General features: G+C 46.6%; 1 protein-coding gene across 1 annotated transcript; it reads right to left on the bottom strand.

The window, feature by feature from the left end:
* Positions 1-28,714: 28,714 nt before the first annotated feature.
* Positions 28,715-177,146, bottom strand: LOC138766581 (H-2 class II histocompatibility antigen, E-S beta chain-like). Its single transcript, XM_069944171.1, has 5 exons — positions 177,113-177,146; positions 175,746-176,024; positions 34,815-35,099; positions 29,090-29,210; positions 28,715-28,853 (listed from the first exon to the last, which is right to left on the bottom strand). Exons 1-5 carry the CDS (start codon positions 177,144-177,146, stop codon positions 28,715-28,717), a joined length of 858 nt encoding a protein of 285 aa, XP_069800272.1.
* Positions 177,147-242,225: the final 65,079 nt, after the last annotated feature.

The following is a 242,225-nucleotide window of genomic DNA, read 5'->3' as shown; positions in this document are numbered from 1 at the left end:
CCGGCCCCTGACTGTGCATGTCTATAAGTACTACTAAAGCAAGATCTAAGGATCGGGTACACAGCTCATACCTGACCCCATATCCGCTCTTTAGTTACCCCACCACAGTGGGAACCCTGTAGTCCCGCAAGGACAATTTTGAGATCTGAAGACCTTTGTGGACAGGGTGGAGACATCTAACACAAGGGACTGTTTACCATTTGTATACAATGGGGCTGCCATGGATTTTGCGTGGAGCAATGCGTTGGTTGATTCACTTCCCATTAACAGCGGTGGGGAAAGCGTTTTGTTGTAGATTTGAGTCTTAACAACTGTCATCCTAACACAGTTCCACCCATTATAAGAACTACCTCCTTGTGCTGGACTGTGGTGGATTCCCCTTTTATGACCTAGCTGGTCATTATTAGAAAACATAAACCAGAGTATCTGCACATAGTAGGTTTTTCACCTTCCTATGGTACTGCCTTTTGTAGGCTAGCGTGTTTAGCTGGTTGGTGGTGTGCTCAATAGTGATGATCGAACAGTAAAATGCTCGAGTTCGAGTTGAACATCGAACAGTAGTGAAGCTTGGTTCAAAGTTCGACTCGAACTCGAACCCCATTAAAGTCAATGGGAGATGTCCGGGTTAATTTTGGCACCTATATGTAGTAGGAGAAACTGTAATTATCATGCAGAAGAGTTAACTGGAAATATGGAACAATTTATAGCCTGAAAATTGGCTTTAAAAATGAAAGGAAAAAAAAAGGGGGGGGGGGGGGGGGGCTGATATTACAGACTACAGGTCTCGTATTCCAGACTATCGGACTGATATTACAGACTACAGGATTTATATTACAGACTACAGGACTGATATTCTAGACTACAGGACTCATATTCCAGACTATTGGACTCATATTCCAGACTACAGGACTGATATTCCAGACTATTGGACTGATATGACAGACTACAGGATTTATATTCCAGACTATCGGACTGATATTACAGACTACAGGAATCATATTCCAGACTATCGGACTGATATGACAGACTACAGGACTCATATTCCAGACTATCGGACTGAGAACGTATGGTATAGACACATGTTCTCACTTCCTATCTGACTAATCGAAAAGGAGGCATGCAACGAGGCAAGGAGACACTGAGATAGCAGTCTGTACAGCACAGTGAGTGAGCAGAATATGGCATCTGGAACGCAGCACAGTGATATATATATGAGATGGTCATGTGATTTTAGCAGCCAATGAGACCCCTACATTTCAGCAATGACGTTTCTGACACTTCTATGTGCTCTGTACTGATTCTAACTAACTCTTCTCGAACAGTTCGATCAACACTAGTGTGACTACTTGAGACTTGGGGCACGTATAAATTGTGACCTAACTCTGCATAATTATTTTGGGCAAAATGTCCACATTCCACCCAAATTTTGTTTTGTTGTTTTGAGGGTGTGTAACAGGTACTAAGTTCAGTGGTTGCGGTTTCTGTATTAGTTGGGGAGTCTGACCTACCACGGACTGAGGAAGGGGTTTGTTTTGATCGTCCATTTTTTCACCTTCTCTCTTTTCTGATTTTCTTTTCTTGTTTTATTCTTATCTTTCCACTGTGTGACGGCAATCGGTTAATATGCCAGCCAAGGTAAATAACGGTAAGTCTGGAGGTGCATCTGCCAAAGAGCAGGGCCCCCCTCATAGAACTGAAAAAATCCTTAAATCCCAGTAGTTTCTTGGGCTAAAGGAGGAAAACAGGTTTCACCGGGGGAGTTGGCAAAGGGCTCTCGTTATGCCTCGCTGGGTGAGGATGAACGCCCGGATGTTTTGGGGGAGGGTGGGGCAGAGTTACCGCAGTGACCAGGATTAGGGTCCTATTCCACGGGCCGAGGAGGGCCCGATCAACGATGTAAACGAGCGGTGATCTGCTAGATCGCCGCTCGTTTACTGGGCCTATTCCACGGCCCAATGATCGTTGAACGAGGGCTGCAAGGACATCGTTACCGATGTCCTTGCAGCCCTTGCAGCATCATACATTACCTGGCTGCAGGGCTTTTCCTCTGCTCCGTCTTCGTCCCCGGGTCTCCCACGCTCTATCTTCTGAATGGCCGGTCAGCTGACAGGCCACGCTTAGCCAATCACAGGCCGCGGCGGTCCCGGCCTGTGATTGGCTGAGCGCGCCGTCAGCTGACCGGCCATTCAGAAGATAAAGCGCGCGGGACCCAAGGATGAAGACGGAGCAGAGGAAAAGCCCTGCAGCCAGGTAATGTATGCTGCTGCTGCTGCTTCTCAAATCGTCCGTCGCCCACTGCGCACCGCTATTCAACCGTAGCGATGCGCAGTGGGGGAACGATGATTTTAGGTCTGGCTCTAAATGAACGATCAGCCGATGACACGATCATCGGCTGATCGTTCTCTCTATTTCACCGAACGATAATCGGCCGAATCGGGCCAAATGGGCCCCATCCGGACGATTATCGTTAGTGTGGAATAGGGCCCTTAGAGTAGATTTTGGTGAAGTGTAACGAATCAATAAAGAATTTATCCCCTCTGGTGGGGTCAGTCTGCTCAAAGATCATGTTTATCAGGCAGGATATGCAAAATATTAGAGAAAGAATAGTGGCGGTTGAAAAGTCCCTGATCTTGAGGGCAAAGTAGAGTTGGTGAATAAAGAAAGAGCGGTATTGAAAAACAACAATGAAACAGTTAAGGCCAAGTTAGTAGATATGGAGGATCGGGACAGACGTTGTAATATACATATTATTGGTCTTCCAGAGGGAGCTGAGGGTGACAATGCAGTAGCTGTCGGTCATTCTTGGATTATGGAGACTTTAGGTGAATCCACTTTCTCAAACCTGTTTGATTTGGAGAGAGCACATTGTATTCCTTTTTTTAAAAAAATCCTTGGTTGGGGCTCCACCTAGAACTATGATACTCAAGGTAATGTGCTCCAGGGACAGAGATGCTGCCCTCAAGAAGGCTAGCGAACTTGGGGACATAAATTTCAATGATGTTAAAGGGGTTATCCAGTGCTCCAAAAACATGGCCACTTTCTTGCAGAGACAACACGACTCTTGTCTCCAGTTCAGGTGCAGTTTGCAATTAAGCTCCATTCACTTATATGGAACTGAGCAGCAAAACCTCGCCCAAGCTGGAGACAAGAGCGGGGCTGTCTCTGGAAGAAAGTGGCCATGTTTTTGTAGCGCTGGATAAAACCTTTAAGGACTCTCTGTATCCAGACTACTCCAGGGAGACGTACCCTCTGGCCACCGCAGGTTCCCCTTCTTGCTGTTGTTCCCCTCAAAAGTTGCGTGTTATACTGTATATAAGAACTTTGTTCACTTATTCCCCAATGCTAAAGAGCTGGTTGGAATGGGTAGGTTTATGGTGTTTTTTTCTGTCGTCCGTGGTGGTTTATAACTTGTGAGTCCTAAGTGAGAGTCCTGCATGGGTTAACATAGAGGACATTTGGGGGGGGGGGGATGATTGTGGGTAAAGGGGGCTGGGGATGGGAAGGGACAGAGAGAAAGAGTTGTTGTTTTTTTTTAGGTTTCTTTAAAGGGAACCTGTCAGTCGGGATGCAGTGGTGGAACCCGCCCGACCCCCCTGCTGGATCTGGTCCCCGGGGTGGAGAAATCACGTCCCGAAGCTGAGCGCAAGCGTTATGCAAAGCAGTAAACATGAGTCCGACGTCCATAGAAAATGACTGCTCCAGTAAAAAATAAATTAAACTACTCATTTCTACTGCTTTGCATAACGTGCGCGCTCAGCTTAAGTACGCGCCAAAATGTATCTTTAATCACTGCCCCCTCTTTGTGAAGCTGGCAGGCTGGACATGTCTGGGTGGAAATGTCATCTTCAGAATTAATCCCTAATAGTTTACAATTATTGATCAGGACAAACATTGATTGAGAGAAATTAGTGAGTTCTGGTCAGTAAATAAAGATTCCACATCTCTTCTGTAAGTTTGGGATACCTTTAAGGCTTATGTTAGGGGGTTTAAGGAGGATGTACCACCAGGTACATATTCTTGAATTTAACACACCGATAGAACAGCGCTGTCATGGGGAAGCCAATGCCGTGGTCCGTTTTTTGATCTGCGGCCCGGTTCCCGTGGACGGCGCCGTTCTATCCAGCGGTATCGGGCCGTGCTGAAGGACTGGAGGTCAGCCGGCCCGCCCCCAGTGGGAGGGAATTCCCTCCCCTGTATGACACAGCTCCATTGATTCTAACAGAGCCGCATCATAGAGGGGTGGGCCGGCCGACCTCCAGTGATTCAGCACGGCCCGGTACCGCTGGATAGAACGGCGCCGTACACAGGAATTGGGCCACGTTCTATCGGTGTGTTAAATTCAAGAGGATGTACCTGGTGGTACATCCTCTTTAAATAGATTAAGATTTGTTCATGGAGGCCAGCCCAGGAGGAGGCTTGTGCCCAGGTGAAGGCAGATATAACTCTGTTACAACCAGAGGAAGCACTGAGTTGAATAGCAGGGAATGCATCGCCTGATCCAGATTAGGCAGCTTTACCAGAAATATTCTACCGTTGTCCTGCCGACTCTGTGCAAGGTATTGAATGAATGGGGGGGAGGGGGCGTAATGGGGTCCCACCTCAGCCGCTGATCTGCCTTGAGACGTTACGTCTCATGCGGCAGCTCTGACCAGGAAGCGGCCGCGGGACGGGAGTACTGGGCGGCGTGATGCACGCACTGGCACTGGAACGGGGGAGGTAAGTGACCTCCGGCTTCCGGCTTCAATTTCCACCCCCTCCCCAGCGATCCTCAAAAATACCCCCCAGCCCGGAGTACCCCTTTAAACCAAGTGTAAGGTGTGGGTGCAGGTGCACCACCTCAAAAATAGGAGAGTCTAATGCTTAACCAGGTGAACAGTTTACTGTAAATCGACAATACAATAGAATACAATACTGGCAATAACTTGCAGAGCAGGTGCAGGTGAAAGAGGAAGAAGAGGGTAGCGTTTGAGGTAGCTTGAAAAGTGAGCAGGGGGACCGTCTTGGCGGCCTTACCCAAGTAGTAGTGTACTTTGCCGAGATGAGCTTGTAGTAGAAGTAGAGTGAAGAGAAGAATACCCGTATTAATGTATAGATAGTGTGCTATCTGACCGCATTCTGCCCAACTAGTTCAGCAGTTGCCAAGCTGGGTAGTAAGAGCCCCAGGCCTTTACTTTTCGAGGCTTCCTAGATGAGTCGTGCGTTAGTCAGTAGGATACATCAGCTTCAGCTATTTGTCCTACTGGGGGTCAGTAAATAGCCTTGACTACTGCCCTGAGAATATAGGAGAAGGATCCCAGGCGTGGATAAGGTTTCCTCAGAGGATGACTACCCTTTATAAGGGTTTAGCACTGCATACTGGAGCAGGTCAGTTGCTTAAGGAAAACTCTCTCTTGCTGTCTCTCTTTCTCATTCACTAATAACTTAAGACCTGAGGACCCTCCCACCAGGAACTGACCTCGCTCTTATAGGGGCAACAAAGCTGTGTTGTGATTGGTGAGGCTGTAGAAGAGGGGAGAGAAGTGTGAGTGGTAGGACAATACCTGCACCTGTGATTGATTAAGCAATAACACGTAACACATAACAGTTAACCCATGGTTTCCTTCAGCTGTGCTTCTATAGAGAAATTTTCACAAACAACAGACAGTGACACCTAGTGGGGAAATAAAAATTAGCACCTTCAACCCCTCTAGTGCTATACCTGACAGAGGCACTTTACCCAGGTGGTATAAAGACTTAGGGGGAGATTTATCAAAGGGTGTAAATATACACCTGGTGTAAACTGACCAAAGCAACCAATCACAGCTCACCTTCCAGCTCTGGTGAAAGAAAAGTGGAGCTGTGATTGGTTGCTGTGGGCAGTTTACACCAGGTGTATATTTACACCCTTTGATAAATCTCCCCCTTAGTGAACCACCCTTACTGGGACACTACATTATTATTTTAAATACGTTCCCTGCCCTATTATTGTTAGGGCAATAACCTTGTTCTTATCCCCATTTTGGTTCCTTCACCCATTTTACAGCCATTTTGGGTCTCCATTGATTTCAATGGCGTTCAGGTACCTGTCAAACTCGAATTTTCATAGGCCCACTTATAACTACTAAAGAGTTAAACATTCTGAATGTTACAGTGACAAGCAGTTTCCAGACCCATTAACACCCACCAAAGCCCATTATATTGTCTCTTCATCTGTTTCCAAGGCCCAAACGAGCTGTGTCATTAAGGGGTTAAAGAGGTATTCTCATCTTAACTAACATCGCTATACTCGTAGGACTCATCAAGTTAAATATTTTTGCAAATATATTCATTTAGCAAAGTTCATGTACTATCATTATATATACACCACCCAGACCACTGCTTTTAGAGCAGAGTGGTGGTTATTAACCAAGACATCCAACTGTCAACAATAGAAGGGAAAGAACGGCATATCAGGAGAATGCTATGGTGCATGCGCAAAAAGATGATGGAGGAGAGAACCACTTGCCGGGGGCTTGACAGATGACGAGGGGGGCGGAGAAGGAGGCAGACAAGGTGTGGCTGACCTAGGGCATGGACGCTCTAGGCCACACCTCATTGACTTGGCTATTGTCTCGGCTGAGGATTAAATATATATTTTTTTAACCAAATCAGACCCCAGACGCATTATAGAACATACGAGGGGGAAGGACTTCAGCCCAATAGATGGACTGTACCTGCAGTTTGGGAGGGTGGCTAGCAGAATACAGTATTGCTTTAAGGCCTTATTCACACGTCCCGTAATTTACGGATCCACATTGATGTCTATTGGGCTATTCACACAATCAGTAGATGAAACGGATAAAAATCAATGGAGAAAAAAAAAGGACATGTCCTAGTGCGGACCTAGATTTTTTTACGGATCCTCTCATTGAAATTAATTGTTTACGGATTGTTTACGGATTGCAACATGTTTGGCATGCGTATTTCCGTATTCCTGTAAAAAGCTGTATAAAGCAGTCAGTAGTAAAAACGGATTTACCGAAATACGGATGCAATACGGATGTACTACGGAATGTCCAATCCGTAAATTTTGCTATTTCTTTGAGAAAGCCGGCGTGGCCGGTGAAACATGTTAGTATAGGCAACAGTGTGTACTTTTAACTTAGTCTGGGGATACAGCTATTGTGTGAGCATGTGGTGCGTACGCGAAAATCGTATCGATCCTAACTCAGAGTGTCTGCGCCATTCAGCACAGTCCCTATCAGGGACGTGTCTGCATCTCTCAGTGAGTGCACGAGAAAATGTGGATGACGGTGCGTGTCTGAAGGTATTCAGCGAAGTCTAAGTTTGACATGACCGTATCTCACAGCGCTGCGCATGAGAAATTAACAAGGAAACAAACGGAGGTCAAGGTACTGGGTGTGTTTTGTGCTTATCACCCACTACCTTGTACTGTACAGTCGATAGAACAATTAAGTTCATCAGCCTAGCACCCGCGGCCAGGGGTGCTCCTTTAGACCACCATTATCACAACCTACGTATAAGAGGTAACATCGTGTATTCCCCACTATTTTAACCCACTAGCACCTCTGTACATTTGAGCACATTTGTGTGGATATTTTATTATGAACATAGATTAAAAGTTAAGTGTTAAAGGGGTAGTGCGGCGGTAAACAATTATTCACAGAATAACACACATTACAAAGTTATACAACTTTGTAATGTATGTTATGTATGTGAATGGCCCCCTTCCCGTGTTCCCCCACCCCCGCCCGTGTACCCGGAAGTGTAGTGTATTATACATACCTGACGCGTGTCGACCCCCGTCCGCCATCTTCTGCCAACGACGTAATCTTCGGGAGGCCGGCCGAATCTCTGCAGCAGTCCCTCATGCCGGCCCCCTCTGCCGCGTCATAACTGTGCTCAGCCGCGATTGGCTGAGCACAGTTATGCTCAGCAAATCACGGCTGAGCAGCTGATGACGCGGCAGAGGGGGGCCAGCATCAGGGACGGCTGCAGAGATTCCGCCGGCCTCCCGAAGATTACGTCGTTGGCAGAAGATGGCGGACGGGGGTCGACACGCGTCAGGTATGTATAATACACTACACTTCCGGGTACACGTGCGGGGGGGGGGGGAGATACAGGAAGGGGGCCATTCACATACATAACATACATTACAAAGTTGTATAACTTTGTAATGTGTGTTATTCTGTGAATAATTGTTTACCGCCGCACTACCCCTTTAAGCCTGCAGACGACATATAGGCATTAGGGGTGCCTGCCCCAACCCCAGATACAATCCGTAATTTTTAGCGGGTTTTTTCAGGACTAGAAAATATTACTGAACGTGTGAATAAGGCCTAACTCTGTTTTGTATGTGGTCATGTCCCTGCAGGTTACACCTGCAATGCCCTGGCCCCTGGGGGCCACTTACGCAGTGCTGGTGTTATGAGCGGGCAATGACCGGGACAGCTGCAGGGGTTATACTTGTCACGGTATAGGCCTGAGGGCAGCACAGCTGTAGGGCCGGTCTGTGGAATCTGCGGGTGATGATGGGCATGCGATTCCTCGCTGCACTTAGCCAGGGCACCAGTTAGTGGACACCAATGCCAGGGTTCAGTAACAGCGGTTTTATTATAGATGAGGTAACTAGTAGCAACAGTTCTGTCCGGATGCAACCGGGTATATAGCAGGCTTTGACAAATAAAGCAGGAGTGGTGCTGCATAGGCTGTGAGAATACGTGCCGGATGATGGGAGTAGGAGTATGAGAGAAATAGCGTTGCTGGGTAGTTTACTGGAGAAGAATACTTGCTGTGAATCCTTGCAGCGATGAGGAGAGATAACGGAATGACACCCAGATGAGAGAGAAGACTCCGGACACTTGAGCAGGCAGATACAGCCGAAGACTGGAATACAGCAGAGCACTCGATCCACACTTCTAGTGGTGAAGTGGGACCTGCAAAAGTCCAACTCCTCTGAGGTAGGAGAGGGACGACACACACCCTCCTTGCTTGGAAGCAGGGGGAAGACTAACTTGTTAGGAGGAAGTGGGAGGTCACATGGTTGCTCCTGGCCAGAGCTAGTCGGCCATTGGAGGAACCATGGTTACAGGGCACTGGCACGGTCACGTAATCCACAGCCTTGCATACCACTGTACAATGTAATAGTACACAGGAATACACAAGAACATACATGAGAATGTACATTACCAGAGAATACTAGGGGAAAACCAGCAGCAGTTGCAGTGCAAACACTTACCAGAACAGGCATGGACACAGCAATAGAAATGGCCATAATAGGAGTAGTAGTCCTTGCGTTCTGGGACACTGCATACCTCCCTAGCAAGTTTGAGCCGACCTCGGCGAATCTAGAAGGTAGCATCTCGATTATCGAACATAAAACTAGTGGACGTTGAGACATCAGGAATGAATTTATGAGAGTAAGGGCCCTATTCCACCGGACGATTATCGTTTGCATAATCGTTAACGATTAACGATCTCAAACGACCGCTATTGCGAAAGACCCGAAAACGTTCGGTCATTTCCATGGAACGATAATCGTTACTTATGATCGTAATTGCGATAGTTTCTCTTCGCTATTTATTTGCTATTGCGTTCGTATCTATTGCGAACGACCGAACGATGTCTTATTCAATGCGAACGATTTGCGAATGAGCAACGATAAAAATAGGTCCAGGTCTTATAAAGCGATCAACGATTTCTCGTTCGGTCGTTAATCGTTAACTGCATTTCAACCGAACGATTATCGTTCAGATTCAAACGATTTAACGATAATCTGAACGATAATCGTCCGGTGGAATAGGGCCCTAAGTGTGGTGAGGTGTGTGTCTCCCACGCCCAAGGAGACACAAAAAGGAGAAAGAATGAGAAACCCTAGTGGCAGGACTTCACCTAGGGGTGCCTAGCGTACTCTGGCGACCAGGTAGCTAGTGCATGAACCATCTGACGTGTAAGCCAGGACAACTTAACTGCTGGCGGGTGACCCTCCATGTTCCAGCCAGTTAGACAGTAGGTTTTCTGTATAAAGTGTTACCCTACTGGAGAAGAACTGTGAAGACCTGTGTATTCCCTTGGCGTGTTTGTGAAATGTCTTGGATACCTGGAAGAGAAAGAGGAAAATAATAAAAGCAACCATACACTTTTGGGATCCCTCATACACACAAGCAATCATGCGACACAAGCACTCTATAGGCCAAACACACGAAAAGGCATCCAAGGTGCAATGGGTATGGACAAGTGTAAATGTTGGAGTATTACTATGTGTGGTTACTAACATGTGGAGACAAAACAGGGCGACCAACACTAGAGACACACGGAAGGGAAGTACAAAGGACGACATATACAACGAGGTCTTTGATGAGAACTGGCTCAAGTAAATCTGAAGGAAACCTGAGAGAAATCTGAATACAAACTGGCTCAACTAAATCTTTCCAGCTATAGAGATAATATAGACAATACTGAGAATATGAGACTGGATGAGAAAATACACTCCTATATAATCTAGACTTTCTCTGAGGTATATATGAACTGACTTCTCTTACTCAGAGGAGGAGCTATCTGACTTTGACACTAGAAAAATACACTGTTTCTAACAAAAAGAGGCACTCTACTCTGAGGCTACTTAAACATCCTTTTGCCTGCTCAGAGGAGGAAATATAAGAGACTTTGATAATACTGAAATACAATAGCAGAAATAGGTGCAATACTTGAAAAAGTGCAATAATAACCTTGTGTATCACACAATCACAGAAAAGTGCTTTAGGAAGGAATGGGTTAATGTCTCTGTTAGGGAGAGTCTCTTTGAGGCAATAAAGACTATCGTCCATGGCTACAGGCTCTGGGACAGGCACCAGAGAACTTTTTTTTTTTGGGGGGGATATAAATGAGTGTCCATCAGCTCATGGCTGGCTAAGGCAGGAAATCTTGGTCAGAAGGACCAGGCACAAACCTTGAATGTTGCAAGAACTTTTCCCCAACCTGAAACAAAACAGTCATTTGAACAGTTAGGAACTTTGCTTTCTGTAGTGAAGCTTAATGAAAGGATGCAGGAGGGCCCTGAGTAGGCTTCTTCTTCTTCTTCTTCGGGTAGTAGAAGAGTGGAGGGCCTGGAGCAGAAGCATCGCTGGAGGCAGTGGTGACCACGATGCTAGGCGCCACTGTAGTAATGGGAGAGATAATGGGAGCCACATGGTAGGTGACCGACGTGGTAGAAGAGGCAGCTTTAGCCACGGCAGTGGGAGCAGTAGAGGGGGCTGCTGTAGTAGAAGCTGCAGGAGAAGCGCTAGGCATAGCGGTCGCAGCTTTAGTGGCAGGCGGCAGGGCAGAGAGGGCCTGCTGAATCTCCTCTATCAGCGGCAGGATCTTTGGCTCACGTCCGAACACCCGTTGTGGAAGGGGCGGCGACTCAAGCCCGGGAGGCCGCCACAAGCCCAGATATATGGAGGCTTTGGCCGAGTTCTCTCCCTTAGGGCCGGGGACAGAAAACAATGGTGTCGGTCCACTTACAATCGCGGTGGCCTCCGGTGATGTGGACCCTCCTGCGGAGGAGGCGGAATCAGAGGAGTGGGAACGTCCAGGTCCAGGTGAGATACTGGTGTCAGATGCGGGAGGTTCCGGTGGCACTGGTAAAGCAGAGGCAGGTACGCACCCCCTGCAGGACGTCATCTTGCTGAGCCCTGGCGGGCTTTTCAGGAAGAGAAGGGAGGAGCGCAGAGACTGGAAGCCGGACTCGACAATCTGCCCAGCAACAGTGACATCACGGCGGGAGGCGGCCAATCAGGAACAGTCAATGCAAAGTCTATGGCGCCGGGCGATTCCCGCACTTTAACAGCATGGCAGTTAACCCCTTCTGGCCCAGAGTATGGCGTAGCAAGGAATAAGAGGAGACAGTGGCCATCTTGGATACAGTTTAGGGTCTGGGGCACTTCAATTACTCCCATGATAATTCGGGCACAGTCTCTGCAGATAATAAAATGCAAATATTGCACACCGCGTGATGTAAGTATCCTGTTCGTGACGCCAAAAATGCGATGCCCTGGCCCCTGGGGGCCACTTCCGCAGTGCTGGTGTTATGAGCGGGCAATGACCGGGACAGCTGCAGGGGTTATACTTGTCACGGTATAGGCCTGAGGGCAGCACAGCTGTAGGGCCGGTCTGTGGAATCTGCGGGTGATGATGGGCATGCGATTCCTCGCTGCACTTAGCCAGGGCACCAGTTAGTGGACACCAATGCCAGGGTTCAGTAACAGCGGTTTTATTATAGATGAGGTAACTAGTAGCAACAGTTCTGTCCGGATGCAACCGGGTATATAGCAGGCTTTGACAAATAAAGCAGGAGTGGTGCTGCATAGGCTGTGAGAATACGTGCCGGATGATGGGAGTAGGAGTATGAGAGAAATAGCGTTGCTGGGTAGTTTACTGGAGAAGAATACTTGCTGTGAATCCTTGCAGCGATGAGGAGAGATAACGGAATGACACCCAGATGAGAGAGAAGACTCCGGACACTTGAGCAGGCAGATACAGCCGAAGACTGGAATACAGCAGAGCACTCGATCCACACTTCTAGTGGTGAAGTGGGACCTGCAAAAGTCCAACTCCTCTGAGGTAGGAGAGGGACGACACACACCCTCCTTGCTTGGAAGCAGGGGGAAGACTAACTTGTTAGGAGGAAGTGGGAGGTCACATGGTTGCTCCTGGCCAGAGCTAGTCGGCCATTGGAGGAACCATGGTTACAGGGCACTGGCACGGTCACGTGATCCACAGCCTTGCATACCACTGTACAATGTAATAGTACACAGGAATACACAAGAACATACATGAGAATGTACATTACCAGAGAATACTAGGGGAAAACCAGCAGCAGTTGCAGTGCAAACACTTACCAGAACAGGCATGGACACAGCAATAGAAATGGCCATAATAGGAGTAGTAGTCCTTGCGTTCTGGGACACTGCATACCTCCCTAGCAAGTTTGAGCCGACCTCGGCGAATCTAGAAGGTAGCATCTCGATTATCGAACATAAAACTAGTGGACGTTGAGACATCAGGAATGAATTTATGAGAGTAAGGGCCCTATTCCACCGGACGATTATCGTTTGCATAATCGTTAACGATTAACGATCTCAAACGACCGCTATTGCGAAAGACCTGAAAACGTTCGGTCATTTCCATGGAACGATAATCGTTACTTATGATCGTAATTGCGATCGTTTCTCTTCGCTATTTATTTGCTATTGCGTTCGTATCTATTGCGAACGACCGAACGATGTCTTATTCAATGCGAACGATTTGCGAATGAGCAACGATAAAAATAGGTCCAGGTCTTATAAAGCGATCAACGATTTCTCGTTCGGTCGTTAATCGTTAACTGCATTTCAACCGAACGATTATCGTTCAGATTCAAACGATTTAACGATAATCTGAACGATAATCGTCCGGTGGAATAGGGCCCTAAGTGTGGTGAGGTGTGTGTCTCCCACGCCCAAGGAGACACAAAAAGGAGAAAGAATGAGAAACCCTAGTGGCAGGACTTCACCTAGGGGTGCCTAGCGTACTCTGGCGACCAGGTAGCTAGTGCATGAACCATCTGACGTGTAAGCCAGGACAACTTTACTGCTGGCGGGTGACCCTCCATGTTCCAGCCAGTTAGACAGTAGGTTTTCTGTATAAAGTGTTACCCTACTGGAGGAGAACTGTGAAGACCTGTGTATTCCCTTGGCGTGTTTGTGAAATGTCTTGGATACCTGGAAGAGAAAGAGGAAAATAATAAAAGCAACCATACACTTTTGGGATCCCTCATACACACAAGCAATCATGCGACACAAGCACTCTATAGGCCAAACACACGAAAAGGCATCCAAGGTGCAATGTGTATGGACAAGTGTAAATGTTGGAGTATTACTATGTGTGGTTACTAACGTGTGGAGACAAAACAGGGCGACCAACACTAGAGACACAAGGAAGGGAAGTACAAAGGACGACATATACAACGAGGTCTTTGATGAGAACTGGCTCAAGTAAATCTGAAGGAAACCTGAGAGAAATCTGAATACAAACTGGCTCAACTAAATCTTTCCAGCTATAGAGATAATATAGACAATACTGAGAATATGAGACTGGATGAGAAAATACACTCCTATATAATCTAGACTTTCTCTGAGGTATATATGAACTGACTTCTCTTACTCAGAGGAGGAGCTATCTGACTTTGACACTAGAAAAATACACTGTTTCTAACAAAAAGAGGCACTCTACTCTGAGGCTACTTAAACATCCTTTTGCCTGCTCAGAGGAGGAAATATAAGAGACTTTGATAATACTGAAATACAATAGCAGAAATAGGTGCAATACTTGAAAAAGTGCAATAATAACCTTGTGTATCACACAATCACAGAAAAGTGCTTTAGGAAGGAATGGGTTAATGTCTCTGTTAGGGAGAGTCTCTTTGAGGCAATAAAGACTATCGTCCATGGCTACAGGCTCTGGGACAGGCACCAGAGAACTTTTTTTTTGGGGGGGGGATATAAATGAGTGTCCATCAGCTCATGGCTGGCTAAGGCAGGAAATCTTGGTCAGAAGGACCAGGCACAAACCTTGAATGTTGCAAGAACTTTTCCCCAACCTGAAACAAAACAGTCATTTGAACAGTTAGGAACTTTGCTTTCTGTAGTGAAGCTTAATGAAAGGATGCAGGAGGGCCCTGAGTAGGCTTCTTCTTCTTCTTCTTCGGGTAGTAGAAGAGTGGAGGGCCTGGAGCAGAGGCATCGCTGGAGGCAGTGGTGACCACGATGCTAGGCGCCACTGTAGTAATGGGAGAGATAATGGGAGCCACATGGTAGGTGACCGACGTGGTAGAAGAGGCAGCTTTAGCCACGGCAGTGGGAGCAGTAGAGGGGGCTGCTGTAGTAGAAGCTGCAGGAGAAGCGCTAGGCATAGCGGTCGCAGCTTTAGTGGCAGGCGGCAGGGCAGAGAGGGCCTGCTGAATCTCCTCTATCAGCGGCAGGATCTTTGGCTCACGCCCGAACACCCGTTGTGGAAGGGGCGGTGACTCAAGCCCAGGAGGCCGCCACAAGCCCAGAGATATGGAGGCTTTGGCCGAGTTCTCCCCCTTAGGGCCGGGGACAGAAAACAATGGTGTCTGTCCACTTACAATCGCGGTGGCCTCCGGTGATGTGGACCCTCCTGCGGAGGAGGCGGAATCAGAGGAGCGGGAACGGCCAGGTCCAGGTGAGATACTGGTGTCAGATGCGGGAGGTTCCGGTGGCACTGGTAAAGCAGAGGCAGGTACGCACCCCCTGCAGGACGTCATCTTGCTGAGCCCTGGCGGGCTTTTCAGGAAGAGAAGGGAGGAGCGCAGAGACTGGAAGCCGGACTCGACAATCTGCCCAGCAACAGTGACATCAGCGGCGAGAGGCGGCCAATCAGGAACAGTCAATGCAAAGTCTATGGCGCCGGGTGATTCCCGCGCTTTAACAGCATGGCAGTTAACCCCTTCTGGCCCAGAGTATGGCGTAGCAAGGAATAAGAGGAGACAGCGGCCATCTTGGATACAGTTTAGGGTCTGGGGCACTTCAATTATGCCCATGATGATTCGGGCACAGTCTCTGCAGATAATAAAATGTAAATCTTGCACACCGCGTGATGTAAGTATCCTGTTCGTGACGCCAAAAATGCGATGCCCCGGCCCCTGGGGGCCACTTCCGCAGTGCTGGTGTTATGAGCGGGCAATGACCGGGACAGTTGCAGGGGTTATACTTGTCACGGTATAGGCCTAAGGGGCGGCACAGCTGTAGGGCCGGTCTGTGGAATCTGCGGGTGATGATGGCCTTGGGATTCCTCGCTGCACTTAGCCAGTGCACCAGTTAGTGGACACCAATGCCAGGGTTCAGTAACAGCGGTTTTATTATAGATGAGGTAACTAGTAGCAACAGTTCTGTCCGGATGCAACCGGGTATATAGCAGGCTTTGACAAATAAAGCAGGAGTGGTGCTGCATAGGCTGTGAGAATACGTGCCGGATGATGGGAGTAGGAGTATGAGAGAAATAGCGTTGCTGGGTAGTTTACTGGAGAAGAATACTTGCTGTGAATCCTTGCAGCGATGAGGAGAGATAACGGAATGACACCCAGATGAGAGAGAAGACTCCGGACACTTGAGCAGGCAGATACAGCCGAAGACTTGAATACAGCAGAGCACTCGATCCACACTTCTAGTGGTGAAGTGGGAGCTGCAAAGAGTCAAACTCCTCTGAGGTAGGAGAGGGACGACACACACCCTCCTTGCTTGGAAGCAGGGGGAAGACTAACTTGTTAGGAGGAAGTGGGAGGTCACATGGTTGCTCCTGGCCAGAGCTAGTCGGCCATTGGAGGAACCATGGTTACAGGGCACTGGCACGGTCACGTGATCCACAGCCTTGCATACCACTGTACAATGTAATAGTACACAGGAACACATAAGAACATGCATGAGAATGCACATTACCAGAGAATACTAGGGGGAAACCAGCAGCAGTTGCAGTGCAAACACTTACCAGAACAGGCACTGACACAGCAATAGAAATGGCCATAATAGGAGTAGTAGTCCTTGCGTTCTGGGACACTGCACACCCACTGTACTTTGTATAACGTGGGTAGATGGGATAGGATTGCCAGTACACTGACTTTTTGGACCATGTCATGTGGGTTAACTAAGGCTGCTTTGATATAGCTATATGCGGGTATACTTGGGAATCCATATAGTTGACAGAATTTTGTTTACAAGACATAATTGGTATAATGGTGGATACTGTGAGTGTGCTAATAAATATATAGATATTTACCAGTTACCGGGCTATACCAAATTTTTTCCCCACCTGCAATTATAAATACATGGATGTATGCAATCTATACAGGGATTATATGTGAAGAAAAAAGATACAGCTGCTTATGGAAGGTGAAGATATGACTAAAGACATGAAGCAGCAGTCTATGAGACATGGGGGCAGTGTGTGAGACAGTGGTAAACATGGAGGCAGTGTGTGAGACAGATAAAAACCTGAGGGCAGCCTGTGAGACAGTGGTAAACATGAGGGTAGTCTGTGAGACAGATAAAAACCTGAGGGCAGCCTGTGAGACATAGGTAAACATGGGGGCAGTCTGTGAGACATTGGTAAATATGGGGGCTGTCTGTGAGACAGTGGTAAACATGGGGGCAGTCTGTGAGACAGTGGTAAATATGGGGGCAGTCTGTGAGACAGTGGTAAACATGGGGGCAGTCTGTGAGACAGTGGTAAACATGGGGGTAGTCTGTGAGACAGTGGTAAATATGGGGGCAGTCTGTGAGACAGTGGTAAACATGGGGGCAGTCTGTGAGACAGTGGTAAACATGGGGGCCGTCTGTGAGACAGTGGTAACATGGAGGCAGTCTGTGAGACAGTGGTAAACATGGGGGCAGTCTGTGAGACAGTGGTAAACATGGGGGCTGTCCGTGAGACAGTGGTAAACATGAGGGTAGTCTGTGAGACAGTTAAAAACCTGAGGGCAGCCTGTGAGACATAGGTAAACATGGGGGCAGTCTGTGAGACAGTGGTAAATATGGGGGCTGTCTGTGAGACAGTGGTGAACATGGGGGCAGTCTGTGAGACAGTGGTAAACATGGGGGTAGTCTGTGAGACAGTGGTAACATGGGGGCTGTCCGTGAGACAGTGGTAAACATGGAGGCAGTCTGTGAGACAGATAAAAACCTGAGGGCAGCCTGTGAGACATAGGTAAACATGGGGGCAGTCTGTGAGACAGTGGTAAATATGGGGGCTGTCTGTGAGACAGTGGTAAACATGGGGGCAGTCTGTGAGACAGTGGTAAATATGGGGGCAGTCTGTGAGACAGTGGTAAACATGGGGGCAGTCTGTGAGACAGTGGTAAACATGGGGGCCGTCTGTGAGACAGTGGTAACATGGGGGCAGTCTGTGAGACAGTGGTAAACATGGGGGCAGTCTGTGAGACAGTGGTAAACATGGGGGCAGTCTGTGAGACAGTGGTAAACATGGGGGCCGTCTGTGAGACAGATAAAAACCTGAGGGCAGCCTGTGAGACAGTGGTAAACATGGGGGCAGTCTGTGAGACAGTGGTAAACATGGGGGTAGTGTGTGAGACAGTGGTAAACATGGGGGTAGTCTGTGAGACAGTGGTAACATGGAGGCAGTCTGTGAGACAGTGGTAAACATGGGGGCAGTCTGTGAGACAGTGGTAAACATGGAGGCAGTCTGTGAGACAGTGGTAAACATGGGGGTAGTGTGTGAGACAGTGGTAAACATGGGGGTAGTCTGTGAGACAGTGGTAACATGGAGGCAGTCTGTGAGACAGTGGTAAACATGGGGGCAGTCTGTGAGACAGTGGTAAACATGGGGGCAGTCTGTGAGACAGTGGTAAACATGGGGGTAGTGTGTGAGACAGTGGTAAACATGGGGGTAGTCTGTGAGACAGTGGTAACATGGAGGCAGTCTGTGAGACAGTGGTAAACATGGGGGCAGTCTGTGAGACAGTGGTAAACATGGAGGCAGTCTGTGAGACAGTGGTGAACATGGGGGCAGTCTGTGAGACAGTGGTGAACATGGGGGCAGTCTGTGAGACAGTGGTGAACATGGGGGCAGTCTGTGAGACAGTTCTGGGTTCTGGGTGTCATGGGCGGCTCTGTCTCAAGTAGCAAATAGTGTTAACATCAGAGTTTGCAAAGTAGAATAAAACTAGGACACATGTCCGATCTTCTTTCTGTTAAGCAACCAGTAAGAAACCTGAAAGAAAATAAAATAGGAGATGAGTGAATATCCTGGAGAAGGGGGCCGGAGAGCACAGTCAGGTGGGAGCCTCTGCCTTAACACCAGGGATGGGAACACTCCGGCCCTCCAGCTGTTGCAAAACAACAATTCCCATCATGCAAAAGGCTTCCCATGCCTGCTGTAGGCTGTGTACCACAACATCTTTTTTTGACTGTTTCACGGCCGTTTTTTGAATGGCTGTAATTTGCATAAAACGGCTGTGTTTTGGAGCCAAAATGACATCCGTTGGATGGAAAATACCGGCCATTATTTTAAATCGCCGGTGGAGTGGCTGCATGGTGTGCAGGGAACTGCAGAACAGCCCCAGTTACTTTAAAGTGTCAGTGTTGTTCTAAAAAAAACTTTTGACAAGTCATAGAGACGTCATAGAGACATGTCAAAAGTTTTGATTGGTCCTGGTCCGGGTCTGAGTGTTCACACCTGTACTGATCAGGAGAATGAGCGGGGAGAGGACCGCAGCTGCAGCACATCCTCTTCCCGCTCTGAGTTAAAAAAAAGAGTCAAGCTTCATAGGAGGCCGTTATAAGTCCAACTATCTTTCATTTTAGAGAGGAAAGTGGACGTGCTGCAGCTGTGGTCCTCTTCCCACTCTCTCAATTGGTACGGGTCTGAACACTCAGACAAATGAAAACTTTGACATGTCTCTAAGACATATGAAAAGCAGAAAGTGCAACAGCAACCTACAGGTGCAAGTACTTACCGTACATGCTCCCCTGGCATACATAACGATAAAAACCTGCTCTAAAGAAATTTAAAAAATGAGGATCTTTTTAATATCTACAGAGCATGTTTTTATCATGTGTACACCGAGGGAAGTATATACGGTAAGCACTTGCACCTGTAGGTTGCTGTTGCCCTTTCCCCTACAGTGTGAACAGAGGCATAAAAGTGCTCCCAATTTTTTCTTGTCAAAAGTTTTTTTATAACAGGTACACTTTAAATGTTTTATTTAGACACAGTTATACACCGTTTTTACAACTTTTAGAAACAACACGTCAATTTCATAATTACATTTTACGCTTACTTTGGGTTTGTTCCCCTTGAAATGGAGTTTGTCCTGGAAAAAAAAGACAAAAATAAAAAAAGTTTGTAAGCTCTTGTGAACAGGTCCTCACTCCTCTTGTGTCCTCCCTATTTCGTCATAGATTGTTTTTTTTTTTTTTTTAAATTTAAATTTTTATTGCATTTTAACAATTTTTTTAACAACAATGGGCCTAAACGGAGCCCATGTAATAAACAAATTCAATAAACATCAATAATATTATCTTTGCATACTTTACAGCCAATAATCAACATTTGGTGGACTTAATAACACTGTAAAAAAAAAAAAAAAAAAAAAAAGAAATATATAGCAGGAGCATTCACTTAACTTGCAAAGGTTGAAAGAGTCCAACGTTTCCAACGCTTTATCTTTTTTGCGTTGTGTATGGACACTGAGGATAAATAGGTTTCGTGTGAACATTGAGAGTTTACTCTATTAATTACCTCCGAGATTGTGGGAGGATCAGGGGACTTCCATCCATGTGCCAATGATAGTCTGGCTGCAATTAATATATGGTGAATGATTGTTCTGGTATGAGTAGGAAATGTAGATAAATTAATATCTAATACGGCAAGTGCTGGATCATTTTTATGTGTGTGGGGGGAGATTTTTGATATCAAGTCAAAGACTTTATTCCAGTATTGTTTTATTTTAGGACATGACCACCACATATGAAAATGATTGGCGATTTGATTGCAGCCTCTCCAGCATAATTTAGAGTGATTAGGGATAATATGAGATAGTCTTGCTGGAGTGAGATACCACCTTAGGTGGATTTTACGCATAAGTTCTATGTGATTTATGCAATTGGTGTTTTGAGAGATTTGTCTAATGGCTGACATCCATTGTTCACATGTAAAGGAAGTGCCCATTTCCTCTTCCCATTTCTGCATATAAGTAATCTTTTTGTTAGATTCTATTTCTGTGTTATCTGTTAGTAAATCATAGAGATGCGTGTAGCCTTTACAAAAACCATTCCAATTAAAGAAAAATTTGTGAGCATTTGTCAGTTTTTTGGGTTTTGGGGACCATTTATGTTTTTTAATAAACTGTATTATCTTTTTATAGTGTGTTAGTAAAATTGGATTATGGGAAATGGAAGGTGGTAGGTCAGATACAGATACGGTTTGATTAGGGTTGTTGAAATCTGCTAATGAGTGGTATCCTGCTGCAAGCCAGGTGTCTAGTTGTAAATCTGGTATGACTATTTTTAATAGTTTTAGTGGAATGTCTTCTTTTGTTATATAAATCCACTGTTTTTTTATTATAAATTTATTCTATAGTGCTAGTGAATCAGACATAGATTTTAAAGGGATTTCAGGAGAAGGGATTCTAAATAAATGTAGCAACATAAGAATTTTCATATTGTGTTCTGATACTATATTATCTTCCATGTCTGACCATCTATGTACATTTGGAGAGCTCCAACATATAGCAAGTTGGTCCAATATTGCTGCTGTATTGCAGGCTGAGAGGTTTGGAACTCCCATTCCTCCATTTCTTAGTTTTTTGTATAATAATTGTTTTGCTACCCTAGCTCTTTTTCCTCCCCATATGAATTTTAGTATCGTGGCTTGAATTTTATTTACTAATGCTTGTGGTATTAGATAGGGAATCGTTCTGCATAAGTACAGGAATTTAGGGAGTAGAAGCATTTTCACTATGTTTATTTTTGCAATCCAAGATAATGGAAAATTGGAAAATCTGGCACATTCTTTTTGTAGATAAGTGATAAGCTCATTGTAATTTAGGTTTAATGTAGTTATTGGGGAAGGGGTTAATTGGATACCTAGGTATTTGATTCCGGTTGGCGCCCAGGTAAAGTTATATATAAGGATTTTAGAACGCATTGATGTGGGTATGTTAAGTGGTAGGATAGATGATTTGCTTACGTTTAATTCATAGTACGAGATATTAGAAAAATCCTATATTATTTCCATAATTGAGTTTAATGAAATGATAGGAGATTGACAAATGAGTATAACATCATCTGCATAAAGACCAATTTTATGTTCGTGCTTATTAATCTTTATTCCTTTTATTTTGGGTGAGATTCTAATTAGTTCTGCTAGTGGTTCCATACATAGGGTGAAGATAAGGGGAGAAAGGGGGCATCCCTGACGGGTTCCGTTTGAAATATTGAGTGATTGAGATAAGAAACCTGACGCAAGGACTTTGGCGGAGGGAAAAGTGTATAAGGATAAAATTGCATCTTTTATTAAAGCACAAAAACTTCTTCTAGAGTTCTTTCTAAGTATGTCCAATTTACTCTATCGAATGCTTTTTCAGCATCGAGAGACAATAGAACTGTTGGTGTTTTGGATTTAAAAGCTATTTCTATAAGGTCTAAAAAGCGTCTAGTGCCATCTCTGGATTGTCGTCCCTGGACAAAGCCAACCTGGTCTTGTGCTATAAGAGATGGAAGTACTAAGTTTATTCTAGAGGCTAATATTTTTGCATAAAATTTAATATCTGAGTTTAGTAATGAAATTGGGCGAAAATTGGTTGTTTGGTCTAATGGTTTCCCTGGTTTTGGTAAAGTGGTTATTATAGCTTGTAACATTTCTGGGGGAGGGGATTTATTATAAATAATGTGGTTGAAGGTTTGCGTGAGTATAGACGAGAGTTGTGATATGAAGAACTTATAATATTCATTAGATAGACCATCAGGTCCAGGGGATTTATTTATTTTTGATGAATGAATTGCATTTCTGACCTCAGTTTCTGTTAATGGGGAATTTAGTGATATAATTTGGGATTGGGTGAGAGAAGGTAGTTTTATTTTTTGAAAAAAGGCATCTATTTCTGTTTTATTAGGAACATGGGTAGAAGGATTTTTATTTAGGTTATATAAATTTTCATAATATTTGGCGAATTCGTTGGATATTTGTTGGGGGTCGAAATTTTTTTTATTATCCAGTGTTTTAATATAGGGAATCTTTTGTTTTGCTTGTTTAATTTTTACTCTTCTTGCCAAAGTTTTACTAGCTTTATCTCCACTTATGTAAAAATTCCAGTTTAAACGTTTTAGTGTTCGTTCATATTGGTAAAGCAATGCTGTCTGTAGTGAGTTTTTACACTCTGAGACTTGTTTTGTTAGAGTTGGTGAGGGAGAAGTTTTCAATTGTTCTTCTAATTTACGGAGTGAGGATAGAATGGAATTTATTTCTTTATCTTTTTCTTTTTTAGCTCTAGCATTAAGTTGTATAAAGATTCCCCTAACAAACGCTTTATGAGCGCACCATAGAGTTTCAGGTGAGGTTACTGAGTGGGTATTAAATTGGAAATATTCTGATAACTGCTCAGATATGTATTTTACATTGTGCGGTGATTTGAGTAGGAAAGTATTTAACCTCCAGGGAGATGTATGTTTGAGGGTAAAGTGATCTGTAATTTCTAAACTAATTGGGGCATGGTCAGACCATGTGATTAATCCTATTTTGGCCTCTGGTATATTATGTAAAAGGGGAGTATCTACTAGAAAAAAATCTATTCTAGAATGAACCATGTGGGGATGGGAAAAGAATGAGTAGTCTCTCTCATTAGGGTGTAGATATCTCCAGATGTCATGTAAATTTTCTTCTAGAAGCAAGGATTGAAGATCAGGGTGGTAGTGTGGTGGGGGAAGGGAACGATCTGTTAATTTATTAATTACTATATTAAAATCACCACTTATTATTAAACTTCCTTTTTGCATGGATTTTGCTTTTTGTATGATTTTTTTGATAAATGGGATTTGTCTCTTATTGGGAGCATAAATTGTAACAAGGGTGTATGGTATTGAGTTAATTTCACAGATAAGTATAATAAACCTTCCTTGTGTGTCAGAGATATGATCTATTTCTTTGAAAGCTACAGTGTCTCTGATTGCTATAGCAACCCCTGCTTTTTTTTAATGTTATTTGAGTAGATAATTTGAGGAAATTTAATATGTTTTAATCGAAAATTGTCGTCACTGCATAAATGCGTCTCCTGTAAGAAGAGAATGTCACAGTTAGATGAGATAGCCTCTTTCCATGTTAATGATCTTTTGTAAGGAGAGTTAAGTCCACGAACATTTAAACTTACGAATCTAACTCCCATAATAGGTCTGAAATAGAAGGGTTGTGAGCAGTGTTGTTAATGACAAACTTATCATAGTATCGAGAAAACACATTGGCTGTATATGCAATAAAACAGAATATAACAGAAAGAACATTTCTTGAAACAAAGAAATAACAAAACTTAAGAACTTCCCTCTTTCAGGGAAACTAGGGGGGTAATGTCCTAGCCAGAAATTAAAGGAGGAACGGATCCATTAAGGATACATATTGAGGAGATTAAAGTAGGTTTAAGGCTGTCATAATAATTGAAGGGTTAGTCATCTTCAGGCCTGTTTCTGGTGGATTTGTTAGACCATAGAGGTGTAATAAGAGCCGGGCGTGGATTTTCTTTCCGTGGGGGGGGTCTGTAGTGGAAGAGGAAGTAGGTTCCATGCATGTAGCAGGTCTTTCAGGGCTTCAGGGGTAAGACAGATGTGTTGAGTTTCATTTTTAGTGATGATCACTTTGACTGGGAAACCCCAGCGGTATAAAAGATTATTGTCTCTCAAAATTTTTATGTATTGCGCAAATTCTTTTCTGCGGAGCATTGTTGTTGCCGATAGGTCTGGGTAGATTGCTAAATCTTTAAATCTTTCCGGGAGAATTGGTGCTGATTTTAGAACTTTGAGGAATTCATCTTTAATATGGTAGAAATGTATGCGAGCAATTGTATCTCTTGGGAGATGTTGAGCTAGATGCCTTGGTTTGGGAAGCCTGTGAATTCTGTCAATGGTGAGATCTAGAGTAGTATGATTTGGAAGTAGTATAGCCAGTAAATCTGTAAGATAGGGTGCTAGTTGTTCCGGAGTAATATTTTCAGGTATCCCACGTATTCTTACGTTGTTTCTTCTGGACCTGTCTTCCAGGTCTAACACTTTATTGGAGAGTTTTTGTACTTCTTCTTCTAAGGCTGAATTAGCATCAATTAGAAGGTTATGTGACTTCACAAAGTCTGCCATTTTATTTTCAACATGTTCTGTTCTGGATGTTATGGAAAGTATATCTTCACGGAGATCACCTACTGCTTGTCTGAGGTCAGATTGGATAGTGTCTCTAAACGAGTTGAAGAGTTTTTTTTAAAGTATCTTCCGTAATTGGGTTGAGTTCATTCGTTTCTCTAGATTCCACATCTAATGAGTCAGCTCTGGAGGATGGAGAGTGGGAGATTGATCTACGGTGAGAGTGCCCACGGTTCTCATATGACTGGGAAGCTGGGGAGTTGAAGATCTCTGTTAGTTTAGCTGGTTTTGATTTAGTATTCTTTTTTGTGGTGCCTCCCATGGTGACAAATTGAGTCAGACGTTTGGAAGAAAGGAAGAGGAAAGATTGAAACAGGTCTTGAGTGATTAAAGTTGGTTTACTTTTTAGTTGGATTAGTTTAGCCGTTTGTCTCCTCAATATGATGTTGTGACAATTACATTGTTAGAAATGTCTTTATATAGCTTGAGGTTGTAATACCAAGAATCGTCAGTAGATGGTGCTGTTGTATTAGAAATTACATTTCTCAGTTTGTAAGAGAAAATGAAATAGTTCAGATGTAACAGGGATTTCTAGTGCTTATAATGATTCTAGATTAGACTTTAGAAGGTTGGTAGTAGATTTTTATGGTATTTTTCCTTATTTTTTTTTTTTTATATATATATGTTTTTTTTTTTTGTTTGTTTTTTTCCCCTCAGAATTGTTCAATTACTTTGATGGTGTATATATATATATATATATATATACTTGTATTCGGGTAGGGGACCTGTCACTCACCACCTTCTTCAGATGGGGTGCTGGGGTTTGTTCAGGTGGGGACTGCCTCCACCCGGAATCTTAAAGAGTCACTGTCGTATTTTTTTTTTTGCAGAAATCAATAGTCCAGGCGATTTTAAGAAACTTTGTAATTGGGTTTATTAGCCAAATCTGCCATTATCTGCATGTAAAAAGCCTTTTCCCAGGTCCCCCCCCTCCTTCCTCTTTTTCATCCACTCTGAAAAATCTGAAAATTGTGACTTGTTGCAGGAGACGTACCCTGTCTGTTCTAGGGAGAGGGGAGGGGGGAGGAGGAAGGAGGGAGTTAGCCGGCAGCAGAAAGCAGATAACAGAGGATTACAGGCACGGAGCTGGGTGACAGCTGTAATCCGAGCTCAGACAGGTCACTGGTGACTGTCACAGGAGATATCCCGTGAGGGATTTGTAGATTAACTCTTTGTTGTCCTGTTTTGGTCTTTTCTTTAGCTCTCTCCATAGGAGAACAATGAAGACAGGGGGGAGAGCTTCAAACTGCTTTTTCATGATAAAAATGCATTTTTCGGATAATAAACCCAATTACAAAGTTTCTTAAAATCGCCTGGACTATTGATTTCTGCAAAAAAAAAATTCACGACAGTGACACTTTAAAGGCCGCACTTCCGGTTATCGGCCGTCAGGAAAGACCGCGGATCCAGCAGGCACATAGGCCGCAATGTGTACCGGTAGCTCCGATCCGGCACCACAACAGCCACCGGTCAGGGGAGGCGTTCCGGATGTCTATGGGCGGTAACGGTTAGTGCAGGTGCAGGGAACCGGTTGTTTTGTATGTGCCCTGCAGGGCCGGGGCCGGCAGGAAAGTCCGCGGCTTTGGCCTACAGAGGCCGCGGTCCCGGACAAAGGCACCTGTTACCTGGTCCTCCGCCAAATCACGGAGCCGCAGACTGGACGGCCGCGGCGGTGTTGGGTGTGCACCTTTGTTTCGTCCGGAGCCTTGGTCCGCGCGGACAAGCCCGATAGGAAAGGGCGCGGCTTCGGCAGTCGTCTAGGCCCCGCCGGAGGATTCAGACGGACAGCCTCCCCAAACGGGCCCTGCAAGGCTTGGGTGTCAGCAGGTGGGATCCCGGTTTATTCGTGGTGGTGTGACTGAAATAGGGCCACCAAAACCTGTTTAAAACTTGCCTGAGGAGCGGAGCTACTGAGAAACGTGTCCGTCTCCTTCTCCTGCCTGGCCACGCCCCCCATTTCGTCATAGATTGTAAGCTCTTGTGATCGGGGTCCTCACTCCTCTTGTGTGTCCTCTATGCTCATAGATTGTAAGCTCTTGTGATCGGGGTCCTCACTCCTCTTGTGTCCTCCCTATTTCCTCATAGATTGTAAGCTCTTGTGATCAGGGTCCTCACTCCTCTTGTGTCTCCTTTATCCTCATAGATTGTAAGCTCTTGTGATCGGGGTCCTCACTCCTCTTGTGTCTCCTATTCCCTCCATAGACTGTAAGCTCTTGTGAACAGGTTCCTCACTCCTCTTGTGTCTCCTATTTCCTTCCAGGTTCTTTAGGCTATGTTCAGACACTGTATGACACCGGCCTTTCCGTTACCCGGCCAGGTCACGGAATGGCCGGTGTCAGATAAGATCATCATGGCCGGTACTACGGTACCGGGCGAATGATCCTTACCGCAGCTGTATTGGATACGGGCGCATCCCTGTGCGCCCGCATCAGAATTCCCCACTGCACACAATGAAGCGTGCGGCTGGAGCTGTACGCTCCATTGTGTCAACTGACAGAGTTTTCTGCAGCTGCTATTCATTGCGCCGCTAGGGATACCAGCCGGATTGTTTACTACGTGTATACACTCCGGCCAGGATTCACTCAGCCTTTAGCACAACATAAGTTCTGTACTAATCATGGCAGTTGCAACAACGGCCGTGATTACTGCGGAATTTATGTTGTGTGAGAATAGCCTAATGGTGCGTTTACACAGAGAGAGAATTATCTGACAGATTTTTGAAGCCAAAGCCAGGAATGGATTTGAAAAGAGGAGAAATCTCAGTCTTTCCTTAATGACTTGGTTTTGGCTTCCAAGATCTGTGTAAACACACCATTAGGCTATGTTCACACTACGTATCTTTTTGGGCACATTTCGTACGCCGCCGTACATGTGCGGCTGAAACTACGGGCGTGTGAAAAATCGACATGTGGCCGGATGCGTACGAACCGCGAACATACGCCCGTAGTACAGTTATGCTTCTCTAGCTTGTTTCGAAGCGATCTGAAACAGGTCATTTACTTGGAAATCTTCGCCCAGCCCAATAAACCACACAGAACCTTTTGGATCGAAAAATAAAGTTCAATTTGGCTGAAATAAGAACTTCGTACAGGACCGCATGGAAATCCACGGCCGTGAGTTCGAACATTTCCGTCCTCAAACAATAGTCGTATTCATTTTTCCCGACGCCGTATACGATCCGGTTGTAAGCTCATACGTAGTGTGCACTGTACGGCCGTATATCGTATACTTTCTAGCGAACGCATCAACCTCAAAACTACGTGCGTATATTCGCGTGTCGCACTACGGCCGAAAATATACATAGTGTGAACATAGCCTTAGAATGTAAGCTCTTGTGAACTGGTTCCTCACTTATGTTGTGCCCTATTCCCTCATATGTTGTAAGCTCTTGTCTATAAGTGTCTATAAGTTTCTAATGATTTTACAACAATCAAATTCAATCAGCGTTCCTGCCAGTAAATAAGTAAGCATGGAGGGGGAGTCACAGCAACATGTAGTCACATTGCCTATGTCCTTTTCCTGCCATCTCTGACCTGACATCCTGAATACCATGAACTTAATTCCTACTAACTTCCCAGCTTTGCTGGAAACTGGTGGCACAGCAGCTACTGGTACTGGGGAGCACTTATGGCCCATCAGGGAGGAGCTCACAGATTCTCCTTATTAGCTGCTACTATGTAATGTCTGAATTTGTACATTTATTCACTGATATGCAGTGGAATATGTTGGTGCTCATGTGTTCTCAATGGAGCAAGGAAGACTCCGCCGGTTGCAGTTTATTTTCATGAGAACAGTAGGGTAGGGCAGCTGAAATCAAACATGCCTGACCCATCTCTCTCCAGCATTATCATCTGTATGGGAAGAGTCTGGAGGATGTCAAAGACATCAGTCAGGAGTCCCAACTGGGGTTCTTCAAAGGCACTATAGACATGACAAACATACTTAGACCTCAACTAATCATTAAAACATTCATTTTCTGCCACCCGAGGCAAAACCTGAAATGCCGCCCACACACACACCACCTCATCACCCCCCCCATGCCTATACCCCTACAAATCTGCCTGGTCAATAAACTCATTTGGCCTCATGGCAGAAACGGCCCTGGTGCCCAGTATTTAAAACTCCAGTGTTCCTTTACTGAGATCTTATTCCTTTACCTCTTACCTTTTTTGCCTCTCAAGTACATCACACCACCAGCGATGAGGAACACTGCTCCCAAGACAAATCCAACTATTCCAGTTGCCATCTTACTTTTGTCTGCATCTGATTGCTGAGGTTCTGTTGATAAAAATAGTATCTGGATTACTTAAAAGGGTACTCCAGCGCTGATAAAAAAAAAATCAATCAACCAAACATAGTTTTTACATATACCATCCCTCCTGAGTCTCCGTTTGGATTTCCCGCTGTTTGCAGGTCCCTGAACCTCCAGTTTGTTTCTTCATTTTTTCTTTACTTCCTGGTTTGGGCTTTCCCATGATGCACTTTGTCTCCTGTGATGTCTAACTGACTCTGTAAAACTGTTAGATGGCTTACAGCTTTCTCAGCCAATCAGGGCTGAGCAACCTGAGACATCTGACAAAGAGAGGCTGGCCTAACAGGGCTTAGACCCGCCTCCCTCTTGATGATTTCATTGTCACAAAATGGCTGCCACCGAACAGCCTGGGGTCAACAGTCATTAGATAAGAATGAGTTTACTTCACTTCCTGGTGGGAGGTTGAGGGGGGGGGGGGAAGAGAGGGAAGGGAGGCAGATAGGTGATTGGAGCATATTGCAAAGTTATATAATTTGTAATGTGCTTTAATTACTGGGAAAAAGCTTTTCGCTGGAGTACCCCTTTAAAATGCAAGCAAGTATCTGATTTCTGTGGAAACGTTTTGGTCCATAGAGTAATAGGGAACACAGAACTAACATTCTATCAGTGGTCTCCGATCCGTGGTCCTCCAGTTGTTGTGAGTTTCAGAACAGTTGGAGAGTTACAGCTTAGCGGCTATTGAATAATTTTACATTGAACGAATGCGAATTATTAAACAGGTTGTTACCAAATGTAAAATACCCTTTTGTATTTAGTGACTTTTGTGACACAATCCCCTCACTTCCCTATCCCTGCTTGGACTGTCAATCAAGCAGAGATAGGGAGGGGAGCGAGGAAGCATTACAGCCCTAAGTTCTACTTAATACATTAATACCCATTTGTGACTGGACTGGTTTTAGGGTCCACATGTAACACCCCCTAATGGAGCTTCCAGTGTAAAGAGGGGGGAATTATGTTTACTTTCACCTTCTCACTCAGCACAGTGCCTCCACCATGACCGGAGCTTGCGTGGTATGCAGGAGGTTTTTTACTAGGGATGGTCCGAACCTGCTGAGGTTCGGGTTCGTACGAACCCGAACTCTCGGCAATGATTCCCGCTGTCTGCCCGCTCCGTGGAGAGGGTGGATACAGCAGGAGGACCGCCTGGAAAACTGGGATACAGCCATAGACATAGGCTGTATCCCAGTTTTCCAGGTGGTCCTCCCGCTGTATCCACCTGCTGCACGGAGCGGCCAGACAGCGGGAATCTGATGCCGAGCGTTCGGGTTCATACGAACCCGAACCTTGGCAGATTCGGACCATCCTTAGTTTTAACTCTTCTGCCAGGGGCTGACTTAGGAAACCCCCACCTAGCTCGGTACACACTCAATACACTATAAGTGATATACTCACAGAGAGAAGTAACATGGAACCATGGTTGGCTGTGTCTTGTCTTGCTTCCTACCTATGCGGGAACCTGACTAAGACTACAACTTCTTGAACCTGGGGACCTGGCAGAGGGACAGGGCCCAAAGAGGACCACTGTAGGGAGCTATCTAACTTGCGTCCTTCCCCTACAATGTCCAACACGGAAAGACCACCACACTTCCTCTACCCATGTGTTTCCTTCCCACAGCCACTGTTAGGTGCGCTGTGAATGGATGAAGAGTGCATGAGAAGATGTAAAGAGTGAGATGATAGGCTAAGAAAAAAGGAGCTCTCTTTGGTTCACAGATCCATGTGGTACATAAACATACAGTAACCCCTTAATAACTACAGCCTGCAGTAACTAGACATAAGATAGTTACAATAGCGACATCTAGTGGCAAAACTTAAATACTCCAATATCACCACTTTACCTGACAAAAAGTGCAGACTTTTGCGAAGGGTGTAACCAATAGCAACACCCATGGTGGGACACCAAACTCTCAGGACGTAACGGTAAGCCCTGGAGAGGGAATGGGTTAGGCAGCATACAGCAGGCTCAGCTTAATGTTAACACTGAGATAGGTACCAGTGTATACATTAAACTAAGTGGCATCTGTCAAACAATTACTGCGGGTGTACACGCCTGGGACATTTGAAGTGTACGTCTACACAATGTAAAAGAAGCCTAATTGTCATTTCTTTCCTCCGTCCTTATTCACTTCAGTGGGTTTTTCTTGAAAGTGTCACAAACTGTTTTGCTGCCAGATCTCTTTTTCTCTATTGCATTTCACTAATTTGTCAATAAAATAAAGAAGAAAAATGAGAAATATATTGTGTTTAAATAACCACAAGACTATTTGGGGTGTCTTCTGCGAGCCTCCATGTACATCGGTTTAGTTTTTGGTGTTATTGTAGCATTTTTAGGTCAGTGCAGTATTTAGCCGAGCATCGCATGCGCTCAGTATTGCATTTTTAAGTGTTTTTCTCCACAGACTTTTCTATAGTACTTCCAAAACATCACAAACACACCTGTGCAAAATGTCACAAAGTTTTAAAAAAATGAATACCACCACCAAAAAGTTCAGCAAAAAATAAAATAAACATAAAAAAGTCCTTTCAAATGAACTAGTGTCAGAAATGCCAGAGATTTGTAATTTACTCCTATTATAAAATCTGCAGTCTTCAGTACTTATCAGATGCTGTATGTCCTGCAGGAAGTGGTGGATTCTTTCCAGTCTGGAAAGCAGGAGAGGTTTTGTTTGGGAATTTGCTCCTACTCTGGACAGTTCCTGACATGGACAAAGGTGGCAGCAGAAAGTACTGTGTTTGGGTATGTGCACACGGAGCAATTCTCGCGGAATTCCGCCCGAATTCCGCCATAAAAAGCGGGCGGAATCCGCGTGGAATTCCGCCCGTGTAAATGCAACATTGCTCTTTCCATAGAGAACAATGGGATTTCCGACTGCCCGTGCACACAGAGTAAATTTCCGTCCGGAATTCCGCGCGGATTCCGCGCAGAATCCGCATTCCGCCCAAAGAATGTACATGTCAATTCTTTGGGCGGATTCCGCTAGAGGAATCCTATAGAAGTCAATGGGGTTTGAATTCTGCTGGTAATTCCGCTTGCATTCCGCTTGATTTCCGCGCGGATTCCGCTCAAATTCCGCCCGAATTCCGCTCGAATTCTGCTAGAGCAGAATAGGCGAGGAATTTCAAGCAGAAGTCTTTCAGCTACAATTCCTCGAGAATTGCTCAGTGTGCAAGGGCCCTAAGGGTATGTGCACACTGAGGAATTCTCGAGGAATTGTAGCTGAAAGTTTTCAGGCAGAATTTAAGTGCCCCATTGACTTCTATAGGATTCCTCTAGCAGATCTACAGCAGAAAATTCTGCTCTGAAATTCTGCAGTGTGAACAACAGAGCAGGAAACCCATTAAACACAATGGGACTTTGCTCTGTACATATTTTAAGGGATTAATTTCAAGCTGAAATTCCTCTTCAATTCCTCACCTAATTCCACGCCTTTTCCTCAGTGTGCACATACCCTAAGGGCCCTTGCACACTGAGCAATTCTCGAGGAATTGTAGCTGAAAGTTTTCAGGCAGAATTCAAGCAGAATTTAAGCCCCCCATTGACTTCTATAGGATTCCTCTAGCAGATCTATAGCAGAAAATTCTGCTTGGAAATTCTGCAGTGTGAACAACAGAGCAGAAAACCCATTGAACACAATGGGACTTTGCTCTGTACATATTTTACGGGAGGAATTTCAAGCTGAATTTGGAGCTGAATTTCAAGCTGAATTCCTCGCCTTTTCCTCAGTGTGCACATACCCTCAGACTGGAAATAATACAACACTTCCCTCAGGACATATAGCAGCTGATAAGTACTGGAAGACTGGGATTTTTTTAACAGAAGTAAATGACTAATCTCTGGCACCAGTTGATTTGAAAGAAATTTTTTATGCTAAACTACACCTTTAGGCTACGTTCACACTACGTAAGTTTCCGGCCGTAGCGCGTTCCGTGAATAAGCGGCCGGAAACTTACGTAGTTTGCGTACAATGGAAAGTATACGATTTACGGGCGCACAGTTCGCACTACGTACGAACTTACACCCGGATCATATGCGGCGCCGTAAAAAATGAACCAGACCATTGTTTCCGGACGGAAATGCCGTAACTTCCCCCCGTAGCGTAACATGCGGTCCCGTACGTAGTGGTGATTTCTTCATTTTGCCAGCTTTTTGTTCCGATCCAAAAGGTTCTGTGGGGTGTCTGGGGCTAGGCGAAGATTTCCAAGTAAAAGACCGCTGTTAGATCGCTACGAAGAGCGCTCGGGAAGTGTAAGTACGCTACGGGCGTAAGTTCGCGGTCCGTACGTAACCGGCCGCAACTTGTATAAAGTCCCGGCCGGAGTTTCATACGTATATGTCCGGCCGCGGAAAATATGCGGCCGGACATATACGTAGTGTGAACATAGCCTTTAAGCGACTCTGTACCCACAACCTGCCCCCCCCCCCTCCCCAAACCACTTGTACCTTCGGAGAGCTGCTTTTAATCCAAGATCTGTCCTGTGGTGTGTTTGGCAGGTGATGCTGTTATTGTCCTAAAAAAACTACTTTTAAACTTGCAGCCCCGTGCCCAACGGTAGTACGGTAGTATCTGTGCCCCAACTTTGCACCACCCCTCTGTCCCTCCTCCCCACCCTCTTCATCATTAGGAATGCCACTGGAACATTTTCTCCTGTCTGAACATTGCACAGGTGCCTTAAAGAGGTAGTGCGGTGCCCAGAAATTATTCACAGAATAACACACATTACAAAGTTATACAACTTTGTAATGTATGTTATGTCTGTGAATGGCCCCCTTCCCCGTGTCCCACCACCCCCACCCGTGTACCCGGAAGTGTGGTGCGCTATACTCACCGTCACGTGCCGTCTCCGATCTTCAGCGACTGACGTCTTCTTCGGGCGGCCGGCGAACAGCTCCGACTGTCCCGAATGCCGGCCGCCCTATGCAGCGTCATCCAAAGCTCAGCCGCGATTGGCTGAGCATAACTGTGCTCAGCCAATCGCGGCTGAGCACAGTTGTGACGCGGCGGAGGGGGGATGGGCTGCAGCGACTCGGCCGTCCGTCCGAAGATGACGTTTGGCACAAGATGGCGGACGGCCCTCGACACGGATCAGGTAATGTATAATGCACCAACACTTCTGGGTACACGGGTGGGGGTGGTGGGACACTGGGAACGGGGCGATTCACAGACATAACATTCATTACAAAGTTGTATAACTTTGTAATGTGTGTTATTCTGTGAATAATTTACTGAGCGCCGCACTACCCCTTTAACGATCCAGCCCATGTGTCGGGCTGACACACATGGGAGACAGTCTGCCTGGAGCATTCCTAATGATGAGGAGGGTGGGGAGGAGGGAAACAGAGGGTGTGCCAGCCTAATGCATACACACTCTAGGCCACGGCTGTTGGGCACGGGGCTGCAAGTTTAAAAGTTGTTTTTTAGGACAATAACTGCATCACCTGCGGAAAGGACCCCAGGACAGATCTTGGATTAAAAGTAGCTATTCAAAGGTACAAGTGGTTTGGGGGGGGGGGGGTGAGATTGTGGGTACAGAGTCACTTTAAAACCTCAGCGATGGCACAAAAGACTTACTCCAGTGTACGCGGTGCGGGGCCCCCAGGCTGCTGTGATGAACCTCACAGGTGAAAGTGTCGCCTTTGTGTATCTCTGTCTCCAACATCACCAGGATTTGGAAAGTCCAATCTCCATCCTGAAAAAGAGCAGAAGACTTAACCTGCTCGGTTTCCTCCTGACCGTTCCGGTACCATTTCACCATAACCTTGGATGGGTAGAAACCAAAGACAAAACATTGGAGGATATGGTGCACGGTGCTTGTATTCTCATGAGGCATCACAGACACAACTACCTCCGGCTGAACTGAAATAGAAAAAAAGATAGAAATAGAATAAGCTGCTGGGAATTGCACAAAGAAAAAGCCAGACATGGAGTGTAAAATGTGTAACGCAATAATTATACATCACACAGCATCCAATAAGAAGACTGCACCAAGGAGGAAACAACATTTTTCACTTTACACCTACAGACCCACGTGATCCATTATTTTTGGAGACATTAATTGTACTTTGCAATGACCTAATTTTTTCATAAAATGTGCTGCGAAACCGGGAAAAAAATATTTGTGCAGTGAAATTAAAAAAGAACGCTATTTTTTTCTATTTCGGGTTGTTCTGTGTTTAAGCCGTTTGTCCTATGGTAAAACTGTTCTCTATGTTCCTCAAGTCAGTACGATTACAACGATAGGCAACTTACTGTATATAACTTTTATTTTACTTTTAAAAAATTTAAAACCTTTTAATAAAAAACTAAATGTGTTTAAAATTGCTCCATTACCATCCATATAACTACAGATGAGCGAAGCCATAAATTGTAGCAGCAAACTTATTAACAGCATATGGAAAGGGTTTTTTATTCATTAAAAAAATATATATATTTTTTTTTAACTGTAATTTGTAGTCCTTTAAGGGACTTCTATGAGCAATGTATTGATTGCTCATAGAGATCAATGCAGTACATATGTACTGCATTGATCTCTGCAATCAGTGCTTCATTACTAAGGGCTGCTGGTAAACAATTGCCGAGCCCGATTCAGTGTCATTATCTCTAAGCCCGAAAGGGCAAGTAGGCAGGATCACCCCCCACAACTGCATCGCGCAGGGGGATGTTGGGTGTGGTGTTTGGGCGGCGTGCGATCCCCCACTATACCTCAACATATGCTGTTTTAATAGGATTTAAGTGGTTAATTAGGTGATGTGAGGGATATCTTCTTCTGTTTACATTGGGGCTCTGCAAAGCCACTGTAGTGTATTATATAAGTGATCAGAGTGAAGTCCCATAGTGGGACAGAAACAAACAAAAAAAAGTTTAAAAATAAAATTAAAATAAAAGTTATAATTTGCCTATTGTTGTAATCGTACTGAACTGAGGATCATATATAAACATGTCAGTATTACCATAGGGGGAAAAGAAATTTAGTTTTTTTTCTATTTTGTTTTCCGGTTTCGGTTCACTGCATATTTATGGAAAAATGAAAAACATTATGATGAGCGCCGATCTCAACCAGGTAAGTGTGGGGGGGGGGGGGAAGCTGTGGGAGGAGCAGTCCATAGGAGAGGTTCATACAGAGCTGGAGATTACTAAGGTGAGAATTGATAAGAAGCTCGGCAGTTTCTAGTTTTTGCCCTTAATCTGCTATGGATCTCACCTTTCCTTCCTGTAACTTCTAACCAGCCATACTTTGGTATACAGAATTTCTCCACCCTGCTGCTCACATGCTCCATGAGATCCTTATTGCTGTTCCAGTAATCTGCAGCAGGTTTCCCCATCTCGCTCTTCGCTATGTATTTCCCGACATCGCTGTCAAAGTAAAGAATCTCCTCCTGGTTGTAGAAGTATCTCTGCAGATACCGCACCCGCTGTGTCCCGTTCACATAGTGACATTCATGCTTATATTCAGTCATGTAATCCACAGCAGCTGTAATAAAGTGGAGGATGGCGTTATAGCAGCGCAGTGTACAGTATAAAAGCTGAGGAGAAGGCGTGCTAGAGGGGTGTGGGATGTGGTGCTGGAGGGGTGGGGGCTGCTGGGTGACTTCTCTATACATAACGTGAAGCTGCTGGGGATGTCATCTCTATGGCGGCCTACTGGATATGGTCTCCCCCACACTGTAGTTGTTCCTGCAAGTTTTGGTGACCAATAGGTCACATGACATAATCAAGATACATGACCTTCCCATGTTTATAGACTCTGTATAGAACACCTCCACACCCCTTGTTGACCATTTTATAAAAAAAAAAATCCCAACAACCGCTGGTCATTGACGTAGTCCACCGAATCCGCTGTAATCCACAGGATACCGTTATCTGAAAAACAAAAAGGGAGAAACACAAAAAAAACACACAAACAGGTGCACAACACCCATCATTGTGAGCGGTGTTGTGCACCTTACAGTATGCAGCATCTTTACAGATCGCTGCTTACAGTGTGGCACCCCAGGGGTTAAAGTGGGTGCCAAACTGAGCAATCTCGCCCCCAGGGGGTTAAGTAAGGGTCCCTACTTAACCCTTTGGGGGCCAGACTGATGTCAGACTGCACCCATACCAGCAAGGAAGGGGTTAAGTGACCCCCCTTCTTTGCTGGGATGGGTGCAGTGCAGGGGAGGGGGGAGAGAGAGCTTTATACTCACCCTCCCAGGTCTTCTCTCTTCTGTCTTGTCTCTTCGCCGGAGCCCGGCACACTGAGCTCAGTGTGTCTGCTCCGGCTCCTTATATGTCCGCTCAGCCAATCACCTGAGCGGACATATAAAACAAAATGTTCCTTCTAATGTTGCTATTTTGATCAAAAAAATCACATAATTAGAAGAAACATTTGCTGTTTTAATTAAATCTAAATTATTACATTGAGCTGTATTACCGGCAATAGAGATTCCCGGCATTAATACAGCTCCATTTAATATTTAATTAATAAAGCAAATATTCGTTCTTAGAAAGCTATTTTCGTTGTACAACAGCATAATTTAAACAAATGAATCAATTAAATATACTGTAAATAAATAAATAAATATATATACATTTATTTATATATAAATTTTTATATATAAATAAATTTTATATAAAGTTTATTTAATTGCAAAAGCATGGATTTGTTTTAACTAAGCTATTGTACAACGAAAATAGCTTTCAAAGAAAATTTGATTTATAAATTAAATATTAAATGGAGCTGTATTAATGCCGGGAATCTCTATTGCCGGGAATACCGATCCCTGTAATACTGCGTCCCTGCTTTCCCAGGGAGTGTAAACTTTATTAAAACAGCTAAACAATTGTTTAACCAAGCTCAACAGAGCCTGGGCCCAGACTGTGCACAATCTCTTGTACATTGCCTCAGCTAATGGATTTACAGACTCACAGCAGTGTACAGAAGAATACCTTGGATTAAAACCATAAAAGAACGGCGACATTTTGGTGGAACTGCTTTCTCGGTTATTCAGGGCAAATTCTGCCAGACACAAATACTCTCTCCATTTGTCCTGGGCGCTGGACACAAAGCATCTGAGAAACTGTTCCAATGATTGATTAATCCTTTCTGTTTGCCCATCAGACTGAGGATGAAAGGCTGAGGAGGTCCCTAGTCAGGCACAGAGCTCTCTCCAAAACCTTTAAAGAAGACCTGTCACCCCCCATGCCGGGGTGACAGGCTCCCGACCCCCGTTAGAGCACCCTATACTTACCTAATACCGCCGGGTCCTGCTTCTGGAGATGGTCGGGTGATGGAGATATCAGCCGCTGCAGCCCGGCGCGCGCGCTGAGAGTCCAAGTTTTTTCAAGGGAATGAGGTGGCACATTTTAGAGAATCTATCCACCACTACCCAGATTACTGTTTTCCCTTTAGACAATGGTATGTCTGTTATGAAGTCCATAGATATATGGGTCCAAGGCCTCTCAGGGAAGGCAAGGGCACAAAGAATACCTTCAGGCAGCCTGCAAGGGACCTTGGACCTGGCACAGACTTCACATTCCTTAACAAACCCCTGGACATCTCTGGGCCAGGATGGCCACCAATAGTGGCGAGAGAGCAGATACTTTGTGCCAGCAATGCCCGGGTGACCTGCTAGGACGGAGCAATGGGTCTCCTCAAGAACTCAAAGTTGAAGGTTATGAGGTACGGAGTATTTTTAGGGGCTAAAGACTGCAAATTAACCACCTGGGCATCAAGATCCGGTTGGAAAGTGTTTATTGCGACCCAACGTGTTTCAAAACACTACTGGTTCCTTTTTCAAGAGTCCAGAGAGGACGTTGGGTCGCAATACACACGTTCTTATCTCATCATCTATTTTTGCCCTTGGACAGGGGCGTAGCTAATGTCTCCTGGGCCCTGGTGCGAGAGGCCAACTTGCCCCCCCCCCTCCTTTCACGACCAAGTGATGCTATTGTTGTGTGTGTGTGTGTGTGTATATATATATATATATATATATATATATATATATATTATATATATATATATATATATATATATATATATATATATATATATACACACAGTGGTGCCTTGGATTATGAGCATAATTCGTTCCAGGACCGTGCTTGTAATCCAAATCCACTCTTAAACCAAAGCAAATTTTCCTATAAGAAATCATGTAAATGCAGACAATTGGTTCCACACCCCAAATATATTTATTATTCTGTACTGTACAGTAATGGAGAGGATGGGAAACACAAGGGCGGACAGAGACTGCAGGGAGCATGAAGGAATGAGCAGGACAGATGTCGGCACATACATGCAGCACTCTCTGTCCGGGGAGAGAGGGGTTACAGCTATGGAGAGATTACCCCCCCCCACAGTCCTGTCCCCTGATGTAAGCCCCAGCCTGAAGGGGATCTGCTATGATTTGGAAGGTGTTTAGAGTACAGTGCTGTAGACCCCGCTATGCAGGCCATGCCCCTTCTCCACTCGCGCTCCCACCCAATACAGGAAGTTCTTAAACCAAAGCAATGCTCTTAAACCAAGTCACAATTTTGAAAAACTGTGAGCTCTTAAACCAAAACGCTCTTAAACGAAGTTACTCTTAAACCAAGGTACCACTGTATGTATATATATATATATATATATATATATATATATATATACACACACACACACACACACACCAAGACAGATATTACCTATTACCGCCATACTGTTACCGACCAAATCCTGTATACTGAGACCAATATTACCAGTAATACCAGTATATAGGGAGGAAACATTACCGCCACACCACAACCACTACCGTCACCACCATATTGCTACTGACCAAATCCAGTATACTAAATCACCTCATCCAGTCATATAGAGGTGGCCCCAGCTCTACACAGGCTCTATACACCATATACATTACAGTGCAGTTATATCAGGTGACTCACAGGGGACGTGTTTTCTGATCGGAGTTCTTTCCTTTTCATCTTCTTCTCCATCCGTCCTGGGCCGTTATGAGAACTTCTCCGAGCCACGAATCCACAGAATCTGCCAGACAGACATATTAGGCTCCTCACTCTGACACCATCTCCATCTCTCTACACACTGCACATCTGTACTGTCCCCTTTACACCCTCATTTAGTGGGTAGCCCTGACTCTATGTGACCTCCTAATAATATATGCCCCCCTCTGTGTATTCCCTCTCCCCCTATGTTGCCCCCCCAAATAGATGGCCCCCTCTACCCCCTCCCTTATAGATGGCCCCCTCCCTTATAGATGGCCCCCTCTCTCCTCACCCTCCCTTATGGATGGTCCCCTCTCTACCCACCCTCCCTTATAGATGGCCCCCTCTCCCCCCACCCTCCCTTATAGATGGTCCCCTTCCCCCCCCCCTCCCTTATAGATGGTCCCCTTCCCCCCCCCTCCCTTATAGATGGTCCCCTTCCCCCCCCCTCCCTTATAGATGGTCCCCTCCCCCCCCCCTCCCTTATAGATGGTCCCCTTCCCCCCCTCCCTTATAGATGGTCCCCTTTCCCCCCCCCTCCCTTATAGATGGTCCCCTTCCCCCCCCCCTCCCTTATAGATGGTCCCCTTCCCCCCCTCCCTTATAGATGGTCCCCTTCCCCCCCTCCCTTATAGATGGTCCCCTTTCCCCCCCTCCCTTATAGATGGTCCCCTTTCCCCCCCTACCTTATAGATGGTCCCCTTTCCCCCCCTCCCTTATAGATGGTCCCCTTTCCCCCCTCCCTTATAGATGGTCCCCTTTCCCCCCCTTTATAGATGGTCCCCTTCCTCCCTCCCTTATAGATGGTCCCCTTTCCCCCCCACCCTCATAGATGGCCCCTCTTTCCCCCCACCCTCATAGATGGCCCCTCTTTCCCCCCACCCTCATAGATGGCTCCTCTTTCCCCCCACCCTCATAGATGGCCCCCTCCTTCCCCCCACCCTCATAGATGGCCCCCTCCTTCCCCCCACCCTCATAGATGGCCCCCCCTCTTTCCCCCCACCCTCATAAATGCCCCCCTCTTCCCCCCCCACCCTCATAGATGCCCCCTCTTCCCCCCCACCCTCATAGATGCCCCCCTCCTTCCCCCCCACCCTCATAGATGCCCCCCTCCTTCCCCCCCACCCTCATAGATGCCCCCCTCCTTCCCCCCCCCACCCTCATAGATGGCCCCCCTCCTTTCCCCCCACCCTCATAGATGGCCCCCTCTTTCCCCCCCACCCTCATAGATGCCCCCCTCCTTCCCCCCCACCCTCATAGATGCCCCCCTCCTTTCCCCCCACCCTCATAGATGGCCCCCTCTTTCCCCCCACCCTCATAGATGCCCCCCTCCTTTCCCCCCACCCTCATAGATGCCCCCCTCCTTTCCCCCCACCCGTACAGGCTGATAAAAAAACAAAACTTAACTCACCTGACATCGCGCTCCCACGTTGATCCTCGCTCCTTCGGTCTGTCCCCGGCTGCTGCGCGGCTGCCGGGGGTGTCGCGTCTTATCCCCGGCAGCGCGCGCATCCCAGAACTCCCTGCGCGCCGGAAACCGGAAGTCAGGGCCCAAGGCGCGCAGGGAGTTCTGGGATGCGCGCGCTGCCGGGGGTAAGACGCGACACCCCCGGCAGCCGCGCAGCAGCCGTGGGAAAGACGGAGCCAGACTCTTGTGACCGCAAGCAAAACAATGCTTGCGGTCACAAGAGTGATTGATCGGGGGGGCCCCGCGGGCCCCCCTTGTGGCGGGCCCGGTCGCGGCGGTGACCCCCGCGACCACGGTGGCTACGCCACTGCCCTTGGACCTGCGCCCGGCTATACACGTTTGGAGGTGTCTGGAGTGTTTTTTCTATAAATGAATTTGGAAGATTTTTAGGTAATTCCATTACTTTCCGAAGATGATTTATGTGTGATGACCAATCTGGGGAGAAAATCAAAATGTCATCAAGAAATATCACAAGGAAGCGACCAAGATATTCACGAAAAACATCATTTACAAAGTGTTGAAAAACTTCTAGTGCATTACTTAACCCAAAGGGCATGATTAAGTATTCAAAATGCCCCTCGGGGGTATTGAAAGTTTTCCGTTCATCCCCTTCCCTTATTCTGATCAGATTGTAGGCCCCACGAAGGTCGATTTTAGAGAATCACTGGGCACCTACAATCTGATTAAAAAGATCCGGAAAAAGGGGAAGGGGGTGCTGGTTCTTGATAGTGATCTTATTGAGTTTGCGTTAATCCATACAGGGTCTTAGACCACCATCTTTTCTCAACAAAAATAAGAACCCAGCACCAAGGGGAGAACATAAGGGACAGATACGTCCTTTGTAAAGACTGTCTTGGACATATTTAGACATTTACACCTGCCTTTCAGGCCTAGATAAGTTGAAAATTCTCCACTTAGGATACTTTGAACCCAGAATCAGATCAATAGCACAATTATATGGTCAGTGTGGGAGCAACACATCAGCTGAGCCTTCCTCAAAGACATCAGCATAATAAGACAAGAACTTCCCCCTCCTTGGTAGGACACTCTGTGACATTCAGAGAAATGCAATGAGAAGCACACTTAGGTCCCCATTTAAACAACTCCGTGGAGGACAAATCAAAATGTGTTGGATGTGTTGATCCAACCAGGGTAAGCCTAAAATGATATCAAAGGATAACTTATCCATAACCAAAAAATTCCAAGGTCTCAGTGTGAATAGACCCAATTTGTACAATAACTAGAGGTGTGACATATTGGATCTTACCCCTGGCCAATGGGGTAATGCTTAAAAGGGGCTTTTAACGCAGGCTCATGTGGTGACCCCCGGTGATGTTGTGTCGGAGGGACGGCTGGTCACTTGCCAGATGGAGAAGTGTGACGCCACTTCTGTGGTGGTTGGCCAAGATACAGCCGTGCCCTAGGATGTTAATTCAGTGCCAGTGCCGAGTGGGCACACAGGTATGATGACACTTCTGCTTGGAGCCTTTTCCCCTGTGGACAGTGTCCTGCCGGGTTGCTACGGGGTCCCTTGGGAAGATATCACGGTAGGCCAGAGTGGTGTAGTGACCCTCCCAGATCGAAACTGCCACCAACAGAAAGGGGAAGTGTCCCAAGGCTATAGTGTACACTGTGTCGGTGTGCGTGGAAGAATCACAAAGTCTCTTTATTATAAAATAGCTTGTTTTACTTGAAGGTACTTGTGTGCAGCCAGTCATACAGATTTCCCTTGACAGTATAGGGTCTCTTGATAAAGGACTTGATAATACACTTGATAAAGCTTGTGGACGAACACTTGACAATACAGCAACCAGATCTGTGTTAGGAATGTAGTGGAGAGTACAGTTGTGCTGACTGAATAGCATGCTGAGAGATACAAGAAGTAGAGTAGCAGTGAGGAGGATGGCGTGAGAATCTCAACCCAAGTAGTACTGTGCTCTGCCGGGATGTTGGAGGATGAGGTAGAAAAATACTTAGAAGAATAAGAAGATTTCCTGTGCCTGTGTTTTGACCTTTGAGTCTTAGCACCACCTTATGCCCACTAGCGTTAAGGGACTCGTACCAAAGGGTGACACAGGACCCAGACCTTGATACCTGGGTTGAGCGGAATGCTGAGGATTTCCTGCTAACACCCGCGCTGCGAGATAGAGTTCCTAGGCTTAACGCAACTTTGCTCTATCCGGATCAGTTCCTAGCTTACTGCTGTCTGTGGATACTGTCCTGCTTTGTTACTCCCCTAGTCCACGGCGTGGGTTGAGGTTGTCTCTGACTTGTCCTCTCTTGAAAGGGGTTTAACACTGCAAAGTGTCATGTAGCGTTACTAAGAAGAAGCTGTGAGCTGTGTCTTGTCTCCTACCCATTCAAGGTTCTGACTAAGACTGACCCATGTAGGGGACCTGGCATAGGGCCAGGACCCAGGGAGGATCACTGTAGAGAGCTTGCGTCCTTCCTCTACAATATCCAACACAAAAGACCTTACACTTCCTCCACCTATGTGACTTCCTTCCTCAGCGTAACTTACGGGCGCTGTGAGTGGGTGAAGAGTCCTATGAAAGAAGTAAAGAGAAAGCTGACAGGATAGAAGAACAGATTTCTATAGGTTCACAGATCCACATGTCATAATACAAACAATTAATAACCCTTTGCATACTTCAGCTGTGCAGCATCTGAATATACATATCTATAACAACGACATCTAGTGGTGAAACTTTATCACTACCTTTATTACCACATACGTACAGTAAGTACAGGCTTTTGCGAAGGATGTATACAACAGAAACACCCTTGGTGGGACACCACATACTCCCCCACTTGAGAAAAGCCATCCACGGTGTAACACCTTGAGAAAAAGACTGGACTGGACAGCATGGGTTATAAAACATAAGCATATATTAGAATACTTTAAAGTGCACTGTACTTTAGTTTGGGCAATAGTACAATCGTCCACAATAAAACTTTGGTACTGGATGCATCTGTCCATATGCACCCTGAATGTTGCTGTGATGCGTCAGTTCTGTAAACAGCGAAGCTTTGTTCCTCACACGAAAAGGGGAGAAAGGAAAGGGGAATCACGGCTAAGCCGGGTGCAGGGATCTTGAACAGGGGATGTTACGAACTGGGGACACACAAACAGTAGGAGCCAACGTGGCTCAACAGAGCAGCTCAGCCGAACTGCCCAAGGGACAGCATAGCGCCTTTTTCGGTGCCCTTTGAGGGACACTCTTTAGAAGGTTTGAGAGCGTCAAGGTGCCAGAGTTGCAGCTGTAGACTTTTTTCTTGGTAGAGCTGGAAGCAATCTCCTAGGTCCAAGTCTCTTACAGCAAATTCACTCCCCAGTCATGGTAGAAGCTGTAGTAGTAACAGGGGCTGGCGTTGTGGTCACAGCAACGTTGTAAGTGACCTGAGGCTGTACCTGGGAGACAGTGCAGACTTCTGTCACAGCTGCAGCAGCGGGTTTCCGCCTGACATCTTGTCTGGTTGGTGATGGAGCTTTGGAACTTGTGGTAGTGGCCACAATGACTTGTTCCTCTATGGCTTTCTGCCGGTGATAAGCTTCCTAGGTCTCGTTCCAGTCCTGTGATGCAGTTGGCTTAAAGGGCTCCTAAATATAGAACTCAGGCCGGGTGACAACTGCAGCCCACTTTTCTCTTTCAAACATATACGGTGTATATTTAATGATCTCACCTTCCTTCAGGTTATGGCGAGTACCAGGAAGATATGCCCTTTTAATGGCCCGACGACTCACACGGATGAGCTCACCAGTGTACGAGTCTTGAATAACCCCGAAGCCTTTTTCTTTGTTAAACGATATTACAGTGGCTCTCCACCTTTCTAAGGGTTTCTCACTAGGACGTGGCTGATCATATCATCTAATCAACTACTTCTCCGGCTTCTCCAGCTCCAGAGGTCACTTTCCGGGAAGCTATGTCGCTAGTCTGGGATGGAGCTGTCACTGCCAGGTCATCTTTCCGTTCTGCTGCCGGATGACAGAAGGGTGGCTGCTTATCCGGACCATTGTCTCTAATAACATCTAGAAGCTGCTGCGTCTTGCTTCTGCGAGCTCTCTGTGGCAGCGGAGGTAGTGGAGGCGGTCCCGCCTCAAAGGGTTGCGGCCTAGGGGCTCTTCTGGGGCCGGAGTCTTGGAGTAGGGCGGTGGCCTCAGGATAGCCACACACTCATCATCGTCAAAGGCAGCTTCTGCCGCATCCTCATCCTCATCATGGACGGAGAACTCGGAGTACGGCTCACTCTCTTGATCAGGGTCTCGGATCTTAAAGAAATATCCCTCACCTCCTGGTATCTCTTCCCAGGCTGTCGGCTGTGTGGCCGGACCAGTGAGAGTAGGAAGGGGACCTACGGGGTGCGGGTACCTCTCTGCAGAGGCTGCTGACCAGCGGGTCAGAGCACCCACAATCTCGGATATGGCTCGTGACGCAGCGTCTAGGACGTGCTGTTCTCCGCTCGCCATCTTGTCACCATTTTACATATTTTATACATGTTATTGCTGTTGATCCTACAGTAAATCCCATAGTTGATAACGTGTACTTTCTTTCATGTTTTCTTTCTTCTACCATCCCACCTACTTTTCCCTGAGCACAAAGCTGTTTTCTGAAAGGAATTAACAGTAATAAAATTAAAGTCGACTCACCTGATGATTTGCAAAATTCAAGTCTGGCAAGTAATATGAAAAATATAAAGCAGAAAGTATTTCCCATGTTTTCTGCTTCTAATCTTCTCACACATGTAAAACTGTGACTGCACAAGAGGAAGAAGTCAGCGTATAATGATAACTCTATGAGGTTTCTGCTGTGAGGGGAACGACCAATCCGAGAATAGATACCAACTTATCACTTGTTACTGGGGAGAGTCTTTTTATATGTTCTTTTTTCGTACCATATTAATAAGTGAGAAAAACAGAAAGGCAGCGCCTCCTAGTGGTCACTTACTACAATTGTTTCTTGTTTTGACATGATGCACAAAGTTTTCATGCAGTAAGAGCAGTTCAAAAAATAAAATCATGTGGGTTGAAATATGATGATTAAATATATATCTAGTCACTTGCCTTATTAATTAATTTATTTTCTTGTATCTTTTGCTGCCTCTTGGGATTAGTGTTCAAATAGGTGTAAAAAACAGATTCCACCTTTCATTTTTTACAGATTCTTTAAAAAAGGAAATGTGGAATCTGATTGGTTGCTAGGGGCAACTAAGACAATTCTACTTTGCACCATGTTTGATAAATCTCCCCCTATGTCTTATTTTCGGGGGATGTCTTATTTCTCCCCTTTCGCTCAGCCCCCAGCTCTCCCCCCAGTTCAGCCCCCTGCCCAGGCTTTCCCCCAGCTCAGCCCCCCGACTCTCCTCCCAGCTCAGCCCCCCGACTCTCCTCCCAGCTCTACCCCCGGCTCTCCCTGGCTCAATCACCAGGAGCGTGCATCGGGGACGTACAGTGGAGTGTGCAGCGGAGGCGTACAACAGAGTGTGCGGTGAGGCATGGGAGGTCTGGTGTGTGTCTTCTGGGGGCTTTGTCCATCTTGCCCCAATTGTCAACTGACTGTGGGCGATGTAGACAGTGACAGTGGATTCTTTTTAAGGGAACCATTCACCCCGTGGCCCCCGGCAGAAACTGACATACAGTGACATAAAGGTCAATATACTTACCACATCGCTCCCGGTCCCGTCCTGGATTCCCGTTGTTGACACGGAGAAATCGCCGATTCTTCTTCTCCCGCCCATTATGGTAATGAGCTGAGATGAGTCCAACGTCCATAGGAAACGACGGACGAGTCCAACTTATTCATGAGGTCCTCTTCTCATCGCCGCCCATCCACGCCTCCTGGAACTTGATCGACGTCTTCAGTCTTCAGTCTTCTGCCGAATTCCCGCGCAGGCGCCGCTGCGATGGTCTCGTCACCTCTTCTGCGCCTGCGCGGTAAACAGGATACGTGTTCGAGCCAATCGGCGCACGCGCAGTAAACAGTGAAGCTGCGGAGCGGCTTCAATTGTGAACTGCGCATGGGCCGAAAACGACTGTCACGGCGCCTGCGCGGGATCCGGCGAGAAGAAAGAAGACGAGGAGGAAGAGGACCTGGCGTCAATCAAGTGTCGGAGGCGGGGAGAAGGCTGGATTTCGGACCCGGCGGCGCTCATTACCATAATGGGCGCGAGAAGAAGAATCGTCGATTTCTCCGTGTCAACAACGGGTTTCGGGACGGGACCGGGAGCGATGTGGTAAGTATATTGACCTTTATGTCACTGTATGTCAGTTTCTGCCGGGGGCCACGGGGTGAATGGTTCCCTTTAAGGCCTTTTATTGATATCACAGTGTAATAAACTGCCTAAAAAATACACTGGTATGGTGCTGTTGCCTCACAAGGTATTAGAGGAAAAAACATCAGGCATGTTGGAGGTCAGCTGTTTGGTCATTTTGTTCTCCGAGACATAAGCCATTGCCTGGGGAGTCTGACGTAGCTATTTTCTGGCAGTTTTTTCCCCCCCCAAAGAGTCAGAAAAAAGAAAGTCCCATGTTTCCCAGAGAAGTCAGTCATGTAATTGATGGACATATTGAGCTGTGACTTTCTGTACAGGTAAGACTTCAGGTGTTTAGTCTCTTTTTTCAACCACCACAAATCTAAAAAGCTTCAGGAGTCTGGACCTGGATACAGTGAGTATAGCTGTTATCTAGCTGACATCAGGAGACTGGACCTGGGTACAGTAAGTATAGCTGTTATATAGTTACCTTCAGGAGACTGGACCTGGATACAGTAAGTATAGCTGTTATATAGCAGCCTTCAGGAGACTGGACCTGGATACAGTAAGTATGGCTGTTATATAGCAGCCTTCAGGAGACTGGAACTGGATTCAGTAAGTATAGCTGTTATATAGCAGTCTTCAGGAGACTGAACCTGGATATAAGTAAGTATAGCTGTTATACTGTATAGCTGCCTTCAGGAGACTGGATTTGGATTTCTGGTAAGTTTAGCTTTGTTTTAAAGCCTGATACCAACAACAAAAATAATTAATGTAAATTGCAAACTTGCTTTATATCAAATCTACTGTTGATTTAGATTTTAAACGTTATAACAACAGGGACACTTTAAAAAAAAGCAGTCCTCAGCGCCTTCAAGGCTGTCTCACAGTCATTTGTCCAATTGACTGTGGAGGGCATCTTCTTCTTAGGGAGGTCCGTCAGGGGCAGGCTACTATAGTGAAGGATGTATTTCTTATAGTACCCAGTGGTGCGAAGGAAGGACATCACCTGCTTTTTTGTTTTGGGCAGTTTAAAAAAGAAATAATACTAATAAATATTCCTGGCAGTGGGTTGTTATACAAGGGAGAGAATTACTGAGAGTGGTGTGGAACGTACATGCAGACTATTGGGCCTCTAAGGATAGCTGAGCGCTATATCCTGTATATTGGTGACAATAAGTGAGGAATAATGGCAAGTTGTTAGTATACGGCTTATTCATCTTTCGGGACACAACTGCCAAGGCCTCTTTGGATTAAGGGGAAAAAAGGGCTATAGTACTGAGCACTGTAGCTCATTCAGTGTTTCACTGGAAAGCAGGGGCATAACTAGGATTCATGGGGCCCCATAGCAAAAAACTGTATGGGGCCCCCCTCCCCTACACACTATAATATATAGAGAATAAGAAAGTAGAACGGCACTGTGTGACTTTCAGTCAATAAGCTTCCAGCTCGTGGGTGCACAACTCCAGGTAACCGACCCCAGGTACCATCAGTATACAAATGAAGATAGGGAAGAGACGGCACTCCAGGATAAAGTGAAGGTGTAAATTTATTCACCCAACACGTGTGGCAACGTTTCGACTCTGCTCTAGAGTCTTTCTCAAGCCACTATAATATATACAGTATATACTCAGTGATGTGGCCAAAAAAATTCTCTTGTGTCCAGAGGTAGAATCCTGCGTGCAGCCACAACAGTGACTGGCAGAGGAGAAAGCCAATGTCTGCTTGTTCTGTCCATCCACTGTATTTAACTATAACAGCCTATTAGGAGCCTCATGGTTATATACATAGGTGCAGGAGCAGACTACCTTCTGCTTAACCCCTTATTTACTGCATTGTGTAAGTGACTCAGTGTTCTCTTACATGCTGCAACACAAAAAAGGGTTAATACAGAAGACAATTAGCTCTCTCCTTCACTACTCCTGCACTGATAACCCCTGAACTCTGCAGGAGCTCAGAGAACAGAGGTCAGAGGTTATCAGAGTAGTGAGGCAGAGAGCTAATTGTCTTATTAACCCTTTTTTGTGTTGCAGCATGTAAGAGAACATTGGGTCACTTACACACTGCAGTAAATAAGGGGTTAAGCAAAAGGACACAGGAGGCTCTTATCTTCCATGTGCATCCCTGGGCCCCCTCCCTCCACGGGTCCCATAGCAACTGCCTTCCCTGCCTCTATGGTAGCTACGCCACTGCTGGAAAGGGATGCTACTGACTGCTAACTGTGCAGGGAACAAAAACACAGCAGAATCATCAGGGTAACGAAGAAAAGTGGAGAAACACCAGTTTCCCAGATCAGCAGGGTCCCAGGGGTCAGACCCCACAGATCAGAAGGTAAACCAAAGTAACGATCCAATAATTATTGTGTTCATACTGGTTTCTGTCTTAGCAATAAATGTATTTACCTGTCCCGAATAATCTTCTTAAAGAATAACACTGCAAAAATGTACAAAAAGACAAGAGCATTCTGTAGCAAAGATTAAAATAGTTTTTGACTGAACTGTACGTGGATTTTTGTGACTTCTGACCACTTTAAGGGTATGTTCACACAGAGCAAAACAGGTGGAATTCCACTGTGGGATCCTGCCTGCTTCAGTGTGCCTCACTGTTTAGAATGGGATGCCTTGCGTGCTCTTTGCTCTCCCGACTCTCCACTCTAGGAATTGACGTGATCCCTTTGGCATCCTATTCAAGACAGTGAGGCGCCCTGAGGCAGGCGGGATTCCACTTGTTTTGCTCTGTGTTAGCATACAGTACCTTTTTATGTAATATGCTTCCTCTAAGCTTTATTGCTCAGTCTCCTTTGCCCCGCTGAGCAGAAGCTTCTCCCCAGTAACTGTGGTGTCATACCCTGCCGTCCTTCCTATTAGTAGTTGTAGGATTAGGTGTCAGGCAGGAGTCTCAGCACCGTCCTGTGTACACATCAGAAGTTTCTTTGCAGGTTTGTGGATGCGTGGTGTCCCTCAGATATAACAATGTGTCAGAGAATCCCCCGCACCCTGCTCCTCTTCTCCTCGCTGTGTATATTCTATCTGACCGTCAGTCAGGCTGTAGAAGGTAAGTGGAAAACTAGAGAATGATCTGCTTGTAGGATGGAAGGTTATAGATGTAGATGATAGCCGGGGTGTGGGTGTGGTTTTTGGGGGGGTGGTTTGCGGGGTGTGGTTTGTCACCGGTGTGTGTGTGTGTGTGTGGGGGGATCAGAATGTTCCTTATATTGTTCTCATTGCGCGTACCTTACAATTAGGACAATACAGAGTGAGCATTACAGACCCCAGTATCAGGCCCCCAGCATATTACACACCCCAGTATCGGGTCCTAAGCATAATACACACCCCAGTATCAGACCTCGAGCATATTACACACCCCAGTATTTGGCCCTAAGCATATTTCCCTTGTATCAGAAAGTGTTATCCAGCTTTTCCAGGTTTTTAGCTCCCCAACCAGTACAGGAGGCTAGGAAAGCTAGGTGACCTCAATACTGAACATAAGATGCTGGGAAAGCTGGGTGACTGCCATCATACTGACTACAAGATGCTGGGAAAGCTGGGTGACTGCCATCATACTGACTACAAGATGCTGGGAAAGCTGGGTGACTGCCATTATACTGACTACAAGATGCTGGGAAAGCTGGGTGACCTCTATAAGACTGACTTCAAGATGCTGGGAAAGCTGGGTGACTGCCATCATACTGACTACAAGATGGGAAAGCTGGGTGACCTCACCACCCTTCCCCAATGAAACCTTCAGGGCCTTGTGAACAGTATACAGAGAGGGGATCCTTTGTGATACAATACCCCCCTTCTCCATGTACTTTTCAGAGCGTGGTTCAGAGCCCTGGTGCCCTGAACAGTACATGGAGTCGGTGTATGTGTGTGTGTGTGTGTGTGGGGGGGGGGGGGGTTATGTATCATACAGGACTCCCCCCTCTCTGTATACTGTTCACTAGGGCCTGGACAATAAATGGAGTAAGGTAAAAGTTTTGGCCTCTTGTCATAGAATGCACTGCCATTCTCTGCCATTCCTGATTGTCGAAATGCATGGATGCCATCCATCAGGCTCATAGAAGTCCCACAAAATATTAAATATGGCTCTGATAGGTGCCAAAATCTGACCTTTCCAGCACCCAGTCGTCCAATTCCAATTCTTTTATTGTAGCATGGCAAAAAAGAAACAACAAACAATAAAATTCTGACAATGGCGGACACAAAACAATATTTTTTTTTTTTGTGTGTAAGCAATTACTGTGTATGGTGTATGGTTTCTATTTAAAGAAGTTTGTACTTTGAATGTTTATGTGTGAAGGGTGCCTTCATACACAACGCATCCGCAGCAGATACTTGCCCATGCATTTCAATGGGCAGACAGGATTGTCATCTCTGTGTGAGCTGCAGGGGATGTTTCTGTAAGCAAAGTTGTTTCTCGTTTTATTTTCTTCTCCATCTGGCCGGCGGTCATGAAGACCATGAGTCCATGAGTTGTCTATACAGAGTCTACCAGACATAATTTGTAGACTCTTAGCTCCAGCACCATCATCACCTCTATACAAACTCCCCATCTGTATTGCTCCACGCTGTAACAGCGCCCACTTTATGCCCCTTGTAGTATTTAGAGCCAGGTTCCCTCTATGTCCTCATATAAAAAAAAGGCCCCTGTGACCCTCATAAGTCATGATAAGCATCCTGTATATGTTTATGGGCTGATAAGCATCCTGTATATGTTTATGGGCTGATAAGCATCCTGTATATGGGCTAATAAGCATCCTGTATATGGGCTGATAAGCATCCTGTATATGTATATGGGCCTGATATGCATCCTGTATATGTATATGGGCTGATAAGCATCCTGTATATGTATATGGGCTGATAAGCATCCTGTATATGTATATGGGCTGATAAGCATCCTGTATATGTATATGGGCTGATAAGCATTCTGTATATGTGTATGGGCTGATAAGCATCCTGTATATGTATATAGGCTGATAAGCATTCTGTATATGTATATAGGCTGATAAGCATCCTGTATATGTATATGGGCTGATAAGCATCCTGTATATGTATATGGGCTGATAAGCATCCTGTATATGTATATGGGCTGATAAGCATCCTGTATATGGGCTGATAAGCATCCTGTATATGTATATGGGCTGATAAGCATCCTGTATATGTATATGGGCTGATAAGCATCCTGTATATGTATATGGGCTGATAAGCATCCTGTATATGTATATGGGCTGATAAGCATCCTGTGTATGTATATGGGCTGATAAGCCTCCTGTATATGTATATGGGCTGATAAGCATCCTGTATATGGGCTGATAAGCATCCTGTATATGTATATGGGCTGATAAGCATTCTGTATATGGGCTGATAAGCCTCCTGTATATGTATATGGGCTGATAAGCATCCTGTATATGTATATGGGCTGATAAGCATCCTGTATATGTATATGGGCTGATAAGCATCCTGTATATGTATATGGGCCTGATAAGCATCCTGTGTATGTATATGGGCTGATAAGCATCCTGTATATGTATATGGGCTGATAAGCCTCCTGTATATGTATATGGGCTGATAAGCATCCTGTATATGTTTATGGGCTGATAAGCATCCTGTATATGTATATGGGCTGATAAGCATCCTGTATATGTATATGGGCTGATAAGCATCCTGTATATGTATATGGGCCTGATAAGCCTCCTGTATATGTATATGGGCTGATAAGCATCCTGTATATGGGCTGATAAACATCCTGTATATGGGCTGATAAGCATCCTGTATATGGGCTGATAAGCATTCTGTATATGGGCTGATAAGCCTCCTGTATATGTATATGGGCTGATAAGCATCCTGTATATGTATATGGGCTGATAAGCCTCCTGTATATGTATATGGGCTGATAAGCCTCCTGTATATGTATATGGGCTGATAAGCCTCCTGTATATGTATATGGGCTGATAAGCATCCTGTATATGGGCTGATAAGCATCCTGTATATGTATATGGGCTGATAAGCATCCTGTATATGTTTATGGGCTGATAAGCATCCTGTATATGTATATGGGCTGATAAGCATCCTGTATATGTATATGGGCCTGATAAGCATCCTGTATATGGGCTGATAAGCATCCTGTATATGTATATGGGCTGATAAGCATCCTGTATATGTATAAGGGCTGATAAGCATCCTGTGTATGTATATGGGCTGATAAGCCTCCTGTATATGAATATGGGCTGATAAGCATCCTGTATATGTATATAGGCTGATAAGCATTCTGTTTATGTATATGGGCTGATAAGCCTCCTGTATATGAATATGGGCTGATAAGCATTCTGTATATGTATATAGGCTGATAAGCATTCTGTTTATGTATATGGGCTGATAAGCATCCTGTATATGGGCTGATAAGCATTCTGTATATGTATATAGGCTGATAAGCATTCTGTATATGTGTATGGGCTGATAAGCATCCTGTATATGTATATGGGCTGATAAGCCTCCTGTATATGTATATGGGCTGATAAGCATTCTGTATATGTATATAGGCTGATAAGCATTCTGTATATGTGTATGGGCTGATAAGCATCCTGTATATGAATATGGGCTGATAAGCATCCTGTATATGTATATAGGCTGATAAGCATTCTGTTTATGTATATGGGCTGATAAGCATCCTGTATATGGGCTGATAAGCATTCTGTATATGTATATAGGCTGATAAGCATTCTGTATATGTGTATGGGCTGATAAGCATCCTGTATATGTATATGGGCTGATAAGCCTCCTGTATATGTATATGGGCTGATAAGCATCCTGTATATGTATATGGGCTGATAAGCATCCTGTGTATGTATATAGGCTGATAAGCATTCTGTATATGTATATGGGCTGATAAGCATCCTGTATATGTATATAGGCTGATAAGCATTCTGTATATGTATATGGGCTGATAAGCCTCCTGTATATGTATATGGGCTGATAAGCCTCCTGTATATGTATATGGGCTGATAAGCATCCTGTATATGGGCTGATAAGCATTCTGTATATGGGCTGATAAGCATCCTGTATATGTATATGGGCTGATAAGCATTCTGTATATGTATATGGGCTGATAAGCCTCCTGTATATGTATATGGGCTGATAAGCCTCCTGTATATGTATATGGGCTGATAAGCATCCTGTATATGGGCTGATAAACATCCTGTATATGGGCTGATAAGCATCCTGTATATGTATATGGGCTGATAAGCATCCTGTATATGTATATGGGCTGATAAGCATCCTGTATATGTATATGGGCTGATAAGCATTCTGTATATGTATATGGACTGATAAGCATCCTGTATATGGGCTGATAAGCATCCTGTATATGGGCTGATAAGCATCCTGTATATGGGCTGATAAGCATCCTGTATATGGGCTGATAAGCATCCTGTATATGGGCTGATAAACATCCTGTATATGGGCTGATAAGCATCCTGTATATGGGCTGATAAGCATTCTGTATATGGGCTGATAAGCCTCCTGTATATGTATATGGGCTGATAAGCATCCTGTATATGTATATGGGCTGATAAGCCTCCTGTATATGTATATGGGCTGATAAGCCTCCTGTATATGTATATGGGCTGATAAGCATCCTGTATATGTATATGGGCTGATAAGCATCCTGTATATGTATATGGGCTGATAAGCATCCTGTATATGTATATGGGCTGATAAGCATCCTGTATATGTATATGGGCTGATAAGCATCCTGTATATGTATATGGGCTGATAAGCATCCTGTGTATGTATATGGGCTGATAAGCCTCCTGTATATGAATATGGGCTGATAAGCATCCTGTATATGTATATAGGCTGATAAGCATTCTGTTTATGTATATGGGCTGATAAGCATCCTGTATATGGGCTGATAAGCATTCTGTATATGTATATAGGCTGATAAGCATTCTGTATATGTGTATGGGCTGATAAGCATCCTGTATATGTATATGGGCTGATAAGCCTCCTGTATATGTATATGGGCTGATAAGCATCCTGTATATGTATATGGGCTGATAAGCATCCTGTGTATGTATATAGGCTGATAAGCATTCTGTATATGTATATGGGCTGATAAGCATCCTGTATATGTATATAGGCTGATAAGCATTCTGTATATGTATATGGGCTGATAAGCCTCCTGTATATGTATATGGGCTGATAAGCCTCCTGTATATGTATATGGGCTGATAAGCCTCCTGTATATGTATATGGGCTGATAAGCATCCTGTATATGGGCTGATAAGCATTCTGTATATGGGCTGATAAGCATCCTGTATATGTATATGGGCTGATAAGCATTCTGTATATGTATATGGGCTGATAAGCCTCCTGTATATGTATATGGGCTGATAAGCATCCTGTATATGGGCTGATAAGCATTCTGTATATGGGCTGATAAGCCTCCTGTATATGTATATGGGCTGATAAGCCTCCTGTATATGTATATGGGCTGATAAGCATTCTGTATATGGGCTGATAAGCATCCTGTATATGTATATGGGCTGATAAGCATTCTGTATATGTATATGGGCTGATAAGAGTCAGGAGTTGGGATAGAGCTTACAACCATACATAACACTACATAACACGTCCCCCAGTTTCTCCCTCATTCACACACTCTGCTGCTGATTCCTCCTGATTCCTCCTCTGTCCAAAGGAGGCCAAACTGCATTGTGAGCGAGACCGACAGCCTGTAAACTCCTGATGCTGCTCAGCCAATCACGCGGCCGTGCAGTTGTGCAGAGTTGGGGGAGTTAGTAGCCGGGTATGGAGGGGGGCGGCCCCTCTGGCATTTGCCAGAGATGCCCTATGGCCAGTTCGGCCCTGGCTGCGTGTATGTCAAACTTAGCGCTGTTAACCCCTGCGGTCAGCCAATCAGTGCGCTGCGGATACATTGTATGTGAAGGCACCCTAATATTTTCTTTCCTCTTTTATGTTGATTGGTTCATTTTTATCTTTTGCAGTTGAAAGCATTCTGACTCAGTCAATGTTCTACCAGACACTGGAGCCGCATGGGGAGTCAGGGGCGCCGCAATCATGAGGCGACCTGAATCGTCTGCCTCAGGCGGCGCCACCAGCTATCATCATGGGGGCGGCATTCAGTGGCAGATTATAATATGAGCGGTTCGGGCGGCCGCCCACATTATAATCCGCCACTGACTGTACCCAGGGCCGCTTTAACCAGAGGGCACATGGTGCACGTGCACCGGGCCCCCTGGTTAAAGGGGCCCCCCCGAGCAGGCCGGCCGTTGCTATGTGCGACCAGTGCGGTCGCACAGGGCTCCGGCCACCAGCCTGTCAGGGGGGAGCGCCATGGATGGGTAATCTACTTACCCCTCCATGGCGCCCCCTGCAGGGCCCCCCCGTCCGCCGCTGCCCCCGTCCGCTGCTGCTGCGGCGCTTCAGCGCTGCAGCAGCAGCGACACTGACAGAGAGAGAGCCATTGGCTCCCTCCCTGTCAGTCACTCACTCTTGTGGCCGCACTTCCTGCGGTCACAAGAGGCCGCGCTATCCCTCTAGCGCCCGACGTCACTGGAGCGTCGGCGCGAGGGTAAGGGGAGTGCAGCCTCTTGTGACCGGAGGAAGTGCGGCCACAGGAGGGAAGAGAAGAGGAACGCGTGGACCCAGGTGAGTAACAGTGTTTGTTTTTTTCAATGTTATATGGGAGGGGGAGCTATATACTACGGGGGGGGGGGGCACAGGGGGCTATATACTATTGGGGAGCACAGGGGGCTATATACTATGGGGAGAACAGGGGGCTATATACTATGGGGGAGAACGGGGGCTATATACTATTGGGGAGCACAGGGGAGCTATATACTATGGGGGAGCACAGGGGGCTATATACTATTGGGGAGCACAGGGGAGCTATATACTATGGGGGAGAACAGGGGGCTATATACTATGGGGGAGAACGGGGGCTATATACTATGGGGGAGAACGGGGGCTATATACTATTGGGGAGCACAGGGGGGCTATATACTATGGGGGAGAACGGGGGCTATATACTATTGGGGAGCACAGGGGGCTATATACTATGGGGGAGCACAGGGGAGCTATATACTATGGGGGAGCACAGGGGAGCTATATACTATGGGGGAGCACAGGGGAGCTATATACTATGGGGAGCACAGGGGGCTATATACTATGGGGGAGAACAGGGGGCTATATACTATGGGGGAGAACGGGGGCTATATACTATTGGGGAGCACAGGGGGGCTATATACTATGGGGGAGAACGGGGGCTATATACTATTGGGGAGCACAGGGGGGCTATATACTATGGGGGAGAACGGGGGCTATATACTATTGGGGAGCACAGGGGGCTATATACTATGGGGGAGAACGGGGGCTATATACTATTGTGGAGCACAGGGGGCTATATACTATGGTGGAGCACAGGGGGCTATATACTATGGGGGAGCACAGGGGGCTATATACTATGGGGGAGCACAGGGGAGCTATATACTATGGGGGAGCACAGGGGGCTATACACTATGGGGGAGCACAGGGGAGCTATATACTATTGGGGAGCACAGGGGAGCTATATACTATTGGGAAGCACAGGGGGCTATATACTATGGGGAGCACAGGGGGCTATATACTACTGGGGAGCACAGGGGGCTATATACTATGGGGGAGCACAGGGGGCTATATACTATGGGGGAGCACAGGGGGTTATATACTATTGGGGAGCACAGGTTAGCTATATACTATTGGGGAGCACAGGGGCTATATACTATTGGGGAGCACAGGGGAGCTATATACTATTGGGGAGCACAGGGGTCTATATACTATGGGGGAGAGCACAGGGGGCTATATATTATGGAGAGCACAGGGGGGCTATATACTATTGAGGGGGAGCACAGGGGGGCTATATACTATTGGGGGAGAGCACAGGGGGGCTATATACTATTGTGGGAGAGCACAGGGGGGCTATATACTATTGGGGGAGAGCACAGGGGGCTATATACTATTGTGGGAGAGCACAGGGGGGCTATATACTATTGTGGGAGAGCACAGGGGGGCTATATACTATTGTGGGAGAGCATAGGGGGGCTATATACTATTGGGGGAGAGCACAGGGGGGCTATATACTATTGTGGGTGAGCACAGGGGGCTATATACTACTGGGGAGAGTGCACAGGGGGGCTATATACTAATGGGGGAGCGCACAGGAGGGCTGTATATAACTGGAGGAGCACATGAGGGTCTATATACTACAGGGACACCTTAAAACTATGGAGGCACAGAGGGGTGTAACTATGTAGGAGTACAGAGGGGTGTAACTACTGTATAGGGGTACAAGGGACCTAACTACTGTATGTGTTGGAGCCTAAAATATTTGTCTGGCAGATTCTGGAGAGAAGATTCACAGCCAGGAGAAGACTTCAAGGTGGCCCACGCTGGATGGAGAGAAAAAGAAAAGGTGACAGACTCTGATCGGAGAAGACGCCTCCGGTGAGTCACTGGATGTAACTTCACTCTGTTATAGGCTTGTACTGATAGGGGTCATGGTGTGGCGGTATTATGTAATCGTATCAATGGTGATATCTTTCTGTTTTGTTTAGTGCAGTTTTTATGTAATATGTAATCACTGAATGGTGGAAATAGTGTTATAAGGTAACTACTGTATGTATTGGGGCTCTTGATACAGTGTGGGGGCAAATTCAGTACATTATACAATGTGCAGAAAGGTAAGGGGGGGCCCACTCTTAAGGGAGGGGGGAGAGGGGGACCATCTATAAGGGAGGGGGGAGAGGGGGCAGTAGTGGATTATAATGTGGGCGGATTGACGGGGGGGGGGGGGGGGGCGTCATTCTATAGTTCGCCTCGGGCAGCAGAGAGGCTAGAATCACCCCTGTGGGGAGTACATATTCCAGTTTGATAATGACGAGATTTATCACATGGACTTGGAGCGTAAAGAAGCAGAGTGGAGGCTGCCGCAGTTTGAAGAGTTACCCAGCGATAAAGTATCTGTAGTTCTGCATAATATTAATGTTATGGAATTTAATCTTCAAATTTGGGAGAAAAGATCAAACTACACAAAAGCGAAAAGTGGTAAGACATGATCATTCTTCTGTAATGTAATTCTTTATGTGACTATGTGCAGTTGTATCCAAACGTATTAATTTGGACAGTTACATAATTTTCATCATTTCTCCCTTCTGTACATTCACAGATGTGAAACAATCATCAATATATGACTGAAGGGGAGACGTTTAGCTTAATCGTCTTAATTTTAATATGACAATTGGGAAAATGGCTTGTTTTGAAGTTATTACTTGTGTGTTTTAGGGTAGCTTCACACGTACCGGATTCGCAGGGGATTTCACACTGCAAACTCTGCTGCGGATCCTGGTAGTGTGAAGGTCTATGGGGTTACATATCCGCAGTGGAATTTTCATTCCGCTGCCAGTATGTGACCCGGCCCCTTTAACCCCCCACCGCCCGCAGTCCCCGGCGCGGAGCATACATTACCTGCTTGGCGCCGCGGCTGTATGTGAAGCTCCCGGCTCCAAACTGTCCCCATCAGCCAATCAGTGCATGGCAGCACTGATTGACTGATGGAGAGCTTCACACACAGCCGCGGCGCCGAGCAGGTAATGTATGCTCCGTGCCGGGGACTGCGGGTTGCGGGGGGTTAAAGGGGCCGGGTCACATGTATAAATTTCAAAAATTTTATAAAAATTAAATATAAAAAAAAAAGAAAGAAAATTCCGCTGCGGGTATGTGACCCGTTCAATTTCACACTACCAGGATCTGCTGCAGATTTCCCTGCAAGGATCTGGTATGTGTGAAGCTACCCTTATTGTGCATTTAAACTCCTTAAAGGGGTTGTTCAGCGCTTTTCTATAAGCTTATATTGAAGGATTATATTGAAGGCAATTGCCCCCATTATAATGCTGCTGCCAGTTAGTGGGCGGCTTGTCCTGATGCATATTTACATTATGCAGCTGGAGAACTAACAGCACTGCGGCATTCCCAATGAACATTCACAGTTAAATGATGCGGCCGCAGTGCCCTGACTGGCAGAGAGAAGAGCCACGGGCTGTACAATATACCTCCAACCACAATGGGCTGCTACCTCCCCCAGTTCCTCGGTGCTTGAGTGACGTGCTCGCAGAGCAGGGAGAGGAAGAGGAAGAAGAGGAAGCCAGACAAGTATGTGTGTTTTTTTTGAGTGTTTTACAAGGTGGATGGAGGAAGACTGGGTGGGGGAGGCTTACTACAGGGGAGAAATTATTTATAGGGGGATATTTACATCACGGGATAGAAAGGGGACATTGCCTACAGGGGGCATCACAGGGGGCTTTCCTACAGGGGGTAATTGTCTACAGAGAGATTGCCTATAGAGGGGGATCACCTATAGGGAGAATGCCTATGTTACTATGTTACAGGAGGGGGAGCATGGCCTACTGAGGGAGAATGCATGGGGGGGTTATTACCCACAGGGAGATTATTTACACAGGGATACAATTTACCAGTACCAGGGGGAATAGCTACATGGGGAAAACTACTTACTGGGGGTGGGGGCATTGGAGGTGCTACTTACCTGAATGCACAGAAGGGACCTAACCACAATATAGGACCAACTACTATATGTAAACAAGCTAACCTGTAATCTGCTAGATCCGTGCTCGTCTACTGAACCTATTACACGGCTCGAAAATAGTTTAGAAAGGGCTGCACAGACATTGTTAGCGATGTCCATGCAGCCCTTGCCCTAAACTATTAATACATTACATCTTCAGGCTATGTTCACACTACGTAAGTTTCCGGCCGTAGCGCCTTCCGTGAATATGTGGCCGGAAATTTACGTAGTTAGCGTACAATGCAAAGTATACGATCTCCACTGCACAGTTCACACTACGTACGAATGTACGCCGGGATCGTATACGCTGGCGTAAAAAATGAACCAGACCATTGTTTCCGGCCGGAAGGCTGTAACTTACGCCCGTAGCGTAACGCGCGGATCCGTACGTAGTGTAGATTTCTTCATTTTTCCACTATTCTATGCCGATTCAAAAGGTTTTGTGGGGTTTCCGGGGCTAGGCGAAGATTTCCAAGTAAAAGACTGCTGTCAGATCGCTTCGTAGGGGGCTCGGGAAGCGTAAGTAGGCTACGGGCGTAAGTTCGCGTTCTGTACGTAGCAGGCCGCAAGTAGCCGGAGTTTAACACGTATATGTCCGGCCGGATATATACGTAGTGTGAACATAGAGGTAATGTGCAGGGATGTACGGTTAGTGGCCGATTATTTTTGGTGTTGGACCTAAAGACATGATCAGCCGATGATCATTGACAGTATTACACAGAGTGATAATCTGCCGAATTGGCCTCATTTATCAGGCTATGTTCACAGAACGTATGGCCGGTCTCTTAGTATGTATGAACATAGCCTTAGTGTGTAATAGCACCCTAAGGCTAGGTTCACACTACGTAAGCTTCTGGCCGTAGCGCGCTCCGTGAATATGCGGCCGGAAACTTACGTAGTTAGCGTACAATGCAAAGTATACGATCCCGGCCGCACAGTTCGCACTTCGTACGAATGTACGCCGGAATCGTATACGGCGCCGTAAGAAATGAACCAGAGCATTGTTTCCGGCCGGAAGGCTGTAACTTACGCCGGTAGCGTATTGCGCGAATCCGTACGAAGTGGTGATTTCTTAATTTTTCCACTCTTCTATGCCGATCCAAAAGGTTCTGTGGGGTGTCCGGGGCTAGGCGAAGATTTCCAAGTAAAAGACCGCTGTGAGATCGCTTCGTAGGGGGCTCAGGGAGCGTAAGTAGACTACGGGCGTACGTTCGCATTGCATACGCATTGCGTACGCATCCGGCCGCACATATAATATTCGCACGCCCGTAGTTTCAGCCGCACATGTACGGCGCCGTACGAAATGCGTACGGATTCGTACGCAGTGTGACCATAGCCTTAGGGTGCCTTCACACGTACCAGATCCGTAGAGGATTTCACGCTGCGAGTTTGCAGCGGATCCTGGTATAGTGAAGGTTTCATATCCACAGCAGAATTTTCATTCCGCTGCCAGTATGTGGCCTGGCCCCTTTAACCCCCCACATCCCGCAGCCCCCAGCATACATTACCTGTTCGACGCTGCGGCTGTGTGTGAGGCTCCCCTCGCTCCCCATTAGCCAATCAGTGCAAAGTTTGTTGAAAGGCTGCTGACTCGCTGAACAGCCACTCAACAAACTTTACTGCTGTTCGAAATGGAAAATAGAAGGACTACAAATTTTGTATTGACCCCAGATCCCCGGCTCCTCCCTCTCTCCCATGACAACGCATCATCCTCTGATGTCACAGGAGGCTTGGCTGTACAGTACAATATTAGGACATAGAAGTGAAAGTCAAAAATCATTTTTACACAGTTCTGACCTGACTCTGATACCGGAGTATTGAAAACTGACTTCTGATACCTGACTTCTGACAACTGACTGACTAATGACTACTGACCACTGACTTCTGACAATTGACCTCAGACAATGCTCACTGCCTCCTGCACCCCCTATAGACCTGCTCCCTGCCTCCTGCATCCCCTATAGACCTGCCCCCTGCCTCCTGCACTCCCTATAGACCTGCTCCCTGCCTCCTGCACCCCCTATAGACCTGCTCCCTGCCTCCTGCACCCCCTATACACCTGCTCCCTGCCTCCTGCACCCCCTATAGACCTGCTCCCTGCCTCCTGCACCCCCTATAGACCTGCTCCCTGCCTCCTGCACCCCCTATAGACCTGCTCACTGCCTCATGCACCCCCTATAGACCTGCTCCCTGCCTCCTGCACCCCCTATAGATCTGCTCACTGCCTCCTGCACCCTCTATAGACCTGCTCCCTGCCTCCTGCACTCTCTATAGACCTGCTCCCTGCCTCCTGCACCCCCTATAGACCTGCTCCCTGCCTCCTGCACCCTCTATAGACCTGCTCACTGCCTCATGCACCCCCTATAGACCTGCTCCCTGCCTCCTGCACCCCCTATAGACCTGCTCCCTGCCTCCTGCACCCCCTATAGACCTGCTCCCTGCCTCCTGCACCCCCTATAAATCTGCTCACTGCCTCCTGCATTCCCTATAGACCTGCTCCCTGAATCCCCTATAGACCTGCTCCCTGCACCCCCTATAGACCTGCTCCCTGCCTCCTGCACCCCCTATAGACCTGTTCACTGCCTCCTGCACCACCTATAGACCTGCTCCCTGCACCCCCTATAGACCTGCTCCCTGCCTCCTGCACCCCCTATAGACCTGTTCACTGCCTCCTGCACCACCTATAGACCTGCTCCCTGCACCCCCTATAGACCTGCTTCCTGCCTCATGCACCCCCTATAGACCTGGTCAATCCTCAAAACATGACCTGTTGGGTGTACTGGAGTTGCGAGACACTATCCTAGAGTTTTGGATTCTAAGAATTGATTTATCAGTGGCAGCGCCCCTCATCCATCCACTATGTACTTCCTCTTCCTCTCTGCCCAGCTGATCTCCACACTATAGTACTGAGGACCTGCAGGTCATGTGATCAGGTCCTTTACCCTTTTCTCTCTCTGTTCAGGTCCTGCATCATCTCCTGTGTCTTCTGATGTTCAGCGATCATCCTGCATTACAGTGAGGGGGCTGAACATCAGAACACTGGGCCCCTCTCCCTCTCTGGGCCCCTAGAGGCACTGGGGTCCCGGCATTTGCCCAGGCAAGTCTGTTGCTGACGCCAGTCCTGATCAGTGGATTCTGTGTGAAATCATTCCATTGTGCTTCACATTCACAATGATTTTGAGAAGGATTTCCTTGTTAATTTAAGAAATTTTATTTGCTCATACTTAAGCTTTAATAATGAGATATTTTTTTCTTGGTAGTCTTCCCGGACGATATCCATGTATTTACACAGAGGCCCCTGGTCCTGGGTGAGCCGGTCTCCCTGATCTGCCTCGCCACCAGGTTCTTTCCTCCTGTCATTAAGATGCGGTGGCTGAAGAATTACCAGCCGGTGATGGACGGGGTGTCAGAGACTGTCTACTACCCTGCAGAGGATGATGGCTCCTTCAGCAAATTCCTATACTTATCTACAGTTCCTAAGCAGGGAGATGTGTACACCTGTTCTGTGGAACATGATGGACTCTCCGTCAATCCCACCAACAAGTTATGGAGTAAGAAATAAAGTCATAAAATCACAGTGAGACACATTTGCTTTACAGTTTGCACAGTGATCACACACATCACATGCACTCACACACACACACACACACACACACACACACACAGTGCAGAAATAAAATTTCACCACTTCCTACTTTCAACATTGGTTGCGTGTAGCTCATGAAGGAGTCCCGTGTGTTGAGCGGCTTTGTGTATATAACGTTCGATCTGCACCAAAAATCACATTGTCTCATTTTGTAAGAATTTATTTGCAAACTATGGTGGAAAATAAGTATTTGGTCACCTACAAACAATCAAGATTTCTGGCTCTCACAGACCTGTAACTTCTTGTTTAAGAGTCTCCCCTTTCCTCCACCCATTACCTGTAGTAATGGCACCTGTTTACACTTGTTATCAATATAAAAAGACACCTGTGCACACCCTCAAACAGTCAGACTCCAAACTCCAGTATGGTGAAGACCAAAGAGCTGTCAAAGGACACCAGAAACAAAATTGTAGCCCTGCACCAGGCTGGGAAGACTGAATCTGCAATAGGCAACCAGCTTGGAGTGAAGAAATCAAATGTGGGAGCAATAATTAGAAAATGGAAGACATACAAGACCACTGATAATCTCCCTCGATCTGGGGCTCCACGCAAAATCTCTACTTGACAAAGGGGCAATTTATGCCTCGAAACGCGTTGTTTATGAGACCATTAAAATTCATCGTTTTACTTCATTAAACCTGAAGCCGTGAAGCGCCGTCATTCTGGCTCCTGTGGTCCCCGCCTACCCCGAGGATCCGACACTTCATGTACCATTTACAGTTATATGGCGGCCATCCACTCAATTTCAACATTGTGTGAACAGAGCCTTTCTGTGTTTTCAATCCACTCCTGATTTTGGTTCTATGAGGACCTGACATGAGGACCAAATACAGCCTCAAATATACGTAGTGTGAACCCAGCCTTAATGTGTTATTTTCATTTTCCTATTTCTTCTCTGTAATGATTGTGTTTTGCTTCCATCTATATTAGTTCCGGACGCTCCCCAGCATGTTTCATCAACAACTACAAACGTTGTATGCGGCCTCGGACTCGCTTTCGGAGTAACTGGAATTGTTGTTGGGATCGCACTGATATTTAAAGCAAAGAACATGAATCAGGCAAGAGGTCACTGACATTGCAGGTAAATCATAGAGGAGTTTACTACAGAGACAGCAATCATTGTAGTAAGCCTTGTTATTCCTTTCAGGTGGATTTACCATTTTCTTTAGGCCAGTTTCACACCTATATATTATGCCTGGGATCAGGGCCGGACTGGGACTGAAAATCGGCCCTGGCATTTCAAAGTACACAGGCCCACTTAAATCCAGAAAAATTGTAATAAAAAGTGATCAAAAGTCGTATATGCGCAATCAAGGTACCGATAGAAAGTACAGATCATGGAAAGTACTGATCAGAGAACCCTTAATAGTGCACGCCTCAGAGACCCCTTAAGGCTGGGTTCACACTACGTATATTTCAGTCAGTATTGTGGTCCTCATATTGCAACCAAAACCAGGAGTGGATTAAAAACACAGAAAGGCTCTGTTCACACAATGGTGAAATTGAGTGGATGGCCGCCATATAACAGTAAATAACGGCCATTATTTCAATACAACGGCCGTTGTTTTAAAATAACAGCAAATATTTGCCATTAAATGGCGGCCATCCACTCAATTACAACATTGTGTAAACAGATCCTTTCTGTGTTTTTAATCCACTCCTGGTTTTGGTTGCAATATGAGGACCACAGTACTGACTGAAATATACTCAGTGTGAACCCAGCTAATAGTGCCAGCCTCAGAGACCCCTAATAGTGCCAGCCTCAGAGACCCCTAATAGTGCATGCCTCAGAGATCCCTTAATAGTGTCAGCCTCAGAGACCCCTTAATAGTATCAGCCTCAGAGACCCCTAATAGTGCACGCCTCAGAGATCCCTTAATAGTGCACGCCTCAGAGACCCCTAATAGTGCCAGCCTCAGAGACCCCTAATAGTGCCAGCCTCAGAGACCCCCTAATAGTGCCAGCCTCAGAGACCCCTAATAGTGCATGCCTCAGAGACCCCTTAGTAGTGCCAGCCTCAGAGACCCCCTAATAGTGCCAGCCTCAGAGACCCCTAATGGTGCCAGCCTCAGAGACCCCCTAATAGTGCCAGCCTCAGAGACCCCTAATAGTGCATGCCTCAGAGACCCCTTAGTAGTGCATGCCTCAGAGACCCCCTAATAGTGCCAGCCTCAGAGACCCCCTAATAGTGCCAGCCTCAGAGACCCCTAATAGTGCCAGCCTCAGAGATCCCTTAATAGTGTCAGCCTCAGAGACTCCTTAATAGTCCCAGCCTCAGAGACCCCTAATAGTGCCAGCCTCAGAGACCCCTAATAGTGCCAGCCTCAGAGACCCCTAATAGTGCCAGCCTCAGAGACCCCCTAATAGTGCCAGCCTCAGAGACCCCCTAATAGTGCCAGCCTCAGAGACCCCTTAATAGTGCACGCCTCAGAGACCCCTAATAGTGCCAGCATCAGAGACCCCTAATAGTGCCAGCCTCAGAGACCCCTAATAGTGCCAGCCTCAGAGACCCCCTAATAGTGCCAGCCTCAGAGACCCCCTAATAGTGCCAGCCTCAGAGACCCCTTAATAGTGCACGCCTCAGAGACCCCCTAATAGTGCCAGCCTCAGAGACCCCCTAATAGTGCCAGCCTCAGAGACCCCCTAATAGTGCCAGCCTCAGAGACCCCTAATAGTGCCAGCCTCAGAGACCCCTAATAGTGCCAGCCTCAGAGACCCCCTAATAGTGCCAGCCTCAGAGACCCCTAATAGTGCCAGCCTCAGAGACCTCTAATAGTGCCAGCCTCAGAGACCCCCTAATAGTGCCAGCCTCAGAGACCCCTAATAGTGCCAGCCTCAGAGACCCCTAATAGTGCCAGCCTCAGAGACCCCCTAATAGTGCCAGCCTCAGAGACCCCCTAATAGTGCCAGCCTCAGAGACCCCTAATAGTGCCAGCCTCAGAGACCCCTAATAGTGCACGCCTCAGAGACCCCTAATAGTGCACGCCTCAGAGACCCCCTAATAGTGCCAGCCTCAGAGACCCCCTAATAGTGCCAGCCTCAGAGACCCCTAATAGTGCCAGCCTCAGAGACCCCTAATAGTGCACGCCTCAGAGACCCCTAATAGTGCACGCCTCAGAGACCCCTAATAGTGCCAGCCTCAGAGACCCCCTAATAGTGCACGCCTCAGAGACCCCCTAATAGTGCCAGCCTCAGAGACCCCCTAATAGTGCCAGCCTCAGAGACCCCTAATAGTGCCAGCCTCAGAGACCCCTAATAGTGCACGCCTCAGAGACCCCTAATAGTGCACGCCTCAGAGACCCCTAATAGTGCCAGCCTCAGAGACCCCTTAATAGTGCACGCCTCAGAGACCCCCTAATAGTGCCAGCCTCAGAGACCCCCTAATAGTGCCAGCTTCAGAGACCCCCTAATAGTGCCAGCCTCAGAGACCCCCAAATAGTGCCAGCCTCAGAGACCCCTAATAGTGCACGCCTCAGAGACCCCTAATAGTGCCAGCCTCAGAGACCCCCTAATAGTGCACGCCTCAGAGACCCCCTAATAGTGCCAGCCTCAGAGACCCCCTAATAGTGCCAGCCTCAGAGACCCCTAATAGTGCCAGCCTCAGAGACCCCTAATAGTGCACGCCTCAGAGACCCCTAATAGTGCACGCCTCAGAGACCCCTAATAGTGCCAGCCTCAGAGACCCCTTAATAGTGCACGCCTCAGAGACCCCCTAATAGTGCCAGCCTCAGAGACCCCCTAATAGTGCCAGCTTCAGAGACCCCCTAATAGTGCCAGCCTCAGAGACCCCTAATAGTGCCAGCCTCAGAGACCCCCTAATAGTGCCAGCTTCAGAGACCCCTAATAGTGCCAGCCTCAGAGACCCCCAAATAGTGCCAGCCTCAGAGACCCCTAATAGTGCACGCCTCAGAGACCCCCTAATAGTGCCAGCCTCAGAGACCCCCTAATAGTGCCAGCCTCAGAGACCCCTAATAGTGCCAGCCTCAGAGACCCCTAATAGTGCCAGCCTCAGAGACCCCTAATAGTGCCAGCCTCAGAGACCCCTAATAGTGCCAGCCTCAGAGACCCCCTAATAGTGCACGCCTCAGAGACCCCTAATAGTGCCAGCCTCAGAGACCCCCTAATAGTGCCAGCCTCAGAGACCCCTAATAGTGCCAGCCTCAGAGACCCCTAATAGTGCCAGCCTCAGAGACCCCTAATAGTGCACGCCTCAGAGACCCCTAATAGTGCCAGCCTCAGAGACCCCTAATAGTGCACGCCTCAGAGACCCCTAATAGTGCCAGCCTCAGAGACCCCTAATAGTGCCAGCCTCAGAGACCCCCTAATAGTGCACGCCTCAGAGACCCCTAATAGTGCACGCCTCAGAGACCCCTAATAGTGCCAGCCTCAGAGACCCCTTAATAGTGCACGCCTCAGAGACCCCTAATAGTGCACGCCTCAGAGACCCCTAATAGTGCCAGCCTCAGAGAGCAGCTCTGTAGTTGTAGTTCACACTTACTAATATGGCTCCCAGTCTCACATATACTGCTCCCTATATACAGGTACTACCCTCCCCCATATACATGTATCCCACCCTTTCCTTATCTTCACACTGTGCTGCCAGATAAGCTGCTACATGAGGGGACATAGCTGATTCCCCTGCTCAGAGGCCATAGAGGGATCATACTGGGTCTTTATCTACCTGCAAGGACCTGAGGTGACCCGCCCCCTCCTCATGATGTCATCAGGTAAAGACCCTGTATGATCCCTCTATGGCCTCTGAGCAGGGGAATCAGCTATGGCCCCTTATATACATTATTGCAGGCTGCTGAATTTGTGCAAAATCGCAGTAATTTTACCGCGATTTTTGCACAAATGCTTTGACAGAGGATGTAGCCGGGCACGGACTGGCCAGCCCCTCTGGCATTTGCCAGACTTGCCCTATGGCCAGTCCAGCCATGTCTGGGATAACCTTGGGTTTACCATGGGTTTAATGGCATGAACTGAGGCTGAGTAGGGCAAAAAAAGTAGAAAGGGTGATAACGTAAACAACAGATTGTAGGTCGAACAAGTTGATAATAAAACTGCTCACCTGATGGTGTTGTGCTAAGAACACAACACCTGTATGTAGGTGAAGAGTGAAGAGAGAGGTAGTAGCCTTAGCAGCCAGGCTCCAAGGGTAGATGCTGAGATCCCAAGCCAGGAGATCAGGGAATGGAGAATGGTAGATGAAGTGTCGGATCCTCGGGGTAGGCGGGGACCACAGGAGCCAGAATGACAGCGCTTCACGGCTTCAAGTTTAATGAAGTAAAACGATGAATTTTAATGGTCTCATAAACAACGCGTTTCGAGGCATAAATTGCCCCTTTGTCATGTAGGAGAGATGAGTGAACCCCAAGCATGCTCCAGTCCATCTGAACCCGAACGTTCGGCATTTGATTAGCTGGGGCTGCTGAAGTTGGATAAAGCTCTAAGGTTGTCTGGAAAACATGGATACAGCCAATGACTATATCCATGATTTCCACATAGCCTTAGGGCTTTATCCAACTTCAGCAGCCACCGCTAATCACATGCCGAATGCTCGGGTTCGGATGGACTGGAGCGTGCTGGAGGTTCGCTCATCTCTAGTTGTCTTCCAACATGTTAAACCACATTAAAAGACAATGATCATGTTACTGCGTACTACTACTACTTGTACTTTATTGGATGTTTGATAAAAATGTATTCAAATAATAATTACTATTTTCTCCCCTGTTCCAGCTACAGTAAACAGTGTCTGATGCTTTGGATGCTACTGAGATGCTTCTCACTATGCTAAAATAAGAATCCAGCTGATTTACTGAGCTTCATCATATGAAAAAAACAAATTGTTGGAGGACACCATTCCACTGCAGCTATGTGTTTATGCTGTGTGCCCTCAATTTCTTTTTTAAAGGGGTACTCCAGCGTGGGGGCTATTTTTAGATGTGGCCGGGGAGGAGGTGGCTGAAAAAAAAGACGTCCACTCACCTCTCCAGTTCCAGCGGCGGGTCCCGCGGTGCTCTGGTGCCCGGTTCTCGGACACTTCCTGGTCTCTGACGCGGGCCCGAGACGTGACGTCTCAGCCACTCAGTGAAGGAGGCGGGATCCCGCGTCAGAGACCAGGAAGCGTCCGAGAACCGGGCACCGGAGCGCCGAGATGCAGGATCGGCCGCTGGAACCGGGGAGGTAAGTGGACGTCTTTTTTTCCAGCCACCTCCTCCCCGGCCACATCTAAAAATAGCCCCCACGCTGGAGTACCCCTTTAACCCCTTAACGACATCGGGCGTAAATTTACGCCCTGATGCCGGTAAGGGAGTTCAGAGCGGGGCCGCGCGGCGGCCCCGCTCTGAACCGCGCCGGTCCCGGGTGCCGCGTGTAGCCCGTGACCGTAGGTATTAGCGGGCACGGTCCGATCGCCGTGCCCGCTAATACAGTAATCGGATGCAGCTGTCAAAGTTGACAGCTGCATCCGATTACCGGACGCAGCGTCATCCCTGGTGTCTAGTGGGGAGATCGCTCCTCCGGGATGTTATCCCGGAGGAGCGATCTCCGTAAATGAAGCCGGCCGGGGACCGCTCCAAGATGGCGCCGTCCCCGGCTCGGCACTCGTTTACTTCCGGCTGCAGCAGCCGAAAGCAAACGAGTGCCGATCTCATGGATCTCTGCAGCATATCTATGCTGCAGAGATCTCTATGAGAGATCAAAGCACTTATACTAGAAGTCCCCTAGGGGGGCTTCTAGTATAAGTGTAAAAGTTAAAAAAAAAATGTTGTTAATAGTAAAAATCCCCCTCCCCTAATAAAAGTCTGAATCACCCCCCTTTTCCCAGGTTATAAATAAAAGTAAATAAATAAATAAACATGTTTGCTATCGCCGCGTGCGTAATCGCCCAAACTATTAATTATTCATATTCCTGATCTCGCACGGTAAATAGCGTCAGCGCAAAAAAATCCCAAAGTGCAAAATTGCGCATTTTTGGTCGCATCAAATCCAGAAAAATTGTAATAAAAAGCGATCAAAAAGTCGTATATGCGCAATCAAGGTACCGATAGAAAGAACACATCATGGCGCAAAAAATGACACCTCACACAGCCCCATAGACCAAAGGATAAAAGCGCTATAAGCCTGGGAATGGAGCGGTTTTAAGTGTCGTATATTTGTTGACAATGGTTTAAATTTTTTACAGGCCATCCGATACAATATAAGTTATACATGTTACATATCGTTTTAATCGTAACGACTTGAGGAACATATATAACAAGTCAGTTTTACCCCAGGGCGAATGGCGTAAAAACACATTTCCCCCAAATAAACAAAATGCGTTTTATTTTTCAATTTCATCACACTTTGAATTTTTTTCTGGTTTCGCAGTGTACTTTATGCAAAAATTCAGCCTGTCATTGCAAAGTACAATTAGTGACGCAAAAAATAAGGGGTCATGTGGGTCTCTAGGTGGAAAAATGCAAGTGCTATGGCCTTTTATGCACAAGGAGGAAAAACCGAAAACGCAAAAATCGAAATTTGCTCTGTCCTTAAAGGGTTAAGTTGTAACTCTTATGTGTGATGTGACAGCTTTACAAAGTTTTATTTAAAAAAAAAATAGTGTGTGAATACACATTAAAGGGAATGTGTTACAAAGTAAAAAATTATTTTTCAAAGATGGCCACCAGGGGGAGCTCCAGCAGGAATACTGCTGGTAAAAAGCAACCTGAAATATGGCTGCTGAAAAAAGCAGTCCCTGCTCAACTGCTGTTACATCATCACCTCCCTCTTCTTTCCACAGGGGAACAAAGAGGGCAAAGGTCATATTATGTGCATTGCAGTGTGGTGCCATTTTGTTGTTGTCTGCACAGCAGTACACATACAAGAAGTATGTGCCTAACCAACTTCATAACACACCTCAGCTGCTACAGAACCTCATAATACACCTCAGCTGCTACAGAACCTCATAATACACCTCAGCTGCTACAGAACCTCATAATACACCTCAGCTGCTACAGAACCTCATAATACACCCCAGCTGCTACAGAACCTCATCATACACCTCAGCTGCTGCAGAACCTCATAATACACCCCAGCTGCGACAGAACCTCATAATACACCCCAGCTGCTACAGAACCTCATAATACACCCCAGCTGCTACAGAACCTCATAATACACCCCAGCTGCTACAGAACCTCATAATATACCTCAGCTTCTGAAGAACCACATAGCACACCTCAGCTGCTGCAGAACCTCATAATAAACCTCACCTGCTGCAGAACCTCATAATAAACCTGAGCTGCTGCAGAACCTCATAATACACCTCAGCTGCTACAGAACCTCATAATAAACCTCACCTGCTGCAGAACCTCATAATACACCTCAGCTGCTACAGAACCTCATAATAAACCTCACCTGCTGCAGAACCTCATAATAAACCTGAGCTGCTACAGAACCTCATAATACACCTCAGCTGCTACAGAACCTCATAATACACCTCAGCTACCTCAGCTGCTGCAGAATCTCATAATACACCTCAGCTGCTACAGAACCTCATAAAACACCTCAGCTGCTGCAGAACCTCATAATACACCTCAGCTGCTGCAGAACCTCATAATAAACCTGAGCTGCTACAGAACCTCATAATACACCTCAGCTGCTACAGAACCTCATAAAACACCTCAGCTGCTGCAGAACCTCATAATACACCTCAGCTGCTGCAGAACCTTATAATACACAGCTCAGCTGCTGCAGAACCTCATAATACACCTCAGCTGCTGCAGAACATCATAATACACAGCTCAGCTGCTGCAGAACCTCATAATACACCTCAGCTGCTGCACAACCTTATAATACACAGCTCAGCTGCTGCAGAAACTCATAATACTCATCATCTGCTGCAGAACCTCATCATACACCTCACCTGCTGCAGAACCTCATCATACACCTCACCTGCTGCAGTACCTCATCATACACCTCACCTGCTGCAGAACCTCATCATACACCTCACCTGCTGCAGAACCTCATCATACACCTCAGCTGCAGTACCTCATATAGCTTGTCTGCCCACACTCAGCTCCCGCACTTCTCACTGCCCATCCCCCCCATGCACATAGCATTTTTGTTACACTCATACAGACAGCTCATGCCTTTACATTAGGGATGAGCAAATTTACAGTAGTAGCCAAGTGATCGGCTGGCTGCATTTGAGCTCCGCTCCGGGTGTCTGGAAAAGCTGGATACAGTCCTGCGTCATTTCACCCAGGACTGTATCCACCTTTTCCAGACGCCCTGAGCGGAGCTCAAATGCAGATGGCCGATAAGCCTAAGGCCGATCATGGCGAAGCACCTGGCTACTACTGTAAATTTGCTCATCCCTAATGTACATTCAGACAGACAGCTTATCCATGCAGACTCCTACAGGCAACTCGTACAGACAGGTCACACATGCACACTATTACAGACAGCTCATACCTGTACACTCATACAGACAGCTCATACCTGTACACTCATACAGACAGCTCATACCTGTACACTCATACAGACAGCTCATACCTGTACACTCATACAGGCAGCTCACACCTGTACACTCATACAGGCAGCTCACACCTGTACACTCATACAGGCAGCTCACACCTGTACACTCATACAGACAGCTCCCACCTGTACACTCATACAGGCAGCTCACACCTGTACACTCATACAGACAGCTCCCACCTGTACACTCATACAGAGTGCTCCTACCTGTACACTCATACAGACAGCTCATACCTGTACACTCATACAGACAGCTCATACCTGTACACTCATACAGACAGCTCATACCTGTACACTCATACAGACAGCTCACACCTGTACAGTCATACAGACAGCTCATACCTGTACACTCATACAGACAGGTAATACCTGTACACTCCTACAGGCAACTCAATTACAACATTATGTGATCATAGCCTTTCCATGTTTTCAATCCACTCCTTGTTTTGGTTGCTATGAGGACCTGACATGAGGACCAAATACTGCCTGAAATATAGGTAGTGTGAACATAGCCATGCATAGTTGTAAAGCTACGTCTGCTTCCTCGTGACTATCAACGTATCAAGGTGTGTGCATGTAATATAGAGTACTTGTTCACACTTGTCTCATTTCATTAACTCATGGGTATAAACACTTGTACGTGTTCACATTGGACTTGTATGCTCTAATAGTGCTACCATGGCGCTACCTTGCAGGTGTATCATCACATGATGTATGACATATCTGCATCCATGCTCATGATTGGTTGCTCTTTGTGTTGTTTTGTATGCTCATTAGACCACGATTAAGTGCACAAAACGTGTAGGTTTTTCAGCAAATCTTGTTATGAGCTTTTATTCTTCATTTTTTGATATGCAATAAAGAATTTTTTGACATTTTAAGCTCTGAGTGCTGGGACCATCACCTTACTATTTCCACTATTGAATTGGCAATTGGCCGAAGCCGGACCCATGCACCCTCTCTTTATGAACTGAGATCTTCCTACATCCATGTGGAGGTGAGCTGACTACCATTACACTAACTGACTGATCCCCTGACATCCTGCTCTCCCACACTCACCGACAACTGCACGGTCACCTCAAAGCAAGCTCTCCCGCACTAACCACCTACAGCCCAGCCATAACTGACAAACTCCAGTATACTATAGTACCACAGCTTCAGCTGAATACTACACCTCAGCTGCTGCAGAACCTCATACTACACCTCAGCTGTTACAGAACTTAATACTAGACCTCAGCTGCGGCAGAACATTATAATACACCTCAGCTGTTACAGAACCTCAAACTAGAGCTCATTTGCTGCAGAACATCATAATACACAGCTCAGCTGCTGCAGAACCTCATACTAGACCTCAGCTGCGGCAGAACATTATAATACACATCAGCTGCTGCAAAACCTTACTAGAATCCTCAGCTGCTGCAGAACCTTACTAGAACCCTCAGCTGCTGCCGATTTTCATACTAGACCTCATTTGCTGCAGAACATCGTAATACACACCTCAGCTACTGCCGAACCTCTTACTAGATCTCTGCTGCTGCAGAACATCATAATACACATCAGCTGCTGCAGAACCTTACTAGAACCCTCAGCTGCTGCAGAGCATCACACTAGGGCGCATCAATAATTACTGATTGAGGCCAAATGGGAAGGAACTAGGGTGAAGGACATTCATCTATTCTCAAGAAAATTGAAATGGCAAAAATTCTTCCAACTACATGACGCATGTAGATGTACCGAACTGGGCATCTCCATGGAAGATTTACCAGGAGTAGAAACCCTATCGGACCTTTTGGAAGAAAACGTGAGACATAGAGGGCAGGGACCCTTTTCAACATTCAAACCGAAATCGAGACGAATGCCACCAGTGGGAGATGGAGACAGCATTGATGTCTGCACTAAAGTGGTCACCAAGGAACTGGAACTACTAGACAAAGAACCCTGGGCCCAACATAACAACCTTACGAAGGAAGAAAGGATAGCCCTTAAACAACTTTCGGACGATAAAAATATTGTTTTCAAGGCCGCTGATAAAGGGGGGAACCTAGTCATTATGGACCACCACCTTTACCGTAACAGCTGCCTCCTAATTCTAACAGACCGACAGGGTTATAAGATCCTGGACAGCGACCCCACAGACAAGTTTGTAAAGGACCTCAAAACAATATTGGACGAGGCCCTGGCATCTCAAGTCATTGATAAAAAAGAATACACCTTCCTCCTTCCATCAGCACCCCAAGAGGCAACATTCTATGGCCTGCCTAAGGTACATAAAGGCCTTAGTACCCTGAAATGTAGACCAATAGTGGCAGGAATAGACAGTCTCACGCAGAATATCGCATTTACCTAGATGAAATTCTGAGACCCCTAGTCACCAACTTACCATCATATATACGGGACACGATGGACTTATTACTAAAATTGGACGACATCACAGTCGAACCAGGAGTCCATCTATGTAGCATCGACGTGGAAGCGTTGTATAGTTCCATCCCCCACGCCCAGGGCCTACAAGCCGTTGAATATTTCCTACAAACCCGAGATGTCCAACTGAGAGATCATAATATCTTCATTATCAAAACCCTCCGTTTTATCCTTACCCATAATTTCTTCCTCTTCAACAACAAGATCTACCACCAGCTCAGGGGCACAGCAATGGGGAGCCCGGTGGCTCCCTCATACGCTAACTTGTTCCTGGGCTTGTGGGAGGACCTCCAGGTATTCGGGGAGAGGTATGCCAAATACCAAGAATTCATCTCATATTGGGGGCGCTACATTGACGATGTCATTATCGTCTGGTGTGGCCCCCCCTCTACCTTTAAAGAATTCGTGAATGGCCTGAACATAAATAACATAGGCCTACGCTTCACGTCCGAAATCCACCCCACTGAACTATGCTTTCTGGACACGAAAATCAGAATCAAAGGAAACAAGATCCTAACCGAAGCATATTGGAAGCCAACGGCGGGTAATAGCCTTCTTATATGGGAAAGTCACCATCCCTTTAATCTTAAGAAAGGAATCCCCCGCGGGCAATATCTCCGCATCCGACAAAATTGTACGATGGGTGAAGCTTTTAAGAAAGAAGCAGACCTACTTCGGATGAGGTTTAGAGAAAGAGGCTATCCGAACAGAATCCTGAAGGAATCTTATGCATACGCGAGAAACTGCACAAGAAGAGACCTCCTGATCCCCAAAAGGACAGAAACCTCGGAGGACACCAGGACTACACGAATCATTGGAACCTTCGACAATGCAGTCCCCCCAGATAAGACAAATCCTGGAAAAGTTTTGGCCTATATTACGCACTGAGGAGCATCTAGCCAGACTTATACCGGACCCTCCACCAATTACATACAGGAGGGGAAAGAATTTGAGTGACTATTTGACCAATAGCCACTACACCCCCCCCCACCCAAACCTGGCACATGGTTGGATAAACGGATCAAAGGAACATACAAATGTGGATCATGCAAAGCGTGCCAATATATCAACATTTCAAAAACGTTCAAAGGAGGCCCAGATAACAAGGTCTACAACATCTACCACTTTGCAAACTGCAAAACCCCATATGTGATATATCTGGCCACCTGCACATGCCCCAAATCCTATGTAGGCAAGACAACTAGGGAACTCAGACGTAGAGTCCAAGAACATATGGGGGATATAGAACACTCCCGCCCTAAACCCTTATCCCTTCACATGAGGACTCAATACACAGCTAACCCTTTTGACATCTCCTTCCAGGCCATAGATGTCATCAAACCCAATGCACGTAGGGGTGACATTGATAATCTCCTACTACGCAAAGAGACTGAGTGGATTTATCTATATTTATGTACTCGAACCGAACGGCCTGAACGGCCTGAATGACCAGATGCTATTCACGCCCATTTATATAAGTTTTCATACACCCGAACCAGCAGTTCTGAAGCGCCTGTTATGACCACTGTGTTGAGCCCCCCGTCTCTACATCTACATGCATCTACAGTGAAAACTTTCTCTATAATGATTGCCACCTTTTTAATCTATAATTTCTCTCGCACTATAGCCATCTCACTCCAATTATCAGATATTTTATCTCCCTATATCTATTTATCTATAACACATCACCCATCGTATCTGTATACCACTAGCCTTACAATAACTCATACACTAATTACCTCTCTGGTTCCCAAAACAAATGCATTTAATTTGCCCAGGGGTTAACAGGCCCCCTGCTATATACTATTGGAACATCAACCTGAGTATGCGCAAAGGATGTAGGTAAACTACCCTAACTAGAATTTTAAACAACAACGCGCGCAGCGCGCACGCGCATTAGTATCCTCAATCTGAGCATGCGCTACAAGTATGGGCTGATTGCCCACACTGCCATTTCACTCCACCAGGCACATACGCGCCATGCACATGCGCACTAGCATGTAGGTCCGCATAAGATGACGTCATCACGTCACCCCAGGAGCATGTGAAAAGCAGCTCCGGCAGCCTCCTAGTAGACGCAGATCGGCGTCCAAGGAGACCGGAACCCAGCGTTTACACTTCATCAGAGTGAGGTAACAGTTACCCGCAGTTTCATTGATTATGTCTCAATTGTAGCTTACTTATGTTATTGTGGTTATCATGAACTGGGACTAAGCACTTACACTCTATCCCACAGCACATTCCCTCTGTGGAGCACGGCGAGACCTTTGTACCCTTTACATATCTATATCCTTACAGACTTATCCCATACACATGAAGAATGTGGATTAAAACCCTAATACAATTACACTCTATCCTCTAAGGTAAGATACCAGAGCTGCGATGTATTTACCTCATCACCTACCACCCATATAGCTTGCATAAAACTCCGGGTCTTATCCACATATAGGTCTGGATCTGCTAGCAATAACCATAAGGTAACAGGAGTACTAACCAGAGGTCGTCCTACCAGCTCGATTCCTGAACCCACAGGACATGAAGTACCTTCTCACTCATGCTGACTCTAGAGGGGCACTCATGCACAAAGTAAACGGACTACCTACTATATCTCTTTGTTTCTAGGAACCCTGTCCTTCACCAATAAGGACACGACACTGTCCCCTAACTTTCTTATCGTTCGGACAGCTGGGCATATATATGCTGTGGAGGTAATTCAGACTATACTCACCACACTGACCACAACATCCTAGTCTTAGACACCATACTGTGGGGTGGGACTAATACTCCTCTCTTTCATCTAGACTACTCGAAGAAGTCCACATCTTCCCTGATGAACCTCCATGGTCTCACCACAACTGGTTGAGCTAGGGAGGAGAAACGCGTCGGACTCCAGTGGACAAAGCACATTTATCCACACTGGAACTTTAGTGGATAAAACAAATAATTTTAAACCTTGTCTCCAGGGGCGTAACTACCACTATAGCAGCCATAGCGGCTGCTATGGGGCCCGCCGCATCAGGGGGCCCCATGGCCTGCTCCTGCAATACACTGGGCCCCCTGAGCCGTCATCATTTGCAGCACCGGGTGGCCCTGCTGGTCTCCTGGGTTTTGCAAATGTCCCTTTAACTGCAAGCACTCCTGACCAGAGCTAGCAGTTATGTAGTTATGACTTCACTTGACTGTTTAGTGGTCAGTCGGGGGGGGGGGGGGGGAATCAAAAGTTTGCTATGGGGCCCAGCCATTTCTAGTTACGCCCCTGCTTGTCTCCCTACACAAATCATCTCTGACCATCAAGGAGCAAGACTTTATTATGACTCCATGACTCTTACTAGTGGAACTATCCGACCATAGCAGTGCAGGGACAGCTCCGCTAGTAGTGGGGGACGCCTGACTCTAGCGGCTCCTACATAGTGAGGCAGGGCTAACCAGTCACTACCAACCTCACATCCATAACCCTCCTCCTTTCCCTCCTCCCCTCTCCCAATCTACAGACTAACTCTGTCTTACCTAGATACCTTCCCCCCTGAGTATACTAATGTACTGCCGTGGTATACCAGATTGTACTATTTTGTTATGGTGTATCGAATAAAACGGAGTCTTTGAATTTGACTTAGCCTGTCTACCACTACCGTTCGTTTTCTAGTTTCTTCCAAATGGGAAGGAAGAAGGGGGGGGGTTATAAAGTAGGGAGCCTGGACCCTGCACACTCCCAGGCCCCAAGTGCTCACTCACCCGCTTGATGCACCACGCCCAGACTCAGCTTACCCTCATGCCGACTGCCCAGAGAGAGGGGGAAGCCTGTGCCCAGGCTGACGCTGCTACCCAGCCCCTCAGGCACAGGTGTCCCTCGCAGCGGGGAGAGAAGCTGCTCACTGCTCCGACACACATGGCCACATACCCGGGTCCAAGCTTGACGCTCATGCCTGGATTTTGCTCGCCCACGGAGAGGGGAAAGCCTGTGCCCAATGCCCACCACTCCTCTGCCTGTAGACCGCCACAGCTACGCAGACATGCACAGGTGTTCCCCTGTGGTGGGGAAAGGACCTAGAGCAGCGGCTGTTTAAAATTTGTGCCAGCCACCACCGGAGCAGCTAGCAGCGGCCAGCACCAATTTTAAACAGCTGCTGCTCTTGGTCCTCTCTCCACCGCAGGGGAACACCTGTGCGTGTCTGGGTAGCTGCGGCAGTCTGCAGGCAGAGGAGGGGAGCATCAAGTGGGTGAGTGAGCACGGGGGGCCTGGGTCCAGGCTCCCTACATTATGGCAGCCGGTGCCAATTTTAAACAGCTGCAGCTCCTGCTTCTCTCCCCGCCGCAGGAGACACGTGTCTGAGGAGCCTGCTAGATGTGGCACTCTTCAGGACCTAGGAGCTCTTTTGCTTTATTATTTCAGGATAAAATATTGTGATAAATAATAATAAAAAAACAATAAAATATAATTTGTTTCTGTGGCCAGACATCATGGTACTGTGGTTGGTTTTTTACAAATGTTTAGTGTACAAGGCTAATGAACTTTATTCTCTAAGTACTTTATTATTTGTGTCATTACACAAATAGCACATAGTGAAATTTAAACATGAAGCCTTTACCCCATGAGCCATTGGACCTTCAGCAAAACTGTTGAGCTTTCTCCATCTCCATGAACATCCAGGGCTGTAGAGTTGGAGTTGGTAGATATGGACTGGCTCCAACTTTGGGTTGAAAATACAAATATGAAATACAATTGTCAAGGTTGGACTTCTTTTTGTCCACCTGCTTTCCCCAAGTGACTATCCCTGTCCAAATTAAGTAAGCTGAGCGCTAGCGACGCGGACATGATACCAAGCAAAAAGACGGTATAACCCCCCCCTCTCAGAGTTAGGAGTGCACACTCATGCTTTATTTGGTTTCACATGAAATATATAAACTTCATGATCACAGACTATGCAGACAGGCACTTTATAGTGTTACCTACAGGAGGTTATGACAGGTGTAGATAATACAGCTCTTCTCAAACCTCTTTGCTATATTTGCCCAATGTGAGGATACTACACCACATTACACATGGTTTCCTTCTGCTGGTTTTGTCAGATAGCTCACAGTGAGATACACCCTGTACCTCTCCAGTCGTTGGTCTTTCAGTTTGTCGCTGCTCATCTCTGAAAAAGACATTCAAAACAAACATCTCCCCATCCACGTGTTACAGTTACCTCCGGAAGAGACCAGAAACTGAAGCATCGGCAGCTTGGTCCATCATCCGTCTCCCCTTTGGCCTCTGGGTTGTCTGTGTGATCCTGAACGTTGCCTCAGCCGCCTCTATGGCAGCTCTTCTTATTTAGTATTTAGGCATTCAGGTGACTCTCGGCCACAGCTAAACTTTATGCAGCAAACTATAATTCTTTACTGTCTAAAGTGAAGCACACCCTTTCTAACCTGCATGCTCCATATGTGTCTTGGATGGGCCAAAAGAACTACAGTAAAATTATATTGTCCGCCAATTTCTCTATTTTTTAAGACCTTTCACATACATACACCCAATACATTTTTTAAAACAGCACAGCGCATATTGTTTATGGGCGGTAAGGTGCCAAGGCTAGCTCACCGCCACTTGATGCTTCAGGCCTATTACAAGTCTTCTTTGGTGTGCAGGTGGTGTGGCCAGGTGACATTGTCTCAGGTGGCTAAACCCCCTTGGGCACATATGGAACTCATATTGTTATCCTCAAGTAACTATATCTGCCTTTTGGAGCCTGGTCTGCTCCCCACTCCCGTGCTTTCTCAATACTCGATCATGCAGGCCACAATCAAAACTACACAAACTTTGCTTCGGTCTCTCTTACCTGACACCTCCCCTTCCCCTAGGATGCCATTGTCCTTAGCCCCCCAGTGCCTTTTAAACAGAATGATGTAACCCCTCCCATTTGGAACCTTTTTTCAACTATCCCCATTATGGATTGCTCTGATTTTGATAAATCGGACTCATTGGTCCCATCTTCCATTAGTAAACGACAGCTTTCTAGGATATACTCCGCCTTGTTGGCCCCCACTCCAACTTGTAAATCTTATATATCTTCTCACATGGGAGACGGAATTAAGAACCATCTTTTCCCCCCAGGAACGAGACCTATGGGCAGCATACACACATGGATTCTCTTGCGGTGTTCACACACAAGAGAAATCATATAAGTTGTATACTAGGTGGTACAAAATCCCCTCTTTTTTGTTTCAGGCTGGATTGGTGGTGAACGATCTGTGCTGGAGATTAGGGATGGTCCGAACTCTCCAAGGTTCGGCTGAACCCGAACGCTCGTCATCGGATTCCCGCTGTCTGCCTGCTCCGTGCAGCGGGCGGATCCAGCGGGAGGACCGCCTGGAAAACTGGGATACAGCCTATGGCTATGGCTGTATCCCAGTTTTACAGGCGTTCCTCCCGCTGGATCCGCCCGCTGCACGGAGCGGGAAGACAGCGGTAATCATTGCGGATGGTTCGGGTTCGTACGAACTCGGTTCGGACCATCCCTACTGGAGATGTCAACAGGCAGTGGGTACCTATACACGTATTTGGTGGGACTGTCAGGTCATTAAAGAGGTTATCTGGCGCTACAAAAACATGGCCACTTTCTTCAAGAGACAGCCCCTCTCTTGTCTCCAGCTTTGGCGGGGTTTTGCTGCTCAGTTCCATTGAAGTGAATAGAGCTTAATTGCAAACCGCACCTGAACTGAAGACAAGAGCGGTGCTGTCTCTGAAAGAAAGTGGTCATGTTTTTGTAGCGCTGGAGAACCCCTTTAAGCCATACTGGGAGAAAGTTAAGTCCATAATGGAAAAAGTACACAACTCTAAGATAGAACTTGATGCTTAGCTGATACTGCTGTGGCTTCCAACCTATAGTTGCCACCCTCAACAAAATGACCTATCCACACATTTGCTGCCTGCGGCAAAACTATTAATCTCTTTCCATTGGAACTCTCTTTCCATTAGAAGCTTCACAGATATCTGAGTGGGTGACCAGATGTGAACTTGCCAGGCTGGAAGAGCTGTTGAGCTGAAACAGGGGTACCCATAAACGTTTTCTGAAGGTCTGGCAACCTTGGTTGGCTGTCAGGTAGGGTATGGGAAAGACATGGAGACAAGTGCAGCCCTAGACTGGCACCCGCCCCAGCTGTCCCTACCTACTTGCCACAAACAGTACTAAGAATTACTGCGGACAACTGGTCGACAAATCTTACACTGAGATAAGTGCAACACAAAAACAAAAGACAAACAACACAATATAGAATGGTCAGGAAACAAAGTCAGCAACAGCCGGGCACCAAATCAGAATCCAGAAGGCAAGGTCAGGGTACGAAATCCAAAAGGTCAGAACAACAACAATAGTCAGTCAGGAGAATGCTAAGTCAAGGCACAAGGCACTATCACAGGCACTGGAATGAGACCAGGGGCTGGGATTTATAGTAAACAGGAAACTTGGTGCTGACAGCTAACTGGCTAGGTCAGCTGTCAGTCACCATCAAGGGTACACCTGAAACCGATCGACCGGGGGGGGGGGTGAGGCGTCGGCCGCGGCAATACACAAAAGAAAAGATAAACACAGCAGGCTGGTTGCCGGTTGCCGTTGGCATCATTCTCAGCCAAGCCGTGCAAGAATCCTGAAAGAATCCCCCCTCTGAGGAGGGGCCTCTGGACCCTCACAAGGATCTCCAGGTTTGGTAGGAAAATGAAATTTCCTAAGCAAATCAGGGTCATGGAGATCTTGTGCGGACACCCAAGGGCGCTCCTCTGGACCGTAACCCTTCCAGTGGACCAAATATTGGACTGAGTTACGCAGCTTTCTAGAGTCCAAGACCCGTTCAATCTCAAACTCGATCTCTCCTTGGACCACCACTGGAGATGGGGGAGAGGGAGTACTCACGGGAGGAATGTATTTTTTCAGCAGGCTTTTGTGGAACACTGGATGTACTCTAAGTGACCGAGGTAACTGTAATTTGTAGGAGACAGAATTATGGATTTCAACTACGGAGAAAGGACCAATGAACCTGGGAGCCAGTTTGGCAGAAGGTACGCGGAGATGTAGATTTTTTGTACACAACCACATCTCCTACCACATAGACAGGTCCAGGACGGCGTTTTTGATTGACGAATTTAGTATATTGTTCTTGTGAGACAGTAAGAGTCGCCATACTCTCTGCCCACACTGTGCAGAGTTTCTTGGTTAATTGTTTGATGGACGTAAATTGTGTTTCGGAGTTGGGTAATGCAGAATATTTGGGATGAAACGCATAATTACAAAAGAATGGCGTCTGTTGGGTGATTATTAAGAGCAAACTCTGCCATCGGTAAGTATTCTGACCATTTAGTCTTATTATCAGACACATAACACCTTAAATATTGGATGACCGACTGGTTAGTACGTTCTGTCTGACCATTAGACAAATCTCGAAAAATATCATTGACAAACCTCTGGAAGACGGCAGGAGCATTACTTAACCCGAAGGGCATAACCAAGTATTCAAAATGTCCCTCGGGAGTATTAACCCTTAGAGGACCGGGCCAATTTCGATTTTTGCGTTTTTGTTTTTTCCTCCTTGTGCATAAAAGGCCATAGCACTTGCATTTTTTCACCTAGAAACCTACATGAGCCCTTATTGTTTGCGCCACTAATTGTACTTTGCAATGACAGGCTGAATTTTTTCATAAAGTACACTGCGAAATCAGGAAAAAATTCAATGTGTGGTGAAATTTGTGGTGTTTTTTTTTTTCGTTTTTACGCCGTTCGCCCTGGGGTAAAACTGACTTGTTATATATGTTCCTCAAGTCGTTACGATTACAACGATATTAACTTGTATAACTTTTATTGTATCTGATGGCCTGTAAAAAATTCGAACCATTGTTAACAAGTAAATGCTCCTTAAAACCGCTCCATTCCCAGGCTTATAGCACTTTTATCCTTTGGTCTATGGGGCTGGTCATTTGTTAGGTCAGGTGTCATTTTTTGCGCCATGATGTTTACTTTCTATCGGTACCTTGATTGTGCATATGCGACTTTTTGATCGCTTTTTATTACAATTTTCCTGGATTTGATGCGACCAAAAATGTGCAATTTTCCATTTTGGGGTTTTTTTTGCGCTTACGCCGTTTACTGTGCAAGATCGGGAATGGGATAAATTAATAATTCGGGCGATTACGCACGCGGCGATAGCAAACATGTTTATTTATTTATTTTTATTTATAACCTGGGAAAAGGGGGGTGATTCAGACTTTTAGGGGAGGGGGCTTTTTTTATTAATAATGACACTTTATTTTTTACTTTTACACATATACTAGAAGCCCCCCTGGGGTTAGGATTATTCCCTCCTGGGGTTAGGGTTATTCCCCCCTGGGGTTAGGGTTATTCCCCCCTGGGGTTAGGGTTATTCCCCCCCTGGGATTAGGGTTATTCCCCCCCTGGGGTTAAAGTTTTCCCCCTGGGGTTAAGGTTATTCCCCCCTGGGGTTAGGGTTATTCCCCCCTGGGGGACTTCTAGTATAAGCACTCTGATCTCTCATTGAGATCTATGCTGCATAGATATGCAGCATAGATCAATGAGATAAGCATTCGATTGCTTCCGGCTGCTGCAGCCGGAAGCAATCGAGTGCCGAGCTGGGATCAGCGCCATTACGGCGCTGAGCCCAGCCCAAGCAGGATGTGTGGATCCACCCCACTAGACACCAGGGAACGACTGCATCAAGTAATCGGATGCAGCTGTCATCTTTGACAGCTGCATCCGATTACTTTATTAGCGGGCACGGCGATCGGACAGTGCCCGCTAATAGCCGCGGCCACGGGCTACGAGCGGCACCCAGGACCGCGCGGCCCCGCTCTGAACACATGTAGGCGGCCCTGGACGTACTTGTTCGTCCAGGGTCGTCTAAATGTTAAACGCCATCTTCCATTCGTCCCCCTCTATGATCCGGATTAAGTTGTAGGCACCCTGTAGATCGATTTTGGAGAACCAACGAGCGCCTTCAACCTGACTGAGCAGACCTGGGATCAGAGGATCTTGTTAAGCTCCCTGTAATTGATACAGGGACGCAACCCACCATCCTGAATGTAGACACGCATTGGCTGTTGCTCTGGGGGGGACAGGTTAAAAATACGGCCCTTGGGGTACCTGGTCCCAGACACAAGATCAATAGCGCAGTCATATGGACGGTGCGGGGGAAGGGCATCAGCAACAAATTCATTAAAAACATCAACATAATCAGAAATAAATTCTGGGATTTGAGATGATTCTTGAAGAGAACCTACAGAAGAGAGATGAGAGCCACAAGAATCTTCCCACTTAACCATTTCCGTGGTTCTCCAATCAAACACAGGATTGTGTTGACGCAGCCATAGTAACCCTAAAATGATATCTGCTGCTAGATGTTGCTCTCGGTGAAGACAGCCCACCTGCATGGTGACTTCGGGGGTGCGATAATTTATTGATCCTGTTTTTAAGAGATTAGAATCAGCGCCTGCTACAGAAAATGGATAATATAATGGCACCATTTTAAGACCCGACGAATGGGCCACCGATGCCCGAACAAAACTTAGGGCTGCCCCCGAGTCCACCATGGCTGTACCATCAACTGAAAACCCATTGTAACACAAAGTAACAGGTAACAAAAAATTTTCTAAATTCCTTGGAGGTACCTGGGTGCCTGAGTGACCCTCCGGACCATCACTCAGGCACTGGAGTTTTCCGACCTCTGGGCTGGCTTGACCGGGCAGGTTTTCAGGAAGTGGCCAGATCTCCCACAATACAGGCATAGGGAATTCTCCAAACGGTATTTCCTCCTGGCAGTTGCGTTACCTAAGACCATGGGTTTCTCCTTCTCCTGCAACTCTGGGGTAGTGGGAGTAGAGGTCATAGAGAGTGGATCGACCATGACTGTCCTGAAGTCGCCCCTGACTTTTCCCATTTCCTTTCCCTCAGCCTTCAGTCAATGGTTACTGCGAGAGTCATGTAGTCATTGAGGGAATTGGGAGCGGGGCGACAAACCATCACATCTTTAATGACATCAGACAGTCCCTGACGAAATAGGGTTTTAGGTGAGGAATCTGGCCATCCAGCAGCCAAGCGCCACTGCATAAGGTCCAAACAACCACAACCTTCTACCCACTATCATGGGAAGCTTTAAATGTGGAGTCTGAGGAGGTAAATGTTGTGAGAACATCACACACAAAGCCGCAGCCTTTCTACATTTTCCCACTCTAGGACAACCTTTTTCTAGGTTCCAGAACTGGACGGCATACTCCAGATGAGGCTGCACCAAAGCTTTATAGAGCGGTAATATTATATCCCTGTCCCGAGAGTCCAGGCCCGTTTTAATGCATGACAATATCCTGCTGACCTTAGAAGCAGCTGCCTGACATTGTGTGCTGTTCTGTAGTCTATTATCTACAAGTACACCCAGATCCTTCTCCATCAGTGACTCTCCCAGAGTAACTCCCCCCAGGACATATGATGCTGCAGGTTATTACTCCCCCTAGGACATATGATGCTGCAGGTTATTACTCCCCCCAGGACATATGATGCATGTGGGTTATTACTCCCCCCAGGACATATGATGCTGCAGGTTATTACTCCCCCTAGGACATATGATGCTGCAGGTTATTACTCCCCCTAGGACATATGATGCTGCAGGTTATTACTCCCCGTAGGATATATGATGCATGTGGGTTATTACTCCCTCCAGGACATATGATGCATGTGGGTTATTACTCCCCCCAGGACATATGATGCTGCAGGTTATTACTCCTCCCAGGACATATGATGCTGCAGGTTATTACTCCCCCCAGGACATATGATGCTGCAGGTTATTACTCCCCCCAGGACATATGATGCATGTGGGTTATTACTCCCTCCAGGACATATGATGCTGCAGGTTATTACTCCTCCCAGGACATATGACGCTGCAGGTTATTACTCCCCCCAGGACATATGATGCTGCAGGTTATTACTCCCCCCAGGACATATGACGCTGCAGGTTATTACTCCCCATAGGACACATGATGCTGCGGGTTATTACTCCCCCCAGGACATATGATGCTGCAGGTTATTACTCCCCCAGGACATATGATGCTGCAGGTTATTACTCCCCCAGGACATATGATGCTGCAGGTTATTACTCCCCCCAGGACATATGATGCTGCAGGTTATCACTCCCCCTAGGACATATGATGCTGCAGGTTATTACTCCCCCTAGGACATATGATGCTGCAGGTTATTACTCCCCCTAGGACATATGATGCTGCAGGTTATTACTCCCCCTAGGACATATGATGCTGCAGGTTATTACTCCCCCTAGGACATATGATGCTGCAGGTTATTACTCCCCTAGGACATATGATGCTGCAGGTTATTACTCCCCCTAGGACATATGATGCTGCAGGTTATTACTCCCCCTAGGACATATGATGCTGCAGGTTATTACTCCTCCAGGACATATGATGCTGCAGGTTACTACTCCCCCTAGGACATATGATGCTGCAGGTTATTTCTCCCCCTAGGACATATGATGCTGCAGGTTATTACTCCCCCTAGGACATATGATGCTGCAGGGTATTACTCCCCCTAGGACATATGATGCTGTAGGTTATTACTCCCCCTAGGACATATGATGCTGCAGGTTATTACTCCCCCTAGGACATATGATGCTGCAGGTTATTACTCCCCCTAGGACATATGATGCTGTAGGTTATTACTCCCCCTAGGACATATGATGCTGCAGGTTATTACTCCCCTAGGACATATGATGCTGCAGGTTATTACTCCCCCTAGGACATATGATGCTGCAGGTTATTACTCCCCCTAGGACATATGATGCTGCAGGTTATTACTCCTCCAGGACATATGATGCTGCAGGTTACTACTCCCCCTAGGACATATGATGCTGCAGGTTATTACTCCCCCTAGGACATATGATGCTGCAGGTTATTACTCCCCCTAGGACATATGATGCTGCAGGGTATTACTCCCCCTAGGACATATGATGCTGTAGGTTATTACTCCCCCTAGGACATATGATGCTGCAGGTTATTACTCCCCCTAGGACATATGATGCTGCAGGTTATTACTCCCCCAGGACATATGATGCTGCAGGTTATTACTCCCCCCAGGACATATGACGCTGCAGGTTATTACTCCCCCCAGGACATATGATGCTGCAGGTTATTACTCCCCCCAGGACATATGACGCTGCAGGTTATTACTCCCCATAGGACACATGATGCTGCGGGTTATTACTCCCCCCAGGACATATGATGCTGCAGGTTATTACTCCCCCAGGACATATGATGCTGCAGGTTATTACTCCCCCAGGACATATGATGCTGCAGGTTATTACTCCCCCCAGGACATATGATGCTGCAGGTTATCACTCCCCCTAGCACATATGATGCATGCGGGTTATTAATCCCCCCAGGACATATGATGCTGCAGGTTATCACTCCCCCTAGGACATATGATGCTGCAGGTTATTACTCCCCCTAGGACATATGATGCTGCAGGTTATTACTCCCCCTAGGACATATGATGCTGCAGGTTATTACTCCCCCTAGGACATATGATGCTGCAGGTTATTACTCCCCCTAGGACATATGATGCTGCAGGTTATTACTCCCCTAGGACATATGATGCTGCAGGTTATTACTCCCCCTAGGACATATGATGCTGCAGGTTATTACTCCCCCTAGGACATATGATGCTGCAGGTTATTACTCCTCCAGGACATATGATGCTGCAGGTTACTACTCCCCCTAGGACATATGATGCTGCAGGTTATTACTCCCCCTAGGACATATGATGCTGCAGGTTATTACTCCCCCTAGGACATATGATGCTGCAGGGTATTACTCCCCCTAGGACATATGATGCTGTAGGTTATTACTCCCCCTAGGACATATGATGCTGCAGGTTATTACTCCCCCTAGGACATATGATGCTGCAGGTTATTACTCCCCCTAGGACATATGATGCTGTAGGTTATTACTCCCCCCAGGACATATGATGCTGCAGGTTATTACTCCCCCTAGGACATATGATGCTGCAGGTTATTACTCCCCCTAGGACATATGATGCTGCAGGTTACTACTCCCCCTAGGACATATGATGCTGCAGGTTATTACTCCCCCTAGGACATATGATGCTGCAGGTTATTACTCCCCCTAGGACATATGATGCTGCAGGGTATTACTCCCCCTAGGACATATGATGCTGTAGGTTATTACTCCCCCTAGGACATATGATGCTGCAGGTTATTACTCCCCCTAGAACATATGATGCTGCAGGTTATTACTCCCCATAGGACATATGATGCTGTAGGTTATTACTCCCCCAGGACATATGATGCATGCGGGTTATTACTCCCCCTAGGACATATGATGCTGCAGGTTATTACTCCCCCTAGGACATATGATGCTGCAGGTTATTACTCCCCCAGGACATATGATGCTGCAGGTTATCACTCCCCCTAGGACATATGATGCTGCAGGTTATTACTCCCCCCAGGACATATGATGCTGCAGGTTATTACTCCCCCTTGGACATATGATGCTGCAGGTTATTACTCCTCCAGGACATATGATGCTGCAGGTTACTACTCCCCCTAGGACATATGATGCTGAAGGTTATTACTCCCCCTAGGACATATGATGCTGTAGGTTATTACTCCCCCAGGACATATGATGCTACAGGTTATTACTCCCCCTAGGACATATGATGCTGCAGGTTATTACTCCCCCCAGGACATATGATGCTGCGGGTTATTAGTACCCAGGTGCTTAACTTTACATTTATCCACATTGAACCTCATTTGGCCCAAACAGTGTGTCTAAGGCTGCTTATACATAGAGACATTTATCAAACAAATTATTGAAGCCAAAGCCAGAAATGGACTGTAAACAGAGAACAGGTCATAAAGGAAAGACTGAGATCTGAGATTTCCCCTCTTTTCAAATCTATTGTTGGCTTTGGCTTCATAAATCTTTCAGATAAATCTCTCTGTGTAAAGGCCCCCTTAGTCAGACTGACAGTATAAATGGACTGAGAATTCAGACCCCCCCTTGTGCGGTCTCTATGGGATTCTGTATATAACATACTTCAGGTTTTCTCCTCAGACATCATCACTTTCATTTCTACAATTGTGTGAGGAATAAGGAAGGCCGTGTCGCTTTCTTGCAGACTGAGGGTTTCTGGGAAGGAAGGTGATTTCAGGTGGAAAGTCCCGGACTAAAAATACAACAACAACAAACGTCCGTAACTAATCATGTGACCCCGTCCTGTAAACACAGAAGCAGCCAATAGCGAGAGCTGAAGCTGTACCATCATCTGTTACTGGGTGACAGGCGGGATTAGACGGCTCTCTACAGGCATCTCATGTAATTCCAGTTCCCGCAGATAGGTGGCGGTAGTGTACAGTCAGAACATGGAACAGCAGCAGCTATTTATAAACCTCTCTCGATTTCTAGCACTGTGCGCTGGGTTGCACGAACATCACTAACAATATATATATATATATATATATATATATATATATATGCAGCCCTTGCTGCACAATGGTTGAGCCGAGTAATATGCTCAGTAAACAAGCGCTGATCTAGCAGATTGGTGCCTGTATATGATCGCCTCAGGTGCGCAGTGAGTGCGGTATAACTTTTTTCAAAGGAAGGTGGTTTCCATGATCCTTTTTTTCCATCCTTCCAGGCTGCAGGACACTTCTTCAGTTATTTAGTATAATAGGTGGGATGTTGGAACTAAAAGGCATGAATAGGAGCGGTGGCAGCAGACTGCCGCTATCTCCTATGGGCTCCCCGGACAATCTTAACTCACCTGCTGCCGGAACGTGTGTGGTGTGCCCCCGTGAGGTGTTATTTCGGAGGGACGGCCAGTCACTTGATGGTGTTGTAGTGTGACACCACTCCGGTGGTGGATGGCTGAGACCTTATTATGTTGTCACGTGACGCCAGTGCCTGGTGGGCACACAGGGGTGATGGCACGCCTGCTTTTAGGGTGTAAGGCCGGTTGTATCCTTTTCCCCTATGGTCAGTGTCCTGTCGGATTGCTACCGGGTCCCTTGGGATAGTGTCACAGGTGATGTAGTCACAGGTGGCCAGAGCGGTGTAATGAACCTCCCGGATAGTAGGACCCGCCACCCACAGAAAGGGGAAGTGTCCAAAGGTTGCGGTGTATGTGATGTGCAGGTGGTGATGAATAATCTCAGACTCTTGAGATAACGTTGAGTTGGTTTTCTACTTGTAAATGTGCAGCAGGTAATACAGAAGATCTTTGGTATACACTTGACAAAAGTTCCAATACAGACTTGAACATAGGACAACCAGATCTGTAGGATGAGTGCTGAGTAGGGGATAGTTGTGTTGATAGAGTTGTGCTGAGGCAGAGTAGCAGAGAGGAGGATGCCGTGAGAGTCTCAACCCATGTAGTAATGTGCTCTGCCGGGATGTTGGAGGATATCATAGAAAAACACTTGTAGTAGAAGAAGAAGAAGAAGACCTGTGCCTGTGTATTGACCTTTAATAATAATAATTGTTTATTTGTATAGCGCACACAGATTCCGCAGCGCTTCACCTATCTGTATGTTTTTGGGTGTGGGAGGAAACCCACGCAAACACAGAGAGAACATACAAACTCTTTGCAGCGCGAACCAGCTGTTACCTATCTGCTGTAGGTGCCTGGCGTACCACGGATAAGCCCTAAAATGTTCTGTAACCTTTTATCCACTATTTCGTAATAAAGAAGATCACGCCAAAGGGTGAGTGTCCTCTCCATTTCTTCTTTGCATTATTGGATTCTGATAACTGCTAATGCTATCTAGAGAGAGTAAGCACCAACCAGTGATGGCGGACAGTGAGCGTGTCGAACCTGGCTGCATGTAAGATGAAGGTAGTTGATTTATTCCTCCTGCAGTAGTGCCGGTAGCTTTTGTTTTCTTCCACGTTGATACTGTCCTGCACTGTTACTTCTCCTAGTCCATGGCGTGGGTTGAGGTGGTCTTTTGGCTGGTCCTCTCCTAAGAGGTTCAACACTGCATAGTGTGGGTACTTGAAAGAAAGTTGGTGACAGAGCCCTGTCCTGCGTCCTACCCATGCAGGGCACTAGGTAAGACTGAACTACGGGGACCTGGCAAAGGGCCAAGGCCCGGACAATGTAGATACAAATGTGAACAGCGCACCATAGTGTGATTCCCACAAAAACAATTGGTAGGAGAGAAGAAAAATGAGACTCTCACCTGTATGGGTTGTGCAAATGCAAGGCACAACACTCAGCATTAGCATGTAGGTAAATGGACCGCAGCCACTCCCAAGAACCAAACTGGTTACTAAAAGCATAAGAAACCTCCACTCCAAACCTTGGGTAACTTCGGGCGTAGGTCCAAGATGAGCATAAATTATGGTAAAAAGGTTAAATTTATTAAAACACAACGCGTTTCGAAGTCGTGCTGACTTCTTTCTCAAGTGTCTAATACAAAATACATTCAAGGTTCTATAAGAAGTGTGCACATGCTCAGAACAAACATAGCACCCAGGTGCTAAGGGCCCGGACAAGACTGCTGTGGAGAGCTATCTAGTTTGTGTCCTCTCTCCACACTGTCCCAAACGGAAAGCTCTTGCTCCTCCCCCACCCAAAGGACTAACTTCCTCTACAGCGTGTAAGGTGCGCTGTGATTGGATCAAAAGAGTGCAAGATTCCACACATCAATACATAATACAGCGACATCTAGTGGTCAACTCAATACTACTTTCACTATAATAAGACCACAAAAAGTACAGACGTTTGCGAAGGGTGTGAATAATAGTAACAGCCCTAGTGGGATACCAAACGTGCAACAGCACCGGCAGAGAGTGGGGAAAGAGGAGCAAGTGGGCACTCGCTTTGTCTTCCAAATCGGCCCATGTAATAGGGCCCTTAGTTTTGTATTTTTTCAGATCTGACGAATCGTGATATGAGGTTTTGTTCACACACTATCAAAAGGATAACTGTTTTTCATGAATGGCCGCCAGTTAACGGCAAACCACATCCGTAATTGTATAATGACGGCCATTAGCTGTATAATAACGGTCGTTGTTTTAAAATAATAATTTAAATGAAGGCAGTTCATGGAAAACAGCTGTCATTTTGATGGTTTGTGCACATAGCCTATAGGTGGGGGTATGCAGGGCGTCTTAACAGCATTATGGGCCCCTGGGCAGAGGTGCGAATTGCCCCCCCCCCCAACCGCCGCCATCAAATCCCCCACATCTTTGCATATAGTGCCCCCCCATAGTAGCCAATCCCCCCATATAGTGCCCCCCATAGTAGCCAGTGCCCCCCATAGTAACCAGTGCCCCTTAGTAGTCAGGCCCCCCCATAGTAGCCAGTGCCCCCCATAGTAGCCAGTGCCCCCCATAGTAGCCAGTGCCTCCCATAGTAGCCAGTGCCCCCTTAGTAGTCAGGCCCCCCCATAGTAGCCAGTTACTCACCCATCCGCCGGCCCCAGCAGCTCCTCTCCCGTCAGCGCGTCACTCCCGTCATCCTCCGGGCACAGGCAGCGGGGTACAGAGACGCTGCCTGTGCCGGAAGTGTCCTGCAGCCTGTATCATGAATGATAGAGGCTGCACAACACTCCGGAACACAGGCAGCGTCTCTGTACCCCGCTGCCTGTGCCCGGAGGATGACGGGAGTGACGTGCTGACGGGAGAGGAGCTGCTGGGGCCGGCGGACGGGTGAGTAATTGGACAGCCCGCCCAGCCCGCCCCTTCTATCGCTGCTTAGCTGAGCCGATCAGAAGATCAGGAAAGTGCTGCTCATTGCACTTTCCTGGGCTTCTGATCGGCTCAGCTGAAAAGCGAAGGGGCGGGTCGCTCAGGGCCGCTCACTATGCATATGCATAGTGAGCGGCAATAAAGGGGGCGGGCGGGACAGCTCCCTTGCGGTGCTCAGCACTGTTTGGGAGCCGTCTTCGCTTTATAGGACGCATAAGTGCGTCTTATAAAGCGAAAAATACAGATATGTCACAAAGGGCAGGGGCCGCCTAGGATGCAAGGGCCCCCGGGCAGCCGCCTACCCTGCCCAATGGGTAAGACAGCCCTGGGGGTATGTGTTGTACAATATTGTGTGCCCCGTTCTACTGTTCTCATTGCTTCTCAGAATCTCTCAGATGTCACTTGCTAGAATTTGTTAGGGGGGGGGAGGGTTGGGACTGTCTTGCCTATCATGCCCCTGTGCAGCTGCCCCTAGGCAAATTGTCTTCTTGCTCTGACAACTGATGGTGAATATAAAATATGAATCAGGCTTTACAAAACATTGTGGTTTTCCGGGAAGCCTGATGTCCCTGAAGCGAAAAGTCCCTGGCAGAGAAATCAATTACAAGTTCCACAAACAGACTGGACTATCAGGTTCCCAGCAACGCTGCAGAGAAATGTACAAGAGCCAATCAGAAGGCTCCTTATACTGCGGTCACTTGTTGCTGGGTAAAGACACAGAGCAAAGTGCTATCACTGGTATACTGTAATACACATAGCAGATGAACAGAGGAGGCAGCTATGTACGGGGAGATGGCAGTGCACTTCTATATACTCTGACTACAATCAAAGTGCCTCTGACTTCACTGTTCCTGCTGACATCATTACTAATGTAATGATGAGATTTATTATATGATATTTTTATTTGTTGACGTTGCCTTAGGTGGAAAATGTTTCTTGAAGGTGCAGCCTATGATTCAAGCCTTGTTGATCCAGAAAAATGAAATTACAAGGGAAATAAAAGAAACAAAAACATGGCTGGGTCCTTCCAAGTACAGAATAACCCTTGCCTATAGACCTCAGTCACACCCTGTAAGACAGCGGCCATTCTGTGATACGGCCATGTCACAGAACGGCCACTGTCTGTAAAGTTCACCCTGGCTGGATGAACATCACTTTTTCCTATTGGAATGCGGGCACATTCGGGTGTATTTATACTTTATTCGGGTATATATATTACATTGGGGTGTTCCCTCATTCCAATTAACCATAGCAGACAATGGAAAGTGCGGCCAGAGCTGCACTTTACATTGTCTGTACAGTCAATTTCGTGCTGCCACTTTTCAATGAATAGCGGCCGCACAAAATTGCCATGTCAGTTTTCAGTGCAGCTGTATGGCATACCGGCCGGAGTGCATACAAAGTGTATACACTCCAGCCGGGATTCCATAGAACACAATGTCATTTGACACTTGCAATAAATAGTGGCCGGTGTTGCAAATTGCATGTATTGAAACAATACTTTGTGTGAACAGGGCCATAGGCTGTATCTGGTAGTCACGTGATTGAGTTACTCTGCAGTGCACTCTGTATACACTCCGGCCGGGACTCCATGCGGCCACACTGAAAACTGACATGTCAGGTTTGTGCGGCCGCTTTTCATTGAAGAGTGGCCACACAAAAAAATTTTTTATCCAAGCAATTTTTTATATGGAAAGAATATAATGTACGAATATCATCACACAGTTGAGTTAACATAAAGTATGAACAAGGACACGCAGGTCCCGATAAAGATTACAATAAAGTAAATATATTCTTGCAATGTTCATGCGATTTCCATATTTTATCATTTTATACAGATAAATTCACAGAAGACAAGTGTCTAAGAATACAAAGACCATGAATAATCATAATTCTTATGTAGAAATGTTATAGTAAATAAGAAAAATAGAGTACGAAGAAATAATTAATGAAAACAGATAAAACAGAAATCAGAGAATAAAAAATATAGATAGAACCTTGATATATTACAGGTCAGTTTGTACTGATACAGAGCTGAACATAGCAATGACAGAGGGTAAACTGTGCAGACAATGTAAAGTTCGGCTCCGGACGCACTCTCCATTGTCTGCTATAATTAATTGGAATGCAGGCACACCTAAATGTAATACAGTGGTACCTTGGTTTAAGAGTAACTTGGTTTAAGAGTGTTTTGGTTTAAGAGCTCACAGTTTTTCAAAATTGTGACTTGGTTTAAGAGCATTGCTTTGGTTTAAGAGCTCCCTGTACTGGGTGGGAGGGGGAGTGTAGGAGGGGCATGGTCTGCATAGCGGGGTCTACAGCCCTGTACTCTGACCCAGGAAGTCTCCCTCACCTTCCAAATCATAGCAGATCCACTTCAGGCTGGGGCTTGCATCAGGGGACAGGACGGTGGAGGTAATCTCTCCATAACTGTAACCCCTCTCTCCCCGGACAGAGAGTGCTGCATGTATGTGCCCACATCTGCCCTGCTCATTCCTTCATGCTCCCTGCAGTCTCTGTCAGCCCTTGTGTTTCCCATCCTCTCCATTACTGTACAGTAACTTATAATATCACAGATTCTGCTGTTTGTTTCATTAGTTTTACATGTTATTCAGCATAATAAATCATTATTTTGGGGTGTGGAACCAATTGCCTGCATTTCTATGATTTCTTATGGGAAATTTTGCTTTGGTATAAGAGTATATTTGGATTACAAGCGCGGTCCCGGAACGAATTATGCTCCTAATCCAAGGCACCACTGTATATATATAGAACCTGAATGTGCCTGCATTTGGGATGTATATATACACCAACAAGTGATGTTCATCCGGCAAGTACTGCAGTACCGGCCAGTACTGCAGTACCTCCCGCGGCCCCCCCTCCCTACCTCCACTGCAATCCCGCTGCACTGCTCTCATAGGCCCCCAGCCGATGCTCCGCTCCCTGGGGGTGTCCCCGGGATTTCCCGGCAGCACACGCACCAGGGAGCGATGTACGCTGGGGCAATTACTTCCGGGTCAGGGAGTAACAGCCTTGGCCTACACAGCTCCCTGATGCGTGTGCTGCCGGGCAATTCCGGGGACACCCCCAGGGAGCGGAGCATCGGCCAGGGGCCAGTCCAACCACAGAAGACCACAGAAGAAGACATGAGAGAAGGGAGCTGCGACGGGGGAACGAGGTGTTAGGTAAGCTTTTTTTTTTTTTTTTTTTATCTGCTTGACAAGAGGGGAATGTATAAGGGGACAACACAGTGGGGGCATCTATATGGGGGGGCAACATAAGGGAGGCATCTAAATGGGGGACATGTATAAGGGCACAGTACAGGGAGGGCATCTACAAGGGGGGTATCTATATGGGGGCATGTGTAAGGGGAAAACACGGGGGGCAACATAAGGGGGACAACACGAGGGGGGCATCTATAAGGGGAAACACAGGGGGTCACCACAGGGGGCCATCTATGGGGGGGCAACATAAGGGGGCCACCTATAATGGGAGGCAACATAAGGGAGGCATCTATAAGGGGGACAACACAAGAGGGCATCTAAAAGAGGAGCAGAGGGGGACAACAAAGGGGGCATCTGTAAGGGGGGCTACACAAAGGGGGCCATCTATAAGAGGGAATACACAGAGATGGGCAGTCTGTAAGGGACACTACACAAAGGGGGCCATCTATAAGAGGGAATACACAGAGATGGGCAGTCTGTAAGGGACACTACACAGAGGGGGGCATCTATAAGGGGGACTACACTGAGAGGGGCTCACAAGGAGATGCACATGGGGCCATCTCTATGAAAGATTGAACAAGGGGCCATCTCTACACAGAGGGGCACATATACTGTAAGGGGGTCACATAGTGTCAGGACTACCCATTAAATGAGGGTGTAAAGGGGCAAATACAGATGTGCAGTTAGTATAGAGATGAGGATGGTGCCAGTGTGAGGAGACTAATATGTCTGTCTGGCAGATTCTGTAGATTGGTGGCTCGGAGAAGTTCTCATAATGGCCCAGGACAGATGGAGAAGAAGATGAAAAGGAAAGAACTCCGATCAGAGAAGATGTCCCCTGTGAGTCACCTGATATACTGTAACTGCACTGTGATGTATTGGGTGTATAGAACCTGTGTAGAGCTGGGTACCTCTATATGACTGGATGAGGTGATAGTGATCTGTGTACAGTGGTTGTTGTTCATTAGCAGCAGTGACATTAGTCGGTATGTGGCAGTGTTAGTCAGTATGTGGTGTTGTTAGGTAGTATGTGGCAGTGTTAGTCAGTATGTGGTGGGATTATTTGTTACTTGTAATCTGGTACAGTATATTATTGGATTCAGTATACAGGTTTTGGTCAGTAACAATATTGTGGTGATGGTAGTGGTTGTGGTGGCAATATTTGCCCTTTGTATACTGGTTGGTATTATTGGTCAGTATACAGGATTTGGTCTGTAACAGCATGGCGGTAATATGTACGGTGATATTTCCTTCCTATATACTGGTATAATTGGTAATATTGGTCTTGATATATCTATCTCCTATCTATCTATTGCATCGCTTGATCATGGAAGGGGGGGGGGGGGGCCAAGTTGAACTCTTGCACCAGGGCCCAAGGGACATTAGCTACGCCCCTGGGCCAGGGTGAACTTCACAGACAGCTGCTGTTCTGTGACACAGCGTGTGAACAAGGCCCAGGATACAAAATTTAAACCTTATACAACTTTTCAAAGGATTTTCTAGGACTAAAAGAGGGGGTAGCACTGTCCTTTTAAATGGTGCAGTGCCCTTAATGGTTGTTTCTGCCATTACATGTCTCATGCTCTTCTGACTGACTCCAGCCAGACCATAGCAGTGATAAAGGTCACATGACCACTTGTGGAAATTACAACTTTAAGGGTGCATTCAAACGTACAGGATCTGCATTACTTTTGATGGTGCAAATTTAAAGTTGCAGATTCAAAGCAAATCAAATCTGGGCCATCAAATCTGCCACAGATCAAGTACGTGTGAACGCGCCCTTAATGTAACGCCTTTGTACTCCCCCTAGGGGACTTGTATGAGTAATCACTTGATTGCTCATAGAGATAAATCCATTAAATCTGCGCTCCATTTGTAGGCAAACTGTATCATTTGCTTAGCAGAGGCCACAGGCTGCCCTATTAAAGGACTGGCTCCCTGTAATTGTGTCGCAGGTAGCCTTTCTGAAAGTAGGTATGTAAGGAGGCATGTAAAAGCCGCTGTCAAACTGATATAAATGGTGGCTGCTCCACGACCAGGAAGTTCCATAAATAAGCCTTTTTATAATGGATAGGACTTCCACCCAATGTCAGTCAGCTGCTTCTAAGGCCAGCAGGATATTGTCATGCATTAAAACAGGCATGGACTCTCGGGACAGGGATATAATATTACCGCTTTATAAAGCTTTGGTGCGGCCTCATCTGGAGTATGCCGTCCAGTTTTGGAACCCGATTCATAAAAAGGATGTTCTAGAGCTGGAGAGGGTACAAAGACGGCAACTAATCTAATAAGGGGAATAGAGCATCTTAGTTATGAGGAGAGATTAAAAGAATTAAATTAGTTTAGTCTCGAGAATGTTTAAGGAGAGATATGATTAATGTATGTAAATATATAAATGGCCCCTACAAGAAATACTGTGGTGTCCCACCACGGGTGTTGCTATTGGTTACACTCTTTTCAAAAGCCTGTACCTATTGTAAGTAGAGGGTGATGTAGTAGTGATAAAGTTTCGCCACTAGATGTCGCTATTATAGGTGGGTGTTGCTGCACGGCTGAAGTATGGACAGGGTTATTGTTTACTTATGTGTCATGTGGATCTGTAAACCTATGGGAGTATTTTCTTCTGTCCTATCATCTCTTACTTTACTTCTTCGTGCACTCTTCACCCATTCACAGCACACCTTACAGGGACCTGTAGATAGGAAATCATGTGGGTAGAGGAAGTGTAGAGGTCTTTTGTGTTGGACGTTGTAGGGAAAGGACACAAGCTAGAACGTTCCGTACAGTGGTCTTTTTGGGCCCTGGCCCTCTGCTAGGTCCCCAGCCTAAGAAGAGGATCTTTGGTCTCTAGACTCTATAGAGCAGAAGTGTCAAACTCAGGCCCTCCAGCTGTTTTAAAACTACAAATCCCATCATGCCTGGACAGCGAAAGCTAAAGCTTTGAGAGAGTCACAGTGCAGGACAGTATCCACAAAGAGCAAAAAGCTAGGAACTGATCCGGATAGAGCAAAGCTGCTATTGGTCTATGAACTCTATCTCGCAGTGCGGTTGTCAGCAGGAAACTCTCAGGATTCAGTTCATCCCAGGTAACAGGGTCTGGGGCTTGTGTAACCCTCTAGGACGGGTCCCTGGACACTGGTAGAGCAGGTGGTTCATTCTGACCAAGGTCGATGCATGGGCACAAGCATTCTCATTTTTCTACCTCATCCTCCAACATCCCGGCAGAGCACATTACTACTTGGGTTGGGACTCTCACGGCATCCTTTTTTCTGCTCCTCTGATTCTTCTGTGTATCTTTCAGCACGCAACCCAGGCGGCACGATTGCACTCCTCTCTCACAGATCTGGATCCTGCATTATCAAGCACATTGTCAAGTGTATTATCAAGCGTAACAGTATACACACATTCCTTGGGACATTTCCCCTTTCTGTGGGTGGCAGTGCTAATAGTCCGGGAGGGTCACTACACCACTCCGGCTCACTGTGATAACAAGGGACCCCTCAGCAGCCCAGCAGGTCACTGACCACAGGGAAACCAGGTGTCAGGATTTGAACCAAGGGACACCTGCAATCCAGGCTGCAGCTCTACTCACTGAGCCACTGAACCTTGCTGGACAGCTGCAGTTCTGAATATATTGGTCAAGATTATGTTTCTGTAGTTTCCAGTCTTGAATCCTTAATTGGCTCCACCCCTGGACTTCCTATATAAACCCCGCCTTTCCACTTCCTCCTTGTGAGATTGTTGCGCTTTGCCCTTAATCAAGCTTCTCCTTCCTCTGCTCTGCTGCTATTATTACTTATCTGTGTACCGAACTCTGGCTATTTATCCGACTATGATTCTGCCTTATCTTCCAACTATATTGCTGCTCTCTGTGCACCGGACTCTGGCTAAGTATCTGACTACGCTTTTGTATAAACCTCCAAACACATTGCTGCTACCTGTGTATGGACTTCTGGCTGACTGCTGACCATGCTTGTCTTCACCATTTCACTGCAACCTGTCTACTGACCTCCAACTAACTACTGACCAAGGTTAGTCGCTTGTACTTTTGTCTACATCCAGTGTTGTTATTGCTATGGGGCTCCAACCCAGACTAGACCGTTACAGAATAATCTCACCCAAAATATGGAGTCTGCTCTGACAACTTTGAGGGAACAAGTTGCTGAATTACAAGCATTTGGTGCTACCTATCAAGAAACATTTTCTAAATTACAAACTGTAGTACTGGATCAACAAAAGGACATTATTGAGCTACAAAGACAACTTCTGGACGTACGTGGCTCTGACTCAAATCCACGCATGCCGCTACCATCAAAATTCAATGGTGACCGTCAACGTTACCGAGGATTCCTTAACCAATGCCATATTTATTTTCAAATGCAACCTGCCTCATTTTCTAGTGACAAGAAAAAAGTTCTGTTTATCATTAATCTCTTGACAGATGAAGCTCTTGTATGGGCTTTTCCATATGTGGAAAAGGACTGTGATATTCTCAATGACCTAAAAATCTTTATTATTGCTATGTATCAAGTTTTTGGTGATCCAATTCGTTGTGCCACTGCTAAAACTAAATTGCACAATCTACAGTACGTCAGGGTAGACGCTCTGTTGCTGAATATACAGCCAAATTTCGACGCTGGGTGACTGATGCTACATGGAATCCAGCTGCACAAAGAAGCCAGTTTCGCCGAGGACTATCAGAGCAAGTGAAGGATGAGCTTGCCAGAGTAGAAACCCCAGATGATTTGGAAGCCTTTATTCAATTGTGTATTCGAATTGACCAGAGACTTACTGAAAGATGAAAGGAAAAACTGCAGGTATTTAGAAACAATCCTACTTTCTCTTTTAATCAACTACCATTAAACACCCAGAAAGATTCAGAAAGTGCACCTGAACCCATGCAAATTGATGCCATACGGAAACCCCTTTCTACAGCAGAAAAAGAGAGGCGTCGTACCGAAAACTTGTGCCTCTATTGTGGGAGTAAAGGTCATTATGCAATTAACTGTCCTAACAAAGTTCAAAGGACCATAGCCTTTACTGGTGTCCAGTGTGTAAGTAACCCTGATCTTGAACATCTGGACTATGTTACATATCCTATTTCCTCTATAACTCTAGATAACGTGAAGGCATGTTACCCATCTTCTCACTTCATCATTCCCATACAAATCACCATTGGAAATCATAAGGTGCAGTCTTCAGCCATGTTGGATTCTGGTGCAGGAGGAAATGTCATGGACTTGGAATTTGCACCTAACCACAGCATTGAGAGGAGAAATAAAGCCATGCCTGTTGATATGGAAACCGTAGATGGATCACCCTTATCATCTGGGCCTGTAACCCATGAGACTGTTGAACTTCAGATCTGTATTGAGCCAGACCATCAAGAAACCATTAGTTTCCATCTGATTTCTTCTCCTAAATTTCCAGTTATTCTAGGAATTCCCTGGTTTTCTATCCATAACCCATCTATCAACTGGGAATCAAGGACAATCTCTTTTCCCTCAGAAAAATGTTTCTGAATTCATCAATGTGTCTAAAATTTCTCACCAGGATTGTTCTGAGTTGCCACCTCAATACCAGCAGTTTAATGATGTCTGCAGCAAGAAAAATGCTGACCAACTACTGAAAGGGTGAATACCACCTCATTGTCCTTATGATTGTCCTATTGAGTTACTACCTGGAGCAGCCATTCCTTTTGGGAGAATTTATAACCTCTCTGAACCTGAATTAAAAGCACTCAGAGAATACTTAGATGAAAATCTTAATAAAGGCTTTATTTGACCCTCCACATCTCCAGCTGGGGCACCTATATTCTTTGTAGAAAAGAAAGACTCAACCCTACGACCATGCATTGACTACAGGGAACTAAATAAGATAACTGTGAAAAATTGCTACCCTCTCCCCTTAATTCCTGAGTTGTTGGGAAAAGACTTCGCTCTGCCAAGATCTTTACCAAACTAGATCTAAGAGAGGCCTATAATCTTATACGCGTTTGCCCAGGGGATGAGTGGAAAACAGCATTTAGAACTAGATATGGACATTATGAATATCTGGTAATGCCATTTGGCCTCTGTAATGCTCCCGCCACTTTTTAGCATTTCATCAATGATGTGTTTCGCCATTTCTTGGATCAATTTGTTATTGCTTATCTTGACGACATCCTCATATTTTCTGATAGCTTGAATGAGCATCGTAGACATGTAAATTTAGTCTTGGAACGTCTACAGAAAAATCACCTTTATATCAAACTGGAAAATGTGAATTTGAACAAACTCAGATTCAGTTTCTGGGATATATAATTTCTCCAGAAGGTCTGACTATGGATCCCAGTAAAATCAAGGCTGTCGTTGATTGGCCTACTCCAAGCAATTTAAAAGAAGTTCAGCGGATCGCAATCGGACGGGGACCGTGAGTGGCGTGTGGACTGTGGTCATGAAGCTGGGCTGCGGAGGTATGATCCGGCGAGGATAGGGGTTAAAGCGGAGGGAGGCACACTCTTGAAACCCTCGCGCTATAAGAAAGTAACTCCTGCCCTGGGGGCAGTCACGTGACTCGGGACAGTGTGAGAGCCTGGACGCTGAGCCGCCATTGTGGCTACCACCACGCAGCATGCTGAGAGCCAGATTCTGCTGAGGGGTAAGCTCTGTCTCTATAAGTTTTCTCAGCACTGGATCTGGAGATGGACTATATTAACCTTTTATGACACTGCCTAAGCAATTATTTTTTAAGTGCTGGAAAAATTTTTTGCCTACTTGTACCCTCCCTTGTTTAGGGGTGACCAGCAAAGCAATACAGAAGGCTGGTGGCATTAAAAGGACCAGTTACAGTAAACCCCTATATGCGCTCTGACTCAGGTATGCAGGCTCCCCCACGTAGAACTGCTTTTTGCTCCCTCTGCACGGCCCACGGTTTACTTTTTTTTTCCCTTTCCTGTCTTTTTGTAATCAGACTACAATGTCTTCTGTCCTTGAACAGACTTGTGGTCCCTTTGGATTGATGCCTTTCTTCTTGGATGTAGAGGAGAGGATGACTGAGACAGGAAGACTCCACTTCATGTGAACTTTCTTTTATGAAATATACCAAGATTGTACCGGTCTAAAGTGGATGGTCTGAACGCTCTCTTGGTTTGCATTGTACAATTATGTGTCGCTGGAGTATTGAGACAGACTTCTGTATTCTAGTGTATGTTTAGCTCTCTCCATTCTGTATCTTGAGTATGCCAGTTAAATCTCAGAATCGGAAATCAGGAGGGAACCATTCATGTAAAGATTCTAACCCTGTACCAAAAATAGATAATTTTTTTAATTCTCCCATGCCTCCTAAAGTACGCGGCGGCAAGGCTGCCTCCCCCAGTGGATCACGCTATGCTCCCCTTAATGAGGGGGCAGGTGCTGATGAGCCGTCATCTGAAACTGAAACTATTGACCCTTCTGCTGCAGCATTGGATAACATCCTCTCAGAGAGAGCAAAATGTAATTCCTCGCTGAAGGAGTTAGCTACCCAGGTTGGGTTAGTGTCCTCTGAGATAATGCTTATCCGGCAGGATTCAACCTTGATTAAGGATAGGCTGGCTTCTCTGGAAAAAACTCTGCCTAAAATGGAGGGAAGATTGGGGGGGGTGGAAAATGAAGTTACTGGTCTGAGTAAAGAGAAAGAGAAACTCATAGACATGGAGGATCGGTCACGTCGCTGTAATATACGGCTGATTGGTTTCCCTGAGGGTTCCGAGGGAGAGAATTCTGTTGAGTTTTGTTATAACTGGCTCCTAGACACCTTGGGTAAAGATACTTTCTCTCATTTATTTGGTTTAGAGAGAGCGCATCGTGTACCCTTTAAAAAACCTCCCCCTGGGAGTGCGCCACGTACATTCTTGGTAAAAATTTTGTGCTCTAATGATAAAGATAAGGCTCTTAAAAAAGCCAGAGAGATTGGAGACATACAATATAATGGTTCAAAAATCTCATTATTTCCTGACTACTCACGTGACACTCAGGTCAGAAGAAGTTCATATCGGGAAGTCAAGTTGAGACTTAAGACAGCAGGCGTCTCCTTTTCTTTATTGTTTCCAGCCAAATTGAGGATAGTATATAAAAATTCTGTGTGTTTTTTTTCAAATGCCCAGGAAGTTACCAAGTGGTTGGACTCTGAGGGGTTATAAAGAATTAACTTTCTTGGGAGAGTTGTTTTCCTTCTGGGGGGAGGGGGAAGAATGATTGGCATTATGAATAAAGGATAAATCGGTGAGGTGCTTAGGAGGGGTGGGCAGGGCCAAGTTTGGAGTTATGTGCAGGTTTGTGCATAACAGTTGGGGTGGGGGGAGAGCAGGGGGGATTCTCTTCTATTCTTTTTTTTTTTTCTCTTTTCTAAGGTGTGATGTCCACTACTAGGATTTTATTATGGAATGCGCGAGGGATGGCTGATAAAGTTAAGAAGGTTGCGATTTTTGATGCCGCCAGTAGATACCTCCCCGCTATGATTGGTATTGTTGAAACTCATTTAGGAAAACAACTGGTAGGTAACTGCCAGAAGTTGTAGGCTAAATATGAATTACACTCTACATTCTCCACTCATCGGGAGTGTCGGTTTACACACACAAGGGGGTTAAATTCTCCTTACACTCTTCCGCAGTCGATCAGAGAGGGAGATACATTTTCCTATATGGAAAATTAGACGGGAGGGAGGTGGTTATAACATTTGTTTATATTCCTCCCCCATTTAAGTTAGAAGTCCTAAATGCTCTTATGGAGTTTCAGAGGGGGAAAAGGTACAAGTCTCTGTTTGCTCTTGGGGACTATAACTGTGTTATGGACACAAAAGTAGATTGCAGAACTACTCGGGCCCAGAGCGTGGTTCACTCTTCCCCTCTTCACTCATTCTGCGATGAGGTGGGCTGGTTCGACGCCTGGCGTCTGTTACATTCGGATAATATCGCATTTTCCTGTTTTAGCTCCTCGCATCAGGCTGCTTCTAGAATAGATCTTGTCCTTTCCAATAATGCTGGTCTACACTTTATTAAAAATATTAGTTTTAAAGCTAAGACGATTTCTGATCACACTCCATTACTGCTGGAATTGAAGGGTCAGATAGTGAATTACATGGTGAGACCTTTTAGACTCAACCATCACTGGCTCAATGTCTTGGGAAATGAAGATGAGATCAGTAAAGAAATTAATTGGTTTTGGGAAATAAATAGAGGTACGGCCGATATTTTGGTTGTGTGGGACACTTTAAAAGCTTATGTTAGAGGTTTATATATTAAATATATCACCGTTAAAAAAAGGCAGTTCAGAGCCAGAGAAAAGGAGCTCAAATCTAAACAAGAGGTTTGCTTAAAACGTTATGTGGAAAATGGAGCCCCGGAAGCTCTAAATGAGTTGAAAGGGGCGCAAGACGCCTATGGGGAATTCATAAGACAAAAAGCCCAACATAAGTTACTATTTATGGGCCAACAAAGATTTCTTATGGGTGGCAAACCTAATAAATTTCTGATTAATCTTCTTAAAAGTCAGCAAGACCGTCAGGATATAATGGCCTTAAGGACTGGGGAGGGGCATATTGTCCAGGGTCGTGAAGAAATTGAAGGGGTACTGGTGGATTATTTCTCCAGATTGTATGAGTCAGAGTGTCCGGCTGATGAGGGGAAACTACAGGAGTTTTTTGCGAGTATTAATTTGCCGTCAATTGACCCTGAGCAGCTGAACACTCTGGATCAAGAAATAACCTTGGCAAATCTGGAGGAATCGTTCGGATCCTTTGTGGGTAGTTCGGCTCCAGGGGCGGATGGCCTCCCTTTTTCTTTTTATAAGATGTTTTCGGGTGCTGTCTTGCCCATTCTGTTAGAGGTAATAAAAGAATCCTGTAAAAGGGGCACCCTGCCGCAGTCCATGAAAGAAGCGCATGTCGTGTTAATTTTAAAGAAGGGTAAAGATCCTCTTGATGTTGGCTCTTACCGTCCCATCTCTCTTTTAAATATTGACGTCAAAATATTTGCAAAGTTATTAGCTCTACGACTGGGTAAGGTGATTTCCTCACTTATTGGAGACGAGCAATGTGGTTTTATGCCAGGCCAGACAGTCCATGATAATATATTTAGGGTTTTTGCCAATATTCAGCTTAGTGTTCCAGGTGCCCGCTCCATCCTGTCCCTTGATGCGGCTAAGGCATTCGACAGGGTGGAGTGGGATTTACTTTGGTACACAATGGAGAAGATGGGTCTGGGGGGGCGTTTTTTGGAGTGGACTAAAACTTTATATAATTTGCCAGTTGCTAGATTGATCTTTAACAGATCTCCTTCTGAGATCTTCCCCCTCGGTAGAGGGACTAGACAGGGTTGCCCCCTATCTCCCTTTTTGTTTGCACTATATGTAGAGCCTCTGGCGGCTTGGGCAAGGCAGTACCCGGGATATGAGGGTTTTGGAGATGGTCGTGGTTTCCCGAAAATCTTATTGTATGCAGACGATGTCTTGCTGTTTATTAAAAACCCAGAAAGGGCAAATCCGAACATTATTGATCAGATTGAACAATTGGGGCGAATATCAGGTCTCAGCATCAATTGGGAGAAGTCTTCTGTTCTCCCTCTTGATGAGGAGATAAGCTCCCCCATAGGGAAACTTAAGATTCTTGGGTTAACCGACTGTCTGGAATACCTTGGAGTTAAAGCGTAACTGTCATTTCAGGGTCATTTTTTTGAAAACATTAAATATCAACAGTTCAAGCGATTTTAAGAAACTCTGTAATAGGTTTTATGTACTAAAAGAGTTTGCTTTTTCTCCCAGCCCCCACCCTCACTGCAAAAGAAGCAGGATTTCTGTCTCCATTATGTGGCTATGGAGAGGGGAGGGGCTGTTAGGAGTGAGTGAGCACGGAGCAGTCCTGCACAGCACAACACCCTGCAATCTTCTCTCAGTAAGTTCATAGATAAGCACTGACTTTTCTGAAACCTGAATCCAGCGTTTTAGGTGTCCAGAGAGTCTACAAACAGCTGACCTTCATGTCACCTCTTCCTGCTCCCTCATCTCCCTCAGCCCCTCCCCCCCTTCATAGGCTTACAATGGAGAGAGTAGAGCCTGTCTTCACTGGCTTCTCTGTAATGAAGACGTGTTTGCCTGATAATGCACAGATAAGAAGTCAGGGGGGGAGGCTGGGAGATTGCTTCTTGAGTACAGAAGGAGGCTTTTTTGGCTGATGAAACCTATTACAGAGTTTCTTAAAAACGCTTATACTACTGATTTCTGCAATAAAAAAAAAACATGACAGTTACGCTTTAAAGTGACCAAACATGCTAATGACTTTGTGGATCAAAATCTTACGCCTTTTGTAAAGAAACTTAAAACTAGAATAAAAGTCTGGAAAAGTCTACCGATATCTATGTTAGATAGAATTGTAGTGTTGAGAATGATTGTTTTGCCTCAGCTCCTTTTCCTGTTTATGGCCTCTCCCATTTGGATCAGTGATATTTGGATTAACTTAGTTGAGAGGATGTTAGGGGATTTAATATGGGGGAGGAAAAGGGTAAGGTTGAAATACATGTTTTTTTCAGCACCTAGGGACAAAGGAGGATTTGTACTCCCTAATTTGCGGTTATATTTTCTTGCATCACATTTGGCCAATAATATTAGAGGGGGGAAAATGACATTTTTCTATTGTAGGGATCACTGGTATGAAATTTTGGAGACTGGTGTTTTGAGATATAGGCCCTATGAAAACTCCTCATTATGTTTTTTGATAGACAAAGTGTGGCGTGAGGTTAGACTTCGATGTGGTGTTGTGGGAAATCTGGTCTTTACTCCACTCTGGGGCAATTATAATATTCCTGAATTCACAAAAATTTGTAATAGTATGTTTTGGAAACGGAAAGGTATCACAAGGGTTGCACACCTGTTTGTTGATGGGAAAATTTGTACTTTTCAGCATCTTTGTGTCACGTATGGTTTAATAGATAAACACAGATTTTTCTACAATCAGCTCGTGCATGCTAGTTTAGTATCACAATCACAATCTTTGATTTTTCACAATCTTTGATTTTTCAAACACTTCTAGAATTATACAACAAGAAAAAATGTATCTCTATTATTAATAAAATTTTGAATAGTAACAGTGTCCAGGATAGGGCTGACAGGAGCCGATCTAGATGAGAGAGGCAGCTGGGGCAGGTTGAGGCATCACAGTGGAATGACATTCTTAGTAATATTAACAACGTTTCGTTAAATGAAGCGCATAAATTGGTACAATTCCGTATTGTGCACCTTAGTTACTATTCCCCGGAACTACTACATAGGATGGGAATCAGAGACAATACACTCTGTCCGAGGTGTGGAACTGAGGGCGTTGATTTATTGCATTTATTTTGGTTATGTACCCATATACAAGAGTATTAGAGACAAGTGTTTGATGAAATTGACGTTAGGATCGGGTATGCGATTCCACGAATTCCGTTGGTTGCTATCCTGGGAGACTCAATGGGTTCGGAAAAGAACAAATTACTCTTTACAAATTATTCTTTTTTTGTGCTCGTTTGAGGGTTCTGAACCGTTGGTTCTCCCAGGACGCACCAACTAAAGTAGAATGGTTAAATGTGGTAAAAATGGTAAAAGGATATGAACTTGTTTGGTTTCAAGCGAAAAAAGAAAGTTTGAATAAATATCAGCAAAGGTGGGGCATATGGACATAAGCTGGGCTCTTGAGGTCCTTTTTTTTTTTTTTTTTTTTTTTCTTTTCTCTTTCTTTCCTGCTCTTCCTTCTGGGGCTTGGGGTGGGTGGTTGGGTGGGTTAGGGGTAAATATTCTTTATATATGTATTTTGTATATTTTTACTTGAAATTCCTTTGACTGGAATATGTATTGAGTTATGCTTATATTTGTCTAAAAAGAAATAAATAAATTAAATAAAAAAAAAGACTCTTTTCACTTCTGCACCCTTACTAGTTCATCCAAATCCGGAATTATTTTTTATTGTTGAGGTTGATGCCTCAGAATCTGCAGTGGGAGCCGTCTTAGCCCAACGAATCGGTGACAAGATGCAGCTTCATCCGTGTGCATTTCTTTTTTCATAAAATGTCATCTGCAGAAAGAAACTATGACATTGGAAATAAAGAACTTTTAGCCATGAAGGTTGCATTCTCAGAATGGAGACATCTCTTGGAGGGAGCCAATCATCCAGTAACAGTCCTTACAGACCACAAAAATTTTGAATTCATACGTACTGCAAAAAGGCTATCTGCAAGAAAAGCACGATGGGCCTTATTCTTCTCTAGATTTAACTTCATCATCTCTTATCGGCCAGGTTCAAGAAACGGCAAAGCCGATGCCTTGTCCAGGACTTTTACTGAGTATCAAGAGAGAAACAAGTCAGAGGGTACCATTTTGTCTCCTAAAAACTTTTTTAGGAATACTTGACTTCAAAGAATTTTTGAAAATCCTTAAAGATGGCTACCAAGATGATTTTTTCCTTAATCAACCTCCTAATGATGTGGATCTCTTTTTTTAAGGAGGGGTTTTGGATGCAAGAACATAGGTTATATGTCCCCGAATCTGCTCGACTTGAAATCCTCAAGTTAGTCCATGATTCCAAACTTGCTGAACATCTTGGAATCAATAAAACTAATGAATTACTACTCCGTTCATTTTGGTGGCCTAATTGCAAGAAAGATGTTAAAAAATATGTATCCTCTTGTTTAACATGTGCACGAAACAAGACCCCACGATACCCCACTTTAGGACTTCTTCAACCACTTTCAATTCCATCCAGGCCTTGGGCCTCAATTTCCATGGATTTTACTGTTGATCTCCCCTCTTCTAAAGAAATGACTGCTGTCCTCGTGGTGGTGGAGCAAACTGCTGAGCAAACAGCAGAATTAATAATCAACTAAATATTTAGAATACATGGAATTCCTGACAATGTGGTTTCAGACAGAGGTGTATAATTTACTTCAAGATTTTGGAAAAGTTTCTGTACAGCCTTAGGAGTAACTGTTAATTTGTCTTCGGCCTTTCATCCACAATCTAATGGTCAGACTGAAAGGACCAACCAGACTCTTGAACAGTACCTTCGCTGCTTTATTTCATATCTTCAAGATGATTGGGTAGATTATCTACCTACAGCAGAATTTGCATACAACAACTTTGAACATAGTTCTACCTCTCAAAGTCCATTCTATGCTAATTATGGCTTGCATCCTGTGTTCATTCCTAACCTCCCACTCAATACTCCAATCCCTGCTGTTACTAAAAGACTATCTCATTCAATGGAAAAGATATGAGCCAGAAGAAAATTCTTGGGAGCCAGAGGAAAATGTCCATGCTCCTAGGTTAACAAAAGCATTTCACCAACAGCATCCTGAAAAAACAGCTCCTAGGATGTCCGGAGGCCATCTTGGAAGCAGGGGACTACTGTCAGGACTTGAACCTAGTGACTCCTGCACTCCAGGCTGCAGAGCTACTCACTGAGCCACTGAACCTTGCTGGACAGCTCCAGTTCTGAATATATTGGTCAAGATTATGTTTCTGTAGTTTCCAGTCTTGAATCCTTAATTGGCTCCACCCCTGGACTTCCTATATAAGCCCCGCCTTTCCACTTCCTCCTTGTGAGATTATTGTGCTTTACCCTTAATCAAGCTACTCCTTCCTCTGCTGTTATTACTTATCTGTGTACCGAACTCTGGCTAGTTTTCTGACTACGATTCTGCCTTATCCTCAAACTATATTGCTGCTCTCTGTGCACCGGACTCTGGCTAAGTATCTGACTACGCTTTGTATAAACCTCCAAACATATTGCTGCTACCTGTGTATGGACTTCTGGCTGACTGCTGACCATGCTTGTCTCCACCATTTCACTGCAACCTGTCTACTGACCTCCAACTAACTACTGACCAAGGTTAGTCTCTTGTACTTTTGTCTACATCCAGTGTTGTTATTGTTATTGGGCTCCAACCCAGACTAGACCGTTACACCTATATATCATAGAATATGCACAAGGACAGAAAAGGCTGCACATCACACCCATGGTTGACACAAAAGCTTGTTCAGCTACATTACTAATTTGATCAAACCATATTGCCTCATGTACCACGTGCAGGTTTTCTGATACACGAGTCCCTAACCAAAAAACACTGTGCCGGTCAGCGAACGCAAACCCCGCAAAGCGTGCGCAAGCAGAGAAGGGGGGTCACGGAATGGCCCTGCAATCCCAATGTCATAGGACCAATCCCCAAAGGCCTTCCCAAACCCTGCAGGCACCGCCGGTGGAGGAAGCTACCACCAAGCAACACAAGTGTGAACAAGCTGTTACCGCTCACCATTGCTCCTGCAGGTAGAATGGGAGAAACAAAGGAGGTACTTACCATATGTACACAGGTGCTTCCTGCTAATTTGGATCACGCTTTGCAGGGATTGTGGTCGCTGACCGGCACAGTGTTTTTTGGTTAGGGACTCATGTGTATCAGACCTGCACGTGGTACATGAGGCAATATGGTTTGATCAAATTATATACTAACTTCTGATGTTGGTTTTTAATGTAGCTGAATAAGCTTTCATGTCAGCCATGGGTGCGATGTGCAGCCATTTCTGTCTTTTAGGCTTGTGCTATATATCATAGAGCTCGGCTTCTCTCCCTCTATCATACAGTATGATCATACAGAAATCACAAATCAGATTCAATTTAGCCTGACCAAAACTTAATCCTGTATATAAAAAAAATACACCTGGTATCAGTGCTCGATGGTCCAACCAAGTTTATTTTGATTTCCAATAAAGCATTCTGTATACATTCCAGCACATCCAGACAAAAAACTATACATCTACATATAAAAGATCAGTGTCAGCTGTAGCATGTGTTATTCAAGCAGATTCCAATCAAGCACTGAGTTATTGATTTATTATAAAATTCAAAGGGATTCTGTCAGCTGCAAATTAAGGTAAAAAAAGGAGGCTCATTGTACCTCTCATATAACTGTCTGTGCTTCCAGATCGTAGAAAAATGCTTTTATACTCTAGTGAAAAGTGTCAACAAGCTCCTGAAGTTCTGCAAGTTGAAATGCTTCCTTGCTCACCTTCCTATCCCTAGTCCTGCTTGATTAACAGTCAGCTGAAAGCTGAACTCTAAGCAGGGTCAGGAATGGGAGGGGGAGCGAGGAGGAGGTAAAGTTTGCCAAACGTAATCTGTCAGCACCTATTCTTGGTCTGAGGTGCTGACAGTATGATGAAGGTGTGTGTTTTTTAGTGTGATGTAATACCTTTATTTTTCTGGTCACTGCTGTACTTTCTGTAATTTTTCATCATAACTGTCAAAGAGGGGGAGTGGTGATGTCTTGGTGCCGCACTTTGGCCCGCCTCGCCACTACCTCCTCCCAGCTTGTATTGAATATTCATGGCGCCCATCCCCCGGCCTCCTGGCAACGGCATCTGTAGCTTCCTGGTTGAGTGCAGTGCGCGCACGCTCCCGCTGCGTGATTCGCGCATGCGCCGTAGTGCGTCGGAGCGGCACTGAGCGAAGCCATTGAGGGCATGGGCTTAGGCCCTCAGTGCGCCTGTGCCGCTCTGACACTCAACAAGGAAGCTACAGATGCCGTCACTAGGGGGACGGGTGCCATGAATATTCAATACAAGCTTGGAGGGGGAGTGTAGATGGCTTCGTGCCGCACTTAGGCCCGCCTCACCACTCCCCCTCCCAGCTTATATTTAATATTCATGGCGTCTCTTTGACAGTTATGATGAAAAATTACAGAAAGTACATCAGCGACCAGAAAAATAAAGGTATGACACCACACTAGAAAACACACAGACCTTTATAACACTGTCAGCACCTCAGAACAAGAATAGGTGCTAATAGATTCCCTTTAAGGCACTTGTTGAAGCCTTTTTGACATTTTGCACCAGAAAATAAAAGCATTTTCTTCATTCTGGAAGCGCAGCTAGATGTATGAAAGATATGTGTCTGCTTGTCCTAACAGCATCTAGCAGTGTCTGCAGTTTGATATATGAATTGCAGCAGACAGGTCAATTTCAGGTCTACCAACAAATGGAGAAATCACAACAAGTCTCACCCATATTAGGGTATGTTCACTCTGGAGTAAAAAGAAGGCTTAAAGGGGTTTTCCAGCATTAGAAAAACATGGCCACTTTCTTCCAGAGACAGCACCGCTCCTTGTAACTTGGTTTCGTTCAAGGGAATGGAGCTTAATTACAAACCACACCTGAACTGGAGACAAGAGTGGTGCTGTCTCTAGAAGAAAGTGGCCATGTTTTCCTAATGCTGGATAACTCCTTTAAAGTGTACCTGTTGTTATAAAAAAAAAATTTGACAGGTCATAGAGACATGTCAAAAGTTTTGATTGGTCCAGGTCTGAGTATTCACACCTGTACCCATCATGAGAACGAGCGAGGAGAAGACCGTAGTAAGTGCAGTCCTCTCCCTCTCCGTATCATGTGACATCTCTATGATGAGACAAAAGTTTTATTTTTATGACATTTTATACACCCCCTCCTAATAGTCTGTAAGCTGATGCATGTGACTCATGTGAATTATATGTATATCTCTGTAATGTCTGATTTTTGTGTTTAAAGTGTATTTACCTGATACTTCTACTGTTATACATATGTATATGGAAAAGGCACCTTTTTTTTTCAATAAAACATAGAATTGAAAAAAAAAAAAAGGTTTGGTTTGTAGGTGCATTGCACATGTATTTGAGAGCTGAATATATATGTAAGCTGCCCAAAAATACACATGGGCATGCACTGTGGAAACATAGCCAGAACATATAAAATAGCAAAGGGTACAATTTTAACTTGCAAAAATTTTATAGCTAAACAACGAACATTAGTCTGTAGGTACCAAGCCATGGCCACTGCTCTTTATTGTGAGCTGTACAATCTGGGAGGAGATTCTCAGTAATGCAGCCATGATAAGAAATAAGCTTGTCCAAGTCTGAATGTGTTTTTAATGGGCAGCTGAGGGTGTAAGACACTGAATGATATCTCTGGCAGTGGCTTATCTTCCTGAGAACAAAAGGATCAGGTAGTTGAACTTTATTTCTTATTACCATCACCTGCCATCAGGGGACCACGATATACGTTAGATCGGCAGCTGGTCCTGATACAATTGGTAGGTTTGGGTGGCACTTATGTAATCTCTATGACCAGCTTTAGGCTCAAAATAACTCTGAGAAATCTGAGTTACATGAGGCACTAAAAAGGCTTAAAAGCAAAAGAGACCTCAAAATATCAAGGGTAGTCAAAATAAACAAAACTGAGTGGTATACATGGTCTCAAAGGATGTATCATTAAAAGTGTGTTGTATGTATACCAATAGATCTTCAGACAAGCGTAAATGTTATTAGTACAGAATATGTATAGTTGTATCAGGCTAGGTATACATCTGTTAGAAGCAAAAATCTGTGCCATTTATTCTAGTTAATGATAAAAAAAAAACAATGGTCTCCATTAGAATCAGCGGTCATCATGCAATGTCAGTAGCCTTCTGACACCACTGTTTTCTTAAGTCTTTCATACGATGGACCAGAGCAACAGAAAAGACAACATTAGTGTGAACGGTCCTCACATTAAAGGGGTACTCCAAAGAATTCTTTTTAACTGAAAGTATACATATATATATATATATATATATATATATATATATATATATATATAAAAAAAAATCTTCCAGTACTTATCAGCTGCTGTATGTCCTGCAGGAAGTGGTGTATTCTTTCCAGTCTTTCAGCCCCTTGGACTTGATGCATCTCACCCCTATGTCAGGGTCCTGAGTTTATGTTCCACATAGTCCTTATGTGGTGGTGGAAGACTGCAAGCTAGATCGGAGTGGCGCAACGGGATGCTCCCTGGGCAGTGCCTGCAATGTATGTAGGAACAATAGGGAAAAAAGCCAAGAAGCTCCTTCAAAAACCCAGTATTGCCTTCACAGATACACAGGAACAGTATGATGTGACTCAAAAAGCAAGAGCATTTATTTCAAAAAGCACAAATAATAAAATTGTCACATCATACTGTTCCTGTGTATCTGTGAAGGCAACACTGGGTTTTTGAAGGAGCTTCTTGGCTTTTTTTCCCCTATTGATCCTACTGGACAGTTCCTGACATGGACAGAGGTGGCAGCAGAGAGCACTGTGTCAGACTGGAAAGAATACACCACTTCCTGCAGGAAACAGCAGCTGATAAGTACTGGAAGACTTGAGAATTTCAAATAGAAGTAATTTACAAACCTGTATAAATTACAGGTACCAGTTTTAAAAACATATTTTTTTTTCCTCTGGAGCACTGTTCACATCAATTTGCTTCCGACAGGACATACAGCAGCTGATAAGTACTGGAAGACGGGAGTTTTTTAAAACAGGTTTAATTTACAAATCTATATAACTTTCAGTTACCAGTTGATTTAAATACAAAAGTACTCCTTTAAGTGAAGCCATAGTAAAGTAAAACAAAACCAGGCTTTAAATCTTTAGTAGAACTAGCCATATGCAGAAATTTAACAAGAAGCAGAGTTTGTAGGTTAGTATAGAACTACGTTATCCTTCCAATGTCTATAACTGTAATAAGAGAGCGTTTGCTGTACTTTTATATTAACGATTTCATTCTATACTTGGCTTTGGATAACATGGCGGCTTTGCCTCAAACAGCAAATAGTGGTGATTTCAGTGGCGATTCGCAAAGCAGAATAGAAGGTGGTCATATACAGTAATACATCAGATGTTTCTTCCTGTTAAGAAACCGGTAGAAAATCTAAGAGAAAAATATAAAAGAGGGGAATAGTGAATAGATGGATCATAGAGAAGCGTCTGTCCTAGAGATAATAATGATATGAGGCCAGGAAGTAACACAGGAGATAATGTCTACAATTCGCAAAAAAAATAGGTTGCATGTTAGGCCTCACTATCTTTTGCCAAATTATGCCTCTTTTAGCAAAGCCAAGTTTTCTTACCAGACGTGGCAGAAAAAGTATCTAAAGACATAATACATGTGGTACACAGCATGTGTACTTTTTTTTGTTAAATTTTGGTAGAATTCTGCCATGTTTTCAATGGTAAATGTGTATTATATGCATTTACTTAAAATTTACTTACTTAAAATTTCTTTCAAATCAACTGGTCTAAGCAAGTGCCAGAGATTTGTAATTTACTTCTATTAAAAAAATCTCGTCTTCCAGTACTTATCAGCTGCTGTATGTCCTGCAGGAAGTGGTGTATTGTCTCCAATCTGACACAGTGCTCTCTGCTGCCACCTCTGTCCATGTCAGGAACTGTCCAGAGCAGTTATAGAAATCCCCATAGAAAACCTCTCCTACTCTTCAGACTGGAAAGAATACACCACTTTCTGCAGGACATACAGCAGCTAATAAGTACTGGAAGACTGGAGATTTTTTTAATAGACGTAAATTACAAATCTCTGGCACTTTCTGGTCCCAGTTGATTTGAAAGAAAAAGAATTGGTGATCTACCCCTTTGAATGAGAACTCTGGTAACATATGAAAATCTTGGGTGCGCAGGATATGGGGACATAATAAATAATCTATACTTACCTGTTCCCTTGCCCACGACAGCACAGCATCACTACTCCTATACACCTCCTCTAAATCTTACTACTACAACATCACTTTCTGGCTAAAAAATGGCAGTCAGTGACTGGGGCGGGACACCTCTTTAGTCACTGACTGGCTGAGTGGGTACTTCTCACTGGGACATGACAATGTAGGAAGTCGGAAGGAACTGAAGACCAGTGGCTGTCAGTGAACGGGTGATGCAGCACTGTGGGGGCATGGGGACTTATAAGTATAGATCCTTTATTATGTCCCCACCCCCACCCCTGGGATTTTTATATGTGACCCGGAGTTCTCCTTTATCTTATCACTATATTTTTATATGTCATCTTAAGAATGGCCTTAATTTATATTACTCTTCTAAGCATAGATCTCATTTGTAGAATGTTTTTGCGCAGAAGATGTGGCACTTCTATTATAAATTCTTGAGGTTTGGCATCTGTGCCTTTGTCAAGAAATTGGTCCACTAATTAGAAGGTACAATATAAGCAATTTTAATTGTAAACCGCTTCTCTTTCTTAGCGTCTCCCGGCACAGCAATTCTTGTGGTCACCTGGTGTACAGGGAATTACAGAACACCCCATTCACTTTACCTGGCCATACACTTTCGATAGCTGACGAACAATTGTCCTGCTGTTAGTTATTTCTCCTGACCACTGCCTTCCTTCCCACTAACATGAACGTTCGGTACACCAGAGTGTCCCAGTGTTCTCTGAGAGTGCTCTTGCTGCCGCTTATCTCCCCCTGAACAAAGGGCTCGGTTGTCATTTTTCGTCATGGTCGACCCATATCACTGCCAACATCCTGTCAGTGGTGGGTCTGGAGAGCCCCATATGCATTAGATTGACACCCAAATCCACTGTGAGCAGATTTGTTTGTGAAACATCAATTGTTGAAAAAAATTCTATGCAGTTTATACTACTTTTAGATATAACTTTCAAACATTTTAAACTTACTTTCATTTTGTGTTCCTCGAAACCGAGGTTGTCCTGGAAAAAAAAAAAAAGACAAAAATAATGAAAACAATCAGTTTGGGAAGACTCCCTCAGCAGAGCCCTCACTGTTGCAGTGTCCTAATACCTGTTCTTCTTGCTACTGATAAGTGATAATGTAGCTGTGTCCCACATTTATCAAGTTCCATCTGTTTGAAGGGCTGATAAACCAGGGCAAGCGTGTATTATTCAGCATGAGTCAGAACATGTCTAAGATGTATTTTATTGCTCTGCATTACTTGCTGTGTGCAGATACTGGTCAGTATATGAGAGATGGTTCTCTTTGCTGCCACCTCTGGTGGACTGTGTGTAAGTTTATAAGAGGTAGGTCACATTACCTTCCCACATGGGTTTTTAGTAGAAGCCACTAGAAAGCTCTGTGGTGGGAATCTTACCCTTTCTCCCTAAAGGTTATGTTCACACTGAGGAAATCAGGTGGAAATTCCAAGCGGAACCCTCACGGCGGACTCCGCACGGAATCCCACCTGTCTCAGTGTCTCAATGGGATGTATAGGGTGCCTCTGCTCTCTGTGGCTCTCCGTTCTATACATCCCATTGAGACACAGAGGCAGGTGGAACTATTAGTGGAGTCCATGGCGGGGGTTCCGCTCGGAATTTCCACCTGTTTCCTCAGTGTGAAGAGCTGAATCAAACTAGTCTCTAGTCCGAGCAGTCCTGGCTTAGGCCAGAGACAAACTCCTGTGACCTTCCCTTTGCCAGCATGACTGCAGTGTAGCATTAGTCCTGTTTCTGCCAGTAAAAAAATTGAAGTAATCTTCAAGGCTGCACTCCCACGTCCGTAATTTTGTGGACCTTATGGATGGTGAAGGCCTGTTATGTAGTGTTTCCCCAGTCAGCATGATGTATTAGTGTCATGCCAGCAGCTGGGAAATTGTTTGAATCCCCACAGCACTGTAATGATAGAGCCGCGCAGCTGTGTCATTACAGTGCCGCGGAGATTCAAACAATTTCCCAGCTGCTGGGAAACACTACATAACAGGCCTTCACCATCCATAAGGTCCACAAAATTACAGACGTGTGAATGTAACCTAAGACTTAGGGGCTTATTACACAGCCCAATATTAATGAGCAAGCAAGCGCCGACCTGTCATGTAGCTCTCAATTGCTCCCAATTCTCCATTCGCTGCCTGTGCTATTCACGCATCAACATGGAGCGGGGGGGGGGGAACATGCTGAAAGACAACGGTCAGCTGATAACAGGCATATCAGCTGATCGTTGCCTTACAACATAAGCTATTACCAAACGATTATCAGTAATCGGCCAAATACGGCTGATAATTGTTTCGTGTAATAGGACCCTTAGGGTCCTATTCCACGGGCCGAGAAGGGCCCGATCAACGATGTAAACGAGCGGTGATCTGCTAGATCGTTGCTCGTTTACTGGGCCTATTCCACGGCCCGATGATTGTTGAGCGAGGGCTGCAGGGACATCGTTACCGATGTCCTTGCAGCCCTTGCAGCATCATACATTACCTGTCTAGGCTTCTTCTCCGCGCTGTCTTCATCCCCGGGTCCCGCGTTCTCTATCTTCAGAATGGCCGGTCAGCTGACAGGCCACGCTCAGCCAATCACAGGCCGCGGCGGTCCCGGCCTGTGATTGGCTGAGTGCTCTGTCAGCTGACCAGCCACTCTGAAGATAGAGGACGCGGGGATGAAGACAGCGCCGAGGAGAAGACCTGACAGGTAATGTATGCTGCTGCTGCTTGTCAAATCGTCGGGCGCCCGCCGCGCACCGCTATTCCACCGTAGCGATGCACGGTGGGGGAACAATGATTTTAGGTCTGGCCCTAAATAAACGATCAGCCAATGACCCGATCATCGGCTGATCGTTTTCTCTATTTCACCGAACGATAATCGGCCGAATCGGGCCAAATGGGGCCGATCCGGCCGATTACTGTTACTGTGGAATAGGGCCCTTAGTGAGCCAGTGCTATGTGACTTGTACATTGCAAATCTCACTGCACTACACCCTGCAATACAGTACTGTCGGGCAAGTGAGTTACACAGCCCGATTAGTAGAATAGAGAAAAAAATCAGGCAATACTGATTTCCAGGGCCGGATTAAAGGGAGGGCACCGGGGGCACGTGCCTAGGGGCCTGCACCACTAGGGGGCCTCCACCAGTCTCAACCTGGAAGTGGTGTCTGGAAGCCAGTCCCACGTGCAAAAAGCATGTGGAAACCCGACCTGGACACAGCACTGGCCACACTGCATGCTGTCCAGGGAGGGAGGTGTAGGGTTAATCCTTATAAGCATCTCCCTCCCGACAGGTTCAGACTCCCCCCTGGTGGGTCTTTGAATGGATTCTTCCTGTCAAGCTTCCGGGTGCTGGGACCTCAGCAAGGAAACCTGATATGACATCATGGAGCCTGCTGGAGGATCTGTCACAGCGGCTGACAGGCTGAAGGAAGAGAGAAGAGCCAGAAGAGAGAAGACCTGTTATCCACCCAGATCAGGTGAGTATGAGGTTTTGTTTTGTATTGGCACATCAGAGCAGGGGTATATACTATCGGGGCATATATCAGAGCAGGGGTATATAATAGGGGGGCATATATCAGAGCAGGGGTATATACTATAGGAGCATATATCAGAGCAGGGGTATATACTATAGGGGCATATATCAGAGCAGGGGTAAACACTAGGGGGCATATTTCAGAGTAGGGTTATATACTATAGGGGCATATATCAGAGCAGGGGGTATATACTATAGGGGCATATATCAGAGCAGGGGCCTATATGTGATATACAGCCTGTGTGCAGTGTATGGTATATAGCCTGTGTGCGGCATATGACATATAGCCTTTGTGCAGTGTATGATATATAGCCTGTGTGCAGCATATAACATGTAGCCTGTGTACAGTGTATGGTATATATAGCCAGTGTGCAGTGTATGATATATAGCCTGTGTGCAGCCTGACATATAGCCTGTGTGCAGTGTATGATATATATAGCCTGTGTGCAGTGAATGATATATACAGCCTGTGTACAGTGTATGATATATTGCCTGTGTGCAGTGTATGATATATAGCCTGTGTGCAGTGTATGGTATATAGCCCGTGTGCAGCATATAACATGTAGCCTGTGCACAGTGTATGAGATGTATAGCTTGTGTGCAGTGTATGGTATATAGCCTGTGTGCAGCCTATGATATATAGCCTGTGTGCAGTGTATGGTATATAGCCTGTGTGCAGCATATGGTATATAGCCTGTGTACAGTGTATTATATACAGCATGTGTACAATGTATGGTATATAGCCTGTGTGCAGTGTATGGTATATAGCCTGTGTGCAGCATATGATATATAGCCTGTGTACAGTGTATTATATACAGCCTGTGTACACTGTATGGTATATAGCCTGTGTGCAGTGTATGATATACCGCATGTGTACAGTGTATGGTATATAGCATGTGTGCAGTGTATGATATATAGCCCGTGTGCAGTGTATGATATATAGCCCGTGTGCAGCCTGACATATAGCCTGTGTGCAGCCTATGACATATAACCTGTGTGCAGTGTACGATATATAGTCTGTGTGCAGTGTATGGTATATAGCCTGTGTGCAGCATATGGTATATAGCCTGTGTGCAGTGTATGATATACAGCATGTGTACAGTGTATGGTATATAGCCTGTGTGCAGTGTATGGTATATAGCCTGTGTGCAGCATATGATATATAGCCTGTGTACAGTGTATGATATATACAGCCTGTGTACAGTGTATGATACATACAGCCTGTGTACAGTGTATGGTATATAGCCTGTGTGCAGTGTATGATATACCGCATGTGTACAGTGTATGGTATATAGCATGTGTGCAGTGTATGATATATAGCCTGTGTGCAGCCTATGATATACAGCATGTGTACAGTGTACGATATATAGCCTGTGTACAGTGTACGATATATAGCCTGTGTGCAGTGTATGGTATATAGCCTGTGTGCAGCATATGATATATAGCCTGTGTACAGTGTATGATATACAGCATGTGTACAGTGTATGATATATACAGCCTGTGTACAGTGTATGGTATATAGCCTGTGTGCAGTGTATGATATACCGCATGTGTACAGTGTATGGTATATAGCATGTGTGCAGTGTATGGTATATAGCCCGTGTGCAGCCTGACATATAGCCTGTGTGCAGCCTATGACATATAACCTGTGTGCAGTGTACGATATATAGTCTGTGTGCAGTGTATGGTATATAGCCTGTGTGCAGCATATGGTATATAGCCTGTGTGCAGTGTATGATATACAGCATGTGTACAGTGTATGGTATATAGCCTGTGTGCAGTGTATGGTATATAGCCTGTGTGCAGTATATGGTATATAGCCTGTGTGCAGCATATGATATATAGCCTGTGTACAGTGTATAATATATACAGCCTGTGTACAGTGTATGATATATACAGCCTGTGTACAGTGTATGGTATATAGCCTGTGTGCAGTGTATGATATACCGCATGTGTACAGTGTATGGTATATAGCATGTGTGCAGTGTATGATATATAGCCTGTGTGCAGCATATGACATATAGCCTGTGTGCAGTGTATGGTATATAGCCTGTGTGCAGCATATGATATATAGCCTGTGTACAGTGTATGATATATACAGCCTGTGTACAGTGTATGGTATATAGCCTGTGTGCAGTGTATGATATACAGCATGTGTATAGTGTATGATATACAGAATGTGTATAGTGTATGATATATATAGCCTGTGTACAGTGTATGATATATTGCCTGCGTGCAGTGTATGATATATAGCCTGTGTGCAGTGTATGGTATATATCCTGTGTGCAGCATATAACATGTAGCCTGTGTACAGTGTATGAGATAAATAGTCTGTGTGCAGTGTATGATATATAGCCTGTGTGCAGCCTATGATATATAGCCTGTGTGCAGCATATGATATATAGCCTGTGTGCAGTGTATGGTATATAGCCTGTGTGCAGCATATGATATATAGCCTGTGTGCAGCATATGATATGTAGCCTGTGTACAGTGTATGATATACAGCATGTGTACAGTGTATGATATATACAGCCTGTGTACAGTGTAAGGTATATAGCCTGTGTGCAGTGTATGATATACAGCATGTGTACAGTGTATGATATACAGCATGTGTACAGTGTATGGTATATAGCATGTGTGCAGTGTATGATATATAGCCTGTGTGCAGCCTATGATATACAGCATGTGTACAGTGCACAATATATAGCCTGTGTGCAGCATATGACATATAGCCTGTGTGCAGCCTATGATATACAGCATGTGTACAGTGTATGGTATATAGCCTGTGTGCAGCATATGATATATAGCCTGTGTACAGTGTATGATATACAGCATGTGTACAGTGTATGATATACAGCATGTGTACAGTGTATGATATACAGCATGTGTACAGTGTATGATATATACAGCCTGTGTACAGTGTATGGTATATAGCCTGTGTGCAGTGTATGATATACAGCATGTGTACAGTGTATGATATATATAGCCTGTGTGCAGTGAATGATATATATTGCCTGTGTGCAGTGTATGATATATAGCCTGTGTGCAGTGTATGGTATATAGCCTGTGTGCAGCATATAACATGTAGCCTGTGCACAGTGTATGAGATATATAGCATGTGTGCAGTGTATGATATATAGCCTGTGTGCAGCCTATGATATATAGCCTGTGTGCAGTGTATGGTATATAGCCTGTGTGCAGTGTATGGTATATAGCCTGTGTGCAGCATATGATATATAGCCTGTGTACAATGTATGATATACAGCCTGTGTACAGTGTATGGTATATAGCCTGTGTGCAGTGTATGATATACAGCATGTGTACAGTGTATGGTATATAGCCTGTGTGCAGTGTATGATATACAGCATGTGTACAGTGTATGGTGTATATATAGCCTGTGTGCAGCATATGCTATGTAGCCTTTGTGCAGCTATATATGCCATGATCCTTAGGGTATATTCACATGTACCATATCCGCTATAGATTATACACAGCCTTTAAGTACTTTCTGGTTGCTCTTTACTGCCTCAGGTAGTTTATATGGTTGGGAACTGAAGATGGGACCTAGACGTGCAAGTCCAGGTTCTGCCTGCGATTCACAAGTGCATATGCTGCTGTGGTGGCTAACACAGGGTGCAAGAGAGCACAGAAAGTACTTAAGTGCTGTGTTCTCGCATTGAATTAAGTGGGAACACACTGCTCACCCCTCCCCCATCCTGTCTCTAGGGCCTGGAGTGGGGAGGGGTAGGTGCTAAGTCCCTACAGTAATCAGCCACCTGTATAGATTGCTGTATGTTTTATTTGTGGGGGAAGAAAATGGGGGGGCCCCCAACAAAATTGTTGCCCAGGGCCTCCACCAACCTTAATCCGGCCCTGCTGATTTCTATGTCTAACACGGTACAACAATACTCTACAGCCTGATTAGTAATTTAAACAAGTGCCGATTTAGCATTTACAGAGCCTATTACATGGCTCAACTATCGTATTATCGTGTATCTATATGATAAAAATGAAAGTCTGTCTGTCTGTCCCATATAGACTTCCAAACGCCTGAACCGTTTGACCCCAAATTTGGCCCACAGATATATTGTGTGCCCGAGCAGGTTAGAGCAAAGGTCCCGTCCTTGCCAGATGTACAGGAGGGGAGGGGGAGGGGGAAGAGCGCCCCATAGAGATGAATGGGAAAATCTCCACACTGCACACACAGGTGATATGATTAGCTGCAGCTGGCCAGCAGAAACGGCAGTTGGGAGCCTTAGCAACCAATAGGATTACTTTCATTTTCACAGGGAGCTGTGGTTGCTAGGGCTAGCTGCCTCATAACAGATCCACAGAAATAACTGGTAGACCCCCTACCCCAAATATGCAGTACAGGTATACAGGACACTACAGGTATACAGGACCCCCTACTCCATCAATACAGTACATGTATATAGGACACTACAGGTATACAGGACCCCCTACCCCTATTATAAAGTACATGTATACAGGACACTACAGGTATACAGGACCCCAAAACTATACACTACAGGTATACCTCGCAACATTTTGGACGGCCAAAGAGGCACAGTTGTGGTTCATGCTAGGAACATTTTACAGGCATTTCTTTTTAATTTAAGGCTGCATTTACACATCCAGAATCTGCTGCAGATTGATGCATTTAGTTACATCAATATCTGCAAATCTGCAGCAGATCCGGTATGTGTGACTGCATCCTTAGGTCCCAGTCACACATCAGTAACGCTGTCTGTAATTGCGGACCCAAAACTGCGGACAGGATTACAGATGTGTTTCAGTTCCTGTCAGCATTTGCAGGGACACCTGTCATATAGGTGACACAGACGCACAATGGCTTAATCATTTTGTTACAGCATGGATCATGTCCCCAAATGGATCAGAAACACCTACAGATGTGTGTATGGGGCCATAGAACTCAATGAGTTTGCATGTGTGACAGGGGCCATAATGGGATTCATGTGAATATATAAATTTTTAGGATCCAGCTTAAACCACATGCTAGAATAATATACAGGTTTGGGTCTAATATACAGTAAGAAACCAGACACGTTCTAGAGCCACATTGAAGGTTCATTAATGCAAATCTAATTCCTAGGTCAAAAAGAGGGACATGTAAGGGGCAAAGAGGGACAGAGGGACATGAGTCAAAAGTAGCGACTGTCCCTCCAAAAGAGGGAGACTTCAGGGGTATGGGTATACAGGACCCCAAAACTATACACTACAGGTATACAGGACCTCCACCAACTATATATACTACAGGTATACAGGACCCCAAAACTATACTATACAGGTATACAGGACCCCAAAACTCTACACTACAGGTACACTGCACCTCCACCAACTCTAAACTACAGGTATACAGGGCCCCAAAACCATACACTACAGGTATACAGGACCATAAAACTATACACTACAGGTACACAGGACCATAAAACTAAACACTACAGATGTACAGGACCCCAAAAACTATACACTACAGGTATACAGCACCTCCACCAACTCTATACTACAGGTATACAGGACCCCCGAACTATACACTACAGGTATACAGGACCTCCACCAACTCTATACTACAGGTATACAGGAACCCAAAACTATACACTACAGATATACAGGACTCCAAAACTATACACTACAGGTATACAGAACCCCACAACTATACACTACAGGTATACAGGACCTCAAACTTTACACTACAGGTATCCATGACCCTCAAACTATAAACTACAGGTATACAGCACCTTCAACAACTATATACTAGAGGTATACAGGACCTCCACCAACTATACACTGCAGGTAAACAGCCCCCCCCCCAACTATACACTACAGGTATACACTAATTCCACTGATTAATTCTAATGAAACAATACCTTTTAGACTATTGCAGTTTCCTGCTAAGCATTATTTGCAATAGCAATAAACAAGGCCCAAGCCTGATAACTGCAGGTGGCGTCATAAATCTGGATTCTGCCTGTTTTCCGCATGGACAATTGTATGTTGCTGCTCCAGAGTTGTATCAGGTATAAATCTTTATGTCTATGTACCTGGCAATAACACTGCCAATGTTGTACATAATCAGGCTATGTATATAACACTGCCAATGTTGTATATAACCAAGCTGTATATAACACTGCCAGTGTTGTATATAATCAGGCTGTATATAACACTGCCAATGCTGTATATAACCAGGCTATGTATATAACACTGTCAATGTTGTATATAACCAAGCTGTATATAACACTGCCAATGTTGTATGTGACCAGGCTCTGTATAACACTGCCAATGTTGTATTATAACCAGTATGTATACTGTATGAGACTGCCACTGTTGTATATAACCAGGCTGTATATAACATTGCCAATGTTGTAATAAACCAGGCTCAGTATGCCAATGTTGTATATAACCAGGCTGCATATAACATTGCCAATGTTGTATATAATCAGACTCTGTATACAGTCTGATCACATGACATCTCAGTTTGGCTCTTAGGTATTTAGGATGTTTAAATTTTTTGGTTTATTTCTAATGTACATAAGCTACAATTTACATAAACAGTGCAGTACTGTCAGGTATAAAGGGGTATATAGGGCTCCTGGAGATTTCCCCTTAAACAAAAAAAGGGTATGGATTGGAACAAATCTAATTAACACACCGACACTTTATACCCGGGCAGCAGCGCCGGTTACATTTTCTAGTACATATATTTTACCTGTCTACGGAATACCCCTTAAACTTGTATTCAAGCTACAAAGGTAACCACTTTTCCTGTGAGTTACAAAAGGCTATATACTGTATCCTCAAAGAAACTACCTCCAAAGAAAAGATAATTTGTTCAAGTTCATGTTGGGGGGAATATGTTTTTGCACTTTTCTTTTTTTTCAACTAATCTGTTTGCACTTATTTTTTCCATTCCACAACATTAATAGAGTAAAATCCACATACTAAAACTAGTCTGCATGAGATGATTTTTATTATACTCCTTAATAAATCTAAAGCTGTTTTTCAGCTTGGGCAGCTCTATTAGACAAATTCATGTATGCACATACATTATAAATTATGCAAATGTTTGTGCAACTATTTGCTACACCCTGACCAAAAGTTTTGTGAATAAATCTCACATAATGTAAACATAAGCAAAAAATGTCCACAAAATTTCAATTATAAGACATGATAAATCCCCCCCATGTGTCTTGCTGCTTTTATTTGCAACATTATCATGGGCAATCCACACTTACACCTGAATACCATAACCACAGGAGTGTTGTGGGGTCACAGACTACCCTACACATGCAGACCCCCATTGACAAGGAATGTTGTGTACACTAGGAAGGTACCCTAGGTCCAGCCCTAAATGGCATCTGACATCTCCCTGTGGGTATAACACTTCTGTCTGGTACTGAATCTCTAATTCCTCAAAGCAGATCCCTCACTCCTCTTGTGTCCACCGATAAGGCCAGGTCATGCGATTTTACCTACTTGCACCGTACCTATATGACTAAACCTAGATATACTGCCTTCTGAAGAGACTGGGGATGATCAGAGCGTGATCAGAGGGTGACAGAGAGATGTTCTGGATGAAGAAGAGGAATGCTGAAAGCATGTCAATGAGAACAGCTCCTGGAAAGTTATCATTTATAGTCACAATACCCAAGGAGAAGAGAGCCAGTAATCTATAAACAATTTATGGAGAATAACACATTGTGCTAGCCTGACTGCGCCGTACAGGAAACTGCTACCATATATGGACTGGCCTATCAGAGTGTGACATGTGTCTTGTGACTTGGAACCCCGCCTGTATTAAATGTTTACATTTCATATGAATACACTACGCATGTGTAGTACCGCCCCATATTCTGTCTATAAAATGTGATTACCATAATAAAACTTGGGCCATTATCCAGGCTTATAATCCTGATACATTGTCTTATCTGTGTCTGTGACTTATAAGTGACGAGTTGGTAATACAGGTTACAGCTCTAGATATATTTAAAAACCATCCTTTACCTGGGTTGTTGACTTTTCTCCATAGAGAAGGGTCAACATCTAAATTTAGACTTATCACCACCTATATCCTTATAGATTGTAAGCTCTTGTGATCAGGACCCTCATTCCTCCTGTGTCTCCTCTATCCTCATAGACTAAGGGTCCTATTCCACGGGCCGAGGAGGGCCCGATCAACGATGTAAACGGGTGGCGATCTGCTTACTGGGCCTATTCCACGGCCCGATGATCGTTGAGCGAGGGCTGCAAGGACATCGTTACCGATGTCCCTGCAGTCCTTGCAGCATCATACATTACCTGTCAGGTCTTCTCGGCGCTGTCTTCATCCCTGGGTCCTGCACGCTCTATCTTCAGAATGGCCGGTCAGCTGACCGTCAAAACTCAGCCAATCACAGGCCGCAGCGGTCCGTCAGCTGACTGGCCATTCTGAAGATAGAGCGTGCAGGACCCAGGGATGAAGACAGCGCGGAGAAGACCAGCAGGTAATGTATGAGGCTGCAGCCTGTCAAATCGTCGGTCGCCCGCCGCACACCGCTATTCAACCGTAGCGATGCGCGGTGGGGGAAAGATGATTTTAGGTCTGGCCCTAAATGAACAATCAGCCGATAACACGATCATCGGCTGATCGTTCTCTCTATTTCACCGAACGATAATCAGCCGAATCGGGCCAAATGGGGCCGATCCAGCCGATTATCGTTACTGTGGAATAGGGCCCTAAGTTCTTGTGGTCAAGGTCAGACATGTCATGCATAATACAATGGCTCATGTTACAAATTTACTTGAAACATTTCCAATGACACTAAGCAAATCTCTTACCTTTTTTGCCTCTCAAGTACATCACTATACCAGCGATGAGGAACACTGCTCCCAAGACAAATCCACCAATTCCAGTTGCCATCTTACTTTTGTCTGCATCTGATTGCTCTGGGTCTGTAGAACAAAATAAGTGTGGAAGCATTTTAATGTATGGAGTAAAAGGGAACATGAAAGCAATCTGTTCTGTGGTTTCCCCAGGGGGAATAACCCTAACCCCAGGGGGGGAATAACCCTAACCCCAGGGGGGAATAACCCTAACCCCATGGGGGGAATAACCCTAACCCCGGGGGGGGGGGAATAACCGTAACCCCAGGGGGGGAATAACCGTAACCCCAGGGGGGAATAACCCTAACCCCAGGGGGGGGGGATAACCCTGACCCCAGGGGGGGGAATTACCCTAACCCCAGGGGGGGGATAACCCTGACCCCAGGGGGGAATAACCCTAACCCCAGGGGGGGAATAACCCTAACCCCAGGGGGGAATAACCCTAACCCCAGGGGGGGGATGACCCTGACCCCAGGGGGGCTTCTAGTATAATTGAAAAAAAAAAAAAGTGTTGTTGTTAATAAAAAAAATCCCCTCCCCTAATAAAAGTTTGAATCACCCCCTCTTTTCCCAGGTTATAAATAAAAATAAATAAATAAACATGTTTGGTATCGCCGCGTGCGTAATCGCCCGAATTATTAATTTATCCCATTCCTGATCTCGCACAGTAAATGGCGTAAGCGCCCAAAAAAACCAAAGTGCAAAATTGCGCATTTTTGGTCGCATCACCATGACAGGCTGATTTTTTCATAAAGTACACTGCGAAACCAGAAAAAAATAAATGTGCAGTGGAGTTGAAAAAAAAAAGCATTTCTTTTATTTGGGGGGATTGTGTTTTTACGCCATTCGCCCTGGGGTAAAACTGACTTGTTATATATGTTCCTCAAGTCGTTACGATTAAAACCATATATAACATGTATAACTTATATTGTATCTGATGGCCTGTAAAAAATTCAAACCATTGTTAACAAATATATGTTCCTTAAAATCGCTCCATTCCCAGGCTTATAACGCTTTTATCCTTTGGTCTATGGGGCTGTGTGAGGTGTCATTTTTTGCGCCATGATGTGATCTTTCTATCGGTACCTTCATTGCGCATATGCGACTTTTTGATCGCTTTTATTACAATTTTTCTGGATTTGATGCAATCAAAAAATTTTTTGCGCTTACGCCGTTTACCTTGTGAGATCAAGAATGTGATAAATAGTTCAGGTGATTACGCACGCGGCAATAGCAAACATGTTTATTTATTTTTATTTATAACATGGAAAAAGTGGGGTGATTCAAACTTTTATTAGGGGAGGTTTTTTTTTTTTATTAACAACACTTTTTTTTCCCTACACTTATACTAGAAGTCCCCCTGGGGTTAGGGTTATTCCCCCTGGGGTTAGGGTTATTTCCCCTATACTTCTAGTATAAGCACACTGATCTCTCATTAAGATCTATGCAGTATACTTATACTGCATAGATCAATGAGATCGGCACTCGATTGCTTTCGGCTGCTGCAGCCGGAAGCAATCGGGTGCTGAGCCGGGATCAGCGCCATTACGGCGCAGACCCCGGTGCGAGCCGGACATGTGGATCGCTCCTCCGGAACAACGTCCTGGGTGGGGGGGAGATCCACCCCACTAGACACCACGGAACGGCTGCAGCAAGTAATCAGATGCAGCTGTCAACTTTGACAGCTGCATCCGATTACTTAATTAGCGGGCACGGCGATCGGACCTTGCCCGCTAATAGCCGTGGCCCCGCTCTGAATACCCGTAAGCGGCCCTGGACGTACCTGTACGCCCAGGGTCGTCTAAGGGTTAAGACTGGTGCATTTTACTACAGTAAACTCCCTAATGTCAATCCTTTTGGCAGATTTATTAAAAAGCCTATCCAGCATTAGAAAACCATAGCTGCTTTCTTCTTTAAACAGCGCCATGTATTTGCAGTTTAATTCCATTGATAGAGCCCACTTGTAATAATACACACAACCTGAGGACAGGAGTGGTGCTGTTTTTGATGAATGCAACTATGGGTCCATTTACACAGAAAGATTATCTGACAGATTATCTGCCAAAGATTTGAAGCCAAAGCCAGGAATGGATTTGAAAAGAGGAGAAATCTCAGGCTTTCCTTTATGACCTGATCTCTGTTCATAGTCTGTTTCTGGCTTTGGCTTCAAATCTTTGGCAGATAATCTTTCCGTGTAAGTGGACCCTTAGTTTTTGTAAAACATTTATGGTATGGTAGCTCCCTTAATAAATTTGCGCCTGTGTGGCATAGGCATACAGAAATCTACACCAGTTAGTGTAGATTTCCACTATAATACACTCCAAGTGAATAGCATAAATCACAATAAATCTAGTGGGCCACCATGGCCAAGCCTTTTTTTTTTCATTGTGATCCATCCACTTTTTTAAAGGTGGAAAGCAAAATATTAATCGGCTAATAAGTTGCAATTTTGCCCATTTGACACATATATGATATAAAAACACAAATATAATAATACAAATTTTGACTTGTTTGGTTTTCCAAACTCTAGGATAAAGGGCACATAGATCAGTGATGACACAAATGCAGGGCCTTATTTGCCACTAGGCACCCGTGGTCCGGTGCCTAGGGTGGCGCCCTGCGGGGGGCGGCACCCGCAGGACACATTTTTTTATTTTATTTATTTATTTTCTTAACCCCCTCCGCCGCCTGCCGCTCGTCAGGGAGGCAGCCAGGTGACAGGGATGGAGACAGGCTTGGAAGTTCCTCTCTAATGCAGCGCCGGGGTGAGCTTCCGGCACAGTCAGTCTCTGTATCACACACGCCGGAAGCTCAAAGCTGCGGCCCCGCGCTGCCCAAACTCCTGCTCGGCAGCGGAGCGATGACGTCACATCATGTACGCTGCCGAGCAGAGGAGTTCGGGTGCCGCTGGGCCGCAACTGTGAGCTTCCGGCGTGTGTGATACAGAGGCTGACTGTGCCGGAAGCTAGCCCCGCCGCTGCATTAGAGAGGAACTTCCAATACTGCCTCCGTCACTGTCGCCCGGCTAATCCCCCTACCCCCCGGCTGATCCCCCTACCCCCCTGCCTGTCACCCATATTGTCCCCCTGCCACCCTCCCATCTTCCCCCCTCCTGCCCCCCTCATCTTCTCCCTCCTGCCCCCCTCCTGCCCCCCTCATCTTCTCCCTCCTGCCCCCCTCATCTTCTCCCTCCTGGCCCCCCATATTCTCCCCCTGCCACCCTCCCATCTTCCCCTCCCTCCTGCCCCCCCCAGCTGCCCCCCTCATCTTCTCCCTCCCGCCCCCCCATATTCTCCCCCTGCCACCCTCCCATCTTCCCCCCCCCCTCCTGCCCCCCAGCTGCCCCCCTCATCTTCTCCCCCTGCCATCCCAGCTGCCCCCCATTTTCTCCCCCTGCCACTCCAGCTGCCCCCTAATCTTCTCCCCCTGCCACCCCAGCTGCCCTCCTATCTTCTTCCCCTGCCCCCCTGATGATCTCCCCCTGCCATCTCAGCTGCCCCCCATCTCCACCCCCTGCCCCCCAGCTGCCCCCATCTTCTCCCCTGCCATCTAAGCTGCCCCCCATCTCCTCCCCCTGCCCCCCTCAGCTGCCCCCCCATCTTCTCCCCTGCCATCTCAGCTGCCCTCCATCTCCTCCCCCTGCCCCACATCTTCTCCCCTGCCATCCCAGCTAACCCCCTGGCCCCCAATCTTCTCCCCCTGCCCCCCAATCTTCTCCCTTGCCATCCCAGCTGCCTCCAATCTTCTCCCCCTGCCCCCCAATCTTCTCCCTTGCCATCCCAGCTGCCTCCAATCTTCTCCCCCTGCCCCCCGATAATCTTCCAGTCGCCCCAGCTGCTCCCCCTGTACCCCAGCTACTCCCCGTCGCCCAGCTTCTCCCAGTCACCCCAGCTGCTCCCCCTGTCGCCCAGCTTCTCCCAGTCACCCCAGCTTCTCCCCGTTTCCCAGCTTCTCCCCCTCCCCGCCGCCCCAGCTTCTCTCTGTTCCCCAGATTCTGCCTGTCGCCCCAGCTGCCCCCCCTGTTCCCCAGCTTCTCCCCCTCCCCCTGTCACCCCAGCTGCTCCCCCTGTCACCTCAGCTGCTCCCCCTGTCACCTCAGCTGCTCCCCCTGTCACCCCAGCTGTTCCCACTCCCCCTGTCACCCCAGCTGCTTCCCAGCTTCTCCCCCTCCCCCTGTCACCCTAGCTGCTCCCCCAGCTGCCTCCCTTCCCCAGTCACCCCCAGCTGTCCTCCTTCCATTTTCACCCCAGCTGCTCTCCCTGTCACCCCCAGCTGCCTGTCTGCAGATGAGTTGTGGTTGGAGAAGTCTTCATGATGCTGCGCCAGATGGAGAAGAAAGCAAAAAGTGAGCGATGGCAATCGGAGAAGACGTCACCTGTGAGTCTTTAGTAACTGCACTGTAATCACTTCTATAGTGTGCAGAGCCTGTGTATCATTGGGGTCTAAATGGGTCAGTGTATTGTTTGCAGTGGTGTACTGACACAGCCCTGCGGTCACTACAGTACACTAGCACAAACTTTTAAACTAAGACCCAACTACAACAGCTGCAGGCACTACAACTCCCAGCATATCCTGAATGCTGGGAGTTGTAGTGCCTGTAGCTGTTGTAGTTGGGTCCTAGGTGCATTATACACTGGGTGTGTAGGGAAGTGACCCCAGAACATCACTAATAGGGGATAGAACAAAAACATCTACCACTATCCCCTATTAGTGATGTTCTGGGGTCACTTCACCGCACTGAGCCCCCACAGATCTATGTATTCTGATCTCCACAAAGCATCCAGGATCCAACTACAACAGCTGCAGGCACTACAACTCCCAGCATTCAGGATAGCACAGCGGCACCCCAGTACCCAGTACTACTGACACCCGCTCAGTAGTACTGGGTGCTGGGGTGCCGGCCTGCCAGCTGTGCCAGGGTATACACCTTGCATGTAACCTGCCAGTGCCGAGGGTCTCAGCATGCAAAGTGCCTAGGGCAGCATGAACTCTAAATACAGGCCGCCACAAATGACTTACGCCAGTCCACACGGTGCGGGGCCCCCAGGCTGCTGTGATGAACCTCGCAGGTGAAAGTGTCGCCTTTGTGTATCTCTGTTTCCAGCATCACCAGGATCTGGGAAGTCCAATCTCCATCCTGAAAAAGCTCTGAAGACTGAACCTGCTCGGTTTCCTCCTGACCATTCCGGTACCATTTCACTTCAACCTCGGATGGGAAGAAGCCAAAGACATTACACAGCAGGATATGGTGCACAGTGCTTGTATCCTCACGCGGCATCAGAGACACAACTACCTCCGGCTGAACTGAAATAGAAAAGGGACAGAAATAGAATAAGCTGGTGGGAATTATACAAACCGAGCAAAGACATTGGGGCAAAATTACTAAATAATTTACACAAATTTTTGGTGAACACTTTGCCATTTGCCACAAAAGTAAATGGAGCTTCATGTTATAGGGTACAAAGTTACCATGGCTCATTGCATTTTCTGTAGAATTCTACGCCAACTCGAAGGCAAAGATCTCAAACAGATGCTTAAGCCCTAGACGACCTAGGACGTACCTGTATGCCCTGGCCGCCTGTCACCAGACAACCCTGGGCATACAGGTGTGTTTGTCCCGGTATGAAGCATTCTCCAGAGCGGAGTGCGCTTTATAGCAGGTGAAGGCCGGCTGCAATCAGCAGCCGGGCCCTCATCGTTAATGACAGGCTGCATCAATCGCACTGCAGCCTGTTATTAACCCCTTAAACGCTTTGGTGCAATTGCAGTGTTTACATGTAAGTGACAGGAGCAGCTTCTGTCACTTACTGATTGGGACACCTGCTTTCACGGACCGCCGGAGGTCCCTTACCTTCCTCCATGCAGTCCGATCAGTGCTCTGCTGATTGAGTCTGCCACAGGCAGGCTGAATCAGCAGAGAGCCTATAACACTCATCAATGCTATGCCTATGGCTTAGCAATGATCATTGTATGTAATCTGATGATTGCATGTAATAGTCTCTAAATGGGACTTAAAATGTGTAAAAAAAAAAAAAAAAAAAAAAAAAAAAGTAAAAATGTTTTTACAAATACCCCAAAGCCCCTACCCCCCAATAAAGATTAAAATCACCCCCCTATCCCATTATATAAATAAAACATATAAAAATAATTAAATAATAAACATATTATATACCATGGCGTGCATAATTGTCCGATCTATTAAAATCTAACAATCGTCATCGCGAATGGCGTAAATAAAAACAGGGAAAAAAGCGCCAGGATTACCGATTTTTTTTGTTACATTATATATAAAATTAATAAAAAGTGATCAAAACGCCCGATCTTCACAAATATGGTAATAATAAAAACTAGAGATCATGGCAGAAAAAATGACACCCCATACAGCCCCGTAGGTGAAAATATAAAACCGTTATAAGCGTCACAATAGGCTCATTTTATTAATAATTAATTGCAAAAAATAAAAAGGATTTAATAAAAAAAAAAATAACACATTAGAGAATCTGTGTAACCTGCATATGGTTGTGTTCGGACTGACCTATAGAATAGTGGTATCATGTCGCTTTTACCATATAGTGCATTACATAGACACAGGAACCCCCCAAACGTTACCATATTGCATTCTTTTTTCCAATTTATATCTTCATAAATAATATATTTGGGATTCCATCATACATGTTATGGTAGAATGAAAGACGCCATTACACAGTACAACTATTCCTGTAACAACAAGCCCTTACATGGCCCTGTAGATGGAAAACTGAAAGAGCTGGAGCTCTTAGAAGGGGAGGAGGGAAAAACGAAAACACAAAAATGAAAATTGGCGCGGATGGCGGGTGGGCGCTCCAGGACTGCAACTGAATCCATCTGACACTGTCAGCAGATCTGTCAGTGGCCGCTCACAGTGTCAGATGGCTTCAGAGACGCTCTGTCCCTTTTAAAACCAGCCTCACACACACTCAGCTACCTTCCCCTGAAGCTCCTATCTCCAGTCTCGCAGCGGCTGCACTCTGCTCTCCCCTGCTTATCTACCACACGCTGCTGCTGACGTCACATGTCAGGGACAGGCAGGAGGGAAGAGAGGACACCGCAGGACTGATAGGATCTTCGGGGGAAGGGAGCTGAGCTGTCAGTGTGTGAGACAGGCTGGAAGCTCCCTGTGTGTGGAAATAACCACTACTGGGACCAGAGCCTCAGGAGGAGAAAGCTGCTGCTGAGGAGCCATGTGAGAGGTGAGTATCTGGGGGTGGTAGTTGTGTGGGGAACTGTAGTTGTTTTTGGGGCTGGGGTGGTAATTGTGTGGGGAGCTGTAGTTCTGTGGGGGGCTGGGGGTGGTAGTTGTATGGGGAGCTAGGCACACCTTGTTCCCCTACTATATGGCTCTAAAGACCCAGTTCATTTCATGGCAATCAATAGGATGCATATTTCCCTTTGATCATCCCAAACACAGATGCCATGATTAAGAGCCAAGTTGGCTCGAAATGCGTCAAATAAAAGTAGGTGTGCCACCATACCTGTGTGCCCAACCGGCACTGGTGTCGTGACAAACCACCACCAGGCAGGGCTATACCTCGGCCAACCACTACCTTAGTGGAGTCACATTATTCCATCTATCAGTGACTGGCTGTCCGTCACTGTAGGAGCAGGGCGGCACCACACAAGGAGGAACAGGAGGAACACTGTCAGAGCCCTGCAAAATTACCTCCAGCAGCCACATATGTGCATGTGTCTGCACAAACGGTTAAAAACCGACTCCATGGGGATGGTATGCAGGGCTGTGGAGTTGGAGTCAGAGTTGGAGCTAGCTTTGGCTGGAGTCGGAGTCGGAGGAGGAGAAGACATAAGTAGTGTAGCAGGAACCTCTGTCCTCAGTGTGGTGTTTACTCTCTGGGAGAAGATTGTGTGTTTTTCTTCAGTGTTAAATGGCTGCAGCTGTGTGTGTGTGTGTGTGTGTGTGTGTGTGTATGCTATGGCTGCAGTAGGCTGTGTGTGTGCTATGACTACAACAGGCTGTGTGTGTGTGCTATGGCTGCAGCAGGCTGTGTGTATGTGTGCTATGGCTGCAGCAGGCTGTGTGTGTGCACACTATGGCTGCAGCAGGCTGTGTGTATGTGTGCTATGGCTGCAGCAGGCTGTGTGTATGTGTGCTATGGCTGCAGCAGGCTGTGTGTGTGCGTGCTATGGCTGCAGTAGGCTGTGTGTGCTATGACTACAGCAGGCTGTGTGTGTGTGCTATGGCTGCAGCAGGCTGTGTGTATGGGTGCTATGGCTGCAGCAGGCTGTGTGTATGTATGCTATGGCTGCAGCAGGCTGTATGTGTGCACACTATGGCTGCAGCAGGCTGTATGTATGTGTGCTATGGCCGCAGCAGGCTGTGTGTGAGGTGTGCGCTATGGCTGCAGCAGGCTGTGTGTGTGTGCGCTATGGCTGCAGCGGGCTGTGTGTGTGTGCTATGGCTGCAGCAGGCTGTGTGTATGCTATGGCCGCAGCAGGCTGTGTGTGTGTGTGAGGTGTGCGCTATGGCTGCAGCAGGCTATGTGTGTGTGCTATGGCTGCAGCAGGCTGTGTGTGTGTGCTATGGCTGCAGCAGGCTGTGTGGGTGTGTGTGTGCGTGCCCCCACAGTGGCCTTCTATATCACTATGTGACCTCTATATCACTGTGTGTGACCCCTCTCTATATCACTATGTGTGACCCCCTGTATATCACTATGGCTGACCTCTATATCACAGGTATCTGGCATTGTTAGCACTGTTTCTTTAAGTATGGTGAATATTTAGTTAGAAACATAGATTGTCAGCAGGAAAAGACCACCTGCTCCATCTAGTCTAGTTGTGAGTAGTTCAGGACATGGAGGCTGAAATCTGGCTGAATCCACTGCACACACAAGAGAAGCTGCTTTATATCTTTCCTTATTCCCTCAGAAGTCGCCCCAGGACCATGTAGGACATTAGGGAGAAGCTGCTGAGCCAGTGTGATATATAACTCCCCTGGTATATGATCGGCCATTTATGAAGGAGCAGGAGTCGGAGTCGGTCCTGATAAAATTCAGGAGTCGGAGTCGGAGCTGCGGCTTACCAACTCCACAGCCCTGATGGTATGAGGGCCCGACATCCACAGACGGGGGTTGTGCTCACAGCATAACAACGTGCAGCACGCTTGGCATTTGTCAGAGAACACCAGGATTGGTAAATTCACCACTGGCGCCCTGTGCTCTTCACAGATGAAAGCAGGTTCACACTGAGCACATGTGACAGAGTCTGGAGACGCCGTGGAGAGTGATCTGCTGCCTGCAAGATCCTTCAGCATAAGCGGTTTGGCAGTGGGTCAGTAATGGGGCATTTTTTTGGAGGACCGCACAGACCTCCATGTGCTGCCAGAGGTAGCCTTTAGGTACCGAGATGAGATCCTCAGACCCCTTGTGAGACCATATGCTGGTACGGTTGGCCTCGGGTTCCTCCTAATGCAGGACAATGCTAGACCTCATGTGGCTGGAGTGTCAGCAGTTCCTGCAAGATGGAGGCATTGAAGCTATGGACTGGCCGCCTGTTCCCCAGACCTGAATCCCATTGAGCACATCTGGGACATCATATCTCGCTCCATCCACCAACGTCAAATTACTCCACAGACTGTGCAGGAGTTGGCGGCTGCTTTAGTCCAGGTCTGGGATGAGATCCCTCAGACCATCGGCCACCTCATCAGGAGCATGCCCGGGCCTTGTAGGGAGGTCATACAGCCACCTCATCCGGAGCACGCCCGGGCCTTGTAGGGAGGTCATACAGCCACCTCATCAGGAGCATGCCCGGACATTGTAGGGAGGTCATACAGCCACCTCATCAGGAGCATGCCCGGACCTTGTAGGGAGGTCATACACCTCATCAGGAGCATGCCCAGGCCTTGTAGGGAGGTCATACAGACACCTCATCAGGAGCATGCCCGGGCCTTGTAGGGAAGTCATACAGACACCTCATCAGGAGCATGCCCGGGCCTTGTAGGGAGGTCATACAGACACCTCATCAGGAGCATGCCCGGGCCTTGTAGGGAGGTCATACAGACACCTCATCAGGAGCATGCCCAGGCCTTGTAGGGAGGTCATACAGACACCTCATCAGGAGCATGCCCGGGCCTTGTAGGGAAGTCATACAGACACCTCATCAGGAGCATGCCCGGACATTGTAGGGAGGTCATACAGCCACCTCATCAGGAGCATGCCCGGACCTTGTAGGGAGGTCATACACCTCATCAGGAGCATGCCCAGGCCTTGTAGGGAGGTCATACAGACACCTCATCAGGAGCATGCCCGGACATTGTAGGGAGGTCATACAGCCACCTCATCAGGAGCATGCCCGGACCTTGTAGGGAGGTCATACAGCCCCCTCATCAGGAGCATGCCCGGGCCTTGTAGGGAGGTCATACAGACACCTCATCAGGAGCATGTCCGGGCCTTGAAGGGAGGTCATACAGCCACCTCATCAGGAGCATGCCCGGGCCTTGTAGGGAGGTCATACACCTCATCAGGAGCATGCCCGGGCCTTGTAGGGAGGTCATACAGCCACCTCATCAGGAGCATGCCCGGGCCTTGTAGGGAGGTCATACAGCCACCTCATCAGGAGCATGCCCGGGGCCTTGTAGGGAGGTCATACAGCCACCTCATCAAGAGCATGCCCGGGCCTTGTAGTGAGGTCATACACCTCATCAGGAGCATGCCCGGGCCTTGTAGGGAGGTCATACAGACACCTCATCAGGAGCATGCCCGGGCCTTGTAGGGAGGTCATACAGCCACCTCATCAGGAGCATGCCCGGGCCTTGTAGGGAGGTCATAAAGACACCTCATCAGGAGCATGCCCGGGCCTTGTAGGGAGGTCATACAGACACCTCATCAGGAGCATGCCCGGACCTTGTAGGGAGGTCATACAGCCACCTCATCAGGAGCATGCCCGGGCCTTGTAGGGAGGTCATACACCTCATCAGGAGCATGCCCGGGCCTTGTAGGGAGGTCATACAGCCACCTCATCAGGAGCATGCCTGGGCCTTGTAGGGAGGTCATACAGACACCTCATCAGGAGCATGCCCGGGCCTTGTAGGGAGGTCATAAAGACACCTCATCAGGAGCATGCCCGGACCTTGTAGGGAGGTCATACAGACACCTCATCAGGAGCATGCCCGGGCCTTGTAGGGAGGTCATACAGCCACCTCATCAGGAGCATGCCTGGGCCTTGTAGGGAGGTCATACAGACACCTCATCAGGAGCATGCCCGGGCCTTGTAGGGAGGTCATACAGACAACTCATCAGGAGCATGCCTGGGCCTTGTAGGGAGGTCATACAGACACCTCATCAGGAGCATGCCCGGGCCTTGTAGGGAGGTCATACAGCCACCTCAGCAGGAGCATGCCTGGGCGTTATAGGGAGGTCATACAGACACCTCATCAGGAGCATGCCCGGGCCTTGTAGGGAGGTCATACAGCCACCTCATCAGGAGCATGTCCGGGCCTTGTAGGGAGGTCATACAGACACCTCATCAGGAGCATGTCCAGGCCTTGTAGGGAGGTCATACTGACACCTCATCAGGAGCATGCCCGGGCCTTGTAGGGAGGTCATACTGACACCTCATCAGGAGCATGCCCGGGCCTTGTAGGGAGGTCATACAGACACCTCATCAGGAGCATGCCCGGGCCTTGTAGGGAGGTCATACTGACACCTTATCAGGAGCATGCCCGGGCCTTGTAGGGAGGTCATACAGTCACCTCATCAGGAGCATGCCCGGACATTGTAGGGAGGTCATACAGCCACCTCATCAGGAGCATGCCCGGGCCTTGTAGTGAGGTCATACACCTCATCAGGAGCATGCCCGGGCCTTGAAGGGAGGTCATACAGCCACCTCATCAGGAGCATGCCTGGGCCTTGTAGAGAGATCATACAGACACCTCATCAGGAGCATGCCCGGGCCTTGTAGGGAGGTCATACAGCCACCTCATCAGGAGCATGCCCGGACATTGTAGGGAGGTCATACAGACACCTCATCAAGAGCATGCCCGGGCCTTGTAGGGAGGTCATACAGCCACCTCATCAAGAGCATGCCCGGGCCTTGTAGGGAGGTCATACAGACACCTCATCAGGAGAATGCCCGGGCCTTGTAGGGAGGTCATACAGCCACCTCATCAGGAGCATGCCCAGGCCTTGTAGGGAGGTCATACAGACACCTCATCAGGAGCATGGCCGGGCCTTGTAGGGAGGTCATACACCTCATCAGGAGCATGGCCGGGCCTTGTAGGGAGGTCATACAGTCACCTCATCAAGAGCATGCCCGGGCCTTGTAGGGAGGTCATACAGACACCTCATCAGGAGAATGCCCGGGCCTTGTAGGGAGGTCATACAGCCACCTCATCAGGAGCATGCCCAGGCCTTGTAGGGAGGTCATACAGCCACCTCATCAGGAGCATGCCCGTCCTTGTAGGGAGGTCATACAGACACCTCATCAGGAGCATGCCCGGGCCTTGTAGGGAGGTCATACAGCCACCTCATCAAGAGCATGCCCGGGCCTTGTAGGGAGGTCATACAGCCACCTCATCAGGAGCATGCCCGGGCCTTGTAGGAAGGTCATACAGCCACCTCATCAGGAAAATGCTTGTAGGGAGGTGATACAGGCACGTGGAGGCCACACACAATACTCTGCCTCATCAGGAGCATGGCGGGGCCTTGTAGGGAGGTCATACAGCCGCCGCATCTGAAGCATGCCCGGGCAGCAGCTTTGGTGCAGCCTGTCTGAGCTGACAGGTCGCTCAGCCAATCACTGGCCGCAGTGATTGGCTGAGTGGCCTGTCAGCTCAGACAGGCTGCACAGAAGCTGCTGCTGCGTGTGGGACCCAGGGAGAAGGAAGTACGAGAAGACCTGCTGCATGCTGGTAATGTATGGTGCTTCTCAAATCATCAGTCGCCCGATGGGGCCCGATGATTTTAGGTTTGGACCTAAATAACGATCAGCCGATGACGCGATCATCGGCTGATCGTTGTCTCTATTCCATGGAGCGATAATCAGCCGAATCGGGCCGATTCTGCCAATTATCTCTCCGTGGAATAGGCCCCTAAGACCCTGAACTTTACAGCCCTGGACTGATAACATCACAGAGCTCTTTAGTGCGATCCTGAAGTCCCTGTAACTGCTGGCTGGTGAGAGGTGTATTACACCACCGCTCTTTTGTTTATACATCTATCCATTGACTGTAACATTTTTAGCCACTGTTGATTTTAGATAAGAAACATTCAACAATACAGCTATTCATCTGAAATACCTTTTACAGTGCAGCAAGAACCTATGATAAAAATACACAGCCCTTATCATAGCCATTATAGAACTGCTCGTCCACAACAGATGTTTTATAATATAATTTTGTGACCCAGACATACAGCTTGTATTAGATTCCTGCTTTACTTAAATTTATTCTGTTTATATGTTTTTTAATCACCAAATGTGAGCACACCACATGGGCCCTGTGGTTCTTGTATGTTGTTATATTTCATTTTATCTCTTTCTGTATATATTATGTGCAATTTTTAATATATATTTTTATAATAAATAGAGCATCTATAGGAATATATACCTTGGAGGATTGGTCTTTTGTTTATTTTTAACATGTAAAACAAATGAAACAAACATTTAGAAACAGCTGAATATGTGATATTATAAGTTACTGTACAGTATAGCAATCAGCATGTGGTGTATAATGTATAGTAACTGTATAACCCTGATAACACAGCAGCTGTATATGTGATATATAAGTTACTGTACAGTATAGCAATCAGCATGTGGTGTATAATGTATAGTAACTGTATAACCCTGATAACACAGCAGCTGGATATGTGATATATAAGTTACTGTACAATATAGCAGCATGTGGTATATAATGTATAGTAACTGTATATCCCTGATAACACTGCAGCTGGATATGTGATGTATAAGTTACTGTACAGTATAGCAATCAGCATGTGGTGTATAATGTATAGTAACTGTATAACCCTGATAACACGGCAGCTGGATATGTGATATATAAGTTACTGTACAGTATAGCAGCATGTGGTATATAATGTATAGTAACTTCATAACCCTGATAACACAGCAGCTGTATATGTGATATATAAGTTACTGTACAGTATAGCAATCAGCATGTGGTGTATAATGTATAGTAACTGTATAACCCTGATAACACGGCAGCTGGATATGTGATATATACGTTACTGTACAGTATAGCAGCATGGGGTGTATAATGTATAGTAACTGTATAACCCTGATAACACAGCAGCTGGATATGTGATATATAAGTTACTGTACAGTATAGCAATCAGCATGTGGTATATAATGTATAGTAGCTGTATAACCCTGATAACACAGCAGCTGGATATGTGATATATAAGTTACTGTACAGTATAGCAATCAGCATGTGGTGTATAATGTATAGTAACTGTATAACCCTGATAACACAGCAGCTGGATATGTGATATATAAGTTACTGTATAGTATAGCAGCATGTGGTATATAATGTATAGTAACTGCATAACCCTAATAACACAGCAGCAGCTGGATATGTGATATAGAAGTTACTGTACAGTATAGCAATCAGCATGTGGTGTATAATGTATAGTAACTGTATAACCCTGATAACACAGCAGCTGGATATGTGATATATAAGTTACTGTACAATATAGCAGCATGTGGTGTATAATGTATAGTAACTGTATAACCCTGATAACACAGCAGCTGGATATGTGATATTATAAGTTACTGTACAGTATAGCAATCAGCATGTGGTATATAATGTATAGTAACTTCATAACCCTGATAACACAGCAGCTGGATATGTGATATATAAGTTACTGTACAGTATAGCAATCAGCATGTGGTATATAATGTATAGTAACTGTATAACCCTGATAACACAGCAGCTGGATATGTGATATATAAGTTACTGTACAGTATAGCAATCAGCATGTGGTGTATAATGTATAGTAACTGTATAACCCTGATAACACAGCAGCTGGATATGTGATATATAAGTTACTGTACAGTATAGCAGCATGTGGTGTATAATATATAGTAACTGTATAACCCTGATAACACTGCAGCTGGATATGTGATGTATAAGTTACTGTACAGTATAGCAATCAGCATGTGGTGTATAATGTATAGTAACTGTATAACCCTGATAACACGGCAGCTGGATATGTGATATATAAGTTACTGTACAGTATAGCAGCATGTGGTATATAATGTATAGTAACTTCATAACCCTGATAACACAGCAGCTGTATATGTGATATATAAGTTACTGTACAGTATAGCAATCAGCATGTGGTGTATAATGTATAGTAACTGTATAACCCTGATAACACGGCAGCTGGATATGTGATATATACGTTACTGTACAGTATAGCAATCAGCATGTGGTATATAATGTATAGTAACTTCATAACCCTGATAACACGGCAGCTGGATATGTGATATTTAAGTTACTGTACAGTATAGCAATCAGCATGTGGTATATAATGTATAGTAACTGTATAACCCTGATAACACAGCAGCTGGATATGTGATATATAAGTTACTGTACAGTATAGCAGCATGGGGTGTATAATGTATAGTAACTGTATAACCCTGATAACACAGCAGCTGGATATGTGATATATAAGTTACTGTACAGTATAGCAATCAGCATGTGGTATATAATGTATAGTAGCTGTATAACCCTGATAACACAGCAGCTGGATATGTGATATATAAGTTACTGTACAGTATAGCAATCAGCATGTGGTGTATAATGTATAGTAACTGTATAACCCTGATAACACAGCAGCTGGATATGTGATATATAAGTTACTGTATAGTATAGCAGCATGTGGTATATAATGTATAGTAACTGCATAACCCTGATAACACAGCAGCAGCTGGATATGTGATATATAAGTTACTGTACAGTATAGCAATCAGCATGTGGTGTATAATGTATAGTAACTGTATAACCCTGATAACACAGCAGCTGTATATGTGATATATAAGTTACTGTACAATATAGCAGCATGTGGTGTATAATGTATAGTAACTGTATAACCCTGATAACACAGCAGCTGGATATGTGATATTATAAGTTACTGTACAGTATAGCAATCAGCATGTGGTATATAATGTATAGTAACTGTATAACCCTGATAACACAGCAGCTGGATATGTGATATATAAGTTACTGTACAGTATAGCAATCAGCATGTGGTATATAATGTATAGTAACTGTATAACCCTGATAACACAGCAGCTGGATATGTGATATATAAGTTACTGTACAGTATAGCAATCAGCATGTGGTATATAATGTATAGTAGCTGTATAACCCTGATAACACAGCAGCTGGATATGTGATATATAAGTTACTGTACAGTATAGCAGCATGTGGTGTATAATGTATAGTAACTGTATAACCCTGATAACACAGCAGCTGGATATGTGATATATAAGTTACTGTACAGTATAGCAGCATGTGGTGTATAATGTATAGTAACTGTATAACCCTGATAACACAACAGCTGGATATGTGATATATACGTTACTGTACAGTATAGCAGCATGTGGTGTATAATGTATAGTAACTGTATAACCCTGATAACACAGCAGCAGCTGGATATGTGATATATAAGATATTGTACAGTATAGCAATCAGCATGTGGTATATAATGTATAGTAACTAGGGCTGGGCGATATTGGCCTAAATCAATATCGCGGTTTATCGCACATGTAGTTGCGGTAACGATAATTGGACGATAAATATGACACGCCCCTTTGCAAGCCACACCCACTTAAGGTAAAAAAAAAATGGAACTCACTGAGCAGCAACTCAAGGCAGTGAATTTAGTCTATTATCATTATTATTATTATTTGTCCTTATTAGGGGGTCTTAGCAGAGTTATACAGCTACATACACACAGGAGGGGGACAGATCTCTATATATACACACACACAGGAGGGGGGCAGGTCTCTGTATATACACACAGGAGGGGACAGGTCCCTATATATATACATATATATATATATATATATATATATACACACAGGAGGAAGAGGGACAGGCTGCTATATATACACACACAGAGGGGGACAGGTCGCTATATATACACACAGGAGAAAGGGGGACAGGTTGCTATATATACACTATGTACGCACAGGATGGGACAGGTCCCCTTTCCTCCTGTGTGTACATAGTATATATATATATATATGGACCTGTCCCCCTTCCTCCTGTGTGACAGCTCTGCTATTCCAGGTACAGACAGCCTGTGTGTACATGGGGAAACCACTTTCTCCTTTAGCCTCTGCCTGTCAGTGATAAGATCTGGAGCAGCAGAGACGAGTAAGCGGCTCCTCCGTGCAGTAGCTGCCACTAGTCAGACACTGTCTCTTCCTCTGGCTAGTACACAATGGGAGGAGCTACAATGCTGCGGCTGCAGAGTGTTATCTCCTGGAGACCGGTGCCGGCTAGTTACGGGGGAGGCTGTGTGAGGCAGAAGCACACAGTAGTAGGTTACCTCCTGAAGGCTGCTGCTGTTACACGGAGGGGGATATCTGTGGCAGCGTGACAGTGACTGGAGCCTGGGAACCGCTCTGGATCCAGGTCACTGCTCTGCGCGGCAATTGCCCTGTTTGAATGGACGGCCCGGCAGTGACTGGAGGGGGAGGGGCAGAGCGGTCACTCCAGCAGAAGCTGTCCGGTCTGTGCTGCGCGCGCTGCCCAGGTAGGGGGATGCAGGACACCCCGAGGCTGCGGGGCTCAGTGTCTGCCTCTTGGGGGTCCTGAGAGAGATCAGCCAGATCCCTGGGCTGTAGTGTCGGAGCTTAGTGATCCCCCTCCTGTCTGGGGCCTGGGATAAGACTCCTCTCTTCCGCTGCAGCCACGTCCTGCCTGGCTCTGGCATCCCTGCGTCTCTGCACATAAAGCACCCAAAACTGTGAAATACCGCAGATACCGTCCTGGCGAAGTTGAGGTCGGTTAACCGACGCCAGAGACGGTATCGGTATTTTCATGGTATACCGCCCAGCCCTAATAGTAACTGTATAACCCTGATAACACATCAGCTGGATATGTGATATATAAGTTACTGTACAGTATAGCAGCATGTGGTGTATAATGTATAGTAACTGTATAACCCTGATAACACAGCAGCTGGATATGTGATATATAAGTTACTGTACAGTATAGCAATCAGCATGTGTATAATGTATAGTAACTGTATAACCCTGATAACACAGCAGCTGGATATGTGATATGTAAGTTACTGTACAGTATAGCAATCAGCATGTGGAATATAATGTATAGTAACTGTATAACCCTGATAACACAGCAGCAGGATATGTGATATATAAGTTACTGTACAGTATAGCAGCATGTGGTATATAATGTATAGTAACTGTATAACCCTGATAACACTGCAGCAGCTGGATATGTGATATATAAGTTACTGTACAGTATAGCAATCAGCATGTGGTATATAATGTATAGTAACTGTATAACCCTGATAACAGCAGCAGGATATGTGATATATAAGTTACTGTACAGTATAGCAGCATGTGGTATATAATGTATAGTAACTGTATAACCCTGATAACACTGCAGCAGCTGGATATGTGATATATAAGTTACTGTACAGTATAGCAATCAGCATGTGGTATATAATGTATAGTAACTGTATAACCCTGATAACACAGCAGCTGGATATGTGATATATAAGTTACTGTACAGTATAGCAATCAGCATGTGGTGTATAATGTATAGTAACTGCATAACCCTGATAACACAGCAGCTGGATATGTGATATATAAGTTACTGTACAGTATAGCAGCATGTGGTATATAATGTATAGTAACTGTATAACCCTGATAACACAGCAGCTGGATATGTGATATATAAGTTACTGTACAGTATAGCAGCATGTGGTATATAATGTATAGTAACTGTATAACCCTGATAACACTGCAGCTGGATATGTGATATATATAAGTTACTGTACAGTATAGCAGCATGTGGTGTATAATGTATAGTAACTGTATAACCCTGATAACGCAGCAGCAGCTGGATATGTGATATATAAATTACTGTACAGTATAGCAGCATGTGGTATATAATGTATAGTAACTGTATAACCCTGATAACACAGCAGCTGGATATGTGATATATAAGTTACTGTACAGTATAGCAGCATGTGGTATATAATGTATAGTAACTGTATAACCCTGATAACACAGCAGCTGGATATGTGATATATAAGTTACTGTACAGTATAGCAATCAGCATGTGGAGTATAATGTATAGTAACTGTATAACCCTGATAACACAGCAGCTGGATATGTGATATATAAGTTACTGTACAGTATATCAATCAGCATGTGGTGTATAATGTATAGTAACTGTATAACCCTGATAACACAGCAGCTGGATATGTGATATATAAGTTACTGTACAGTATAGCAGCATGTGGTGTATAATGTATAGTAACTGTATAACCCTGATAACACAGCAGCTGGATATGTGATATTTAAGTTACTGTACAGTATAGCAATCAGCATGTGGTGTATAATGTATAGTAACTGTATAACCCTGATAACACAGCAGCAGTTTGTAGATACAGGATGGAACTGCAGATCCCCATAATGCAGGAGCGTAGTACAACGGGCTAGAATAGAGAAGCAGGGCTGCTGTTAGAGGTCTGTGTGGTCACATGACAGCAGTGGGGAAGGTGGCCGTGTTCAGCATGGACCAATGGGGAAGTGAGAATCACAGCTGTGCAGGAGGACAGTGACAGAAACTTTTCTATACAGCAGTGTGTATAGCTGAGTGTGAGTGCAGGCACATTATAGCAGAAGTGTGTATAGCTGAGTGTAAGCGCAGGCACATTATAGCAGCAGTGTGTATGACTGAGTGTGAGTGCAGGCACATTATAGCAGCAGTGTGTATAGCTGAGCACATTATAGCAGCAGTGTGTATAGCTGAGTGTGAGTGCAAGCACATTATAGCAGCAGCAGTGTGTATAGCTGAGTGTAAGTGCAGGCACAATATAACAGCAGTGTGAATGGCTGAGTGTGAGTGCAGGCACATTATAGCAGCAGCGTTATTGATTAGCGTTATTGATTTTCTTTTCTTTTTTTTAATAAAATGGTCAGCGAGGGGTGTGGGGTGTTATTTTTTAATAAAACACTTTTCTCAATTGTGTCGTGTGTTTGGCTTTTTTACAGGCTTAGTAGTGGAAGCTGTCTGATAGACGGCATCCATTACTAAGTCGGGGCCTAGTGATAGTCAGTATAAAATGACTAACACTAACCTCCCCATTATTACCCCAGTACCCAATGCCACCATGCATACTGGTGGCATCAAAATTGGCGCTCCTAGACTGGGCGGTAGTAGGTTGGTATTATTGGCTGGGGAGGGCCTAAAAAATGCCCCTTCCAATCCTGGCACTACTAGGCTGCTGCTGTTTGGTTTTTTAACCTAACTGGTTATTGAAATAGGGGGAACCTGTGAGGAAAAGGGAGTATGGTTCACTAATATATATAGAGGTATATCAACATATACTGTATGTATTGATATTACTATATATATTACAGATATAAGGGGCAGTTATTGAATGCCCAAAGCTCACCATCTGCCAGGAAACCATACTTCACAGGGGGGCCTAGTGTCCAGAGCTCTTGAGGTCCCCAAGTGTGAAAACCTTCACTGTCATAGACCGGCAGGCATCCACAACCCTGATAACAGGTAATTCCCCTCACTAGATCAGAGAGGCAAACTAAATATCTCCAGACTGAGTGGCATCACAATTCCATAACATGATAGGGAATTACCGTGCGGCCTAGCCACATAAGACTTACATCCTCTGAGTCGTTCCCCCCCCACAAAAGTTAGTCCTCCATCTCACTCCTCTTTGGGACTCTGGGATAGGGAGATATGGTAAACCAAGCTGGGTAGAGGAGTTATGTTTGGTCTCCAAACGTTCGTGGGGCCCAGTTGGACCTAATGGTACCAGAACCATCTCCCTATGACCCGGTGTTATAAAGATATTACCCACTTTAGGGTTATAGGGGTTTGGGGCTGAAAGCCCAAGGGGGAGAAGCTGAGACCAGCCCACACCTGGGAGGGGGCCAGTTTGCGGGTGCCAGTGAGGGGGCGGCCGTCTGAGGTTTGCCTCAGGCGGCAGAGACCCCAGAATCGTCCCTGCGTACAGAGACAGACTGCTTCCGGCCCCGTTCACTGTACTGAGTTTAACACCGCCACCACATACTGACTAATACCGCCACATACTGACTAATACCACCACATACTGACTAAGGGCGGGTTCAGACTACGGAATTTGCACGGTTAAAACCCGTCGGATTCTGTTGCCTGTACACGCTCACGGCCGCGCGCCTTTCTGCCAGCTCCATAGACACCATTCTATGGGCCAGCCGATTGCACTGCCGAAAGAATTGATGTGCCAATTATTTCTGCGGAATCCGCTCGTGCATAGAATGCAGGGCTCCAGATGGCGACCAAAATGGTCGCCAATGCGACTGACCTTTCGCAAATGGCGCCCAGATTTATTAATCTGGGCGCCATTTGCGACTGGCCCCGGCGGCGGCGCGCTGTCTCTTTAAGATGCGCGGCTGATGCGCGGCTGCCGGGGGTGTCCCGTCCTATCCCCGGCAGCGCGGCGCATCAGTGAGCTGCCTGGGGCCCTGACTTCCGGCACAGGAAGCGCGCGTCAGAGACGCTTCCTGTGTCAGAAGTCACAGCCCCGGCGTACAGGGAGCTCACTGACGCGCCGCGCTGCCGGGGATAGGACGGGACACCCCGGGCAGCCGCGCATCAGCCGGGGACAGCGTCCGAAGAAGAAGAGGATCGCCGGGGGAGCGGGTTGTCAGGTGAGTTTGTGTGTTTGTTTTTTTTAAATACTGCTTAGCATAGAGGAGAGGGGGGGGGGGCATTTATAATGGGGGGAAGAGAAGGGGGGCATCTATAATGGGGGGAGAAGAGGGGGCATCTGTAATGGGGGGAAGAGAAGGGGGGCATCTATAATGGGGGGAGAAGAGGGGGCATCTGTAATGGGGGGAGAAGAGGGGGCATCTATAATGGGGGGGAGAAGAGGGGGCATCTATAATGGGGGGGAGAAGAGGGGGCATCTATAATGGGGGGGAGAAGAGGGGGCATCTATAATGGGGGGGAGAAGAGGGGGCATCTATAATGGGGGGGAGAGGGGGCATCTATAAGGGGAGGGGGTATCTATAAGGGGGGGAGAAGAGGGGGCATCTATAATGGGGGGGGAGAGGGGGCATCTATAATGGGGGGGAGGAGGGGGCATCTATAATGGGGGGGAGAGGGGGCCATCTATAAGGGGAGGGGGGTCATCTATAAGGGGGGGTCATCTATAAGGGGGGGAGAAGAGGGGGCATCTATAATGGGGGGGGGAGAGGGGGCATCTATAAGGGGAGGGGGTATCTATAAGGGGGGGGGGGAGAGGGGGCATCTATAATGGGGGGGAGGAGGGGGCATCTATAAGGGGAGGGGGCCATCTATAAGTGTAAGGCAAACTGGCTGCAGACACTGGGAGATATATGCACAATTATTATTATCAGGGCCCCTCAGGTGTCTGTATTGTAGGGGGTCACTTGCATTAGTCACTAGGTGAGAGATATATCTATCTATATACACATCTTGTGGGGGGTCACTATGGCTGCAGTCAGAAGTCTAGCTCAGTATGTATAGACTGTTGCAAGCTTTTAAAGGGAACCTGTCTCCCCCGGTGACGGGGTGACAGGCTCCCAATCCCCGTTAGAACCCCCTATACTCACCTCATCGCGTCGGGTCCCGCTTCTGAAGATGGTCGGGTCACGGAGATCTCAGCCGCTGGACTCTCCCGTCATTCTCTATGAGTGTTGGACTCATCTCTCAGCGCACGCCGGGCTGCAGCGGCTGAGATCTCCGTGACCCGACCATCTTCAGAAGCGGGGTGAAGATGAGGTGAGTATAGGGGGCTCTAACGGGGGGTTGGGAGCCTGTCACCCCGGTACGGGGGTCGAGAGGTTCCCTTTAAGTTCAAGTTCAGAAGAGTAAGCCTCATTAATAGGCTAGCCAAGTGAAGCTGAAGTACTGAGTCAGACTGTATATGGTTGTCAAGTTGCAAGTTTCCATGTTGAACGTTTTCAAACTAAGAAAAGAAAGGATCTAAAGGAGGAGGCTGCTGCCGCGGCCTCTGCACACAGTAAGTCCCAAGTAACATAACATTAATTTTACATGGTTTAAAATGTTGGCGACCAAATATTCTATTTGGCGCCTAAATTTTTCAGGTTAGGAGCCAATGGCTCCCAGGTAAATTTTTTAGTCTGGAGCCCTGGAATGGTGTCTATGGCACTATGGCACGGGCGGAGAGGCACGCGTCTGTGATCGCGTACGAGCAACGGAATCCGCCTGATTTTACACATCCTAATACCGCCACAGACTGACTAACACCACCGCATACTGACTAATATCACTGCATTCTGACTAATGTCACCACATACTGACTAAGACCACCGCATACTAATACCTCCACATACTGACTAATACCACCGCATACTGACTAATGTCACTGCATACTGACTAATACCTCCACATACTGACTAATACCACCGCAAGTTTGATTGTATATATGTATAATGGTAAATTTTATATCAAATATTTAATAAGTAGCAAACATAAATATGAAATATGCGCAACAGTTGTGCATAACAGATAAAATAAAATTCAATTCATTAAAAGAAGAAAGTACAAAAATATCTGCCGATAAAAAGAAAGGAATTAAAAAATTGTAAAACCGGTAAGAGAAGTTAATGTATGCATAACAAATATCAGGGACACGATGCTAGTCCTGTACCACAAAGATGCCAAAGTAACAAGATTGTGATTCCAGTCCTGTAGCACAGAGACAGTATAGGATTGGATGATTATTGTAACGTTCGTTGTTAGTTTACATCCATACTTTCAATTATTAATTTCAATTAGTAGAGTGACTTCAAAGTTGAGCACATCAACGCAAGTTTAGAATCAAGGTTGCATACTGTTTACTGCTTAGAAGCAAAATTGTGTATTATTAGTGCTCGAGCCGATGGTACCATGCTGTAGCTCAGTTACACAGTGGAGCCGGCAATTGCTTTGAGGTCCCAGGTGCGGCACGTAGCCCAGGACCGCGGCTATTAGTGCACACGGTCCGATCGCCGTGCCCACTAATCAACTTTTCAGATGCAGCTGTCAAAGTTGACAGCTGCATCTGAAAACTTATGCAGCCCGATCCGCAGTGGTCTAGTGGGGTGGACTGCCCCCCTGGGATGTTGTCCCAGCAGCCGGAAGCAATCCAGTGCCTATCTCATGGATCTATGCTGTATAACTATACAGCATAGATCTCAATAAGAAATCAGTGTGCATATACTAAAAGTCCCCCAAGGGGAATAACCCTAACCCCAGGGGGGCTTCCAGTATAAGTGTAAAATTAGTAGTGTAATATTAGTACAAAGCCCCCTTCCCTAATAAAAGTTTGAATCACCCCCCTTTTCCCATGTTATAAATAAAAATAAATATATAAATAAACATGTTTTGTAATCACCGAACTATTAATTTATCGTATTCCCGGTAAACGGCGTAAGTGCAAAAAAATTCCAAAGTGCAAAATTGCGCATTTTTGGTCGCATCAAATCCAGAAAAATTGTAATAAAAAGCGATCAAAAAGCCGCATACGCGCAAGCAAGGTACCGATAGAAGGAACACAACATGGCGCAAAAAATTACACCTAACACAGCCCCATAGACCAAAGGATAAAAGCACTAGAAGCATGGGAATAGAGCGATTTTAAGGAACATGTATTTGTTAAGAATGGTTTGAATTTTTTACAAGCCATCAAATAATATAAAAGTTATACATGTTATATATCGTTGTAATCGTAACGACTTGAGGAACATATATAACAAGTCAGTTTTACCCCAGGGCGAACCAGGGCTGTGGAGTCAGCAAGCCGCAGCTCCGACTCAGACTCCTGAATTTTATCAGGACCGACTCCGACTCCCACTCCTTCATAAATGGCCGGTCATATACCAGGGGGGTTATTTATCACTCTGGCTCAGCAGCTTCTCCCTAATGTCCTACATGATGCTAGGGCGACTTCTGAGGGAATAAAGGAATACTGTATATAAAGCAGCTTCTCCTGTGTGTGCAGTGGGTACAGCCAGTCTCCAGCCTCCATGTCCTGAACTACTCACAACTAGACTAGATGGAGCAGGTGGTCTCTTCCTGCTGACAATCTTTTATGTTTCTAACTAAATATTCACCATACACAGAAACAATGCTAACAATTCCAGATACCTGTGATATAGAGGTCAGCCATAGTGATAAACAGGGGGTCACACATAGTGATATAGAGAGGGGTCACACATAGTGATATAGAGGTCACATAGTGATATAGAGAGGGGTCACACATAGTGATATAGAGGAATCAAACATAGTAATATAGAGGGGTCACACATAGTGATATAGAGAGGGATCACACGTAGTGATATAGAGGGGTCACACGTAGTGATATAGAGAGGGGTCACACGTAGTGATATAGAGAGGGGTCACACATAGTGATATAGAGGAATCACACATAGTAATATAGAGAGGGGTCACCCATAGTGATATAGAGAGGGATCACACATAGTGATATAGAGAGGGGTCACACGTAGTGATATAGAGAGGGATCCCACGTAGTGATATAGAGAGGGGTCACACATAGTAATATAGAGGGGTCACACATAGTGATATAGAGAGGGATCACACGTAGTGATATAGAGAGGGATCACACGTAGTGATATAGAGAGGGATCACATGTAGTGATATAGAGAGGGGTCACACAGTGATATAGAAGGTCACTGTGGGGGCACGCAATAGCACGCACACGCACACACAGCCTGCTGCAGCCATAGCACACACACACACAGCTTGCTGCAGCCATAGCGCACACCGCACACACGCACACACACACGGCTTGCTGCGGCCATGGCACACATACACACAGCCTGCTGTAGCCATAGTGCACACACACACACACACACAGCTTGCTGCAGCCATAGCACACATACACACAGCCTGCTGCAGCCATAGCACACACAAACACACACACAGCCTGCTGCAGTCATAGCACACACACAGCCTACTGCAGCCATAGCATGTGCACGCACACACACACACAGCTGCAGCCATAGAACACTGAAGAAAAACACACAATCTTCTCCCAGAGAGAAAACACCACAATGAGGACAGAGGTTACTGCTGCACTACTTGTGTCTTCTCCTCCTCCTCCTCTATATTACAAAGGATATCTTCATATTACACTGCTGCTCATATACAGTCATTCAGCATCCAGGAAGAGAACAGCACAGATCTCCCCCCCACACACACAATGGACTCTTCCAGCTCAGAAACAAACTGCCAAATAGTGACCGACAACTTTTCCATGACCCCCTATGTAATAGGGCCAGTGTCCTATTAGAATGTTGCTCAAAGTATATATTAATGAGCAAAACTTGTAAAACTCATATCAAAATTCAATGCTACATTTTTTAAAGTTTTTTTTTTAAAGCTGGAGTCGGAACATTTTTTTCCCGACTCCAGCCAAAACTAGCTCCAACTCCGACTCCAGCCAAAACTAGCTCCGACTCAGACTCCACGACTTTGACTCCAACTCCACGGCGTAAAAACAAATACCCCCTAAATAAAAACGATGCGTTTTTTTTTTTTCCATTTCACCACACATTGAATTTTTTCTGGTTTCGCAGTGTACTTTATGCAAAAATTCAGCCTGTCATTGCAAAGTACAATTAGTGGCGCAAAAAAATAGGGCTCATGTGGGTTTCTAGGTGAAAAAATGCAAGTGCTATGGCCTTTTAAGCACAAGGAGGAAAAAAAAGGACGTGCAAAAATGGAAATTGGCCTGAGAGGGAAGGGGTTAAAAAGACCAATATCCCCTTATACAGTCACCATATAGAGGTGGACGCAGCTTCACAGGTTCTGTACACCATATACATTACAGTGCAGTTATATCAGGTGACTCACAGGGGACGTCTTCTCTGATCAGAGTTCTTCCCTTTTCATTTTCTTCTCCATCTGCCCTGGGCCATTAGAACTTCTCAGAGCCAGGAATCCACAGAATCTGCCAGAGAGACATATTAGGCTCCTCACTGTGACACCATTCTCATCTCTCTACAAACTGCACATCTGTATTGGCCGCTTTAAACCCCTCGTTTAGTAAGTAGTCTAACTCTATGTGATCCCCCTTATAGTATATGCCCCCCCTCTATGTAGCCTCCTTATAGATGGTCCCCCTATGTGTATCCCCTATAGTATAGGCCCCGTCTATGTAGCCACCTTATAGGTGGCCCCTTGTTCAGTCTTTCATATAGATGGCCCCATGTACATCTACTTGAGAGCTCCCCCTCTGTGTAGTCCCCCTATAGTAGATGACACCCTCTGTGTATCCCCTATAGTATATGGTCCTCCTCTCTGTAGCCCCTCCTTATAGATGGCCCCTCTGTGTAGTCAACTATAGTAGATGCCCCCCTCTATGCATGCCCTATTATATACACCCCCTGTGTAGTTCCCCTTATAGATGACCCCCCTATGTTATTCCCCTTATAGATGCCCCCCTTGTGTTTTCCCCCTTATACATGCCTCCCTATAGATGGTCCCCTTATGTTGTTCCCCTTATTGATGGCTCCCTCTGTGTTGTCCCCTTATAGAGGCCCCCAGTGTTGTCCCTTTATACATGCCCCCATGTTGTCCCCCTTATAGATGGCTCCCCCTGTGTTGTCCCCCCTATAGATGCCCCCCATTTTGTCTCCCTTATAGATGGCCCCTTTGTGTTGTCCCCCTTAAACATTCCCCCTATAGATGGCTCCCCCTGTGTTGCCCCCCTTATAGATGGCCTCCCTGTGTTGTCTCACTTATAGAAGGCCCCCTTGTGTTGTCCCCCCATGTTGTTCCCTTATAGATGCCCCCCTGTGTTGTCCCCTTATACATGCCCCCTATGTTGTCCCCCTTATAGATGGCTCCCCCTGTGTTGTCCCCCCTATAGATGGCCCCCCTGTGTTGTCCCCCTTATAGAAAGCCCCCCCGTGTTGTCCCCCTAATAGATGGCCCCCCATGTAGTCCCCTTATAGATGCCCCCCTATGTTGTCCCCTTATAGATGGCTCCCTATGTTTCCCCCTCCCCCTATGTTGTCCCCCTTTCCCCCTATGTTGTCCCCTTATAGGCCCCTCTCCCCCTATGTTGTCCCCTTATAGATGGCCCCCTCTCCCCCTATGTTGCCCCCCCCTTATAGATGGCCCCCTCTCCCCCTATGTTGCCCCCTCTCCCCTATGTTGCCCCCCCCTGTGCAAAGCAGCAAAAAAAATTTTTTTAAAACACAACTCACCTAGCAACCCGCTCCCCCGTTGAGCCTCTCTCCTCCTGCAGGCTCCATCAGGCCCCTGGTTGATGTGCCGCTGCCTAGGGTGTCCCGTCCTATCCGCGGGCAGTGCGCGCATCAGAGAACTCCATGTGCGCCAGGGCTGGGACTTCCGGCACAGAGAGCTTCTCTGACGTGCGCTCTCTGTACCATAGGTCACGGCCATGGGGAGCTCTCTGATGCACGCGCTGCCCGGGGATAGGACAGGACACCCCAGGAAGCTGCGCATCATCCGGGATCATCCAATCCCGTCTTTGTCCGGGCCCAGTGACTTCTTTTCCCTATGGTAGGGGAAAGGAGTCTCTGGGTCAGGAGGAGCACAGGGCCGGTCCCCGGAGGCCACCGGCCGTCTGGCATTTGCCAGAAGTGCCCTATGGCCAGTCTGGCCCTGGCTGGTGCCACTGCTATGACACAGAGCACTGGCAGCAGATTATTGCCAGGGTGATCATTAGCGTTTCAGCCTGTTGAAAGACAACGATCAGCCGACATTGTGCATGTCAACTGATCGTTGTGTTCTATCACACATAGCAATTATCGGCCGATAATCGCATTGTGTAATAGTGCCGTTACACTGCCTTCCTATGAAGCTGCCTTCAAAAACACCTTGGCATTTAAAAAAAAAAAAAAAAAACGCATGCGGCCAGATGTTAGCTGGGAATCAATGGAAGTTCAAGATTTACACACATGGCGTTTTTATTTTGTGGCGTTTTTCTCTTCTCCTTGGCGTTTTTGTAGCTCTTTGGCAATTTAACAAATTGAAAAAAAGAGCCACTGACAGACTGTGCTCCGTTTAGGGTGGGGGGTGTGGGGGAAGGTTAACTTACCCTCTGGTCTTCTCCCCATCTTCTATCAGAGGCTGCAGCAGAAACCGCTGATGCTGGGTTGGCCTCTTTGAAAAAGCAGAGCCTGGCACACTTGTATCCAGGGCCGGCCTTAGGGATGTGCGACCTGTGCAGTTGCACAGGGCGCATCACTCCTGGCCACCTAGGGGGCGCTCTGGCAGAGAGTCAGCTGCACACCTAACTGGTCTGACAGACAGACGTTTTGTCTGTCTGTCTGTCTGCCAGAGCGCCCCCCTAGCTGGCCGCCTGCCCTCCCTGCATAGTGGTTGGTTTGGGGAGCTCCTGAAGCCAGACTAGGGACCTAGCAAATTAAAGGGGTATTCCCCCCAAGAGCTAAAAAAATAAAATGCTCCCAAACCTAGCTGGCCTTACTCACCAAGTTCCCCTGAGAATTTTGAGCCGTCTCCCGTCTTTCTAGCTGCTTCCGTTCCTGAGTTACAAGTTTTTTAGAAAGCCGAACTATATCCAACATGGCTCCAGCCAGAAAACTACATCTCCCATCATGCAATGCTTACGTCTGATTGGTCCATGTAGCAGAGCTGATATCCACAAGATATAACAGAGTTGAGAGCGTAGCATAACAGAGTTGAGTGCGTTGCATAGCAGAGTTGTGTGCGTTGCATAGCAGAGTTGTGTGCGTTGCATAGCAGAGTTGTGTGCGTTGCATAGCAGAGTTGTGTGCGTTGCATAGCAGAGTTGTGTGCGTTGCATAGCAGAGTTGTGTGCGTTGCATAGCAGAGTTGTGTGCGTTGCATAGCAGAGTTGTGTGCGTTGCATAGCAGAGTTGTGTGCGTTGCATAGCAGAGTTGTGTGCGTTGCATAGCAGAGTTGTGTGCGTTGCATAGCAGAGTTGTGTGCGTTGCATAGCAGAGTTGTGTGCGTTGCATAGCAGAGTTGTGTGCGTTGCATAGCAGAGTTGAGTGCGTTGCATAGCAGAGTTGAGAGTGTTGCATAGCAGAGTTGAGAGTGTTGCATAGCAGAGTTGTGTGCGTTGCATAGCAGAGTTGTGTGCGTTGCATAGCAGAGTTGAGAGTGTTGCTTAGCAGAGTTGAGTTATTTGAGTGAGGGGGGCCGCAGGTCAGCCGGTGAGTGGTGCGTGGGGGGGTTGGGTGCCGTGGGTTGAGTTGCGAAGTATAATGACCCTATATATCTATATGGAGGAGGGAGGGAGAGAGGAGGAGAGAGGAGGTGATGGGGAGATGGATGTGATGGGGAGATGGAGGTGGGAGGAAGAGAGGAGTTGAAGGTGGGGGGGAGAGATGTGAAGAGGGGGAGAAAGATGTGAAGGGGGGGGGGAGAGATGTGAAAAGGGGGAGAGAGATGTGAAGGGGGAGAGAGAGATGTGAAGGGGGGGGGGGGAGAGAGATGTGAAGGGGGGGAGAGATGTGAAGGGGGAGAGAGATGTGAAGGGAGGAGAGAGAGATGTGAAGGGGGGGGAGAGAGATGTGAAGGGAGGAGAGAGAGATGTGAAGGGGGGGGGGAGAGATGTGAAGGGGGGGAGAGAGAGATGTGAAGGGGGGGGGAGAGAGAGATGTGAAGGGGGGGAGAGAGATGTGAAGGGGGGGAGAGAGATGTGAAGGGGGGGAGAGAGATGTGAAGGGGGGGAGAGAGAGATGTGAAGGGGGGGGAGAGAGAGATGTGAAGGGGGGGAGAGAGATGTGAAGGGGGGGAGAGAGATGTGAAGGGGGGGGAGAGAGATGTGAAGGGGGGGAGAGAGATGTGAAGGGGGGGGAGAGAGATGTGAAGGGGGGGAGAGAGATGTGAAGGGGGGGGAGAGAGATGTGAAGGGGGGGAGAGAGATGTGAAGGGGGGGAGAGAGATGTGAAGGGGGGGAGAGAGATGTGAAGGGGGGGAGAGAGATGTGAAGGGGGAAGAGAGAGGTGTGAAGAGAGGAAGAAGAAGAGGAACGCGTGGATCCAGGTGAGTAACAGTGTTTGTTTTTTTCAATGTTATATGGGAGGGGGAGCTATATACTATTGGGGAGCACAGGGGGCTATATACCATGGGGGAGCACAGGGGGCTATATACTATGGGGGGCACAGGGGGCTATATACTATGGGGGGCACAGGGGGCTATATACTATGGGGAAGGACAGGGGGCTATATACCATGGGGGAGCACAGGGGGCTATATACTATGGGGGAGCACAGGGGGCTATATACTATGGGGGAGCACAGGGGGCTATATACTATGGGGGAGCACAGGGGGCTATATACTATGGGGGAGCACAGGGGGCTATATACTATGGGGGAGCACAGGGGGCTATATACTATGGGGGAGCACAGGGGGCTATATACTATGGGGGAGCACAGGGATCTATATACTACTGGGGAGCACAGGGGGCTATATACTACTGGGGAGCACAGGGGGCTATATACTATGGGGGAGCACAGGGGAGCTATATACTATGGGGAGCACAGGGGAGCTATATACTATGGGGGAGCACAGGGGGCTATATACTATGGGGGGGCACAGGGGGCTATATACTATGGGGGAGCACAGGGGAGCTATATACTATGGGGAGCACAGGGGAGATATATACTATGGGGGAGCACAAGGGGCTATATACTACTGGGGAGCACAGGGGGCTATATACACTATGGGGGAGCACAGGGGGCTATATAAAATGGGGGAGCACAGGGGGCTATATACTATGGGGGAGCACAGGGGGCTATATACTATGGGGGAGCACAGGGGAGCTATATACTATGGGGGAGCACAGGGGAGCTATATACTATGGGGAAGCACAGGGGGCTATATACTACGGGGGAGCACAGGGGAGCTATATACTATGGGGGAGCACAGGGGACTATATACTACTGGGGAGCACAGGGGGCTATATACTATGGGGAGCACAGGGGTCTATATACTATGGGGAGCACAGGGGAGCTATATACTATGGGGGAGCACAGGGGAGCTATATACTATGGGGGAGCACAGGGGAGCTATATACTATGGGGGAGCACAGGGGACTATATACTACTGGGGAGCACAGGGGTCTATATACTATGGGGAACACAGGGACGCTATATACTATGGGGGAGCACAGGGGAGCTATATACTACTGGGGAGCACAGGGGAGCTATATACTACTGGGGAGCACGGGGCTATATACTACTGGGGAGCACAGGGGGCTATTTACTATGGGGGAGCACAGGGGGCTATATACTATGGGGGAGCACAGGGGAGCTATATACTATTGAGGAGCACAGGGAGCTATATACTATTGGGGAGCACAGGGGTCTATATACTATTGGGGAGCACAGGGGTCTATATACTATGGGGGAGAGCACAGGGGGGCTATATATTATGGAGAGCACAGGGGGGCTATATACTATTGGGGAGAGCACAGGGGGCTATATACTATTGGGGGGGAGCACAGGGGGGCTATATACTATTGTGGGAGAGCACAGGGGGGCTATATACTATTGTGGGAGAGCATAGGGGTCTATATACTATTGGAGAGCACAGGGGGGCTATATACTATTGGGGGAGAGCACAGGGGGGGCTATATACTATTGTGGGAGAGCACAGAGGGGCTATATACTATTGAGGAAGAGCACAGAGGGGCTATATACTATTGTGGGAGAGCACAGGGGGGGCTATATACTACTGGGGAGAGTGCACAGGGGGGCTATATACTAATGGAGGAGCGCACAGGAGGGCTGTATATAACTGGAGGAGCACATGAGGGGCTATATACTACAGGGACACCTTAAAACTATGGAGGCACAGAGGGGTGTAACTATGTAGGAGTACAGAGGGGTGTAACTACTGTATAGGGGTACAAGGGACCTAACTACTGTATGTGTTGGAGTCTAAAATATTTGTCTGGCAGATTCTGGAGAGAAGATTCACAGCCAGGAGAGAAGATTCACAGCCAGGAGAAGACTTCAAGGTGGCCCAGGCTGGATGGAGAGAAAAAGAAAAGGTGACAGACTCTGATCGGAGAAGACGCCCCCGGTGAGTCACTGGATGTAACTGCACTCTGTTATAGGGTTAGGGGTAGTGTTAGGGGTCATGATGTGGCGGTATTATGTAATGGTATCATTGGTGATATCTTTCTGTTTTGTTTAGTGCAGTTTTTATGTAATATGTAATCACTGTATGGTGGAAATAGTGTTATAAGGTAACTACTGTATGTATTGGGGCTCTTGATACAGTGTGGGGGCAAATTCAGTACATTATACAATGTGCCGAAAGGGAAGGGAAGGGGGGGCCCACTCTTGAGGGCTGTGCACTGGGCCCACCAATGTATTAAAACGGCCCTGGGGGGAGGCAGTCGGGAGACAGCAGCAGCAGCTGTCAGTGTCCTCCCTCACTTCAATTGGCAGGGTTAGAAGCCAGCCCATTGAAGAGAGGGAGGACACGTGATGCCGTCTCGGAGGGTGAGGGCCGGGAGCAGGGAGCGTGTCGGGTTGGACTGAGGTCTGATGATTCTAAGCAAAAGGTGGGGGTGAGTGCTTCTAGATAACAGCAAAACTGTGCAGAATCCATAATAACTTTATATTGGAAAGATGGAAAGCTACGGGTGGGCAACGTATTAATGCAAAAAAATTTTTGGGGGAATACCCCTTTAATGTTCTAGGTATGTCCCGGTAAGCTCCACCCCCCGCCGACAAGCCCCGCTACCGGCACCCACCGCGGGCGGGATACTGACTCCTTGCCACAATGCAGCCTGCTCAACTGTGTGTCGGACTGTGTGTGTGAGCTGTCCTCTGTAGCACAGGCCGTGCTTCCCCATCAGTGTGATGACCTGTGACCTCTGCCCAGCCGTGTGGCTCCTCCATCCTCCTCAGCAATTCCTGCAGCGTCTAGCATCCTGTGCCCCTGCTGTAAGCCTGATGCTTCTTCTCTCTCCTCTGTCTAGCTCTTTATCCTACCTCCTATCTATCTATCTATCTATCTACCTACCTGAGTATATTCTATCTTCTTTTTCTTTCTCCTGACCATAACTACTACCCCAAGCATCCCTCATAGCTGAAACAGTGCATAACTACTGCCCCAGCATACCTCATAGCTGAAACAGTGCATAACTACTGCCCCAGCATACCCAGACAGCTGAAACAGTGCATAACTACTGCCCCAGCATAACTCAACAGCTAAAACTACTATCCCCAGCATACCCTCATAGCTTAAACCGTGCATAACTACTACCCCATGCATACCCTAACAGCTGAAACAGTGCATAACTACAACCCCCAACATACCCCAACAGCCGAAACAGTGCATAACTACTACCCCATGCATACCCTAACAGCTGAAACAGTGCATAACTACAACCCCCAACATACCCCAACAGCCGAAACAGTGCATAACTACTACCCCAAGCATACCCTAATATCCAGAAGTCCAGATTTGCAGATTTTTAGTGAAATCACATCTCAGAAAAAAGTTCAAAAAGTGATGAAAAGGTTACATATAAAACAGTCGTGGAGGGGGGGGGGGTAGAGGCTGTCTGGAGGGGTTGGAGGCTGTAATATTTAGTCTATGTCACTATTAGGGGGTATAAGCAGAGGCAGGGGGGGCGCCAAAAGAAAGTTTTGCACAGGGCGCCATCTGCCCTAAGGCTGGCCCTGCTTATATCTCAGGGTGTCGGGCTCTGCTGAAGATAGAAGACATCGGGGTGAGTATAAATAGGGCCCCCCCTTCTCCCCCCAGCACTGTGCCCATCCCAGCAAGGAAGGTCGCGATTAACCCCTTCCTTACTGGGATGGGTACATTGCGACATCAGTGTGGTCCTCATGGGGTTAATTGAGGATGCCATGCATCCTCACTTAACCCCCTGAGGGCCACATTGTTCAGTCTGGCACACAAGGGATTAAGTAAGAATGTCATGCATCCATACTTAACCCCTTGTGTGCCAGACTGTAAACTACAACTGCCAAGATGTTGCCCACTGTAAGGTGCAGAATATCTGTCACAATGACGGGTGTTCTGCTCCAGGCCTTTTTTTGTGAGTGTTTTTCCTTTTTGTTTTTCAGATATTGGGAACCAGTGGATTACGTCGGATTCGTTGGACTACGTCAATGACCAGTGTTTTTTTTTTGTTTTTTATAAAATGGTCAACGAGGGGTGTGGAGTGTTTTTTTTTTATATAAAATACTTTTCTCTATGGTGTTGTGTTTTATTTTACTTTATGGCATGGCATCCTCAATTAACCCCATGGGGGCCACATTGATGTCACAATGTACCCATCCCAGCAAGGAAGGGGTTAATTGCCTATTTATACTTACCCCTGATGTCTTCTATCTTCAGCAGAGCCCGGCACACTGATATCCAAGTGTGCCAGGCTCTGCCTCTTCAAAAAAGCCGCCCAGCATCAGTGGCTGCAGCAGGGACGCTGTTGCAGCCGCTGATGAGCAGATGATGCACCCTGAATCAGTTACCTGTGCAGGCAATGTAAGGGTTAAACCTTAATCTCTTTGCTGCAATAAATAAGTGTCTAAAGAGGAGAATCTGAAGGAGTCATAGAAGTGATATTCCCAGTACAGTCCCTATATTACTATGCTAAGAGACGATATTCCCAGTACAGGCCCATATTACTATAGTAAGAGGAGATATTCCCAGTACCAGGAGCGGATTAACTTTACCATAGGCCCCGGGCTGTTCACCAAGCCTGGGCCCCCCCACCCCACTGTAACTATAGCAGCACTAGCCTGGCGTTCATAGTACAGGACAGATAATGTCATGATGTCCTGATTTGTGCAAAATTGCAGTAAAAAAAAGCTGCATTTTTGGCAAATGGCAGAACTGTAGCCAGGAGACAGTACACCACTGAAAGTACAAGTCTTTCTGGGTGGCCATGGCCCCCCCAGGAGCTCAGGGTCCCGGACTACCGCCCGAAACGGACCTATTATAATCCACTACTGCCCAGTACAGTCCCTATATTACTATGCTAAGAGAGGATATTCCCAGTACAGGCCCATATTACTAAAGTAAGAGGAGATATTCCCAGTAATGGCTCATATTACTATAGGAAGACATAAGGCTGGACGATAATGGCCTAAATTAATATCACGGTTAATCATACATAAAGCCATGTTAACGATAATTGAACGAAAATTCTGATACGCCCCTTTTATAAGCCACAGCCCTTTTCAAAGACACCCCCAATGGGCGTCACATGTATCACCTTAATTCACAGAAAGGTGCTGGGCACTGTATACACAGATACAACACCAGCTCCAGCATCACTGCACTTACATCACAGCATTGACTGGGCAGACGGTGCTCCCCCTCATTATCCCCCTGTGCTCCTCCTCCTCATCCCCCTGTGCTCCTCCTCATATCCCCCCGTGCTCCTCCTCATCATTCCCCTGTGCTCCTCCTCCTCATCCCCCTGTGCTCCTCCTCATATCCCCCCGTGCTCCTCCTCATATCCCCCCGTGCTCCTCCTCATATCCCCCCGTGCTCCTCCTCATTATCCCCCCGTGCCCCTCCTCATCCCCCCGTGCTCCTCCTCATATCCCCCCGTGCCCCTCCTCATTATCCCCCCGTGCTCCTCCTCATTATCCCCCCGTGCTCCTCCTCATTATCCCCCCGTGCTCCTCCTCATTATCCCCCCGTGCTCCTCCTCATATCCCCCCGTGCTCCTCCTCATCATTCCCCTGTGCTCCTCCTCATCATTCCCCTGTGCTCCTCCTCATATCCCCCCGTGCTCCTCCTCATCCCCCTGTGCTCCTCCTCCTCATCCCCCCGTGCTCCTCCTCATTATCCCCCCGTGCTCCTCCTCCTCATTATCCCCCCGTGCCCCTCCTCCTCATCCCCCCGTGCTCCTCCTCATTATCCCCCCGTGCCCCTCCTCATCCCCCCCGTGCTCCTCCTCCTCATTATCCCCCCGTGCTCCTCCTCATTATCCCCCCGTGCTCCTCCTCATTATCCCCCCGTGCTCCTCCTCATTATCCCCCCGTGCCCCTTCTCATTATCCCCCCGTGCCCCTCCTCATTATCCCCCCGTGCTCCTCCTCATTATCCCCCCGTGCTCCTCCTCATTATCCAGGAAGGTAGTCATGTGGGCGTTCGTTCAGATCAAGTAGTCACGGCCTCGGGGGGCGGGGTATCGCTGTAATCACGCCTCTATGGGCGTCATACACAGCCCCTGTCACTGCTGCATCATCATAGGGGGCGGGGCCTGGACTGTGTAACTGAGATCTAGTTATCCCCGCTGTATGTGTGCTCTAGCATTGGCCTCTCATACAAGCAGCTCGTATGATTGCAGCCAGCAGCACAAACCAGAGCGCCGTTATTCCTGTGCTGCTGGCTACTGAGGGGTTAACATCATTCCTTCAGCAAAGCTCCTCTCCCCCCCTCCGGCAATTACTGTGGCCCCCTCCTCTCTCCATCTCTGTGACAGCGGCAGCGGCGCCCTCCTCCTCTCCCCCTCTCACCTTTCCTCCTCCTGAACGAACGCCCACATGACTACGAGGCTGAAGTTGGTTTCTTATTCGGCCAGTTTCTTATTCAGAGGATTTTTCTTTTTCCTGTTTTAGCCATTATTCTTACAGAAAATGTATAATATTCATACCCTACCGTAAGTGAGGGGCCCTGAGGGGACTGGTGATAAAAATGGCAAAAAAGACCCCACGGTTGGCATAAAAATGGGCATGAAAGTAAAACCACAAAATTATTATTTAAAAATAAAATTGACCTTGGGCCACTGATCTCACACTGATAATACACAGAGAGGGATGCCCCGCATCACACCCAAGAGAGTCCAGCCTGGCCCAAAGTGGTTCTGGGTATAAAAACTGGCATCAAAGTGGGCAGATTGGCATTTTTCCCAATTTGAATAAGTAACAGGTATTTTCAAAGGGTTAAATGAGTTTGGGCCACTGATCTCACACTGATAATACACAGAGACGGATCCCCCGCATCACATCCAAGAGAGTCCAGCCTGGCCCAAAGTGGTTCTGGGTATAAAAACTGGCATCAAAGTGGGCACATAGCCATTTTTCATGATTTGAATAAGTAACAGCTATTTTCAAAGGGTTAAATGAGTTTGGGCCACTGATCTCACATTGATATTACACAGAGAGGGATGCCCCGCATCATTCCCAAGAGAGTCCAGCCTGGCCCAAAGTGGTTCTGGGTATAAAAACTGGCATCAAAGTGGGCACATAGCCATTTTTCATGATTTGAATAAGTAACAGCTATTTTCAAAGGGTTAAATGAGTTTGGGCCACTGATCTCACACTACATACACACAGATAGGCATGCCCCGCATTACATCCAAGAGAGTCCAGCCTGGCCCAAAGTGGTTCTGGGTATAAAAACTGGCATCAAAGTGGGCAGATTGGCATTTTTTCCTAATTTGAATAAGTAACAGCTGTTTTCAAAGGGTTAAATGAGTTTGGGCCACGGATCTCACACTGATACTACACAGAGAGGGATGCCCCGCATCACAACCAAGAGAGTCCAGCCTGGCCCAAAGTGGTTCTGGGTATTTTGTGAATAAATGTTTAGCGCCGCACTACCCCTTTAAGCAAACAGGGCTAAAGTACTCAGGAGGCATTTGTCAGCATAACAGGATCCCAGAATTAGCCGTCCCATCTCGTCTTATTAAACATTTCTCGGCTAACCCTGAATACATTTCTATAATAACAATACCTGCAGCAATGTTTTCTGCTGACAGGTCTGCTTTAGGCTATGTTAGGCCTCATTCACACATCCATAGTTCAGCCAGTGAATACGGACCTGTAATGGTGGACCGCACTATGAATGTGCAGTAACAGTGCTACGCAGTTTACGGAGCACTATGTAGAAGACAATGATTCGTGCCGCAAATGCAAGTCCGCACTATAATCTATCCTTTATTTTTTTGTAGCGCGGGACGTGGACCTGAACACTTGTACAGATGTGTGAACAGGGCCATTGAAATATATTTGTCCTATGTGTTGCCTGCAATGTCAGGGTCCCCTTGTAGCCATATAGGACCCCTTTGTAGCCAGTAAGACCGCCCTTGTAGCCAGCAGAACCTGATTACGGGAGCATTGATGTCCCTGTACCCAGAGGGATTAGCAGATGCATGCTGCAATACTAATGATCGCACTGCGCACGTGTAGGAAGGCCGTTCTGGGTACGAGAGATGGCTTTGCCCCCAAGTGCTGACGTCACCATACCCAAGAAGATGAAAGGAAGTAGGACATCACTGTAAGAAAGGTTGCATCATGTGACTGGACCAGCACTCTCCGAGTAAAGCCAACAAGGAATATATAAGTTCTTTAGTTAAGGGTTAATTTTGGTTCTTTTTTTTTTTCAATTTTTCCAGGATAACCCTTTAGGCTATGTTTAAACAAAGTAAAAATAAGGGCAAATAATGACCATTATTAAAGGGGAACTGTCAGCCAGTTAGATTAATCTAAACTGCTGATAGCTCCTTATTGCACCAAAAACACCATGGATAAAGTTGTGTGTTTTACCTTAATCCTCATTACCGTTTCAGTAAAGTTTGGCATTTGCTCCAAAGTCTGGTAAGGACCCACAGGGCATCCCTCTCTGTGTATTATCAGTGTGATGCGGGTCCCCCCTCTCTGTGTATTATCAGTGTGATGCGGGTCCCCCCTCTCTGTGTATTATCAGTGTGATGCGGGTCCCCCCTCTCTGTGTAGTATCAGTGTGATGCGGGGTCCCCCCTCTCTGTGTATTATCAGTGTGATGCGGGGTCCCCCCTCTCTGTGTATTATTAGTGTGATGCGGGGCATCCCTCTCTGTGTATTATCAGTGTGATGCGGGGCGTCCCTCTCTGTGTAGTATCAGTGTGATGCGGGGCGTCCCTCTCTGTGTATTATCAGTGTGAGATCAGTGGCCCAAACTCATTTAACCCTTTGAAAACACCTGTTACTTATTCAAAATAGGACAAAAATGCCCATCTGCCCACTTTGATGCCAGTTTTTATACCCAGAACCACTTTGGGCCAGGCTGGACTCTCTTGAATGTGATGCGGGGCATGCCTATCTGTGTGTATATAGTGTGAGATCAGTGGCCCAAACTCATTTAACCCTTTGAAAACAGCTGTTACTTATTCAAATCATGAAAAATGGCTATGTGCCCACTTTGATGCCAGTTTTTATACCCAGAACCACTTTGGGCCAGGCTGGACTCTGTTGGATGTGATGCGGGGCATCCCTCTCTGTGTATTATCAGTGTGAGATCAGTGGCCCAAACTCATTTAACCCTTTGAAAACAGCTGTTACTTATTCAAATCATGAAAAATGGCTATGTGCCCACTTTGATGCCAGTTTTTATACCCAGAACCACTTTGGGCCAGGCTGGACTCTCTTGGATGTGATGCGGGGCATCCCTCTCTGTGTATTATCAGTGTGAGATCAGTGGCATAAACTCATTTAACCCTTTGAAAACAGCTGTTACTTATTCAAATCATGAAAAATGGCTATGTGCCCACTTTAATGCCAGTTTTTATACCCAGAACCACTTTGGGCCAGGCTGGACTGTGTTGGATGTGATGCGGGGGATCCCTCTCTGTGTATTATCAGTGTGAGATCAGTGGCATAAACTCATTTAACCCTTTGAAAACAGCTGTTACTTATTCAAATCATGAAAAATGGCTATGTGCCCACTTTGATGCCAGTTTTTATACCCAGAACCACTTTGGGCCAGGCTGGACTCTCTTGGATGTGATGCGGGGCATGCCTATCTGTGTGTACGTAGTGTGAGATCAGTGGCCCAAACTCATTTAACCCTTTGAAAATAGCTGTTACTTATTCAAATCAGGAAAAAATTCCAATCTGCCAACTTTGATGCCAGTTTTTGTACCCAGAACCACTTTGGGCCAGGCTGGACTCTCTTGGATGTGATGCGGGGCATCCCTCTCTGTGTATTATCAGTGTGATGCGGGGCATCCCTCTCTGTGTATTATCAGTGTGAGATCAGTGGCCCAAACTCATTTAACCCTTTGAAAACAGCTGTTACTTATTCAAATCATGAAAAATGGCTATGTGCCCACTTTAATGCCAGTTTTTATACCCAGAACCACTTTGGGCCAGGCTGGACTGTGTTGGATGTGATGCGGGGCATCCCTCTCTGTGTATTATCAGTGTGAGATCAGTGGCCCAAACTCATTTAACCCTTTGAAAACAGCTGTTACTTATTCAAATAATGAAAAATGGCTATGTGCCCACTTTGATGCCAGTTTTTATACCCAGAACCACTTTGGGCCAGGCTGGACTCTCTTGGATGTGATGCGGGGCATCCCTCTCTGTGTATTATCAGTGTGAGATCAGTGGCCCAAACTCATTTAACCCTTTGAAAACACCTGTTACTTATTCAAAATAGGACAAAAATGCCCATCTGCCCACTTTGATGCCAGTTTTTATACCCAGAACCACTTTGGGCCAGGCTGGACTCTCTTGGATGTGATGCGGGGCATGCCTATCTGTGTGTATGTAGTCTGAGATCAGTGGCCCAAACTCATTTAACCCTTTGAAAACAGCTGTTACTTATTCAAATCATGAAAAATGGCTATGTGCCCACTTTGATGCCAGTTTTTATACCCAGAACCACTTTGGGCCAGGCTGGACTCTCTTGGTTGTGATGCGGGGCATCCCTCTCTGTGTATTATCAGTGTGAGATCAGTGGCCCAAACTCATTTAACCCTTTGAAAACAGCTGTTACTTATTCAAATCATGAAAAATGGCTATGTGCCCACTTTAATGCCAGTTTTTATACCCAGAACCACTTTGGGCCAGGCTGGACTGTGTTGGATGTGATGCGGGGGATCCCTCTCTGTGTATTATCAGTGTGAGATCAGTGGCCCAAACTCATTTAACCCTTTGAAAACAGCTGTTACTTATTCAAATTAGGAAAAAATGCCAATCTGCCCACTTTGATGCCAGTTTTTATACCCAGAACCACTTTGGGCCAGGCTGGACTCTGTTGGATGTGATGCGGGGCATCCCTCTCTGTGTATTATCAGTGTGAGATCAGTGGCCCAAACTCATTTAACCCTTTGAAAACACCTGTTACTTATTCAAAATAGGACAAAAATGCCCATCTGCCCACTTTGATGCCAGTTTTTATACCCAGAACCACCTTGGGCCAGGCTGGACTCTCTTGGATGTGATGCGGGGCATGCCTATCTGTGTGTATGTAGTGTGAGATCAGTGGCCCAAACTCATTTAACCCTTTGAAAACAGCTGTTACTTATTCAAATCATGAAAAATGGCTATGTGCCCACTTTGATGCCAGTTTTTGTACCCAGAACCACTTTGGGCCAGGCTGGACTCTGTTGGATGTGATGCGGGGCATCCCTCTTTGTGTATTATCAGTGTGAGATCAGTGGCCCAAACTCATTTAACCCTTTGAAAACAGCTGTTACTTATTCAAATCATGAAAAATGGCTATGTGCCCACTTTGATGCCAGTTTTTATACCCAGAACCACTTTGGGCCAGGCTGGACTCTGTTGGATGTGATGCGGGGCTTCCCTCTCTGTGTATTATCAGTGTGAGATCAGTGGCCCAAACTCATTTAACCCTTTGAAAACACCTGTTACTTATTCAAAATAGGACAAAAATGCCCATCTGCCCACTTTGATGCCAGTTTTTATACCCAGAACCACTTTGGGCCAGGCTGGACTCTCTTAGATGTGATGCGGGGCATCCCTCTCTGTGTGTACGTAGTGTGAGATCAGTGGCCCAAACTCATTTAACCCTTTGAAAACAGCTGTTACTTATTCAAATCATGAAAAATGGCTATGTGCCCACTTTGATGCCAGTTTTTATACCCAGAACCACTTTGGACCAGGCTGGACTCTCTTGGGTATGATGCGGGGCATGCCTATCTGTGTATTATCAGTGTGAGATCAGTGGCCCAAAGTCAATTTTATTTTTAAATAATAATTTTGTGGTTTTACTTTCATGCCCATTTTTATGCCAACCGTGGGGTCTTTTTTGCCATTTTTATCACCAGTCCTCTCAGGGCCCCTCACTTACGGTAGGGTATGAATATTATACATTTTCTGTAAGAATAATAGCTAAAACAGGAAAAAGAAAAATCCTCTGAATAAGAAACTGCCGAATAAGAAACCAACTTCAGCCTCGTCACATGACTACCTTCCTGGGATTTGCATACGTCGGGGACAAGATCAAAGTATGATTTTGGGGGGGGGGGGGGGCAGGGGCAGCTGCTATAGATACATGTGTGGGATGTGTGTTAGGGGGTGTATTACCACATATTATTGCCTTCATATCGATTTTTTAGGTGATTAGTTCCCTTTAACTCCATCCTTGCTGGGCCAGCTGCAGTATCTTCGGCACTCCTGCCCTCAGTCTGTACACTGCGGTATATACAGGGGTCTCACCTTTCCTTCCTGCAGCTCCCATAGCCTCTAACCAGCCGTAGTTGTGTATACAATATGTCTCCACCGCGCTCCTCGCATCATCTATGATATCCTTATTGCTGTTCCAGCCATCTGCATCAGGTTTCCCCAGCTCGGTCTTCGCTATGAATTTCCCGACATCGCTGTCAAAGTAAACATACTCCTCCTGGTTGTAGAAGTATCTCTCCAGATACCGCACCCGCTGTGTCCCGTTCACATAGTGACATTCAAACACGCCTGCAGTGTGGTAATCCACCGGATCTGTAATGAAGAGCAGAGCGTTTGTTACAATGATCACAGGGTACTTTTACCCTTCCTCGTCCGGTACCTGATGGCAGCTGTGGGGAGATACGGTACTAAAGGCGAGGAGCCATGCGCAGGGTTATACCTCTATATCACATGAAGCAGCTGTGGGATTTCAGCACTGAGGTATTGCTCTACAATAGGTGACCTATAGGTATTATGGGATAGACGAGCCACGTGATCTTTACATAACATGAGGTATAGATTGTTCTGTGACAGCTCTGGGGGTGTAGACAAAGTTGGGGGTCATTGTGAACCTGGAGTTCAGATTGTGATGTAGGGGGAGGATTAATAGGATGAGTGGGGGGGGGGGTGGGGGGGGGGGCGGAGGTCCTGGTGCTTGGATGGAGGTTCTGTCTGTAGGGGAGTGGGGTAGGGGAGGGGAGGGGAGGAGTGGGGTAGGGGAGGGGAGGGGAGGAGTGGGGTAGGGGAGGGGAGGGGAGGAGTGGGGTAGGGGAGGGGAGGGGAGGAGTGGAGTGGGGTAGGGGAGGGGAGGGGAGGAGTGGGGTAGGGGAGGGGAGGGGAGGAGTGGGGTAGGGGAGGGGAGGGGAGGAGTGGGGGAGGGGAGGGGAGGAGTGGGGGAGGGGAGGGGAGGGGAGGAGTGGGGGAGGGGAGGGGAGGGGAGGGGTGGGGGAGGGGAGGGGAGGGGTGGGGGAGGGGAGGGGAGGGGTGGGGGAGGGGAGGGGAGGGGAGGAGTGGAGTGGAGTGGAGTGGAGTGGGGGACTCACCACACAGCAGAGGAGACCACTGACCTCTGCCCCAGCAGGAAATTTCCTCACTGCTCTGATAAACAGTATGAAGGAGTCCTACCTCCCTTGACCCAGCCTGCAGAGAGCTGTCACAGGCAGGGCCGCCATCAGGGCAGTAACATGGGTACAGCTGTAAGGGGCCCGGGCCCAGGCTATGATCAGAGGGGCCCGCCTGTTCCTGCCTCCCCGCATTGAGGCTCCTGAGAGCCCTTCTGTCTGTCAGTGTCTCCATACAGTATAATGGGGTGATAGACAGGAGGGTGTACACACAAGCAGGGCCCCTTCCCGACCCCGTACTATCCTCTGCAGGTGCTTCCTCCTCTCGTCTCATATCCCGACAGAAGAGAAGGAGGGGGGAGGGGCCAGAGCGGCTGTGAGGAAAGAGGCTGAGGAGGACTGCACCACATGGAGATTCTCAGTGTAGTGTAAGTGTGTCTGTGTTAGTATGGATAATAGTATATAATGTGTGTGTCTGATAGTATGGATGATAGAATGTCGTGTGTGTGTTAGTAATGATGATAGTATATAATGTGTGTGTGTTAGTATGGAAGATAGTATGTCATGTGCATAAGTATGTATATCTATGTAAATGCTGACTGTATGTAATGTATACTGTATGTGTGTTGTGTGTATACGATGTACGGTATGTAAATGCACATTTTTATATGTGTGTACTATGTATCTATGACTGTTAAAGAGGTTATCCAGCCCTACAAAAACATGGCCACTTTTCCCCCTCTCTTGTCTCCAGTTCAGGTGCAGTTTGCAATTAAGCTTCATTTACTTCAATGGAACTGAGTTTCAAAACCCCACCCAAACTGGAGACAACAGTAGGGGGAAAGTGGCCATGTTTTTGTAGCTCTGGATAACCCCTAGACGACCCTGGGCGTAACTGTACGTCCTGGGTGTTTCTCCCGCTATGAAGCGCGCTCCGGAGCGGAGCGCGCTTCATAGGAGGGGGGGCCGGCTGCAGTGAGCAGCCGGGACCCCACCGGTAATGACACGCTGCAGCGATCGCGCTGCCACGTGTCATTAACCCCTTAAACGCCGCGACCGCAGCGTTTAAGTGTAAGTGACAGGGGGAGTCCCCTATCACTTACTGATTGGGACCCCCGAAGTGTGACTGCGGGGGTCCCGATCGTTTAAACGGACCGCCGGAGGTCTCTCACCTGCCTCCGTGCGGTCCGATCGGCGATCTGCTGCACTAAGCCTGCACAGGCAGGCTCAATGAGCAGATCGCCGATAACACTGATCAATGCTATGCCTATGGCATAGCAATCATCAGTGTAGAAATCAAAGTAGTGTATGTACAAGTCCCCCAAAGGGACTTCAAATGTGTAAAAAAAAAAAAAAAAGTTCAAAACACTATTACACTACCCCAAAACCCCCAATAAAAGTTGAAATCACCCCCCCCATCCCATTATATAAATAAAACATATAAAAATAAATAAATAGATAAACATATAATATACCGTAGCGTGCGTAATTGTCCGATCTATTAAAATATAACAAGCGTCATTGTGATCGGTGAACGGCGTACACGAAAAGAGGGAAAAAGTGCGCGGATTACCGATTTTATGTTACATTATATATATAAAAAAAAAAATCAATAAAAAGTGATCAAAACGTCCGATCTTCACAAATATGGTATTAATAAAAACTAGAGATCATGGCGGAAAAAATGACACCCCATACAGCCCCATAGGTGAAAAAATAAAACCGTTAGAAGCGTCACAATAGGCCCATTTTATTAATATTTAATTGGCAAAAAAAAAGGATTTCATAAAAAAAAAATATATATAAGATTAGAGAATCAGTGTAACCTGCATATGGTTGTGGTCGGGCTGATCTATAGAATAATAGTATCATGTCGCTGTTACCATATACTGCATTACGTAAACACAGGAACCCCCCAAACGTTACCATATTGCATTCTTTTTTACGATTTCACCAATTTATATCTTCATAAATAATATATTTGGAATTCCATCATACGTGTTATGGTAAAATGAATAACGCCATTACACAGTACAACTATTCCTGTAACAAATAAGCACTTACATGGCTTGTAGATAGAAAACTGAGAGTGCTGGAGCTCTTAGAAGGGGAGGAGGGAAAACACTAAGAACAAAATTTGCGCGGTCCACTGGGTCATTTTGGGCCTGGTCCTCAAAGGGTTAATATATATATATATATTTAATGGTATACAATAAACTCCAACACTTTATTCCACTGTTTTAAAGGGAAACTATCAGAAGGTTCATCCTTATGAACCTGTAGATATGTCACTTTAGTCGCCTAGCTCCTTATTCTGGTGCAGGTCTCCTCATTTTGTGTTCCCCACCGTTTTGAAGCATTTCAAAATGAGGAGCTAAGCGACTACATTGACATATGAACCTGCTGATAGTTTTCCTTTAAATTTCACAGTTTTACTGTAGATCTATAATGCAAAAACTATTGCTGTCCTAGTAATAGTTTTCTGCATACTGGATCTACAATAAGGGTGCGTTCACTAGCAGGATCTGGAGTCAAAGCATTATTGACAAATTAAATTGAAGAGAAAGTTCCCATAAAAATAAAAAAAGGCAGGCAGGGGTGTGTGAGACAATAATAAACAAGTAAACCTACCCCTCCTCATACCTTCGTTGCGCCGCTCCTCAGTCCTGTTGACGGCCGCCGGCTGTCATCTTCTGCTGCAATATGGATACAAGATGTACCCAGCTTTTCAAGCTGCAATGTCACATACCCAGCTGAGTGATTGCCTGCTCAGCCAGTCAGTGAGTGCCCCAGTCACTGATTGGCTGAGCCGATTATCACTCAGCTGGGTATGTGACGTTGCAGTTAGGAGAGCTGCAGGAAACCGACGGCTGTCAACAGGAGTGGCGCTATGGGGCATGAAGATAGGTAAGTTTACTTTGTTGATTATTTTCCTGCACCCCCCCCCCTCCTGTCTGCATTTTTTCAGTTTTGTGGGACTTCTCCTTTAACATTTGACATGCTAAACACATGTAAAAAATTAAGATCTATCAGATCTTGCAATTGTTTGTTAAGGCCGGGTGAAGCACACAGTAGGACACTTGACTCTCTGGCTCAGCTTGCAGTGCAGCTGATTGCAGAAGACAGGCTCCATTATAGTCTATGGTGCCCATTTGTTGTGATGAGTTGGATTGTGTACTAAGCCAGGGAGTGAGCCATGCTACCCTGCACTTGGCTATAACTGACAATTACAAGAGTTTTATACCCTGACAAGTCTAAACAGTAATTCTTAAAGGGTACATGTCGCAAAGTTAATTTCTCCAGAGTGGTGTACAGATGTAGCTGCTGCTGGGAGATCAGATGTTATGTTTTTATTTTAAAGGAGAAGTCCCACGAAACTGAAGAAAGCAGACAGTAGGGGGTGCGGGAAAATAACAAACCATGTAAATTACCTATTCTTGTGCCCCATAGCACCATTCCTGGGTCCCAGTGACAGCCACCATTATCCTGTAGCCCATTCAGCGGCAATGGCACGTACTCGGCTGAGGGATTGTCTGCTCAGTCAATCAGTGACTGGGGCAGGACACCGCCGCAGTCACTGACTGGCTGAGCGGGCAATCGCTCGGCAAGGCCATGACATTGCAGCTGAAAAAGGCAGGTACGTGGTGTACCCATTTTCCAGCCAAAGATGACAGCTGTAAGCCATCAGTGGTATCCAGGAGAGACTCAAAGGTGGCACAAAGATGGGTGAGTTGACTTGTTTATTATTTTCTCACAACCCTTTGCCTGCCTTTTTTCATTTCCGTGAGGCTTCCTCTTTAATTATTAGGGCTCGCGCACGGAACGGAGTCCAATGTATCTAAAACAAATGAATATAGCTTTTGTTAATGGGGGCCCAGACACTTTAGCTATATGGGGCTCTGAAATTCCTGATGGCTGCCCTGCCACTGTGCTTTAGCATAGTGGACACATGAGAGCAGAGGCCCCGTGATATTGTGATGGTCTGTGTGCTGTGGTTCCTCTGCCGCTATTTGTATTTTAGGTGATGGTTTAATTGGACCGGGTCTGATTGGCTGCAGAGCTAAATGACGTCACCTCAAGAATGTAAAGGATAGTATCTGGGCAGATTACAGTTGTCATGGCGACATATGGATATTGCTATTGGTCAAATTCTGAGCGGGTATATAACTCGCGGTCTGTGTCTAAGGGCTCAGTCCATTACCTCACCTTTACCAGCACTCTACCCACCTTCCCTGTGATTGGCCCAAGGGATGTCACAGTGTTTTATTAGTGGGTGTGGTCACAGGGTAATCTCTGTGGACTGGTTATGGATGGACTTTAAGGGCCCTATTCCACGGCCCGAGCAACGATGTAAAGAGCGCCGATCTGCTAGATCGGTGCTCGTTTACTGGGCCTATTCCACGGCCCAATGATCGTTTAGTGAGGGCTGCAGGGACATCGTTACCGATGTCCTTGCAGCATACATTACCTGCAGGGCTTCTCCTCTGCTCCGTCTTCATCCCGGTCCCGCTCGCAGCATCAACTCCGGAGCGGCCTGACTGAGCTGTCAGACCACATTTCCGGCCAGTGATTGGCTGAGCGGTCTGACTGCTCAGTCAAGCCGCTCCGGAGCTGCTGCACGTGGGACCCGGGGAGGAAGACGGAGCACAGGAGAAGCCCTGCTAGGTAATGTATGGTGCTTGAATCGACGGTCGCCGCTGCACACCGCTATTCCACCATAGCTATGTGTGGGTGGCGAATGATGATTTTAGGCTTGAACCTAAATGAATGATCAGCCGATGACACGACCATCGGCTGATCTTTTTCTCTATTCCACCGAGCGATAATCGTCCAAATCGGGCCAATTATCGCTCCCGTGGAATAGGCCCATAAGTTATGTTATTTAATAAATATTTATGAATAAGTAATATTTTAAGGGATGGTAAGCCATAATAAAACACTGTGGCCTGTTTTCACCAACTTAATGTTTTGTCGTTATTTATTTAGGTTTATTGTAGTAAAGTATAAATTGTAAGTGGGCCTTCTGTTTTCATGGAGCAGTAATCTCTCCAGGGGGCAGTGTAAGGGTAGTATTACATGGGCCGATAGGGGCCCGATAACAACTGTAAACGAGCGATGATCTGCTAGATCGACGCTCGTTTACTGGACCTTTTACACGGCCCGATAATCGTTTAACAAGGGCTGCAGGGACATCGTTACCAATATCCTTGCAGCCCTTGCTAAACTGTATACATTACCTATCCAGGCTGCAGGGCTCCTCTTGTGCTCTGCTTCTCCCCGTGTCCTGCGCGCTCCAGCTTCAGAGCGACCTGTGATTAGCTGAGCGGCCTATCAGCTGACAGGCCACTCTGAAGCTGCAGTGCGCGGGATCCGGGGAGAAGCAGAGCACAAGAGGAGCCGTCAGACGCCGGACGCGCACCGCTATTACATGTAGCGATGCGTGATTGGTGCCTGACAACTATAGGTCCTAACCTGTATCAACAATCAGCCAATGATCAATGTCATCAGCTGATTGTTGTGTTTATTACACGGAGCCATAATCGCCCGGATAGGGCTGATTCGGATGACTATCATTCCATGTAATAGTACCCTAAGGGTTAAATCTAGTGACTTTTTAACTGCACTAAATATATGTGACTGACATAGGAGACCTGGGCAGCCAGAGAGGGGAGAGTGTAGGGAAGCCACTCTATGTGCCCTGTGTTAGGGCTATCCACAGGGGATAGGTAGATATACACTATAGTGCAATAACACCAGCCATAATCCCTCTGTTCACTCAAACATACCTCCTCCCCCCCTTAATCAGATGCAGTCTCACAGGTGACTTCTTTCCTGATCAGAGTTGTTCATTTTCGCTTTCTTCTCCATCCTGCTAAGGCACCAACATTCTAATGTACTGTGCAACCATGCTCAAATGATCTGCCCCACTGTCCCCTAATGATGTACCACCATGCCCTAACGATCTATACCACTGTCCCCTAATGATGTACCACCATGCCCTAACGATCTATACCACTGTCCCGTAATGATGTACCACCATGCCCTAACGATCTATACCACTGTCCCCTAATGATGTACCACCATGCCCAAACGATCTATACCACTGTCCCCTAATGATGTACTACCATGCCCTAACGATCTATACCACTGTCCCCTAATGATGTACTACCATGCCCTAACGATCTATACCACTGTCCCGTAATGATGTACCACCATGCCCTAATGATCTATACCACTGTCCCGTAATGATGTACCACCATGCCCTAACGATCTATACCACTGTCCCGTAATGATGTACCACCATGCCCTAACGATCTATACCACTGTCCCGTAATGATGTACCACCATGCCCTAACGATCTATACCACTGTCCCGTAATGATGTACCACCATGCCCTAACGATCTATACCACTGTCCCATAATGATGTACCACCATGCCCTAACGATCTATACCACTGTCCCATAATGATGTACCACCATGCCCAAATGATCAATACCACTGTCTCCTCTAATGTACTGTGCTATTGTCTGCAAATCATTGTTTCCCAATCTTACCCCCACCAGCTGTTGCAAAAACTACAACTATCATGGTCAGTCAGCACAACATGATGGGGATTGTAGTTCTGTCAGCTGCAGAGCCCCCTGTTGCGAAACTACAACCCCCATCACAAACTGTCAGCATGGCATGCTGGCGGTTGTATTTCTGCAACCTTTAGAGCCACAGATTGCCCCTCCCCTTTACTATACACATTCTCCACAGTGTCCAGTGTACCCAATGTATGCCAGCAGCTGCAATAAACAAGCCAGGGAGTTCAGAGCTGCGCTGCCGTGTCATTACAGTGCAATGGAGATTCAAACTGTTTCCCCACTACCAGTATGTTGATGTATGATGCCGTGCAGGGAAACAGTTCAGGACAGGCATTCACTGTCCGTGTCATCTGTGATTCAGGGAGCGAACACGGAACGTGTGAATGCAGCCTAACCTTTCAACCAAAACCATGAATGGTTTGAAAACACAGAAATTGGGCATATCTTTCCATTATAATTTTGCCCTGTCAGCTCCACTCCTGATTTTGGCGGCAAATGCTGATCCAAATACCATGTGTGAACATAGCCCTAGAGTGGGGCTTGGATCCACTATATGGCTGTGTTCACACAATGACTTTTCTTGGACGTATTTTGTCCACCTTTTTGGACAGCCATCATTGTGAATCAAAGAGACAGGTTAAACATAGCCAGAAAAAGACGTGTGAACATAGCCTTAAAACAGTGTTTGGGACACTGCCAGTGAAATAATAATAGTTGCACACTAGAAATAAAAATGCAAATTTTTGCCTTTTTTTGGGGGGGGAGCAAAATATGTCTTTGCCCTGGGTGCAGGAGAAGCTAGCTACACTGGTGACTGTATGTTGCTAAAGAATTCCACTATGAGGGTAGCTTCACACGTACCTTAACGCTGCGTTTTTGGTGCGATTTTTACCTGCGAGTTTTGATCTTCACATGAAAATCAAAATGCGCATGTAAAAAACGCAGCGATAAAAACGCGCATGTAAAAAACGCAGCGATAAAAATGCATCGTTAAATACGCAGCGATACGGTACGTGTGAAGGCACCCTGAAGCTTGAATGAACAGTCACAGAATTGTACATTTTCTTATCTCTCATGGTTGGAAAAGTTAAATTCTTTTAAAACATGAAGTTATACAATTGCATACATAATAACCACACAAGAGTAGTCATGAAATTGGAAATGGGTTTTACATACACATTCTACAGTGTATCTAATTATATTCCTGTGATTTCATTTTGCTGTGTTTTTATGCATATAATTAAAGTGAATTGTGTCTCTTTTTTCTCTTCAGCTTCACCTGGCTTCTACTGTGAACAAAGCTGTTTGCATTGATAGCAGGCCCCGATATATATATATAGATAGATAGAGATATCTCCCAATGCCATTTGTGGTTTCTGTCGGATCTGTACTTTTTGCTTATATGGGAAGTTTTCTGAAAGATTTTTACAGAAATAAAATTAAAAGTGACTCACCTGACAAACTGCAGAAGCCAAGTCTCCCAAGTTCTATGAAAAATATGAAGCTAAAATAATATAAGATTCCCATGTTTTCTGCTTCTCCCACAATGTAAAACTGTGACTGCAGCGAGTGGCAGAGGTTAGCATGTAATGATAAATCTATGGGGTTTTTGCTGTGAACAGCCAATCCGAGTATAGACACCGACTGATCACTTGTTACTGGGGAGAGACTCCTTCTAGATGTGCTTCACTCTTAGCATGTTATTAAAGGAAAACACATGTAAAGGAAAAGGCAGCGCCTCCTAGTGCTCGTGTATTAGATGTGTTCCTTGTTGTGCAGTGAGTGGTCAGCTTACTGTATTTGGGAAGAAAGTTCAGCTCAAAGTATAAAATTTAAATTATAGGACCAGCTTTTTAAATTGTTTTGCTTTTTTCAGTGCATTTTATACCAATAATGTTGGTGCAAGTTGGCACAAGTATATGTATCAACAAATTTGCCAGCAAAATGTAACCTCTGCCGCCGTTGTACCGAAAAAACACACATGGGGGTGTTTCACAAGCAGATTGACCAACCATCTACAATCAGCCCTTATCACTTATTCACAGCAAAGTTATAAATGTTGGTATTCCACCTGTTGAACCCCCACCAATCATAAGAAGAAGGAGGGACGTGTGTGTGCAGAGGATGTACATTAGGAACATGCTCCATAAAACTTGGGGGGTACACTTTGACCGCATATAGGCCCCAAACAACATTGACCAATCATTTACCTACCCTCCACTAGAAATAAAACACAGTCACAAGCAACTTTGCCAGGTGGTGATCAGCCACAGATTTTAATATAATGTATGCATTACAATTATAATGGCCACATAGTGGTAAACTTCAAGAAATGTAACCACTAGTGAAGAGCAAACATGCTCGTCCGAGCTTGGTACTCGATCGAGTATTAGGGTACTCGATGGTACTCGGACGAGCATCTCGCGATACTCGAGGAAATCTCATCATCCATTTCCTGTAAGTTTGGGCGCTTTTTCTCAGCCAATAAACATGCAGGAGACTCTTTGGTACATCCTGCGATCACGTGGGACCCATACATGTCGATAGCAGCGATTGGTTGGCCAGATCAGATGACCCTGCCATATAAAACTTAGCGCCGGCAGTGCTGGCTTCAGACGCATGCTGTGAGAGATCAGGGACAGAGCTGCTGCTGGTCAGGGAGAGTGTCAGTGTAGGATATAGTGTTCCAGTAGGCAGGGTATATACTAGCAATATAAACACACAGACCTTTACAGGGCTTAAAAGCGGTTTTTAATAGTATTACTACAGACTGCTGGCTGGGAGTTGCAGTGCTGCTACAGCGATTTAACCAGCACACTGTGGTGACCGGCTGCTGGCAGAAAGGGAACATTAGGTGTTGCGTACACACCCCTAAGAAGTGCTTAGTGTACTCCTTTTTGATTTTGGGGCTGGTGGTGCTGCTGTACTACATTGAATTGCTGGGATTTGTAGTACACCTGCATAGAACTTCCCTGCTCATTGGACGGGTGTGTCAGAGAGTGTGTCTAAGTCCAGCCACTACCAGATTGTACCGTACAGCCCCCCCTAAACTAGTGGGTACTACACTGTATTGCTGGGATTTGTAGTACACCTGCATAAAACTTCACTGCTCATTGTAAGGGGGTATCACAGAGTGTGTATCTAGGTCCAGCCACTACCACATTGTACCGTACAGCCCCCCCTAAACTAGAGGGGTACTACGCTGTATTGCTGGGATTTGTAGTACACTACCCCTCAAGTGATGATCCCGTTGCATGAGACAATTGCCAGATCCTCAAGGATCAAATTCAAAATCAAAACAGCGGTGGGGGGAGAGGTGGTGAGTCACATTATGCAGGGAATGTTACCCCAACTGCTACAGTCAAATTGAAAATCGAAAGGGTGCTGGGGGTAGAAGGCTACTTGTTGGCTACTGCTGGGCCCTAACTGGCATCCATGTAGACTACTGGTGTGCCTGCCCTTGCCTCGTTGCTGCTGGGCCTTAACTGGCATCCATGTTGACTACTTGTGTGCCTGCCCTTGCCTCCTTGTTGCTGGGCCTTAACTGACATCCATGTTGACTACTGGTGTGCCTGCCCTTGTCTCCTTGTTGCTGGGCCTTAACTGGCATCCATGTTGATTACTGGTGTGCCTGCCCTTGCCTCCTTGTTGCTGGGCCTTAACTGGCATCCATGTTGATTACTGGTGTGCCTGCCCTTGCCTCCTTGTTGCTGGGCCTTAACTGGCATCCATGTTGACTACTGCTGGGCCTTAACTGGCATCCATGTTGACTACTGGTTTTGGACAACACAGATTCCTGGACCCTCGGTACAAACCGAACTTTTCCACTGTCATTCCTACCGAGGAACGCAGTATGAGAGTGAATCAATATCAACAGGCCCTGATGCAGAAGCTGAAAATGTCCTTCCCATCTGACACCACTAGCGCCAGAGTACGTAGTTCTGTGGGCCAAAGAGCGGGGGAGAGGAGCGGTGGAGCAGGTAGCTTGTCAAGGGGCAGGGGAACACTCTCCAAGGCCTTTTTTTTTTTTTTTATAAATTCTTTATTTAAATCAACCAGAACCACATTTTCTGCAGGTACAGACAGCGAACAGGAACCCTCCTCCCTCCAGGCACCCCGCGACATCACATAATGCAAACAATGAGATATATCGTGCCAGGGAAGGTACAAAAGTAGAGAATACAAAAATGGGAAGGAGAGGGAAGACCCCTTAAAGGAGATCATGCAGTAGGAGACAATCAAACCCATGCGAGTTGTAAAACAGGCGCCAAGAGGGCGAAGGCCCCGACCATCCTCGCCGCTTTTCCACTCAAAAGGTGTAGATGTACTAAAATTAGAGATACTGCAGAAAGAAGAAAGGAAAGAGGGAGACCACTCGGGTTCCCACTCAAACGAAGTAATATAGAGAGGCAAAGGAGAGGGGTTGAAGGGGCACAAACGGGCAGGGGCAGTGACACAAGAGGAAGGTAAGAAAAGGGGAGGAAGGGAGCGGGAGAGAGGGGGGGAGGGGGAAGGGAGGGTAGAAAGGAGAGGGAGGAGAAGGGGTGGGGCGGGGGGGGGGGGGGGGGTGCAAAAGCCAGGGCCACCGCCAGTCACCAGTTCGGACCATCTCGGAATTCACTCAGGAGGGCATATCAGTCTCTGTCTCCTGCGACAGCAAAGAGGCGTAGTCAGCCGTGCCCTGAAATTCCAGCCAACTAAACCACGTCTTGGTGAAGCGAGAGTTAGTGTTGTGCATAGAGGAGGTCCTCCATTCTCATGAGTTCATTAACCTTTCTCACCCAAAGCGAGATCGGTGGAGGAACAGTGCGTTTCCAGTACAGAGGAACACAGGCCCTGGCCGCAATGACCAGGAAGCGCAGTAAGGAGCGTTTATACTTCTTGATGGACATCTCACAGTGATGGAGGAGAAACAGTGCGGGGGTAAGACCTGTGGAGAGACCCGTCACCTGGCGGGTAATCCCCTGTACACCATCCCAGAAAGATTTCAGCAGAGGGCACGACCAGAAAATATGCAGGAAGGTACCCTGATCCCCGCCACAACGCCAGCACATCGGGTCAGTCTCAGTCCAGATCGCATGCAACTTCACTGGTACCTGGTACCAGCGGGACACGATTTTATACCCTGCCTCCTGGAGGCGAGAGCTTACCGAGGTCTTGTGGGCAAGAAGGAGGATGTTAGTCCGTTGCTGCGTAGTCAGGTCTAGCTGTAGATCCTCCTCCCACTTTAGGAGGAAAGTCGGTGGGTCTTGGTCAGGGGGAGTCGTCAAGTGAGCATAGATTAGGGACAGAGAATGACGGATAGCTTCGGCGCCATCGCAGAGAGATTCAAAGTAGGTTTTGGAGGAAGTAAATTGGGCGGCTGAGGGTAGGGAGAGGAGATAATGCCGTAGTTGAGAGCATCTCCATACCCCTAACGGGGGGAGGTCTGGGACCATCCCGAGTGCTTCCGCAGACAGCCAGGAGGAGCCTGTCACAAAGTGCAGGACCCTGAAAAATTTATGAGAAATCCATCTCCGGAACACTGGGTCAGTGAAACTTGGTGTAAAGTCCGGGTGGCCGAGTATCGGCGTCATGAGGGAGCACTGGGGCAATAGCCGCTCTCGCACCGATGGATGGTCACAGACCCGAAGAGTCGGGCCGATCAAGGGATGTGAGCGGAGTGCTCGCGTCTGTGAGTTCGGGAGCCAAGGAATGCAGCACAGAGGGATGCTGGAGGCGGCTTGTTCGACAGCCACCCATTGCTTCGTGGAGGCATGTCGTGTCCAATCGATCACCCTAGAGAGCTGGGAGGCTAAATAATAAGTATGCAGGTCAGGTAGGGCGACCCCCCCCCCCCCCCCCCCCCGATTCTTGGGTCTGCACAATAGTGTCCGTTTCAAACGCGGGGATTTGGCTCCCCAAATGAACTTCATCTGGATGGAGGCGATAGCTTTGAAAAAGGACATAGGGACCCTGACCGGCAAGCACTGGAAGACATACAGTAGCTTAGGCAGGAGGGACATTTTAAAAATAGCACATCTGCCAAACCACGTAAAAGTCCCCTTACTCCAAGACGCACAACAAGACTGGATTGTAGCTAAGATGGGTGGAAGGTTGAGGGAAAACAGATCTGTGAGGGAAGCTGACAGGAAAATGCCTAGATACTTTATCGATTTGGGGACCCAGCGGAACTGGAAGGAGGCCCGGAGGGAAGACACCACACCAGGCGGGAGGGAAATGTTTAAGGCCACTGACTTCGAGAAATTAATCCTGAAGTTGGACAGAGAAGAGTATGTTTCCCTCATAAGGACCGGAAGCGTCACGAGAGGAGTGGAAATAAAGAATAAAAGGTCGTCCGCATATGCACCGACCCTGTGCGTGGTGTCTCCCACCCGGACCCCACCCAGATCCCCACTGGCGTACACCACCCGCAGGAAAGGCTCCAAGGTAAGTATGAATATTAGGGGGGACAGGGGACACCCCTGTCTGGTCCCGTTGTGGATCGTGAAGCTCTCGGAGAGGATACCGTTCACCCAGACCCTGGCAGAAAGATTCGTGTACAGAGCCAACACCCAAGACAAGAACTGCGGGCCTAGCCCCAGCGCACGGAGTGTCTCTTCCATAAACGTCCAGTTGACCCGATCAAACGCTTTCTCCACATCGGTCAAAAGCAACATCAGCGGGATATTTGATGACTGAGCGCTGTGGATCAGGTCAACTGCCCGCATGGTGCTGTCTCGGGCCTCCCGACCCGGCATGAAGCCCGTTTGGTCCAGGTGAACGACCCCGTCCAAGTGAGGCGCCAACCTCGTAGCTAGAATTTTGGCGAAGAGTTTCAGATCCACATTGAGGAGCGAAATGGGACGGTAGTTAGCACAGAGACTGTGATCTTTACCCTCCTTCGGGATCACCGCGACCGTGGCTCTGGTGAGGTCCGGAGGAGGGGCAACACCAGTCGTAAGTGAGTTAAAGGCAGTGAGAAAGGGGAGCGCCAATGTGGATTCCAGCATTTTATAGTAGTGCAGTGTGAAGCCGTCCGGCCCTGGTTCTTTGCCTGTCTGTGACCCTTTGATGGCCAATTTAAGTTCCACATCTGAGATGGGGGTTTCCAGAGAGTCCAGCGTCTCGTCGTCGAGGCGGGGGAGGCCTGACTCAGAGATGTACTCTCGGATACGGGACCTGAAAGAGGGACTATGGGAGAGTGGGTTTGTTGCGTCTGAAGTGTAGAGAGTGGCATAGAAGTCTCGGAATGTCTTCGCAATGCCCGCCGGGAGATGCTCCCTCGTCTGTGCGGGGGTGGTGATATGTGGGACATATGTCCGGGATCGTTGGGAGCGAAGCGCTCGAGCTAGGGTTCGCCCACATTTATTCCCGTATTCGTAGAAATGTCTCCTACATTTGGTGAGCTGAGCCTTCGCCTTATCCAGGAGATGTGTGCGGAGAGTTTCCCTGGCCTGTACCAGCTGGCTTTTAGTATCGGCAGATGGGGAGGTCTTATGCGTTCTCTCCAGCTCTCGCAGGTGAGTCAGAAGACGCAGAGTTTTAGCAGCCTTCTCTCTTTTTAGTCTAGCGCCGTGTTTCCCCAGCACCCCTCTGGCCACGCACTTATGCGCCTCCCAAACCGTCATGGGGGAAGTATCGTCAGGGGAGTTAAGACTAAAGTATTCCGTCAATGTCCGTGTAAGGTCTGCAGCTACTACGGTATCTTGTAATAGCGAAGAGTTAAGTGTCCATTGCCACTGTGTCGGGTACGGTGTAGGGAGGGAGATATGCAGGGTGATCATGGCATGGTCTGAGAAGGTTATGGTGTCAATGGACGCGTCCTCTAAGAGGGGCAGGTCCCTATGTCTAATGAAAAAGTAATCCAATCTGGAGTACATATCATGAACATGAGAGAAGAAAGAGTAGTCCCTATCGCGGGGATGAGTCTCCACGTGTCAATCAACTGGTGGTCGTGGAGTGTGGTGTCCACCCGTCGCAATGTGGCACGGTTCACGTGGGAGAAGCCTTTGGACGTGTCTAGGGTGGGGTCTAGGGCAATGTTAATGTCTCCTCCAACCACCAACAGTCCCTCGGCAAAGTCATCTATCGTGTCCAGGTATCGGGCCAAAGCCTGAGACTGACCCGAGTTCGGGAGAGGCGAAGGTAAATACCTGCGTAGCAACACGTCCTTTTACTAGGAGGAATCTGCCCTCCTCATCACTGCGAGAGTCCATCGGTTCCCACGGTAGTGATCTGGCTATAAGGATGCTTGTGCCCCTGGCCTTCTGTACCGGAGAGAAACTGTGATAGGCAAAAGGAAACCAGGAGTTAGACAAAGAAAATTTGTGAGAAGCCATCAGATGAGTTTCTTGTATAAATGCGACTTGCAGCCCCTGTTTTTTAAACAGGTTCAGCATGATGGAACGTTTGCCGCAGTCATGGAGCCCTTTTACATTGAGTGACCCGACCTTAAGGGACGTCTGCTGGCGTGTGGCCATAGCTGCGGGAGAATGAAAAAGAGGGGGGGGGGGGGAAGGGTGGGAAAGAGAGGAAGGGAAAGGGTGTGGGACTGGGGGGGGGGGTAGGGGAGGGGAGGGAAGAGATGAAAAAAGGTAAGGGGGGAAGACGGGAGAAAGAGGGACAAGGGGGAAAGGAGAAGAGTGTAGTAGAGCGCACCAGAGAAGGCGCACAAAGAGAGGAAGAAGCACACAGATGCTAAATGGAGATGATCACTCCAAAGGGGTGGAGAGGACAGAAAGGAAGAGGAGGATTGGGGACGTAGAAAACCAGGGGTGGGGGGCCCCGGGCCGGCGGCACATCATACATAAAACACTGAGAGACCCGCCCGTCCGCCCGAAAAAGAGGACGAGACGAGCAGGGCTCCCAGGGCAACAACTTTAAACATTCTGTTCCAACAGTTAAACATATGGGAAGTAAAGAAGCAATCCCCAACTAGGAGTTCCCCGAGGATTAACTACTGGACACCATAATTGGAAGGGGCATCAGACAGGGTAGGGTATGTCCGCACAGGACAGAGTCAAGGGCTTCGAAACCATGTTACAGCCTGTGAGGCCTGTTAAGGCGGACAGCGGTTCATCGGTGTCCGAAAACGGTGATCACCCTCCCCCTCCGGCGTCCCCGTATCAGAATAAGAGGAGGGAACCATGGCAGAAGTCGTTAGAGTCATCAACCGTGGGGGCATGAAATCAGGGGCCAGCGGCAGGCAGCCTCCATCAGGCCTCCATGGGGAGACTCAGTGACATGTCTCTCCCTGGAAATGGCGGGGGGGAATGTGCACTAATGGGCTCTGGGGACCGGGGGGTCCGTTGTCTCCGTCGACGTGATGCCGCAATCGGGTCCGGCAAGTCCACTGCTAGCCAGTCAGGGACCTCAACGGGGGGTACTTCCAAGAATTCGAACAGCTGCGGTAGGTCATCTGGGCGTCGTAGGGTGAAGGTATCCGTTCCGCGCCGGACAATCACTTGCAGTGGGTGTCCCCAACGGAAGGTGGCCCCCGCATCCTTGATTGCGGACAGGGCTGGTTGCAATAAACGCCTCATGTACAGCGTGCGCGCTGATATGTCTGGGAAGAGGCGGATCGTGGACCCACCATATTGCACCGAGCCTGAATTTCTCACAGCTGCCATGATTGCTTCCTTGTCAGAGAAGTTGTGAAGTCGGCATAAAACATCCCTGGGGGCGGAGGTGTCACGTTGTTGGAAGCGAGCCACCCGGTGTATCCTGTCCACCTTATAAGTAGATTCCAGTGGTCGGCCTGTAGCCAAGTTAAAAATCTCAGTCACCCTGTGTGGCAAGTCATCATGGGGTCGGAGCTCAGGGAGACCCTTTATACGGACGTTGTTTCTCCGCCCGCGGTTCTCCTGATTGTCCAGGAGGAGTGTGAGCCGTTGAGTATGGGCTCTGGCCTGCGACATCTGTATCTCGAGAGTGTCCAGCCTTGTGGCCAAGATGGCGGTCGTCTCCTCAGTGGCCGTTGTGCGGGCCGCTATTTCGCCCACGTCCGCCCTCACTGCTTCCAAAGCCTGTTGCTGGGAGGCTTCAATCCGGGCTACTACTGCATCCAAGTCCCGTTTAGTGGGGAGGGCCTGTATGAGCTCCCGCAGCAGCCGGAATTCAGAATGTGGTCGCGTGCCTGATGTCGGTAAGTCAGTGAGGGGGTCTGTCCTCTGCATGGGGGGCCATTCGGGGAACTCCTCAACTATTGCGCTGGAGTCCCCAGAGGAACCGGAGGCTACCGCCGCCATCATGCAGATCTCGTCACCGGCGGGTGCGGGGTGTCCGGACCTTGGTCTCTCTTGTGTGGCATGGGGGATGCAGGTCGGGAACAGGGTAGAAAACAGCAGACTGTGCGCCGTGTGGCCCGGAGCTCCTTCAGAGTGCGACCTCACCGCTCCATGGCTAAGCCACGCCCCCCCTCTCCAAGGCCTTTTGACAGTTTCATGGCACCCCAGCAAGACTATATCAACCATTCCCAGTTTAGACAACACAGGAAAAAGAGAATGAGTCCAGCTCCCGGCCAGGTGAATGCAACTCGAGCTGTTTATTGACACCTTGACACCGTGCACACACTGCGGCAACCCCCCCAAAAAGACGCCAACGCGTTTCAATTGCCCACCGCAACCTTAATCATGGCTGACCTGTATCTGAAAGGTTCACAGTATATAGTCACAAGTACCCAACATGCACCAGGCGCAGCTCCTCCCCTCACTTGCACCGGTGCCGTGAGCACCTGGGCTAATCACCTAGAACCGCCCAGAGGGTCCGATTTGACTGTGCAAAGTAAAAACAACAAAAATGTAAAACATTTGCAACTGTGTATACATCCGTGAGTAATAACAATAAATAATCATAGAAATAAAGAAACAATAAATATAATTGTCATAACATGGACAAGAGCATATATAAGCTATATGTGGCTGCTGGACTGCAATAATACAGCAGCATTTCCTTATGTAGGTTCATGCCATACGGGAAACAGGTATTCAGACAGAACATCCAAAATGCCTCTTTGTCTTTGAGCATTTTTGATGTATCACCACCCCTAATGGGTACGCAAATTTTCTCTATAGCAAAGATACAAAATGAATGAGTGGAGCCCTTATGTGTATCTATAAAGTGGCGAGACGCCCCTGATAGTGTTCTGCTGCCTGGATTTTTTATATCATGGAGGTGTTCGCATGCTCGCACCTTCAGCTTGCGTGTGGTGCACCCTACGTACATGAGATGACATTCCGTACACTGGATAATGTACACCACATTGTAGCTGTTACAATTGAGAAAAGAATTGATCTTATATGTTTTGGTGCCAGCTGAGTCGTTATACTCCTTACATGGTTTAGTATACAGACAGGTTTTACAGGGATGATGGCCACATTTATGGAAACCCTTAACAGTCAACCATGTCGGTTGTTTAGTGTGTTTCTTTAATTTGTTCTCTGGTAGAGAGGGTGAGAGGGTGTCACCCAGAGTTTTGGCTCTTCTGGAGACTACATCGATGCCATGGGAAAGTATGTTTTGTAGTGTGGAATCTTCTTGCAAGATTGGTAAGTATTGTCTTACAATTTTGCCTATGTCAACAAATTGGGGGCTGTATTTGTCCTGTATTTGTTTGTGTTTTTGTTTTTTGTCCTGCCATTGAGTAGTTCACTCCTGTCCCTCGTGTCTACTATGCTACACGCTCTGTCTAGCATCCACTTCTTGTATCCTCTCTCAGAAAGACGCTGCCTACATACTGTTTTTTCACATTCATAGCTATCTGGCTGATCACATTTCCTTTTCATTCTTAGTAGTTCACCTACTGGAATAGATTTTACAGTATGTGGAGGATGATGGCTGGTGGCATGTAGGGTGGTGTTACCCGAAATAGTTTTCCTGTGGTCAGAGGTATGCACTGTCTGACCTGTTTTCCCTGTCAATGTGAGATCCAAGAAGACCATGGTGTTTGCATCTATATTTGCTGTGAATTTTAAGTTGTAAGGATTGGCATTGGTATACTGTATGAAAAGGTCCACATCATCCATCTCTCCGCTCCATACAATGAGGACGTCATCGATGTACCTTCCATACCACTGTATGGAGCGGAGAAAGGGGTTGGACACTGTGTGGATATACTGGTGCTCCCAGAAGGACATGGTTAAATTGGCAAGTGCTGGTGAGTATTTCGCGCCCATAAAACTCCACTTATCTGCAAGTAAAAGTGGTTAGAACAATAGAAGAAGTTATGTGTCATGAGGAACCATGTAGTGAGTTTGATGAATGTGATGAGATCTTGGTCGTAATCACTATGGGGGACATGTATCAAGCAGTGTACCTTGTGCTCCTTAGTATTTTTTGGCGTAAGTGTGATGTGCACAGCCCTTCGTCAGATTTACTAAACAGTGTAGCTCGGTGTATGTGTGAATATGACAGCTTACTCCAGTTTTTTGCCTTCTTGACATTTGTGGGCGTGGTTATCCGTAAGAATATTCTCAGCCGGGATTTATCATGTGAGAATTTTGAAATTTTCGCATTTTCGTCCGCATCTGTACTCCAGTCCCAGGGTAGCGGAACTTTTTTAACCAGGGTCAATTCATGAATACCTGCAGTAAAATGCACAGCGCCAGGGAAGCTATAGCAGGTGATTTATGAACCAACATGTGAATGTTCATAAATACCTTACTAGGCTGCAAACATATAAGCCAGTGCACAGTGCTAAAAATATTCGCAAAAAAAGGTGCAAATGATAAATGTCCCCCTATGTGTTTGCAGATGAAAATCCAAAGCTTGCATCGCTACATTGTGTGGAATACACGTGTATAGTGAGACTACATCCATTCCCACCCACATGTGATGTGGTTCCCATGTCATATGTTGTACGGACTGTAAGACATCAGTGGTATCCCTGAGATATCCAGGGACCGTTTGTACCAGGGGTTGCAGTACCCCATCCAGCCATGCACAGAGTCTCTCACACAATGAATGGCGTCCAGAAACGATAGGACGCATCGGGGGAGGCATTTCCCCTTTATGGGTTTTAGGTAAACCGTACAGTATTGGGATAGTTGGATTTTTTGGGCAGAGATATTCTGTCTCTTTTTCTGTGAGTACACCCAAGGATTGTCCCTCCTTTAATAATTGCTGTAACTCCTTCGTGTATGAGCTGGTGGGGTCACCAGAGAGTTTGTAATAGACTGTGTGATCAGAAAGTAACAATTGCATTTGGGCATTATACATATCTGTGTCCAGCACTACAACCAGTCCACCTTTGTCGGAGTTCTTGATGACAATTTTTTCCACCTTCATTAGTTCATCTAGTGCTTCCTGTTGTCTCTTGGTTAAATTCGACTTCTTGTGAATCATAGAGGCTTGTTCAGACAGTGTCCTCAAATCCCGGAAGACACAATTTTGGTACTGGTCCATCTGGGGGGTCCGTGAGTGGATTGGATAGTAGGAGGGATTAGAAATGCGGCAAGCGTTCATCCTAGATATTTTTTTACATTTTTGTTGTTTTTACTTTGCACAGTCAAATCGAACCCTCTGGGCGGTTCTAGGTGATTAGCCCAGGTGCTCACGGCACCGGTGCAAGTGAGGGGAGGAGCTGCGCCTGGTGCATGTTGGGTACTTGTGACTATATACTGTGAACCTTTCAGATACAGGTCAGCCATGATTAAGGTTGCGGTGGGCAATTGAAACGCGTTGGCGTCTTTTTGGGGGGGTTGCCGCAGTGTGTGCACGGTGTCAAGGTGTCAATAAACAGCTCGAGTTGCATTCACCTGGCCGGGAGCTGGACTCATTCTCTTTTTCCTGTGTTGTCTGTGCCTACGCTGTTGGAGCGGGAGCCAGTGCTGGGAGGCCAAGGTTGAGGCGGTAAGCTGGCTTTTTTCTCTTTTTACATTCCCAGTCTAGACAGAGTAGGGGGGAAGCCTTCAGGAAGATGGTGAGGGAGCACCTTGCTGACCATACCAACGTCCTTCCCGATCACTCTACCTACAACTACTGGGTTTCAAAGCTGGATACGTGGCCCGAACTGGCGCTTTACGCCTTTGAGGTGCTGGGCTGCCCTGCCGTTAGCGTGTTGTCAGAGCGTGTTATCAGTGCAGCTGGTGCCATCATCACTGATAAGCACACCCGCCTGTCAACTGACAGCGCTGACAGGCTGACGTTTATAAAAATGAGCAAAGCCTGGATTTCACCTGAATTCAACTGTCCACCCGGGGAAAGCAGCTCAACATGAAGATTCTTGTTATCTCCTCTCCTCCTCCTCCTCTTCAATTCTCAGCCAACAGCCAAGTTTTCTTCCGCCATGCAGGGTCTGGCCTAATTATTGGGAGGCTCAATTGCTTCCTCACTCACTTCTAATGCTTCTCTGTGTCCTCACTGCCATGCTCTGACATCACACTACGTCTGCGGAGGAACAGGACTGGTTGCCGGGGGCCCGCCGATCGCGCCCCCGCCAACCAGCCAGCTGTTTTATTTTATTTTGTCTAGCCGTGGCCGGGGCCTCACCACCCCCAGTCGAGAGGCATCAGGTGTACCCTTGATGGTGACTGACAGCTGGCCTAGCCAGATTGTACCGTACAGCCCCCCCAAAACTCGTGGGTACTACACTGTATTGCTGGGATTTGTAGTACACCTGAATAGCACTTCACTGCTCATTGTAATGGGGTGTCAGAGTGTGTATAGGTCCAGCCACTACCAGATTGTACCGTACAGCCCCCCAAAAACTTGTGGGAGCACAAGTATTTTTCCTGATTTCTGTATTTCATACGCAAGGCCTATCTCAGTTCCATACTGTGCAGTGTCCATAAAATGGTGAACCCCAGGGGTAAGGGTCGAGGGCGTGGGGTTCTAAGTGATGCCATTGCTGGAGGCCGTGGTTTAGGGCAGGGTGACACAGCAGCACCTGTTGAGGAGGGAGCAGTGGCACATTGCAGACGTCCACTCCCTAGCTTCTTTGCCAAACTTACGGGGTCTCATGGTAGACCGATATTGAAACCACAGCAGTGTGAACAGGTGATCACGTGGATAGCGGATAATGTGTCCAGTAACTTATCCACCGCCCAGTCTTACACGCAGTCCAGCCACGCTACCCAAGGGAGTGGAACCCTTGCTCCATTAGCTCAGCCTCCTTCCCCACAGCCTGGCCCCTCCAGGGAAAAAAGGGATTCAGATCCACCACCACCACCATGCTCCCAGGAACTCTTTTCTGGACCCTTCCCTGAGTCAGAGGAATCGGAGCAGTCGATCTGTCCTGATGCCCAAAGTATGAAGCTCACGCAGTCAGTGGGTGATGAGAGTGGGGACTTGCAAGTGGGGTTGGAAGAGATGTCTGATGATGACGATGAAACCCGGTTGTCAGACAGTGAGGTTATACCGTCGTACGCTAATTTATTTATGGGAGTCTTTGAGAATTCTCATATCAGGTCTAGCCCTTGGTTTATGGAAAATGTGGTTGTCTATAGACGTTACATACAGTAGATGACCTTTTCTTCCTGTGGAGGGGTGATTTGAGCTCCATTGAGGATTTTGTGAAACATAATAATAGTAATGAGTGGGAATTCACGTTGACCCCTAACTATTCGGGAACCCAGATAGAATTTTTAGACCTTCTGATCAGTCACAATGAGAATGAAATCCTAACATCCACCTTCTTCAAGGAGGTGGACTCAAATAGCTATTTATCGTTTACAAGTGGGCATCTAAAACAGTGGAAACTCAATATACCGTACAGCCAGTACAAAAGAGTGAGAAAAAACTGTACAGAGGACAAGATGTTTAGGAGACAGGCCAACATATTAAAAAATTGTTTTAAAGCAAAGAATTACCCAGATAAACAACTGAAGAATGCATTTCATAGGGCAGCTGAGTTAACACAGGAATCCTGCCTTAACAAAGAGAAAAAGGGGGAGATCTGAAAGGAGTTACAATGCCTGAAAGAATAAACTTTATAACCCGATATAACAAGTCCCACAAAGAAATAGAGAAAATTCTCCATAAACACTGGCACCTTCTGAAACTTGATCCCGTTATAAGTTCAATACTTCCCATTAACCCCTTAAGGACAGAGCCTGAAATGGCCTTAATGACAGAGACAAATTTTATGAATATGACCAGTGTCACTTTAGTCATTAATAACTTCGGGATGCTTTTACCTATCCGGCTGATTCTGAGATTGTTTTCTCGTGACATATTGTACTTTACATTTCTGGTAAATTGGAGTCGATACTCATAACAAATCTTTATGAAAAAAACCCAGATAATGTGAAAAAATGTGAAAAAATGCATTTTTCCAACTTTGAAACTTTTTTGCGTATACAGAAAGTGGTTATACCACATAAATTATATATTAAATAGCATTAGCAACATGTCTACTTTATGTTGGCGGCATTTATTAAACTATCTTTCATTTTTTTTAGACGATAGGAAGCTTAAAACATTAGCAGCAAATTTCCAAATTTTCAGTAAAATTTCAAAATCAGATATTTTTAGGGACCTGTTCAGGTTTAAAGTGTATTTGAGGGGCTTGTATGTTAGAAAGCCCCACAAAGCACCCCATTTCAGAAACTGCACCCCCCAAACTCTGCAAAAGCATATCCAGAAAGTGTTTTAACCCTTTAGGGGAGTCACAGAAATAAAAGCTAAGTGTGTAAGGAATTTGAAAATTTTAATTTTCTGTGCAGAGATTTTATTGTAATCCAATATCTTTCATAATTATAAACCTATTACCAGAGAAATGCACCCCAATAATTATTGTCCCGTTTCTGCAGTTTATAGAAATACCCCATATGTGACCCTATTGCGCTATTTGACGCAACCACAAGCCTCAGATATAAAGGAGCGCCTAGTGAATTTCAACGCCTCCGTTATATTTGGTCATTTTTGACTGTACCACTTCAGGTTGGCAGAGGCTCTGGGGTGCCAAAACCTAAAAAACACCCCTAAAGGGACACCATTTAGAAAACTACACCCCTCAAGGAATGTAACAAGGGGTGCGGTGAGCATCTGGACCCCACAGGTGCTTCACAGATTTTCCGAACAATATGGCGTGAAAAAAGAAAAATTTATTTTTTACACTAAAACGTTGTTCTAGCCTTCAATTTTTCATTTTCTTAATGGGATAAGAGGCAAAAAAAGACAAAAAATGTGTAGCGCAGTTTCTCCCGAGTACGGAAATACCCCACCTGTGGCAATATAGTGCCAAGGGGGCGCAGGACGAGCCTCCAAAGGGAAGGAGCGCCAATTGGCTTTTGGAAGCTGAATTTCACTGAAAAGGATTTCAAGGGCCATGTCGCATTTACAGGGCCCTCGTGCTGACAAGACACTGGAAACCCCCCACAAGTGACTCCATTCTGGAAACTACACCCCTCAAGGAATCTAACAAGGGGTTCAGTGAGCATATGGACCCCACTGGTGACGGGCACAAATGTGGAACAATGTGACGTGAAAGGGAAAAATTTCATTTTTTCACTTTCATGGCACAAATGTGCCCGTCATCAAGGGGTCCATATCCTCACTGCACCCCTTGTTAGATTCCCTGAGGGCTGCAGTTTCCAGAATGGGGTCACTTGTGGGGGGTTTCCAGTGTTTTGGCAGCACGAGGGCTCTGTAAATGCGACATGGCGTTCATCATCCATTCTAGCCAAATCCAACCTCCAAAATCCAAATGGCGCTCCTTCCCTTCGGAGGCTTGCCCTGCGCCCACATGGCGCTTTATGTCCACATGTGGGGTATTTACGGACTCGGGGGAAATTGCTCTACACATTTAGTTTTTTTTCCCTCTTTTAACCCCTTGTGAAAATGATAAATTCAAGGCTAAACCAACATTATAGTGTAAAAAATGTAATATTTCATTTTCACGCCACATTGTTCCACATTTGTGCCCATCACCAGTGGGGTCCATATGCTCACTACACCCCTTGTTACATTCCTTGAGGGGTGCAGTTTCCATAATGGGTTCACTTGTGGGGGGTTTCAACTGTTTTGGCAACACAGGGGCCTTTTGAATGCAACATGGCCCCTCGAAATCCATTCCATCCAAATCCAGCCTTCAAAAACCAAATGGCGCTCCTTCCCTTCGGAGGCTTACCCTGCGCCCGCATGGCGCTTTATGTCCACATGTGGGGTATTTCCGTACTCAGGGGAAATTGCTCTACATATTAAATTTTTTTTTTATCTTTTAACCCCTTGTGAAAATGAAAAAATCATGACAAGATTAATGATTTAGAGTAAAAATCTTACAAAAATTACACTAAATGTTGGTCTAGCCTTGACTTTTTCCATTTCCACAAGGGGTTAAAAAAGAAAATGAACACAAAACGTGTATGGTAGTGTCCCCTGAGTACGAAAATACCCCACATGTGGGCATAATGTGCCATATGGGCACAGGGCAAGTCACCAAAGGGACAGAGCGCCATTTAGAGGCTGGAATGGAGGATGGAGGCCATGTCGCAATTACAAAGCTCCTGTGCTGCCAGGACAGTAGAAACCCCCGACAAGTGACCCCATTCTGAAAACTACACCCCATAAGGAATCTAACAAGGGGTGCAGTGAGCATATGGACCCCACTGGTGACGGGCACTTAAGTAGAACATGTGCCGAGAAAATAAAAAATAATTTTTTTTTCATTTTCACGTCCCAAATGTGGCCGTCACCAGGGGGCCATATCCCCGCTGCCCCCCTTGTTAGATTCCTTATGGGGTGTAGTTTCCAGAATGGGGTCACTTGTGGGGGGTTTCTACTGTCCTGGCCGCACAGAGGCTTTATAATTGCATCATGGCATCCTCTACTGGGAATGGCGGCCATACCTACTTAGCTGGGGAAAAGGGACAATTCTAATTTATTTGGGGGTATTAGGCCAATTATTAGTTTATAAGGTTGGAAATGACAGGTGTCCATCAAATTCAACCTGTGTTGATCCAGAGGAAGGCAAAAAACCCTCGTGAGGCAGACGACAGTAGCCTCATCACAGGGGAAAAATTCCTTCCCGACTCCATAATGGCGATCAGAATATTCCCGGGATCAACGTGACCCCTGAAATAGGAATAAGGGACAGAATTTAGATAATGTAGAACCCCAATGACGTGTGGTGCGCCTTGGAGCGATCCAGTATGCAGAGGTCGGGGCGATCAGGACAGGTGTCACACTGGAAAATGGTGTCCTTCCTGATCCCCCTGTTACCCCACACTCTGCACTTCTTCTGGGGTCTCCCTTTCTCCAGTGTGGGGGACGTCACCTGGAAAATGTTGTCCTGGTGCGATCCGGGGTCCTTCATATCCAGAAGCGCTGGGTCCGCTCCATGGCTGCTAAATATTAGGGCGCTATTACTGCTTCTGATATGTTCGGATCGTGCCGCAAGCTACAGGGCAGCGAGAGACCGGAAGAGGGGGTGCTGGTATAAAAGTTATCCCCGTACAGGTGGTAACCTTTATCTAGCAGTGGGAAGATCAGTTCCCGGACGATCTTCCCACTTGTTCCGAGGATGGGGGGGGAGGGGGCATCTGGGGGCTGCATTCGGGTGTCCCTTCCTACATACACTCTAAGTGCACATGCACACTGCGGAATCGCAACAGATAACCCTTCGTGCATTCCACAGCTGGCACCCACCGGCGGACTGATGCAGGCGCACGTCTCCACACGTGTCATAGACTCCATTCTATGCACGGGCGGATTCCGCTCTCCGTCCAACGTGTTCATTCTTTGGATGGACGACGGATTCCGCCCGTGCATAGAATGGAGTCTATGACACGGGCGGAGACGCGCCCCTGCATCAGTCCGCCGGCGGGTGCCAGCTGCGGAATGCACAAAGGGTTATCCTTCGCCATTCCGCAGTTTGCACGTACCCTAAATCTGTAAGAGTACTCTGAGGTTCTCTCACAGAGTTTGTAGAATTTCACTCCATACCGTCATCTCTTATTGGGACGGTACTGGCGGAAAAGACGTGTCTGGGGGGGAGCGTACGCTACGCTACCCCCAGACACGTCACTGGATGATGAGGATGAATGGAGGAAAGAAGGATCCCCCCCATTCATCCTTACTGGCTGTTTCGGTGTCGGAGGCAATAACGTATCCCTCTGACGCCGAAAACACCCTGGGGGCCATCTTTATACGGGGATTGGTATATGGGGTATGTAGTGGTGTAGTGTCAAACTTTATTCAATGTAGTGTGGTGTAATGTAAAAACCTACGCCAACAAAGGAGTTGCTGATAAATGCCGCACTTATGTGCGGCACTTATTAGCAGACTGTGGCAGTAGAATATAGAAAAAAAACACCCTACACCAAAAAGGAGGAGTTGCTGATTAGCAGCGCACTTTCGTGCGATGCTGATCAACACTCAGCGGCGATAGGGTGCGGAAAATAGAAAAAAAAAAATTTGAAAAAAAAAAAAAAAATTTCTACATTCTGAACATCCCTGTAGCTGCTGATAAGTGTATTACACATATCAGCCGCTAGAGGGCAGCAGAGCGCAAAATACGGAAGAAGCCGACGCTGGAGCCGAAAATAGCCGAGAGAAGCCGAACGTGACGTCACGGAAGAAGCCGAAGACCCGAACGAAGACGAGGACGCCGCGAACCCGGAAGACGCCGATCAGGAGCCCGGGACAGGTGAGTAATGTACAAATACCTGCTCTGGACCCCTCGGCTACCTAGCTGAGGGGTCCAGGGCAGGTATTTACTATTTTGTGGGACTCTGATCGCCGTGCCACCGGCCTGATCGCCGTGAACGGCCGGCCGGCCGTTCACGGCGATCGGGCCGGTGGCACGGCGATCACCATTACTTTTTACAGTAATGGCGGTCGGTGCCGTCCTCGGACAGCACCGACCGCCATTTTTTTCCGGGTCATCGGGTCGCCGATGACCCGGAAAGGTTCCGATCGCCGCTATTGGCTGATCTGAATTGATCAGCCTATAGCGGCGATCGTAAGCACGGGGGGTGTTAACCACCCCCCGTGCCGTGAAGCTAAGATGGCCTGCTATGATTTATAGCAGGCCATCTTCCCCGACCGCTGTGTGTGAACACACAGCGATCGGGGAAACATCGGGCGTACCTATACGCCCGTTTGCGTTAAAGCCCACCCTGCGGGGGCGTATAGGTACGCCCGATGTCGTTAAGGGGTTAAACCCATAATCACATACAGAAAAGCACTGACCATCAAAAACATAATAGCTCCGAGTCATCTGCGAAGACATAACATCAAGCAAAAGACCACAGGAACTTCTCCAGAAGTTCTTAGGTGCAACCATGCCAGGTATCTGTGCTGTAGTGTGATCAATGAAGGAAGAACAGAAATCAAGAGCAACACAACAGGACAAACTTATCGGATTAAAAATATGTTAGACTGTAAATCCAACTATGTGTTGTATGTATTGGAGTGCCCTTGTGGCCTCCAGTACGTAGGCAGAACCACACAGCCCCTTCATTGCCGTCTGAACAGCCACAGGCTTAAAGGGGCAGTGCATAACTGTGCTCAGCCAATCGCGGCTGAGCAGCTGATGACGCGGCAGAGGGCAGCCGGCACTCGGGAAGATCGGAGAACATCGGCCGGCCGAAGATGACGTTGCGGCACAAGATGGCGGACGGGCGCGACATGGATCAGGTAATGTATAATGCACCAACACTTCCGGGTACACGTGCGGGGGTGGGGGGACACGGGGAACGGGGCGATTCACAGACATAATATACATTACAAAGTTGTTTAATGTTGCAATGTGTGTTATTCTGTGAATAATTTCTTAGCGCCGCACTACCCCTTTAACCCCTTAAGGACCGGGCCTGAAATGGCCTTAATGACAGAGACAAATTTTATGAATATGACCTGTGTCACTTTAGTCATTAATAACTTCGGGATGCTTTTACCTATCCGGCTGATTCTGAGATTGTTTTCTCGTGACATATTGTACTTTACATTTCTGGTAAATTGGAGTCGATAATCATAACAAATCTTTATGAAAAAAAAACAAATAATGTGAAAAAATGCATTTTTCCAACTTTGAAACTTTTTTGCGTATACAGAAAGTGGTTATACCACATAAATTATATATTAAATAGCATTAGCAACATGTCTACTTTATGTTGGCGGTATTTATTAAACTATCTTTCATTTTTTTTAGACAATAGGGAGCTTAACCCTTTAAGGACAGAGCAAATTTCGATTTTTGCGTTTTCGGTTTTTCCTCCTTGTGCATCAAAGGCCATAGCACTTGCATTTTTCCACCTAGAAACCCACATGACCCCTTATTTTTTGCGTCACTAATTGTACTTTGCAATGACAGGCTGAATTTTTGCATAAAGTACACTGCGAAACCAGAAAAAAATTCAAAGTGTGGTGAAATTGAAAAAAAAAAAGCATTTTGTTTATTTGGGGGAAATGTGTTTTTACGCCATTCGCCCTGGGGTAAAACTGACATGTTATATATGTTCCTCAAGTCGTTACGATTAAAACGATATGTAACATGTATAACTTATATTGTATCGGATGGCCTGTAAAAAATTTAAACCATTGTCAACAAATATACGTCACTTAAAATCGCTCCATTCCCAGGCTTATAGCGCTTTTATCCTTTGGTCTATGGGGCTGTGTGAGGTGTCATTTTTTGCGCCATGATGTGATCTTTCTATCGGTACCTTGATTGCGCATATACGACTTTTTGATCGCTTTTTATTACAATTTTTCTGGATTTGATGCGACCAAAAATGCGCAATTTTGCACTTTGGGATTTTTTTGCGCTCACGTCGTTTACCGTACGAGATCAGGAATGTGATTAATTAATAGTTTGGGCGATTACGCACGCGGCGATAGCAAACATGTTTGTTTATTTATTTATTTATTTACTTTTATTTATAACCTGGGAAAAGGGGGGTGATTCAGACTTTTATTAGGGGAGGGGGCTTTTTACTATTAACAACTCTTTTTTTTTTACTTTAACACTTATACTAGAAGCCCCCCTAGGGGACTTCTAGTATAAGTGCTTTGATCTCTCATTGAGATCTCTGCAGCATAGATATGCTGCAGAGATCCATGAGATAGGCACTCGTTTACTTCCGGCTGCTGCAGCCGGAAGTAAACGAGTGCCGAGCCGGGGACGGCGCCATCTTGGAGCGGTCCCCGGCCGGCTTCAGAAACGGAGATCGCTCCTCCGGGATAACATCCCGGAGGAGCGATCTCCTCCACTAGACACCAGGGAGACGCTGGATCCGGTAATCGGATGCAGCTGTCATGTTTGACAGCTGCATCTGATTACTGTATTAGCGGGCACGGCGATCGGACCGTGCCCGCTAATACCTACGGTCCCGGGCTACACGCGGCACCCGGGACCGCCGCGGTTCAGAGCGGGGCCGCCGCGCGGCCCCGCTCTGAACTCCCTTACCGGCATCAGGGCGTAAATTTACGCCCGATGTCGTTAAGGGGTTAAAACATTAGCAGCAAATTTCCAAATTTTCAGTAAAATTTCAAAATCAGATATTTTTAGGGACCTGTTCAGGTTTAAAGTGTATTTGAGGGGCCTGTATGTTAGAAAGCCCCACAAAGCACCCCATTTCAGAAACTGCACCCCCCAAACTCTGCAAAAGCATATCCAGAAAGTGTTTTAACCCTTTAGGAGAGTCACAGAAATAAAAGCTAAGTGTGTAAGGAATTTGAAAATTTTAATTTTCTGTGCAGAGATTTTATTGTAATCCAATATTTTTCATAATTATAAACCTATTACCAGAGAAATGCACCCCAATAATTATTGTCCCGTTTCTGCAGTTTATAGAAATACCCCATATGTGACCCTATTGCGCTATTTGACGCAACCACAAGCCTCAGATATAAGGGAGCGCCTAGTGAATTTCAACGCCTCCGTTATATTTGGTCATTTTTTACTGTACCACTTCAGGTTGGCAGAGGCTCTGGGGTGCCAAAACCTAAAAAACACCCCTAAAGGGACACCATTTAGAAAACTACACCCCTCAAGGAATGTAACAAGGGGTGCGGTGAGCATCTGGACCCCATAGGTGCTTCACAGATTTTCCGAACAATATGGCGTGAAAAAAGAAAAATTTATTTTTTACACTAAAACGTTGTTCTAGCCTTCAATTTTTCATTTTCCTAAAGGGATAAGAGGCAAAAAAAGACACAAAATGTGTAGCGCAGTTTCTCCCGAGTACGGAAATACCCCACATGTGGCGATAAAGTGCCAAGGGGGCGCAGGACGAGCCTCCAAAGGGAAGGAGCGCCAATTGGCTTTTGGAAGCTGAATTTCACTGAAAAGGATTTCAAGCGCCATGTCGCATTTACAGAGCCCTCGTGCTGCCAAGACACTGGAAACCCCCCACAAGTGACCCCATTCTGGAAACTACACCCCTCAAGGAATCTGACAAGGGGGACAGTGAGCATATGGACCCCACTGGTGACGGGCACAAATGTGGAACAATGTGACGTAAAAGTAAAAAATTTCATTTTTTCACTTTCATGGCACAAATGTGCCCGTCATCAAGGGGTCCATATCCTCACTGCACCCCTTGTTAGATTCCCTGAGGGCTGCAGTTTCCAGAATGGGGTCACTTGTGGGGGGTTTCCAGTGTTTTGGCAGCACGAGGGCTCTGTAAATGCGACATGGCGTTCATCATCCATTCTAGCCAAATCCAACCTCCAAAATCCAAATGGCGCTCCTTCCCTTGGGAGGCTTGCCCTGCGCCCACATGGCTCTTTATGTCCACATGTGGGGTATTTACGGACTCGGGGGAAATTGCTCTACACATTTAGTTTTTTTTCCCTCTTTTAACCCCTTGTGAAAATGATAAATTCAAGGCTAAACCAACATTATAGTGTAAAAAATTTAATATTTCATTTTCACGCCACATTGTTCCACATTTGTGCCCGTCACCAGTGGGGTCCATATGCTCACTACACCCCTTGTTACATTCCCTGAGGGGTGCAGTTTCCATAATGGGGTCACTTGTGGGGGGGTTCAACTGTCTTGGCAACACAGGGGCCTTTTGAATGCAACATGGCCCCTCGAAATCCATTCCATCCAAATCCAGCCTTCAAAAACCAAATGGCGCTCCGTCCCTTCGGAGGCTTACCCTGCACCCGAATGGCGCTTTATGTACACATGTGGGGTATTTCCATACTCAGGGGAAATTGCGCTACACATTAAATTTTTTTTTTATCTTTTAACCCCTTGTGAAAATGAAAAAATCATGACAAGATTAATGATTTAGAGTAAAAATTTTACAAAAATTACACTAAATGTTGGTCTAGCCTTGATTTTTTTCCATTTCCACAAGGGGTTAAAAAAGAAAATGAACACAAAACGTGTAGGGTAGTTTCCCCTGAGTACGAAAATACCCCACATGTGGGCATAATGTGCCATATGGGCACAGGGCAAGCCACCAAAGGGACAGAGTGCCATTTAGAGGCTGGAATGGAGGATGGAGGCCATGTCGCAATTACAAAGCTCCTGTGCTGCCAGGACAGTAGAAACCCCCGACAAGTGACCCCATTCTGGGAACTACACCCCATAAGGAATCTAACAAGGGGTGCAGTGAGGATATGGACCCCACTGGTGACGGGCACTTACGTAGAACATGTGCCGAGAAAATAAAAAATACAATTTTTTTCATTTTCACGTCCCAAATGTGGCCGTCACCAGGGGGCCATATCCCCACTGCTCCCCTCGTTAGATTCCTTATGGGGTGTAGTTTCCAGAATGGGGTCACTTGTGGGGGGTTTCTACTGTCCTGGCCGCACAGAGGCTTTGTAATTGCATCATGGCATCCTCTAATGGGAATGGCGGCCATACCTACTTAGCTGGGGAAAAGGGACCATTCTAATTTATTTGGGGGTATTAGGCCAATTATTAGTTTATAAGGTTGAAAATGACAGGTGTCCATCAAATTCAACCTGTGTTGATCCAGAGGAAGGAAAAAAAACCCTTGTGAGGCAGACGACAGTAGCCTCATCACAGGGGAAAAATTCCTTCCCGACTCCATAATGGCGATCAGAATAATCCCTGGATCAACGTGACCCCTGAAATAGGAATAAGGGACAGAATTTAGATAATGTAGAACCCCAATGACGTGTGGTGCGCCTTGAAGCGATCCAGTATGCAGAGGCCGGGGGGATCAGGACAGGTGTCACACTGGAAAATGGTGTCCTTCCTGATCCCCCTGTTACGCCACACTCTGCACTTCTTCTGGGGTCTCCTGTTTTCCAGTGTGGGGGACGTCACCTGGAAAATGTTGTCCTGGTGCGATACGGGGTCCCTCATATCCAGAAGCGCTGGGTCCGCTCCATGGCTGCTAAATATTAGGGCGCTATTACTACTTCTGATATGTTCGGATCGTGCCGCAAGCTACAGGGCAGCGAGGGACTGGAAGAGGGGGTGCTGGTATAAAAGTTATCCCCGTACGGGTGGTGACCTTTATCCAGCAGTGGGAAGATCAGTTCCCGGACGATCTTCCCACTTGTTCCGAGGATGGGGGGGAGGGGGCATCTGGGGGCTGCATTGGGGTGTCCCTTCCTACATACACTCTAAGGGTACGTGCACACTGGGGAATCGCGACAGATAACCCTTCGTGCATTCCGCAGTTGGCACCCGCCGGCGGACTGATGCAGGCGCACGTCTCCGTCCGTGTCATAGACTCCATTCTATGCACGGGCGGATTCCGCTCTCCGTCCAACGTGTTCATTCTTTGGACGGACGATGGAATCCGCCCATGCATAACATGGAGTCTATGACACGGGTGGAGACATGCGCCCGCATCAGTCCGTCAGCGGGTGCCAGCTGCGGAATGCACAAAGGGTTATCCTTTGCCATTCCGCAGTGTGCACGTACCCGGGTAAATCTGTAAGTGTACCCTGAGGTACGCTCACACAGTTTGTAGAATTTCACGCCATACCGTGATCTCTTATTGGGACGGTACTGGCGGAAAAGACGTGTCTGGGGGGCAGCGTACGCTACGCTACCCCCAGACACGTCACAGGATGATGAGGATGATGAGGATGAATGGAGGAAAGAAGGATACCCCCCATTCATCCTTACTGGCTGTTTCGGTGTCGGAGGCAATAACGTATGCGTCCGACACCGAAAACACCCTGGGGGCCATCTTTATATGGGGACTAGTATATGGGGTATGTAGTGGTGTAGTGTCAAACTTTATTCAATGTAGTGTGGTGTAATGTAGTGTTTTTTACGTGTTTTTTTACAGTAAGTATAAAAAAAAAACCTACGCCAACAAAGGAGTTGCTGATAAATGCCGCACTTATGTGCGGCACTTACAAGCAGACCGTGGCAGTAGAATATAGAAAAAAAACACCCTACGCCAAAAAGGAGGAGTTGCTGATTAGCAGCGCACTTTCGTGGCGATAGGGTGCGGAAAATAGAAAAAAAAAATTTGAAAAAAAAAAACAAAAAACTTTTTTTACATTCTGAACATCCCTGTAGCTGCTGATAAGTGTATTACACATATCAGCCGCTGGAGGGCAGCAGAGCGCAAAATACGGAAAAAGCCGAGGCTGGAGCCGAAAATAGCCGAGAGAAGCCGAACGTGACGTCACGGAGGAAGCCGAAGACCCGAACGAACACGAGGACGCCGCAAACCCGGAAGACGCCGATCAGGAGCCCGGGACAGGTGAGTAATGTACAAATACCTGCTCTGGACCCCTCAGCTACCTAGCTGAGGGGTCCAGGGCAGGTATTTACTATTTTGTGGGACTCTGATCGCCTTGCCACCGGCCCAATCGCCGATCGCCGATCGGGCCGGTGGCACGGTGACCACCATTACTTTTTACAGTAATGGCGGTCGGTGCCGCCCTCGGACAGCACCGACCGCCATTTTTTTCCGGGTCATCAGGTCACCGATGACCCGGAAAGGTTCCGATCGCCGCTATTGGCTGATCTGAATTGATCAGCCTATAGCGGCGATCGTAAGCACGGGGGGTGTTAACCACCCCCCGTGCCGAGAAGCTAAGATGGCCTGCTATGATTTATAGCAGGCCATCTTCCCCGACCGCTGTGTGTGAACACACAGCGATCGGGGAAACATCGGGCGTACCTATACGCCCGTTTGCGTTCAAGCCCACCCTGCGGGGGCGTATAGGTACGCCCGATGTCGTTAAGGGGTTAACATCAAAAAAGGGTTTTTAAAACATGGAGTGTTTAGACACTTTCTAGAGAAACATAGTTCTGACCCTTCCCTCCTCCAAATCTGTCCCATTGATCAGATATTTACCAATGCAAGTAATTGGTTCGACCAACTCTCCAAAAGAGAGATGTTCTGGATATACTGCCTGCAGACATTACATCCAGCAGGCTTCAATGAGGTCACAGAACTTGTAGTATGAATTGCATTTACTGTTTCAGTGAAGTTATATCATTTTGCTATCATTTGTGCTGCTTTGTTCTTGGACATTTAATTTTGAATGAGATCCCTGTGATTGGTATTTGTACAGATTTTGTGCTAAATGCTGCATATGGTCTAATTGAAACAACACAGCAGGGAAATTTACCTGTGGGAATTCAAACCATTGACCCTGCAGTTAGACGGTGGCACTCATATAGACAGAGCCACAGCCCTTGAGCTGGTCTGTGGAGGTTGAAATAGTAAGGATAAAGTTAAGGCTCACAAAAACAAAATCTATCTTGAGTCTATGGTGAGATTAGGTTGGGAGACCAATGCTAATATATGTATTTATGGGTATATCCCCCCCATTTAGTTGGGGCTTTTACCAGGTAACCTCCAGGTTAACCCCTTAGTGACCACCGATACAGTTTTTTACGGCGGTCACTAAGGGGCCTTATTATGCTGCCATCAGCTTTTAACGGTGATGGCAGAGAATAAGATAGCGGGCCGGGAAGGCCCCCACCTCATCCCCCCAGCTACCGGAGGTAGCTGAGGGGTTGGGGCAGTGTGTGCGGTCCATCCCAGCCGCCCCCCATACCGGCGATGGCTGCTATTAACGTTATAGCGGCGGCCGCCGCCTTTCATCTCCCCCCACGGCGGGGGGAGATGAAATTAGTATCCATCAGACCCCAGATCAGTCCCCCTAGTGCCCCGGTCACTAACCCCCCCTCCCCGCGGCGGCCATCAGATCCAAGATGGCCGCCGCCATCACTGTGAACAGACTATGTCTGTTCACAGTGATCTAAACGTAAAAATGAATCAAACCCCTATGCTCTCCACCTCCGGAGGTAGGGGAGAGCATGGGGCAATCATTGGGTACCTTCCTGTGGGGTCCTGGTACAAGCGATCAACGGTATATACTATATACCGCTGATCACTTGTGCCATGTGCTGCCGGCACTTTTTATCCCCTGTCACCATAAATGATTGGTGACAGGGGATAAAAAGTGAAGTGTCAGTCCCCCCCAGTCCCCCCCCCTTCCCATTATACTCACCTGATCCTGGGAGGTCCTCCTCGTCGTCCAGGCTGCTTCTGAAGTGCACATGCGCTCCAGAAGCTGCCAACTCTGAAAATTTAAAGTGACAGGGACCAATTTGGTCCCTGTCACTGAACTATGATTACTGTGATAGAAAATATCACAGTAATCATAGTAATACAGTGAAAATGACTGTGTAAAAGTACAAAAAGTGAAAAACACACAAAAAATAAAACACACTTTTTATTATAGTAATAATTGCAGTTTACTCCCAAATTACCCCTAACCCCCCCCCCCCCCCAGATTACCCGTAACCAACGCAGGTTGCCCGTAACCTCCCCAGGTTGCCCGTAATCACGCCAGATTACACGTAACCACCACACGTTGACCATAACCACCCTAAATTGCCAGTGACCCCCTCAGATTGCCCGTAATCACCCCAGATTACATGTAACCCCCCAGATTGCACGCAACCACCGCACGTCGCTTCTGACCACCGCACGTTGCCTCTAACCACCTCAAATTGCCAATGACCCCCATCCACCCCACGTTGCCCGTATCCACCCCAGGTTGCCTGTAACAACCCCATGTTGCCGTAACCACCCCAGGTTGCCCGTGACCACCCCATGTTGACCATAACCACCTCCAGATTACCCGTAACTACCCCAGGTTGCCCGTAACCACCTCCAGATTACCCAGAACCACCCCAGACTGTCCGTAACCACCCCAGACTGTCCATAACCACCCCACATTACCTGTAATCTCATTTTTTTATTTTATTTTAGTAACTTCGCTATTCTAATAACTATTACTAGCTGCGGTTTTGCTCCAGCAAATTGGTGCTCCTTCCCTTCTGAGCCCTGCTGTGTGCCCATACAGTAGTTTATGGAGAACCTGCGTTACAGATTTTGGGGTTTTTTCTCCTGTTCCTTGTGAAATTTAGAAATTTCAAACTAAACCAACATATTATTGGAAAAATTTGAGTTTTTCATTTTTACTGGCCAATTTTGAATACTTTCCTCTAATACCTGTTGTGTCAAAATGTTCACCACACCCCAAGATGAATTCTTTGAGGGGTGTACTTTCCAAAATGGGGTGACTTATGGCGAGATTTTATTCCACTGGCACTACAGGGGCACTGCAAACGCACCTGGCGCTCAGAAACGTCTTCAGCAAAATCTGCACTGTAAATGCTAATTGGCGCTCCTTCCCTTCTGAGCCCGGCTGTGTGCCCATACAGTGGTTTATGCCCACATATGGGGTACCGTTCTACTCAGGAGAACCTGCGTTACAGATTCTGGGGTGAATTTTCTCTCCTGTTACTCGTGAAATTGAGAAATTTCAAACTAAAGGAACATGTTATTGGAGAACCTGCGTTACAAATTTTGGGGTACTTTTTTTCTCTTGTTCCTCGTGAAATTAAGAAATTTCAAACTAGTTTTTCATTTTTATGGTCTAGTTTTGAATACTTTCCTCTAATACCTGTGGGGTCAAAATGCTCACCACACCCCAAAATGAATTCTTTGAGGGGTGAACTTTCCAAAATGGGGTGACTTTTGGAAGTCAAAAACTTCTTCAGCAAAATCTGCATTGGAAAAGCTAACTGGCGCTCCTTCTCTTCTGAGCCCGGCTGTGTGCCCATACCGTGGTTTACGCCCCCATTTATGGGGTACCATTGTACTCAGGAGAACCTGCGTTACAAATTTTGGGGTGCTTTTTCTTTCATGTTCCTTTTGAAAATGAGAAACTTTAATCTAAACGTATATAATATTGGAAAATTTTAATTTTCCATTTTTTTACGGCCTAATGGTGAATACTTTCCTCCAGCCCCTGTAGGGTTAAAATGCTCATTATACCCCTAGATTAATTCTTTAAGGTGTCTAGTTTCCAAAATAGGGTCACTTATGGGGGTTTCCAGTATACAAACCTCCTAAATCAACTTAAAAAAAGAACTGGTCCCTAAAAAAATCAGTTTTGGAAACTTTCACAAAAATGTAATAATTTGCTGATAAATTTCTAAGCCCCGTAACACCCTAAAAAAGTAAAATATGTTTACCAAATTATGCCAGAATAAAGAAGACATATTGGTAATGTGACTTAGTAACTAATTTATGTAATACAACTTTTTTTTTTTTAGAAGCAAAGAATTTCAAAGTTCATAAAATGCAATTTTTAAAAATTTTTCATGATATTTTGATGTTTTTCACAAAAAACACACAAAGTAGTGGCCAAATTTTGCCACTAACATAAAGTGCCATATGTGACGAAAAAACTATCTCAGAATCGCTAGCATACGTTAAAGCATCACTGAGCTATAAGTGTCAGGAATCTGCAGTAGCCTGGTCTGAACTGGGCCTGGTGTTTTGCTTTTGTGTGCCACACCCGATTGCTTCTCAGCTTCCAGCAATGCAGGAGTTAAGCTGAGAAGCTTCTGGACTTGAATTTGCACCTGTCTGGTCTCTGTGATTGATGGGTCTCTCTGCCTGTCTGTACCTGGAAGATCAGAGCGCTGGTCCAATGGGGATCCAGACCGGGCTCTTGGTCAGTATAAATCATCCCTGGGACTCAGTCCCAGCGCTGGCTATTTTGAGTAACATCCGGATCCCAGCTCCCCCTTGTCTATTCCTGCGCTCCCCATCCTATCTCCCTCTGCTTGCTCGTCTGTGTTACCTGACCTCTGGCTTTGACTTTTGACTATCCGACTGCTACTTGTTTTGTACTGCGCTGCCTGCTTGGTTTTTGACTTTGCCTGTTCGACTATTCTATATCGTGTTTGTCCGTCTGTCTTGTTCTTTGTTGCACGTACTCAGTATAGGGAACGTCTTCGTGGTTGTCCACGGCCGCCTAGGGCCGATTGAGGCAAGCAGGTAGGGACAGTTGGTGGGTTCAGCATCAGGGCCCACTGTTGTGTCTTGTCCCTGCCTCCCCTGTCCTGACAATAAGCGCATAAAGTGAGACAGGTCAGATTTTGAAAAATGAGCCTGGACATTAAACACGAAGGGGTTAACTATAGGTCTTAAAATTCTCAAAACATGGGTTTTATAATAAATAATTTTTTTATTATGGGAGATACAGGGGGCATTCCTGCATGTTTGTCTGTTTAAACAGTGGGAGATTTGAACCCAGAAGGGCTTGGATGGATTCATCATGGGCAAGTGCTTTTTCATTGAGCCACAGTAACCACATGGTTTTAGCTGGAGGTGTAGATCATGTTATAGTCACGGTACAGGGCTTTGAATGAAATGAAACTTGAACAAGTTACTCCTTTTAGATTATCTTACATATGTCTTATATTGATATTGCTTTTACTACATCATATTATTTGTCAGACAGCAGTATGTATTACTGTTTTTAAATGAAAACAATGTTTGGAGGGTGATGTCATGTGACCTCCAGGGTCAGTGATTCTGTTCCGGGTCATTCAATTATGCTGTACATAAAAGCATGGAGGTAAAGGAAGGTGTTATGTCTGATGAAGGGGGTGGTGGACCCCCGAAACGCATCACATTTGAACAATAAAGAAGATTACTTATCTGCAAAGAGCCTGACAGCGTCTTCTTCTGAATTAGGAGATCTGAACCTGGCTTTTAAAAAGGGTTTTGGTGCCTACGTGTGATCCACCATTATTCTACAAAATTGTGATTTCTACACCGGGAACCAGAAAGGACCCTCGGGAGGTGGACGGCAGCAGACCCTGATTTAATACATTGTGCGCACATTAGAGTCGTACCTGAGCATGTACAACCACAACAGGTGAGCATGCATTTGTGATTGCAAAGATACGAATGCTCTGTCATATTGATGTGCACATGCAGCGCCATTTGTTCTGTTTTTTCTTTCTTTGTGCTTTCATATTGACATTTCAGCCTCCTTACCCCCAACAGTTGCCAAAATAGGGCAGAGGGGGTCAGGTCGTCACCTTTTTGTTTCTTTTTCTCTATCCAGAAAGTGATCAGGAAGGAACAGATGCCGCACTTTGCTGAGGGCCCTCTGCCCCTTCCTTTAAGCAAGTAGGGTTAGGGTCAGTACTTGGACCCTAACAAGTTTGGTGACATATCAGAAATTTGGAAATGATGGTTACCCTTCAGTTTAATTTGTTGGGATATATACATATTGTAAGTTTGCACAGTATGAGAGAGAAATTTATCTAGCTGTGCTCATGCTTGTTTGTTAGCACTTAAACCAGTTAGCACTTAGAATTGTCACATTAGTCAACTAGGGAATGGGATGTCACTTTTGGTGGGTGACTGTTCATAGTTCCCATTGTTAAAGTTTAAAGTGCTGCACTTATATCACTTTTCTTTGGTTGTTGTTGTTGATTGCACAGTTTAAGTTCACTTTTACCATTTTGATAGTTTAGAAGGATGTGTGCTTTCCCTCCCAAACATTTGCACTATGATGTACTACACCACCCCTTACTAAGACACCATGTATAGATATATTGTACTTTTTTCTTAATTTAATTTTTTATAAATTTTTCTTAATGGTTCTCTGTGTGCTCACTGCCATGCTAGGTCTGGTATAATTTTGGGGAGGTTCACTGGCTACCGCTTCTACCTTGTTCACTCTGTCCTCACCGCCATGCTGTGTCAGGCTGAATTTTTGGCTGGTTCATTATATGCTACCTCTGTTTTAATGGTTCCCTGTGTTCTCACTGCCATGCTGTGTCAGGCTGAGTTTTTGGGTGGTCCATATGCCTACCTCTGTTTTAACCAGGCTGTTGCATAATGGTGCCATTAGGCAGCCTCATAGGCATGCATACATGCTGCCCCTGCTGTTTCTTGTCCATTTCCGTTGTGTTTCCATCAATTTCTGAGGTTCACAGGTTTTCACACGACCTTCCCTCTACCGAACCTGAGTCCCCTGCAAAAATGCTCAAGTCTCCCATTGACTTCAATGGGGTTCGTTACTTGAAACGAGCACTCGAGTATCGGGAGATATTCGTTTCGAGTAACGAGCACCCAAGCATTTTAGTACTCGCTCATCACTAGTCTTTGTACAGGGGATTACAGTTATTCAGTAGCAGCAGTGGTGTTAGTCAGTATGTGGTCGTATTATTTGTTACTTGTAATCTGGTACTGTGTCTTATTGGATTTAGTATGCTGGATGTGGTCAGTAACAATATGGTGGAGATGGTAGTAGTCATAGTGTGGTGGTAATATTTGCCCCTTGTATACTGGTATTATTGGTAATATTGGTCTCAGTATACAGGATTTGGTTAGTAACAGTATGGCGGTAATGTATGGTGATAATATTTTCTATATACTGGTGATATTGGTAATATCAGTCTTGATATATATATAATATATATATATATATATATATATATATATATATATATATATATATATATACAGTATTTTCCTGCTTATAAGACTACTTTTTAACCCAGGAAAATTGTCTCAAAAGTCAGGGGTCGTCTTATAGGGCGGGTGCTGAAAACCTTTGGACTGGAGAATCTGCGTTCGCCGCATATGGTGGGGGGAGGCTAAAAAACAGCCACATCCCTGCCATATGCGGCGACTGTATGAATGGCAAAGCAAGCTGATGGTGTCCGGGATATGGAAAAAAGATACAGTATAGTGGTCGCTGTGACCAGTAAATCACACCTCTTCCATCCATCTGGCCCGCCCTTGTATCCTACCAGTATTACTGTATCTCCTTCTCTGCCTCTCAGATCTCGCTGCTGTCTGATGTTTTTTTATTAAACTTTATTTGGTGTGCGTTGGAAGAGGGGTAGTCTTATACAGTGAGTATATCCCAAACTCTATATTTTAACTGGAAAAGTTGGAGGTCGTCTTATACACCCTGTCGTCTTATACGCCGGAAAATATGGTATATATATACCAATAGCATCGCTTGGTCGTGGAAGGGGGGGGGGGGGGCTCAAGTTGACCTCTTGCACCAGGGCCCGAGAGACATTAGCTACACCCTGTGCCGGTGTATCCAGGCCCGCTTCTGCCATGAGGCGGAATGAGCCTTCCGCCTCAGGCGGCAGAATTTGCGGTCCGGCTGGGGGCGGCATTATGTCCCCCCTGCTGTCATTTTTGTTAAGTATCACTCCACATCCCGTCAGGTCCCGCGATGTCACCCTGCAGCTGCCACGGACCTCCAGGCTGTGGTGAGTGCCCGGGGTCGGTGGGGGACGCGCTGGGGTGATCGGGTCGCGCGGGACCGCCCCGCATGACCCGATCACCCCACTCACTCACTCACCACAGCCTGGAGGTCCGTGACAGCTGGAGGGTGACATCGCGGGACCTGACGGGATGTGGAGACAGCAGAGATCGCGGGCCGGCTGCGGCGTGGGACAGGTGAGTAGATGGCTGCTGCTGCGGCGGCGGCGGGGGGGGGGGGGGTGGTCCGGGGGGATGCCGGCTATCACTCGGGGCGGCCGCCTGAGGTTTGCCCAGCGGTTCCAGCCATTCCTGGATCCTGCCATCTCACTGCTGTCTCAGTTCCAGCCGAGCCTCCTGCTGAGTTCCAGTATATCTGCCTACTAGTCTCCAGCTGCATCTCGCCACCGCCACTAGCAAGCCAAGCCAGGGGGAGCAACCTGGGGGTCACCTGCCGCAGCAAACTCATCCTGCCTTGCAGCGGGCTCTGGTGAAGACCAGCGGCCCCTTAGACTCCGCTCCCTGGTGCAGGTTAAGTCATTGCTAATGGTGGCACAGGGGAACCACAACTCCCAGCGTTACACAAACAAACATACAAGGGTTGTCTGTACTCAAATTATAACACATCAATAAAGTTGGTTATTACATTGTGGTAATATTCAAGTATAGTATATTAAATAGAACTAGTCGCCCCCAATCTTTTCATACTCCATAATCCCAAACAGCACACAATAATTATCACATAGCGTTAAAAATATATAAAACAAAAATCACTCATAAATTAATATAAATTAGTATAAATTATTTATGACCAAGTGCATAAAGTCAAAAAATAAAGTGTGAAGTGAAAAAGGTGAATAAAGACAAACCTACAAAACAAATTTAAAAACATTGATATAATATTTCAGTAGTTCAAATATGCTTATAATTATTGTATCATGATGTCATAAAATCATAATCCTTGTGTTGTCATCATTATTAGTATATCTTAGATAGTGTGACAAAAATGAAAAATTAATAAATGAATAAATAACCAATAAATATAAGTATATCAAACCTATATTCATTGCCCTATGTGTAAATGAATATGTGTGTGTGTATAAAATCAATCATGACATGAAAGCTAATAGGTGAAAATATATGTGAAAATATATAAATAAGATAATGTACGTTTTTATAAAAGTGCTATATGCGATGAGAATGGTGTGCTAGGGAGGAGGGCATGAAGTAGGGGCCTTGCATAGCTTCCACTTGCACTTTTAAAGGGTTAACAGGGGCAGCTGCAGCTTGAAGAGCCTGACTTGGGTGAGCAGCAGAAATAGCAGGTAACACAGGGGAGGCAGCCAGATTTGCAGAAGGAGAGGTGATATAGAGTGTCTCTGCAGGGGGGTCACTAGTACCTGGAGGGCTAAATAACTTAAAGAGGATGTACCACCCGGTACATCCTCTTTAACCTGAACCCACGGATCGAACGGCGCCGGCACGGGAAAGCCAGTTCCCGTGCACGGCGCCGTTCAATCCAGCGGTACCGGCCGGTACTCAAGCACTAGAGGTCGGCCGGCCCGCCCCCAGTGGGAGGGAATTCCCTCCCCTGTATGACGCGGGGGAGGGAGCCGTGTCGGCGCCGATGGATCCGTGGGTTCAGGTTAAAGAGGATGTACTGGGTGGTACATCCTTTTTAAGAGCCAGACTTTTAAACTCAGTGAAGGGCATGCCAGGGTTCTGCTTGGCTAAGGGCCCTATTACACGGGACGATTATCATGCGAAAAATCATTATATCATTCTAATTTAACCGATAATCGTTCTGTGTAATTGCAGGCAACGATCGAAAAATCAGTCGTATGTCGTTGATCGTTGATTTAGATCTGAACCTAAAATTATCATTAATCGTTCGCTAATTGTTCGCTGTAATTCCACATTCGTTCACATTTTTTCACTAATTGTTCAGTGTAATTGCACATTGTTCATTGTTTTGCTGGGATCAGAAGGAATAAACGATCATAGTAACTGTTTTATAGTAGGTTCTAAGATGTGGGAATAAATATGGCCACACACAATAAGAAGTGAATAAAGTTTACTTAAGTGATAAAAGCAAGAAGTATATAATACAAGATACAAAGCTAAATCAGATACAGAAGATATAAAGCTAAAGATACAAATACAGAAGCTAAGTCGGATACAGTACAATATACTTAGCTATCCCAGGTGAGGGCCCCGCCCGTTCTTCTGGGCACCCGGGAGAGATGACCGTACACACCATCTTCTGCTGTTCCACCAAAATGGCCCCCCCTCTACTTGTGTGCATCAGCTTTTATAGTCCCCTGAGTGTCCTGCATCTATACACTAAGGATGACCAACACTCCAGCAAGGCCCTTAGCCCCCTGTACTTTGGGCAAGAGTAGATCAGTATCATGTTCTCATTGGGGGAGAATGTGAAGACGCTCACAAACACAGTTATAAAAAATCTAGTTGACAGGTAGCTAAGATAAGAAGTCTCCATAAACACTAGGCCAAGAACAATGGTGAATTGAAGGAATTCACACTTAAAGTGACACTGTCACCTCCTTTTTGCATTCTGACATCTCTACACAGGGGTAATGGGTAAATTTAGTGGTTTTCATACCTTATTTTATATCATACGTCATGGTGCTTGTTCAAGTAAAAAGTCATCTTTTATCAACTGCAGATTGTGTTAAGTGGGCGGGGCCTTGCGGCATTAGCGCCACTTAGCCCTGCCCACAACGCCACAGTTGCCGTCCCAGCCCCCCCCCCGCCCGCCCCCTCGTTGGCCATTGGAACAGGCTGGCCGAAAGGTCTAGCCTGGTCTAGACCCCACTCCCTTTACATCGGCCAACCAATGGGCATCAACGGGGCGGGACCAACGGTGTCTTTTTACTTGAACAAACCCCATGACGTATGATATGAAATAAGGTATGAAAAACGATAAATTTACCCTTTACCCCTGTGTAGAGATGTCAGAGTGCACAAAGGGGGTGACAGTGTCACTTTAATCTAGGATGACTGCCTCACGTTCCTATACACTACAATACACTATATGCTACACTTTACATAAAGATTAACTGTGCTAGATATTTAATTGATAAAACCACACAAATATACATATAGTATACAATCCACCCCTGGTTTTATCCATTAAACTATCTTTTATTCAAAACATCATGTACAGTATAGTGTTCAGTATACCTCTATATACCTGCAGGTATCTTCTCAATGCAATAACATTACTGCCACAAACACTACAACTTCTATTCGCTTCTATTCCTCTGTTGCTAGAACAGAAACAAGAATGGAAAGAGGCAAAAATCTGTGACAAATGTCTCTCTTGTGTAGATCTTCCTTCTTCTGATCTTCTTAGACCAATGGCTATTGCGAACATTACTCCATTGCTTTCTTGGTTAAACAGACTCTATTGTCCCGACATTTTGTAACTCCAACATGGTTTGTAGTATATCTCAGTCTTTTCACTCAGTCTTTCCCCCTCCATTCCCTGTGCTGATGGGTGTGGAGGATGCAGGGAGCAGATGCAGACTATAGAGCCCCTTTTCTGTGATAGCTGAATTAGGGAGGACATTACTTGCACAGCCCTCTCTTACTTGTCGGCAGGTTGGCACAGTCCCTGCTGGTTGGAGGGTTACTGCTGAAAGTCTCTGTCATACTCTTCCCAACTGTATAGTCCACCTCCAGGCAATCTCAGTGCTAGCAGCAAGGTCCTTGTAACAAGGCAGACCTTTGGTCACAGAAGGCTGGTACCTGGGATCTCTTTACTCTCGTCTTCAGGCTCAAATCAGCACCTGCACTTGCTCAAAGTGAGGAATAAAGACAAACAAAATCCAAGATGGACAAAAATCAGATCCATGATGACTGTGGGTGGACTTGGAAACTCTGGATAGACTCAGTCCTTTGCCTTTACCACCCCTGGTCAAATGAATAAAGTCAATTATCAAAGTCCTCTAAGCAAAACACTCCAATGTATTCTTCAAAAAGGCAAAAATAGAAAAACTCTTCCCAAAAAGTGTTTCTGTGATAGCAAGGAGATGTTCATAACCCTAATCTCACTACACCTATTTTTATCGTTGCTCGTTCGCAAATCGTTCGCATTGAATAAGACATCGTTCGGTCATTCGCAATAGATACGAATGCAATAGCAAATAAATAGCGAAGAAAAAACGATCGCAATTATGATCATAAGTAACGATTATCGTTCCATGGAAATGAGTGAACGTTTTCAGGTCTTTCGCAATAGCGGTCGTTTGAGATCGTTAATCATTAACGATTATGCGAACGATAATCGTTTGGTGGAATAGTACCCTAAGGATGACCAACACTCCAGCATGGCCCTTAGCCCCCCCTGTACTTTGGGCAAGAGTAGATCAGTATCATGTTCTCATTGGGGGAGAATGTGAAGAGTCTCACAAACACAGTTATAAAACATCCAGCTGACAGGTAGCTAAGATAAGGAGTCTCCATAAACACTAGGCCAAGAACAATGGTGAATTGAAGGACTTCACACTTAATCCAGGATGACTGTCTCACGTTCCTATATACTACCCTATATACTACAGCTCACTATATGCTACACTATACATAAAGATTAACTGTGCTAGATATTTAATTGATAAAACCACACAAATATACATATAGTATACAGTAACAATCACAATAACTATCTCGTAACTAAAGACCATCGTTCTGTGGAAAATTGTGAATGATTTCAGGTTAACGATAGACAATCTTGTTTGCAATCGTTTATTGTTAGTCATTAAGCGTTAAAAATTGCTCAGTGTAATAGGACCCGAAGTCCCGGAGTTTGGGTGGACCTGGAATCTACTCCCTGTATGAATCTGTCCATGATTATGCGTTCTGCATCTGCAGGTGTGAAGGTGCCTAGTTGGCGGACAGCTCTGAAGGCAGCATGTAGTGCAAGTGCATAGTCTCTGAGAGTCTCACCTGGCCTCTGACATCTGTCATAAAATCTAAGTCTGACCTCTGTAGGGGACTGGATCTCGAATCCCTCTTTTAGTTTATGGAGGATGGCATCAACACTGGTCTTGTGGGCAGGTGGCCAGGCGCAGTCTTCCTCAGCTGCTGGTCCTTCCAGTTGGTCTAGTAGAATCTCAACCTGTTGCTCAGGAGACAAAGAGAGAAATTTGAGTGATCTGCGAAGCTTTACACTAAAGTGGGCCAGTGTTCTTGGGGTGCCCTGGTAGAACGGTAGATTAGTGGGGCGAATGAAGATAGAAGAAGGGTGAGCTTCCATAGCAGGGGCAGACAAGGAGGTAGCAGCTGGAGCTGCTGGAGATACATGTGCTGATGATGATACTGGTGGAGGTGCCGAGACTTCCTCGAAGGGGTCGTCAGTGTCGGAACTGGACATGTTGGAGCCCAAGCGGTGAGGGATAATACAGGACAGTCCTGGTGGCTTTTCCAGTTGGTTGGGGGCAGTACAGAGCTTGTAGGAAGGAGTTGGAAGCAGCAAGGCGACAACAGGATGGCGCTGGAGGACTTTCGGTGGGGACGCTGGTCCCTTCCGGTTCCGCCACTAGGGGGCGCGGGAACGTTGGCGGGCTTTTAGGCAGCATTCTGCATTTTGGCTTGCGAGCTGTTTTGAAAGTGGTAACGTAGTAATAAAGGATACAGTTCTGATGCAATAAAGATGGCTCCTCCACTTTTACGAACAAAGTTAGGATCACTTGCGTTGGGGCACTTATCTTCGGGGCAATAGGTGGTGCAATAGTTAGTACTTGGTGACTTGCCGTGGCAGTAATAAGCACACATTGCTGACAGTGAAACACACACCATACACAGTTCCTTAATGTAGCAGTAGTAGACATGCAAAACAAGAGTCCGTGGAGCCTCGGTTGCGAGTCTCAAAACACGGGATAGCCAGATATCTCTAGCCTGTTGCCACGGGGTGCCTCCATGATGGGGAGAGCACCACACCACCCTGATAAATAGCCCCTTAAGTCCCACTCGGTTGCGAGTATTGGAACATAAATAGGGAAATACCAGGGTGGCCCCTTTTTGTCAACGTCTAACTCAAGGTGCGAGTATTGCGATCATGACAAGGGCTTGCCAAGGCAGGCTTCCATCCACAGACAGCCGTTTCGGGGTTTTTGCCCCTCATCAGTGTGGAGTAGGATTCTGGCTAGTTGGGGCAATAGCAAATCGACCAACAAAACACAGTAATCACTGAACTCAAGGAGAACAAGGGACTTAAGGGGCTATTTATCAGGGTGGTGTGGTGCTCTCCCCATCATGGAGGCACCCCGTGGCAACAGGCTAGAGATATCTGGCTATCCCGTGTTTTGAGACTCGCAACCGAGGCTCCACGGACTCTTGTTTTGCATATTTAAATTTTTGGGGGCATCAGTGGAGACTCTTGATTGAGTACTTCATTGGAATTTTTTTCACTGTTCTCCTTGAGTTCAGTGATAACTGTGTTTTGTTGGTCGATTTGCTATTGCCCCAACTAGCCAGAATCCTACTCCACACTGACGAGGGGCAAAAACCCCGAAACGGCTGTCTGTGGATGGAAGCCTGCCTTGGCAAGCCCTTGTCATGATCGCAATACTCGCACCTTGAGTTAGACATTGACAAAAAGGGGCCACCCTGGTATTTCCCTATTTATGTTCCAATACTCGCAACCGAGTGGGACTTAAGGGGCTATTTATCAGGGTGGTGTGGTGCTCTCCCCATCATGGAGGCACTCCGTGGCAACAGGCTAGAGATATCTGGCTATCCCGTGTTTTGAGACTCGCAACCGAGGCTCCACGGACTCTTGTTTTGCATATTTAAATTTTTGGGGGCATCGGTGGAGACTCTTGATTGAGTACTTCATTGGAATTTTTTTCACTGTTCTCCTTGAGTTCAGTGATAACTGTGTTTTGTTAGCAGTAGTAGACAGCAACAAGGCTTGTATCCTGTTTGTGGCACTACTTCTGTGGTGTACCCCTGGAGATGTTGTGTCAGAGGAGTGGCCGGTTTCTTGCTAGGTGATGAAGTGTGACGCCACTTCTGTGGTGATTGGCGGAGATACAGACAGACCTTGGGGTGTTGTCACATGACGCCAGTGCCTGATGGGCACACCGGTGTGATGGCACGCCTGCTTTTATTTTACAAGGGCGGTTGTACCCTTTTCCCCTGTGGTCAGTGTCCTGCCAGGTTGCTACTGGGTCCCTTGGGGTTATATCACGGATGGCCAGAGTGGTGTAGTGACCATCCTGGATGATAGGACCCGCCACCCTCAGAAAGGGGGAGTGTCCCAAGGTTGCTGTGTGTGCTGTGTCTATAGTTTCCACGAGTAACCACAGAGTCTCTGGTTGTAGTTAAGCCGGTTTACTATTTGTAAATGTGCAGCAGGTAATACAGGTTCAAAGATATGAGGTTTATCTGGATAAAGCACTTTAAACACACTTGACAAAAGTTCCCAATAAATACTTGACAATACAACGACCTGATCTGTAGTAGAAGTGCAGAGTAGGGTATAGTCTCAACCCATGTAGTACTGTGCTCTGCCGGGATGTTGGAGGATGAGGTAGAATACTTAGAAGAAGAAGAAGAAAAACACCAGTGCCGTGTATTGACCTTTACTTTTAGTCTTCACACCACCTTATGCCCACGAGACTCAGCTCAACCTTCCTAATGGGTGACACTGGCCCCAGACCTTGTTACCTGGGATGAGCGGAATGCTGAGGGTTCCCTGCTGACACCCGCGCTGGGAGACAGAGTTCCTAGGCTACTGCAACTTTTCTCTGTCCGGATCAGTTCCTAGCTCATTGGCTCTATTGTGGATGCTGTCCTATCTAGTTCCTGCTACACCTCATCCGCCGCCACTAGCAAGCGGGCACTGGTGAAGACCAGTCACCCCTTAGACTCCGCTCCCTGGTGTGGCTTACGCCACTGCTAGTGGAGGTCCAGTGGATCCACGACTCCAGTCGTTAAAGCAGGCTCCAACCAGGGATACTGGTGAGGTTCCAGACATCAGTGACATCGCCAGAGTGGTCACCCAGCAGCCTCAGCAGATCCAGCAGCAGTCCCAGCAGATGCAGCAGTTGACTGCCGCCTTACAGCAGCATGCTGCAGCTCAACAGTCGCCTCCAGCATCTCCACCTTTGTCGCCTGTGATGTCACCTCTTGGCCTGAACCTACGGCTCGCACTTCCGTCTAAGTATGGTGGAGACCCCAAGATGTGCAGAGGGTTCTTCACCCAGTGCGCTATGTACATAGAGCTTCAGGCTACCCAGTTCTCCACTGAGTGTTCCAAGGTGGCATTCGTCATCAGCCTCTTGCAGGGGAAGGCCCTGGCCTGGGCAACACCGTTGTGGGACCGAGACGATACGGTTACTGCTAACCTCCAGGCCTTCCTGGCAAAGTTCCAAAGCGTCTTTGAAGATCCAGCCCATGCCCTCTGCCCTCCTCAACCTGCGACAGGGTAACTCCTCAGTGGGCGCGTATGCCATCCAGTTCCTCTCGTTTGCGGCCGAACTTGACTGGAATGAAGCTGCCCTGGTTGCCACCTTCAAGAAGGGGTTTCCAGTCGTGTGAAGGATGTGCTCTCTGCCCAAGACCTTCCGACCTCTCTGAACGACCTCATCCACCTAGCTACTCAGATTGACATCCGCTTCTCCGAGAGAGAGGAGGAGGTCCAGCAAGAGCGTGAACAGGGCCGTCCGCGTCGCGCCTTCCACCTGGCACCAGCCTTCCAGAAGCCAGTTACAACTACGTCCCAGCCTACAACTGAGAAACCCATGCAGGTGGAACGAGTTCGCCTGACTCCTGAGGAAAGAACTCGCCGTCGGGAGCAGAACCTCTGTCTTTACTGCGGCAGCCCCGACCATTTCTGTCTGAACTGTCCCCAACATCCACAGTGCCCGGGAAACTCCCTTACCTAAGTCCGTTAAGAGAGGCCTCCCTAGGTGTAAATGCTTCCTCTCCACGATTGTCTGTGCCAGTCTTGCCATTTTGCCTCCTTCTGGACAGAGTTGCCAGTCCACTGCTTTCCTTGACTCTGGTTCTGCTGGCAGCTTTATCGCGGCAATGTTGGTCTAGAAGTGGCAACCTCCAGTGGTCCGGCTTTTCAGACCCCTGACTATTTCGTCTGTCACCGGCGAGTCCCCCAGTGTTGACGTTGAGTTCCAGACTGAACCACTGATCCTCCAGGTGGGCGCTTTGCATCAGGAGAAGATCACTCTCTATGTCTTGCCCCGTTCCTCTTCAGCAATCCTGCTGGGTCTTCCTTGGCTGCAGCTGCATTCTCCGAATCTAGACTGGAAGACCGGGGAGATTTTACGTTGGGGTCCGGATTGCCTCAACCGCTGTTTGAAGATCCCTCTGGTCTGGTGTCCTTTGTCTCCATCTGACTCCACCAAGCCACTACCTGGCCTCGCGGCTGAATATCAAGATCTGACTGACGTGTTTTCTGCTAAAGAGGCTGACACACTACCACCTCATCAACCCTATGACTGCCCCATTGACCTCCTTTCCGGGGCTTCTCCTCCTCGTGGTAGAGTGTACCCTCTCTCCGTTCCAGAGACTGAGGCCATGTCTACCTACATTAGGAGAATTTACAGAAGGGCTTTATCCCCAAGTCCACGTCTCCTGCCGGCGCAGAGTTCTTCTTCTTCCAGAAGAAGGATGGTTCTCTCCGTCCATGTATTGATTACCGGGGCCTTAAAGTGACAGTGAGGAATTGGTACCCCCTTCCGCTAATCTCCAAATTGTTTGATCACCTCCACGGAGCCTGGATCTTCTCTAAGCTGGATCTCAGGGGAGCCTATAACTTGATCAGGACCCGTAAGAGGGACAAATGGAAGATCGCCTTCAACACCAGAGATGAGCACTATGAGTATCTGGTCATGCCTTTTGGCCTATGTAATGTCTCAGTGGTCTTCCGAGAGTTTGTCAATGACATATTCCGTGACCTCCTCTATGTGTTTGTCATTGTGTATTTGGATGACATGCTGGTCTTCTCCCCTGATCTGCAGACCCATGTGACTCAGGTACGCTAAGTTCTAAGATGACTGTAGGCCAAGTTGGAGAAGTGCGTGTTCCATCAGCCTAGCCTTCCCTTTCTTGGGTACATAGTCTCCAATTGTGGTCTGCAGATGAATGTAGCAAAACTCTCGGCAGTCCTTCAGTGGCCACTCCTCGTTGGGTTGCGCCGATTTTGGCTCTTACTAAGAAAGGAGCAGACCCCAAGCGATGGCTATCTGAGGTGGAGCAAGCCTTTTCAGATTAAAGGCTGCCTTCGCTTCTCCGCCAGTTCTGTCCTGTCCAGATCCTGCCAGGCCATTTTTATTGGAGGTCGATGCTTCTTCTGTTGGTGCCGAAGCTGTTCTCACACAGACTTTTCAGGCAAGACTAGGACCTGTGTTTATTTCTCTAAAACCTTTTTTTGCTGCGAGGAACCAGGGCCGTTTCTAGCACCGTGCAGGACGGGCGACTGCACGGGGCGCTGACAGCTAGGGGGCGCCCTCCCCCACCTCACTCAGCACCAGTGACATTGTGCTCAGGGCAGTGGGCTCACACCTCAGTGCACCCTTCACACAGCACACACCCTGGCAGGGCCCTCTTTGTAGCCAGTGAGTAGAGAGAACATGATAGTGAAGGCAGCAGCCAGATGTCCCCCGCAGCTCTGCTGACATGATCCGGCACACAGGAAGCAGCTCTCATGTGAGAACATCTCCTCCCCCGACCCGGCAACACAGAAGAGAAGCGTCCTGTAAGTCCTGCTCCTGCTCTCCTATTACAGGTGAGCTGGGGGGAGGGGGAGTCATTGTGGGGAATCAGCTGTACAGTGTCCTGTCATATGTGAGTGTGGGGGGTGGGGGAGGAGGGCGATGGGCAGCTTATCAGTCACCAGGGCCAGCCTTACAAGGGGTCAAACAGGGCAATTGCCCAGGTCCAGGGCCCCAATCTCCAAGAGGGCCCACTGAAGGTTTACTGCTCACAGCACTGAGAACAGTGTGTGCTGTCTGTGCTTCAGTCGGGAGTAGGGGGTGGGGGAGGATTAATAGCTGTGTAGGACTGTGCACACAAGTGAGACCACCAGGCTGACCTCTGCCCCATGATTTAACCCTTTCCAGACTGAACCTAGCTACAAAAAGTACGTACAATGTATTTGTGTGTAAATAGTACAATGTGCAAAGATATGTGTGATATGCTATGTTATGTATAGTGTGCTGTTTGTGTTCTATGTATGTGTGCTGTCCATACTGTGTAGTATAATATATAAATGTTTTAAGTACATATCTATTGATCTGTCCATATTTATATTACAGATGAGAGAACTTACAGTAAGTTCGACCTAACCAGAACCGGATGGTGCAGCTGTTGATTAACGCTGCCTGGAAAGAAAAAGATACAGCCACAACATCCGGTTCTGGTTCGGTTAAACTAACCATAGGTTTATAAGGGTACATTTATACACACCTCATTTGCAGTAGATTTCTCACTACAAGTTTCACAGTGAAATCTACTGCAATACTGATTTCTTGTATATAAGCCACGGCGGGCTAATGGACCATAGGGATCCCAGCTTGTAATGGGCGCAGGTGCTCACAGAACCACAAAGAAGCAAGGTTATTCCATATATATGACAATTTATTAACCCCTTAATGACATCGGGCGTAAATGTACGCCCCCGTGCCCTGGTACTTAGCGCAAACGGACGTACATTTACACCCGATGTTTCCCCGATCGCTGTGTGTTCACACACAGCGATCGGGGAAGATGGCCTGCTATAATGTATAGCAGCCAAGCAGGGTAGAGGGAGAAATCGGCACTACGGCTGTGATATCAGAGGTACTGGGGACACGGACTATGTGGATGCAAAAACTGCTTGACATCGGTGGTGCTCTATATCTATAAGTAGTAGTGATATATCTTGTCCAAGAGAGGTATAAAGAGATATGGCACTCACCAATAGATGTCTTCATATAGCATACACTTTATTTCATCCAAGATAGGAATACAGACGGGTTACAAACAGTGAGAGGACGCCATACGCGCTCACAGCGACAGCTGTTTCCTGCCTCTCGGCACTTCGTCTAGGATGCGTGATGATGTTATGCCAACGTCTACGTACTAATATAGTCCGTCCTACATAATACGTTAACGTAAGTAGTGTGATTAAAAATACAAAACATTTAAAAACAACTACAAAAAGGAATGAAGTTCATTTCTATCATTAAGACCTAGAGGTCCCGTTGCTTCAAAGTGAGCAATTAGATACGCTTCGCGTCTCAGCAGTATCGCGTCTCTAGATATATCACGAAATACTGCTGAGACGGGGTCCCTTTGGTGGCGTGCCCTGTGCCCATATGGCACATTATGAAGGAAAAGATAGGATATGCACAGCTCACAACAAATAATAAATTGGGTGCACAGTACCAGTACATGAAAAACTAAGCAAAAAAGAAAGCAAAAGACGTGTACTATAATGGTAACATCGGCACACCACAATGTTACATATATACAAGTACTTTATTAAATCAGGTACAAAGATACAAATAAAAGATCCCCATTAAAACCATTTAAAATCCCCAAAAACTCCAGGGAAAGCATGAAATCTAATGCTATCCAAGGTGGCAACCCCATATACAATACATACAGTATCCCTGTCTAGTTCAAAGATGCAGCAATACATACAGTAGAGATACAGAAAAAAAAAATTTTTGTGAATATATATAGTATAAGAAAACCACCATAGCACGACAATACATGTAAGATATACAACAAAAGTATGATGGGAGTAAATAATACTAAAGAGTTTAAATAATGATGGCTATGAAAGAAAATGACCAAGGCTGTTATATCACCATATTAGGGAGACAGGGATAAGCTGGGGTGCCGACCACTCTGGGGCTCTGTGGTCGGCACCCCAGCTTTAAAAATGAAGAAATCACCACTACGTACGGGACCACATGTTACGCTACGGGCGTAAGTTACGGCATTTTCGTCCTCAAACAATGGTCTGGTTCATTTTTTACGGCGCTGCGTATGATCCTCACGTAAGTTCTTACGTAGTGTGAATTGTGCCGCCGTACATCGTATATTTTCCATTGTACGCAAACTGCGTAAATCTCCGGCCGCTTATTCACGGAACGCGCTACGTCTGGAGACGTAAGTAATGTGAACATAGCCGGCGGCCATCCACTGAATTTCAACAGTGCGTGAACAGAGCCTTTCTGTGTTTTCAATCCACTCCTGGTTTTGGTTGCAATATGAGGACCACAATACTGACTGAAATATACTCAGTGTGAACCCAGCCTAACCTGAACAGGTCCCTAAAAATATCTGATTTTGAAATTTTACAGAAAATTTTGAAATTTGCTGCTAATGTTTTAAGCTTTCCATTGTCTAAAAAAATGAAAGATAGTTTAATAAATGCTGCCAACATAAAGTAGACATGTTGCTAATGCTATTTAATATATAATTTATGTGATATAACCAAGTATCGACTCCAATTTACCAGAAATGTAAAGTACAATATGTCACGAGAAAACAGTCTCAGAATCAGCCGGATAGGTAAAAGCATCCCGAAGTTATTAATGAATAAAGTGACACTGGTCATATTCATAAAATTTGTCTCTGTCATTAAAGCCATTTCAGGCTCTGTCCTTAAGGGGTTAAAGGCACAACGCGTTTCGGCCGCCAATTCAAAGGAGGCCTTTCTCAAGTTACCCTCCACGGTAGCAGCCATTGATAAATTGGTAACGGACTTTAAAGGACAACTCCCACGAAAAATTTTTTTAGCTTATGTAACACACATTACAAAGTTATATAACCTTGTAATGTGGTTAAATAACCGGTCTGGCCCCCTTCCCCCACTTTCGGACCCCCAACCACCCCCCCCCCACCCCCCCGGAAGTTAGAGAATGTATACATTACCTATTACAATCGTCACTGTCCTCTTCTCCCGGGTGACGACTACATCAGAGCCTGGGGGCGGTCCGGGTCTTCTTCCTCCTCGGCGTCTTCATAAAAAGTGAATGGGATGGAAAAGGCTGCTGGTGCACATGCGCACCAGCAGCCTTTTCATTGGCTGGAGCACAAGCGCAGCCTTTTCCATCCCCAGGACCCGGAAGTCAGAGACATCACTGGACGGTGGCGACGGAGAGGCAGACAGTGGGCGAATCGAATGGCGATCGTCACCGGAGGGATGGTGAGTATGGTGTCTGTGTGTGTCTGTGTTTTTTTTTGGGGGGGGGGGGGGGGTCCCGCGGGAGTTGTCCTTTAAGTCTATCTGGGAACAGGCTTGACAATCCTTAGTTTGTGCATCAGATCGGATGAAGGCACAGGCAGACAAGAAGAGAAGACCTGCCGTGACCTTTTCTCCGCCTTTCCGCCAAATACGTCCGACTCAAAATTCCCAGCTACAAGTTGGACCTTTGCAAAACAATAATATTATCCAACTACTATGAAGACCTATAGAGTATAAAACTTAGCTTTTATTATATTATAGTAAAATTGTGTGATATAGTGAATCTAAAAAAATGAGGATGTTTTAGGGTATAAGTATTAATGATGCAGTGCAGGTTAAATAGTAAACAGAGAAAGGGATAACATCCAGATACTACAAGTAACAGCAATAATAAACTTGGGTATATAGCCCAGTTCGTAGTGCAATAATCGCTATATGGCAGCTGGCCCACCACTCTGAGCAGCAGTGGTGGGAATCGTGCTGCAACTATAGTTTAACAGTAGTTGATGAGCGTGTACGCTGGTTAAGTAGATACACTGTATTCTGTATATTCTGAGCTCTGGAACTGGACGGCTGCGGCCGTGCACTGTTATAGCCAGCCTGCCGTGACACATTGCCGATTGCTAAGTGCCGATCAGTTAAGTAGATACACTGTATTCTGTATATTCTGAGCTCTGGAACTGGACGGCTGCGGCCGTGCACTGTTATAGCCGGCCTGCCGTGACACATTGCCGATTGCTAAGTGCCGATCACTGCTATCAACGAATGTTAGAATCCCTATAGACACCTGTGAGGAAAAGGGAGTATGGTTCATCAATATATTGATATAACTATATATCAGTAAAGCCCATGGCTCACCATCTGCCAGGAAGCCATACTCCGCAGGGGGGTCTAGTGTCCAGAGCCCTCCAGGTCCCTAAGTGTGAAAAGTATCACTCCTGGAGGCCAACAGGCATCCAAAAACCCTGATAACAAATTCCCCCTACCTAGATCAGAGCAAATACCTCCAGAGTGAGTGGCACCATAATTCCATAATGAGTTATAGAATTTCCGTGCGGCCTGGCCATATGAAAAGTATATTTTCTGAATCGTCTGACCCACCCGAACGTCCCTCTGAATCTCACTCCTCTCTGGGAGCCCGGGATAGGGAGATACGGAGAACTGGTAGACCGAGCTGGGTAAAGGAGGTGTTTGGTCACCAAACGTTCTAGGGGCCCAGCCAGACCCAATGGTACCAGAACCATCTCCCTATGACCCGGTGTTAGGAAGATATGACCCACTTTGGGGTTATAGGGGTTTTGGGCTGTAAGCCCAAGGGGGAGTAGCTGAGACCAGCCCACACCTGGGAGGGGGGCGTGTCGGCCAGGTGTATATATCCCAGGGGCTAGGCAGGACCCATTGTTCTTTGTCCGGGGAGGCCATGACGATAGGTCGGAGAAGTTCCTGAAAACCAACGCAGCAAGCACACGCCTCCCATGCTTCGCTTTACCACCCAAATTACGGTAACGACCAATTGCTAAAACTGTCTGTGCTACCACCTGTACTTTGTCTCTGACCACTGTATATATTATTCTGTGTATATTGTGTGTTGTTTAGTGCGCCCTTAAGGTAATTAAATATCCTATTTAATCTGTGGCTGTTCTTTTGTCTCAATCAACGTACCCACACGCCCTTGTTCGCAAGCTAACGCTATCCCTCAGGGCTGGCTTCTGGCCCGATATGGTATTATTATATCTTAACGAGAAGCTGGTGGCAGCTTTACCAGTCTTCCTGTGCCCACGTGGACAGGGTGGTGGTGTAAATCAATATCCAGCTGACCTCCTGTACTCCTGGTGGAGTGTGGGACATCACAACACCCATCATACTATTAAAATACACATAAAAAACCCACCACCAAAACACCACTACACTGTGGCTTTATCAAAGGGAACAACAATACATAGTGACTAGAGATGAGCGAATCAGTATGGGATCCGGGTCGGATTTTCCCAAAAGTCCGAGTCCGGTCGGATTCGGATTTTTGGAAATCCGCTCCGATTTTTTTTTTCTAAAATGGCAGCCGCCATTTTAGAAAGCAGGAAGTGTTCCGGGCGGGAAAAGCGCTTTCCCATGATGCTCCAATCAGCAGGGATCTTGAACTAGCCCACCTCCTGTGTGACGTCGGTATTGCTTTAACCTCTTAAGGACCCATGACGTAGCGGTACGTCATGGATCACTGTCACTTAAGGACCCATGACGTACCGGTACGCCGGCCCTTTAAACGGGTAAAGATGGCTGCTGATTCTATCAGCAGCCATCTTCATGTGTCACATAGGGGGCAATTTCCCTGCCCCCCGTGACGACGATCGCTGTGATTGGCAGATGACTTGTCATCTGCCAATCACAGCGATTTGCTGTATTTCCGGGACCGGACCCCGGCACAGAGCTGTGATTGGTGCTGTCCGAGACAGCACCAACCACAGCAGTGCCTGGGCATCACCTGCCCTTAGATCCGTCCCCCCGATCGCCCGTGATTGGCCGGCTGCCGCCAGCCGGCCAATTACGGGCGATCCACACTACTACCCCCATCATCACCTTCTCTGCTTGCTAAGAATGTGCAGCAGAGAAGGTGATGATGGGGGTGGTGAGCCCTATGCCCGGCGCCCGATGCGGTCCTGGAGTGTGCCGGGCGCCTCCTCCCCCCGTGCTGCCTCCTCCTCCGGTAACAGGGAGATGATTATCTATCTCCCTGTTACCGGAGGAGGAGGCAGCTTGGGGGGAGGAGGCACCCGGCACACTCCAGGACCGCATCGGGTGCTTCCTCCTTCCCCTGTGCTGCATGCCTCCCCCAATCCCCCTCCGCAACCCCCCCCCCCCGGATACCTCCTCCTCCAGTGTCCTCTGCCAGCTCCCCCCTGTCCAGCTCCAGACTCCCCCCCCCCCTGTCCAGCTCCAGGCTCCCCCCCCCCTTTCCAGGCAGCCCACCCCTGTCCTGCCAGCCCCCCCCCCCCTGTCCAGCCAGCCCCCCCCTGTCCTGCCAGCCCGCCCCCTGTCCTGCCAGCCCCCCCCCTTCCCTGTCCAGCCAGCCCCCCCTGTCCTGCCAGCCCCCCCCCCTGTCCAGCCAGCCCCCCCCTGTCCTGCCGGCCCCCCCTGTCCTGCCAGCCCCCCCTGTCCTGCAAGCCCCCCCTGTCCTGCCAGCCCCCCTGTCCTGCCAGCACCCCCCCTGTCCTGCAAGCCCCCCCTATCCTGCCAGCACCCCCCTGTCTTGCAAGCCCCTTCTGTCCTGCCAGCACCCCCCCTGTCCTGCAAGCCCCCCCTGTCCTGCAAGCTCCCCCTGTCCTGCCAGTACCCCCTCCTCTGTCCTGCCAGCCCCCCTTAGTCCTGCCACCCCCGCCGTACTGCCAGCCCCCCCTCCGTCCTGACACCCCCCTCCGTCCTGACACCCCCCTCAGTCCTGTCAGCCCTCCCTCAGTCCTGCCAGCCCCCCCTCAGTCCTGCCAGCCCCCTTCATCCTTCCAGCCCCCTCCATCCTTCAAAGCCCCCCTCAGTCCTGCCACCCCCCTCCATCCTTCCAGCCCCCCCTCCATCCTGCCAGCCCCCCTCAGTCCTGCCAGCCCCCCTCAGTCCTTCCAGCCCCGTCCGTACTGTTAGCCCCCCTCCGTCCTGCCAGCCCCCCTCAGTCCTGCCAGCCCCCCTCAGTCCTTCCAGCCCCATCCGTACTGTTAGCCCCCCTTCCGTCCTGCCACCCCCCTACGTCCTGCCAGCCCCCCCTCTGTCCTGCCAGCCCACCCCCCCTCCGTTCTGCCACCCCCACTCTCCTCCCACCCTCTCCTCTTACCCTCTCCCCTCCGTCCTGCCACCCTCCCCTCTTACCCTCTCTCCCCTGCCACCCTTTCCTCTTACCCTCTCTCCTCCGTCCTGCTGCCCCTCTTACCCTCTCCGCTGCCACCCTCCCGTCTTACCCTCTCTCCCCTGCCACCCTCTCCTCCTACCCTCTCTGCTCTCCCCTCCGTCCTGCCGCCCCTCTCCCCTCCCCTCCCCTGCCACCCTCTCCTCTTACCCTCTCTGCTGCCACCCTCCCCTCTTACCCTCTCTCCCCTGCTGCCCCTCTCCTCTTACCCTCTCCCCTCTGTCCTGCCGCCCCTCTACTCTTACCCTCTCCCCTCTGTCCTGCCGCCCCTCCCCTGCCACCCTCTCCTCCTACCCTCTCCCCTCCCCTGCCACTCTCTCCTCTTACCCTCTCCGCTGCCACCCTCCCCTCTTACCCTCTCTCCCCTGCCACCCTCTCCTCCTACCCTCTCTGCTTTCCCCTCCGTCCTGCCGCCCCTCTCCCCTCCCCTGCCACCCTCTCCTCTTACCCTTTTCGCTGCCACCCTCCCCTCTTAAAAATCACACGAATAAAATGTAAAAACAGTACATAAAACACTAACACTTACACGTGTAAAAGCATAACACTTACACACCCCTCTAAGGATGCCTTCACACACACCGGATCCGCAGGGGATTTCACGCTGCAGATTCGCAGCAAAATCCGCTGCGGATCCAGCGCCAGTGCATCACTATGAGAATACATACACGCAGCAGGAATGACATCCCGCTGCGTGTATGTAAGTTAACCCCCCCCCGATGGCTGGAGCATACATCACCTCCTCCCCACTCTGGTTTGCTTCGGGGGTTCTCAGCAGGACATCCCGCTCAGCCAATCAGTGGCTGCGGCGGAGCAGCTCACTGATTGGCTGCGCGGGATGAGCAGACGCCGGGAGCCCCGAAGCAAGCCGGAGTGGGGAGGAGGCAAAGTATGCTCCGGCCAGCGGGCGTTAACTTACATATAGGCAGAGGGACTGACGCTGGATCTGCAGTGTGCGTATCCGGTGTGTGTGAAGGCATCCTAAAGAAAAAAAACTAAATGGCCCACAGGTTGTTCTCGGCAGAGGAGGCATTTGCCTGGATTGCCTCCGATACTGAGACAACCAGTGAGGGAGAAGAGGAAAATCCCTCGTTCCCTCTTCCTTCCTCTTCTTCCTCATCGTCATCACCATTTAGTGATGACAAGCCCCCAAGGCGCTGCCCCAGGACTAGGCCCCAGAAAGCCCCACAAGCCCCCCCAAGTGACCCTACCCCGTACAAACCACAGATTCCTGAGTTCGTTGGGGTCACTTGTGGGGGGTTTCCTCTGTTTTGGCAGCACGGGGGCTCTAAGAGCCCTTCGTCCTCCATTCTGGCCAAATCCAGCTTCCAAAATCCAAATTGCGCTCCTTCCCTTTGGAGGCTTTCCGTGCGGTTACTTTGCACTTTGTGTCCCCATGTGGGGTACTCTTGTAATCAGGGGAAATTGCGCTACGTGATTAGGCATTTATTTTTTTCTTTTAACCCCTTGTGAACATGAAAAATTCAAAGTTACACCAACGTTTTAGTGTAAAAAATTTAATTTTTCATTTTAACAGCACATTGTTCCACATTTGTGCCTGTCACCAGTGGGGTCCATATGCTCACTATACCCCTTGTTACATTCCTTGAGGGGTGTAGTTTCCATAATGGGGTCACTTGTGGGGGGTTTCCAATGTTTTGGCAGCACGGGCACTCTGCGAACCCGACATGGCCTTCGTCCTCCATTCCAGCCTCTAAATGCCGCTCTGTCCCTTTGGTGGCTTGCCCTGTGCCCATTTGGCACATTATATCCACATGTGGGGTATTTTTGTACTCAGGGGAAATTACCCTACACGTTTTGTGTTAATTTTCTCTTTTAACCCCTTGTGGAAATGAAAAAATCAAGGCTAGACCAACATTTAGTGTAAAAAAAAATTAAATTTTTACACTAAATCATTGATCTAGTCTTTATTTTTTCATTTTCACAAGGGGATAAAAGATAAAAAAACACGAAATGTGTAGAACAATTTTCCCTGAGTACGGAAATACCCCACATGTGGACATAAAGCGCCATGTGGGTGTAGGGTAAGCCTCCGAAGGGAAGGAGCGCCATTTGGCTAGAATGGATGGTGAATGCCATGTCGCATTTACAAAGGCCCTGTGTTGCCAAGACATTGAAAACCCCCCAGAAGTGACCCCATTATGGAAACTACACCCCTCAAGTAATCTAATAAGGGGTGCAGTGAGAATATGGACCCCTCAATGACTGGCACATTTGTGCTGTGAAAATGAAAAAAACGAAATTTTTCACTTTCACGTCACATTGTTCCACATTTGTGCCCGTCACCAGTGGGGTCCATATGCTCTTTGCACCCCTTATTAGATTCCTTGAGGGGTGTAGTTTCCAGAATGGGGTCACTTGTGGGGGTTTACCACTGTCTTGGCAGCATAGGGTCTTTGTAAATGCGACATTGCCCTTGAAATCTATTCCAGCCAAATCCAGCCTCCAAAAGCAAAATAGCGCTCCTTCCCTTCGGAGGCCCGTCTTGCGGCCGCATCGCGCTTTATGTGCACATGTGGGGTATTTCCATACTCGGGACAAACTGCTCTACACGTTTTGTGTTTTTTTTTCTCTTTTAAACCCTTGTGAAAATGAAAAATTCACGGCTAGGCCAATGTTTAAGTGTAAAAAATTTAATTTTTACACAACATCATTGATCTAGTTTTCAGGTTTCTCATTTGCACAAGGGGTTAAAAGAGAAGAAGCAAAACATGTAGAGAAATTTCCCCCGAGTATGGAAATAGCCCACATGTGGACTTAAGGCGCTATGTAGCCGCAAGACGAGCCTCCGAAGGGAAGGAGCGCCATTTAGCTTTTTGGGGCTGGATTTGGGTAGAATGGATTTCGAGGGCCATGTTGCATTTAAAAACTCCCTGTGCTGCCAAGGCAGTAAAACCCCCCACAAGTGGCCCCGTTATGGAAACTACACCCCTCAAGGAATGTAACAAGGGGTGTAGTGAGCATATGGACCCCACTGGTGACGGGCACAAATGTGGAACAATGTGGCGTGAAAATGAAATATTACTTTTTTTTACACTATAATGTTGGTCTAGCCTTGAATTTTTCATTTTCACAAGGGGTTAAAAGAGAAAAAAAACACAAAATGTGTAGAGCAATTTCCCCCGAGTCCGTAAATACCCCACATGTGGACATAAAGAGCCATGTGGGCGCAGGGCAAGCCTCTGAAGGGAAGGAGCGCCATTTGGATTTTGGAGGCTGGATTTGGCCAGAATGGATGATGAACACCATGTTGCATTTACAGAGCCATCGTGCTGCCAAAACAGTGGAAACCCCCCACAAGTGACCCCATTCTGGAAACTACACCCCTCAAGGAATCTAACAAGGGTACAGTGAGGATATGGACCCCTTTATGACGGCCACATTTGTGCCTTGAAAGTGAAAAAATGAAATTTTTCACTTTCACGTCACATTATTCCACATTTGTGCCCATCACCAGTGGGGTCCATATGCTCACTGCACCCCTTATTAGATTCCTTGAGGGGTGTAGTTTCCAGAATGGGGTTACTTGTGGGGGGTTTCCAGTGTTTTGGCAGCACGAGGGCTCTGTAAATGCGACATGACCCTTGAAATCCATTCCAGTGAAATTCAGCTTCCAAAGGCCAAATGGCGCTCCTTCCCTTTGGAGGCTCGTCCTGTGCCCCCTTGGCACTTTATCGCCACATGTGGGGTATTTCTGTACTCGGGAGAAACTGCGCTACATGTTTTATGCATTTTTTTTCCTTTTATCCCTTTGTGGAAATGAAAAATTGAAGGCTAGAACAACATTTCAGTATAAAGAAATAATTTTTATTTTTTTACGCCATATTGTTCAGAAAATCTGTGAAGCACCTGTGGGGTCCAAATGCTCACCGCACCCCTTGTTACATTCCTTGAGGGGTGTAGTTTTCTAAATGGTGTCCCTTTAGGGGTGTTTTTTAGGTTTTGGTACCCCAGAGCCTCTGCCAACCTGAAGTGGTACAGTCAGAAATGACCAAATATAACTGGGGTGTTCAAATTCACTAGGCACTCCCTTATATCTGAGGCTTGTGGTTGCATCAAATAGCGCAATACGGCCACATATGGGGTATTTCTATAAACTGCAGAAACGGGGCAATCAATATTGGGGTGCATTTCTCTGGTAATAGGTTTACAATTATGAAAGATATTGGATCACAAGAAAATCTCTGCACAGAAAATTAAAATTTTCAAATTTCTTACACACTTAGCTTTTATTTCTGTGACTCCCCTAAAGGGTTAAAAAACTTTCTGGATGTGCTTTTGCAGAGTTTGGGGGGTGCAGTTTCTGAAATGGGGTGCTTTGTGGGGCTTTCTAACATACAGGCCCCTCAAATACACTTTAAACCTGAACAGGTCCCTAAAAATATCTGATTTAGAAATCTTACTGAAAATTTGGAAATTTGCTGCTTATGTTTTACGCTTTCTATTGTCTAAAAAAAATGAAATATAGTTTAATAAATGCCGCCATCATAAAGTAGACATGTTGCTAATGCTATTTAATATATAATTTATGTGGTATAACCATTTTCTGTATAAGCAGAAAAGTTTTAAAGTTGGAAAAATGCATCTTTTCAAAATTTTTCACGTTATTTTGGTTTTTTTCATAAAGATTCGTTAAAAGTATCGACTTCAATGTACAAGAAATGTGAAGTACAATATGTCACGAGAAAACAATCTCAGAATCAGCCAGATAGGTAAAAGCATCCCGAAGTTATTAATGAATTAAGTGACACTGGTCATATTCATAAAATTTGCTCCGGTCCTTAAGGCCATTTCAGGCCCGGTCCTTAAGGGGTTAAGAGGATCGGTCACATGACCCCCCCACGCAGTCTGCAGAGAGAGAGGAAGGAGTCTGTTACTGTACACAGTGACAAAACGCTGCTGTACTGACTACTGAGAAGATATTTACAAAAGCAAAGACCACAAGATTATTAGGAAAGCGGAGGAAAAACATATACTAATTGAGAGAGAAAAATAGAGAGGGCCAAAGATGGATTAGGCATAAGAGAGCAAAGGGTGCACAGAAAGAAAATGTGCTTTACAGATCTATAAGTACTATACTGTCACCCTTGTGAGAGTGTATATGACATAGGTGTTATCCTGAGGCACAAATATACCTCGTGCATTTGTGGAGAATAAAACTCTAAAAAAAAGGGCTCTACAGATATTCCAAGTACAATAGTTGGCTCCTTGTAAGAGTGTATGTGACATACATATTCTCCTAAGACACAAATAATT

The sequence above is a fragment of the Dendropsophus ebraccatus genome, chromosome 10, assembly GCF_027789765.1.
Source record: "Dendropsophus ebraccatus isolate aDenEbr1 chromosome 10, aDenEbr1.pat, whole genome shotgun sequence".
Classification (NCBI taxonomy): Eukaryota; Metazoa; Chordata; class Amphibia; order Anura; family Hylidae; genus Dendropsophus; species Dendropsophus ebraccatus.
Note: the sequence above shows the minus strand (reverse complement) of the source record. Positions and strands in the feature narration are given on the sequence as shown.

What these genes read in the sequence shown, in the direction of transcription:
- LOC138766581 (XM_069944171.1), bottom strand. Translation starts at nt 177,146, where the DNA reads ATGAGACGAGAGGAGGAAGCACCTGCAGAGGATA. An exon ending in CCCGCACCGCGTACACTGGA is followed by an intron (nt 29,211 to 34,814) that starts GTAAGTCTTTTG and finishes TTTTATCAACAG; the next exon opens with AACCTCAGCAATCAGATGCA. An exon ending in AGAGGCAAAAAAGGTAAGAG is followed by an intron (nt 28,854 to 29,089) that starts GTAAAGGAATAA and finishes TCATGTCTATAG; the next exon opens with TGCCTTTGAAGAACCCCAGT.